The sequence below is a fragment of the Oncorhynchus masou genome, chromosome 5, assembly GCF_036934945.1.
Source record: "Oncorhynchus masou masou isolate Uvic2021 chromosome 5, UVic_Omas_1.1, whole genome shotgun sequence".
NCBI lineage: Eukaryota > Metazoa > Chordata > Actinopteri > Salmoniformes > Salmonidae > Oncorhynchus > Oncorhynchus masou.
In genome coordinates, this window is record NC_088216.1 from 33,784,262 (window position 1) to 34,016,585 (window position 232,324).

The 232,324-nt window shown below is 41.1% G+C and overlaps 10 protein-coding genes across 14 annotated transcripts; 6 read left to right on the plus strand and 4 right to left on the minus strand.

The window, feature by feature from the left end:
• Positions 1 to 25,298: 25,298 nt before the first annotated feature.
• LOC135539479 (acylphosphatase-2-like) lies at positions 25,299 to 37,892 on the minus strand. 3 transcript variants are annotated; one of them, XM_064965381.1, is made up of 4 exons: positions 37,536 to 37,579; positions 36,858 to 36,874; positions 36,378 to 36,487; positions 25,299 to 25,761 (listed from the first exon to the last, which is right to left on the minus strand). In XM_064965381.1, exons 2-4 carry the CDS (start codon positions 36,858 to 36,860, stop codon positions 25,647 to 25,649), a joined length of 228 nt encoding a protein of 75 aa, XP_064821453.1. In that variant the 5' UTR covers positions 36,861 to 36,874; positions 37,536 to 37,579; the 3' UTR covers positions 25,299 to 25,646. The 3 variants fall into 3 exon arrangements, with proteins under 3 accessions (XP_064821453.1, XP_064821451.1, XP_064821452.1); XM_064965379.1 differs by lacking the exon at positions 37,536 to 37,579 and adding an exon at positions 37,656 to 37,892 and having other exon boundaries at positions 25,302 to 25,761; XM_064965380.1 differs by lacking the exon at positions 37,536 to 37,579 and adding an exon at positions 37,604 to 37,748 and having other exon boundaries at positions 25,302 to 25,761.
• Positions 37,893 to 41,980: 4,088 nt separating this feature from the next.
• bdh2 (3-hydroxybutyrate dehydrogenase, type 2) lies at positions 41,981 to 64,851 on the plus strand. Its single transcript, XM_064965378.1, has 10 exons — positions 41,981 to 42,068; positions 53,139 to 53,241; positions 54,204 to 54,282; positions 58,645 to 58,741; positions 59,093 to 59,201; positions 60,934 to 60,994; positions 63,177 to 63,290; positions 63,727 to 63,785; positions 63,981 to 64,073; positions 64,415 to 64,851. Exons 2-10 carry the CDS (start codon positions 53,170 to 53,172, stop codon positions 64,466 to 64,468), a joined length of 738 nt encoding a protein of 245 aa, XP_064821450.1. The 5' UTR covers positions 41,981 to 42,068; positions 53,139 to 53,169; the 3' UTR covers positions 64,469 to 64,851.
• A 10,558-nt stretch (positions 64,852 to 75,409) lies between these two features.
• Positions 75,410 to 93,463, plus strand: cfap58 (cilia and flagella associated protein 58). The gene is made up of 18 exons (XM_064955186.1): positions 75,410 to 75,614; positions 76,706 to 76,987; positions 77,229 to 77,377; positions 78,625 to 78,781; positions 79,275 to 79,469; positions 79,692 to 79,829; positions 80,164 to 80,323; positions 82,543 to 82,625; positions 82,991 to 83,182; positions 84,615 to 84,776; positions 84,874 to 85,020; positions 85,401 to 85,541; positions 86,061 to 86,284; positions 88,424 to 88,535; positions 88,735 to 88,839; positions 89,926 to 90,045; positions 90,301 to 90,434; positions 93,174 to 93,463. The coding sequence occupies exons 1-18, from the start codon at positions 75,609 to 75,611 to the stop codon at positions 93,292 to 93,294; spliced, it is 2,628 nt and encodes an 875-aa protein (XP_064811258.1). The 5' UTR covers positions 75,410 to 75,608; the 3' UTR covers positions 93,295 to 93,463.
• A 7,303-nt stretch (positions 93,464 to 100,766) lies between these two features.
• Positions 100,767 to 122,326, plus strand: aars2 (alanyl-tRNA synthetase 2, mitochondrial (putative)). Of its 3 annotated transcripts, XM_064965385.1 has the most exons (23): positions 100,776 to 100,811; positions 100,934 to 101,034; positions 101,462 to 101,650; positions 101,728 to 101,873; positions 101,978 to 102,169; positions 102,862 to 103,006; positions 105,341 to 105,486; positions 109,337 to 109,445; positions 109,525 to 109,563; positions 109,781 to 109,895; positions 110,091 to 110,227; positions 110,958 to 111,102; positions 111,317 to 111,486; positions 111,746 to 111,859; positions 112,603 to 112,743; positions 115,415 to 115,552; positions 115,769 to 115,872; positions 116,243 to 116,351; positions 116,813 to 116,938; positions 117,369 to 117,479; positions 117,727 to 117,810; positions 118,082 to 118,195; positions 121,088 to 122,326. In XM_064965385.1, exons 2-23 carry the CDS (start codon positions 101,026 to 101,028, stop codon positions 121,259 to 121,261), a joined length of 2,757 nt encoding a protein of 918 aa, XP_064821457.1. In that variant the 5' UTR covers positions 100,776 to 100,811; positions 100,934 to 101,025; the 3' UTR covers positions 121,262 to 122,326. The 3 variants fall into 3 exon arrangements, with proteins under 3 accessions (XP_064821455.1, XP_064821456.1, XP_064821457.1); XM_064965383.1 differs by having other exon boundaries at positions 100,767 to 101,034; XM_064965384.1 differs by having other exon boundaries at positions 100,767 to 101,034; positions 110,091 to 110,218.
• A 9,415-nt stretch (positions 122,327 to 131,741) lies between these two features.
• On the minus strand, positions 131,742 to 154,822 carry LOC135539481 (calpain-2 catalytic subunit-like). Its single transcript, XM_064965386.1, has 21 exons — positions 154,532 to 154,822; positions 153,423 to 153,492; positions 151,968 to 152,086; positions 151,571 to 151,704; positions 148,771 to 148,939; positions 148,413 to 148,496; positions 147,954 to 148,039; positions 145,643 to 145,717; positions 145,251 to 145,411; positions 140,486 to 140,655; positions 139,709 to 139,720; positions 139,264 to 139,475; positions 138,665 to 138,701; positions 138,439 to 138,504; positions 138,289 to 138,346; positions 136,105 to 136,169; positions 135,785 to 135,853; positions 135,611 to 135,689; positions 133,849 to 133,965; positions 133,445 to 133,503; positions 131,742 to 133,339 (listed from the first exon to the last, which is right to left on the minus strand). Exons 1-21 carry the CDS (start codon positions 154,766 to 154,768, stop codon positions 133,316 to 133,318), a joined length of 2,103 nt encoding a protein of 700 aa, XP_064821458.1. The 5' UTR covers positions 154,769 to 154,822; the 3' UTR covers positions 131,742 to 133,315.
• A 3,045-nt stretch (positions 154,823 to 157,867) lies between these two features.
• On the plus strand, positions 157,868 to 201,254 carry LOC135528928 (calpain-1 catalytic subunit-like). Its single transcript, XM_064957927.1, has 42 exons — positions 157,868 to 158,177; positions 158,731 to 158,800; positions 162,079 to 162,197; positions 162,432 to 162,565; positions 162,770 to 162,938; positions 163,468 to 163,551; positions 164,964 to 165,049; positions 165,141 to 165,209; positions 166,574 to 166,734; positions 167,427 to 167,596; positions 168,066 to 168,077; positions 169,520 to 169,731; positions 169,889 to 169,925; positions 170,206 to 170,271; positions 172,792 to 172,849; positions 175,695 to 175,759; positions 176,060 to 176,128; positions 176,812 to 176,890; positions 177,333 to 177,449; positions 177,840 to 177,898; positions 180,558 to 180,580; positions 181,710 to 181,956; positions 183,640 to 183,709; positions 189,722 to 189,840; positions 190,197 to 190,330; positions 190,732 to 190,900; positions 191,451 to 191,534; positions 192,046 to 192,131; positions 194,703 to 194,777; positions 194,993 to 195,153; positions 196,215 to 196,384; positions 196,602 to 196,613; positions 196,688 to 196,899; positions 197,955 to 197,994; positions 198,312 to 198,377; positions 198,495 to 198,552; positions 198,833 to 198,897; positions 199,135 to 199,203; positions 199,310 to 199,388; positions 200,015 to 200,128; positions 200,439 to 200,497; positions 200,590 to 201,254. Exons 1-42 carry the CDS (start codon positions 157,941 to 157,943, stop codon positions 200,614 to 200,616), a joined length of 4,212 nt encoding a protein of 1,403 aa, XP_064813999.1. The 5' UTR covers positions 157,868 to 157,940; the 3' UTR covers positions 200,617 to 201,254.
• A 95-nt stretch (positions 201,255 to 201,349) lies between these two features.
• On the minus strand, positions 201,350 to 202,636 carry LOC135539483 (small ribosomal subunit protein bS1m-like). The gene is given in 2 exon segments (XM_064965388.1): positions 201,350 to 201,958; positions 201,960 to 202,636. Coding segments are annotated over 2 exon segments (576 nt in total). The 5' UTR covers positions 202,466 to 202,636; the 3' UTR covers positions 201,350 to 201,888.
• A 51-nt stretch (positions 202,637 to 202,687) lies between these two features.
• On the plus strand, positions 202,688 to 212,244 carry LOC135539482 (splicing regulator SDE2-like). The gene is made up of 7 exons (XM_064965387.1): positions 202,688 to 202,866; positions 207,949 to 208,066; positions 208,273 to 208,384; positions 208,571 to 208,740; positions 210,307 to 210,412; positions 210,554 to 210,938; positions 211,216 to 212,244. Exons 1-7 carry the CDS (start codon positions 202,765 to 202,767, stop codon positions 211,432 to 211,434), a joined length of 1,212 nt encoding a protein of 403 aa, XP_064821459.1. The 5' UTR covers positions 202,688 to 202,764; the 3' UTR covers positions 211,435 to 212,244.
• Positions 212,245 to 215,727: 3,483 nt separating this feature from the next.
• LOC135539486 (small ribosomal subunit protein bS1m-like) lies at positions 215,728 to 216,458 on the minus strand. Its single transcript, XM_064965390.1, has one exon. It carries the CDS (start codon positions 216,423 to 216,425, stop codon positions 215,856 to 215,858), a length of 570 nt encoding a protein of 189 aa, XP_064821462.1. The 5' UTR covers positions 216,426 to 216,458; the 3' UTR covers positions 215,728 to 215,855.
• Positions 216,459 to 216,632: 174 nt separating this feature from the next.
• Positions 216,633 to 227,709, plus strand: LOC135539484 (splicing regulator SDE2-like). The gene is made up of 7 exons (XM_064965389.1): positions 216,633 to 216,814; positions 222,852 to 222,969; positions 223,176 to 223,287; positions 223,463 to 223,632; positions 225,697 to 225,802; positions 225,943 to 226,327; positions 226,636 to 227,709. The coding sequence occupies exons 1-7, from the start codon at positions 216,713 to 216,715 to the stop codon at positions 226,852 to 226,854; spliced, it is 1,212 nt and encodes a 403-aa protein (XP_064821461.1). The 5' UTR covers positions 216,633 to 216,712; the 3' UTR covers positions 226,855 to 227,709.
• Positions 227,710 to 232,324: the final 4,615 nt, after the last annotated feature.

Sequence of the window (232,324 nt, forward strand, 5' to 3'; positions counted from 1 at the left end):
AAGCACATTTTTACTACTGACCTTATTTAGGCTTGTCATGACAAAGGGGCTGACTACTTATTTCAGGTATATATTTTTTTATTAATTTAGAAAATATATAAATTCCCCTTTGACATTATGGGGTATTATTTGTAGATCAGGGTAGCCTAGTGGTTAGAGCGTTGGACTATTAACCGGAAGGTTGCAAGTTCAAACCCCTGAGCTGACAAGGTACAAATCTGTCGTTCTGCCCCTGAACAAGGCAGTTAACCCACTAGGCCATCATTGAAAATTAGAATTTGTTCTTAACTGACTTTCCTAGTTAAATTTTAAAAAATCTCAATTGAATCCAAGATTTTATTCAGGCTGTAACACAACAACATATGGAATGGGTAAAGGGGTGTGAATACTTTCTGAAGGCACTGCACTTTAGGGTAAAGATGAGTTTCAATAGAAATGGGAACTGGGCTGCTGATCACTAATCCCAGGTACAAACCACTAACGTTGTTCCCTTGAGCAAGGCACTTGGAGAACACAATTGTTCTCTATCCAGGGGCGCTGCAATGCCTGGGCCTCTCAACATGTGTGTGTCTGGGGGTAATGGGAAAAGGGTATATTATTACCCTTCTAACCAAATATACAATAAAATAACTATTCCTCTATTCTTTTATTCTACACAGTTGTACTGAAACCTGATATAGATCCATCACCTGACGCAGATCCACTATTCTATCTAAATGCAGAAAACTGGTGTGGGCTTCATCATAAGGACTATGAAAAGCGATTAGATAGCTCACAAAAACTGTATTCTATGGTTTCAACATGCTCTTTTTTTTCCAAAAATTGTATGCTGGCAAAGTATATTCAATTTGCTAAACGTTATAAATATAGTCTGTTCATGTTAACACTCCAGTACATCAGTCACAATCTATAGCCACAATAGTCACAATTTTAATGAGTTTTTCAGCCAAACATTCTTAAGTAAAACAACCTTATATTTTGGATAGTGCCGGCTCAGGCATAAACGACATCAGCGGTCGCTTAGGGCCACCAGCCACTAGGGGGCCCTCAACCCAACATTTTTTAGTTCCAATTTTTTTAGGAACTCAGTCAGGGAATAGTAGAATAAACTAGGTGCCATTTTGAAATTTGGTTGTGCATCTTTTGGAAGCTTTTCTCTTGTTATGTCAGTCACTGACAATCACTCAATTTGCCATATCAGCAACAAACAAACAAAATTGGTAGTTAGTCTAGCCAGCTACCTAAACTTATAGTAATCATAGCTGAATACTGACCGGGCATGCAGGGCACGTGCCCAGGGCTCTGATTTCCAGTGGGGCCCCATTGATTTTGTTAGACATTCTCACTCAAATATCATATTAACATGGCATAAGTCATGGCAAAATGTGTAGAATTGCAGGAAATTAGGTTTAAACAGCAAGAATGTCTCTCCACCCCATGGTACAATGTGTAAAATTACAGAAAACTTGCTTTAAAACTGCAACATTTCATCTACGCCCCATGGCAAAATGTATAGGATTGCAGGAAATGTTCTTTAAAAAAAGTTCTCAGCCATCAAGAGGGGAGCAACAAAAAATGTTTTGCTGCAAGGTGGGGAGGGGGGGCCCAACCAAATCTTGCTTAGGGCTCCTGATTTGGGGTTAGAATTAGGTATGACAGTTGTACATACCATGTACAGTATTTTTCTTGAATTGAAAATACAGCAGTTACTTTTGCAGGTTGAACCTTTTATTATTTTAATCTTTATCTTACTTTTGACCAAAAATGTAACACAATTGCAACCGATTTCTACTCAGATCTTTACATAAGTCAGCCCCTAAAGTGTTAAAATGCCATCAGTGCCATCAGTTGTTAGGCTCTGAGCCTGCAATTTGGGCTGGGGCTTGAACCTCCACCTGTTGACTGTTGGATCCCTGCCTTTGCAAGACAGTCCCCTCGCCGTCCGCATGCATAGCTCTCCGACCCTCCGCAGCCCTGTCAGAGACTGAGGAGATCCCCTCAAACCCTCCCTCAACCCCTCCCCTATGTGTCATGGGAGTATAGAAGCTGTGAAACAGCTGGCTGGAGGGATGGGTCGGTGAGTGGCAGGCGGTGGCCTTGGTGCCTTTAGCGCTGGGGCCCGCCTTTCCTGAGTGGATCCTGCCGTCATTGAAAACTTGCTGCTGGGGAGTGGTTACCTCTTTCCCCCCTCTTCCTCCCCGCACCACTGGCAAACATGACCCCTCGGAGTTGAGGTATGTGCTCTCCCCGACAGGAGACCATGGCCCAGCCTCGCTCCACACTAAAGCTCCATGTCGCTGGAGAAAGGGGAAACAGACATGAGCATAACTGGGGGGAAGCAGAGGGTGGGGAGGGAGAGGTAGGGGGAAGCAGAGGGTGGGGAGGGAGGGAGGGAGGGAGGGAGGGGGAGGGAGGGAGGGAGGGAGGGAGGGAGGGAGGGAGGGAGGGAGGGAGGGAGGGAGGGAGGGAGGGAGGGAATGCAGCTGTGCCTGGGAGTTGAGTTCATCACATGGTTCAAACGCTGTCCAAAGTTGACGCCCCGATCGAGCAAAGGAAAGTTTTGAGAACGTTTGAAGGCTAATATTAATTTGCTTTGAATCCCATTTTGTTGTATTTCTTGGATCACATTCTGAGAATGTAAATAAGAGCATTATCAATTCATTAAAATACCATCACAGTATAACATTTGTAACATTGCAATATTACATTTGATTTTGGAAAAATACTATACATTCCAGGCCATAACTAATACACATGATTTAACACTGAACCCATGGGCTGATCTCACAGACAGATTAATCCTAGTCCTGGATGAAAAAAAAAATGCTTTCAATGGAGATTCTCCATGGAGAATGATCAGGACGAGGCTTAATCGGTGTCTTGGAAACCTGCCCTGTGAGTTTCCAGGAACAAGACTTTATTAAATGTTAGCTGCATAGGATAGAAAGCAGCAAAATGACTACTGAGAAATTGTATAAATCTTACCCTTCCTTGGTATGGTTGGTCCTGTAATTTCCTTGAATCATATTGGTGAATAAAAGACATGTGCTCGAGCAACACTTTTGGGCTACCAATAGAGCTCAGCATGGGAACTGTGAACCAAAAGCCATGTAGTAAAATGTCACTCACTGCAGTTAATTAGTTACATCTTTCTTTCACAGATCTCCTTTCAGATGCAACTAAGCAACACAAATCTATTTGTTCTAATCCATACACTCCTTCAACCCTAAGTGCCAACCTGACATAGTATCAATGCCTTTATTTGAGTCTAATGCAAGTGAATGTATAAGATAGAGGCCTAATTGGATAACACCAAACAATCATGAACGTGCTTGCGCAAACACACACACACAAGACACGCACGCACACACGCTCACCGATTCCTGAAGCAGGCACTCTGTTGTTGTTCCTCCCATGTCTGACCAGGGCGTGTGTTTGTTGAATGGCCTGGTAGTCTTGTCTCTGAGTGCTGTCCTTTCTGTAAGGTGCCTGGGTGCTCACATCGTGATACGATGTATTGGGCCACCAGTGACACTGTTATAAGTCTCATGGAGAGAAAATGAATTATCATGGTATGAAATGTAACTAAACTGGAAGTTATTTTATTTATCCGGCATGGAACTAAACTGGTCATTGCAGAATGGTTACAATTATGAATAGCATTTCATGGAACATACCTGCTCAGCCATTGTACTCTCTGTCTCCATGTGAGAAATGGGTGCATTCATGAACCTGACATTGGTTCTTATGAACTTGGCATTGTACATTTGTGGGGTATTGTGTATTTTAAGCTGATCATATTCCTTGGGATCTCTCTGAGCATATGAATGGACTTTATAGACTTTATCAGGTTCCAATCTGTCAGGTATCTTTTCATCAAATATCCTGTATGTGTTTGAGCTAAAAACAGAGGGAAAGAGTCAATCTACTTAAAGTTTGCAAGAACAAATAAACGGCAGCAAATAGGCCAACCTCCAAATCACATTGTTGCAATAGGACATAGCCTAACAGATAGAAACAATTCACATGTAACTGTATAGCATTGGGTTGTAAATCATTGCCTGCCGTAGAAACGTTTATAAACGACAAATACGAATTTAAAATAATTAAAATAGTCATTAAAATACCTCGTGGATTACTTGTAAGTGTGCACATAATGATTATGAAGAACGTTTATTGAATCAATATCTACACAATCATTAGTCATATGTCTTCTGAAAATCGAATCTAGGCCTTTTACAATCAGAAATACTGTACTTACTGGAAAGACTCGCGGACTTTCTTCTTTCTTGGCAAGCAGATTTCAGCACACTGATACATTTTACTCATTATAAAGTGTGTGAAAGAAATTGTCGTGTGGACTTTGGCAGCGAATTCATTATTTCCAGGTTGCTAAGCAACTCAATTATTGCGCAGCGACAATTCAACTGGCGACACAAGTTGTAACAATGGTCAATGTAACACTGACCTTATATATATATATTGTATATATGTTTTGACAGTTAGCAAACTAGTTATAAATCAATACAAGGTCTTGAAACTATTTTTGCTAAACCAATGTAAAATAATGTTAACTCTTAGATCATAAGTGACAACCCTTCCACAAATGCCAAATAAGAAATACATAGGATAATAATTTGTGGTAAATCGTATAACTTGTTGCCTATAAATTGTGTATGCAGGGCTCCTTTGCGAAAGAGGCCTTGGTCTCAACGGGACTCCTTGTGCAAATAAATGTTAAATAAAAACATATGTATTTTTACAGTAGGCCAACCAACAGGATACATCTGAGTAATAGCCTAGGCCTACTGTATTAGTCCAAGCAGTGTTTCTGTGTTGGATGGTGCTGAGCGATTAGTGCTTTTTGAGTTCGGTTCGGTTTCGGTTCGATGACATAATTGAATGGTTTTCGATAATCTTTTTCAACAAAAGCATTAGGAAATGAAGTGCTAGCAATTCAGTGAACAACTATCCCAAAATGGAAATATCTGACACCAATAACAAGTAAACAAGTAGAGTAGATATCTCAGTACCTGTTAATAAATGACGTTGACACCGACGAGAATAATTATCCTACAGTACAGGTCCTCCTCTCGCACATTGCTTGGTCTGCTGCTCCATCGTTGTGGACATAGGTAAGCTTGCTTGCATGATATCATACAGGCTATGTTTTTTTTTAGATAGCTAAATCATATATTTTATTGACTGTATGATTAATAGTCAGAATAGTGGTGTTTCACTGTGAAGCTATTATAGCATTAGAGCTGATAATGTTTTGTTTCTACTGAGTAGGCTTGCATTGTGATTAATTCATACAACTATCACACCCGTGCATATTATTAAAGGTGATATGATGCAATCTAACTAGATGAGAAGGCCTAAACTACTTCATCCTAATGTAAGCTAAATACATATGATCCAAAACAAATATTAGAATGTAATATAAGATGATTTTATAATTAAATAAATGCACATCAAACAGGAATATATATTCAATTCAATTAATACAGCATTGTAATACTATTGATGCTTTTCTCTCTCCTTGCAGGGGATTAGACATACAGTATGAACTGCAGTCACCAGCTGCCCAAGCCTCAAAACCAGAAACATGTGGAGGCATCAACACTTGTAATTTTTAATGTTAAAATTCTTTGGGTTTTTGAGTCCTTAAAACAGTCATTCCCAAATGAGAGACATCTCAAGGAGCTTAACCTCCAACATTCATAAGCTTGTTCAGTAGGAGGGCAAATTTAGTCATGACAGCCACACGGTTGTTTTTTTTTTATACACAGGACAGAAGTTTAAAGGTTTTTGTTCCAGCCCTTCACTAACACCTAATTAAAGTAATTGTGGTCTAAATTGAAGACTTGCACACTGTAATCCCCACGGCATAAATCATGTCTGTAATTTGGAATGGGCTTCATAAATTACATTGCCATGACAAATCTGCATGATAAACAATAGCATGGGTGAATCTTTTTCTAAATCTAAATTGCGGTGTTGGCTCCTGAATAATACCCTGGGATATGGTAATTATCCTGGTGGCTGGGAGGTTCACAACAAGTTCTTTACATCTGCAGAGTGTCATTGTGGGATGTGCTTCAACCTGGAACAAGCAGAGACAAGGAAGAAGAAATTAACCTCACTGCTAAAATGTCACTGCTGGTTCAAGTTGCTGAACCCACAACTACCTAATTAATGTGCAATTGGCCAAGGCTTGGCCCTAATATTACCTAGTAACACTAACCCCAATGGTGCAACACAATATAATAACGGAAAGTGGCAAGAGGCAGTTAGCGAAAGTTAGTTAGGTAAACAGACTAGCTAGTAAAACAGACTCATCAACAGAATGCACAAATAACTTGGCTGGCGAGCAAGCCGTTTTTCATCAGATGTTGTTAAAATGTCTTAACTCCAAATGAGTCGAGCAGGACTGTTTTCTCCTGCCAAGCCAATGCAATGGAGTGAAACGTATTTAGGTGCCCACTTTAGTCCCTGAACTCAAATGGGGGGGAAACAATTTGCTATATGTCTTTAGTGCACTAGCAAGTTCACCAATTCATGATATATAAAATTATTGGGTCTTCACAATTGACACATTGCTGAATCTACAATTAGTTAGTTTAGTTGTTAATCTCTATACAGCCGATAAGCAGGATGAGATCGCCTGCTAGCTAGCTATAGCGGCCATGGTGTTAGCTAGCTAGCTAGCTTTGCACCGGGCTGATAAATACCAGTTACTCAACATTTTAACTAAAAATTCATAGCTTTGTGTCACGGATCCCTCTGGAGCTTTCATTGCGCACACCTGCCCTTTGTTCACCATGGTGCTGTCAATTATTGTTCCAATGTCCATTAGTGCGTGTGAGTACCTGTGCTGTGTGTTTTGGGCTTTCGTGCCCTTGTGCATTGCGCAGATGATTACGGTGTCACGCCTTGGTCTTAGTATTTTGTGTTTTAGTTAATTAGTTGGTCAGGCCAGGGTGTGACATGGGTTTATTGTTTGTTGTATTTCTTAGTGGGGTTTTTTAGTTATTGGGATTGTGGCTGATTAGGGGTGTGTGTTGCATAGGTTTGGCTGCCTGACGCGGTTCTCAATCAGAGTCAGGTGATTCTCGTTGTCTCTGATTGGGAACCGTATTTAGGTAGCCTGTTTTTCACTTTGTATTTCGTGGGTGATTGTTCCTGTCTCTGTGTTAGTGTTCACCAGACAGACTGTATAGGTTTTCCACGTTCCGTTTGTTGTTTTTGTTATTTTATGTATCGCCATTTGTTATATTAAAAAACATGAGTAACCAACATGCTGCATTTCGGTCCGACTCTCTTTCGACAAATGAAGAACGCCGTTACATACGGGTCTCGTCCCGTGTGTTTATCATCGTGAGTGTGTGTTATTTATTCAAGGTACTCCTCGCTCTTTTGTTTGGGTATCAACGCTGTGTTTTTGTTATGTGTTTGTTTGGTCCTCTCGTGCTTTTACATGGCACGCCGTAATTTGGGTGAAATAAAAACCCATATTACGTATTCCTGCACCTGTCTCCCGAATCATTCATGCCAACGTGACACTATGAAAGTAATTTGTTGAAAATCTTCACTATTTGGTGAATAAATAAACGTTATACTTACATTTCCTGAAGTTATTCCGTATTCTTCTAGAAAATGTAATCCGAGGGACTTCTGTCCGCCATTAAATCAGGAATATACATTTTTTCCCGCTGCGCCACAAGGTGTAATGGGATAGCTTCTTCGGTGAAAGATACATGGGATTGGAACATGCCAATTCTGATCTCTCGTTAAACAATCAAAGAGGCTAAATTCACCTGCACAGCTGATCTCAATTGCAACCATTAAAGGTCACATCATTACCACTCCCTAAAAGATGGTGTTGGTGTCCGGCTTGCAACCAAAGTCTTTCAAGATACAGTGGGGCAAAGAAGTATTTAGTCAGCCACCTATTGTGCAAGTTCTCCCATTTAAAAAGTTGAGAGGCCTGTACTTTTCATCATAGGTACACTTCAACTATGACAGACAAAATGAGAAAAAAATAAAAGAAAATCACATTGTAGAAAATTACAGGCCTCTCTCATCTTTTTAAGTGGGAGAACTTGCACAATTGGTGGCTGACTAAATACTTTTTTTCCCCACTGTATGTTGCCCTTTGGTTGGTATTGTCATCACAACAACTGAGTCCTTTTTGAACAGACTAAGGGCGATTGATCTATTTGACATTAGCTAGATTTCCATCCAATTGGCGACAGATTTTCATGAGAATATAAAATAATCTGCATAAAGAAAATATGTGCATTTTCCCACCAGTGGTATGTTTCCAACAAACTGACTTCTTGTGGATAAAAATCAGTGTGTGATGATGTAGTGCACACAAAATGTACTTTTTTCGCGTACGTTTCTATGTACCAAATAAATAGAAAATGTGTCTACCCTGGTCTTGGCACTTGCGCTCTAGCCAACAGCTCACAGATACAATGCGGGTAGGCTATTCTACACAATGAGATTATTATGCATAGAAGGAGAACATGTAAGGGATAAACGCTGATGTTCTGTACATTATCTTGGAAATAATGGACGATGCAGTGCTGAAATCGAGTCCCTTTGCAAAGTTAATTTCTCCAAGGTAATGAAAACAATACTAAATCACACACATTTAATTGTAGAAATAATAAATATATTTCATATTTTCCTTATAAGAGAATTCATACTTTCTTATCTTTGGGTTGCAAGAGATGTGACCCAGTTCATTCTATATGTTCTATTGCCATGCTTGCTGGCAACATTCTTGTCCCTTGCTTGTTAGCTAGCCAACTAGGTAAATCTAACACAGTCATGACCTCTGAAGGCAGAATAACAGCAAATTTTCTGTAAAAGCATTAGTTTAAGATGTTTTCTTTTGAAATTCATTTGAATACATTACAATGAGCTGATGATGCCGGATTTTGCCCGGCACAGCTAGAAAAGTTTGCCTTCTCGTCAGGACACTCGACACTGTTCATTACGAGGAGATCACATTGCATATCAAATGCTAGGCTAGAAGCTAGCTTTATAGCTTGTTGCTTGACATTCATTTGGATACATACATAACAATGAGCTGATGGTGCCAGATTTTTCCTGGCATTGTTAGAAACGTTTGCCTTCTCGTCAGGACACTGTTCATTACATTGCATATAAAACACTAGGCCCAGCTAATGTTGTCTCAAGACTGTTACACATTGTCATCAGATGCTCTGAAAAAGAGCGTTTAGCTTTCTGTAACTTTGTAGAAAATACAGTCTGTGTGTGTAGGTGCATATTGCATTATGATTGCAAGGTGTCCCAGTATATTTTCCAACTGTCCTGATATCTTTTCTAACTGTCCCATTATCTGGTTCCTAATTCATTTTACATACACAAACAGATCCCACCATGTCGAACGAACAAATTATCTGTCGACATTTATAAAATTGTACCAAAACTTCCTGTTTCCATCACAGCTGCCGTGAAATTTTTTTATAAGGTATGACTTCATTCACATAAAAACCATGGATGGAAACGTGGTTATAGACAAAAGTTCTTAGAATAGAAATAAAGTATTTCCTCTACTGTGGCAATTTAGCCAACATGTTGTATGAACGGAAACTAATGCTGGTATAGCCTACTGATTGTTATTATTATTTCCTAATAATGTTATACAAAAGCATTTGGGATGGTAATTTCTTACCTAGATTGGGGCTAAAATAACCATGGACTGTTCATATTTGAAATGTGTAACTACATTAAGTCAATAGCGCTTTTTGTGGTCTGGAATCGGACCCACGCTGACACAGTAGGTCTATATCTGCGCACAGAACGCAGTGGCCCTAACCACTAAATGACCACAGACCTTAGGATATGCTACACACTTGTATGTGGTACCCTAGTGGAGATCAATAAAACAATGGCTGTTGATGAGTATGGCTGCATTTCAGATACATGTTTATCAATTTGAATGTTGCAGTAGGCCTAGCTTTTGTGTGAGCGAGAGAGAACATGATTTTGATAGCCCTGATCCCAATGAATCGACTACCACCCGTACGGGAGAACGAGAACTGCTCATTTACAGCCACTCACGAGGCTCATTTGAATATCCTGATGAATTAGGAAAATTAGGAAAATTCTCCCATGACAAAAGAGTGGTCAAGTTAAGATCATCTGTATGCTCCAGAGCTGTCTGACGAAATCATTGGACTAGTTCTCCAAAGTAGATTAGGCATACTTTCACAAACTGTCTCTACCCCTCTCGTCATTGTGTACATTCATTTCTCATGCAGTCTGTGTCTCTAACCTAGCATAGCAGGTGTAAAAGTGTATCTGTCTCTGTCCGAAATGGAAAGAACAGGAGCAATGGATTATGGTCATTGTAGTTAGTTACCAAGTTTCTGCGCTGAACTAGTTTGAATATTTGCTTAATAATGAAAGCTACAACTCCTTTTAGCCCTATAACAGATGCACAATCGAGAGCATCCTGTCGGGCTGTATCACCGCCTGGTACGGCAACTGCTCCACCCACAACCGTAAGGCTCTCCAGAGGGTAGTGAGGTCTGCACAACGCATCACCGGGAGCAAACTACCTGCCCTCCAGGACACCTACACCACCCGATGTCACAGGAAGGCCATAAAGATCATCAAGGACAACCACCACCCGAGCCACTGCCTGTTCACCCTGCTATCATCCAGAAGGCGAGGTCAGTACAGGTGCATCAAAGCTGGGACAGAGAGACTGAAAAACAGCTTCTATCTCAAGGCCATCAGACTGTTAAACAGCCACCACTAACATTGATTGGCTGCTGCCAACACACTGACTCAACTCCAGCCACTTTAATAATGGGAATTGATGTAAAATATATCAATATATCACTAGCCACTTTAAACAATGCTACTGAATATAATGTTTACATACCCTACATTATTTATCTCATATGTATACGTATATACTGTACTCTATATCATCATCATCTACTGCATCTTTATGTACTACATGTATCACTAGCCACTTTGAACTATGCCACTTTGTTTACATACTCATCTCATATGTATATACTGTACTCGATACCATCTACTGCATCTTCCCTATGCCGCTCTGTACCATCACTCATTCATATATCTTTATGTACATATTCTTTATCCCTTTACACTTGTGTGTATAAGGTAGTAGTTTTGGAATTGTTAGCTCGATTACTCGTTGGTTATTACTGCATTGTCGGAACTAGAAGCACAAGCATTTCACTACACTCGCATTAACATCTGCTAACCATGTGTATGTGACAAATAAAATTTGATTTGGTTATTATTGTGTTATTGGTCTGCAAACAATAGCAAGTCCTACTAGTATGGACTGGTTTAAAGATACAGTCTGGAACTGATACATCCATTTTTGGATTTTAAATTAATGCCATTGATTCTTTAAGAATATAACTTATGCATAGTTCATGAGTTTAGTACAACGGAACGGTCTTACCCTGACATACAACCAAATAAAAGCTTGTTTTACTCCATTGTTTATAAACAATGTCATTGTAAACAAACAGTGTATAGCTTGAAAACATTATTGAAACTATCCTCTCGGTGTCATGAACAGGCTAGAGTGCATCTAGAGTGCTGTCTATGAACTTGAGTGGGGTCACATTTCCCAAGCCCCATCCCTCAGCTCAGCTGTATATCAAAATAAGAGGCAGAGCAGCCTATTTATTGTTTTTCGAATCGCAGACTGTAGCTCTAAACTGAGAATATTACATTCCAAGTTACTCACATCTGCGTATGTTGTTAAATAAGTGCAAACAATGACATTTATTTCAACATGGCTTCTAAATGACGAAATTGATCGGATAAAATGTGATTTAGAAACCCTTGCTCCATCCATAGGGTAGCTTAATGATCCAAATGCAAAATGGCTTTACACTAATAAAGCTGGAGCGGTACGAGTTTAACCAGTGCAAAGTGCATCCATCTGCTTGGACTGCAGGACACAATGCTTTCCGGAGACACACACACAGACCCCATATATTGACCTTGTATTGTTTTTTCCCATCTGGGTGGTAAGCCTGTATATAAACCCTTAAGCCTCTGATCTAATCTCGTTGCTGTCTGTTAAGAGGATTCTGGCCTGGCTGGCAGTGTATATGCAGTGTTTACTACAGGCGGCCATGCTGGGAAGTATTTTGTATTATGATGGGAAAGCAATTTCCTTTTAAATACTTAACATTTTTTATTCTGCAAATGTGTATTCCAGTTCCTGCGCAGGTTCATCTGTTTCCATGCATTTTGCCTGGTCTTTTTTTCTAAATCAAAGCCTGCAAAGTCAAGGAAAGCTGAATCTGATTTCAGTGTATACTTTTTTTGTGTGGAGCAAGAGCAAAAACTCCTGCCAAGATGGTCAACTGCCCCTTAGGCCGTTTCAAACCAGAGAAGTTGGTTCTATGTGGCGTCGATATGAGTCAGAAACATTCATTTCAGAGTCAAAATTGACGACAAAGTATAAAACTGTGTTTTGTAAGTGAATTTATCGAAACTACTGGAGGGTTGGGTATGGTTTACTTAACTCCAATTTATGGATATTCTGGTGTCTGCATTGAACATACAGCATTTACTGCGATACGGCCTCTGCAGAAGTCAGGGCATTCATACTTGTGCTTCTCAGAGCAGAGCTGTTGTCAAGGAAGTGAGTTTGTGTTTATACAGGACATATCGCCCCCACCTTCTGTCAACCAATGTTAATGCGGAGCTATATTGTTTCAAAATTTGTGAGGTCACGGCGAGACGGCACTGAGCTTGATTTGGCCTCTGCAAGCCTCCTCAAAGTTACATTCAACATGGTTACTTCTGCTGCCTGTCAACCGTCAAACTACTGGTGATGGTGAGTATGTTAGTAGATAGCTGTTACTATGCAACATTATTTGATAATGCTAGCGAGCTAAGTACATCAAGCTAACGTGTAATGTGATGTAGCATGTCAGAAGGGACAAAAGGTGATACAAATAAGACAGGTATAATATTTGTACATTGTTATATTAGCAGAACATTGCTTTTAACAATATTATGTGTAGTATGGTTTATTCTACATGGAACTGTTACACTTGAAAGTTATCACAACACAGCTTCCTCCTGGAGGTAGCTTTGAATTTGGCAGTAGCCTAGAGAGTGGTATGAGAAGAGTGCCATCCTCCTGCATCTCACATCTGTCTGTAGTTATTGAACTCTGCCTTCTGGACCCATGGGTTGAGGCAAACTCTGTCATATCCAGGATGAGGTGCACTCCACCCCTCCTGCCACCTGATTGCACCTGTCCATAACCTGAAATACATTACATAGATGGAATGGACTTCATCCCCCACTGGAGACTTGAAGACAGAACCTCACCCAGAGAGCTGTGCATGTCAACGTGTGGTTAGACATCCAACGAGACAGTTGAAGTTGTACTCCATGCTAGATCTGGTTAGACAGTTGCATTTGTACTCTACACACAACTTAGTAGTTCCGCAATGTTGTTTCTAGGGATGGGCATGAGTAATGGAGTACTCAAGTACTCAAACAGACATCAAAACACAATCTTTAACCAGAGGTGACATTTTTACAAATACTGTAAAACTATTTGGTCAAAATGTAGTCTTGAAGCAACTCTAATTTGCTTTGATTCTAGTGTACCATTTGTTCATGTGCATCTCCCTAAATTCACTTTCCCCACCTTGTCTCACTCACTCAATTGCTTTCTAACCGCTCCCTCTACACATTCTTGCTCCTTTAAAGCCGATTTATCTGTCTGCAGTGGAAATACAGCATTTATAGCAATGAGGCCTCTGCAGAAGTCAGAGCAGAACTTCTTGCGCATCGTGGGGCTGTCATATGTGTCCAATAAATTGTTCTGCACTGCACCACTCGTAGTTATTCAGGGAGAAACTCTATCTATCCCGATAACTACTAGACACTGGCTAAAAGAAAAGACCTTACCTCTTTTGAGATGTTGAAGTCCGTTTCCCAGTGTTTGACATAGGAGCTCAGCCAAGATAGCATGAAGTAAAATGGCTGCACTGTTTTTCCTCCTGCATCTCCATCTCGAATCTCTAGCTTACTTTTAGTGTGTATTTCACACTATGTTGAGGTAAAAATCTGAGTATAATGCTTGCATGGATGTCAACCCCAATTCATGTTCATGTCATTGTCATCAATCAACTGCATTACAGTTAAACATGACTACCACCACCGATTTCTGTATACCAGCTAATGCTACCAGTTTATACGAATGGGAGTTAGCATTTAAAAGCCACGTTTTCTAAATCTAAAAAGGGACAACTTCTAAATGTTATACTGCCAAATATATCTAAATCGTATTTTAGTGACCCCATTGTGGGCATTTTACAATCAATCATGACAGATTTGACATATCTACTTTTTTAGATCAGATTTGTTGATTTGTAGGCCAATCCAGCACCCTATCCCCCACGTTCTGCATTCCATTGACCTCTTTACGGCATCTATCCCTATTACCTCCCGATCTGCTGGGGTCAATAAAAGGCCACTAAAACTTACAGTTTTGTCGCACAACACAATGAAATAGATGTGTCAACATTTGAGGGAGACGCAAATTGGCATGCTGGCTGTAGAAATGTCCACCAGAGACTGTTGCCAGATAATTTAATGTACATTTGTCTACCTTAAGCCGCCTCCAACGTCGTTTTAGAGACTTTGGCAGTACGTCCAACCGCCTGCCTCACAACCACAAACCTCATATAACCACGGAACACAGACTACAGAATCCTGTGTAACAGAGTCTCCCATCAATATTTTAAATTAATTCAGTGGCATTAACATACCTAGATGAAGCATGGATTGTAGACTGTTCCATGCCTGTTCCAGGGACTTTAAGTAGCATCCACCTAGCAGACTGGGTATAGTAACTTCTGGTGGTGAGGGAGACCAGATTACAGAGGGAGTATACCCAAAAGGGCTATGTAGATGAACACATACAAATGTAGCTTTCTGCGCAAATAATGTCTCGAATCTTGAGGGAACTTTCTGACACAGATGTCTCAACTTTTGAGGGAGCACACAATTGGCATGCTGACTGCATATACAGTGGGGCAAAAAAGTATGTTGTCAGCCACTAATTGGGCAAGTTCTCCCACTTAAAAAGATGAGAGAGGCCTGTAATTCTCATCATAGGTACACTTCAACTATGACAGACAAAATGAAAAAAAAATAATCCAGAAAATCCAATTGTAGGATTTTTAATGAATTTATTTGCAAATTATGGTGGAAAATAAGTATTTGGTCAAGAACAAAAGTTTATCTCAATACTTTGTCATTGCCAACAAAGGGTATATAACAGAGGGCAAACCTTTCTGTAAGTCTTCACAAGGTTTTCACACACACAGAGCAGTGATGTTTTGGGGCTGTTGCTGGGCAACACGGACTTTCAACTCCCTCCAAAGATTTTCTATGGGGTTGAGATCTGGAGACTGGCTAGGCCACTCCAGGACCCTGAAATGCTTCTTACAAAGCCACTCCTTCGTTGCCCGGGCTGTGTGTTTGGGACCATTGTCATGCTGAAAAACCCAGCCACGTTTCATCTTCAATGCCCTTGCTGATGGAAGGAGGTTTTCACTCAAAATCTCACGATACATGGCCCCATTCATTCTTTCCTTTACATGGATCAGTCTTCCTGGTCCCTTTGCAGAAAAACAGCCCCAAAGCATGATGTTTCCACCACCATGCTTCACAGTAGGTATGGTGTTCTTTGGATGCAACTCAGCCTTCTTTGTCCTCCAAACACGACGAGTTGAGTTTTTACCAAAAAGTTCTATTTTGGTTTCATCTGACCATATGACATTCTCCCAATATTCTTCTGGATCATCCAAATGCTCTCTAGCAAACTTCAGACGGGCCTGGACATGTACTGGCTTAAGCAGGGGGACACGTCTGGCACTGCTAGATTTGAGTCTCTGGAGTCGTAGTGTGTTACTGGTGGTAGGCTTTGTTACTTTGGTCCCAGCTCTCTGCAGGTCATTCACTAGGTCCCCCAGTGTGGTTCTGGGATTTTTGCTCACCGTTCTTGTGATCATTTTGACCCCACAGGGTGAGATCTTGCGTGGAGCCCCAGATTGAGGTAGATTATCAGTGGTCTTATATGTCTTCCATTTCCTAATAATTGCTCCCACAGTTGATTTCTTCAAACCAAGCTGCTTACCTATTGCAGATTCAGTCTTCCCAGCATGGTGCAGGTCTACAATTTTGTTTCTGGTGTCCTTTGACAACTCTTTGGTCTTGGCCATAGTGGAGTTTGGAGTGTGACTGTTTGAGGATGTGGAGAGGTATCTTTTATACTGATAACAAGTTCAAACAGGTGCCATTAATACAGGTAACGAGTGGAGGACAGAGGAGCCCCTTAAAGAAGAAGTTACAGGTCTATGAGAGCCAGAAATCTTGCTTGTTTGTAGGTGACCAAATACTTATTTTCCACCATAATTTGCAAATAAATTCATTAAATATCCTACAATGTGATTTTCTGGATGTTTTTTCTAATTTTGTCTGTCATAGATGAAGTGTACCTATGATGGAAATTACAGGCCTCTCTCATCTTTTTAAGTGGGAGAACTTGAACAATTGGTGGCTGACTAAATTTTTTGCCCCACTGTATATCCACCAGAGCTGTTGCCAGATAATTTAATGTTCATTTTTGTTTAACCTTAAGCCGCCTCCAATAGCGTTTTAGAGACTTTGGCAGTACGTCCAACCGGCCTCAAAACCGCAGACCTCCCTCGTGTAACACGCCAGCCCAGGATCTCCACATCCGGCTTTTTCACCTGCGGGATCGTCTGAGACCAGCCACACGAACATTTGATGGAACTGAGAAGTATTTCTGTCTGCAATAAAGCCCTTTTGTCGGGAAAACCTCACTCTGATTGGCTGGGCCTTGCTCCACAGTAGGTGGGCCAGTCTCCCAAGTGGGTGGGCCTATGCCCTCCCATGGCCACCCATAGCTGCGCCCCTGCCCAGTCATGTGAAATCCATAGATTAGGGCCTAATTTATTATTTTATATTGACTGATTTCCTTATATGAATTGTAACTCAGTAAAATCATTGAAATTGTTGCAGTTATATTTTTGTTCAGTATAGTAAAACGTTGGCTAATCACAGACTATGTCCTACAGATTAATCCAGCTGCTGATGATGACGTTGACACCAGCTTCAGTAGTACAGAGCCTGTAGACCCATTGGATGAAAGTGTTCAGCCTGGAATGAACTCAAGCTCAACATGATCTGACTTTAAAACAAGCCGACAGCCAAACGTATTTATGAAAGCACAATACCCTCTTGAGAAAACAAAATTACTAATACACCAAGTGCTTCTCAAACTTTTCACATTCTTGCAGTCAGTTCTTAGGCATGGGGAGAGGGGCTGTTAGTATCCTCGTTGAGCTTATTCACTCTACTGTTGGCAGTGCTTGTCTAGTCAACAGCACAACTGTAGGTGGTCATACACAACAATACACAACTAGACTCTCTACAAGTCAAGCCCCACTCAAACTTTTCACACCTTTGTTAACAGTCCATCTCAATGCCCCATTATTGACTCTGAGTGTAATTAAACACATAACAGTCTACTGTACCCTTTTATGTTTACAGATTAACATGTTTTATTGTATGGTTACACATCATCATGATCGGTCTTCATGTCTTTCCAGGAGACTTGCAGAACAAACAAATCTTCTGCGTGAGGTCGAAGCAGTGGCTGGTGAAGAAAGAGAGGCTTGTCTACTTGGCTGTGGAGTGCAGAAAGGACCAGACTGTTGTCTACAAGGAGCCAGAGTCACAGCCCCCCAAACCTAACATCCCTGCCAACATCACCCCAGTGCCAAAGCTTGCTAAACCAGCTGCCATTACCCAAAACAAGGAGAGGTTCACCAGCGGAAGAACATTCTGGAACTTGCCTGGAACTAACACAACATCCGTATTCTGTTAGACTGATGTTGTAGTATAATCTAAAATTGTAACGGAGACGCAGGGAGCTCCTCCTCGGAGTGCTAGATGAAGGGGGAGTAATCAGGGAAGTGATGAACTCTCCCCTCCGACGTGCAGCCCCAGCCGCAGGACAACGCCGGCCCCGAGGGCGAAGAGCGGCCGGTCAGGACGGCGAAGGTGGAAATCTCAGATGAGATTAGTCTGTCAATGTAGCAAATAGGTAGACATGGCTTGTATTCAGGACAAAGTTTATTTGTTCTGGGGACTGTGGTAATTTTACACAGCAGTATGCAGGAATACAGTATATACAGTAGAAGAAATACTAATTCTAACGCATTTAATAAATACTACAGTTCTACAAAGGGAATAATTGCATATGGTGTGTTTGGGTGGTGCAGTGAGGTGTTCGGAGTCACTTTGATACAATGGGAGTTTGCTGTTATGGGACCTTTCACATCTTGTCTTGAGTCATCAATTTCTTTGTATCCAAGTGGTATCATCTGTGAGAGAAAGAAGAAAACGCTATTACACATTCATGGAATACTGTCTGTATTCCTACTGTAGCAGCATGCAGTCGAATATGAGACATCTCACAGACATGTTAACTAGCTAGCTAGCTACAACACACAGGTATAGGTACCCCAAGTCTAATATGAGTCATAAAGCCAAAGTCATTCCTTTATTCTCAAGTATCATCATCATCAAAACATTTCTCAAATTCTGCTCATAATGAGAGACACTGGGGCTAGTTAGCTAGCTTCAACGTTAGACTACAGTACATTTTAGGTTTAGCAAACAACACAGCCCCCCGAATTGATGACCAAATTGTACTGAACAACACTGGTAGCTGGCCGCTGCTTGCTGGTCTCCTAATTATTTTTCTTGCCATCTCAACTTCTCTTCAGTGTATTCTGGCTCAAATAAATAGGGCTGTATGTTCCTATGTAAAAGAAAATAAAGGATTTGTCGTTCAGCTCTTCTTAGAAAGAGGAAGCAGTCATTGTAGCAAATTATTGAGCATTCTCGGTAACATAGCTCCTGTGAACCTGTAAACTAGTACCGCCTCCATTTTTAAAAGCTTGCCTTCGAGGGTTGGAACAAGGAAGTATGGCTCCCGTCAGGCTCCCGTCTTTGCAAAGCCAGGTAAAATGAGTCAATCTAGATATCCTGCAATGTCCTGGCAGATAGGAACATCGTTGAGAAAAGTCCAATTGCTCTATTGAACAAGGTCAACCATATCTACCTGCGTGATCGTGCAGTCGGTGAAACACAAAGGCCACAATAATTGCTTAGAAATGTAACTCCATTCATTTTTTGATCAGACAGCAAGCTCAATCAACAAATTACATCATAATTGTCTGAATCACCCTCTCATCACTCTCTGGAAAAACACCCCAAAAAGTCTCTAGCGGTGAAGTTTCCCTTTAAGGGAAGTATAGAAATGCTGGCTATCCTAGCATAGGAAAGAGAGTTGTGAGGAGGGCAAAGCACTGCCACTATTGGTTGATTTCTTCCACAGGTGGAGCCCTACATCTCGCTCAAATAGGCAGGCTTTCAGCTTGTGATGACTGGACAGGCTTTCAGCTTGTGATGATTTTACTTTACTGTAACCTACATCCCAATACAATAACATTAATGTTGTTATTTGGATCATGGACATTCGTGTAGTGAACTTGTATGAAGGGCATTCTATAATGATAAAGTTCAATGATACACTTACTGGGCAGTTTATTAGGTAATACCCGTTCATGAAAGTGGATCGCTCCATTTTCCGTGGCTTGCTACAATGCCTTCAGAAAGTATTCATACCTCTTGATTTATTCCACATTTTGTTGTGTTACAGCCTGAATTCAAAATGAATTAAATAACATCTACACATCTACACTCATCCATCTACACACAATACCCGATAATGACAAAGGCAAAACATATTTTTAGAGGTTTTTGCAAATTTATAGAAAATTAAATACAGAAATGTCTAATTTACATAAGTACTCACGACACTTTTGGCGGCGATTACAGCTGTGGGTCTTTCTTGGTAATTCTTTCTAAGAGCTTTCCACACCTGGATTGTGCAACATTTGCCCATCATTCTTTATACAATTCTTCAAGCTTTGTCAAATTGGTTGTTGAACATTGCTAGACAAACATTTACAGGTCTTACCATAGATTATCAGTAGATTTAAGTCAAAACTGTAACTTGGCCGCTCAGGAACATTCACTGTCTTCTTGGTAAACAACTCCAATGTAGAGTTGGCCTTGTGTTTTAGGTTTTTGTCCTGCTGAAAGGTGAATTAATCTCCCAGTGTCTGGTGGAAAGCAGACTGAACCAGGTTTTTCTCTAGGATTTTGCTGTGTATTTAACTCTATTCTGTTTATTTTTTATCCTGAAAAACTCCCCAGTCCTTAACGATTACAATCATAATCATAACATGATGCAGACACCACTATGCTTGGTATTATATAAATAATGGTACTCAGTGATGTGTTGGATTTGCCCCAAATATAACGCTTTGTATTCAGGAAAAAAAAATCTTTGCCACATACAGTATTTTGCCGTATTACTTAAGTGCCTCATTGCCAACAGATTGCATATTTTGGAATAGGTTTATTCTTTACAGGCTTCCTTCTTTTCACTCATTTAGGTTAGTATTGTGGAGTCACTTCAATGTTGTTGATCCATCCTCAGTTGTTTTCTCATTTAACATATACTAATAGGTGCCCTTCTTTGTGAGGCATTGGAACCTCCCTGGTCTTTGTGGTTGAATTTGTGTTTAAAATTCACTGCTTGACTGAGGGACCTTATAGATAATTGTATGTGTTGGGTACAGAGAGGAGGTAGTCATTCAAATGTATTTACGCTTGCCATAACAAATGGGTTGAATAAAAAAAAAACATTATCCTAATTTGACATGATTTGTTTCGTATTTTGGTATTTTATTAGGATCCCCATTAGCTGTTGCAAAAGCAGCAGCTACTCTTCCTGGGGTTCACACAAAACATGAAACACAATACATAATACAGAATTACATAATACAGAACATCATTAGACAAGAACAGCTTAAGGACAGAACTACATACATTCTTAAAAAGGCACACGTAGCCTACATATTAATGCATCCACACAAACTAGGTCAAATTGGGGAGAGGTGTTGTGCCGCGAGGTGTTGCTTTATCTGTTTTTTGAAATCAGGTTTGCTGTTTATTTGAGAAATATGAGATGGAAGGGAGTTCCATGCAGTAAGGGCTCTATATAATACTGTACGTTTTCTTGAATTTGTTCTGGATTTGGGGACTATGAAAAGACCCTGGTGGCATGTCTGGTGGGATAAGTGTGTGTGTCAGAACTGTGTGTAAGTTGACTGCAAACAATTTGGGATTTTCAACACAATGTTTCGTATAAAAACAAGAAGTGATGCAGTCAGTCTCTCCTCAACTCTTAGCCAAGAGAGACTGGCATGCATATTATTAATATTAGCCCTCTGATTACAATTAAGAGCAAAACGTGCCGCTCTGTTCTGGGCCAGCTGCAGCTTAACTAGGTCTTTTCTTGCAGCACTGGACCACACAACTGGACAATAATCAAGATTAGACAAAACTAGAGCCTGCAGAACTTGCTTTTTGGAGTGTGGTGTCAAAAAAAGCAGAGCATCTCTTTATTACGGCTACACCTCTCCCCATCTTTCCAACCATTGAATCTATATGTTTTGACCATGAGTTTACAATCTAAGGTAATGCCAAGTAATTTAGTCTCCTCAACTTGTTCAACAGCCACACCATTCATTACCAGTTTCAGCTGAGGTCTAGCACTTAAGGCATGATTTGTACCAAATACAATGCTCTTAGTTTTAGATTTGTACAGGACCCGTTTATTAATGTCCAACCAACTCTTTGTTCAGGGTTTCAGTGACTTCATTAGCTGTGGTTGCTGATGGATTTATGGTTGAATCATCAGCATACATGGACACACATGCTTTATTTAATGCCAGTGGCAGGTCATTGGTAAACATAGAAAAGAGTAGAGGACCTAGAGAGCTTCCCTGCAGTACACCACACTTTACATGTTTGACATTAGCGATGCTTCCATTAAAAGAAAACCCTTTGAGTTCTAAAAGATAGATAGCTCTGAATTCACGATATGGCAGAGATTGAAAAGCCATAGCACTAAAGTTTTTTCAACAACAGGTTTTGGTCAATAATATCAAAGGCTGCACTGAAATCTAACAGTACAACTCCCACAATGTTCTTATTTTCAATTTCCTTCAACCAATCATCAGTCATTTGTGTCAGTACTGTACATGTTGAGTGCCCATCTCTATAAGCATGTTGAAAGTCTGTTGTTCATTTGTTTACAGAGAAATAGCATTGTATTTGGTCAAACACATTTTTCCCAACAGTTTGCTAAGAGCTGACAGCAAGCTGATAGGTCTGCTGTTAGAACCATTAAAGGCCGCTTTACCACTCTTCGGTAGCGGAATTACTTTGGCTTCCCTCCAGGCCTGAGGACAAAGACTTTCCTCTATGCTCAGATTAAAAATGACAGATAGGAGTGGCTATAGAGTCAGCCACCATTTCCATTAAAATTGTCAAAGCCAGGAGGCTTGTCATTATCGTTAATGATTGTTAATCGTTAACAATCATTTTTCCACCTCTCCCACACTAACTTTACAAAATTCAAACTTGCACTGCTTTTCTTTCAGTATTTGTTTTTTATACATACATATAATTGATCACTTTTTGTTGTGGGCATTTCCTGCCCAAGTTTGCCCACTTTTCAAATGAAATAATCATTAAAATAATTGGCAACATCAAATGGTTTTGTGATGAATAAGCCATCTGATTCGATAAAAGATGGAGTTGAATTTGTCTTTCTGCCCATAATTTCATTTAAAGTACAAGTTTTTTCCCATCATTCTTTATATCATTGATCTTGGCTTCAAAATAAAGTTTCTTCTTTTTGTTGAGTTTAGTCACAAAATGTCTCAATTTGCAATAAGTAAGCCAGTCAGTTGTACAGCCAGACTTATTAGCCACTCCTTTTGCCCCATCTCTTTCAACCATACAGTTTTTTAATTTATCATTAATCCATGGAGCCTTAACTGTCAGTTTATGAACAGGTGCATGTTTATCAATTGGAAGAAGCAATTTCATAAATTTATCAAGTGCAGCGTCTGGATGCTCCTCAATCACATCAGACCAACAAATCTTTTTAACATCATCCACATAACAGTCACAGCAAAATCGTTTGTATGATCTCTTATTGTTAAGGGAATTTTTATCAATGATGACTAATTATGTATACATTTCAATCAGGACTGACTAGTCCAAATGCTATTATGTACTGTACATATATGAATTTTCTATCTTGCTCCCATTCCCAATTGTATATAATATAGTCAGGAGTTTAGAACAGTGCCTTGGTACAAATGGATGAACTATCTCCAGATGGCAGGGACGGACTATCTCTAGACTGTCTAGAATGCTATCTACACTGACTGACTGACCTTGGCTACAGGCGAGGAGGGAAGGCTCGAGAACTATAGGGCCTCTCTACCGGTGTCATGAAGAGATAGAACATTTAGAAAATGCTGACGTCATGTTTAGTTTATAACCTGTGGAAAAATGTGTATATACCAGTACTCTCTTGAATTAAGCGCTGTTACCTGACTTTTAAGACCGGGGCTCTGTCCATTCTTATAAAAGTATTGGGTCTTACACACCCTTCAAATGTATTGACAGAGTATTTAATTCTGATTGGGAAACAATATAGAGGAATTTAGAATTCCTTTAACACTTATACACTATTTTAGGCCCAGCTGTTGGAAATGTGGTTTTCCTGGATATAGCCACTATATTGTGATCACTGCATTCAATGGGTACAGATATAGCTTTAGAACAAAGTTCTATAGCATTAGTAAAAATGTGATCGATACATGTGGATGATCTTGTTTGTGTAGTGTTTGTAAACACCCTGGTAGGTTGATTAATATCCTGAACCAGATTACAGGCACTGGCTACAGTAAGAAGCTTCCTCTTGAGCGGACAGGTTGATGAACACCAGTCAATATTCAGGTCCCCAAGAAAGTAGACCTCTCTGTTTACATCACATACACTATCAAGCATTTCACACATATTATTTAGACAGACTGCTAGCACTTGGCGGCCTATAGCAACACCCCAAAAGAAAAGGCTTTAGATGTGCCAAGTGAACCTGCAACCACAACACTTCAATAACACTTGACAAAAGATCTTCTCCAAGCATTACAGGGAGATGGCTCTGAATATATACAGCAACTCCTCCCCCATAAGCATTTCTGTCGCTTCTATAAATGTTATATCCTTGTATTGCTACTGATGTATCATCAGTAGCAATTGTGTGTAGGCCAGTGACCCAAAAAATCTAAATGTAATACATTTCAAATTCAGCCTGTAATACAACAACATTTTGAAAAAGTAAAGGGGTGTGAATACTTTCTGAAGGCACTGTATAAAAAGCAGGCAGACAGGCATCCAGTTACTGTTCGATTGAACGTTAGAATGGGCAAAACGAGTGACCTAAGGGACTTTGAGTGCGGTGTAATCATGTGGCAGGTGCACCAGATCCAGTATCTCAAACGGTCGTGCTCATGGGTATTTCACGCACGACAGTGTTTAGGGTTGCAGAGAATGGTGCGAGAAACAACATCCAGTCAGCGGCAGTCCTGTGGGAAAAAACTGGTCATTGATGAGAGAGGTCAAAGGGATAATGGTAAGAATCGTGCAAGCTAACAGGCGGGCCACAAACAGACATAACGGTGCAGTACAACAGTTGTGTGCAGAACGGCATCTCGGAACGCAGAACTCATCGATCCTTGTCACGGATGGGCTATCGCATCTGATGACCACACTGGGTTCCACTCCTATCAGCTAAAAACAAGAAGCGGCTCCAATGGACACGCGATGGCGTACACTGGAAAATTGAGGAGTGAAAAAACATTGTCTGGAACACGACAGCAAGTTCAGTTTAATCGAGTAGCCTGCGCAGACCCCAAACCTTAACCCAATGGAGCATCTTTGGGATGAGATGGAACGGGCAGTTCACAGCATGAATGTGCTGCTGTCCAATCTGCAGCAACTGCGTAATGCCATCACGTCAGCTTGGACCAACATCCCTGTGGAATGTTTCCGACACCTTGTAGAATGCCCTGAAGAATGCAGACTGTTAAAGAGGGAAAGGGGGGTCCGACCCGGTACGAGATGTGTACCTAATAAATTGTCCGGTGAGTGTGTTGCATCCATGTTGAGAAAAGCAACTCTGCAGATTCTCAAAATATTTTTAAAATTTAAACTACTGAAAATGTTCACACAGTTGGTTCACTAAATTATTTTATTTCTTACATTGTAAAGGTTGACTATAATTGACATATATGGTGGCATTTAAGTGCAATTTAAAAGTTGCATTTAGCAAACTAATCAAATTAAATGATAACAGAGCATTCAAATGACTTCTTCAAACAATAAATAAATGGCATAACAGGCCTCAGAATGACATTTAAAACTGTGAAGATATGAATGTTACAGGTCAAATCAAGCACGTTAGAAGTTGAGAAGCTACTAATTCCTTTGGGGCAGGCCTCAGGGTGGATACTTGCTGCTGCGGTGCTTTGTCGCTGCTCTGGCAGTCAGTAGCGAGTGCCAAAGCCATGGATTTCCAGTTTGGGGATGTCCCTCTCATTAGAGAACTCGGCGTGGTCAATGCGTGAGCTGGGACTCCCCACCTTACTCAGCCACACCTTCCTACGGAAAGAGAGAGAAAAGGCACACAATTCCGAGTCAAAACAACACCTCACAAACTGTCACTGGTATTCAAAACCAGGACTATAAAAGACACGCAACATGATTTTCAGTTTCAGGCAATAATCTCTTCTGATAATATAGTATGTAGTTCAGGTGTTTTAATTAGGCTCTTGTGACTACTCAATTGATTCCATTGTACTGGACTAAACAAAATAAAGGGCAGACAATGTATTAAACAATCTATTTGACCCAGGTCTGGTGTCAATGCATTGACAGACATAACAATAAATATTTCCAGCTACAGCAAAGATTTGGCTGTAATAGGCCATATGTTTTGAGTCCCCAGCATAACGCAAACACAATGGGAGCAGTTCATGTTTGTGATAATCATCTCATGGGTGCAAGCGATGAGCTACCACCAGAGGACCTATGTTCCTTTTCCTCGCAGTCTGTACACTACATCCCTCATGCTGTATTCAAGTGAATCAAGAGGTCACTAAATGCATTATGGTCCTCTGAGGGCCCATCACTCCATTCTTATTGGATGAGTGCGAGCAGGAAGGCGCACCGGTTGGCAGTCGGAAGCTTTTTTTTAAGGTGCGTCTGTGTTGAGACTGCCGGGAAACATCTTGCGTTGGAGGCGAGGATGGAGGAAATTGACTAACAACCAAAGAGAGATGTATGTGTCGTTGCCATGGAAGAGATGTCTCATTCTCTCTTACAAGGGTGCATTGATATTCCCTTTCAATGAAATACAAGTAATTCTACTGGTGGTTCACTAGGCTATGTATTATCAAGTTGAGCACAGAGAGTGTCTGAGCTTTGGGAATACAGGATTTTTTTTAAAGCCTAGAAAATACAGACTACCCAGTAATAAAAAAATGCTGTCTAGTTAACTCTGACAATGTTATACCGCAGTGCTGTCAAATATGTTGATTATTGTGCATTATCCCTGACATAAACTATAGAAATAACTCAAATGTTATCAATATTGACATTGGAAATATAGGATACACACCAAGGTGGGGCGGCAGGGTAGCCTAGTGGTTAGAGCGTTGGACTAGTAACTGGAAGGTTGCAAGTTCAAACCCCTGAGCTGACAAGGTACTAATCTGGCGTTCTGCCCCTGAACAGGCAGTTAACCCACTGTTCCTAGGCCGTCAATGAAAATAAGAATTTGTTCTTAACTGACTTGCCTAGTTAAATAAAAAATAAAATAAAAGGTGTATAAAATAGAAAAAAATACTGAAAATTACAAATCTACTAAATAAAAAAATAAACACAACATGTAAAGTGTTGGTTTCATGAGCTGCAATGAAAGGTCCCAGAATTGTTGCATATTTCGCACAAGTTTGTTAGTGAGCATTTTTACCTGACATGTGGCATATCAAGAAGCTGATTAAACAGCCTGATCATTGCACAGGTTACACCGGGTGCTGGGGACAATAAAAGGCCACTAAAATGTGCAGTTTTATCACACAACAGATTTGTTTTATTTAACCAGGAAAAGCCCATTGAGACCCATAGTCTCTTTTTCAAGGGAGTCCTGGCCAAGAAGGCAGCAACAATCAATACATTACAGAATGAAAACAAACAACAATACAGCAGCATGATCCAGCCTACAAAAGCATTTACACTCCTCTGTACCAGAGTCTCCCATCAATATTTTAAATTAATTCAGTGGCACTAACATATCTAGATGAAGCATGGATTGTAGACTATTCCATGCCTCTGGTGCACGAGAAGAGAAGGCAGTCTTGCCTAATACTGTAAATGTCCTGGGGACTTTAAGTAGCAACCACCAGGCAGACTGGGTATAGTAACTTCTGGTGGTGAAGGAGACCAGATTACAGAGGGAGTATACCCAATAGGGCTTTGTAGATGAACACATACAAATGTAGCTTTCTGTGCAAATAATGTCTCAAATTTTGAGGGAACTTTCTGACACAGATGTCTCAACTTTTGAGGGAGAATGCAATTGGCATGCTGACTGCATAAATATCCACTAGAGTGGTTGCCAGAGAATTTAAAATGTTAATTTGTCTACCTTAAACCACCTCCAAAGTCGTTTTAGAGACTTTGACAGTACGTCCAACCGGCCTTAATCAAATCAAATTTTATTTGTCACATGCACATGGTTAACAGATGTTAATGTGAGTGTAGCGAAATGCTTGTGCTTCTAGTTGACAGTGCAGTAATATCTAACAAGTAATCTAACAATTCCCAAACAATTACCTAATACACACAAATCTAAAAAGGGTCAATGAGAATATGTACATGTAAATATATGGATGAGCGATGGCTGAGCGGCATAGGCAAGGTACAATAGATGGTATAAAATACACTATATACATATGATATTATGAATGTAAGATATGTAAACATTATTAAAGTGGCATTGTTTAAAGTGACTAGTGATCCACTTATTAAAGTGGCCAGTGATTGGGTCTCAATGTAGGCAGCAGCCTCTCTGAGTTAGTGATTACTGTTTAGCAGTCTGATGGCCTTCAGAGAGAAGCTGTTTTTCAGTCTCTTGGTCCCAGCTTTGATGCACCTGTACTGACCTCGCCTTCTGGATGGTAGTGGTGTGAACAGGCAGTGGCTTGGCTGGTTGTTGTCCTTGATCAGGGGTGTCAAAGTCAAATGGACGGAGGGCCAAATAAAAAATTTAGCTACAAGCCGAGGGCCGGACTGTTCGAATGTTCATTGAAAAATTTTTAAATGACGCATATAGTCTAGTGAACCTAATTGAACCTACTGAAAACCTAACAAATATATTCCAATATGATCAGATAAATAAAGCAATATTTTCTTATGGCTCTGTCAGTAATCTTTAATTTTCAACAGACACAAAAGACAAATTTCCTTTATATAAAAATCCCCATAACATGAACATTAAATGAAAGAAACCGGTATTCAAGGCACCATCAGTAGCCTATATTTTCTATTTTAGCAAAAGTGGGCTAAATTTACTTCAAAGAAAAAACAATAATAGCAATTTTCTATCATCCACTCAACTGAAATATTTTTAAAATATAATTGGATTGAAATACAATAAAATAAAGTGCAAAAATCTATTAATCAAAAACAACACTTTGTTTAAGGAGAAGTAACATGCAGTGAAAACAAATATTAAACTTTAACTTTTAAACTTGAACTGAGTAAAAACTCTAAATATGTGATTGCACAGTAATGTTCACTTGTTTGAGGTTGAGGGTGATACTTGGTGGTGTCCCATCTTTTCCACAAGTTCATCAATGTTCGGGGTATCTGAGCTGAGGAAATCCTCAGAATTGAGTGGAGGTGTTCAGCAGTAAGTCGATTCTGTGTGATGTTTTGTTCAGGTTCATCAAAGAAAAAGTTGTTCACACAGGTATGTGCTGCCAAACATAGACAACGTTTGAGCAGCCTGGATGCGCAGCTGGGGCATTGTGTCGGGGAGGAAACGGGCGAACTCCGCAGCACCCACTGCCGCATATTTTGCCCTCAGTGCATCATTGCATTGGAGGTCAATCAACTCCATTTGGAGGTTTGGTGGTGAGCTTTCCACGTCAACAGCAAATGGGTTACCAGCAGTTCCAACCTGCTTTTTTGTGCTTCAAAGTCAGCAAATCGGCGTCGAAAGTCAGCGGCAAGCATACCTATTTTATCAGCCAACTGTGCGCTCGGGAACGCACTGGTAGAGAGCTTCTCTTTCATGGTCTGGCAGCTGGGAAAGTGGCTCAAATTTTCTTTCCGCATCTGCGTCTCCCACAGAGTCAGTTTGGTTTTAAATGCCTTCACTGTACTGTACATATCAGAGATGACATGATCCCGACCCTGCAGCTGCAAGTTCATTGCATTCAGATGACTCGTAATGTCACACAGAAAAGCCATTTCACACAGAAACATTTCGTCTCGGAGTTGTGTTGTGTCTTTCCCTTTGCTGTCCAAGAACAGACAAATCTCCTCACGAAGCTCGAAACATCTTTGAAGCACCTTTCCCTGGCTTAGCCATCGCACCTCTGTGTGATAAGGCAAATCACCATGCTCCGTTTCTAACTCCGTCAGAAATGCCTTGAACTGGCGGTGATTCAAACCTTTGGCTCTGATAAAGTTAACTGTGCGCGTGATGATGCTCATTACATGCTCCATTTTCAAGGCTTTACCGCACAACGCTTCCTGGTGTATGATACAATGATAAGCTGTCAGCTCACCTGTCGCGTTTTCCTCTTGCATCTTTTCCCGTATCTTCGCCACCAGTCCGCTCCTGTGTCCACACATCGCAGGTGCTCCGTCGGTTGTCAAACCCACGAGTTTTTCCCAAGGCAGCTCCATCTCATTTACACATCTTGACACCTCTTCATACAAATCATGCCCCGTAGTTGTGCCATGCATAGGACGTAAAGCCAAAACTCCTCTGTCACGCTTAGGCTGGAGTCCACTCCGCGGATGAAAATTGACAACTGGGCAATGTCAGAAATGTCGGTGCTCTCATCCACAGCCAAGGAATATGCAATGAAATCTTTCCCTTTTTCACAAGCTGCTCTTTTAGATTGATGGACAACTGGTCTACTCTCTCGGCAATGGTGTTTCTGCTCAGACTCACATTTAAAAAGAGTTGCCTTTTTCTGGGCAAACTTCGTCACAAACTTTAATCATGCAGTTTTTGATGAAATCCCCCTCCGTAAATGGCCGGGCTGATTTAGCGATCTCTTCTGCCAAAATAAAACTGGCCTTGACAGCAGCCTGGCCTTGTGATTTGGCTTTTTTGAACAGAGCCTGTCGAGATTTGAGTCGTTTTCCTCTGCCTTTTGTAGCCTTTGTTCCATGTCCATATTCTTGTTTTTGTCCGCGTGTTTCGTTTCATAATGTCGTCTCAGATTATACTCTTTCAGTACCGCCACACTTTCTCCACACAGAAGACACACAGGTTTTCCAGCTACCTCCGTGAACATATACTCCGACTCCCACCTTGTTTGAAACCCCCGGTTCTCAGTGTCCACCTTCCGTTTTGCCATTTTTGATGGGTATCTGAAAGTTAATTTTACTGTGATGCTGACGACTGCTGTGCCAATAAATATTGAAATGAAGCAGCCTACTGCTCGGTGCGTCACCGTTGCATTGTGGGAAATGTAGTATTGGTGCGTGTAAAAGATCTGCGGGCTGCCGGCTTGCTGCGGTCTGCGGGCCGGTTCTAATAATAAATCAAGATCATCCCAGGGGCCGTAAAAACCTTCTCGCGGGCCGGATGTGGCCCGCGGGCCTTGACTCTGACATATGTGTCCTTGATGATCCTTTTGGCCTTCCTGTGACATCGGGTGCTGTTGGTGTCATGGAGGGGCAGGTAGTTTGACCCCAGTGATGCGTTGTGCAGACCGTACCACCCTCTGGAGAGCCTTGCGGCTTAGGGTGGTGCAGTTGCCGTACCAGGCTATGATATAGCCTGACAGGATGCTCTCGACTGTGCATCTGTAAAGGTTTGTCAGGGTTTCAGGTGACAAGCCAAATTATTTCAGCCTCCTGAGGTTGAAGAGGCGCTGTTGCGCCTTCTTCACCACAATGTCTGTGTGGGTGGACCATTTCAGTTTGTCTGTGATGTGTACGCCGAGGAACATAGAACTTTCCACCTTCTCCACTGCTGTCCCTTCGATGAGGATTGGGGGTGCTCCCTCTGCTGTTTCCTGAAGTCCACAATCATCTCCTTTGTTTTGTTGACGTTGAGTGAAAGGTTGTCTTCCTGACACCACACTACACTGAGTGCCCTCACCTCCTCCATGAAGGCTGTCTCATTGTTGTTGGTAATCAAGCCCACTACTGTTGTGTTGTCTGCAAACTTGATGATTGAGTTGGAGGCGTGCATGGCCATAGTCGTGGGTGAACAGGGAGTATAGGAGGGGGCTGAGCACACACCCTTGTGGGGCCCCAGTGTTGAGGGTCAGCGAAGTGGAGATGTTTCCTTCCTTCAAAACCTGGGGGGTGGCCCGTCAGAAAGTCCAGAACCCAATTGCACAGGGCGGGGTTGAAACCCAGGGCCTCCAGCTTATTGATGAGCTTGGAGGGTACTATGGTGTTGAATGCTGAACTGTAGTCAATGAACAGCATTTTTACATCGGTATTCCTCTTGTACAGATGGGATAGTGCGATGGTGATTGCATTGTCTGTGGACCTGTAGGGGCGGTATGCAAACTGAAGTGGGTCTAGGGTAGCCGGTAAATTGGAGGTGATATAATCCTTGACTAGTTTCTCAAAGTTACTACATGATGACAGAAGTGAGTGTCATTTAGTTCAGTTATCTTTGCCTTCTTGGGTACCGGAACAATGGTGGCCGTCTTTGAAGCATGTGGGGACAGCAGACTGGGATAGGAAGTGATTGAATATTTCCGTAAACACATCAGCCAGCTGGTCTGCGATTGCTCTGAGGATGCGCTAGGGATGCCTTCTGGGCCAGCAGCCTTGTGAGGGTTAACCCATTTAAATGGTCGGCCATGGAGAAGGAGAAGGGGGAGCACAGTCCTTATTAGCGGGCCGCAACGGTGTCACTGTGTTATCCTCAAAGCGGACAAATGTGTTTAGTTTGTCTGGATGCGTAACGTCGGTGTCCGTGATGTGGCTGTTTTTTTGTTGTTGTAGTCTTCGACTTCCTGTAGACCCTGCCACATACGTCTTGTGTCTGAGCCGTTGAAATGTGACTCCACCTTGTCCCTGTACCGGCATTTTGCTTGTTTGATTGCCTTTTAGATGGAATAACTATACTGTTAATATTCAGCCATATTTCCAGACCTCTTTCCATTGTTAAATGCGGTGGTTCGCACGTTCGCAAATCCCGCCATCAATCCATGGTTTCTGGTTAGGGTAGGTTTTAATAGTCACAGAGGGTACCTTATCTCCAATGCACTTCCTTATAAACTCACTCACTGAGTCGGCAAATAGATCGATGTTGTTAACTGAGGCTGACCAGAACATATCCCAGTCCGCGTGATCAAAACAATCTTGAAGCCTGGATTCTGATTGGTCAGACCAGCGTTGAATGGTTCCAGTCACTTGCACATCCGGTTTGAGTTTCTGCCTATAAGATGGGAGGAGCAAGATGGCGTCGTGGTCGGATTTGCCAGCCCAGGACCACCAAATCTGGCATCTTCACCTGCGGGATCATCTGAGACCAGCCACCCGCAGCTGATAAAACTGAGGATTACTTATATCTGTAATAAAGCCCTTTTTTGGGGGGGAAAAATAGCCATCCCTCCCATGGCAGCGCCCCTGCCCAGTCATGTGAAATCCATAGATTAGGGCCTAATCAATTTATTTAAATTGACTGATTTCCTTATATGAACTGTGTAACTCAGTAAAATCTTTGAAATTGTTGCATGTAGCGTTTATATTTGTTGTTCAATATACATTGACAAACTACTGCAGCACATTTCTGAATCACAGACCACACACACAAACAGAGCATTTTAAATAGGTACCACATTCGGACACAGGCTATTAGAGTATTATACACAATCTATTAAGTGCATAGATCTGCCTAGTTTTACAGGAAACTAAACCCTAACAAAAGAAAACAGGGAAATTGGAAAATAATTGCACTTGTTAGCTGCCGAGGGAGGGAGGTATTTAGTCAAATGAATCCTTTATGAACACCCACCCTTGCTTGTTTACATTTCCCTATCTCACATCTCTGAGTGGATGGCAGAGGAAGACCTTTATTGGATGTCTATAACCTTTCTCTCCCCGTTGCGTTTTCTATAGAGGTGTGAGTAAGAGCTTTGAAAACATGCTCCTTCTCTCTCACTCTACCACATCCGCTGGTCAATAACCCCCCCACCCCATGTACACAGTGGAGCCCATCTGTGTTCTCAAGTGCAGGCTGCTGTTCCTGTAAAGTGCCTTCATCGTAAAGTGGTACCATTACTTTGTGTACTGCTTGACAAGAGCTCTTTGAGACATAGCTAGATCTAACATTCCAACAACATCTTGGATTAGTTCAAATTAAGCTAGCCTTATCTCCACACTACTGAAAAGGATCAATTCAGATACAAGGCCCCAAAAAATACAGATAAAGTGATGAAGTGGTAGATATCAGGACTAAGACATGGAATGAAAGGAGTTAAGTCAGCAGACTAGCAATTCCAACCCTGCCAAAGAGAGGTGGAAAGTAAGACAGGGGAAATATTTATTGTTCATGAATGAGAGAAAAAAGAGGGGGGAATGCAGGCAGACTCCAGCAGATTCCAACCCCGCCTGCTCTGTCTGTTTCAATATTTAATGACCAAACACATTTCTGTTCTCACATCTCGTGTTCACAGGCCGGAGTGAAAAGGAACACTTTTTTTGTGCAGCAAAAGTTCAACCCTCAAAAGGCAATGTCAGGCACAGTTGAATGACTACAAACACTGCAGTGTGTACATCAAAAAATACACATACTTCAAGAGGAACCCTCCCTCCAAATTTCAGAGCTAGATAAATACTCTATAGCCAATGGGTGGAGGAGCTGCCCAGAGAGATTCATGTTAAGGTAGTTTAGGGTAGTTTTTATAGAGTACCATTTTTCATCACATAGCACATTTACCATTATGTAAGTCACAATACAATAGGAATTATAAACAAGCCAAAGGACTTGGAGGATCCATTGCAATCAATCTCACACACACACACACACACACACACACACACACACACACACACACAGGCATTGTGAAAGGAAATACTCCCCTGCTGGCCGGACCCTCCTCCAACTCTCCAGTACATCTTGTTCCCATTTCCCAGTTCGTAGAGAACCTGGTGATGTAATCCACAGCTCGACCCAGGCTGACTTACTTTCCCATGTACCTTGGTTTTAGGAACTACAGGCTGAGCCACACCCACCAAACAGATCAGGGGAGCAGTAATATGAAGTTGCCCCTCAGCACTGATCTGAAGTCAGTTTAGCATCCTTCAGTTTTGTGCAAGCATGGGCAAAAGGTAGTTCCCTGAGATAAACAAATGAGAAGACGGCGCATGGAATATTGCTGCTCCCCAGTGCTTTATTTCTGCACCCAAATACTAATTCCTTTTTCTCAGTAATAGCCATTAGTCCAGCACCGGTATTCGCAAGTTTAGGATGTGCATATCACCCTCTATTTCTTCAAGAGGGAGTTTCTACCATACACCAGTCTATTCCTTTTAAATCCATGAGGGGGAGTTTGTGAGCGCACCTTTTGGAGAAAGAGAATCAGGCCACAGCCTGTGACTAGGCATGGGAAGCTCTATTCTAGAGTATTCCATGGGGCAGGGATCATCAACTAGATTCAGATGTGTGCCAATTCCTTCTTGAGCAGATGGTCAGGGGGCCCGAACATACTAAAAAAATGTTTTTTTAGACTGCAAATTGCCCGCAAGAAGCACAAACAGATATAACATTTGACTAAAGCATAATCCTTTCAAACATTGCTTACATTTGTATATGATCGCATATATCTCTCTATTAAATCCCCCCCCAAAAACCCACCAGTTGGGGAACCCTGGCATTTGGTAAGTCTGGGCATATGATGACACCTACTGGCAAAGTACTACTTTGCATTCTCAATTATACAAAGGTATTATCTCTAGTAAAGACAGTAAGTAAGTAAAAATGTATGTCCTCTGTTAAGCTCTCACAATTGTGATGATATTAAAGTAGCTGCATGGTGTCAGTGATACTCTTGCCTGGTTTCAACCAATGTAACTGCTCTGAGGTATGCCTACATTTTATTACGTTTTTTTGCACTGATTCTTGCATAGGCTCAATGTACACTCACTGGACACTCACACATACTACACTGACACTAACACACACAAACACATTGACGCCACACACGCAAAAATCCACACTCTTCACATACACTGCTGCTACTCTCTGTTTAGCTATAGTCACTTTACCTCTACCTACATATTACCTCAATTACCTTGACTAACCCCGTACCCTTGCATAATGACTCGGTACCCGTACCCCTTTTATATAGGCTCGTAATTGTTATTTTATTGTGTTACTGTTTTTCCTTTAGTTTATTTAGCACATGTTTCTTACTTTATTACAACTTTGCATTGTTGGCTAAGGGCTTGTAAGTAAACATTTCACAGCAATCTGTTGTACACTTTACTTACATGTATGAAGCGGTATTAGTTGTTAAAAGCATGTATGAGTCTTTATGATTAGAATAAGGCTTATAATATGTTCTCTCTCTGTGTGGCAACCAACTCAAAAACTTTAAATGGTAATGCAAAATAAAAAAATATTGAGTGTTGTGATGCTGATGGCTAAATTCCATTGAACCAGCATTGCAGTATCATATAAAAATTCCCCCAACAGATTGGGGTGCTGTAAAAAAAATAGATATAATAATAACAGGTAGACCCACCCCTCAGGTAGCTGATTTGTTTATAGAATAAGATGAGCAGATCTTAATAAGATCAGCAGAGGAGGCTGTTTTGACACTGTTCCATTGATTCCTTTACAAACATTTCAATGAGCCCTTCCTCCTATAGCTCCTCCCACCAGCCTCTTCTGGTGTGCAGTAGTTTGTAAACCAAGGCATTGCTTATGCAGTAAAATGGAATGATTCATTGAATCGTGTCCTGTCTAATGAATTGTATTGTCTATCTCAGAGTGGACTTACATTTCCTTGACCTTGTCATGGGGCCCCTGTAACTGGCCAACCACGGTTCCTTCTCTTGTGTTCTTCACCCAGCCATTAACACCCAGCTTCTTCCCCTGGTCTTCTGTGTACTGGAAAACAAAGGACAAAAAGAAAGGAAGGAAAAATGGCACAGGGGGTGTCATGTCAGTGCAGTAACTGGGGTTATCTTCTTATAAAGATAACACTGGGCAATGTATTTTAGAAACGGAACCAAAGATTCTCTACACTGTGTGTGGGCTACATGAAAATGCTAACACACTTCCCTTTATCAATGCGTATGGAACACAGAATTTAAAAAGAAGAGTACAGTTAGATGAAAGAGGGGAAAATACTAACACGTTGCAAATCAAAATGGAATGTGATAGGTTTTAAAATATATATTTTGTTCTACTTTTGTTTTATTGTTTAAAAAAACAAACATTTTCCTCAACATGTAAAAGGCTAAGTGAAGTTGCTCACCATTCTGAAGCAAACACCTGTAAGAACAAAATAAACATGAAAAGAAATAGGGGTAATTCATATCCAAATATTCCAGATTAGCTATATCTTGCTTTATTGACTTGATGACCTGATCCTTTCAAGAGACTAGTAACTGTAGAGAATCCAAAGGGCCATACACTGTCCTCTTTGGATCTCATTCAAACCATTGACCACAGCACGGCCAATGTGTACAACAGTCCTGACGCGTGTAATACGTTTTTGGAAACATCAGAAATTCTACTTTCATATCACGCCCAAATATTTTTTTTTCAAATGCAAAATATACACTTACTGTGCACCGTTTTATTAACACAGATTCCAATTCCCTTTACCTGAACTATGACACTTCCTGAGCTAATGGAATCTAAGGCAAAACAAAATTATAACATTGTCTCGAAGCTATTACACTTCTTCCCCTGGTCTTTTTTGTGTATCTTTTATATTTGTGAAGTTATTTTGGGATGATAATTAAATTCGCAATCAAGGATAAATTGTTTTTAATTAAGAGCATTTCATGCTTAGATCAATTCCCCTCAACAATATTCAATGGGCTAAACTTGCACCGTGCCATAGGGGGAAACAATTGCATTTGAAAATATGGATAGCAGCATGCTATGTTTCGGTTGCACAGTGAAAATTGTTACCAAACTTGCCTACTCAGTGAATCTACTTCAGGCAGTGTGCATTGTGTGAGTTGACCATTTTACATACAGGCACAGGCTCACCCCCAAGGCAGACAACTGAACATGCGCAGGGTAGCCTCGACCGCCTACCTACCCTGGACGTTCCCGAATATCTCGAAATCTACAGAGGCAAGCTTTTCACCTCCAACATCAACGTTGGTAGACATGGCAAGTAAAATAACCCCTAAGGATAAAACTAAACTATATAGGCTTTCCACACTACCCATGCAATAAACACAGGCCCTCTCCCGACTAACAGATGTAGCTACTTTAGTTGCTTTCCTCAAAGATAAGTCTGAACTATGCCCTGCTCACTGCCACCATTTTCCTTCTGTTTATGCGTCTTCTTCTAATTTAAGCAACGTTAGTGGTGAATTACTACCACCTACTGGACCAGACAGAGAAGGTCTAAAACCTGCCTAATCTCGGAAACCCTGATCTCAAATCATGCGTAACGGCGTCAGATCCTCCATACTGTCTGTCCACGAGAGGTTAAATCCTGTGATAATATATATATATTTTTTGTGGGGGGGCCTATATTTGTCCTGTTACACACAAGTCCGTGATGGTAATGTATTATTTTGCATATCCCAACTCCCCCTGAGACACCCACAATTATAAAGGACCTCTGGGGCAATTAGGGCTAAAGGCCATGCTCAAAGGTACAGCAAAATATCTATATATATTTTTTTCCTTTGTCTGCTCCAGTATTCAAACAGCAACCTTTACAGTTACTGGCTCAACACTCTGACCTCAAGACTACCTGCCATCCCTTATTCTGATGTTTAGCTGATACTGACTTTGTGCTCAAGTACTCAAATGTTAATGTTAGCTGTCCCTCATGGCGGAAGCACCCCAGCTGCTGGTAGAAAAAGGTTAAGAAACATTGATTTAGCATACATATTGTACGGTACAAAACTATCTGTAGATGAAGTCTCAATAAAAGGATGGAAAATATTTTATTTAGATCTTCATTCTTTATGCATTAGGGTTCTGGTTGGCTCAGTTGGTAGAACATACAACTCAGTTGCCATGGGGGCTCAGTATGAAAATGAATGTGCTTACTACTATAAATTGGTCTGGATAGAGTATTTACTATAATGTTTTGAAGGTACAGTTGGTTCTGTAGATCAGTGAAACAAAATCCTAATTTAATGAATTTACATTTTAATGTATAAGGTCACTAAATGTGAGTAATTTCACACAGTACATTGGAATGGATATTGTACAGTAATGTACACCATTCTCAACTCATAGGTAACAGCTTTGAGCATGTTCCAACATTTGTTGAAAAAATAAATAGGCTACAGTATATTTTCACGTATCAGTATTACCAGTACTGCAAATAACGAATATCATTTTTCAAGTTTACAGTATATTTTGCCTCCTGTGTTAAAAAAAGTGTTTTATTGCAGAGATGTCAATCCCAACTAGGGCTTGAACCCACAACCTTGAAACTGTCAACCCAACAGCATAGCCGTTACGCCAAGAGATATAGATTTCTTCAATATAGGATGGGTTGTCTGGAGAATGCATCTTTGTGCTTCACTGCTCCACGTACCTCGAGAGGGCCACAACCGGGGGCCCATCCCACTACTTACACGGATGTTGCAAATGGCGACAGTGCAACGTCCTATAGGTGTCTCGAAAGGTCTCCTAAATAGGATTTACCCACTTGGGGAGATCATAATTAGGGTCCCTACAATATTATGATGGCGATTTATCTTGACTGTGAATGCCAATGTGGATATATGACTCGTGATGAGCAATGTGGCCTATCAATCTTAAAATAAGCCCCTTTGACACTTGTTCAGGAGGGTAGGCCACAAATATTTGGTCATGTGCATTTTCCCGAAAGTAAAAAGAAACTATCTGATCAACAGTCTATTCCCACCACCATTTATTTTTTTTACTTAGCGTTACTTGAAAATAACTATTTCTTAAGCAATAATTTTGCTAGGACTGTCTGGGAGGTGTCTGAGTGAGGAGGGGAAAACTGAAAACTAGCTGTTGTTGAAAAAGAGGTTTGGAACTCTCTTTGTTATTGATCTATTAACCAATTTACCGCTTGGTGATCTCACCATGGAAAGCCGAAACTTCTGCACATGCAAACCTGCTGATTAGAAGGTCCTGTGTATATTGTATTTCCAAACAGCAACTAACACTGATCAAATTCTGTCACACTTTTACAGTGTTAGTTTCATCAGCTGTTGTACAATATGAAAAAAATGAATTTTGACTGCACCGGTCTTTTAAAATATTACTCAAACTGTGCAGCACCTAGCTCAAATCAACGCTATTGATCAAGCAGTTTGTGAGGGGGTTGGCAATGAAATGGTATTGTGGTTCAGTTTTGTTGTATTCCTGCCCCTGCAGGAGTAAAGGGAAATGATAGAGTAGATCTAATCACAAAGGGTGCAGTGAAAAATAATATAGTGGATCAGTTGGGTGGAGGTGTGGTAAAAACATTGATTAAAAAAGACTGGGTTGGATTGCTGGCAGAGACAATGGGATTTGAGTAGTAAGGGGACACATTTCTATAGTATAAGGACATCTGTACGGGAGGTAGTGTCATATAATGGTAACAGAAGGGAGGAAGTTGTCTTGTGCAAGATGAGATCTTACGGGATAAAACTCTTCTTTAAATTTATACTGAAACATGACACTGGAATGTGCAATTGGTGTATGATAGATACAACTTTTGAGAATGATTGATTATTGTGAAGTGTATTAGCGAGCAGGCACTCCACGTTAAACGAATGGGGACAAGAGAGTTGAAATGTTCTGCTCTTCAGAAAAGGAGAAAGGAGTGATTACTGGGTATTAGTAAATGTGAAAGTTGACCAACCGAAGGGGAAGATTCCCGGGGTTGGTGATGCTCGTCATTTGGTGCAACGTAGACCAGGTGTCGTGAGAGGTGAAACAGAAGAGCTGTTGTCTTTTGAGTTTTGATGTTGTCTTTTCCCGACAAAGTGATGTTAGGATATATAAATTATTCTGTATGAGCTTTTGTGCCGAATACATTAAGTTGTTACAGGTGTCAAGCTTAGGGGCATGTGGCAGCAGTGTGTAGGAGGGAGGTTCCCACATGTGAGAAGTGTGCAGAAGGGCATGAGACAAAGAAATGTGTGGCATTGGGGAAAGTAGTGGTATGTGTTAACTGTAGGGGTGCCCATGGGGATGGGTATCAGAAATGTCCAGTGCGAGAGAGGCAGGTTGAGGTTTCCGGGGTTAGAGTAGTGCAGAGGTTGTCACATGCTGAGGCAAGGAAGAAAGTAAAGGAAGATGGGTCAAGGGGGAGCGATCCTGAGAGTGGTGTCAGTAGTAGATATGTACCAGTACAGAGGGATATGCCAACAAGTGATATATGCTTCAATAAGATTGGATGTTTAGCGTTTTATAGCAATGGTTATTAACCAATGGAAGATAAGTTGAAGAAAATTGAGGGTGTGGTGGCAGCTGCATAGATGTATTTGGGTGTATGAGACTTGACGTGAGAAGAGTTACAGGGTGTGTTGAGTGGTGGTGTGCCCTCTTTTCAGGCTGTTGGCCTGAGGAAGGATTAAAGAGATTTAAATAGTGGAGTAGGATTTTAGTGAGTGTAGTGTATTTGTTGATTTATTTCGTTTTCTCAAGCAAGGTATAAAGGACTTTTACCCCAGTCTAGTAGGAGTGGGAGTGCAACATGTATTGAATGCTGTTAAACCTCAAAGAAGTAGTTTGGGACAGAGCTTAACAATATGTTTAGACAAGTCAGTTAAGAACAATTTCTTATTTACAAGATGGCCTACCCCAGCCAATTGTGCACCACCCTTTGGTACTCCCAATCACAGCCAGATTCGATACAGCCTGGAATTGAACTAGGTACTGTAGTGATGCTTCTTGCACTGAGATGCAGTGCCTTGGACCACTGTGCCACTTGGGAGGGCCTGTATTAAGAGGCTAGACCTGCTATCTCTTTAAGGTTCAGGTGTTACTTGTTTTTATAGCCTTTTTAGTATATTCTATCCCCTTTGTCTCCCCATCTGTTTTAAATCAATATTCATACATTACTTTTGAGTGTAGTTGTAATTTGAATTTATGTGTTTGGAGTGACTGCTTTTGAGTGTAGTTGTAATTTGAATTTATGTGTTTGGAGTGACTGCCAGCTCCGTCACAGATTTAGATTGGAGAGTTAGTTTGATAGGGTCAGAGAGGTTGGCCAGGGATAGGATTTGGGTGGGGGATTAGTACGGTTTGTAAGGCTTTATTTTATTAGAAATACTGGGTTAAGTAAGAGAATGTGGCAATAGAGTTATAGGATGTGTTGAGTGGTGGTGTGCTTTCCTTTCAGGTAGGTGGCGGTGTATGCACCTTTCAGTTGGTTACGATCCACAAGTGCACATTTTAAAGAAGAAGAATCAGCTCGCGAGCTACTTCCTTCTACAGAAGCCAATAAGAACTTAGTAAATGGGCACGAGCCATATCCTGACTGAAGTTCATGGTCTGTTGTCGTTGCAGAGCGTTAGTAAGTTGTTTCAAAATTATCCTACAAAGTTATTTTTGCCCTGTCGAAACAGCATGTATCACTCATATGAATAGTTAGATATTTAATTGCAAATATAACGTTATGTAATGCATCTCCGTTGCACACGTTTGCTGTGTAGATCAATATAGTATTTGCTTGTAACAACAATTTTGCACGCTGAATAGTTCAAACAAAAGAGTATGATTCTAGCTATTGAATTAACTTGCAAATGAATAACAAAGTACTATAGGAAAGTGTTTTTTTAAACTGCGAGGAAATGTCATGGTAAAAAAAAGAGATGAGGTTGACATTCCTTCAATTCTTGTCAAACCTAGCCCAATATGGTACTAAAGGAGCCTAACATTACTCCTTAGTCCAAGGACCTTACCTCAGTTTCTAGATGCACTATGCAGAAATCGCTCAGCCATTTCCTGGTTGCTAAAAATCTAATCGTTTACCTAATTTCAATTTATGTAACTAACAAGAAAGTACAGTAACAAAGTAAAAACTTTGAAATTGTTTCATGTTGCGTTTTATAATTTTGTTCAGTATCTAATTTCCAACTATAGTTTGATGCATGTAGATTCTCTTCTGTCATAACTTGTTGCCCCAGAAAGAAAGAAATCATATTTCTCCACTCATGTTCCTGAGATAATTAACATTTGTATAGTTTTACTGCAATAAATGCATCATTCTGCTGGAGTTAATATTATATTACGCTATGTGAGGCCTACAGTCAGTGTCCGTATTTCAGTTACTATTCCATTTAACCCATATAAACTTAAATGAGTATTCTGCAAAGGGTGGCTACTTTGAAAAATCTCATATATAGTAAAAATAAAGAAAAACCCTGGAATGAGTAGGTGTGTCTGAACTTTTGACTGGTACTGTATATATGCGCACATCTCAGTGACCCAATCCGTTTCGGAGGCCTAGACTAATAGCCAATTTATGCTAGATCTGAAAATGTGGTCGGAGTCTCCATATGGAGAGTGTGACGCATTTGCTGAGCCTTCAAAGGCATGCAGATGCCAAATCGAGCTCCGCACCGCATTACTATGTGCTTCCCAAATGTTCTAACAAAGCGGAGGGCTCTGTATAGCTCCGCATTGACATGTTTGGATCCTGTATGAACACAAACTCACTTTCTTGACAACAACTCTGCACTGCTCAGCGAAGCATGAATGCCCTGACTTCTACTGAGGCCATATCACCTTAACTGCTGCATGGCCAATGCAGATGTCGGATTGAACATGCACTCAGATGCACAATGCACTTCTCTCTCCAGAATGTGCTCTCTCCCGCCAATTTGTGCACATTCATTGTTTCATAACTTCATTGTGTGAATTTTTGCATTTGTATGTTAGTGTATATCAATTCCCTATTACACATCACCAGTAGTACATTTACCGTTAAACCCTATAATTTCCAATCTACAATGTTTGTTACCTAACCTTTGTTACCTAACCTATGCTACACTTGTGAGAAACAAGTTTTGGTTTATTTCATTCCATTTACAAGTTTTGTCAATTTAGTCATTGTCTTTTGTTTGGACCTCTCCTGTCAATGTTGAGTAAGGACGCGCATGCATAGAAGTAGGCCTATAGGTTGTCTGGCCTGAGTGCAAATGTAGGCATATAAATGTGCACATTTGGAGATCTGATAATATATTTCTGATTGGCTTAACGCACCACCACACACCACCTGTGAAGCTTCTCAAGGTAATGTTTTCTTTACCTCAAACAGCAAGCAAACAGTATGTTTTTACATCCATTGATAATTACAATAGTTCCTCAATGTATTTGAAAAATCTTTCCAGCTCTCTCCCTTTTGATAAATGTCATAAATAAGTTACTTATTAGTGCTTGACTTGGACTGAAATAAGTCCCTGTACTCATTTTGGGTGCTGGCACTGTTTATTTAGATGCAGGAGCTCCACAATACTTTTGAACTAATATTCTATAAGAGTAACAGCAGTAGACAATTTGAGGTGCCGGTAATCAGCTCCGGTGAGCTCCTGCCCAAGTCGAGCACTGCTTCTTATCCCTTGCGCAAATAGCCTACAGTTGTCTGTCCTGAGCTAACTGGTGCACAAAATCTGAGGGCCCAGAATATTTATTCAATGTTGCAAGTTCCCCCGTGCAAGCTTTGGATACAGTATTTAAAATGTTGTTACACATGGCCTGTTTTAAACAATGTGATTTATAAGATATTTATTTTTGTCAGGATATTTTCTACATCAGACTGCAAGTTTTTAGTTGTTGGCAATAGAAGTAACTTTTTAGGTTTGTGTCATTTGGATAGAATTTTGATTAACCACATGACAATGATTGAGATATGAAGACGTTCTAATAACTTTTTCACAACATTTGCACATGGACACCATAACTGGCATGCAGATTGTTAGAAATTGTAAGATAAATTAGCATTCAACATGAGAAAGGTTGCAGATTCCTTGTGTAGCCTATTACTGGCAACTTCAGGAGAGTAATGGCAGAATCTGCGAAAGCCAGCAAGAGCAGAAGGAGAATAGTTGGTTGAGGATACGTTTTTTGTCTTCTCTTCTGATTATCTAGATCTCTGGTGCCCCTTTGAGGCATTTGACTTTTTTAATCAAACCTCAAAGCATCAGACAGGCTCAATGTATGTAGTTGATTTTATTAAAACACATAGACACCCTATCAAATTGAGGCTATATACAGGTGGTACCGGTACAGAGTCAATGTGCAGGGGCACAGGTTATTCGAGGTAATATGTACATGTAGGTAGAGTTAAAGTGACTGTGCACAGATAATAAACAGATAGTAGCAGCCCTGTAAAAGGGGGTAGGGGGATGACAACATTGCAAATAGTCTATGTAGCCATATGATTAGCTGTTCAGGAGACTTATGGCTTGGGGGTAGAAGCGGTTAAGAAGCCTTTTGGACCTAGATTTGGTGCTCCGGTACCACTTACCCTGCGGTAGCAGAGAACAATGTCTATGATTAGGGTGGCTGGAGTCTCTGACAATTTTTTTAGGGCCTTCCTCTGACACTGCTTGGTATAGAGTTCCTGGACTGCAGGATTCTTGGCCCCAGTACTGGGCTGTACGCACTACCCTCTGTAGTGCCTTGCGGTCGGAGGCTGAGCAGTTGCCATACCAGGCAGTTGCCATGCAAACATTCAGGATGCTCTCGATGGTGTAGTTGTAGAACGTTTTGAGGATCTGAGGACCCATGCCATATCTATTCAGTCTCCTGAGGGGGAACAGTTTTTATTGTGCCCTCTTCACAACTGTATTGGTGTGTTTGGACCATGATAGTTTGTTGGTGATGTGGACACCAAGGAATTTGAAGCTCTCAACCTGCTCCACTACAGCCCTGTCGATGACAATGGTGGCGTGATTGGTCCTCTTTTTCCTGTAGTCCACAAATGTCTCCAATGTCTTGATCACGTTGAGGGAAAGGTTGTTATCGGTGATCAGGCCGCTGTTTTGTCTGCAAACTTAATGATGGTGTTGGAGTCGTGCCTGGCCATGCAGTCATGGATGAACAGGAAGTACAGGAGGGGACTGAGCACGCACCCCTGGGGGGGGGCTCCAGTGTTGAGGATCAGCATGGCAGATGTGTTGATACCTACCCTTACCACCTGCGGCGGCCCGTCAGGAAGTCCAGGATCCAATTTCAGAGGGAGGTGTTTAGTCCCAGTGGCCGTAGCTTAGTGAGATTGCGTCATCTGTGGATCTGTTGGGGCGGTAAGCAAATTGGAGTGGATCTAGGGTTTCTAGCATAACGGTGTTGAACTGAGCCATGACCAGCCTTTCAAAGCACTTCATGTCTACAGATGTGAGTGCTACGGGTTGGTAGTCGTTTAGGCGGGTTACCTTGGTTTTCTTGGGCACAGGGACTATGGTGGTCTGTTTGAAACATGTTGGTATTACAGACTCAGTCAGGGACAGGTTGAAAATATCTGCGACAACACTTGCCAGTTGGTCAGCGCATGCTCAGTGTACACGTCCTGGTAAATCGTCTGGCCCTGCAACCTTGGGAATGTTGACCTGTTTAAAAGGCTTACTCACATCGGCTACGGAGAGCGTGATCACACAGTTGTCCGGAACAGCCGATGCTCTAATGCACGCTTCATTGTTGCTTGCCTCAAATTGAGCATAGAAGTAATTTAGCTTGTCTGGTAGGCTCATGTCACTGGACAGCTCACAGCTGTATTTCCCTTTTGTAGTCTGTAATAGTGTTCAAGCATTTTCACATCCGAGGAGCGTCTGAGCCGGTGTTGACACTTTGCCTGTTTTATGGTTCGTCTGAGGGCATCAACCATGTGTAGTTAACTAGTGATTATGATTGATTGTTTTTTATAAGATACGTTTAATACTAGCTAGCAACTTACCTTGGTTTACTGCATTCATGTAACAGGCAGTCTCCTTGTGGAGTGCAACGAGAGAGAGGCAGGTCATTATTGCGTTGGACTAGTTAACTGTAAGGTTGCAAGATTGGATCCCTCGGGCTGACAAGGTGATAATCTGTCGTTCTGCCCCTGACCAAGGCAGTTAACCCATCGTTCCTAGGCCATCATTGAAAATAAGAATGAGTTCTTAACTGACTTGCCTAGTTAAATAAAGATATACAAAAATATTTTGGCAAATCGGCGCCCAAAAATACAGATTTCGGATTATGAAAACTTGAAATTGTCCCAAATTAATCGGCCATTCCGATTAATCGGTCGACCTCTAGTATGTACGCACGGTCACTGTGGGGACGACATCATCGATGTCCTTATTGATGAAGCCAATGACTGATACGATGTACTCCTCAATGCCATTGGAATATGTTCTGGGATTCTTCCGGTCTGTGCTAGCAAAACAGTCCTGTAGCATCAGCGTCATCTGACCAGTTCGTTATTGACCGAGTCACTGCTTCCTGCTTTAATTTTTGCTTGCAAGCAGGACTCCGTAGTATAGAATTATGGTCAGATTAGCCAAATGGAGGGCGAGGGGGAGCTTTGTACACGTCTCTGTGTGTGGAGTAAAGGTGGTTTAGAGTTGGGGTTTTTTGTTGTTGTTTTTTTCCCTCTGGTTGCACGTTTAACATGCTGGTAGAAATGAGGTACAACAGATTTTAAGGCCACCAGGAGCGCTTCCTCGATTAGCGTTTTCCTGTTTGCTTATGGTCTTACTCAGCTCATTGAGTGCGGTTTTAGTGCCAGTATCGGTTTGTGGTGGTAAATAGACAGCTACAATGAATAGTGTGTTCTAAGCTTATCATGAGATTCTCTATCTCAGGTGCAAAATCTAGAGACTTCCTTAATATTTGATTTCGTGCACCAGCTGTTTACAAATATACACAGACCGCCACCCCTTGTCTTACTGGAGGCGGCTGTTCTATCTTGTCGATGCAGCAGAAAACCACTCCAACTGTATGTTATCCATGTCGTTGTTCAAATCAAATCAAATTTATTTATATAGCCCTTCGTACATCAGCTGATATCTCAAAGTGCTGTACAGAAACCCAGCCGAAAACCCCAAACAGCAAGCAATGCAGGTGTAGAAGCACGGTGGCTAGGAAAAACTCCCTAGAAAAGCCAAAACCTAGGAAGAAACCTAGAGAGGAACCAGGCTATGTGGGGTGGCCAGTCCTCTTCTGGCTGTGCCGGGTAGAATTATAACAGAACATGGCCAAGATGTTCAAATGTTCATAAATGACCAGCATGGTCGAATAATAATAAGGAAGAACAGTTGAAACTGGAGCAGCAGCACGGCCAGGTGGACTGGGGACAGCAAGGAGTCATCATGTCAAGTAGTCCTGGGGCATGGTCCTAGGGCTCAGGTCAGTTGAAACTGGAGCAGCAGCACGGCCAGGTGGACTGGGGACAGCAAGGAGTCATCATGTCAGGTAGTCCTGGGGCATGGTCCTAGGGCTCAGGTCCTCCGAGAGAGAGAAGGAGAGAATTAGAGAACGCACACTTAGATTCACACAGGACACCGACCCACAGGAAAGTACTCCAGATATAACAAACTGACCCCAGCCCCCGACACATAAACTACTGCAGCATAAATACTGGAGGCTGAGACAGGAGGGTCAGGAGACACTGTGGCCCCACCGAGGACACCCCCAGACAGGGCCAAACAGGAAGGATATAACCCCACCCACTTTGCCAGCACAGCCCCCACACCACTGGAGGATATCTTCAGCCACCAACTTACCATCCTGAGACAAAGCTGAGTATAGCCCGCAAAGATCTCCGCCACGGCACAACCCAAGGGGCGCCAACCCAGACAGGATGACCACATCAGTGAATCAACCCACTCAGGTGACGCACCCCCTCCAGGGACGGCATGAGAGAGCCCCAGCAAGCCAGTGACTCAGCCCCTGTAATAGGGTTAGAGGCAGAGAATCCCAGTGGAAAGAGGGGAACCGGCCAGGCAGAGACAGCAAGGGTGGTTCGTTGCTCCAGAGCCTTTCCGTTCACCTTCCCACTCCTGGGCCAGACTACACTCAATCATATGACCCACTGAAGAGATGAGTCTTCAGTAAAGACTTAAAGGTTGAGACCGAGTTTGCGTCTCTGACATGGGTAGGCAGACCGTTCCATAAAAATGGAGCTCTATAGGAGAAAGCCCTGCCTCCAGCTGTTTGCTTAGAAATTCTAGGGACAATTAGGAGGCCTGCGTCTTGTGACCGTAGCGTACGTGTAGGTATGTACGGCAGGACCAAATCAGAGAGATAGGTAGGAGCAAGCCCATGCAATGCTTTGTAGGTTAGCAGTAAAACCTTGAAATCAGCCCTTGCTTTGACAGGAAGCCAGTGTAGGGAGGCTAGCACTGGAGTAATATGATCAAATTTTTTGGTTCTAGTCAGGATTCTAGCAGCCGTATTTAGCACTAACTGAAGTTTATTTAGTGCTTTATCCGGGTAGCCGGAAAGTAGAGCATTGCAGTAGTCTAACCTAGAAGTGACAAAAGCATGGATTAATTTTTCTGCATCATTTTTGGACAGAAAGTTTCTGATTTTGCAATGTTACGTAGATGGAAAAAAGCTGTCCTTGAAATGGTCTTGATATGTTCTTCAAAAGAGAGATCAGGGTCCAGAGTAACGCCGAGGTCCTTCACAGTTTTATTTGAGATGACTGTACAACCATTAAGATTAATTGTCAGATTCAACAGAAGATCTCTTTGTTTCTTGGGACCTAGAACAAGCATCTCTGTTTTATCCGAGTTTAAAAGTAGAAAGTTTGCTGCCATCCACTTCCTTATGTCTGAAACACATGCTTCTAGCGAGGGCAATTTTGGGGCTTCACCATGTTTCATTGAAATGTACAGCTGTGTATCATCCGCATAGCAGTGAAAGTTAACATTATGTTTTCGAATAACATCCCCAAGAGGTAAAATATATAGTGAAAACAACAGCGGTCCTAAAACGGAACCTTGAGGAACACCGAAATTTACAGTTGATTTGTCAGAGGACAAACCATCCACAGAGACAAACTGATATCTTTCCGACAGATAAGATCTAAACCAGGCCAGAACTTGTCCGTGTAGACCAATTTGGGTTTCCAATCTCTCCAAAAGAATGTGGTGATCGATGGTATCAAAAGCAGCACTAAGGTCTAGGAGCACGAGGACAGATGCAGAGCCTCGGTCCGATGCCATTAAAATGTCATTTACCACCTTCACAAGTGCCGTCTCAGTGCTATGATGGGGTCTAAAACCAGACTGAAGCATTTCATATACATTGTTTGTCTTCAGGAAGGCAGTGAGTTGCTGAGCAACAGCCTTTTCTAAGATTTTTGAGAGGAATGGAAGATTCGATATAGGCCGATAGTTTTTTATATTTTCTGGGTCAAGGTTTGGCTTTTTCAAGAGAGGCTTTATTACTGCCACTTTTAGTGAGTTTGGTACACATCCGGTGGATAGAGAGCCGTTTATTATGTTCAACATAGGAGGGCCAAGCACAGGAAGCAGCTCTTTCAGTAGTTTAGTTGGAATAGGGTCCAGTAAGCAGCTTGAAGGTTTAGAGGCCATGATTATTTTCATCATTGTGTCAAGAGATATAGTACTAAAACACTTGAGCGTCTCTCTTGATCCTAGGTCCACGCAGAGTTGTGCAGACTCAGGACAACTGAGCGTTGAAGGAATACGCAGATTTAAAGAGGAGTCTGTAATTTGCTTTCTAATAATCATAATTTTTCCTCAAAGAAGTTCATGAATTTATCACTGCTAAAGTGAAAGTCATCCTCTCTTGGGGAATGCTGCTTTTTAGTTAGCTTTGCGACCGTATCAAAAAGGAATTTTGGATTGTTCTTATTGTCCTCAATTAAGTTAGAAAAATAGGATGATCGAGCAGCAGTAAGGGCTCTTCGGTACTGCACGGTACTGTCTTTCCAAGCTAGACGGAAGACTTCCAGTTTGGTGTGGCGCCATTTCCGTTCCAATTTTCTGGAAGCTTGCTTCAGAGCTCGGGTATTTTCTGTGTACCAGGGAGCTAGTTTCTTGTGAGAAATGTTTTTAGTTTTTAGGGTGCAACTGCATCTAGGGTATTGCGCAAGGTTAAATTGAGTTCCTCAGTTAGGTGGTTAACTGATTTTTGTCCTCTGGTGTCATTGGGTAGACAGAGGGAATCTGGAAGGACATCAAGGAATCTTTGTGTTGTCTGTGAATTTATAGCACGACTTTTGATGTTCCTTGGTTGGGGTCTGAGCAGATTATTTGTTGCAATTGCAAACGTAATAAAATGGTGGTCCGATAGTCCTGGATTATGAGGAAAAACATTATGATCCACAACATTTATTCCATGGGACAAAACTAGGTCCAGCGTATGACTGACAGTGAGTGGGTCCAGAGACATGTTGGACAAAACCCACTGAGTCGATGATGGCTCCGAAAGCCTTTTGGAGTGGGTCTGTGGACTTTTCCATGTGAATATTAAAGTCACCAAAGATTAGAATATTATCTGCTATGACTACAAGGTCCGATAGGAATTCAGGGAACTCAGTGAGGAACGCTGTATATGACCCAGGAGGCCTGTAAACAGTAGCTATAAAAAGTGATTGAGTAGGCTGCATAGATTTCATGACTAGAAGCTCAAAAGACGAAAACGTCATTTTTTTTTTTTTTTTTTGTAAATTGAAATTTGCTATCGTAAATGTTAGCAACACCTCCGCCTTTGCGGGATGCACGGGGATATGGTCATTAGTGTAGCCAGGAGGTGAGGCCTCATTTAACACAGTAAATTCATCAGGCTTAAGCCATGTTTCAGTCAGGCCAATCACATCAAGATTATGATCAGTGATTAGTTCATTGACTATAATTGCCTTTGAAGTAAGGGATCTAACATTAAGTAGCCCTATTTTGAGATGTGAGGTATCATGATCTCTTTCAATAATGACAGGAATGGAGGTGGTCTTTATCCTAGTGAGATTGCTAAGGCGAACACCGCCATGTTTAGTTTTGCGCAACCTAGGTCGAGGCACAGACACGGTCTCAATGGTGATAGCTGAGCTGACTACACTGACTATGCTAGTGGCAGACTCCACTATGCTGGCAGGCTGGCTAACAGCCTGCTGCCTGGCCTGCACCCTATTTCATTGTGGAGCTAGAGGAGTTAGAGCCCTGTCTATGTTGGTAGATAAGATGAGAGCACCCCTCCAGCTTGGATGGAGTCCGTCACTCCTCAGCAGGTCAGGCTTGGTCCTGTTTATGGGTGAGTCCCAAAAAGAGGGCCAATTATCTACAAATTCTAACTTTTCGGAGGGGCAGAAAACAGTTTTCAACCAGCGATTGAGTTGTGAGACTCTGCTGTAGAGCTCATCACTCCCCCTAACTGGGAGGGGGCCAGAGACAATTACTCGATGCCGACACATCTAGTTGTTCAACTATGCCTCGGTGAAACATAAGATATTACAGTTTGTAATGTCCTGTTGGTAGGATATTCTTGATCGTAGCTCATCTATTTTGTTGTCAAATGATTTTACGTTGGCTAATAGGACTGATGGTTGAGGCAGATTACCCACTAGCCGTCGGCTCCTTAGAAGGCACCCCAACCTACGTCCCCGGATATCTCTGTCTCTTTCTCATGCGAATTACAGGGATTTGGGCCTTGTCAGGTGTCTGAAGTAAATCCTTTGCGTCCGACTCGTTAAAGAAAAAATATTAGTCCAGTACAAGGTGAATAGTTGCTGTCCTGATATCCAAATGCTCTTTTCGGTCATAAGAAACGGTGGCAGAAACATTATGTACAAAATAAGGTACAAATAACAAAAAAAACACACACACAATAGCACAATTGGTTAGGCGCCCGTAAAACGGCAGCCATCTCCTCCGGTGCCGTTCTATCACTTTATGGAAAAATACACATTTTTAAGAATTTCAACCAACCGATTGGTTGAAAGAACAGATGACTTTTGGTTGACCAAGATTTTAATTGTTGGGGACAACCCAAGCACCTTTTTCCCCACTTCTATGGAATAAAAAAATAGTATTATGAAGTCATACAAGTTTTACTGTGCATGAAGTTTCAAATGCATTCTGTCATTACTAAATGTGTAATGTGATAGGTATTTTGACATAAAAAAGACAAACATTTAATGAATAAAATATTGAATCAATCTTTAGTAGAAGGGAATCTGATTTAATTGGTCCTCAACTCGCGGCTCAGACACATCATTCACGAAAAATGTTGATAGCCCTGAGTTAACCTGTGCCAGAGTAGTTTATTTCTGAAGGATTCGTTGCCATAGACATTGACCTGGCTAAAAGGTGAGCCACTTTCGTGGTGCTGGTTGTCCCAAGTTGAACTCCGATTTGACTAAAGTTACCTCGCTAACTCGAACCAAGTACATAGTATAGGGCTTTGGGGTGTGAGAATACCTGCTGCAGCTGATAATGCAATTTTACCCAACCAATAAACACCTTTCACACACAAACATCAAACATTTCACAATAATAAAGCATTATGTTGCCTAACTGTGTATTTAAGAACATTCCACCACTGTTTTTGGGTAACAAATCCACCACGGCAACTTCAACTCTACCTTGACTGTGATCTTAACAACAATAATGACATTGTTTTTGTTCATATGCAGGATTACCTGTAGAATTAAACACTGCGTCATCATGGGCCGCCTGGATGGGAAAGTCATTGTGTTGTCAGCAGGAGCCCAGGGCATTGGAAGAGCTGCAGCCATTGTAATATTTACTTAATTTACCATTCACCACACAGCTAGGCTACATTTGCTAAACAAGTATACACTGAGTGTACAATACATTAGGAACACCTTCCTAATATTGGGTTGCACCCCCTTTTGCCATCAGAAGAGCCTCAATTAATCGGGGCATGGACTCTACAAGGTGTTGAACGCGTTCCACAGGGATGCCGGCCCATGTTGACGCCAATGTTTCCCACAGTTGTCAAGTTGTCTGGATGTCCTTTGGATGGTGGACCATTCTTGATATACACAACTGTTGCGCATGAAAACTCAGCAGCGTTGCAATTCTTGACACACTCAAACCAGTGCGCCTGGCCCCCACTACCATACCCCATTCAAAGGAACTTAAATATTTTGTCTTGCTCATTCACCCTCTGATTGGGAAATACACAATCCATGACTCAAGGCTTAAAATTACTTCTTTAACCTGTCTCGTCCCCTTCATCTACACTGATTTGAAGTGGATTAAACAAGTGACACCCATAAGGGACCATAGCTTTCACCTGGATTTATCTGGTCAGTCTGTCATGGATAGAGCAGGCTTCCTAATGTTTTGTACACTCGGTGTAGATATGGTGAATTTGATTTTTAAGGCTCTCAGAAACACCCTCTGATGGGGGTCGGCAACAAGCAGCCCACTTGCCAAATTCGTCCTATTAGCATTTTTATTAGGCCTCCCAAAGACTGTAACCAAGAATTCCATTCCAAACTATTCCCACAAATGGAGACCTATGTGATCATGTCTCAATTGAGGTATGATATTTTTGCATCTATTTGGGTTTACTTGCAGTCAATTTATGCGGCTAAACCTAGTTGCCTACCCCTACTCTAAGACTTATACAATAATGTAAAGTATTCATGATGTATTCATTTGAACATTTTACTGATATTGAGTGAACTGTAAATAACCATAAAAGTAATATTCTGTCATTTTAACTGTAGGCCTTTGCCAAAGAAGGAGCTCAAGTCACCGCAACAGATATCAATGGAGAGAAGCTGAAGGAACTGGATGGCCACCCTGGTACAGTTTATTTTTGTTTACTACCTTCATTTACTGGGCATCCTGAGAATTAAGATGTGCCCTTCATTCATATCAAATCTTAAAGACATTATTTTGAATGCAATACCCCCAGTACACCCCAATGAATGTTCCTGGTCTATAGAGTCCTTCTATAGAGTCCTTCTATAGAGTCCTTCTATAGAGTCCTGCCACTGTTTTGGTGAACTGCTGAGAGATGGGGCTGGAGAAATGTAACTACTCTCAGGTTCATAGAAGGAACTATGTGAGGACTGACCATCCGTGATATCAAAAGTATAGTTTTAACCATGTTTGTTTACAAATTACATTCTTTACAAAAAAAAATGTAATATAAGCTTATATTTTGGGTTCTATATTATACCGTGAGCCACAAAATTGCAGTGGGATGGATCTCCTACAATTTTGCTTACATTTTCTTCATTTTAGGCTCAAAAGAAGCATGTCATCCGGTGGAAATGCAACTGGCCACTTTGTTTTGAATTGCAGTCTCACATTTTCTAACTGTTCTTTAGACATATTATACATTTGAAAGGGGGTAAAGAGGGGAGATGAGATGAGAAAACAGTGAGAATAAATGGATAAAAGGAATGCAACAGAAGTTAGAATGCTGCCGATATTAAAGTTAGAGTATATCTATAGTATACAGATTTTGGATAATTACATACTTATCCAAAATGTACCAGCCTGTGGGCTGGAAAGCAAAAAGTAAATAAATTATATAATTTGTGTGTGGGGCTTCAAGAGTCAAGCATATATGTCAAGGCCTCAATTGTTCCTTGATTAGCACCATTCATTCTCGCTGTCGATAATTATGTTATAACGTCTAATAGTAACTGTATCCACTTTAAGAAACATAATATATGCAAAGCATTGAATATTTAAATTCATGCATTTCTAAATTAATTTTAACTTTGCCCCAGAAGAATTTAACTAAAGGGCACTCCCACTTAAATAAAGTGTGCGAACAAACGTAACATTTTATAAATCAATGGTTCGGATTACGGGATGCCAAGGTAATATTTTTCCATATTCTGTTCCAGTTAAAGGGTTGTTCCGATTCAATTAGATCTGTGGAACATACTTTTTTTTAATGGCTAGCTCATAATGAGCTTTCCAGAAGTTTATATATTTTTGAGATCAGTTATTTCGGGAGCCCAGAGTTTATTTATAAAACCAATATTTGGATGGTTCGGTAGTTTGGTTTCCCAAGGGACTCCATAAGCCAGTGTAGCTGACCTAAGTTGTCAATATAGAAAAAAGGAGTTGTCTGATAATGTGCATGTATCTTTCATATCTTGGAATGTTCTCAAACTATTATTGTCCATGATATTGGTACGTGTACTGATTCTACATTTGGACCAAAGGCCACCCTCTAAATCCCAAGGCATTATTGAGAAATATTGGGAGTATGGCCATGCCATTTTGATTCCAAGTGAAATTGTTTTTCAATTTTTCAGCAAATAGAAATTGTGTTAGCAATAATGGGACCAAAGTGTAATATAGGAGACACTATACTAAGAAAAATCATGTCTAAACCAATTTAGGATGGGGCGAAATGCTTGTGCCTGGAAATACAATTTAAACTTTCCTCCGGATAATCCTCCTACTTCTTTACTTCTGTAAACTACAGAAATTCAGCCGTGACAATCTATTCATTTTGACTATAGATAATGTGCTGGTTAAAGCAACTGGGTTTATTAAAGTTTTTAATTTGTTTTGTTTTTTTTAAACCTTTTTCTCCCCAATTTCGTGATATCCAATTGGTAGTTAGTCTTGTCCCCTCGCTGCAACTCCCGTACGGACTCGGGAGAGGCGAAGGTCGAGAGCCATGCATCCTCCGAAATGTGACCCTGCCAAGCCGCTCTGCTTCTTGAAACACTGCTCGCTTAATCCGGAAGCCAGCCGCACACGTGATAGAGGGAACGCTACACAACTGGAGACCAAAGTCAGCATGCATGCGCCCGGCCCCCCACAAGGAGTTGCTAGAGCATGATGGGACAAGGATATCCCGGTCGGCCAAACCCTCCTCTAACCAGGACGACGCAGGGCCAAATGTGCGCTGCCTCAGGTGACACAGCCTGGGATTGAACCCGGGTCTGTAGTGACACCTCTAGCAATGCGTTGCAGTGTCTTAGTCCGCTGCCCTTCTCGGGAGGCCCCCTGTTAAAGTTTCTGCCAATGGTTTTATCTAAGGAAGGAAATGTATATGGGTTTTTCTATAAATAATGGGGCCAATACGTGACATTGTGATCAACATTTGTAAATGGTTTGAAACTAAAATAACGATTTTCATGCAGTTCCACTGGTGTACTTTCAAATTGGCCCATAACTCCACCTGTACAGCTTAGGACTATACATCCTTTAAGTGGTGTTTATACAGACATTGATAAGTCAAATTCAAGGAATTTCAGAGATATTTTCAACCACTTAATTGTAATTCAAGGACCTCAATGTTATATAATTGTACATATATAGGGCCTAATACACCCCCAACTTTAAGAATATATATATATATTTTTAGGCCTTGCCAATGTATTGATATTTAAACAGTGGTGGTCGGTGCCGTTGAAGTTAAGGGAGGATGATACTTTTGAGCATGGCCTTATTTTTATCACAGCATGTTGGATGACAGTCATTCATATTCCATTCAATGTAACATCGATATGTTTAGGCTACTACATGATACTCAAATTGTCCCAGCAGCTATCATGAGGTTGCTACAACCTAGCCTATAAATGAAAGTTTACAACATACAGTTTGTACATACAGTTTGTACAGAATTGTACATACACCTTAGCCAAATACATTTAAACTCAGTTTTTCACAATTCCTGACATTTAATCCTAGTAAAAATTCCCTGTCTTAGGTCAGTTAGGAACACCACTTTATTTTAAGAATGTGAAATCCCAGAATAGTAGAGGAAATGATTTATTTCAGCTTTTGTTTCTTTCGTCACATTCCCAGTGGGTCAGAAGTTTACATACACTCAATTAGTATTTGGTAGCATTTATTTACAGACAAGATTATTTCACTTATAATTCACTATCACAATTCCAGTGGGTCAGAAGTTTTACGTACACTATGTAGACTGTGCCTTTTTTAAACAGGTTGGAAAATTCCAGAAAATAATGTAATGGTTTTAAAAGCTTCTGATAGGCTAATTGACATAATGGTGCACTTCACAAAATAGATGACATCATGAGGCAGGAAAATGATGTGGATTTATTGAAGCAACATCTCAAGACATCTGTCAGGAAGTTATAGCTTGGTCGCAAATTAATCTTCCAAATGGACAATGACCCCAAGCAATCTTCCGAAGTTGTGGCAAAATGGCTTAAGGACAACAAAGTCAAGGTATTGGAGTGGCCGTCACAAAGCCCTGACCTCAATCTTATAGAAAATATGTAGGCAGAACTGAAAAAAGCGTGTGCAGCAAGGAGGCCTACAAACCTGACTCGGTTACGCCAGCATTGTCGGGTGTATTTTGTCCCATTCCTCCAAACTTATTTTGGGAAGTTTGTGGAAGGCTACCCAAAATGTTTGACCGAAGTTAAGCAATTTAAAGGCGACACTACCAAATACTAAGTGAGTGTATGTAAACTTCTGACCCACTGGGAACGCTGAAATAAATAATTTCCTCTACTATTCTGGGATTTCACATTCTTAAAATAAAGTGATCCTAACTGACCTAAGACGGGGAATTTTTTTACATGTCAGGAATTGTGAAGAACTGAGTTTAAATGTATTTGGCTAAGGTGTATGTAAACTTCCGACTTCAACTGTAATTTATTCCAACATTTTAAATAGACCCTAGGAGGAATACTGTCCCATCCAGGTGATGTGCCTTTATTCATGCTATTCAATGCTCTTTTGAGTTCGAGAAAGGTGGCTTCCTCTGAGAGAGTTTTTAATTATTTTAGAAAAATACTTCGTTTTGCTTGGTATGGATATACAATCAGAGGTTTAGTTATTTATAGAAGGAGAATCTTAGATTAATCATGGTTGTGATAATAATTCCCCTGTTTTAGTAGTTGCTATATTAGCTCATTGCTCATTACTGCATAGCTTGTTGGCCAGTAAACGCCTGTTTACCGTGGAAGTAATGGTGGAGTCTTACTCGATGGATGGTAAATTCGTCTCTATCTTATCAATAAAATGAAGTTCTGTCTTGAAAATGGAAAGCGTAATAGCTACCTGGTCTGAAAAGTGTTTGTCGAGAACGCTCCAACACAGTTAACATTTCCAAATCTATGTAGAACTTTTAAAATCTAGACACATCACTTCACATGACCCAGCCTGCATCCACCTATTGTTTTTGTGGCTAATCTGACGTATATCTCCTAGGTATCAAAACTAAGGTGGTGGATGTGACCAAGAAGGACCAAGTGGAAGCGCTGGCCAAGGAGTTTGACCACATAGATGTGCTGTTTAATGTTGCCGGGTATTTTTGATGTTTTTTCCTGTTCCTTTTTCACTTGTATCTTATTTATATATTTTTTGAGGGATTGATTCAATTATATCGATGACACACTGAATTAATTAAAGTCAGATCAGATGTGTTGTACCATCACACACCATTTTCCAAAAGGTGCCCCCTGTACCGAAGTAGCTAGCGCACTGTCTACATTTTATTTTGTGTAAACCAGGTCAATTATTTGTCTTCACATTTTCCCTCTCCACGTAGGGAACCTGCACAATTTCAACAGGTCACATTTCACTGGAAATACAATTTAAAGGGTTACTTTGGGATTTTGGCAATCCAAAATTGACCACTACCCATCACCCCTCCCAGGTTTGTCCATCACGGCTCCATCCTGGACTGCGAGGAGGCGGACTGGGACTTCACCATGAACGTCAACGTCCGCAGCATGTACCTCATGAGCAGGGCTTTCCTACCCAAGGTGACCAACCATCCCGCCGCTTTACTCCACCAACCTCTGACCCCAGAATTAAGGAAGACACAGTCCTCACCATATGAATTTCAACTGTGAAGCTACAGTGCCTTCAGAAAGTATTCATAACCCTTGACTTATTTTACATTTTGTGTTACAGCCTAAATTCAGAAACAGTCCTGTAGTTTAGCATCTGCTTCATCTGACAACTTTTTTGTATACAGAGTCACTGGTGCTTCCTGCGTTAATGTTTGCTTGTAAGCAGGAATCGGGAGGATAGAGTTGTGGTCGGATTTACCAAAATGTAGGGAGAGCTTTGTGCGTGTCTCTGTCTCAGCTATTCATTTTCTTTATCAATATATATTATTCAAATCTACAAACAATTCCACTTTGACATTATGGGGTATTGTGTGTAGATCAGTCTAATACATTTTAAATTCAGGCTGTAACACAACAAAATGTGGAAAAGGTAAAGGGGTGTGAATACTTTCTGAAGGAACTACATTTATTTTATGCCAACATTTTTAATTTGAGATTAAATTATGAATATGAGGTGACAGTACAGAATGTCACTTTTTTTTAAGGTATTGCCATTTCTATCTATTTTACCATTTAGAAATTAAGGCACTATGTATGAAGTTTTTTTTTTTTTACCTTTTATTTAACCAGGCAAGTCAGTTAAGAACAAATTCTTATTTTCAATGACGGCCTAGGAACAGTGGGTTAACTGCCTGTTCAGGGGCAGAACGACAGATTTGTACCTTGTCAGCTCGGGGGTTTGAACTTGCAACCTTCCGGTTGCTAGTCCAACGCTCTAACCACTAGGCAACCCTCCTGCCCCCCCGAAGAAATCACAAGTATTTGGATAACTTCACTTAGTATGTCAAGTAGTATGTCAAGTAATCCAAAGTAATCCAAAGTATTGGATTTGATCCTTATGTTGGATGCGTGGATCCCTTGCACACAATGACTGCATCAAGTTTGTGATACTAGGGCCTCCCGAGTGGCACAGTCTAAGGCATTGCATCGCTGTGCCACTAGAGATCCTGGTTCGAGTCCAGGCTCTGTCGCAAACGGCCGTGACCGGCAGACCCATGGAGCAGCGCACAATTGGCCCAGCATTTTCCGGGTTAGGGGAGGGTTTTGTATGGGAGTTGTAGCGATGGGACAAGACTTTGACTACCCATTTGGATACCACGAAATTGAAAGAAAAATATAATACAGGAAAATAACTTAAATGTTTCTAAATACGAGTCATCGGATTATCTCTCGTTCCATGATGGGTATATAGCCAGGGATTTCTGTAATGTAACATTTTAGTAATTTAGCAGACTCTTATCCAGACCAATTTACAGGAGCGATTAGGGTTAAGTGCCTTGCTCAAGGGCACAGACAGATTTTTCACCTAGTCTACTCGAGGTTACCTGCCAGGTTCTGGATAATATTATGTCATAGCCTACATACTGTAGATAAAAAATGAGATGTCTGCTCACTGTTTTGCTGCTGCCAAACAACCTTTTAATAAAGCTTTTGTGATTTAAGATTTATTTCAAAGCGGTCTCACGAGCCAAACCCTTTAACGATTGTTTTGACTACTTGGCGAATGCATTGGCCATGACCGTGTAGGGGCATTCTTTTTGTAGTTACTGCAGCAGATATTGTAGTGGAATTGTCTTTTAAATTGGATCACTTACTTGGATAACACTGTCCTGTTGATCAACAATGTTTTTTCTCAACTCAGATGTTGGCCAAGAAGTCTGGGAATATCATTAACATGGCGTCTGTGGCCTCCAGTATAAAAGGTAAGGATGTGGGGTTTTTTTGTTGTTTTTTTTAATACTGAACTAAAATATAAATGCAACATGCAACAAATTTGTGCACAACATTTGAAAGAAGATTTTTGTGCGTATGGAATGTTTGTGTACAGGGTTGGGTAGGTTACTTTATAAATGTAATCTGTTACAGTTGCTTGTTACTTGTCCAAAATTGTAATCAGTAACAACTTTTGGATTACCCAAACTCTGTAACGTATTCTGATTACATTGTTACTTTTAGAGTTATTTCCCCTTAAGAGACATTAGAAGAAGACAAAAATGTATGTTACCAATTAAACGGTATATATTGCAGGATAAACCAATGTTAAAGTTTACATAGCTGGCCATATATGGATGTAAAATTTTACTTTATGGGTTGGTTATGTAGGCTTCTCACCCATCGCTTTCTACTAATTATAACAATATGATTTAAATTATATCTTTACATTAAAAACCAAAGTCTATCAGAATTCCAATAAATGTTATACCCATTGATCTTCAAGAATAGGACTTGGAAATATGGAAGTATAGATTAGTCAAGTTGTTTTACCTGAGCATAACTACTCTGTTTATGATTTTGTTGTCATGGAGGACTGAATGGGCTCATTGATTCAAGTTGAAAAATAACTGCTGCGTTCATGGAATGGCATTCTTTGAGCACTACTGAAAGTGCTATTTACACTGGGAAAATAAATGCCATATGTTTACTTTTTTGTTGGTGACAACAAAATATCTTCATAATTTGAAGTTGTTTTAAAGGGCAAATCCACAGATGAAACGGTAACATAAAACGGTCGCCCCGCCTCTGTTTTGGTAAAAAGCTGAGGGATGTGACTGGATAAATGTAACCATTCTCAGATTACTAGACAACTATGGATGCAAGGACTGACCATCCATTATATCAAAATGATTGTTTTCACCATTTATGAGGCTACACAGTGTTTGTTTATGTTTACAAACATTGGAGGAAAACTAGCTTATATTTTGGGTTTTCATGGAGTGTGACAGTTGAACTAAGCTCATGAGGCATTTATAAGTTATATTATATATATATATATATATATATGTATATGTATATGTACATATATATATACGTATATATATATGTGTATATACGTATATATATATGTGTATATACACATATATATATGTGTGTATATATATGTATGTATATATATGTGTATATACGTATATATATATGTGTATATACACATATATATATATATATGTGTGTGTATATATATGTATGTATGTATACACATACGTATATATACACATACGTATATATACACATACGTATACGTATATATACACATACGTGTGTGTATATATGTGTATATGTGTATAATATATATCTATCCATTAGGCCTATGATTTTTTTTTTTATCAGACCCACTTTTATTTCATAGGTTGGGATCCACACTATGCAGCTGTTGCAATAGTGCATTTTTCACTGGCTGTCCACTGGTTTAAAAAACAATGATGGATGGGCAGCTTGAACTCAACCATTATTGGGTTCAAATACACATTGAGATTCGTGAACGGACACCCACAACAACCACAATTCATGAGCTAAATGAGAGAGCAGCAGTGTGATTCACATCAATAATAAGTGATATCCGTATCGCCGCACACTACACCTTACCATCCTTTATTCAAATTGGATAGTCATTGAATGCCGACAGCAGTCACACCATTGGAAGCCATAGCTTGGACTGTAGCCTACAAAAGCCTATTCCTGGTCTTTTCCCGCGATCCATCAAACACATTTGGTGTCTGACTTGTGGTCACACTCACTCAGGTGGAACAAACTTAAACTTGTGCCTTTTTTCAATTCTGATTTGAATGTCATTTAGAAACAGAATTGTCAAAGATTTTTTTCAGGAACCTCCTTTCTGGATTTAGAAGTAATCCTCAAAGTAATCGTCTAGTTTTTCAAAAGTATCTGTAATCTGATTACAATATCTTAGCTGGTAACGGGTTAGTTACCGTTTTTTGTAATTCATTACATGTAATCCGTTACTCCCCAACCCTGAGTATGTATTTATGTATGGTAATTCATCATGAACATCCAATGAAATTTGGTCACAGTCCATGTCTACTCTATCCAATCCTCTGACTATGTATTTAGTCAAGCAAAATCTGTGTGGTTGCGTGTTCCCTCCCATAGGTGTGGTGAATCGATGCGTGTACAGCACCTCCAAGGCTGCTGTCATTGGGCTCACCAAATCTATAGCAGCCGATTTTCTCGAGCAAGGCATTCGCTGTAACTGCGTATGTCCTGGTAAGCACTGCACCCTACATTCCTTGTGTAAAATCTGATTAACATGCCTTTCCTTTTTAATCATACCCTAGCATGACTCAGGAATGGCATGACCTGTGTTAGATTATAACACAAACACTGCTTACAGGCCCTGCTTACAGGAATGCTACACTGGACAGGGAACTTTTGTCAATCATGATACGCTCCCAATTATTTATCTGAAACCTGGGCATAAGCCGTGTGGCTCTGCGAGTGGCTCGCACTGCTCAGCTTAAAATTACACTCTGGTTATATTTTCAAGAATTTAACATGCCGCTCACACCAAAGACAAGTTCACAAGACAGAGATATCTCCCTGTGAAAAGTGTATTGTTTTTGTTTAATCATTGTGATGTACCACACACTGTATAAAGAATAGTGATTATGTGCCAAATGTAAGTGTCCTCTCTGCTAAACAGGGACCGTGGACACCCCGTCTCTGAGGGGGAGAATCCAGGCTCAGCCTAATCCAGAACAGGTACTCTCTACCTTCCACAACTACTGTCATATTGTTTTAGTGTATAACAGGACAGCCTAAAATAAAGTACCAAAGCTGACTAGATTCGATGGCTTTTTTACGTGGTCCTTTTAACCCACTGTGGGAAACGCTCCATTAGAAAGATGCCAATAATAAATATATTTCTACGATCTATGTCCTGCTTCATCTCTGCAGGCCCTAAAAGACTTTATGGCGAGACAGAAGACGGGACGAATGTGCACTGCCGAGGAGGTGGCACACCTCTGTGTCTACCTGGCCTCAGACGAGGTGAGCGCATTCATGGTCTGCAGAGCCCACAGCAACACCAACAAAAAGTATCTGAATGTTGGGTTAATGTTTCGTTTTTGTTACCGTGCGTCAGCATGCCACTGGGTGCTAAATGACAGCTGATGTAGCCAGGGGTGTAGTTTAGTTATGTTCTTCAACAATTTATTTGAAACATCTGTTAAGCTAAGTTATGACGTTGTCGCCCTTATGATTGCTTCCAAGAAGGCTCAAGGTCATTGGCCACAGATAAAATGACATCAAATGATGTTATATGTACAGTAGATTTGATTGGACTGATCATGTCCAAGTAAAGTGTAACTGTTTTTTCCACCTCCCTCTAGTCTGCCTATGTCACTGGAACTGAGCATATCATTGATGGAGGATGGAGGCTCTGAAGAACCTACAGTACAGAGCACAAGGAAGCTCGAGAAATCTGCCACGAGTTACTGTTAGTTACAGTAATAGAAATTTCAGTGGCCTATGCCTTATATGGTATGCCAAAATCTTGACTTATTTTGAAATCATACAGAAGCTGCTGACATTTTTACAGATTTTTCAAATTTTTCATGAAGTGTTTGATTATGTGGTGTACATTCAATATAGTCTCTAAGAATAATGACTTCTGGTTTCCTTGTTTTGTAGCACCGATAATACCTCGTTAGTGTACAATAATATACTGTAATCAACTAGTTTTAAACAACCATCTCATTGTACATGTGATTTTGAGCTCATTGACACAATGATTACATATAGCTAATAAACACAATGCAATACTTGACTGACTTTTTAACTAATTTTTTAAAATTTAATGTGTTGCTAATTTGTGAAGCATAATCACTATTGTTTATAGTGTTTGGGTTTTTGCAAGCAGCTGATTGGCTGAGTGAAACAATCATGTGACAACCGCTATCCTTCTGTGCCGTCACACTGTGTATAGCTTTAAAGCTTTTTTTTCTTGGTGATCCTCTGTGTGTGTGAAAGTTACTCCAGCTTAGCTTCTTAACCCAGCGGCCTCCTGCTCCAGCTGTTCCAGGAGTCCTTTAGTCAAACTCACTTCAGTCTTCTCCTGGGCTCAGAGCGCCTTCTCTCAATAGTGCTGATCAGCTCAGTAAAGATCCTCACTGTTATCCACTGCTGCCTGTGCAGAGCCTTTCAAGAGCCTAGCACACAGCTCAGATACCATGCATCAAATCAAGTTTGTCACGTGTGCTGAATACAACCTTCCAGTGAAATGCTTACTTACAGGCTCTAACCAATAGTGCAAAAAAGGTATTAGGTGAACAATGGATCGGTAAAGAAATAAAATAACAGTAAAAAGACAGGTTATATACAGTAGCAAGGCTATAAAAGGAGCGAGGCTACATGCAGACACCGGTTCGTCAGGCTGATTGAGGTAGTATGTAGATGTGGTTAAAGTGACTATACATATATGTTGAACAGAGTGTCGAAGAGGGGTTGGTGAAAGGACAATGCAGATAGCCCGGTTAGCCACTGTGCGGGAGCACTGGTTGGTCGGCCCAATTGAGGTAGTATGTACATGTATAGTTAAAGTGACTATGCATAAATGACAGAGAGTAGCAGCAATGTAAAAAGAGGGGGGGGGGGGGTCTCATGCCCCACGACATGACATCAGGGGTTTCTTTCCAAGTCCAGAACAAACTCTGGGAAACGCACAATATTACATAGAGCCATGACTACATGGAACTATATTCCAAGCAGTAAAATCAGGTTTAAAATGTTTTAAAACTATTTCTTATGGTACAATACGGACTGTGAAGAGACATACAGGCACACGCACAGGCGTACGCACTACACACACACATACATTGGAATGTTGTATTATACATTTTGTATTGTAGTGGTGTAATGTGTTGTATGATGTGCGGTTTCATTTAGATTAAAGCATTTTTTATTTTTTTTAATCTTGTTTGGACACCAGGAAGAGGCAGCAGAAATAAAGTGACATCATTTGAAAGCTACAGCCCCCCCCCTAAAGGTCATAAATCATGCGCAATGATCATAGTCATAGCGTATGCAATGTAGGTCAAGTCACCAAAAGAGCAAACATTTAGTATGCATGGAAAGGGTACACCCTGATGGTCATTGTAAAGCAACGCATTTACTTCTCCACCCACATTACCTTGTCTGCACCGTTGATTTGATTTATTAGGATCCCCGTTAGCCGACGCCAATGGCGACATCTAGTCTTACTGGTGTCCGACAAATAACGAAAGACAATACAGACCAAAATACTTTAGCATTACTGTACTTGATCTATCTCATTTGTTTACAATAGGAAAAGTGAATGCGAAAATAGGTTTCCTCACCTGTAAATGTCTTATTTTTTGTTACTCAGTAACTTAACCTAATTACTGGGGTAATTTTCACATTTCAGGCTTAAATCAATTGAACAACCTTTTCTGGCGCAAAGGTGTTTTGGGGACCGTCGTAAAAGTGCAATACCGGTGATTGCATGTAAGCAAAGAAATGTTTTGTCTTTCCCATCCAGGAGGATTAGCCCTATACGAATATTACACACACTGCAAAGGATCTTCAGTCGTTTAATGGCCCAACATTTTTATTGGTTACTTGTATCTACTGTGCTATACTTGACCCATTTACAAGGATACTATTCAAATTCTTCCTATCCATTGGAGATGTAAAAACCACAATATGAAGTCACTGACACCCCCCCACACACACACACACACACCTTATCCATGCTACATTCCTTAGAATTCCAGTTCACCACTTCCCTGATTTCATAAGCATATTTCTTGCGATAGGTCTGCAGTGCCTTCAGAAAGTATTCAGACCCCTTGACTTTATCCACATTTTGTTAGGTTCCAACCTTATTCTAAAATTGATTAAATAGTTTTCCCCCCTCATCAATCTGCACCCAATACCCCATAATGACAAAGCAAAAACGTTTTTTTTTTTCTGGAAATTTGGGGATTTTTTTTCAGCGGCAGGGACTGGGAGCCTAGCCAGGATCGGGGCAAAGATGAACAGAGCAAAGTACAGAGAGATCTTTAATGACAACCTACTCCAGATCTCTCAGGAACACAGACTGGGGCAAAGGTTCACCTTCCAACAGGACAACGACCCTAAGCACACGACCAAGACAACGCAGGAGTGGTTTTGGGACAATGTTTTTGAGTGGCCCAGCCAGAGCCTGGACTTGAACCCGATCGAACATCTCTGTAGAGACCTGAAAATAGCTGTTCAGCGACGCTCACCATCCAACCTGACAGAGCTTGAGAGGATCTGCCGAGAGGAATGGGAGAAACTCCCTAAATACAGGTGTGCCAAGCTTGTAGTGTCATACAGAAGACTCGAGGCTGCCAAAGGTGCTTCAACGAAGTACTGAGTAAAGGGTCTGAATAATTCTATAAATGTATTATTTCAGGTTTTTTTTATATACATTTGCACAAAAAAAAATGTTTCTTTGTCATTATGGGGTATTGTGTAACAAAATGCTGAAAAAGGGAAGGGGTCTGAATACTTTCCCGAATGTACACAGTGGTGACCCATCATTCAGGGCAGAGCCCCACCTGTTTTGAGCCCCACATTTTTAGCAAAATAAAAATATCCATACTTTTTGGGGGGAGGCTTGTTATTTTGGCATTAATACATATCAAATATCAGTTTACAAACAATCATTCAGTTATTAAAGCTGCATACACACATGGTCTCTTTTTTGTTTTCTCCAGTAAGGCAGCTCCAAAATGCAGGTGTTTCAACATAGCTTAATGCTTTTGTGGAGGTGGGGCGTGCCAGCAGAAAATATAGGCATTGCACCGTGATTGGCTCAGTGTTAGGTATTTGGTATTTTATTAGGATCCCCATTTGCTGTTGTACTCTTCCTGGGGTCCACACAAAACATGAAACATAATACAGAATGGCATAATACAGAACATCAATAGACAAGAACAGCTCAAGGACAGAACTACATACATTTCTTTTAAAGGCACACGTAGCCTACATATCAATGCATACACACAAACTATTTAGGTCAAATAGGGGAGAGGCGTTGTGCCGCGAGCTGTTACTTTATCTGTTTTTTGAAACCAGGTTTGCTGTTTATTTGAGCAATATGAGATGGAAGGAGGTTCCATGCAATATGGGCTCTATATAATACTGTACGCTTTCTTGAATTTGTTCTGGATTTGGGGACTGAGTAAAGTCCCCTAGTGGCATGTCTGGTGTTCTGTCACTCATTGGGATAGTACGTCATCACCAAGTTTAAGTCCTTTGTAAGGGTAGACATCCAAAATGTCAGCCCTTTGTGTCCTGCCATAGAGTTATATTACAAGTGATCTTCCAAGAAGACTCAAGGTCATTGGCCACAGATAAAATGACATCAAATTACGTTATATGTACAGTAGATTTGATTGGACTGTTCATGTCAACATCTTACTTTAAAGTCTTAGCTAGCAGTCATCATCATGAATCAAGTTGACAATCTACTGGGAAATTATTTTTTATCCCTGTCATATGAAGAGAAATGATGAAGAGAAATTATAAATAACAAGTATCCGTGCTCATCGGCCAGCAACAGAATTCAGAGCATGGGCCGTTCTTACAGTGTACTCCCAGTACAACAAGTCAGAACCATAGGATGCATAAAGGGGGCATATAAACATACAGTATGTCGAGATGTACAAACTATGGCATAAGCGGACGACAAGTATTTTACTGTACTTTATATGACGATTTAAGAGAAACCATGTTTGAAAAAATGCAACAAAAATCAGAACTCATTTTATTTCTAAAGCTTGGAAGGCGTGACAAGATAAGCTGTATAGCTGAAATGTTTTTGTTTAGCTTTTCAGTTGTTTTAATTTCAGTAGGAATGCAATTAGGTATGTAGGTATGTGTGCAAATAAAAGTATGATACTTTTATTTGGATACAACAATACAACTTATTAGCCCATGTGGGCTGGCCATCATGAAGATGCATGACACTATAATAAAATCATTCAATCATATATTTCCTACCTAGGTTTTTTTTTCTACCAATTCCAAAAGATTTGCCACTAGGTGGAGCCTTTGACTACAGTACCGCTTACCCTGTCGACCTACTTGTATTGACAGCCAAACCTCTGTTTCCTTGCTTAAAGTCTTCTCTTATCCCTATGACCAATGTACATTTCCATTCCGCCTGTGTCATTGTTTTGACGAAGGCCATTGATGAATCCTGAAACATTTTGCTTAAGTTTTTATTGGTGAGCGAGCTCTGCGCCTTTCCTTTTCCATTATGATACAATAGTCAATATACTCAAATCAAATCACATTTTATTAGTCACATGCGCCGAATACAATAGGTGTAGACCTTACAGTGAAATGCTTACTTACGAGCCTCTAACCGACAGTGCAGTTTCCAACAAAAAAATATGAATAAAAATAAGAGAAAAGTAACTAGTAATTAAATTATTCGCTTTGGTTTTTTCACATTCCACTTCTTTCCACATTTTAAAACTAACATTTCATAGTTTAAGGTCACTATGACCACTCTGAAACATTCAATTCCTTCACCCCAAATGCTGACTTGCCTCTGCATGAAGTGAACTGTGCAGACTACATGGTTAGAAATGTAGTATTACACACCAAATGGTCCTGGAAGTGGTGTATGGTCTAATCCCAAGTCTACCCCTAGAGCCTAAACCCTATAGATCTGAGTGGATACCCTATAGAACTAGTGCATTTGCTCGAGTAGGTGCAACAATTTAGTTAAGTTACCTCTCCCCGCCCCAAGTGGTTGCACCCCACAATTTGGTAAACGATGACTCAATGGATAATAACTCAATTCAGAAGGAATAGAGACAAGGTAGTACAAAGTGTGCATATGTTTATTAAACTTTAAAGTACCTAATACACATTATAAATTGGGTGGTTCGAGCCCTGAATGCTGACTGGCTGACAGCCGTGGTACATCAGTCCGTATACCACGGGTATGACAAATCATTTATTTTCACTGCTCTTATTGCGTTGTGCTTAAGAACAGTCCTTGCCATGGTATATTGGCCATATACCACACCCTCTCGTGCATTATTGCTTAAATAACCTATCAATTTGTGAAATAAATATACTAATAAATATCAAATACAGTAATTACATACATGTCACACATTTCTAATTTAAAATCACAAAATAATCTGAAAACCTACAAAAATACTTTGTAAATTCACATTAATGTCACATTGACAATGTCACATTAACAGTTGGGTGTAAGTCTTCATAAACACGTTGAAAATTAGCAATAGTAAAGAAAAGCCATATTAAACACCAACTCATCTAACAGTCATTCTGCATTCTGGCTACTTATTAAACCCCCCAAAAGTATGACTTTAAAACCACTCAAAATATAAATCATAGCATTTATATATTCACTGTAGGCCTGCCTATAGATGCACATAAAACATTTTGGAATTCAGGACAATAGAATGCAAAAATGTTAATTGCATATTAAAATGTAAATAACTACTTAAATTCAATGAGTAAATTCAATGTGTGCTATACCTTTGAAACTTCATCACTGTGTAATTGTAAAAACATGTTGATGGCACTATTTCACTTTCTAGCTCTCAATAAAGGAGGAAGGTCAGTGACCAAACATCAAGTGGTTAGACATGTACAGTTGAAGTCGGAAGTTTACATACACCTTAGCCAAATACATTTAAACTCAGTTTTTCACAATTCCTGACAATTCATCCTAATATAAAATCCCTGTCTTAAGTCAGTTAGGATCACCACTTTATTTTAAGAATGTGAAATGTTAGAATAATAGTAGAGAGAATGATTTATTTCAGCTTTTATTTCTTTCATCACGTTCCCAGTGGGTCAGAAGTTTACATACACTCAATATGTATTCGGTAGCATTGCCTTTAAATTGTTTAACTTTGGTCAAACGTCTCGGGTAGCCTTCCATAAGCTTCCCACAATAAGTTGGGTGAAATTTGATCCATTCCTCCTGACAGAGCTGGTGTAACTGAGTCAGGTTTGTAGGCCTCCTTGCTCGCGCAGGCTTTTTTTTTCAGTTCTGAAAACCATTTTTCTATGGGATTGAGGTAAGGGCTTTGTGATGGCCACTCCAATAGCTTGACTTTGTTGTCCTTAAGCCATTTTGCCACAACTTTGGAAGTATGCTTGGGGTCATTGTCCATTTGGAAGACCCATTTGCGACCAAGCTTTAACTTCCTGACTGATGTCTTGAGATGTTGCATATTCACAAAATGTTCCTACCACATGATGTCATCTATTTTGTGAAGTGCAGGAGTCCCTCCTGCAGCAAAGCACCCCCACAACATGATGCTGCCCCGTGCTTCACGGTTGGGATGGCTTGCAAGCATCCCCCTTTTTCCTCCAACAAACATAAGGATGGTCATTATGGCCAACCAGATATTTTTGTTTCATCAGACCAGAGGACATTTCTCCAAAAAGTACGATCTTTGTCCCCATGTGCAGTTGTAAACCGTAGTCTGGCTTTTTTATGGCGGTTTTGGAGCAGTGGCTTCTTCCTTTCTGAGTGGCCTTTCAGGTTATGTTGATACAGGACTTGTTTCACTGTGGGTATAGATACTTTTGTACCTGTTTCCTCCAGCATCTTCACAAGGTCATTTGCTGTTGTTCTGGGATTGATTTTCACTTTTTGCACCAAAGTACATTAATCTCTAGGAGACAGAACATGTCTCCTTTCTGAACGGTATGACGGCTGAGTGGTCCCATGGTGTTTATACTTGCATACTATTGTTTGTACAGATGAACGTGGTACCTTCAGGCATTTGGAAATTGCTCCCAAGGATGAACCAGACTTGTGGAGGTCAACAATTATTTTTCTGAGGTCTATGCTGATTTCTTTAGATTTTCCCATGATGTCAAGCAAAGAGGCACTGAGTTTGAAGCTAGGCCTTGAAATACATCCACAGGTCCACCTCCATTTCACTCAAATTATGGCAATTAGCCTATCAGAAGCTTCTAAAGCCATGACATAATTTTCTGGAATTGTCCAAGCTGTTTAAAGGCACAGTCAACCTAGTGTATGTACATTTCTGACCCGCTGGAATTGTGATACAGTGAATCATAAATTAAATAATCTGTCTGTAAACAATTGTTGGAAAAATTACTTGTGTCATGCACAAAGTAGATGTCCTAACCGACTTGCCAAAACTATAGTTTGTTAAAAAGATATTTGTGGAGTGGTTAAAAAAACAAGTTTTATTGACTCCAACCTAAGTGTATGTAAACTTCTGACTTCAATTGTATATGTTGGACTGGAAGCTATTGAAAATTTGATCTGTACGTCAATTTATAGCCATAGCTCCAATAGGATAAATATTTTTAGAAAATCAGAGGATTCATTTTAAAAATTCACTATAATAACAGAGGTTAAGGAACGCAACACACTTCTCTGTAGATCTCTAGCACATGTGGATCAGAAGCCATTCAAAACTATATTTATTTATAATCTGTTAATTTTAAAATGGGAATTCTAATGGATGCATCATGGATTAGGGACATCAGTCACTTTGCTACAATTGATTTTAGCTCTCTAGGTCATGCAAGTAGGCTGCAGTAGTTTGTGTATGAGTGAGAAAGATCATAGAGCCTATTTATGTTTTTTGAGTTCGTATTTTTACATAAAATCAATTACAAATAAACAATCAAATTTTTAAATGTAATTCTTGTGGGGGTTAAAAGGCTGTACCTTGCTGTCTATCATCATCTGATTCTAGATATATCACCCTAATCATCTTAAAACTGCCCATCAAAGAGGTATTGACGAGCTAACTCCGAATATCAAACCAATATCCCCAATTTGTTTTTTTACTGCGGTACTTTCTTGGCCGCTTCATTAAGCAACATTAACGCAGATTTTTTTACACAGAAAGCCATTTGAAATCTTCAAATGTGTAAAATGAAGACAAGATTGAATTCTAAATATCTGTTTTATACAGTGCATTCGGAAAGTTTATTCAGACCCCTTGAGTTTTTCCACATTTTGTTATGTTACAGCCTTATTCTAAAATGGATTAAATTGTTCCCCCCCCCATCAATCTACACACAATACCCCAAATTTATAAAGAATAGAAAAATTCAATATCACATTTACAAATGTATTCAGACCCTTTACTCAGTACTTTGTTGAAGCACATTTGGCAGTGATTACAGCCTTGAGTCTTCTTCTGTATGACACTACAAGCTTGGTACACCTGTATTTGGGGAGTTTCTCCCATTCTTTTCTGCAGATCCTCTCAAGCTCTGTCATGTTGGATGGTGAGCGTCGGTGCACATCAATTTTCAGGTCTCTCTAGAGATGTTCGATTCGGTTTAAGTCCGGGCATTGGCTGGGCCACTCAAGGACATTCAAAGGCATTGTCAAAAATTAACTAAATAGCATCGAAGCAAAGAGCAGTTTCTCAAGCAAGAATTTCACTAAGACTGTCTGGGAGTGGTCTGAGTGGGAAGCGGAAAACTGAAAACTAGCTGTCATTGGCAGAGAGGTTTGGAATTTTCTTTCTTATTGGTCTATTGACTCATTTACTGCCTGGTGTTGTCACAGGCTTTCAAACATATCTTACACTAAACGGGGATTATCATCACTTTCACAATTTCACAGTATTATTCCAACCTCATAGTGTGGAAATATATATAAAACACTGGAAAATCTAATTTTTTACTGCACTTAGCTTAAATGTTCTCTTCCCTGTCAAAGGCTCGGGTGATGTGGTCAAAGGGTTATTGAAATGTAAGCTTATTTCTCTGAAATGTTGTGTACAAATTTGATTACATCCCTGTTAGTGAGCATTTCTCCTTTGCCAAGATAATTCATCCACCTGACAGGTGTGGAATATCAAGAAGCTTGTTAAACAGCATGATCATTACACAGGTGCACCTTGTGCTGGGGACAATAAAAGGCCACTCTAAAATGTGCCGTTTTGTCACAAAACACAATGCCACAGATGTCTCAAAATTTGAGGGAGTGTGCAATTTTATTTTACTAGGCAAGTCATTTAAGAAAATAATCTTATTTTCAATGACGGCCTTGTTCAGGGAAGACAGCGTTTTACCTTGTCAGCCTGGGGATTTGATCTTGCAACCTCACAGGTACTAGTCCAATGCTCTAACCACTAGGCTACCTGTCGCCCCATTTACATCGTGACTGCAGGAATGTCCACAAGAGCTGTTGCCAGATAATTTAATGCTAATTTCTCTACCATAATCTGCCTCCAACATTGTTTTAGAGAATTTGGCAACATGCCCAACCGGCCTCACAACCAAAGACCACGTGTATGGCGTTGTGTGAGTGAGCGGTTTGCTGATGTCAACATCGTGAACAGAGTGCCCCATGGTGGCGGTGGGGTTATGGTATTGGCAGGCATAAGCTATGGACAACAAACACAATTGCATTTTACCGTTGGCAATTTAAATGCACAGGGATACCGTGACGAGGCCCATTGTCGTGCCATTCATCTGCCGCCATTACCTCATATTTCAGTATGATAATGCACGGCACAATGTCGCAAGGATCTGTACACAATTCCTGGGAGCTGAAAATGTCTTAGTTCTTCCATGGCCTGCATACTCACCAGACATGTCACACATTGAGCATGTCTGGGATGCTCTGGATTGAAGTGTAGGACAACGTGTTCCAGGTCCCGCCAATATCCAGAAACTTTGCACAGCCATTGAAGTGGATTGGGACAACATTCCACAGGCCACAATCAACATCCTGATAAACTCTATGCAAAGGAGATGTGTTGCACTGCATGAGGCAAATGGTGGTCACACCAGATACTGACATTTTTATTTCTGATCCACATGGCTTCCTTTTTCTTTTAAGGTATATGTGACCAACAGTTGCATATTTGTATTCCCAGAAATCCATAGTTTAGGGCCTAATGAATTTATTTCAACTGACTGATTTCCTTATATGAACTGTAACTCAAGAGAAATCTTTGAAATTGGTGCATATTGTGTTTTTTAGTTCAGTATAGGTGCATTGACCGTGCTGTAGGATGCGTACACCGTAGCCATGTTATTACAAGCTCGGTTCAGAATTGGGAAAATAAGACCTGAGCAATAATGTACAGTTTTTTTCCCTTCATGAAGAGCCCAATCTGAGGTCTGTAACTTTGAATGCTCGAATGTCCGGCGAATATTGAATATCAAATAAACGTTTTACCACGGTAAAAAAAACTTACATATTTCTAAGCTACAATGAGTGCTTGTTCATAATTTAAAAAATGGATAATACAAAGTGAAGTTAGTTGAAACGTATTAAAGTAATTTTGTCCCAGGGCAGGCTCAAGTCATCATCTTCATGCCACACCTGCGCGAATCCAGAGAACGGGCAGTCGTTGCCTGGTAACGGGACGCGTTTCCTTGGAGTGTATGAATGAACAACATGCAGAGAGCTAGCTTAGCTACTGGAGCTAGCCAGCTGTCAGTGTCCTAACAAATGAGTCGCAGACATTTGGAAATAACAATCTTGTGTATTATAACTAAGCGCTTTTGACTAACGGGACAGGAAACATGGAGGCAAGTTGTGCTGGTTTGTATAGCTAGCTAGATAGCTAAACGCGACGTTTTGTTTTGCCAAAACAAAAGCAACAGAGCAACAGGTGCTAAATTACTGTACGTTAGCTAACTTTGTCTTCCGCTGGGTAGTATTCATTAGTGGACACCGCAGAAAAACGTTTAGCAAAGGATAACAAACACAAGGCTTTCTTGTTGGAAAACTTCGGTCAGTTTTCTGGCGTCTAGTTGGTGACGAGTGAATAATCACCTACTGTATCGTGACTGTCTGTACACTGAGTGTGCAGAAAGCTCGCAATCCGATTCAAACTCCATTCACCAGCTACAGCTCTGCAAGCGTTCGGCCTAATTCAAAATACCTTCGTTGATCGCCAAATATGAAGTTTCGTGGAGCAACTATATTAATTTAAGGCCGGTATGCACTTCCAAAAAAGGTCTACATAAAACATTGACAAGCAATGCCTTTTCAGCACCTCCAATGACAGTACATACCGGCCATAACGAGTAAATTAAGATAATTGCTCAGCGAAACTCCATATTTGGTGATCAACGACGAACGTATTTTGACATTAAAACGTATACAGAGCTGGTGAATGGAAGTTTGAATCAGCTTTCTGGGCGAGAGGTCTCTAACGCACAGATAGATAGATAGATAGATAGATAGATAGATAGATAGATAGATAGATAGATAGATAGATAGATAGATAGATAGATAGATAGATAGATACTGGTTCGGGATTGCAGTATGTTAACGTTGTAGAACTGTCAAGATTTCTTCGTCAACTTTATTTTTCGTCCAATAATTTTTATTCATGTCACTGCATTTCTATAATATGCTTATAGTAACTAGTGACAGTTAAGAATCAATATATCTTTATTGTCACAATCAGTTCATGTGTAGTATAGTCAGGGCAAAAAACAAGATCAACTGCAACAGATACACATAAGATGAATAGGAAACAGATCAGTTACAGTAGTTATTGCAGGAGTGAAACCATACAGAGAATATAATGTGTCAATTTCAGTGCCTTGCAATTAGCTTACTCTCTCAGATTTGACAAGTGCTTGATTGCAGTTTGTGTGTCCTTTCCCAGGATAAAGGTCAAAAGCCAGAAGCAGATGAGAACAGTTTTGAATCACTGGAGAAGGAGTTCCAGGAGGTTCTCGATGAGCTGGTGGGAGACAAGAGCCTGGACAAATTCCGGGTTGAATATGAGAAACTGACCAATGCCCTGAAGAAGTCCCACGAGAGCGAGAAGAGGCTGATGACAAAATGCAGGGAGCTGAATGCAGAGATAGTGTCCAATTCAGTAAAAGTTGCTACTGCACTGAAGTTGTCCCAGGAAGATCAAACAACTATAACTTCTCTGAAGAAGGTAGGCCTTTTATGGTGAAAACATGAGTAGCTGCAGAGATGTGTAATAGGCCTACAGCCGATGGTTAGGACGAAGGTTGTCATTAGTGTTGTTGCCAATAAGTTCTTGTAGGCTATTATGGAGTAAAATATTCACACTTCATTTTGAGCAGCGTTTTAGAGTTGTGCTTTGTTTCAACATGTCCCAGATTTGTCATAGTAATATGGCCATACTGTACAATTGAACACTTTTTTTCTTTTAGGAAATAGAAAAGGCTTGGAAAATGGTTGATGCAGCCCACGATAAAGAGCTCAGAGCAAAAGAGACAATTCAAACATTGAAACATGAAATTTCAAATCTAACAAAACTTGTTGAACAAGGTGCTGGCTTGTCCGTGGGTCAAGAACATAGGTGAGTTGAGTTGTGCACACTCACACTGTAAATTGTCCACTTCCTTTGAATTAACCAATTCACTAGAGATTATTGTCATACCTGAAGGCCTACATACAATGCTTAATTTGAGCCGAATCATGCCGGAACAAGATCCCGCAGTTTTGGACTGCTTCGTTTTGGCACCTATTTGCCTGGATCCGGTACCTCATGGCATGACAAAACATTTCCTCTATATTTGCAAAGTAAAAATAAAAATATCCTAGTTAGGCTACATCAAGTTGCCTTAACGTTAATTCTCCTGCCCCCTAAAAAACGTTATGGAAAAACTTAGATTTTCAGCCTGCACTTATTCTGAGAATTGATTTGGGTTGGGCTGGGTCCGGGTTTAAGTTTGTACAACATTGTAGCCTATGTTTTGGGACCAACCCTTGTCCATTGCTGTGGTGAGAGAGAGAAGCATGCACCTGTATCTCTCACAGAACTACATTGAGATTCTATTTTTGTGATCTCTCTGCTCTGATAGACATGTGTCTGTAACTCTCCATCTCGCCAGCATTGCACTTCATCATAAAAATATAAATAGGCCCTATTATGAGTATTGTAATTGAAATACAAGTTCAGTATAATGACTCTAGGGGGACAACACTATTTTACAAAGTATCTTGAGAGATAATGGCACGAGCGCATCGGCCATTACTGGTGAGTGCACATCCACTAGCCTATCTTCATCATTGGGTGGCTCAGTCGTTTATATTGATCTCAGTTTGTCAATGTCAGAGTAGCCTGTCATATCGGTAATTTCTGTGGTCCGAAAAAAAGTTATGTAAAATGATGTAGAATTGCATGAAATGCACTTATAAAAGGACATTTTTGTGTGCAAGAAATGCTTCTGCTCTATGCTACTCTATGCCACGATGCAAATATGGCATAGAGTGGATGTGCTTCTATGGATGTGCAGGATTCTCTATTTACACATAGTTTCTGGTCTACTCGTAGAGAACAGACTACTCTGGAGAATATAGTGCTCGTTTGATAAAGGGCAATCAAAGCTGAATCAATATCTGCAAGATCACATAATGCCAAATATAATAGCATAGTATAAAGTTACTGTAAGACAAAAAAACACCACAGAACATGATATTTCAACGGGTGACGGGAAGGGGCGGTTACCTACGGATCCTCAGCCTACAAATTAAGCACTGCCTACATCTCTAGATAACGATAACATTAAAGGAGTTTCAACTGAAATCTAATTTGTTTTTCAGTGTAAATGATCTGCTGAAAATCAAAGAGGAACTAACCAAGGAAAGAGATGAACTGCTTACGGAAGTGGTGACACTGCGAAAGAATCTAACAAAGGCCACCTCCAGTCAACAAGAGATGGAGGTTCAAAAAGAAAAGGCGATGGAAACCATATCTCAGGTAATGCAGAAACTCAACATCACCATTTACATTTAGAGGTGTTTATTGTTAATCATATTGAAGAAGCATATTGAAGAAGTACAAAACCCCAAAAATGTGTTCTTGGTTGAAAGGAGAAAAACTCAATAGGATTTTTAAATGTAGTATTACATCTTAAACATCACCATTTAAAAAAAATGTATGTGGTGCATTTGCTTTACCTTCACTTAACTGGCAGGTAAGGCATTAGGTATTAGGTAGGTATTATGGCCATACACTTGGTAGTTGTCTGGATCCTGACTGTAATTGTTGATAATTTCAGTCCTCATTCCCATTCGGTTGCAAATAAACCAGTTGGCTTTATTTGCTGTACAGTGTGTCCACAAGTCTTGGCACATCCAGCCCTAAATTACCTATGGCCTTATTATATAGTAAGTCCACTCCAGTGCCTGCTTTCTGTCAAAATACTTGCTAGTAACAACATTGTTTTTATCCTATATTCTGTCCAACATAGCTCCAGCAAGACATTCAGGTCCGTCAGAACGAGTGCTCGCGGGAGACACGGCGGAAGGAGAAGCTGGAGAAGGAAGTGAAGCAGCTGCACACAGACCTGGAAACCAAGCAGTCGGACATTAAAGTGCTGAACCTGCAGAGCCAGCGCAGCAAAGAGGAGCAGCAGAGGCTGGAGCAGCAGCTGCGGGAGCAGAAGGTGATGCTGTGACTAGTGGTGATGTCCCACCCGCCCTTCCCTGTCCACCGGTCCTCTCCCTTCCCCTCCATCCTCCAATCTTTTCACAGATGGGCTGGCGAGGGAACACCAACTTGAGAGATGGTGCCAGTCGTACACACATGGAATACAACTTTTACATGTATGCTTTAGGGGGATTAGATTTAATGTGTGATTTGATTTGTGCCGTTTGTCCCCTCACAGATTCTCAATGAGCGGGCCACAAAGGAGCTGGAGCAACTGCAAGTGAGAAACACCAAACTCCAGCAGGAGAATGAACAGAATGCCCTGAGTTTGGAGCAGCTCTCCCTCGACACACAGCAAAGGGCATCTGACCTTAAGGTAAAGCGAGTCCAATATTGCATAATGATGGTGACAGGCGTGCGTAATGAAGGGCAGCCTGGCGCTCGAGAGGGGGAGCGGGAGCAAGCGTGACATACTCCCCCTCTAGGGGCGGCACCCGGCGTACCACCTGGGCGAGCTTGACGGGCCGGCCGAGGCATGGGCGCTGGACAAGCTGGCTGAGGTGTGGGAGACAACGAAAATTGGACAGGAGCCCTAATGTCAGCAACACAATAAATACCTATTCTCTCTCTCTCTCTGACCTCCCACCACTCTCTCTTTCTCTCGCTCTTCTCATCTCTCTTCCTCCCTCCTTTTGTTCCCACCTCCTCAGATGAAGGAGGAGGAGGTGAATCAGATGCGTCAGGAGATTGCCAAACTAACAAAGATGAGAGAGGCCACTCAGCGGAAGTTCCGACAGACGGAGGATCAGAAGTTGGAAGTGGAGCAGCAGAGGGACATGCTGAAAAACCAGATCGCTGGCCTGGAGAGAGGCAAGGATACACACACACTATGCACACTCACAAGACAATACATCCACACTATATACACACTCACACAACACCACACATGCACACATATACACACACCTTTACACTCATCATATACTGCTGCTACTCTGTTCTTTAGTTTATTGTTATCTATCCTGATGCCTAGTCACTTACCCTGCCTTCATGTGCATATCTACCTCAAATACCTCATACCCCTGCACATTGATCTGGTACTGGTACTTCCTGTATATAGCTCCATTCTTGTGTATTTTAGTCCTCTTGTGTTACTATTTCATATTTTTTATTTACTCGTAAGCAAGCTTTTCACGTTAAAGTCTACACCTGTTATATTCGGCAAGTGACAAATAACATTTGATTTGATTTCAACATGCACACACACGCAGAACTAAACCAACACGGATACACGCCCACACAAAAGCATGCCGGGATGCATTTGTAGGCGCCATTCCTGAATGATGGCACTGACAGAGATGGTCGCCTCGCTTGGCGTTCTTAGGAAACTATGCAGTATTTGTTTTTTTTATGTATTATTTCTTACACTGTTACCCCAGGAAATCTTAAGTCTTATTACACATGGCCGGGACTATTGGATATAAGAACTATTGGATATAAGAGCAACGTCAACTTACCAACATTACGACCAGGAATACGACTTTCCTGAAGCGGATCCTCTGTTTGGACCACCACCCAGGACAATGGATCTGATCCCAGTAGGCAACCCAAAACAACAGCAGAGGGAACACCTCCCTATCCACATCGACAGGACAGTAGTGGAGATGGTGGAAAGTTTAAGTTCCTCGGCATACACATCATGGACAAACTGAAATGGCCCACCCACACAGACAGAGTGGTGAAGAAGGTGCAACAGGAGAAGGCGCAACCTCAGGAGGCTGAAGAAATTTGTCACCAAAAACACTCACAAACCTTTAGAGATGCACAATCGAGCATCCTGTCAGGCTATATCATCGCCTGGTACGGCAACTGCTCCGCCCACAACCGCAAGGCTCTCCAGAGGGTAGTGAGGTCTGCACAACGCATCACCGGGGGCAAACTACCTGCCCTCCAGGACACCTACACCACCCGATGTCACAGGAAGGCCAAAAAGATCATCAAGGACAACAACCACCTGAGCCACTGCCTGTTCACCCCACTATCATCCAGAAGGCGAGGTCAATACAGGTGCATCAAAGCTGGGACCGAGAGACTGAAAAACAGCTTCTATCTAAAGGCCATCAGACTGTTAAACAGCCATCACTAACATTGAGTGGCTGGTGCCAACATACTGACTCAAATCTCTAGCCACTTTAATAATTAGAAAATACATGTAATAAATGTATCATTAGTCACTTTAAACAATGCCACTTTATATAATGTTTACATACCCTACATTACTCATCTCATATGTATATACTGTACTCTATACCGTCTACTGCATCTTGCTTTTGCCGTTCGGGCCATCGCTCATCCATATATTTATATGTACATTTTCTTATTCATTCCTTTACACGTGTGTGTATAAGGTAGTTGTTGTGAAATTTTTAGATTAGTTATTAGATATTACTGCACGGTCGGAACTAGAAGCACAAGCATTTCGCTACACTCACATTAACATCTGCTAACCATGTGTATGTGACCAATAACATTTGATTTAATTTGGAGACACACAAATATCTGGGTTGACACTTCAACACTCCTCTGCTCTGTCAAAAGCACTTTTTACTTTTTACCCCTTTTTCGTGATATCCAATTGGTAGTTACAGTTTTGCCCCATCCCTGCAACTCACATACGGACTCGGAGAGGCGAAGGTCGAGAGTCTTGCGTCCCCCGCCAAGCCGCACTGCTTCTTGACACACTGCCCGCTTAATCCGGAAGCCAGCTGCACCAATGTGTCGGAGGAAACACTGTACAGCTGGGTCACCCGGTCACGGTCCGCTGCGACATATCCCGGGATTGAACCCGGATCTGTAGTGACGCTTCTAGCACTGCGATGCAGTTCCTTAGACCGCTGCTCCACTCGGGAGGCCAAATGCACTCTTTTTGACAGGAAGATGCCATTTTTTCTTACCTTTTAGTAACTCTGAAAATATTAAATGTAGTGGTTACATTGTGGTGGGGTTTGTGTGCAAGGTACATCAATTATGTATACAGAATTTCTGTCATTCTCTCTCACTCAAAAACACGAACCATGTATTGTGAACAGAAATGGAGTCCTCCAAAAAGCAGATGGAGATTGACAAGAAAGGCATTGACGAACTGGTGCGGGAAAGAGACATCCTGAACAAGGTATGTAGAGAATAATATAATTTAGCAGACACTTTTATTTGAAGCAACTTGCAGAACTGTCAACATTGACAGTGACAACCATCCAGTGTGTACCCCATGCAGAAATCAAAACCGACAACCCCGGCATTGCCAGCACCTACTACTACATGACATGATGTGCATAGCCTATCATGTTGCAGGTCTTGTTTAGCATGATTTGTTTCATTTAGACACATCTTAATGGGACAAATGTACACCAAGCACACTCATCTGCTCATAACTCATTGTTAAAGTGTGTCTGTGTTCGTTTGTCCATGTACATTTGTGTGTGTGTGTGTGTGTTTGTTTTGTGCGTGTTTGCATGCACGTGTGTGTGTACATTGTAGAACATGATCAAGGCAGCTAATGCCACGGAGAAACAGCTGAATGTAGTGAAGCTCCATGAGCAGTCCAAGAAGAACCTGGACCAGGAGATCATGAACTACCGCGACGAGGCCCAGAAGCAGCGCAAGATCATCTACCAGCTAGAGAAGGAGCGTGACCGCTATATCAACGAGGCCAGCGACCTCACACACAAGGTGCACTAAGATAGCTCAGGGATGAGTGGAGAGACCAGGGGCCTCATTTATAAATGCTGCGTACGTACAAAATATTATATTTTGCATGCAAAACATAACATGCACCCGTTTTCAGTGCATTTATAAAAACTGAACTTGCCTGGAGAATGTGCTTACCTCCACGCAAAGTTCAGACCATCCAAAGCACAACTTCTTGCTACTTACAGTAATTATTGCTTGGCAAGCAGGCAAGTAAGTACTTTGTGCAAATGAGGAATGGTTAGGTTGACACGTTGTTCATAAAACAACAACAACAGACAAACTGAATGACAAAACAAATGCATCCTTTTGTCGTTACTAAGAAGAGCGAACATCTATTTACTTTATCTTTGCAATCTAATTGATAAATAGGAATTATTGAACCTTTATTTAGGCAGGGTAGTTCCATTGAGACCAAGGACTATTTTACAAGAATGCCCTGCATGACAAGACCATGCAGTTAAAAGCCGTTTTACTTAAATCTGTGGTGACCAAATGAGTTTCAAGATTTAGCCATCCCTTTGACTGGATATGGTATCTCGTACATCTATTAGTAACGACAAAGACAGTACAGTATGAAGATAGGCAGAAACTGCTTTTCCAATAGAAATCCCCAAAGATGAAAACATTGTGGTAACACTTCCAAAACATTTGATAAAATGTGCCATTGCTTGTTTTTGGTGAAACTCTTCTGGCTTAATTTCAGTATACCTCCAAATTATACAGAAAATAGGGTGTTATTAATCACCATAAAAGGTAAAAGTTTTCCTGGCGAATAAATAATGCTCATTCACATACACACAGTTTTAGGACGGGGCTGATTTTTATACTGAGAAACATGTGTATGTATGGTGTATGCCAAGTTTATGAATCTCAATTTTTTTTTATAAGTAATGGGTTTTCAGAAATGGGTTACGTAGATATTTAGTGTGAAAATTACACAATGCTTATCAATGAGGTGCCCAGAGTGCTGGCAGGTCTTATTCGTTGTGATCTAAAGGGCATAGCTGATCCTAAATCCACGTTGGATACATAACAGCCCCAGGGATTTAGGCTCAGTTACATACTGTACCAGTAATGTAGCACTAGCATTAATGTTGATGAAGCAGAGAAAATGGGAGGGAACACCATTTGAACATTGCAGTTTATCAATTAGGATTTCAACACAGAAGACGAGATAATGTGATATGCGACGTGTGTTGCAACAGACTAAACATCGTTACATGTGGAGAAAATTTGAACATTACAGTTTATCATTTAGGACTACAAACAAGCTGGTATTGTGTCTAGGTTGTCTTTTATAAACACCTAGCTATCAGCTTCTGGTTACGTAAGCCCAAGTCTTATATTAAGTCCCAAACTAAATCCCCTCTTGGGATGATTTTTTTGTTCTCTCTGTTATTTTCTTCCACAGGTGCTCCAACACATGGAGGACATTAAAATGAGGGAGATGCAGATCTTTGAGTACAAGAAGAAGATTGCAGAGGCAGAGACCAAGCTCAAACAGCAGCAGAACCTCTATGAGGCGGTCCGATCTGATCGGAACCTCTACAGCAAGAACCTCATCGAAGCCCAGGTTGGATTTACATAGGAGTAGTCAGTCGTGTAGACAGGAAGGCAGGTGATTGTCCGGTCTGTCGACTCACTCATTCACTCTCCGCCCTCTCTTTCAGGATGAGATTACAGAGATGAAGAGGAAACTGAAGATCATGAACCATCAGATTGACCAGCTAAGGGAGGAGATCAACAGCAAAGAGTCTGCCCTGGTCAAGGAGCACCTGGAGTTCCAGCGAGTGGAGAAGGAGAAGGAGGCTCTGAAGGTAATTTACTATGCCGTGCTCACTGTGTGAGTGGCTGAAGTAACTACTGTGCAAATGTACTTTTTAGTCTGGGAACCCATTGGTGTAACTAGTCATGAGAGAAAGGAGGGTTGTAATTGAGCGTTTTGTTTTACTCAAATATTAACACCAAATATTAACACCAACTCTTTCAATCACACCAGGATGACACCCTCACCACCAGGGTGACACCCATCCTACCTTCTTGAAGCAAATACTGCATTCCAAATGGCACCTAATTCCCTTTTGTAGTGCACAACTTTTGACCAAGGCCCAAAGTGTTTTCTTTTTCTTTTCCCCTCATTTACCTAATTTTCAAATTCAAATTTTAAGTATAGGCCGTTTTTCCATTCCTCCCATAGGCCGAGCTCCAGAAAATGAAGCAGCAGGCTCAGGAGACTAAGCAGTTTATCGACAACCAGGAGGCCGAGGAGAGAAAGCTGCTCAAGATCATATCCGACGCTGATGCTGAGCGGCTCAGACAGAAGAAAGAATTGGATCAGGTAAGGGACAGAGAGAGGGGTGGAAAGGTGGCTGCCTGCTTTCACTGAGAACTCACTGCCCATTCAAAGAGACAAATAGTACTGTCATAGCGATAAAATAGTGCTGATTTGAATAAAGGGGCAGGCCCTTCCCGTAGAGGCCTGGGATGGAGAGAGATGTTTTCATCAGCCAGCAGATCTGTCATGCCTTTGTGGTCTCGCATCACATGGGTCAAAAAACATTGTGTTGATGTGGCTGCAGAATGTGACAGAGGTGCAGCTTTTCATTTCTTCCTAATGAGGTTTGTCTTTGAATGTATGAGACCAATTAAAACATTCTATAAATGTGACTTTCTAGGAAATAGCAGGTCATTTAGCAGGTCATCTACCAGTATCCATTTAGATGGAAAATAATCAAACACGTTCTCACAAAGGGCCAATATCACAAAAATGTTTTATTTCTAAATGTATTTTTACAGTCTTTGATCAAAGTATCCTGGGGTTTTTGTTGTTTGCTCTTTTGCCATCACCGTCTTGTAGGTGATCAGTGAGCGAGATATCCTGGGCACTCAGCTGGTGCGACGAAACGATGAGCTGGCCCTACTCTACGAGAAGATCAAGATCCAGCAGTCCATGCTGAACAAGGGAGAGATCCAGTACAACCAGAGGGTGGAGGACATTCGCCTCCTCAAGATGGAGATCAAGAAACTCAGACGGGAGAAGGGCATCCTGGCCAAGACTGTCGCTAATGTGGAAGACTTAAGGTGAGATTGGAAGAGGGAGAGGGAGTAAGAGAAAGACAGAGGTAGAGAGTGAGAGAGTGCAAGACAGCAAGAAAGTGAGGGGGCGAGACAGAGGGTGGGAGACGCTGATATAGACGGAGCGCAGGGGGGACATAGGGAAACAGAGAACGATTGAGACAAATTTCAGTTGGACTCCGAAGAAAGCTCAAGCTAGATTTATTCAACCATTTGATGATACAAGCACATATATTTCTAACCTACTAGGCGGGGTCAACTCCTTGCACATCTACATAGCCAATGCATCTACGTTGCTAGGCAGGAACTAACTTGGTTCCTCTCAACTGGTATAGTCATGGCCTTGCCTATTGCTAGAACCTTTGTAGGCGTGGAAGTGAATGTGTGTGAGATAGGACTGTAGTAGGATGGTTGTTGGGGTGGGCCCCTCTGGCCCCCCTCCAAGAGATTTCTTCTCACTTCTTCTGTTGACTTGGACCTCAAGTCGAATGCCTCGCTCCTCCCTGGTTCCACAGCTGGCCTGCTTTATCAAAGACTAACTGTTGCCCTTCGTCTCCCTCATTTACTTTCCATACACGTTCCTTATTCACCTTTCAATGACACAGAACATAAATCCTTTTACGGCTAGGGGTTCCGCTACCGGAACATTTCAACAACATCCGGTGAAATGGCAGAGCGCGAAATTCCCCAAAAATTATTTGAAATATTTAACTTTCATACATTCACAAGTGCAATACACCAAATTAAAGCTTAACTTCTTGTTAATCTAGCCACCGTGTCAGATTTCAAAAAGGCTTTAGGGCGAAAGCAAACCATGCAATTATCTGAGGACAGCACCCCATCAAACAAACACATGACAATCATAATTCAACCCGCAAGGCGCGACACAAAACTCAGAAATAACAATATAATTCATGCCTTACCTTTGAAGATCTTCTTCTGTTGGCACTCCAATATGTCCCATAAACATCATAAATGGTCCTTTTGTTCGATAAATTCCGTCGTTATATCTCCAAAATGTCCATTTATTTGGCGCGTTTGATTAAAAAAAAAAACACCGGTTCCAACTCGTTACCTGTAATCTTGATCCAAACATTTCAAACAACTTTCCTAATACAACTTTAGGTATTTTGTAACGTAAATAATCAATCAAATTTCAGACTGGATAAACTGTGTTCAATACCGGATTAAAAAACAAAGTGGAGCGATCTTTCAGGTTGTGCGCCCCAACCACAACAGTACACTAGACTCGACCCTCGTTCTGAACAGCCAATCTTCTTCATTACTCAAAAGAAAACATCAACCAATTTCTAAAGACCGTTGACATCCAGTGGAAGCAATAGGAACTGCAAGCAAGTGCCTTAGAAATCTAGATCCACATAGAAAACCCATTGAAAACACTGTCACCTAAAAAAAAAAAAATTATCTGGGTTTCGCCTGCCAAATAAGTCCTGTTATAGTCACAGACATTATTTTGAGAGTTTTAGAAACGTTTGTGTTTTCTAACCAAATCTACCAATTATATGCATATCCTAGCTTCTGGGCCTGAGTAGCAGGCAGTTTACTTTGGGCACGCTTTTCATCTAAAATTCCGAATGCTGCCACCTATCCTAAAAAAGATAAACAGTTATCATACATGTTATGTAATCAATAAGTTATTGTATAGTGACAGGAATAAGTATATTTCAAATTAGAACCCAACACCATTCGAAGAGCACAGCACACTAAACTCTTAATCAATGTCTGTAATTTATGCAAAATTCTTAATAACTTTTCTTTTCACATTATTTCACTATTTAAATTGTTTTTGTGGTACAAAAGTGCACAGATCTATGCAGCAGGAATATTTCTGCATTGCTCAGTTTACATTGCTGTCTTATTCATTGGCATTAATTTGCTTTATTGTAAACCTGTTGATATCTGCAGCCCACAAAAGGTTACCATAGTGGCATTTGCTGGACATCTGCCATGAACAAAACATTGAATTGATACAGGCTTGCCAATGTTTTTACATCCTTAATGATTAATGAAAATAATTGAATTGAAGTCTGTTTTCAATCTATGCCCCACTTGAATTTGTTGTCATAAAATATGTGATGGGGAAATGCCATGACATTTGATGCCCTTTTTGGGGTTTTGTGACAGACGTGAGGTTTACCACATGCAGAAGGAGCTGCTCAAAGAGAGGACAAGGTGCAGAGCCTTGGAGGAGGAGCTGGAGAATCCTATGAATGTACATCGTTGGAGAAGGCTGGAGGTGTGTGTGTGTGACTGTGTGTGTGTGTGTGTGTCTGTGTGTGTGTGTGTGTGCATATTTTGTGAGTGCTTGGGCTCAAAAACATTTAGACCTGTTTCAGTACATTAACTTCTTAATGCTTCGGCCTAGCTTCTGTGAGACATAGCCAGAGAACCTATTTAGGGTTATACATTAATGCCTCTTATTTGACTTTCTTCAGGCCAGCGACCCAAGCACCTACGAGTTGATCCAGAAGATTCACTCTTTACAGAGGCGTCTGATAACCAAGAGCGAGGAGGTGGTGGAGAAAGAGCTTTTATTACAGGTAAAATCCAGATAAATCTGTCTTATCCTGTTGGCTACCCAAACACCAGGTGCTCCCACAGGAAGTAGGTTGGGTCACTGCAGAAATCAATGGAAGCCTGGGAGAATTGTTTCACTACTTCTTAATCATAACTTTCAGAAATGAGCATGGACTGCATACACTGAGTATACCAAACATTAGGAACACCTTCCTAATAATGAGTTGCAAGTTGCAACCCCCCCCCCCCCCCTTTTTTTGCCCTCAGAACAGCCTCAATTCGTCGGGACATGGACTGTAGAATGAAAAACCCAGCAGCGTTGCAGTTCTTGACAAAAACCAGTGCGCCTCGCACCTACTACCATACCCCGTTCAAAGGCACTTAAACATTTTGTCTTGCCCATTCACCTTCTGAATGGCACACATGCACAATCCATATCTCAATTGTTTCGAGGCTTAAAAATCCTTCTTTTAAAACCCTTTCCTGGAGTCAAATGACCTAGTGGCTTTATTTTTCACAATTTCTAAATTAATAAACATTATTTATTTTTTTATGCTGAAAATCTGATGTTTCTATGTCAAACAGTTTTGATATATTTCAGTCCTCTGTGATATATAAAGTGTAATGTTAGAAAGCAAACTAAAAATGAAGTACATTTCAACTCTATATGTGACATGGTATACAGGTGTCTTATTTTTTGTAAGGCCATAAACACCATGTTTATGGCTCACCATGTGTGTGAGGTGTATACTTTTGTTTCAAAGTAGATTTCTTTAAGACTGCCAAGAGACACTGATTTAGCCCAATGCAGTAAAATGTTAACCTGTCTCCTCTCCTTCATCTACACTGATTGAAGTGGATTTAAGTGACATCAATAAGGGATCATAGTTTTCAGCTGGATTCACCTGGTCACTCTATGTCATGGAAAGAGCAGGTGTTCTTAATTTTTATATACTCGGTGTAGATACAGTATGCAAATATGTAAATAATGGGTGGGTCGACTGCTGGTAAGGAGGCGCCCAGTGGGATGTGTGCACGTTTTTAAAGAGCCCATCCTTGACTGAATGTTTGGCTGCCTAACGTCCCCTCTCTTCCACTTAAATGCTCAGGAGAAGGAGAAGCTGTACGTGGAGCTGAAGCACATTCTGTCCCGGCAGCCTGGACCGGAGGCAGCCGAGCAGCTTCAAATCTACCAGCAGACACTGAGGCAGAAGACAAAACAGCTCAAGGTCCTCTGTGCCTTTCATCTTCTTTTTGTACATCCCTCGTCTGTCTGTCTGCCTCTCTCTCTCTCTACTTCCAAGCAGCTCTGACCACTGGCAGAGAAATGGCCACTTCAGATACAGCAGGACCATGCAAAGGCTTGCGAGCCAAGCTCACAGGCCCAGAGTAACTTTTTCCCTGCTATGTCATTTTCAGTTTAGTCCTATGCTGCTGCTTGAAGTTGATTTATTTTAGATGTCCTTTTAATCCCCCACATCCAGGCTTTGTCATCAGAGCTGAACATGTATGAGTCCCAGACACAGGAGTACAAGTATGAGATTGAGAGACTGGCCCATGAGCTGCAGAACATCAAGAAGAAGTACCTCAATCAGAAACGCAAAGAACAGCAGTGCAGGTAAAGATTATCCTGGTATAGTACTTACCAACCACGTGAATCACACTTGAGCTCATTCTGGGGTTTCTGATCTAAACTGATTGAACTGTTCAAGTAGGGCTGGGCGATATATCAAATTAATTTGAGTGTATATTTTTGTGCGATATTCCAAATGCCTGTATCGCAAGAATCAAGGTTTTGTTATTTTTCTTTTTGATGATTTATTATCCGCTTGTTCTCATGTTGTATTTTTGGTCTCATCTCCTTCACTCCTCTGTGCTGTGTGCACCTTCCCATTTACACCAGAGATCTGTATATAATGACGAGTTGCACATCTCCGCCCTAACAATGGGAGTCGTTGTCACAAAGGCCGGAAGGCAGGTGACTAGCTTAGGTCCAAAATAAGCCCATAGAAACACATTGGCCTTATTTTGGACAGATTTTAGCGAGAGTGGAACCTCTCGCTTTGCCTCTTCCTCTATGGTTTACACACACACCAAGCCCCTCTCCCCATGCCACTCACGCCAACAAAGTTCAGAGATCACATCTTCTCTGACAAGTGGTTTCAACTCGCTATTTGTATTTGAGGTTTGGTCCAACAGAATTGGTCATCTGGACACCAAAACACATTTAGACATTATTTTACTATAATAGAGAAGTTAACTTTTTGAACAATATCTTTTTTATGTTTCAACTACTCAAATTGCGCACAGAGCAGACACTACTAAAACAAGAGTATCAATGAACATTGATTTGCCAAAATGAATACTCAGTTTGTCGCAGGACATTAGGGTACCGCTTGCAGCATTTTATCCAAATGCTGTTATACTAGTCTGCTGGCTAGTCTGTGTTTTATAAACGTGCAATAAGCATAAAACACAATTATACAGTTGAAGTTGGAAGTTTACATACAGTCGTGGCCAAAAGTTTTGAGAATGACACAAATATTAATTTTCACAGTCTGCTGCCTCAGTTTGTTTGATGGTCAATTTGCGTATACTCCAGAATGTTATGAAGATTGATCAGATGAATTGCAATTAATTGCAAAGTCCCTCTTGCCATGCAAATGAACTGAATTCAAAAAACATTTCCACTGCATTTCAGCCCTGCCACAAAAGGACCAGCTGACATCATGTCAGTGATTCTCTCATTAACACAGGTGTGAGTGTTGACGAGGACAAGGCTGGAGATCACTCTGTCATGCTGATTTAGTTCAAATAACAGACTGGAAGCTTCAAAAGGAGGGTGGTGTTTGGAATCACTGTTCTTCCTCTGTCAACCATGGTCAGCTGCAAGGAAACACGTGCTGTCATCATTGCTTTGCACAAAAAAGGCTTCACAGGCAAGGATATTGCTGCCAGGAAGATTGCACGTAAATCAACCATTTATCAGATCATCACGAACTTCAAGGAGAGCAGTTCAATTGTTGTGAAGAAGGCTTCAGGGCGCCCAAGAAAGCTTCTGATATGCTAATTGACATAATTTGAGTCAATTGGAGGTGGACCTGTGGATGTATTTCAAGGCCTATCAAACCTAGTGCCTCTTTGCTTGACATCATGGGAAAATCATGGGAAAATAAAAAGAAATCAGCCAAGACCTCAGAAAAATAGTTGTTGACCTCCACAAGTCTGGTTCATCCTTGGGAGCAATTTCCAAATGCCTGAAGGTACCACGTTCATCTGTACAAACAATAGTACACAAGTATAAACACCATGGGACCACGCAGCCGTCATACTGCTCAGGAAGGAGACACCTTCTGTCTCCTAGAGATGAACGTACTTAGGTGCGAAAAATGCAAATCAATCCCAGAATAACAGCAAATGACCCTGTGAAGATGCTGGAGGAAATGGGTACAAAGTATCTATATTCACAGTACAAATGAGTCCAATGTCGACATAACTTGAAAGGCCGCTCAACAAGGAAGAAGCTACTGCTCCAAAACCGCCATAATAAAGCCAGACTACGGTTTGCAACTGCACATGGGGACAAAGATCGTACTTTTTGGAGAAATGTCCTCTGGTCTGATGAAATAAAAATAGAACTGCCAATGAACACCTTCCCAACCGTGAAGGACGGGGGTGGCAACATCATGTTGTGGGGGTGCTTTGCTGCAGGTGGGACTGGTGCACTTCACAAAATAGATGGCATCATGAAGTAGGAAAGTTGTGGATTGAAGCAACATCTCAAGACATCAGTCAGGAAGTTAAAGCTTGGTCGCAAATGGGTCTTCCAAATGGACGATGACCCCAAGCATACTTCCAAAGTTGTGGCAAAATGGCTTAAGGACAACAAAGTCAAGCTATTGGAGTGGCCATCACAAAGCCCTGACCTCAATCCCATAGAAACATTGTGGGCAGACCTGAAAAAGCCTGTGTGAGCAAGGAGGCCTACAAACCTGACTCAGTTACACCAGCTCTGTCAGGAGGAATGGGCCAAAATTCACCCAACTTATTGTGGGAAGCTTGTGGAAGGCTACCCGAGACGTTCGACCAAAGTTAAACAATTTAAAGGCAATGCTACCAAATACATATTGAGTGTATGTAAACTTCTGAGAAACAAGTGGTGATCCTAACTGACCTAAAACAGGGAATTTCTGTGTGTGTGTGTGCGTGTGTGTGTGTGTGTGTGTGTGTGTGTGTGTGTGTGTGTGTGTGTGTGTGTGTGTGTGTGTGTGTGTGTGTGTGTTGACGGAGCAACTCTTAAATGCGTCTGCATGTGTCTGTGTGACAGATTTCCTGGAACTCTCTTGTGTGTCCGCAGGGAGAAAGAGAGGAGCCTGGCCCAGGTGGGACAGTCGGTGATCCTGCCCCAGCGCAGCGATGGTCCATGCTTCACCGGTGGAGGCTTCAGTCTTAAACAGCCTGGCAAAATCACCACCTAGAGGGAGAGACAAGAAGCTCCCTCCAGCCTTACAACGTCTTGACACACTGCCTCTTATTACCACTCATAGGACACTCATCGTTGTCGATACTGTTTTTAAGAGCTCTTATAAAGGAAAAATCAATATTACCAGAGTTGGGCTGTGATTTTATTCAATAAAATCTTACTTCACGTATCAGTCTGGCCTTTCTCCAATATTTGTTTGAAGTTAGAAAATGACCAGTCCAATCAGCGTTCTCTCAGAAAGAAATGTGTGGGTTTAGGATAACCTCGGAAACCCTGAACTAAAATATTGTGTAATTGCGTTAGATGCTCCATTAGGTTCGGGAGAAAGGTGAATGAGAATATTATACTAACGAGACTAGTGAAATCTCCACCCTGCTAAATGGAAACTCTCAGCCAAAGCCCTCAACCACTTCTGAAAACTTTCTGTTTGAAATCATTGCTTGAAATCCCCATCCCCACTTTAAGCACCACCATCACACAATCGTAATATGTCCAAATAACCAGTGATGTAAAACCAAAGCACAGGAAATACTGCACTTTAGTCGTCACATCAGTCTTTTGACAGACGTTACGATACCATTTATGTTACATAGTCTGTCCACGAGAGTTTAGGTTTAGGACAACAACCCACACAGCCAAATACTGCACTTTTAAATTTTGGTTAAAGGTGCTCTAATCGCTGACAAATTAGTTTTTAATAATGCCCCTCATTACAAGCGTGGGCTCTTAGGCTGATACTGTATGTGAAGTGTACAGAAAGGTGAGTAGCTAAACTTATTTATCACAATTTCAAATTCATAGTTTTCCTGAATTATGAAAAGCAATTTGGAAGTGTTTGCACCCTCTATAGCCATTATGGTTCTGATCCTGCTGGTTATCTATTAAAGTTTGAATGTATTTTTAGGTGCTCCATCCTGTTGTTTTTATCAGTCTGCCAAGCATGCACACCATGAACTGATTAACAATCTGGCCTCAATGGAAACATGTACTCTTTATCTCTACCCGGTACAACCAGAAGAGGACTAGCCACCACTTAGAGCCTGCTTCCTCTTTGGTTCCTTCTTTCTAGGGTGGTCACTTAGTATCTGCTTCTTTATTGCTTGCTCTTTGGTGTTTTAGGCTGGGTATCTGTAAAGCACTTTGTGACAATTGCTGATGTAAAAAGGGCTAAATAAAGCCAATTTGATTGATTCAAGGGGAAATGAGCAGTTGCTACATTTTTGGATTTATATATTAATGATATGTACCCATTGATTTTTGAAGAATATCATAATTCAGTATATCATAATTCAAACCATTGATGATGTTCTTTTCTACACAGAAGATCATTCACAATTATAGCCTGATGATGTTCCTTGATGTTTTCCTGAACTTCCCAATAACTTTTGGAAGCATTTCAGTTTCTGCTAACCATACTTCGGACTGAAATATGAAATACATTTACATTTACATTTAAGTCATTTAGCAGACGCTCTTATCCAGAGCGACTTACAAATTGGTGAATTCACCTGACATCAGTGGAACAGCCACTTTACAAAGTGCATCTAAATCATAAGGGGGGGTGAAAGGATTGCTTTATCCTATCCTTCTATTCCTTGAAGATGGTGGGGTTTCAGGTGTCTCCGGAAGGTGGTGATTGACTCCGCTGTCCTGGCGTTGTGAGGGAGTTTGTTCCACCATTGGGGGGCCAGACCCCAGTTTTGACTGGGCTGAGCGGGAACTGTACTTCCTCAGTGGTAGGGAGGCGAGCAGGCCAGATGGATGAACCAGTGCCCTTGTTTGGGTGTACATCAGAGCCTGGTAGAGATTACCCCTCACAGCTCCGTAGGCACACCATGGTCTTGTAGCGGATAGATTCAACTGGAAGCCAGTGGAGAGAGCGGAGGAGCGGGGTGACGTGAAGAACTTGGGAAGGTTGAACACCAGACGGGCTGCGGCGTTCTGGATGAGTTGTGGGGTTTTGGCACAGGCAGGGAGCCCAGCCAACAGCTTTTAATCCAGACGGGAGATGACAAGTGCCTGGATTAGGACCTGCGCCGCTTCCTGTGTGAGGCAGGGGCGTTCTGCGGATGTTGTAGAGCATGAACCTAACGGGCCACCGCCTTGATGTTAGTTGAGAACGACAGGGTGTTGTCCAGGATCACGCCAAGGTTCTTAGCGCTCTGGGAGGAGGAAACAATGGAGTTGTCAACCGTGATGGCGAGATCATGGAACTCCTTCCCTGGGAGGAAGAGCAGCTCCGTCTTGCCGACAGCTGTGGTGATCCGTCATCCACACTTATGTCTGCCAGACATGCAGAGATCTGCCACCTGGTCATCAGAAGGGGGAAAGGAGAAGATTAATTGTGTGTCTGCACTTTAAATGATAGGAGAGACCATGTGAGGTTATGACAGAGCCAAGTGACTTGGTGTATAGCGAGAATAAACTGAACAGAGCCCTGGGGGACACCAACCGCATCAGACAGATTCTCGCCACGCCACCTGGTAGGAACGACCTGTCAGGTAATGTAATCCAAGCACATTCTAGATGCCCAACTCGGAGAGGGTGGAGAGGAGGATCTGATGGTTCACAGTGTCGAAGGCAGCCGATAGGTCTAGAAGGATGAGAGCAGAGGAGAGAGAGTTAGCTTTAGCAGTGCAATTCCGTGATACAGACAAACTCAGTTGAATGACTAGTCTTGAAACCTGACTGATTTGGATCAAGAAGGTCATTCTGAGAGACATACTGGCCAGATAACCACGTTCAAGAGTTTTGGAGAAAAAGAAAGAATTATACTGGTCTGTAGTTGTTGACATCGGAGGGATCGTTGTAGGTTTTTTAGAAGGGGTGCAACTTTGTTTTGAAGACGGAAGGGACGTAGCCAGCGGTCAGGGATGAGTTGATGATCGAGGTGAGGTAAGGGAGAAGGTCTCCGGAAATGGTCTGGAGAAGAGAGGAGGGGATAGGGTCAAGCGGGCAGGTTGTTGGGCGGCCGGCCGTCAAAAGATTTCATCTGGAGAGAGAGAAAGAGGTCAGAGCACAGGGTAGGGCAGTGTGAGCAGAACCAGCGGTGTCGTTTGACTTAGCAAACGAGGATCATGATTCTTTTCAAAATGGTTGACGAAGTCATCTGCAGAGGGAGGAGGGGGGGAGGGGGAGGAGGATTCAGGAGGGAGGAGAAGGTGGCAAAGAGCTTCCTAGGGTTAGAGGCAGATGCTTGGAATTTAGAGTGGAAGAAAGTGGCTTTAGCAGCAGAGACAGAGGAGGAAAATGTAGAGAGGAGGGAGTGAAAGGATGCCAGGTCCGCATCCGATTTTCCTCCATTTCCATCTGGAGCACTGTTCTGTGAGCTTCAATGAGTCGGAGCCACGGAGCGGGAGGGAGGACCGAGCCGGCCTGGAATAGGGGACATAGAGAGTTGCAGAAAGGGAAGAGAGGAGGGTTGAGGAGGCAGAATCAGGAGATTTGGAGAAGGTATCAGAGGGAAGAGATGATAGGATGGAAGAGGAGAGAGTAGCGGGGAGAACGAAGTTTGGACATACATCCTAGGGGCAGTGTGGGAAGTGTTGGATGAACGAGTTACAAGGTAGTGGTCGGAGACTTGGAGGGGAGTTGCAATGAGTGGAAGAACAGCATCTAGTAAAGATGAGGTTGAGCGTATTGCCTGCCTTGTGAGTAGGGGGAAGGTGAATCATGTAGAGGTCAAAAGAGGAGAGGAGTGGAAATGGAGGCAGAGAGGAATGAGTCAAAGGTAGACGTGGGGAGGTTAAAGTCAACTGTGAGAAGGAAAGGAGCTTATCAAGGCATCAAGCTCATTGATGAACTCTCCGATAACCTGGAGGGCGATAAATGATAAGGATGTTAAGCTTGAAAGGGCTGGTAACTGTGACAGCATGGAATTCAAAGGAGGCGATAGACAGATGGGTTGACCACTTGGGAGAGATGAGGATCCCGGTGCCACCACCCCGCTGACCAGAAGCTCTCGGGGTGTGCGAGAACACGTGGGCGGACTGAGAAGCATTAGGAGTAGCAGTGTTGTCTGTGGTGATCCATGTTTCCGTCAGTGCCAAGAAGTCGAGGACTGGAGGAGGCATAGGCTGAGATGAACTCTGCCTTGTTGGCCGCAATCGGCAGTTCCAGAGGCTACCGGAGACCTGGAACTCCACGTGGGTCGTGCGCGCTGGGACCACCAGATTAGGGTGGCAGCGGCCACGCGGTGTGGAGCGTTTGTATGGTCTGTGCAGAGAGGAGAGAACAGGGATAGATAGACACATAGTTGACAGGCTACAGAAGAGGCTACGCTAATGCAAAGGAGAAATGACAAGTGGACTACACTTATCGAATGTTCAGAACGTTAAACTTACGTCAAGAATCTTATTGACTAAAATGATTGAAATGATACAGTACTGCTGGAGTAGGCTAGCTGGCAGTGGCTACGTTGTTGACACTACACTAATCAAGTCGTTCTATCGAGTGTAATAGTTTCTACAGTGCTGCTATTCGGGGCTAGCTGGCCAGCTAGCAGTGTTGATTAAGGAACGTTACGTTAAAAGAAAGACAATAGCTGGCTAGCTAACCTAGAAAATCGCTCCAGACTACACAATTGTCTTAGATACAAAGACGGCTATGTAGCTAGCTAGCTACGATCAAACAAATCAAACCGTTGTACTGTAATGAAGTGAAATGAAAATGTGATACTACCTGTGGAGCGAGAATGTTGACCGGGTTGTTGAAGTTCAATTCGGAAGACGTTGGCTAACTAGCTAGCTCAGTGACTCCTACGTTAGGACGACAAATAGCTGGCTAGCTAACCTCGGTAAATTAAGATAATCACTCTAATCACTCTAAGTCTACACACTCTAAACTACACAATTACCTTGGATACGAAGACAGCAAAGACAACTATGTAGCTAGCTAACACTACACTAATCGAGTCGTTGAGTGTAATAGTTTCTACAGTGCTAGTGGACGTTAGCTAGCTGCTGGGCAGAAAGCAGTGTAGACTACGTTAGGACGACGAAATATTGTCAAAAATATTGTCAGACTGATTTGTAATAGACTGCTATAGCCTCAAACAAAAAAGGAAATGTTGGCTGTTGATTACATTCTTTTTTTCACATGGTGGGGTCATGATAAAGTTCTTATATCAATGTGGGGTTGTGTGCCAAAAAAAATTGGGAACCCCTGTTCTAGCGGTTCGTGACAAACAGCGCCAGATACCATTACAAGCCAGTAGAGATGACCTCATCACTGTCATGCCTAGATAGAATAAAGCTTATATCAAATTGATGTCAGAAGTGGAAATGTTTGTATTTTAGCTAACACAAACACTTTTTCCTAATCGTAACCTAATTATCCTAACCTTCTACATGAATTATCCTAACCTGCTGCGTATATTCTCCTAATCTTGCCCGACGACACGCCCTGAATTGCTGCTCTATCGATCGCTACACACTGTACAGTACATTTCTTCAGAATCTGCCACCCTAGAAGTTATTTGTGTGACTTTAAACTGACAAACACAAATTCCTAAGCGTTTGGATTGTCTCTAACAAACTGGCTCTGGCCCAACCCATCAGTTTCTGGGACCAATTGGAACGGTCAGAATGTATTCACATTCTAGAAATCGTAGGTGTGAGGCTCTCCTCATGGAGAGCGATGTGGAGTCAATTCTGGTCAATTCTGACAAACTGTATACTATTTAGTCAAAACCCCACAACCCAGATAACCCCTGATCGAAAAGTGAATTATACAGTCTTTTGAGCAATGTTATTTTTTACAAGTTTTAAGTTTGTTTTGTTTTACGACAGCAAGTGTTTATCAGCAGCACCGTGTTCCAAGTTTTTATTTTTGTCAAAATCCGTGTGAAGGCTGATTTGGTTGATACTGAGATCCAAGCGACCATGATTCTCCGATCCCAAGAACTGAGTTACTAACACCCATTCGACTTGATAGGCACGTGCAAGCTGCACTTCATACTGCTTCATCCTTCATCCTTCATCCATTCATCCTTTCCATCTGGAGCATGTTTCTTCATCAGGGGTTGGAACCAAAATTATTTTCTAATCGTTTTGTTCTGAACAGAACTACAGTACCAGTCAAACGTTTGGACACACCTACCTTTTCAACAGTTTTTCTTTATTTTTTACTATTTTCTACATTATTGAATAATAGTGAAAACATCAAAGCTATGAAATAACACATGGAATCATGTAGTAACCAAAGAAATGTTAAATCAAAATATATTTTATATTTGAGATTCTTCAAAGTAGCCACCCTTTGCCTTGATGACAGCTTTGCACACTATTGGCATCCTCTCAACTAGCTTCATGAGATAGTCTCCTGGAATGCATTTCAATTAAGGTGTGCCTTGTTAAAAGTTCATTTGTGGAATTTCATTTCTTCATAATGCGTTTAAGACAATCAGTTGTGTTGTGACAAGGTATACAGAAGATAGCCCTATTTGGTAAAAGACCAAGTCCATATTATGGCAAGAACAGCTCAAATAAGAAAAGACAAATGACAGTCCATCATTAAGACATGAAGGTCAGTCAATCCAAAGGAATTTCAAGAGCATTTCTTCGAGTGCAGTCGCAAAAACCATCAAGCGCTATGATGAAACTAGCTCTAATGAGGACCACCACAGGAAAGGAAGACCCAGAGACATCTGCTTAAGAGGATACATTCATTCGAGTTACAGTACCAGCCTCAGATTGCAGCACAAATAAATGTTTCACAGAGTTAAAGTAACAGACACGTCTCAACATCAACTGTTCAGAGGAGACTGCGTGAATCAGGCCTTCATGGTCGAATTGCTGCAAAGAAACCACTACTAGAGGACACAAATAATAAGAACAGACTTGCTTAGGCCAAGAAACACATTGTGTTCTGTCAGAAAGATAGTTCCTAAACCAATTTACTGCCCCTTCACTGAGACCAATGTTTCTGAGTCTAGCTAGTAACAATTCATGGTCAACTGAATCAAAGGCCTTTGATAAATCCACAAACAGAGTAGCACAATGTTGCTTTTTATCAAGTCCATTAATGATGTCGTTTGCCACTGATGCAGTTGTGGTGCTGTGCCCCGATCTAAAGCCAGACTGCTTCAGTGTCTTTAGATATTGTCAGATGTTACTATGGAATACTGAAGTATAATTACAAGCATTTCATAAGTAGTGAAGGTTTCACACCAACTAAGGGATCATGATACATTAAATGTTAAAAGGGTGGGATTTGTGTCATTTATTGCAATAGTCATCAACTGTAAAGCACAGGAAAGAGTCAGAGAAATTGGATTGGACTGTGACTGAATGAGGGGGGTGGGTTTTGCTTGTTGATGCGTCTGTCTATTTTTGTATTTTATATGATATCGTTTCCCCCTTTTTTCGGCAATGTTTGGTATATTCTCGTTCAACAGCCCGTCCAGCTGGTGGCGGTAATGCCCCATTAACATTTGATGCCAACCGCCGTTAAACTCCACCGAAGAAGAAGAGCTGCCAACATGGCGGCGCACATGAGACGCTTGACACATTGGTACAGAGCAGTGATAAACAATAATTTAACATCACTTTCAAGCGTCAGAGGATATTTATCACGGTCATATTCTCAGGTTCAAACAGACTTTTCGTCTAATCGTGTGCGGCGTATGTTCACAGATTTTTTTCATGAACTCTACCAACACATAATTGTGCCATCCTCCCCTGTTCGTCCGCGCGGAGACCCGAGTCTCCTGTTTGTCAACGCAGGCATGAACCAGGTAAATTGAACAATCATCGGTCGGTTTTCACATGAAGTATTAGCTATATTATTGAATACAGTAGACACTAATTTGATTATTGGCAAGGGGCTATAGCGAAGAAAGCTAGCCTCATGCATGACACTGGAGATTTGACACCTCTGACAGTTCTGTTGCTCTATGGGTGTACAGTCCCGCGTGAACAACAGCATTGAGCGAGTGTAGACAATACATAGGCCTACTAGCTAGCTATTGAAAGGCAATTCCAGTCAAATGCAGATTTGTGTCTTGTTGACTGTCAGTTGATTTTTTTTTGCATAAAAGTGAAAAGATGTGTATACATACCATACCTTAGGCCATGCATCAAATGCCTTCATAGCTTTTTTGGGGTGCTTCAACTTCCCTGGCTCTGAGTTGGAATGATGCCTCTCTTCTCCTCTTCACTTAGTTCAAGCCTATTTTCCTTGGAGCAGCAGACCCACGCAGTGAAATGGCCACATACCGGCGGGTGGTGAATAGTCAGAAGTGTGTCCGGGCTGGGGGTAAACACAATGACCTGGAAGATGTTGGTCGAGATGTCTACCACCACACCTTCTTTGAGATGTTAGGAAACTGGTCCTTTGGCGATTACTTCAAGGTGTGTGACATACATGTAGCTGTGATCTATGATGCCATAGCAGTTTAAAAGGCAGGTTTAAAAGTGTCTCTGTGCAGGAGGAAGCGTGCATCATGGCTTGGCGTCTACTCACAGAGGAATACAGGATTCCTCCAGAACGCCTCTACGTCTCATACTTTGCCGGTGATGCCACCTCTGGTTTGCCAGCAGATGAGGAAACGCGCCACATCTGGCTAAGCATGGGGTATGAAAGCCATAGTTTCCTCTCCGAAGTAATAACAACTTCCTGACTCACTTGTGTTTTGATCCTTTGCCATTCTCTTTTTCGGTTGATGTTTTTGTTTGTAGAGTGCCCTCTGATCATCTCCTGCCATTTGGGATGAAGGACAACTTTTGGGAAATGGGGGAGATTGGCCCCTGTGGCCCCTGCACAGAGATCCACTATGACCACATTGGGGGCCGTAACGCAGCCTCGCTGGTCAATGCAGACAGTCCTGATGTGGTCGAGATTTGGAACCTGGTCTTCATGCAATACAACAGGTGCTATACCTACTACCAGGGGCTAATAGTTTGGTTTTTAATTAACCATATTAAATACTATTTAGAACATGCTGTTTAGAATCAAAACTTTGCAGTAAGCAACAAATATCAACATTCTAGATTCATAGGAATGCATCATCTAATGCACAACTGCGTTGTTTCCCACCGTGTGTACATTTTGGTACAACTCATCCTCATTACTGAATATATATAGTGTACAGTGAATTTATACTAAATGAAAAGCTTAAATTAGTTTGACTTCCTGGCATTTAAAACATAATACATTTTTGTAATGTAACATAGTATAAAACTTTATGTTTTTGCATACCCAATCGAAGTACTATTTAGAATGCAAGTTTGGGTATTCGGACAAGCCCACTTGCGAACTCATTTCGTTTTTATTTCAGCCAAGGTCTCATGTATCAAAGATAAACAAACACAAGCACTTTTGGCACACACAGCTAGCTAGTTAGGAACCATTTCTGCTAATGCTCATGCACTCTAACCTTGGCAGAGGATGTTAGCAAGACGATAGCATCTTTACATTATTATGTGATGAAAATATATTCCATCTGGAGTTCACTCTACTGTGGACTGTTATACTTTTTCCATGACTGAATCAAATTACTAGGGTGGATTGTGTGTCTGTGTTTACAAGCCTATGTCTGACTCCTTGCGTTTGCCTGTTCCAGAGAGGCAGATCACAGCTTACGGTCACTCCCCCAGTTCAGCGTGGACACTGGCATGGGTCTGGAGCGACTGGTGACCGTTCTCCAAGGACAACGCTCCAACTACGACACTGACCTCTTTACCCCTCTGCTGTCTGCTATACAACAGGTAAGTTTAGTTTGTTTTACAGATAATTAGGTACAGTAAGATAGAGGATTGAAGAAAAACATTTAAGAAATTAAACAAAATGCATGTGAAGGAAGAGAAGCAGACATATTTTATTTAACCTTTATTTGATCTGGAAGTCATACTGAGATCAAGGTCTCTTTTACAGACGAGTCCTGAATTCCAGAAATTATAGAAAATACACACATCAAAATCTAAATACAAAATGCAAGCAGAAAGAAAAACACGGCCAAAAAAAACGAACACATTCATGAGTAGTAAGATCCTGAATCAGCTTTGTGAATTGCCCCCAAAGGCACCATAACATAAAATGTAAGAACATTTAGAAGATTGTTCCACAGATAAGGTGCAAGGAAACAACTAAAAGCTGATTTACCTAACTCAGTTTAGACCAAAGGAACTTCCAGAGTTAACCATCCCTGAGACCGGATGTGGTAACTTGTATGTCTAAAGTTTAGTAACGATGTTAGGTACAGTGGGACTTTTTGTAAAAGTTCTTTAAAAATTAAAACATAGCAATGTATTAACCTACTTGACATCAAAGAGGGCCTTTCCAACTTTCTGGTAGAGAATGCAGTGATGAGTACTGAAATTGTAGGGCGTGCTAAAGCGCAGTGCGCTATGATACACTGCATCTAACGGCTTTAATGAAGTGGCGTACATATAGATTATGTCGCCATAGTCTAGGACCGATAAGAACGTCAAATGAATAATCTGCTTTCTGCATTTTTTTTCCCCCCGAGAGGCAGGACCTATTTTTATAGAAGAATCTCATTTTTATTCTCAGCTTCTTAACTAACTCAGTAATATGCTTTTTAAAAGACAGCTTTTCCTCTATCCAGATGCTCAGATATTTGTAAGCACGGACACGATCAATATGGACACCATCCAAAGTACATATGCTTAAATCATCAGACATGTTTTTATGTGCTCTAGAGAAAAACATATACATAGTTTTACTTGCATTCAGTACTAATTCTGGTTAATAAAGTTTTTCTGTAATACAATGAAGGCAGACTGTATTTCAGACCAACCGTGGGGGACAATAGCATACACAACAGTACCATCGGCATACAAGTGCAGGTTACAATTATTTGCAGACAAAGTTGATATTGTTAATGTAAAAAGTACAGGACCCAGAATCGACCCCTGCAGGAAATATCCAGGAAACCTGATTTAACGCCATCTGTAGATATAAATTGAGTTCTATCTGTCTAGAAATTATTATATATTACCAGTCAAAAGTTTGGACACACCTACTCGTTCCAGGGTTTTTCCTTATTTTGACTATTTTATACAATGTAGAATAATAGTGAAGACATCACAACTATGAAATAACACATATGGAATCATGTAGTAACCAAAAAAGTGTTAAACAAATCAAAATATATTTGATATTTGATATTCTTCAAAGTAGCCACCTTTTGCCTTGATGACAGCTTTGCACGCACTTGGCATTCACTCAACCACTAGCTTCACCTGGTGCAGAAGCCAGATGTGGAGGTCCTGGGCTGGCGTGGTTACACGTGATCTGCGGTTGTGAGGCCAGTTGGAAGTACTGCCAAATTCTCTAAAATGACATTGATGGCGACTTATGGTAGAGAAATGATCAATCAATTATATGGCAACAGCTCTGGTGGACATTTCTGCAGTCAGCATGCCAACAGCATACCAATTGCATGCTCCCTCAAAACATCTGTGGCATTGTGTTCTGTGACAAAACTGCACATTTTAGAGTGGACTTTTTTGTCCCCAGCACAAGGTGCACATGTGTAATGATCATGCTGTTTAATCAGCTTCTTGATATGCCACACTTGTCAGGTGGATGGATTTACCTTGGCAAAGCTCACTAACAGGGATATACATACATTTGTGCACCAAATTTGAGAGAAATAAGCTTTTTGTGCATATGGACACTTCTGAGATATTTTATTTCAGTTCATGAAACATTGGACCAACACTTTACATGTTGTGTTTATATTTTTGTTCAGTATAGAATACATTTCAAAGATAAGAAGGATCTTAGCTGAGAATTAATCAAGATTACATTTTTGTCAAGAAAGATAATGAACTAAACCTTTCCTCCATAGGTAAAGAGAAAAGAAAGTTGCTCAATTTGTATCTGATTGTCCAAATTATGTGTCATAATTAATTTCACAATGAACTGCTATGGCTCTGTTGCTCCCACGGGATTAAATGAATGTTCACTGACGTCTATATCTTTCTTACAGGAGAGTATTAGTGCCAAATGATTTGTCTGTTTTGTAGTTTGGTTTGTTTCTTTTTCTCATTTAGTTATCATCTAAATCCATCTAGCGCTCCAATTGCCCTGAGTATAGAGGGAGGACTGGAGAGGCGGATGTGGGCAAAGTGGACATGGCATACCGCGTTGTTGCTGACCACGTGCGCACCCTGTCTGTCTGCATTGCTGACGGAGTCTACCCGGGCATGTCTGGGGCCGAGTGAGTCAAACTGCTGTTAGTCTCTTGCTGCACCATGCTCCGATTATGGCTCATGCACAACAGGCAATCTGAAAAATGCCAGATTTACTCAGCATTTCCACTTCATTGAGGAAGGGAATGATAACACCTAAAGGTATTTAAAAAGAACGGTAGTTAACACTAGAACAGCCTGGCCTTTGAGCCTATAAGTACCCGCTAGAGAAGGTTGAGTGTTACTAGGCATCCCCGGCGTCCCCTTTAACATCAGATGCATATCAACCCGCAAGGTGCCCAAATATAAGCACCAACGGGTGATAAATAGAGCATAAACAGTTGTGAAGCATGAATAAATATTCATGGGAATATATCCATGTAAAAAATATAACAACTGTTATTTGTTTAGATAGAGTCAAGGATATGTTTTGTGTAATTCTACAAAGTTTGAGTGAGAAATATGCTATTGGAATAATATACACTTGGTTGTGTTTATAAAGGCCTTAGGTAACATTAGAATACTAAAAAACAATTATTTCAAAGAACAAAATAGCATTTTCCCTTGTTTAATTTACTCTAGGCTATAAGTTAAAACTAAAAACCACTAGTTCAAGTCCATCACAAATAAGTCCTTTTATAATTTCATTTTGGCAGATTAAAAGAAACATTGTGTAAAATAAGAAAATGTATTTAGAAAAAAACAACAACCGAATATCATATTTTAAGTTTGTTATGTTACTAGTGTTGTGACGTTGTATTGATTGTGACGACTTGCTGTTCATCGAATGATTAACTGTTTATAATTACGTGATTAAATTAATTTTAACATTTACATTTAACATTTAAGTCATTTAGCAGACGCTCTTATCCAGAGCGACTTACAAATTGGTGAATTCACCTTCTGACATCCAGTGGAACAGCCACTTTAATCAGGTCATCATTAACTCAGTAACCTGGGGCACCATGGGAAAGTTTGTATTTATTGAGTTTCCATTTCCCAAATTAACTCAAAGAATATCAATATCGATTTTACAACAATCGCTAATTAATCGATTTCCTCTACAGTCTCATCCTGAACGTCGCATAATCCAGGAATCTGCACAAACCCGAGTCCCACTAAATGAGTCCTTACCACACCAATTGAGATGATTATTTATTTACCAACAAGCTAAACTGATAAAATAAGATATACAAACACACAGTCTAGGCTATTGATTAGAACTTAGTATAATGAAATAGGTCCCTAGCGGGCCAACACAATATGACACACAAAATGTGAATATAGAAAGAGAGAGTGCATGAGAGAAAAGCACACTTGGATACATTTGTAAACTATGTTTACTTTACCCCTAACACCTTGCCCCGAACTGCAGCTCTTATGGGTCAGAATATAATGATGTAATTATCTCCTCGTGGACCGAGTTCCGACTTCTCCTTTGATGGCGACACTTCTGTTGTTACCGGGTGTAAGTCTCTGATTGTCCACACGATGTCAGTGTCCTTTCTCTTAATGGTCTGTTTCCTCGCGCTTGTTCTGTAAGAGGGTCTTCTGAGGACGATCAGCCGTGTCGATGGTTCCAGCGTGGGAATGAAAGCAGTGTAGGCACACGATTCATTGGAGAGAATAACTGGGTGGTCCTGCTTGAATTCACCTTAGATACAGATACAGTTACTCAACCGTAGCATTGATTTTTTTTGTTGAGTTTCTTTTGTCTTCTTCAACCTCGTGTTGCGTTTTGGGGTTGCGACTACTCGGACCTTGGCTGCAGTGCGTGGTTACCTAGTTTGATATGTAAATTCTTAACTCACATGTTTTATACCCTCAGGTCAGAAAGTGGCGTTTCCGTCTTTATGGCAAATTCTCTGGGGCATCACTAGTTACGAGTCAAGGTCTGAATTTGACTCAGATCCAATTTAGACAACTAACTTCACATTTCATCTTTAAAAAAACATTCTCTTTGAAATGGACATTTTCCACACAACGTACAGTACGCAAACATCAGGTACATATTATGAAAACTCTTCAAGTTACAATGTTTTCGTTATAACGTCGTCATTTAACTTTTAATAACATAACAAAAATGACATTCATTTTCATATTCCATCTATCGTCATTACCAACATTTTGGCTGACGAAACATATTGTCCCAAAGTCCATTTATTGCATGTGACTGTTCTGAGGTTATTTCTCCATAGGCCCATCATACATTCCATTCCTCCACACTGAGAGGACAAAGGAATTTTGTCTGCTGCCTTAAGATTTACAATGGGTATGAGGTAAAAATTTAAAAAACCCACCTCCATGTCTCTTGATTTCTCTTGATCTCTCCCCCAGAGAGATGTCTCTGTAGGATTGTGGTCCACAGTAACCTGATCCGAACAGGCCAGTAGAAACTGCAGAATATGCTCTTTCTTATATAAATCAAAATGTTTTACCTGCATGTGACTGATGGAGGATTTGATAAAGTGATGCTCCTTGCCATGCGTCTGTCAATCACAAGATGTGCCTATCTCTTCATGTACAATTTGACAACTGATAGTATTGTCACTCATCAGACTATTGTCAATTGAATCTTGTCTATAGGCTTACTGTTATCATGTGTTAAATGAGTTTCGGTATAGTTTCTGTAGTTTCGGTGGGCAGGCTGAGTGGCATCATTTATTTTCCCTCACTCATCAACTTGGTTAGAGTCAAGGATATGTTTAGCATTATTCTGAAGGCCTGCTGCAACACGTAGCATGTTATCATTTCCCTTACAATAAATGTGATTCACAATAGATTTCTAGTTAATCAAATGTAAAAGAGAATGGTATCAACCCACAAGGTGCACGGGGACATTTTAACATGAGCGCCAACACTGATAAATAGACATAATACAAACTCATCATTACACTATTGTTGTTCTAAATTAACTCAACTATGTAACCCTCCTTATCATTCAATTAGGACTATTTTAAATTTGACCTTGGAGTAATGTGCGCAGTTATTACCCATTCATCCGTTTGTCATTCAGTGGGCTGGCATCGTTTGCTTTCCTTCGCTCATCAACTCAGATAGTCAAGGATATGTTTTGCCTTATTCTGAAAGGCCTACTGCAACACATAGCGTGTTTTTGTTTTCCCTTACAATAAGTTTGAATAATTATAGTAAATAGTAAATATAAATAAAGTCATAAATAAAGTAAAATAAAACATTCCCATAGCAGCGTATTTTTACAAAGTAAAACTTCAAAGAGAATGATATCAACCCATAAGGCACCGTCAAATTATTTGCCTTAAACATGAGCGCCAACGCTGATGAATAGGCATAACACAAACTCATCATTACAGTATTGTCTTTGTAATTTAAATCAACCTCTTCACCCTAATTATCATTCAGTTTGGCCTAATTTAAATTCCATTGTGAAGTAAGGTGAACAATTATTGCCCATTCATCCATTTGTCATTCATTCAGTGTGTTGAGAGAGAGAGAGACACGTCAGTGCCTGGCTGTGTACCAACGTCCTACAGCGCATTGTTTCGGCGGGTTAAGTTGGGAATAGGTGTGAATAAAACAGTCTCTAAATAAAATTCTCTAAAGGCTGTTTCTGATGTCAAAATTCGGACAAATGACCAATGTAAAATACACATATTTAGGATAAGTCAGGGGAGGAGCAGGACTTACTTTTTCCGAGAGTAATATTTCAATCTAAAATTAACATATCTCAATCCCAAAGATTGAGAAAGAAGATTGAAATGGTCAAATTTGTTTGGGATTGAGACATATAGCTGAATCTACAAAATAGACTGTGGGAGGTCTGAACACATCTGACAATTGTAATTTTCATTCTCTTTCAATTATTGTGTTTGTGCGTGCGTCTGTGTGTGCCTGCTGCAGATTGGTTTTGCGCCGTATCCTCCGGCGAGCTGTGAGGTTCAGCACTGAGGTACTGCAGGCCCCTGAGGGAGCGCTGGCAAGCCTGGTACCCACAGTTGCCCACATCCTGGTGAGTTGGGCTGTGATATCAGACTTGTGACCTTTGTCATCATGGTCTTGATCCTCTATCATCCACATCTTTTCTACAGGGTGATGCTTATCCCGAACTGCATAAAGAGTCAGATAGGGTAAGTTAATTACCATGAAATGAGAGAAATAACATCAACAACACGTTTAATGACGGTTATACACCAGGAAGTAAAGTTCTTGCAAATAAAATAAAGTCTTGCATATACAAACTTCCGGACATTTCGTACACAGCCATTCACTTGACACACTTTCTCAGATGAGGGGCAAGGAAGGTATAGTGATAAACTACTAAGATCTATTTGATTTATTCTTCAGATCATGGATATAATCAATGAAAACGAGGCCCAATTCCTGTCCTCTCTGAAGCAGGGGCGCAGAGTGATTGACAGGACACTCCAGCGATTGGAGAACAATGACACTCTATTCCCAGGTCAGCTTCAGTACTAGGATACAGTACTGGGATAGGGTATGGTTTGTAATAGGGTATTTGTGGTATACATTTTTGGGCCAATTTATTTCAGTAGTCAATCCTTTGTGTGTGTGTGTGTGTGTGTGTGTGTGTGTGTGTGTGTGTGTGTGTGTGTGTGTGTGTGTGTGTGTGTGTGTGTGTGTGCTTATCTCCTAGTGCCTGTGGCCTGGTCTCTGCATCGTAATCTGGGCTTTCCTCTGGATCTCATTGTACTAATGCTGGAGGAGCAGGGCTTGAGTGTTGACCAACGGGCCCTTGATGTGTTGGCCATTGAAAATGAAAATGTAACTACAGTCAGTGCTTTTCCTCTCCTTTTCTATACATGAAGCCAGTATTGCTAGTCTAATCTAGTTTAATGAAGCTGCATAGCAAAATACTAAAAAGTAAATGTCCAATGTTTCCAGATTTCTATGAAATATCACATGTAATTAATTACCCTGAGTGAAATAGTTTCCCTTACAAAAATTGGTAATGAAGTATTTCTGTGTTTGAATGGCGGGGACATACCCCAACAACAGTATGGTGGGCGTATAACGGTCATTAAAAAATATTCATGTGAGGAGACCGCTGATTCATGAGCCAACATGACTTCATGTGCTATGAGGATATTGCAAGCATTTTTGAAACGGCCTGTTTGAGATTCACCTTTGAGGTGGAGTTCTTGTGTCTTTTCTCTAATTTATGCTTTGGCCACACATAGGACGAGTCAAAAACAATATTTGGGTATGAGTTGAATGTGAGATTTTCACTGGACAGTTGCTTCAAACATTACACTTTTATGATTTTTATCATACATTATTTTGTTCCTTTACTGAACACTGAATTATTTAATGAGTACTACATTTTACATTAAAAGCTTGAATTAATTCTTAATAAAAAATGATTTATGGTTTTAAACTATTTAAACTAAATGAGGCCGTCCAGCTTTTTCCGCAACATTTGCAGATAAGTATCTTTTCAGTATCTTTTTACTGAAAATGATCCACCCCATTCCGTGGCTGTCTCTCCTCTCCCCACCACCAGCTTAGGTGTCAGGTGCAGACCTCTGTTGGGGATACGCTGGTCCATCTGGATCTGCACAGCCTAGCCCAGCTGCAGAGTGGAGAAGTTCCCCACACAGACGACTCCCCCAAGTACCACTACAGCTTGGCACAGGATGGCAAATATGGTATAGATGAGTTCTCGAGATTATATACAACATGCTCACTCACAATTACAGTAATTAGTCTAAAACGGTTGGGTGCTGGATCCTCGCTAGTAAAATCCTTAGAGAATGAGTTAGACAGCACTCCAAAGGATAATCTTCAGTCAATATATTATATTCAGGTCAAATTGCTGTCCAATTTATTCTCTCTGAAAGGAGCCCTGTGTCTTTTCTCCAGTGTTCCAGCCCTGCCATGCTACCGTGCAGGCCCTGTACTGTGGACAGACTCTTGTCTCGGAGGTGGCCGGGGGCCAGAGGTGTGGTGTGGTGCTTGACCGGACCTGTTTCTATGCAGAGCAAGGGGGGCAGTCCCATGACCAGGGCTACTTCATCAGAGATGGACTGCCGGTCAGCATGAGCTACACCTTTTTTAGGACACCATGTTTAAGTACACTGTGTCACAATGTGTGTCTGTGAGCTGCTTGTTAGGGATGTACCTGAAAATGTGGGGTCCATACATTGAATGTTTCTGATGTCAACTTTCCTGCATATGAATGTCCTATCCCTCAGCAACATTTTTACTAAGCTATTGAAACTACATTCATTGAATCATTCCATTCATAGTATATTTACTAGCCTAGTTGGGATGGTGTGTGTGTTCCCTCAGGATGTCCTGTACCCTGTTGAGGCTGTGCAGCTTGCTGGGGGATATGTGGTTCATCAGGTCACCGCTGCTGAGGTACTGAGAAAAGGGGACCAGGTCCAGCTCTACCTGGATGAGGTATAGCATTTTCTACAGGTTGACTCTTAGCGTACACAATGGACCTTATGTTTACTGTTTTTTTGTTTCTTCCTTTCAATTAAGCCCTAGACAACCATGTGTGGGGAGTTCCTTACTAATTAGTGACCTTAATTCATAAATCTAGTACAAGGGAGGAGCGAAAACCCGCATACACTCGGCCCTTTGAGGAATGTGTTTGACACATGCCATAGACAAACGCAGTATAGCTTATAAAATAAATATTTATTCATTAGGCTTCTGCAACAAATTAACTGTGGATGTGTGTGTTATTTGTGAGATGTGCTCTTTAAAGCTATTTGTGAGATGTGCTCTTTAAAGCTATTTGTGAGATGTGCTCTTTAAAGCTATTTATGAGATGTGCTCTTTAAAGCTATTGGGGCAAAAACTGGTTGAATCAACGTTGTTTTCCACATCATTTCAACCAAAAAATACAATGTGAGGATGTTGATTCAACGTGGGAAACTGATTGGATTTACAAAGTCATAAACGTATGGGAATTTTGTATTTTTTTCACCCAACTTTTAACCTAAATCCAATGACAAGGGGACATTTTTGGTTGATTTCACGTTGAATTCACATCAAAACTAGACGTTGAACTGAAGTCTGTGCCCAGTGGGATGTTTGTGACGTATACTTTGTCATAAATATGTTTATGTTATATGGCATATTACATGTCATAATTTAATTTGCTAATAAGAAAATTAATGTTTATTCACATCCAGCCACAGAGACTAGCCTGCATGGTCAAGCACACCGCCACACACGTCCTCAACTTCGCCCTCCGTCAGCTGCTGGGTTCTTCTGTGGAGCAAAGAGGCAGTCATGTCGCTGCAGACCGCCTACGCTTTGACTTCAGCGTCAAGGTATACAGTATGATCCAAGAATTTCATCATCTGTCGTTGTCCAACAATTCAATTATATACATTTTCAATAACTTTATTTTGATTTATTGTTACTATTTCATCCTTCCACGAGATATAGTCCCAACACAAATCTAGGGTTGCTACCCAAGCCAGCTGGTCGTTCGTTCTATTGATTCGGTTGCCAGAGACGCGACCCAGTCATTAAGTCTTTTTGTTCTAAAACTATGGACTTGACCCAGTTGTTTGTTCTAAATGTTCTGTTGCCATGATGGCTGGCAACATTCTTATCCCTTTCATGCTAGCTAGCCTACTTTGGCTAACACAATGGTGCCAGAATAATAGCAAAGTAGCTGCATCTTCTTATGTTTAAGCTGTTTTCTAGTTATTTTTTTTCGGGGGAGGAATACATCCATAACAATGATGTGCAATTTTACCTGTAGAACATTTACACTCTTGCCAGGCCACTGTTCAGAAGAGATAGCCAACTACATAGCTAACACAATCACTTCGAACTGAAATTGGAATGACAGTAAAATATCTGCATCTCGTGTTTTTTATTGACATTTCTTTGTATACAGTATATCCATAAAAACTATGCTGATTTATGATTTCGACTGGCTGAGAAAAGCTGCCAGCAGGTCTGTCTCGTCCCGACTCCTGACACGTTCATTACCATAGGACAGCTAGAGATCGAATTTCAATATTGAAACGATGTTGCAAATGTCGGAGAGGCAGATTATTACTAATCTCCCTTGTTGAAAACCGAATGTTATTCTAAATAAAATAGGAGATAATGTCTAGATGCTTTGTACAGTACAGTGCCTTTGGAAAGTGTTCAGATCCCTTGACTCTTTCAAAATTTTGTTACGTTTCAGCCTTATTCTAAAATGTATATATTTTTTAAATCCTCAGCAATCTACGCACAATACCCCATAATGACAAAGCGAAAACAAGTTTTTAGATATTTTAGCAAATGTATTATATATCAAAAGTAGAAATACCTTTTTACATAAGAATTCAGAAGCTTTGCTATGACACTCTAAATTGAGCTCAGGTGCATCTTGTTTCCATTGATCATCCTTGAGATGTTTCAACAACTTGATTGGAGTCCACCTGTGGTAAAATCAATTGATTGGACATGATTTGGAAAGGCACACACCTGTCTATGAGGTCCCACAGTTGACTGTGCATGTCAGAGCAAAAACCAAGCCACGAGGTCAAAGGAATTGTCCGTAAAGCTCCAAGACAGGATTGTGTCAAGGCACAGATCTGGGGAAGGGTATGAAAAAATGTCTGTAGCATTTAAGGTCCCTTAAGAACACAGTGGCCTCCATCATTCTTAAATAGGAGAAGTTTGGAACCATCAAGACTCTTCCTAGAGCTGGCCACCCGGCCAAACTGAGCAATCGGGGGAGAATGGCCTTGGTCAGGGAGGTGACCAAGATCCCGATGGTCACTCTGACAGAGCTCCAGGAGTGGCTTCGTGACAAGTCTCTGAATGTCCTTGGCCCAGCCAGAGCCCAGACATGAACCTGATCGATCTCTTGAGAGACCTGAAAACATGGTGCAGCAACTTTCCCCATGCAACCTGACAGAGCTTGAGAGGATCTGCGATGAAGAATGGGAGAATCTCCCCAAATACAAGTGTACCAAGCTTGTAGCATCAGACCCAAAAAGACTTGAGGCTGTAATTGCTGCCAAAGGTGCTTCAACAAAGTACTGAGTAAAGGATCTGAATACTTATGTAAGTGTGATATTTTAGTTTTTTATTTAAAAAAAATCTGAAACAAACTATAAAATCCTGTTTTTGCTTTGTCATTATGGGGTTGTGTGTAGATTGCTGAAAAAAACAACAATTTAATAAATTTTAGAATAAGGCTGTAACCTAACAAAATGTGGAAAAGGTCAACGGGTCTGAATACTTTCCGAAGGCACTGTAGATCTAGTATATACTGTACATTGCCTGGCTGAGTTGATGAGACAGTGCTTTGTGTAGTCAGATGGAACAGAGTAAATAGGCATTTCATCATAGATTTAGCCTGTGGTAACTTGTGGGATAGACACCGGCTGGAATGCGGTTTTAACCAATTATTATCTAGGATTAGACCCACACGTTGTATAATAACACTGTAATAATAATAATATATTGAATATATAAGGCCCCTGTAGCCTATTTTTATAAACATGGATGACTTAAATGTTGTTTTATAAAAACACAAAAAAAAAACAATAACCAAGCCAATTAAGTATTTTAATTTAATTGATTGTTTGCTGTTGTCCTGCTGCTCTTACATCCTTCACTATATGCATAATGGTCCCGACATTTCAACAATACTGTTGATTCAAGGAAATCATAAGAGAAAGTAAAAATTATTGTAAATTGGTCTCCATGTTTAAGCTAGTAGGGTTTTAATGCCGACAGTCCCAGAATTCCAAAAAACATTCTGATACATAAAAAATAAAATACATTGTGAAACCCAAACGTATTCTGTGGAATTCTTCCAAACGCACCAGAGAACAGCACCAGGGTAACAAATTTCATGTGACTACGCCCTTAGAGTAATGAATAATGTGAAGTTATATGCATTGCCAAAGTCCAGTAGATAATCAAAAAAACTCACTTTTGTATAGATGTAATAATAATCATTGATTTTTGGTGTTCACTCTGTAGGGCTCATTGAGTATTCCCCAGCTCCAGGAGATTGAGAGGAGCATCCACAACATTATCACAGAGAATAATGTGGTGTACATAGAAGAGGTTCCCCTGGCCCGGGCTAAAGACATCCCAGGTCTAAGGACTGTGGATGAGGTAACTGTGTGTTGATTCGGGAACGCTCCTACCCAGATTAAAAGGAATAATGTTGATAATAACTGTGTTTTGTAAAGTGTTCAATTCTCTTAGCAACATAATACATTAACAAGGTATAAGTGTCAACCCAATGGTTGCAATTTGTAAGTGCAAGATATTCTGCATAATAGTGTATTGGCATTGGAGGATTCCCGAATCCTCTGTAATTCTTCCTAGGTGTACCCTGATCCGGTGAGAGTGGTGTCCGTGGCAGTTCCCGTAGCAGACCTGTACGATTCTCAGACGGACAGATGGACGTCAGTGGAGCTCTGCTGTGGGACGTAAGTTGTCTGTCTGTCTCTCTCACTCAATCACTCTTTCTCCCTCTCTATGATAGATTCAAAAGGCATTTTTAAATGTAGGACTTAACATTACTTGTTATTTACCATAAGATATTACGAAATGACAATATGCACTGTCTCACCTTTCGGCATGTGAGGCTGTGGCAAATGGTTCAATATACTGTAAAAGAGCCAAAATGAGAAGAGACAGTAGAATGTATACGTTTTATCGTGGGTTAAGGTTAGAAACGGTTCATATATTTGGAGGAGTAGATTTGAGAATTCCTATAGTTGTGAACAATGCTAAATATTATATGTTCATTGGCTGTTTCTAAAGGGCTACGAGACCAAGCGTTTTTCTCTTTTTCAGGCATTTACTGACGACCGGGGAGATCGGGGATTTGGTTATAATTTCCGAGAGGCAGATGGTTAAAGGGATCAGCCGTATCGTGGCAGTCACTGGAGACGACGCCAGAGAGGTGTGTTATATAAAAGCAAGAAGGCATAAAACTAAATAGGTCGTGACTTATTGTGAATATGCCAGAGGTGCATAGTAGCGGACTATATAATCACGTCACTTTATCCCAAATATTCTCATGTTTTACAACACCAGTTAGTCCCTCGCTCAAGACTTTGTGTTGCTGATTCAGTATTAATTTTGTACATTTTCCTATTTAGGACGTCATGTATCACTGATCTTTTAAAAAACACTCCATGATCAAATATGCATCGGATTGTTGGAGGCATGGGCTTGTGGGAGTTTCCACAATATTTCTTAAACCAGTTCTTTCCTTTCAAATTAGTGAAGGGGAGTGAATAAGTGCACACTTTGGAGGAAGGAGAGATAATTGGGACGTAGCCCAAGTTGAGTTTTACAGAATCACAAGTAGCTTTCAACGAGATTCATTCTGATATTTATCGTTGTTTTGTTGGTTCACAGGCTCGAGAGGCGGGTCAGGTCCTGACCCAGGAAGTGGAGTCTTTGTCAGCACGTCTTGCAACGGTCGCCAGCCCCTCCCTCGCAGATGCCAACCGGCTGGCCAAAGAAGTGGGCATACTGACAGATGTATGTATGCTTTTCCACTCCCTCCCTACTGACCTAACTGATGGTCATTAGACAGACCATATTGAAAATGCTCCAAAGGGCAATTTCAGACAGTATTAAATTATTGCCTAAGTGTTTGAATAGCTGAGAACATGGGACCTGCATTTTTTTTAATTTTAGTTATTGACATAGCCTTGTTCTGTTCAATGTTCTCCACCTATATAGTACTCTAAATACCCCAATTCATGTTGTTAAGTTCAAAAGAATACAAGATAAAAACTCCTTACACCATTCAAACCAATGATGGTTCGAAACTTTAAAGGTAATTTACTCAGAATCATCTTTTTGCAGATATCACCTTATAGTCCCAAGCTACCACATTACTTTAAATAGTTAGAATTAAATGCGAATATGACACAAATGCTTAGGCCTTATTTGTGTTTTGTCCCAGGCAGTGGATTGCACTCCCATACCACAGTGGAAGCGGAGGGAGCTTCAAACTCGACTCAAAGGTCTACAGAGGACAACCAACACAAGCATAAGAAAACTGGAGACCAAAGAGGTATCACAAGCACACAATCCCATTGTCCTTTCAAACGTGTTATATCCCCCACAATAACTATTTCATGTGACAAGTAAAAATACATGAACATGATCAAACTTTTTGTATGCAGGAAGACACATGAGTCACAACAGCATTATAAAACAATCACAATAGTTAATGCATGATAAATACTGCATGATAAAACATTATACTATTGTACTTTTAACTACTTTCTCTTTCTTACTTACTTTTGTTCCATTTTCAGGCTGCTGTGAAAGCCCAATCACTATTCATAAAGAATAGCAACAAGAATATTGTAGTGGACACTGTGGACACAGACTCTATATCAGTATGTTTTTCATCTGAATTTCTGATGAGGCTCAGTAGTTGTTTAACATCGACAATTAGATCATTTTGCCCCATACAAAACTAATGCATCAGTATTCACAGCGAGTGAGTTACTGTATTTTATCAATCACTTTCAATGCAACCATTGTTTTTTTGGAAACACCTTAGATTCTAATGATGTACTTAAAGTGGGATCTAATGATGAACTTACTGTTACTAAGGCTCTGGGAAACTGAGCCTCGATGTAGTTGATCCCATTGCTCTCATTGTAGGTGCTGATGAAGACAGTGAACCAATACAGTGACAGAGCCCCAGGGACCCTGATCATGCTACTCTCCCACCAGCAGCCATCAGGGAAGGTCCTGTGTGCGTGCCAAGTGCCCAAGGTATAGGGTCTAGCTCTTACATCACTGTATTTACTGATATGGCATTTTCTTTCAATAGGTCAAGGGTGGGGGGGACTAAATACATAAAGTGCTTTCATTTCTTAATGGTAAAAAAAAGATAGGGGAGAGTGGGGTAAGTTGTGCCAAAGGGTTAGTTGAACAACCCCTTGTTTCTAGGAAACCATACACAAAATTAATAGTGTGACCAAATATTTAGGGAGAGGTCATTATTATTATATATTATTATTATATTATTTCATGGAGTCTGTGAAGGAAGAAAACACATGGGAAAAGTAGTAAGCAAGTTTGGTCCAAAAAGCTGAATTTCAACAAAGTCAAATTGATTTGTTTTATAGGTTTCATGATTATTTTATCTAAACCAAAGTAGATTGTTTTAAGACTGTTTTGTACATCAGTTGGTGTCTCTATAAGCTGTAATATGAGGTCCTAACTCTAGCATGAAAGTGCATCCTTGTAGCTCTATGGGCTAATATAGTCAAAATGATTGCTTTGTGGGTAATTGATCTAATGGCTAATCAATATACAGTGGGGCAAAAAGTATTTAGTCAGCCACCAATTGTGCAAGTTCCCCCACTTAAAAAGATGAGAGAGGCCTGTAATTTTCATCATGGGTACACTTCAACTATGACAGACAAAATGAGAAAAAAAATCCAGAAAATCACATTGTAGGATTTTTAATGAAATTACATTTCATAAGTATTCAGACCCTTTACTCGGTACTTTGTTGAAGCACCTTTGGCAGCGAATACAGCCTTGAGTCTTCTTGGGTATGACGTTACAAACGTGGCACACCTGTATTTGGCGAGTTTGTCAGATTCTTCTCCGGAGATCCTCTCTAGCTCTGTCAGGTTGGATGGGGAGCATTGCTTCACAGCTATTTTCAGGTCTCTCCAGAGACGTTCGATCGGATTCAAGTCCTAGCTCTGGCTAGGCGACTCAAGGACATTCAGAGACTTGTCCCGAAGCCACTACTGCGTTGTCTTGGCTGTGTGCTTAGGGTCATTGTCCTGTTGGAAGGTGAACCTTCGCCCCAGGCTGAGCTTCTGAGTGATCTGGGGCAGGTTTTCATCAAGGATCTCTGTACTTTGCTCTGTTCATCTTTCCCTTGAGACTGACTAGTCTCCCAGTCCCTGCCGCTAAAAAACATCCCACAGCATTATGCTGCCACCACCATGCTTCACCGTAGGGATGGTGCCAGGTTTCTTCCATACGTGACGCTTTGAATTCAGGCCAAAGAGTTCAATCTTGGTTTCATCAGACCAGAGAATCTTGTTTCTCATGGTCTGAGAGCCCTTTAGGTGCCTTTTGGCAAACTCCAAGCGGGCAGTCATGTGCTTTTTACTGAGGAGTGGCTTCCGTATGGCCACTCTACCATAAAGACCTGATTGGTAGAGTGCTGCAGAGATGGTTGTCCTTCTGGAAGATTCTCCCATCGCCACAGAGGAACTCTGGAGCTCTGTCAAAGTCACCATCGGGTTCTTGGTCACATCCTTGACCAAGGCCCTTCTCCCCCGATTGCTCAGATTGACCGGGCGGCCAGCTCTCGGAAGAGTCTTGGTGGTTCCAAACTTCTTCCATTTAAAAATGATGGAGGCCAGTGTGTTCTTGGGGGCCTTCAATGCTGCAGGAATGTTTTGGTACTCTTCCCCAGATCTGTGCCTCGACACAATCCTGTCTCGGAGCTCTACGGACAATTCCTTCAACCTCATGGCTTGGTTTTTGCTGACACACATCGTCAACTGTGGGACCTTATATAGACAGGTGTGTGCCTTTCCAAATCATGTCCAATCAATTGAATTTACCACAGGTGAACTGAACTCCAATCTAGTTGTATAAACATCTCAAGGAGGATCAATGGAAACAGGATGCCCCTAGGCACAATTTCAAGTCTCCAAGCAAAGGGTCTGAATACTTATGTAAATAAGGTATTTATTTATTTTTGCTAAAATAAAGAAACAAACTGTTTTTGCTTTATCTTTATGGGGCATTGTGTTTAGATTGATGAGGAAAATAAATAGTTTAATCCATTTTAGAACAGGGCTGTAGCGTAACAAAATGTGGAAAAGTCAAGGGGTCTGAATACTTTTCCAAATGCATTGTAGGTGAGAGTGGGGTATGTTGAGACATTATTTACATTCAAGATCACTATATCAAAGGAAATATACTATTCTTTCTAACATAGAAATCTACAAATATTTCAGGATGTTGTTCATCCCTGAAAACAATCAGAATTCATGTGAACATAACAGTTTTGAAAACATAGTTGTCCAAAAAAAGTGGTCTCTCGGCACAACTTACCTTGATTATGGGATAAATTGAGCATAGGGACACATTTCTAAAACTTTGCACTGTTAACATAGACTCAGGTCCTGGTGGAACCTCATATCCCAGCGATAATGCCCTGCATTACACCTGGGAAGAAAATACTTAAATTGTGGCCTAGAGGGGGGCGAATCCAACTGAGGAAGGCATTTCTCATCATTTGAACTTGAATCACACGAACGCGAGCTGTCTTCAAAATACTATGCTTATTATGCAAAAAAAAAACTGCCAAAATGTAATCATAATTTGAGGTATAGTGGGGCAATAGATTTGTTTGTCATAGAATGAGGCTGTAACATGACAAAATGTGGAAAATGTCAAGGGGTCTGAATACTTTCTGAATGCACCTTATGAAAATAATCTCGAATAATATTTTTATTTTTTACTGTCACCTTATATGAAACATTTGATCTCATCCAAAAATGCTGCAGTATAGAACCAAATTAAAACATGTAGCTTCACTGTCCAAATACATGTGTATATTCACACACTCTTTGTTCTCTCTCTCCATCACATCAACACTCACTCCTGATCTTTGTCTCTCCATAGGGCTTTAGTGCTCTCTCTGCCAGTGACTGGGCCCTGACAGTGTGTGCCCGCCTGGGAGGGAACGCAGGTGGCTCTGCCACTGTGGCAAAGGGCACAGGGAGTGGGGCCAACCTCACTGAGGCACTCAGGTGTGCTGAAGAGTATGCACAGGACAAGACCCAAAACGGATGCTAAGTACACACGTCCAGGGATCACAAGCCCATATTTACCATAGGGTGTAGGCAAAATACACCGCTGTTCAATGGAAAATTTCTCCAGCTGCCACATGGCTGGTTGATGACAAAAGTACATATTACAGCATACTACAGGTTGGAAGAACCTACCATTTTGAGGGGGGGGTGACTGTGAGAAGTTCAGTTCGGGTGACTTTTAAAAGGACAGCCTATTGAAATGAAATGATACTGACATCTAAGATATAGTTTCCCCTGTTGTAGCATAGCAGCTATAAATAAATAGACTGAGGGTTACCCATCTGCATTCACCCCATTGGGCTAATCATTAGCTAGATCACAAACTCTAAACATTATCTTGTTGCTAGTTAGCAACATATTGATGATTTGAATGTCCCACTGGCACTCATTCAATGATCATGTACTGTGAATACCACCTGCCCCATGGTACGTTTAGCCCTGGTCTTTCCTATGCATTCAACACCATTGGCAAGTGTCAACAGGCATAAACCATGCCACTGCTAAAAACTCTGGTTCTAAAATGGTGCCGTTCACAAATTTTGGGGATTTGAGAAATACGTTGAGTAAAATTAGAACGCTCTGTGATCCTCCTCTTTAAACAGTGGCCATCAAAACTGATTTCAAATTTGTGTTTTCCAGCGACTACATTAAGAATGTTGTAGGCCACAATGACTTGGCATGCATGTTTTTCTCCACTGCATTTTTGAAAGCACTTTGAGAGGGATTTTCTTTTCTCTCATAGAATGCGACGGCCCAATTTAACCCCTGCTCCTATTTATTATGGATGCAAGTGTCTGGAATTTCTGTCAGGACTCAGTATGTACATGTATGTGTATGATAAGCATTATGAATAGGTAGTCAAGACAGTGTTTGGAGATTTGTATTGTGCTTCTGTCCTAAGATTGTGGAGAATAAGGAAAGTCTAGTTTGTCCTGCGATGTACTGAATGCCAGCCTTGTAATAATTAACCATTTATGAGTGTAAGGATTATGCATATTCCAGTTGTCTACTTTCTTTGTTTTAGAAGGAATAAAGACATTTGAGGTCATTTAGTATTGTACAATTTTCACTAGTTATTCACTTGATAACCTTGAGTAACTCAAAGCTCACATTTTTACAATAGGTATAATTGTTTATTTAAATCGTTAAGGCATCATGGCAGTGTTATTGAATCCTAAATTGTTGTACGACAGTTACACTTTTTTTTGGTAATTCTCTTGTGCTGTAAAATGACAGAAACCCATCTCCAAAACTCCACATACATTGAATTCATATACTAGATGGATATTCTCATGTGTAAAGCCTGTGTCTATGTATGCTGATGACTCAACATACACGTTGGTTATCGTAGAAAGTGCAATCACTGCAAAGCTAAACAAAGAGCTGCAGACAGTTCTAGAATGGGTGGCAAGTAATAAGCTAGTACTAAATATTTCAAAAAGTATTGTATTTGGGACAAACCATTCATTAAACCCTAAACCTCAACCAAATCTTGTAATGAATAATGTGTAAATAGAGCAAGTTGAGGAGACTAAACTGCTTGGTTTAACCCTGGATTGCTAACAGTCATGGTCAAAACATGTTGATGCAACGGTAGCTAAGCTGGGGAACCCAAGTTCTGTCTAATAAAGTACTGTTCTGGTTTCTTGACATGGCTATCAACAAAACAAGTCCTACAGGCCCTAGTTGTCACTCCTGGAAAACTGCCCAGTCACATGGTCAAGTGCCACAAAGAGGGACATAAGCAAGTTACTGTTGGCCCAGAGCAGCACTGCTGGCCCTAAATGTACACTGAGAGCGAACATCAATGACATCAATGACATCAATCCTCAAAGTAGAGGAGAGATTGACTGCATCACTATTTGTCTTTTGTGAGAAGTATTGACATGTTGAAAGCACCAACCTGTTTGTTCAAATGCCTAGCATACAGCTCAGACAAACATGCATACCCCACAAGACATACCACAAGGGGTCTCTTCACAGTCCCCAAGTGCTGAACAGACTCTGGGAAACGCACAGTACTACACAGAGCCATGAATACATGGAACTCTATTCCAGCCTTTCTCAAACCCTGGTCTGTGGACCAGCGTTGATCCATGGAGGAATGCTTGCCTTTCCGTGGCATATTTGTCTTGAAAATGATTGCTTTTTTGGGGGGATCCGCGGCATATTTGAATCTAAGAAATCTTGCCATGCTTGCCATAGGCCTACTTCACTGAGGTATAATAAGAACTGGAGACTGCGTCCAAGATGTGTCCGCCTGTGGTTTTCAAGGTCATCTACTCATGTTTGTATACACTGATTGACGGACCGTTTATATCTGGGTTGTATCCAGTTTATACGGACCAACATCACATGAGTACTAACACTCAGAGTGCACGGGGAGCAGCAAGCGCAGCGACGTCATCATCACATCATCCAAAAACATGGCAGACATTGGATGAATACAAAATGTTAATGTCTTCGGCTGTGAGTGATAAAAACAAAATTGTCCTCAACTTCAATTATACACTGAACAACAATATAAAGTCAACGTGTAACAATTTCAATGATTTTACTGAGTTACAATTCATATAAGAAAATCTGTCAATATTGAATTAAGTTTATGACCAATTGAATATGTAAACTATTCTACTATGCAGTTGTCTGATTTTGGTGTTGCTTTACTTGTGTTGTTGGCAGAGGAAAATTAAATGTACCGGGTCTCAGCTCTGCCTGGCTCTCATTTGGATCATCTGTACTGGGCCTCGGACCCAGCGTGATCCGGCCCAATTGAACCCCTGCTCCTATTTATTATGTATGCAAGTATCTGAAATTTACATGTGTATGATGAACATTGTGAATAGGTAGTCAAGACAGTGTTTGGAGATGTGTATTGTTGTATTGTGCTTCTGTCCTAAGATTGTGGAGAATAAGGAAAGTCTAGTTTGTCCTGCAATGTACTGAATGCCAGCCTTGTAATAATTAACCATGTATGAGTGTAAGGATTATGCATATTCCAGTTGTCTACTTTCTTTGTTTTAGAAGGAATAAAGACATTTGAGGTAATTTATTATTGTACAATTTTCACTAATTATTCACTTGATAACCTTGAGTAACTCAAAGCTCACATTTTTACAATAGGTATAATTGTATATTTAAATTGTTAATGACTGACCACGAGAATCCAAATAGATCATGTTTGCAATGAATAACTTCAATCAGACCCCCTCTCACCCGTAGAGGGAGAAGGCAATAATTGGTGGGGATTAACAACTCATGCGCTGTTGTTAATCAAGGGAGAAGATCCAGGCCTGTGTTCTCCAAATTCACCAAATAATGTGCTTTGTCTCAACAGACCCTTTGTCTACTTACAACCTCGAATTAAAATATATATTTTTGGCGACGGTTGTATCATTTGATTTACACAACATGCCTACCACTTTGAAGATGCAAAATATTTTTGATTGTGAAACAAACAAATAAGACAAAAGAAACTTGAATACTTGAGCATGCATAACTATTCACCCTCCCAAAGTCAATACTTTGAAGAGCCACCTTTTTGCAGCAATTACAGCTGCAAGTCTCTTGGGGTATATCTCTATAAGCTTGGCACATCTAGCCGCTGGGATTTTTTCCCATTCTTCAAGGCAAAACTGCTCCAGCTCCTTCAAGTTGGATGGGTTCCACTGGTGTACATAAATCTTTAAGTCATACCACAGATTCTCAATTGGATTGAAGTCCGGGCTTTGACTAGGCCATTCCAAGACATCTAAATGTTCCCCTTAAACCACTCGAGTGTTGCTTTAGCAGTATGCTTAGGGTCATTGTCCTGCTGGAAGGTGAACCTCCGTCCCAGTCTCAATTCTCAAGAATGTACCTGTATTTAGTGCCATCAATCATTCCTTGAATTCTGACCAGTTTCGGAGTCCATACCGATGAAAAACATCCCCACATCATGATGCTGCCACCACCATGCTTCACTCTGGGGATGCTGATCTCGGGGTGATGAGAGGTGTTGGGTTTGCACCAGACATAGCGTTTTCCTTGATGGCCAAAAAAGCTCAATTTTAGTCTCATCTGACCAGAGTAACTTCTTCCATATGTTTGGGGAGTCTCCCACATGCCTTTTGGCGAACACCAAACGGGTTTGCTTATTTTTTTCTTTTTAAGCAATGACTTTTTTTCTGGCCATTCTTCTGTAAAACCCAGCTCTGTGGAGTGTACGGCTTAAAGTGGTCCTATGGACAGATACTCCAATCTCTGCTGTGGAGCTTTGCAGCTCCTTCAGGGTTGTCTTTCGTAGTTGTTCAGTATTCAGTGTCTTCTTGCTCAAAGCGGGCGGCGGTTCGTGTGCAAAGTATATGGTTACTGTAGGTGAGAGTCGTTTCTGAATGTGGCAATGTTAAGTGTCTCTTTCCCTCTCCCTCTCCATATTTTCTTTCACCTCTTAATGATTTCTACAGATTGGTGACCCACCTGCAGGACGGTTGAGCTACTGTGCGCTAATGCGATTAGCATGAGGTTGTAAGTAGCAAGACAATTTCCCAGGACACAGACATATCTGATATTGTCAGAAAGCTTAAATTATTGTTAATCTAACTGCACTGTCCAATTTACAGTAGCTATTACAGTGAAATAATACCATGCTATTGTTTGAGGAGAGTGCACAGTTATGAACTTGAAAAGTTATTAATAAACATGAGGCACATTTGGGCAGTCTTGATGAAACATTTTGAACAGTAATGGAATGGCTCATTGGATCAGTCTAAAGATCTGTACATACACTGCTGCCATCTAGTGGCCAAAATCTAAATGGCACCTTGGCTGGAATATACACTGCTCAAAAAAATAAAGGGAACACTTAAACAACACAATGTAACTCCAAGTCAATCACACTTCTGTGAAATTAAACTGTCCACTTAGGAAGCAACACTGATTGACAATACATTTCACATGCTGTTGTGCAAATGGAATAGACAACAGGTGGAAATTATAGGCAATTAGAAAGACACCCACAATAAAGGAGTGGTTCTGCAGGTGGTGACCACAGACCACTTCTCAGTTCCTATGCTTCCTGGCTGATGTTTTGGTCACTTTTGAATGCTGGCGGTGCTTTCACTCTAGTGGTAGCATGAGACGGAGTCTACAACCCACACAAGTGGCTCAGGTAGTGCAGCTCATCCAGGACGGCACATCAATGCGAGCTGTGGCAAGAAGGTTTGCTGTGTCTGTCAGCGTAGTGTCCAGACCATGGAGGCGCTACCAGGAGACAGGCCAGTACATCAGGAGATGTGGAGGAGGCCGTAGGAGGGCAACAACCCAGCAGCAGGACTACTACCTCCACTTTTGTGCAAGGAGGTGCACTGCCAGAGCCCTGCAAAATGACCTCCAGCAGGCCACAATGTGTGCATGTGTCTGCTCAAACGGTCAGAAACAGACTCCATGAGGGTGGTATGAGGGCCCGACGTCCACAGGTGGGGGTTGTGCTTACAGCCCAACACCGTGTAGGACGTTTGGCATTTGCCAGAGAACACCAAGATTGGCAAATTCGCCACTGGCGCCTTGTGCTCTTCACAGATGAAAGCAGGATCACACTGACCACGTGACAGACGACAGGCCTGACTGCCATTAGGTACTGAGATGAGATCCTCAGACCCCTTGTGAGACCATATGCTGGTGCGGTTGGCCCTGGGTTCCTCCTAATGCAAGAGAATGCTAGACCTCATGTGGCTGGAGTGTGTCAGCAGTTTCTGCAAGAGGAAGGCATTGATGCTATGGACTAGCCCTCCCGTTCCCCAGACCTGAATCCAATTGAGCACATCTGGGACATCATGTCTCGCTCCATCCACCAACGCCACGTTGCACCACAGACTGTCCAGGAGTTGGCGGATGCTTTAGTCCAGGTCTGGGAGGAGATCCCTCAGGAGACCATCCGCCACCTCATCAGGAGCATGCCCAGGCGTTGTAGAGAGGTCATACAGGCACGTGGAGGCCACACACACTACTGAGCCTCATTTTGACTTGTTTTAAGGACATTACATCAAAGTTGGATCAGCCTGTAGTGTGGTTTTCCACTTTAATTTTGAGTGTGACTCCAAATCCAGACCTCCATAGGTTGATAAATTTGATTTACATTGATAATTTGTGTGTGATTTTGCTGTCAGCACATTCAACTATGTAAAGAAAAAAAGTATTTAATAAGAATATTTCATTCATTCAGATCTAGGATGTGTTATTTTAGTGTTCCCTTTATTTTTTTGAGCAGTGTACATTATGCCATTTCTCTTGCAAAGATGATGGTACAAAAATACAAACGAATGGTTGTTTTTTTCTTTGTATTATCTTTTACCAGATCTGTTGTGTTATATTCTCCTACATTCCTCTCACATTTCCACAAACTTCAAACTTTCCTTTCAAATGCTACCAAGAATATGCATATCCTGGCTTCAGAGCAATTGAAACAAAGGGGCGGATCCTTAAGAGGTTTTAACAAGCATCCATGTTGATGTCATTCCGCTAAGAACCTGTTTTCAGTGTGTTAAGTCTCCAGTCAATAGCCGGAATGTGTGTGTTTATCCTGTGTTCCCATTTAATTAGCTATTAAATAAATAATTAAACCAATTTGTGTAGCACTGTATCATGAGTAGGGCTTGGGTTTTTGCAGATGCAAGGAGGTTACGACTGTTCAGAATGATGATATGATACGAGGTTTTGATTAATAAGTTGACTGTTTATATATGTGATGAGTAAAGATCTTTTTATAGTTTAATTCGGGAGATGTTAACTCTTTAAAGAACCGCTCTAATGAGTTAATTGTTACATGATTAATTTAATTGGGTAGCAATTACTGTCTTCAGATTAAGTCAAGTCACGACATATTGGTGCCCCCGTGTGAGGAATCTAAAACAAAATTAGGCCTTACTGTTGAATTCAGTCATCAGGAATTGCATAGCAAATTATTTTTAAAAAGCAGTAGGTAGGATTGATGGTGAGTGGTGTGTGTTTCTTTTCGACCCAAATACCAGGAAGAGATTGTCACCTGTGTGGTATATCTGACAGGTTCAGAGTGTTTACGGTGAATTATACATTTTTCAGAGCTAGGACATAAGGGCCAGCCGATTAAGGATATTTGAAAATATATATTTGCTTGGCAGAAGCGTAGTATAATCTCTCTGCCTTTCCGAGTATTTCTTTGTTATTTGCGTGCTCCATTAACATCACTAGCAAGAAACGCAGATTGGGTTGAACGTGAGACATTGTTAGTAAACCCCCATTCCCAAATTGAACGGGACCTTTTTGTGCTTGAAGTGAACATTCTTGTACAAGAGCGGTTAGCTTTGTATTAGAAGCTAAGCTAACAGAGAGAATACATTTTTCTTTGTTTACAGCGGACATCCCAAGCTTTGGGCGACTGAAGTCCCACCTTTGCTGGAATCCTGTTTGATTTCAGTTTTCAGCGTCAGTGACCCCTTGTAGTGAAGAATCTGCTATTTTGGGGGGGGGGGGGGGAATAATTGTTTTTCCAATGTGAAGGCAAACATCTTGTCACATCTGTAAAATCTGGTTACACTTAACAATATCCAACCAATCTCAACTGATTGGATATCGTGTCTCATATGATTTAACAAGGATGGTAAATTGCCAAACAAACCTTTTTTTCCCGGTTAATCGTTCGGATAAGGACCAAATTAATTTGTTCCAACCAATGAGACATTTTAAACTTGTCAATCTTAACCTAGATACAATGACGCTTTCAGGTTAATTAAAGTTGAATTCCCAGATAGATATACATGTATGATTAATCATTAACATTGCTAAATCAATTAAGTTTTGCTTTTGCAAGTTCATTGAATCCAACTCCCACATTACTGATCCAGTATGAATGATTCATTAACATCTATACATTGATTCAAATCGTTTTTGCAGTTTCCAACGAGTCAAAACACAAACTTTATAAAATAGTAATAATAATAATGAGCAAGCTATCAGAGGTGGTGCCTCCCATTCCCTTGCTAATAAGTGAACCCTCACCAATGGACGCAGCGTACGTAGCGATATAAACCCAAACTATGCCAAAACAGAGATATCTCTTTCTCTAAACAAGGCTCTGGGCATACTGCCAAATTGTAGAGAGTGAAGATTCGATCAATCAGTCACTTGCATGAACACAGAAATTGGTTATTAGAAAAGAAAATGAATATAACACAGAAATTGGATGTTAGAAAAGCACAAACATAAAATGTTCAATCACACATGTTTATTCTGTATAGGCTTCCTGCATTTCACTCTGTCATTTAGGTAAGTTTTGTGGAGTAACTATGTAACAGTTTTCTCCTATCACAACCATTAAACTCTGTTTGAAAATTACCATTGGCCTCATGGTGAAATCCCTGAGCAGTTTCCTTCCTCTCCAGCAACTGAGTTAGGAAGGATGCCTTTTTATTTGTAGTGACTGGGTGCATTGATACACCATCCAAAGCCTAATTAATAACTTCACCATGATTAAAGGAATATTCAGCATCTTCTTTATTTATTGTTACACATCTATCAATTGGTGCCATTCTTTGCAAGGCATTGAAAATCCTCCTTGGTCTTTGTGGTTGAATCTGTGCTTGAAAGTCCCTACTCGATTGAGGGACCTTACAGACAATTGTGTGGGGTACAGAGATGAGGTAGTGTCACGGTTGTTGTAAGAATGGGACCAAGACGCAGCATACGTAGAGTTCCACATCTTTATTTTGAGGACTCCGGGCGCAAAACCTGAAACCAAATGGGAGGGTTAGGGGGGATGACTAGTGTCGGTGGTGGCCCCGGTGCAGGTCGTAGCCCCCCCTCAGACCCTGGATCCGACCATGGTGCCGGGCTGAACGACGTGCCTGTACTGGGCATCAGCGCAGAGAAGGGCTCTGGCCCTGGAGCTGGGTTGGACCCCGTGCCTTGACTGGGCATCGTAGCAGAGGAAGGCTCCGGCCATAGAGCTGGGCTGAACGCAGCAGCCCGGAATGGGCAACAGCACAGATGAAGGCTCTGGCCTTGGAGCTGGGCTGGTCACCGTGTCTGGACTGGACACCGGCGCAGAAGAGGACTCCTGCCATGGAACTGGACTGGACACCATGTCCGGACTGCCCACCGGTGCAGAGGAAGGCTCAGACTTGGAGCAGGACTGGACACCGTGCCTGGAATGGACATCGGCACAGAGGAAGGCTCCGGCCTTGGAGCTGGACTGGATGACGTGCCTGGACTAGACACCGGCGCAGAGGAATGCTCCGGCCATGGAGCTGGACTGGACGCCGTGCCTGAACTCCGGACCGTTGCCCGTTGCTGTAGGTTCCAGACCGTCGCTGGAGGTTCTGGACCGTCACTGGAGGTTCCGGACCGTGGACCGTCACTGGAGGTTCCGGACCGTCGCTGGAGGTTCAGGATCGTGGACTGTCGCTGGAGGTTCCAGACCGTGGACCGTCGCTGGAGGTTCCGGACTGTGGACCGTCGCCGGAAGCTCTGACCTACTACAGCATAGAGAAACAAGGGCTCTCTATGGTCAGGACGTGACAGGTAGTCATTCAAAAATCATGTTAACCACTATTACTGATCACAGAATGAATTCATGCAACTTATGTGATTTCATTTTTACTCCTGAACTTATTTAGGTTTGCCATAACCGAAGGGTTGAAGCTCTGAACCGTTGCCGGAAGCTCTGGACCGTGAACCGTCACCAGAAGCTCTGGACTGTGAATGTGCACTGGAGGCCTAGTGCGTGGAGCCGGTACAGGTAGCACCGGACTGGTGACACACACTTTAGGGCGAGTGCGGGGAGCAGGCACAGGACGTACCGGACTGGGGAGGCACACTGGAGGCCTGATGCGTGAAGCCGGCACAGGTAGCACCGGACTGGTGACACACTCTTCAGAGCAAGTGCGAGGCACAGGACGTACCTCCCTGATGGTCTCTGGCTCTTCAGGGCAAGTGCAGGGAGCAGGCACATGACGTACCGGGCTGGGAAGGCGCACTGGAGATCTGGGGCGTGGAGCCGGCACAGATGGCACCGGACTGATGACCCGATCTTCAGCCCGCCTGCGCTGCAGCCTACTCTTCGCCAACATCATTCTCCGATATCCCTCTTCACACTGCTTCATCGATTCCCAGACGGGCTCTGGCTCTCTCCTTGGGTCGACCAACCACCTCTCTATCGTCTGCTCCATGTACTCTGGCTCCTCCCGCGGCTCAGACGGCCACCCCCTGTGCCCCTCCGCCAAAAAAACTTGGGGTTGTCCTTGGGCTTTGTGGCCGCGAACCCTGGCGTTGTCGCTGTCCTCCATTATTACTTTCCATCTGCCTCCAAGGAAGGGTTTCGTATCCACCCATCACTTCTTCCCATGTCCAAAACTCCTTTACCTCGTAGATACGCTGCTTGGTCCTCATTTGGTGGGATATTCTGTCACGGTTGTCGTAAGAACGGGACCAAGGCACAGCGTACGTAGAGTTCCACATCTTTATTATAAAGTGAAACTTAAGCAAAACAAAAACAAATAAACAAACAACGAAACGTAACTACGTGGTGCACATAAACAAACACAAAATAATATCCCAACAAACACAGGTGGGAAAAATAGCCACTCAGATATGATCCCCAATTAGAGGCAACGATTACCAGCTGCCTCTAATTGGGAACCAAACCAAACCAAAACACCTACATAGAAATTTTAAACGAGAACACCCCCTCGTCACGCCCTGACCTACTACACCATAGAGAAACAAGGGCTCTCTATGGTCAGGGCGTGACAGGTAGTCATTCAAAAATCATGTTAACCACTATTACTGATCACAGAATGAGTTCATGCAACTTATTATGTGATTTCATTTTTACTCCTGAACTTATTTAGGCTTGTCATACCGAAGGGTTGAATAGCTATTGACTCAAGACATTCCAGCTTTTCATTTTTTATAAATTTCTAAAAATTTCCAGAAACAAAATTCCACTTTGACATTATGCGTATTGTGTGTAGATCAGTCTTACAAAATCAAAATGTTCAAAACTGTTAAATCACCAGGAAATCTGCTCTAAGTCATGAATATAGTTACAACCTAACATCTAAAAAACGAAACATAAAATAAACATATTTAATTGATAATCAAGTTATTATTTTAAATGCTGTATTCAATATTTTGCAGTGATATGGCTAGTGGCAGATGCTTTTAGTAATATGAATGAGACTTTTCATGTCTCAATTCAAATTTCAATTCTGAGTTGAAATGAATTATATGTACGGGCAAAACAAAATCCATGTTGTAAGAATGTTTCAGAGGAACTACATGTTCCCTCATTAGATGGTTCTTTGGATGCCATCTACCATTTTGCCTTTCGGTTTGTTACAGGTGACAGTTGTGATACTCATCACTGCAGACTGTATCAATAGGTAGGCTGGACTTTGCTAAAAATCCGTAGATCTCTACATTACTCCGTTTTCGTTTACAAGGCCCCATTTCATAAACTTCTAACTTATCTAACTTTGCTGTTGAAGTGTAGACACATGAGTTGCCTAACTTGTTCACAGGATTGGTTAAATCTTGAGGTTCCTAGGGTCTCCACCAAGCTAGGTAAATCTGCTTTTTACTTTTAAAGCACTGTGCAGCTGGGACAAAATTCAAAATACATTTCATCTTAATATTCTGGTCCTTTTTGGGGCAGTTTAGAGTATTGACCGGGGACTTAATTGTGTAGGAATGTAACTGTTTTTCTGCGTGATTTGTGATGTTTTACTTGTGCTTCCCATAATGTGTATATTTTTGTTGTTGTATTGCGCAGGGCACATTTGAATAAGAGACCTAGGTCTTATGGTAAAATATAAAATATTTTTTCAATCTGATTGACCTCAACCCTGGTGTAGAGTGATCCATAGGCTATTGTAGACAAGAGCCCGATAAAGTATTTTGTCCAAGTCTCATTCAATAAAAGCAACAGTAAAATAACACATTGAGAAATCTTAGCCGTAGAGTCCAATGCAATTGAGTTGTATGGCTTCATCTGTCCCTGTAGTAGATTATTATCTCTGGAATCTTAATTGAGGCCCAGGCAGACCCACTGAAAAACATGCACACAAACACAAATCGTTCAGAATTGATTGGAAACAATTTCAGGAAAATATTTATTAAATGAACAAATTAAAGATTAGATGTGAAGACATACCTGCAATGCATCCAATTCGATCTTCCCACTGTCATGTTTGTCAAGTGTTTTGAACATTTCTAGTAGAGAGAGAGAGAGAGATGTATATAAATAAATACAAGGTGATTCTGACTCTGAGAATCTGCCTGCCCATAACAGGTATTGCTAATACCTTTAATTTGATTGTAGTAACTTTATAAATGTTAATTTAAAACAATATCCTGTGCACACTCAGTTTATGGGCTTTCCCCAGATAGTTTATTATTTTTATTTTTAAGAATGATAATAATAATGGTCATGGAACAGACACTTTTATCTAAGGCAATTTATAGTGTACAATATCCAGAACTGCAAGCACCATGCTCTGGATTGACTCATTGGAACCACCTCTATTAGAAGACATTATGAAGTCACAAACCACTCACTGAATAGCATTTCCAGTCGTATCAGGCAGCCCATGAAGCAGTCAAAGTCCATGGAGTACTCGGAGTTAGCGTAGCGGGACACAATTAGCTGGAGCACCTCGCTGTTAAGCTGAAATCCTGCGACAATAATAAACACAATAATAAAATCCTGGCCCAGCATTTCAACCAAAGTCCTAATACAACAATTCGTTACTGACTGACCCATGTAAATGTTGTGTGACATGGGGGTAAATGAAACAGCGTAATGCTGCATTCTAATAAATATTTACAGTTAACAAACAAATGCATTTGAATTGATAATATTACAATAGTAAGAGCTCCTCCGGTAGTAGTAGTTGTGGTAGGGGTAGCATACAGTAAGTAAGAGGTAGCCGCATTAATGTGACTTTAAAGGGATACTGCGAGATAGCATACACAAGCAGCTAGCATACACTAGCGTACCTGTAGACTTCCAGTCATTGTGCTAACACTAGTTAGCATTGGCTTGCGAAACTACCACTAATTCACACCTTTAAATGTGTTTTAAAGAAGTTCTCCATAAAGGAAAGAGTGTTCTATTGACCCTGATATGTCTGTGCTAGTGTACAGTTGGCAATGTTTTCCTGAAGGGCAATACTCCATTTTCTCATTGCTGCAACTCCCCAAAGGGAGAGGTGAACGTCAAGTGTCTTCCGAAACATCACTTGCCAAGCCACGCTGCTTCTTAAGATTTGCTTGCTGAACCCGGAAGCCAGCCGCACCAATGTGTCGGAGGAAACACCGTTCAGCTGTCAGACTTACAGGCGCCCGGCCGTTCACAAGGAGTCACTATTGCACAATGAGCCAAGGAGGCCCCCTCGGCCAAACCCTCCCCTTATCCCGATGAATTGTGCACCACCCTATGGCACTCCCGGTCACGGCTGGCTATGACACATAGCCAGCCGTGGGATCGAACCCCAGGATGTAGTGACGTCTCAACACTGTGATGCAGTGCTTTAGACCATTGCGACACTCGGGAGGCCCGCACATAGGTAGATTTCTAATACCCTTCTGTTTAACTACACTGAGTGTACAAAACATTAAGAAGACTTTCCTAATATTGAATTGCACCCCCTTTTGCCTTCAGAACAGACTAAATTTGTCAGGGAATGGACTCTACAAGGTGCCGAAAGCGTTCCACAGGGATACTGACCCATGTTTACTCCAATGCTTCCCAGTTGTGTGAAGTTTGCTGGATGTCCTTTGGGTGGTGGACCATTCTTGATACACACGGGAAACTGTTGAGCAAGAAAACCCCAGCAGCGTTGCAGTTCTTGACACATTCAAACCAGTGCGCCTGGCATAGCCAATTAAAACAAATATTTATATATATTTTTTCAATTATTATAATAATGTGAGAAAGAAAAAAAATCACATTTAGTGCACTAGGCCTTTATTACTCCTGTATGAACAGAGAAAAATTGTCGTCACCAGAGTAGGGAGAAAAATACCCCCCAAAACATGTTCCCGCGGCCATAGCGCCTGCAGCTACTATGATAGCCCTACTGGCACCTACTGTTAATCTTTTTTCTTGCCCATTCACCATCTGAATGGCACACATACACAATCCTTCTTTAAACTGTCTCTTCCCCTTCATCTACATACACTGATTGAAGTGGATTTAACAAGTGACATCAATAAGACATTTCACCTGGATTCACTTGGTCAGTCTATGTCATGGAAAGAGCATGTTTTGTACATTGTAAATTAAATGGTTAAATAAGTCAAAGTTTCTTAACAATACCTGCTTCAGTCAACGCCTCCCTCATCTCGTGGGTGCTCATCGTGCCAGAGTTGTCAGAGTCGTGACTTTTGAAGATTTCCTATAAGACGTCGAAATTATTGACAGACTCGAATACGAGTAATAATACCAGTTTCAATGCTGTACACTCAGCACAGTCTCTGACTTTAATCTTACCAAATACTTCTGGATCTTAGTCCACACAGTATGGAACTCAACCAGGCCCAACTTTGCATTGCCATCCATCTGATTGTGGTCAAGACAGATATAATATATGCCAGTTAGCAGACACTTTTATTCAAAGTGGCTTTCAGTAGTGCATGCCTACATTTTCCCCTGTGGGAACCGAGCCCACGACTTTGGCGTTGCAAGCGCCATGGTCAACCAACGGTGCCACACAGGAACAATTTCCTAATACCACATGTTGAAAAGTAAAATGTGCATTTTTCCATATCATATTGAGAATGAATGGCTCATGCTACTGTAGGAAAGGATACATCCAACAGACTGATGATGTGACGACAGGTCTCGAGGCTAAATCCATCAGTTTTGACGTGAGATCCTTGAAAACAGAGTGGCAACAAGTAAAGCTAATATACCGTACTGTTAAAACATACTGGGTCCATACTGGTGAATATTTAAGTTGACATTTTATCTGTCTCAAAATGCACATCAGCCAATTCAAAACATTTTGTTGCAAGTGATACAATACTACATGTGCATTTTAGTCAGTTATCCAGACCAACTTAAGGGAACATCAACAGTTTGTTTTTTACCTAATTGGCTCAGGGATTCAAAGCAGTGACCATTCAGTTACTGGCCAACACTTCCCATAAGATAACCTGGCATATTTATTGTTTCTTAAAATAGGTCCATTTGGCCACCAGAGGGATATTTTAAACCTCCAAATGAAAGGATTACTTTTCTTTCACTTGGTCTGTAAAGTGTCCTGTCCCAATATTGCCGTGTCCCAATATTGCATGACGAATCCTTGACTAGGCTACTAGATTCTAACGTTAGACGAAATTAAAAAGGTCAGTTTTTTCGCATATATGAAGGGGAAAAAAAATCACACGTTTTTGCTTATCCGTTTCACACACACATCCATGTGTTTTATAGGGAAAAGATAAAAGGAGGTCTACACAACATTTCAGTTTATCGTACATTGTAAAAAATAAACATTTAAAAAAAAAAGCTGTCATGTACCTCCATTACAATCACTGCCAGGTGGCATACACACTAAACTGGTTAACTGTGAATCTGTGAGGTACAGTATCAGTTGGTTCGAGGCCCACTCATGTCAATCTTTTTTGTTCAGGAAAAAAATGTTCTCTGCTGGTCCTTGATGAAATAGGCGATGAAATGGATGATTATAATGCATGTAAAATGTTGTAAGTGTAGCCTACATAAGAAATGAAGACGTTTTGGTCTAACAGTAACGTTATACTATGCTATGCTATTATGTTCAGTATATTCGGTATGCTAGGCCTATATAAATACTAATTCATTCTTAAAGTTAAGTGTCCAGTGATAATCTCACTTTTAAAAGTTCATATTCTTTTAACTCATACCCAAACAATGTTGTTGACTCGTCCTATACTCGTATTTGTGGCCAAAGCATAAACTGGAGAGAAAAACCCACACCTCAAACATGTATCTCAAAAACACTGTTTCAAAAATGCTTGCTATTTCGTCATAGAGTATGATGTCATCCTCCTGAGAAGGATAAACTGGCCAATCAGCGTTCTAGAGGTGGATGAGCTTGCCAATCAGCTCTCTACTCTGATTAATATTTTTAATGACCAGTATTCTTTTGTTGGAGTATACCTACACCATTCCAAACACAGAAAAGCTGCTTTTTAATTACCAATTTTTGGAAGAAAAACTTTCACTCATATTGTAAGTAAATAGAGGTAATATTTCATAGAAATCTGGAAACACTGGACAGTTACTGTAGGTGATCTTGCGAGACATTGATTCCGCTTTGATCTAAACTTTATTAAACAAGCACCATTCTGAGAAGCGTTGCTTCGGTGCACATCGGCAGCACTAACGTTAACGTTACACCACTGTAGCAGTAGCTTACATGTTGGTCTGCAATAGGGACTCCAAGAAGCTCCTCATTAAATATATTTGTAATCTTCATTTACAAGGTTTTGGCCGTACTTTGGATAACACTATCACCATAAATGTAATTCTACATTTCAAATGAAAAAACCTCTCCTGGGATTCCAACTTGCCACAAACTGCAAAAATTACACAGGAACCAAGTTCGCTACACTGAGAGCTTCTCGTTCAATTGAGATTTTGCGTGTTTTTTAGTAACCATTTTTTAATTCATATTTTTTAATTCATATTTTTTAAACTTCTGTTAAGAACATTTTCATGAAAAAGTGTTAAATCACATCCACCTACGTCAACATTTGCAATTGGCTGATGAGGAATCTGTGACTGGACATAATCACTGCCACCTGGTCAGGTTAGCATAGGGTTAAATGTGCCAGGTTATGTAATGGGAACAACTAAAATGTAGCGTTTTATCACGTGCAACTACGTCAACAATTTTAATTGGGATGGAGAAAAGGTTTAAATTTAAACTTTTTCTAATGTTGGTAAATATAGACCCACTGTGTCTCATCACAGATGATGCATCACAATGTATATACATCTCCTTTACTCACTCTGAGTTACCACTCTGTTTAAAATCTTTTGAAGTTCAAAGGCAGAAACTTCGGAATCCTGTCAAGATTAAATGAATATATTAGAAAGAAAAATAAGATTGTTATGTAACTGATTTAAATAAAGAACAAAAATAATATAGAAATACATACGCTTCCAGCAATCTGCAAGAATAGACGTTTGAAGTAGGGATCCACATCACCCTCTGTAATATCAGGCTAAAAAGGGTAAACATTTTTTTTTTTAATGTTCATAAATCTCTGTTTAAATATTATGTTGCGACTGGAATGTCCAGCCGGAAACATATCTCAGTAAACATAAAAACAAAATTGTGTTGGAAGATGTTTGAGATCAAAAGACAAGAAATAACTGATGTACCTCGTCAACTTCCACACTGATATCCTCTTCCATTGGACTGCAACAAAACACATAGAAAGATATACATATAACATACACCATATGATAAACACATCACGTTTGTACATATTTTTGTCATTGTGCCCTGGAAACAAAGCTACATTTTCAAATTGAATGAAAATGTATGATCGAACTCATGTAAGTGTCAATAATGTCACGTTGCTTCCTTAGCGAATACCACTTCCTCCTTATTCGGCTCATACCGATGCTCGAACCCAGGACCTCTCTGCCTCACAAACACACATGACCGCCCCCCTGAAACTTCTTACCCAGCCGTGCCATAAAACAAATTGTCAGCACGAGTGGATCCCCATTCGCTATAAAGGCCTGCATTATTTTTTTAAACACTTGCTACATAGGCCTACATTATATAAAACGTTACAGTGTTCACAACAGCATCTAGAAACATAAAACCAAGAATGTTAATAAAACAATAAGACACATATGGATCTATTCACATGCCTTACGACTTAATAATGTATTTCAAATAATCACTATAAAAATGGTATAGTCCCACTCTATTGCAGGCTGTATAACCTCTTCATAAACGCGGGGCCCACCTGGTGGCAGCGTGCTTCTCGGCGAAGACTCTCAAGAGGAAGCTGCCCTTCTTGTGCGGCTCAAACGTGGAGGGGATGATGACGTACTCCCCGGGGGGCAACTTGAAGCGGTCACAGATCTCCCGCAGGTTGATGAAGGTATTGCTCATTGCCACAGACTTCTGTCTCAGCAGCACATCTGGGCCCAGGTGGATGTTGGTGCGGCCCTTATACTGCCATCAAACACAGAGGATAGGGCCTTTTTACTGTAGTCTACCTTGTGGCATTATACATTGGTTTCAAACAACATTACCTTACTTTTTGTGCATTAGACACTGTACTCATATTTTGGCTCATAATAAGTTGAGAATGTGATATGAACAGATCAGCATGAAAATGGCCTTATACTGTATCTATAATTATGCTTGTGTTTCTTTCTTTGTATGTGTTAATGTACCATACATACCTCATCAGGAACCTGGAAAACAAACAAAAACAAACATCAGAATATTAACAGATTTGACCATTTTATTTTAAAATGGATTAAGTCAGGGGTAGCCAACTCTCCTCTTTGAGAACTACTGGGTATGCATGCTTTTGCTCCAGCCCTGCTCTAAAACACCTGATTCTGCGAATTCATGATATCATAAACCGCTGATTTGTAGAAAGCAAAAAAAAAATCTGTGTTTTGTATCATATTGTACAACAGCTGATTAAACTAACGTGGTAAAAGTGTAAAACATATGATCAGTGTTATTTTCTGATAGTTGCTGGTTGAAAACAACATTTTAACAGGACCTTCTAATTAGCACGTTTTGCATGGGTGGAGTTTTGGCTTACCTGGTGACATCACCAGGCGGTGTAAGTTTATAGACCAATAACAAAGAGAGTTCCAAACCTCTCTGCCGATAACAGCTAGTTTTCAGGTTACATATCCCTCCCATTAGGCCCCTCACTCAGACAACACCCAGACAGTCCTAGCAAAAGTCTTGCTTGTGAAGTCAACCAGCTTTTTTTGTTTTTTTTTTTGGGGGGGGGGGGGTTGTCTCTTTTTGACAATTTTAATGGAAAACTATTACACTAAGGAACCTCATTGTTACCCAGAAATGATTTAACATTGAGATAAAAATGGCTGCATTGGCCCTATAAGGCAGGGCTGGAACAAATGCCTGCATACCCAGGTGGAGAGTTGGCCAGTTATGGATTAAGTGAATAAATTCACTCTGAGGTGGTGATGTTGCACCTGGTATATTGAAAAGCCAATGGTGTTGAGGTCCCGGCTGAATCTCCTCTCTTTGCGGCCGTCTTTTTGCATGAGGCCCACCAAGAAGGTACAGCCATCCTTGCCATCATGAGGGTCATCATCCACATCATCCAATTTAATGGCAAACTGGGGGTTAGAACAGAATGTGGCTGCAGAGAAGTGGGTGAGAAAAAAGATTTGTGAAAAAGGATTAGTGACTAATCGAGGCAACACTATCAGAGTTGCCAGGTTTAGCTACAATGTCCAGTCTATGACCACTCAAAACCTGCACAAAGGCCTGAAAACTAGCCTCATCATGAGAGGAGTTGCCACATGCATCGAATAAGTGTCTCCATATTAGCTAGCTCGTGCCGTCAGTTCGTTGTTCTCACATCACTTGTCAAGGTGTGAGCGCACGTGCTGCTTTCCTCATTTACGTGATTCAGCTGCCTGCTGCCAGTGATGCCAATTTAGCTATTTTTTTATATATATTTAGCAATTTTTCAGACTCCCCTGGCAACTTAGTTTTTCAAACAGCACCTAGCAACACATTTATCAAAAAATTGTTTGGAACTTTTAGCAACTTTTGAAAAGTGACTCAAATGTTAAAATGCACACATTTTCCCTCTAAATGACACAAAAACGATTTTCTCTGTCACAACACACGTGCCTAGCTACAATAGTGCATTGTGAGTGACGTCAGCAGCAGCAATTTGGGCAAATTGCCAATCATTGTGGTTGACTGCGGCAACAGCAGTACGTGTCCCACGAGCTAAACCCAATGAATATAGTTGGTCACAAATGTTTGATCATGAACGGAACTTACAACATCAATCAACATATCCCAATCAAAAGCGTACAGAAAAGAGTGGGTGTCTTTACCTGAACAAATGTCAAATCATATTTTTTGCGGTGATGGCCAGTCAATTTGAGAAACGTTATTGTGTTCTACGTAATGACGCAGTTTTACGTTATCACGCAATGCCATCACAACGTCATTTAGCAACTTTTAGCAACAAATCAACCTGCCTCAAGCAACTTACCCTGAAAATGTGTTGGCAACACTGCCTGCTGCAGCGCTCGTCTCAACACACACACATACATTCATCTGGCTCACACACTCACTCAGCAACTGCCTGCCTCATTGTCTGGTAATCAGAAGCAGCAGGTCACAGTAAAATGAATAGATACATACAAAAAAATAAGATAAATGCCATGGTGGACGCAGTGCAATTTAGAAGTAGCCCAAAATCCCGCAACCCATGACAAATACATTTTCACTAGCAATATTTTCCCGGAATATCGTGGACATGGCTACCCTGAACACTACAATTTTTACTCTAACCCAGTGCTTAATTTGAGCCTCTCCGTTTTGGAGTTTTTCTTCCAGAATTTCTGAATCCCGTACCTCTCGTGGCATGAGTTTATTTTCTCTCACCTTTTTGCAATGTAAAAATTCAAATAAAAGCAATCAAAGTTCATTCGAGTTGCCTATTCGTTCATTCTCATGCCCCCACAACAGAACGTAATGTGAAAAGGTTGATTTTCCGCTGGTGCCTAATATTCTAAGAGTTGATTTTGGTTGGGCCAGCCCGGGTTTATGGTTTGCGCAACATTGTAACCTATGTTGGAGACCAAACAGACGTCCTTGTGTGAGAAGCGCGCCAGTATCTCTCACATAGGTAGAATGAGATTCACTTTCTATGATCTGCTCTGATAGACATGAATGAGCCTGCAACTCTCATCTCTCTAGCGTTGCACGTCATCATTTCCTTATAGAATCATTGCCACGCGAAGGGTTCTGAAGTAACTGCAGCACCCCTTATACATTGAAATTCATTTGCCAAAGCTTTAGAATTACTGCTGTCTGTTCAGAAATAAATGAAATAATTCAGAATAACCTACTACACAATGATATGGCCGATAATTTAGCCACAGAGGATCAATAGATTCTTTAAAAAAATAGCCAAGCTGTGGATTGTAGCCTCACCTCAGCCTCACCTTACGGTCAGATGCCGAGCAGTTATCACACCAGGCGGTGATGCAACCGGTCAGGATGCTCTTGATGGTGCAGCTGTAGAACTTTTTGAGGATCTGGGGACCCATGATAGTTTGTTGGTGATGTGGACACCAAGGAACTTGAAACTCTCGACCCGCTCCGCTACAGCCCCATCAATGTTAATGGTGGCCTGTTCAGCCCACCTTTTCCTGTAGTCCACGATCAGCCCCTTTGTCTTGCTCACATTGAGAGAGAGGTTGTTGTCCTGGCACTACACTGCCAGGTCTCTGACCTCCTCCCTATAGGCTGTCTCAACATTGTCGGTGATCAGGCCACTGTTGTGTCGTCAGCAACCTTAATGATGGTGTTGGAGTCATGTTTGGTGTTGGAGTCGCGTTTGGCCTTGCAGTCATGGGTGAACAGGGAGTACAGGAGGGGACTAAGCACATACCCCTGAGGGGCCCCAGTGTTGAGGGTCAGCATGGCAGACGTGTTGTTGCCTACCCTTACCACCTAGGGGAGGCCCGTCAGGAAGTCCAGGATCCAGTTAGCTCAGTGATGAGCTTTGTGGGCACTATGGTGTTGCACTCTGAGCTGTAGTCAATGAACAGCATTCTCACATAGGTGTTCCTTTTGTCCTGGTGGGAAAGGGCAGTGTGGAGTGCCATTGAGATTGTGTCATCTGTTGGGGAGGTATGCAATTTGGAGTTGGTCTAGGGTATCCGGGAGGATGCTGTTGATGTAAGCCATGACCAACCTTTCAAAGCACTTCATTGATGAGTCACTAATGTGATCTTCCTGTCTGGGTTGGCGCCCCCCTTGGGTTGTGCCGTGGCGGAGATCTTTGTGAGCTATACTCGGCCTTGTCTCAGGATGGTAAGTTGTTGGTTGAAGATATCTCTCTAGTGGTGTGGGGGCTGTGCTTTGGCAAAGTGGGTGGGGTTATATCCTTCCTGTTTGGCCCTGTCCGGGGGTATCATCGGATGGGGCCATAGTGTCTCCTGACCCCTCCTGTCTCAGCCTCCAGTATTTATGCTGCAGTAGTTTATGTGTCTGGGGCCTAGGGTCAGTTTGTTATATCTGGAGTACTTCTCCTGTCTTATCTGGTGTCCTGTGTGAATTTATGTATGCTCTCTCTAATTCTCTCTCTCTTTCTTTCTTTCTTTCTCTCTCCCGGAGTACCTGAGCCCTAGGACCATGCCTCAGGACTACCTGGCATGATGACTCCTTGCTGTCACCAGTCCACCTGGCCGTGCTGTTGCTCCAGTTTCAACTGTTCTGCCTGCGGATATGGAATCCTGACCTGTTCACCGGACGTGCTACCTGTCCCAGACCTGCTGTTTTCAACTCTCTAGAGACAGCAGGGGTGGTAGAGATACTCTTAATGATCGGCTATGAAAAGCTAACTGACATTTACTCCTGAGGTGCTGACTTGCTGCACCCTCGACAACTACTGTGATTATTATTATTTGACCATGCTGGTCATTTATGAACATTTGACCATCTTGGCCATGTTCTGTTATAATCTCCACCCGGCACAGCCAGAAGAGGACTGGCCACCCCTCATAGCCTGGTTCCTCTCCAGGTTTCTTCCTAGGTTTTGGCCTTTCTAGGGAGTTTTTCATAGCCTCCATGCTTCTACACCTGCATTGTTTGCTGTTTGGGGTTTTAGGCTTGATTTCTGTACTTTGAGATATCAGCTGATGTACGAAGGGCTATATAAATACATTTGATTTGATTGCTACCAACGTGACTGCTACAGGGCAGTAATCATTTAGGCAGGTTACCTTTGTGTAGGTATTACAGACTGGATCAGGGAGAGGTTAAAAATGTCAGTGAAGACAATTTCCAGTTGGGCCGTGCATGCTTTGAGTACACGTCCCGGTCATCTGGCCCCGCAGCTTTGTAAATGTTGACCTGTTTTAAAGTTTTCACAATATTTTAAATTGAGGGAAAACACAGGTTATAAAGCAAATGGCTACTGCTGAAAAGAGAAGACTATACTTTAGGTTACCAACATATTTGATCAACTTCCAAATATTGTTTTACAAAAGAGAGATAGGCTTTTGGCATGAGCGCATCGGCCATCACCAGCACGTGAGCTGTGCATCATTGGATGAGTCAGTGAAACTGGAAAGCATTTTTAGGGCAATAATTTCCTCTTCGTATTGTAGCCTACGATATGTGTCTCTATACACCTGGGTCTTGGCTATTGATGGATTCAAGACAAGGTCATTTTTATTTATCTCATATTTTCTGTTTGTCAGTGTCAACGCAGACTGCCATTTTGATTATTTTTAGTGGTATTAAAAAAAATTCTACTGAAGTCTCCAGTTGTGTAAAATACCGTAGAATTGCATGAAATGCGTTAATAAAATGCCATATTTTTCCCGGACCCTAGAATACTAAAAATGTTATCCATGTGTGCAACTTCTGTAATTGTCTCTACTCAACTGCTCTATTCCACTACGCAAATGCGATGCTATGCATGCAATGGTTTATTATAAAGTTTTTAATGCATTCCGGTACCTCAGAACTCCCCAGGTCACCCCACTCTCACGCTCACTTTTTGTTCCGGAACCTCTCGATTTACAAATTAAACACTGCTTTTACCATAATGGTAAACATAATATAACTCATCAGCTGTCCATGAATATTTGCAGATAGGATTAGTGCAAATAGGCAAGCAGCACAAAATCTATTACAAGTAGTTTTGATACCAACTGAATATAATGTTCTATTATTAGAGATTGACAGGTTCTGTACCTGCATGGTTCCTGCATCCTCCAGCGGTAGAGCCTACCCTCCACATCCCCTCAAACTGGTAGTGGTTCCAGCGACCCACTTCATCACTGACCAGCGTGTCTGGAGTCAGGTTGCAGATCTCCAGCTTGGAGTACTGCCTTAGGAAATCAGAGTAGGCCATCCTGGATAAGGAACAAGGAGTAGGTTGGTACCGTGTACATAAAATATAAAGGAATATATATTTTATGTATGACATTTGAAAGAGACAATAATGGAAATAAACACTTTTTTATGCTATTTTTATGCCAGCTGTTAGACAATATCATTCTAATGAAAGTGTTATACTGTAGAAAACAATATTATTGGGGTGTTTAATGCAGTGCAATACCAATAGAAAAAAATAACAGTTTCACCAAAACTCTCCATCTTCTGCAGAGTGGTCTAGCTTGGATTTCTCCTCCGGTCGTACTCCATCCCATTCCCTGGAACTATTGAGAGAAAGAGTTCAAGCTTGTCACGTGGCTTCCCCAAGCGGTATTACAACATCAGGGAATTTCACAACCAAATAAATATGCTTTCTTGGAGGCTTACCTACAGCTTTCTCGCAGACATTGTCAACACAGTATCACCATTTTTAAAGCTTACAGTGCATTTGGAAAGTATTCAGACCCCTTAACTTTTCAAATCAAATTTGATTTGTCACATGCGCTGAATACATCAAGTGTATACCTTACAGTGAAATGCTTACTTACAAGCCCCCTTAACAAACAATGCAGTTTTAAGAAAATTAAGTGTTAAGTAAAAAATAGATAAGTACATTTAAAACATTTAAAAAAGAAAGTAACAAATAATTAACAAGCACAAGTAAATTAACAGTAGTGAGGCTATATACAGGGGGTAACGGTACAGAATCAATGTGCGGGAGCACTGGTTAGTAGAGGTAATTGAGGTAATATGTACATGTAGGTATAGTTAAAGATAATAAACAGAGAGTAGCAGCAGCGTAAAAGAGGGGGGCAATGCAAATAGTCTGGGTAGCCATTTGATTAGCTGTTCAGGAGTCTTATGGCTTGGAGGTAGAAGCTGTTAAGAGGCCTTTTAGACCTAGACTTGGCGCTCCGATACCGCTTGCCGTGCGATAGCTGAGAGAACTCTGCTCCCGAATGGCGCAGGATCTAAGGTACTGCATATCAGTGCAAGAGGCATCACTGCAGTCCCTGGTTTGAATCCAGGCTGTATCACATCTGTCCGTTATTGGGAGTCCCATAGGGTAGCGCACAATTGGCCCAGCGTCCTCCAGGTTTGGTCGGGTTAGGACATCATTGTAAATAAGATTTTTTTCTTAACTGACTTTCCTAATTAAATAAAGGTTTTAGGACCTTCCACTGACACCGCCTGGTATAGAAGTCCTGGATGACAGGAAGCTTGGCCCCAGTGATGTACTGGGCTGTACACACTACCCTCTGTAGTGCCTTGCGGTCGGAGGCCGAGCAGTTGCCATACCAGGCAGTGATGCAACCATTCAGGATGCTCTTGATTGGTCATCTCCTTTGTCTTGATCAGGTGGAGGGAGAGGTTGTTTTCCTGGAATCACACGGCCAGGTCTCCTCCTCCCTATAGGCTGTCTCATCATTTTTGGTGATCAGGCTGTTGTGTCATCTGCAAACTTAATGATGGTGTTGGAGTCGTGCCTGGCCATGCAGTCATGAGTGAACAGGGATTACAGGAGGGGACACAACCCTGAGGGGCCCCCGTGTTGAGGGTCAGCGTGGTAGACGTGTTGTTGCCTACCCTTAGCACCTTGGGGCGGCCCGTCAGGAAGTCCAGTTGCAGAGGGAGGTGTTTCGTCCCAGGGTCCATAGCTTAGTGATGAGCTTTGAGGGCATATTGGTGTTGAACGCTGAGCTGTAGTCAATTAATATCATTCTCTCACATAGGTGTTCCTTTTGTCCATGTGGGAAAGGGCAGTGTGGAGTGAAATAGAGATTGCGTCATCTGTGGATCGGTTAGGGCGGTATACAAATTGGAGTGGGTCTAGGGTTTCTGGGATAATGGTGTTGATGTGAGCCATGACCAGCCTTTCAAAGCACTTCATGGCTAGAGACGTGAGTGCTATGGGTCAGTACCCTTTTGGTACCCTTCCCCAGATCTGTGCCTCGACACAATCCTGTCTCGAGCTCTACGGACAATTCCTTTGACCTCATGGCTTGGTTTTTTCTCTAACATGCACTGTCAACTGTGGGACCTTACATAGACAGGTGTGTGCCTTTCCAAATCATGTCAGGTCAATTGAATTTACCAAAGGTGGACTCCAATCATGTTGTAGAAACATCTCAAGGATGATCAATAGAAACAGAATGCACCTGAGCTCAATTTGGAGGCTCATGGCAAAGGGTCTGAAAACTTATGTAAATAAGGTGTTTCTGTTTTTTAAATGTAAAACATTTGCAGCAATTTCTGAAAACCTGTTTTCACTTTTTTATTTTGGTGTGTTGTGTTTAGATTGATGAGGACATTTCTTTTTTTAAATAAATTTTAGATCAAGGCTGTAATGTAACAAAATCCGGAAAAAGTCAAGGGATCTGAATACTTCCAGAATGCATTGTATATACCTGCAATTAAGTGTTGTATAATTGTTTGTTGTGTGTGTGCCACAACAATCCAAAATTGTTATATGGTCAATAAAGTTGCTCAACACTGCTACTAATTTAGTTATTTACTCACTCATCGCTCCAGGCACCCGTCCACTCCACCTGACCCCAGGGGTTTCTGATCCTCACCAGCTCAACTGGAGTCCCATGCAGGTGTACCTTCACTCAACACGAAAATTTGACAGACTGTTACGATTGACAAGAGGCTACCTGGCTATCTTATCTTGTTGAAAAACACACGCCATCTACAAACTTCATGCATCATGATCTGTTGTCTAAAATACGTATTTTTTAAATGATCTATGTGTCATGTGTCATAAAATGACATAGTAATAATAGTAGAATACTACTAATGATATCATAGTCGTTTTTATGACATTGTTGCAGAGACAACATTAAGTGTAATGTTACCAAAGCAGTCTTTTTAAAACAGTTCAACTCATTGAACTGCTAAAAAGGCTGACCACGTTATATAAACTTATTTTACTTCTCCTGGATAGTTTTATGTACTGACAAAATTGCTTATTCTTACCTCTTCTGCTGCAGTGATTGAGTACGCATGCCCCTTCACCAGCTTCTGACCAGTAACTGCCTCCGTCTCGTACGCACTTGTTATCTACAGTACCCCAGAACACTACATATCAAAAATGTTTACCGCTACTGCATACTCTAATGTATTCATGTAGGACCGATCCAAACAGATGTATAATTGTATAATTTGTCTTCTCACGTCAATAAGAGATGTATGTAGTTACACATGCCAATCTTAAAGTAGGGTTTTGCACTTTCCTTTGTCTGACATATACATTTAAAAAACAGTCATGACATCAGACCTATATTCAAAACAATGTTACTATGGACATTGGATTTCTGGGATCAATCACCCTTACATCAATGGAGCAGCCCAAAAGAGAACCCAGCCCCAGGGCCTTCTTCATGATTTTGAACAGGCACTGTGGGGCCTTGCTAAGATTATATGTCTCAGCGATGCCCCCAGTGAAGTCCTCAAAGCCTTCTGTGGTGGAGCCCCCAGACAAGGCCTCATAGGAACTGTTGACTCTACAAAGAAAAGAAGAGTTTGATTATTTTGGTTATATCAAAATCAAATACAATGTCATCAACACAACACATCTCTTGAAAAAAAAAGTAAGAATCCATCTCTGTTTAAAAACTCACATCAAACAAAACAGGTGATTGAATTTATTTGATTTGTTTAGCACGTTTTTGGTTATTACATGATTCCATATGTGATATTTCATATTTTTGGTGTCTTCGCTATTATTCTACAATTCAAAATTAAGAAAAACCATTGAATGAGTATGTGTGTCTAAACTTTGACTGGTACTGTATATATATATATTTTTTTTGTCTTCGGACAATATTGTGCATTTAAGCTACTTTTTTTTGCCTCAGTGCAACGTTGTGCAGTTAGGCTCCTTTTCAGGGCAATTCAGTATCATGTTCAATGAAAGACATGTAATTTGATGTAAAAAAAAAAAAATGTGCCAACACATCCCCTGACATTCACAGGCAATGGACACAGGGACGTTCTATGGGCGAAAGGAGCCTAATCAAGCAGTTAGGATCATACCCTTTGGTAGTGAGGACAGTGAGCTTGAGGACCGCGACGACGATGAAGAATGGACCCCAGAATCAGGTTTGAAAGGCTGTGAAACATTAGTTTATGCCCAACTTGTAGTATTTCATGAAAAAAGTGCTTGTTTATGATATTTTGTATTTTTTTTATTTAACCAGGTAGGCCAGTTGGGAACAAGTTGTCATTTACAACTGGGACCTGGCCAAGATAAAGCAAAGCAGTGCGACACAAACAACAACACAGAGTTACACGTGGAATAAACAAACGTACAGTCAATAAGGGGGGAAAAGTCTATATACAGTGTGTGCAAATGGCGTGAGGAGGTAAGGCAATAAATAGGCCATAGTAGCGAAGTAATTACAATTTAGCAAATTAACACTGGAGTGATAGATGTGCAGATGATGATGAGCAAGTAGAAATACTGGTGTGCAAAAGAGCAAAAAAGTTAATTAAAACAATATGGGGATGAGGTAGATTGGATGGGCTATTTACAGATGGGCTGTGTACAGCTGCAGTTAGCTGATGTTTAAAGTTAGTGAGGGAGATATAAGTCTCCAACTTCAGCGATTTTTGCAATTCGTTTCAGTCAGTGGCAGCAGAGAACTGGAAGGAAAGGCGGCCAAAGAAGGTGTTGGCTTTGGGGATGACCAGTGAGATATACCTACTGGAGCGCGTGCTATGGGTGGGTGTTGTTATCGTGACCAGTGAGCTGAGATAAGATGGAGCTTTACCTAGCAAAGACTTATAGAAACCCTTGAGACAGTGGGTCTGGCAACGAATATGTAGCGAGGGCCAGCCGACGAGAGCATACAGGTCACAGTGGTGGGTGGTATATGGGGCTTTGGTGACAAAACGGAAGGCACTGTGATAAACTGCATCCAGTTTGCTGAGTAGAGTGTTGGAGGCTATTTTGTAAATGACATCGCCAAAGTCGAGGATCGGTAGGATAGTGAGTTTTACGAGGGAATGTTTGGCGGCGTGAGTGAAGGAGGCTTTGTTGCGAAATAGGAAGCGATTCTTGATTTAATTTTGGGTTGGAGATGTTTAATATGAGTCTGGGAGGAGAGTTTACAGTCTAGCCAGACACCTAGGTATTTGTAGTTGTCCACATATACAGTATTTCACTTAATAAATGTTCTGAAAATATCCGATTTTGCTTGGTGTTTTAGTAAAATCCACCCTCTGGTGGTATGGATAACTTATTGTGTCTCCAGAGAAACCTAGATTCAAATAAAGGTCACATCTATCAAATTATTACAGGCGGAATTAGGTGTTTTTAGCTGGGGTCAAAATGACCCCAAAGTTATAAGTAAGGACAAGGTTATTGACAAAGTCCACCTTTGAGCTATGATAATAAATATGCTTCTGTGCTAAAATGACCCCAGTCGGTAGTATGAGGGTTAATAATAGTTCATTCTTTTAAATGAATCGTTTTACAATAAAATAACTTTTTTTAAGAAGCTAAAATAACTCAATTAAAATAATAGCAATAATATTGCTAACCAAAAGCCATGCTAAGAAGGTTTTCATAGGTGTTGAGGTTTTTGTACGGGGATGTTTGTAAAAAGATATGACAAATGATACAATTTAGAGCATAATAGGGACTGGCATAACAAACACAGTAAGTAAAGAAGGTGAGGGAAGCAATCTGGTGCATGTTTACATTTGAGGCTGTGGCTGGTGGCTACAGGTACACTTCAATATTTATTCAACAGTGACTCTATGACTAAAGCCTCTGCTGGTCACCACAATGGTCCAGATCAAAATTATACTATAGCGAATGTTCTGTAATTCATTCGGAACAGTTCAATTTAAATCCATGTCCTTTGTGTTATTCCCTTTGTGCAGGTTCAATGCCTTGGGCCCTATTTAATCAAACCTAGTCACTGGGTTTACGGGATAAGTCAAAGCCACATTTTCTTGAATTGCAGGGATGCATATTTGAATAAATAAAATAAATCTGACTGCAAAGTATTTATAGACTGACAACAACAGAAAAACTGTAAGAAAATGTGTTTTTATGTGTGGTTATCAATTCTGATTGAATAGGACCCCAGTTTACTAACCATGACGGGTGAATGATGTTTACTCACTTAGCATAGGCCTTCTCCAGCAGGGCGCTCCAATACTCTGAGCCCTCAGCTGAGTGAACAAACAGCAGTTTCCCCTCTCTTGTGGGCAGCCTATCGTCAATCACAACATCCACCCACTGTCCATACTGCCAAAACTGTAAGCAAGGAAATCTGAGCAGAGGTAGAACACAACTTCCCCTTCCTGTTCAGCTTCACCCTTTAAGTACTTTTTCCTCTTTACCACTCTTCACAAATAAATCATTAAAGGTTAAACATTTCTCTGAGTGTACAATAACATCTACCCTATTCCCCCAATCCTAACTTTTGGAGGTAAAAAGGGGGTAAAAAAAGATAAATTGATCTTAAATCAGCACTTATGAGCAACCTCATCTATCACTACTAAAAACACATTGCTCACCTGGAAGTGAAAGATGCCAGCATAATTCTCCTCAAAGCTCTGCCCAGGGGGTACCACTCGAGCCAAGATGTCTTTGTCCAAGGTAAGAGAGGCAAGGGCTGCCAGCAGCCAACAGTCACCTGTATACGTACACCAGTGGGAATAAGAATATGTTTACTCTCTATAATAAATAAGTAATACAAAATGTGTATACATTCTTATGAATGTTTTATATACCGGGAACATTCTAGAGAACTTTGAGATTCTTCTTGATATTCATTTGTTTATTTTTATTTTGATAATAATCCAACTTTATTGAACAACTTAATTTGTTAAACACTTCATATCTTACACTCAAAGTGCTAATAGTAAAAACATTGCATTTGAATACTTTTGTGTGCTACCAAAAAAATGGGTATGTGGCTTGGTAGAGTATTCAAGTATAAACGACCAAAGTTACCATAGATTGCCATAGATTACCTGTTAATTACCAAAATTACAGAACATTTAGGTAACTTTGGTAAATTACTGGTAGTTTTGTATCCCTTATTATTATATTAATATATTATGAAATACTAATATTACATGATGCAATATAGTGAAACATAAATTCTGAATAGTTTAAGACTGCAGATATATCAGCTCCGGGTATCAATTTTGGAGAGCGAAATCAAAGTACTGTAAAATCAAGGCAGAGTTAACTGTACAAACATGAACAGTAACAGCCAAAGCAAAGGGAGTGCACAACAGTGAGCCAACATTCTCAGCATGAGTAATTCTTCATGACTATATGAATAGGTGTATACCACCCTATATTGTAATAGAAATTGAGTCAAATCTGTAGCTAGCTGTGAATAAAATATTGTTTGTTCAGCGTTGCACACTTGAGTCTTCCATGTCTGTGTAAATTAGGGGTGGTGTATGTTTACTACAAAGGGCGAACCTGGTGTATCATTTCTTCAAGAAGCAGTATAGTAGTCAAATTATACTAATGTGTACTGTAGGCCTTTACATGAATGTAACATTTTGTGAACATTACTGGGACACTAAAGGGAAGTGGGAACCTACCACATACAACAGGTGTATATACACTATTTGAAAAGTAAGAGGTTTTGAATTAGTGCCACTTCCATTTCATTCCAATTGATGACTCGATGACTACAGTGACACACACCTTTGTCATTGAATACAGATAAACATACAGTATGTGAGATAACTTATCCTTAATAACCATGCTTTGGGATGTACACTACAGTATGTTGTCTGGAAGAAACTAGTGACAACAATATGTGGATTAATGTATTATTACATTTTTTGATTTAATCAAAATACATATCTGTAGTAAAGGTGCCGTTTGGATATGTAAAGCAAATACATTTTCAAACAAACAATAAAATATAATATCATTACACCCTTTCCCATGCTATGGCAAACATACAGCGCAATATACATATGGGGGTTAGGTGTCAAACTCACCCAAAGCCCCTTGGCAGATGTCAGTTCTCGTGGCTCCTTCAACAATGAACTGAGGGTTTGAGCACAAGTCCTGTTTGGAAAATGTATAGGTTGTTTAACCTACAGAATGAATAGGAGGAATTCGGTTCATTTAAAAAAATACTAAGCAATTGGTACTTTGCTCCACATGATGCTAAATGGCATGAATTGTTTCCCGACATTAAGACCAAATGTGTTGAATGGAGTGTAATTTGTTTCAAGGGCAGAGCAAAAACAGTGACAGAATATAGGGACGGTTCATGGAATTTGCATGCTAGAGACAGGGTGCCAGCACATATACAGGCAGTCAGTTGCACTTATATTCTTTATCAAGACTTAATTTGCCTTCCAATCAGTCTTAATTATTCCCTGCACTATGGTTCATCTTCAATCAAGAGTTTTGAGACATAGACTTGAGAAATGTCACCCAAGATCACATTTTCAGTGATTGACTAAATCAGAATTAGGCCTATCTATGCCTGAGTATATTCCACCTGTCTGTGAAAATAAGAAATTGGGGCATAACATAGTCCCTTTCATGACTGCCACCACCCCTATATGCCCCATTGCAACTTCTTAGAAACTTGAACTATGAGGAGGTTACCCTGGTGACGTGGACAGTAGGAGTCAACAAAAGACACACAAAAGTTATTTGGGAGGAGGAGGGGTTGGGGCGTTAATTGTTCCAATTTATAGTTTCATTTTAATCTGTCAATTGTGGGAAGAAAATGTTGTCCATCCGTGTATCTTTGGGAACAAATCCTGACCAATCCCAATACACAGAATATTAAATAAGCACACAGAAAGTAAGAGAAGGGAAAACAATGGGCCCTTCTAAAACAAAGTAAAACAAATCAATCAAATCAAGTTAATAATCCAAAAGACATACTGTGAGCTCGATACATGTATCTTGATGAAATTGCAAGAAGTACCAAAGCAAGAATCTCATTGATAAGTGCCTCTGTTACTGCACATCTAACAAATCACTAAAGCAGAAATGGCTAATATCATGTGAGACGTGGTTAGCCTACCACATCCTTGTGGATATACCTCCTACAGCTATCCTTCTTACACTGAGACAAAGTCCTTACCTTTGGTCTTTTCCACTCAACGCCCCGGGTTTTTGAAGAGTAGCGACCCAACTCATTGTACCCAAGAGAGTTCCAATCAGCAGGGAAGGATGTGTCACTGAAGAGTTTCCCGCTCTCCAGACACTCTCTCCTCAGGGTCTGGAAGTCTTGCTTGTTAAAGGGGATGGCCTTGTCGTTGCTACCTTCACCTTCCTCCCTAGCTTTCCTCCTGGCCAAGTGGTTAGCTATACTAGACATGGTGCTGTGAACTCAGATGGCTGCAGTGTGTAAAGTGTGACTGTGTGAACTGTGCCGTAGTTGCTTTTGTGTGTATACTAAAAGGCTTTTGAGACTGGGGAGGTAGATGTGAAGGGGTGGAGTCAATTTACCTGCAGTCTATAAAGACAGAGGTGGAGGTGTGGCATCTGCTGCCTGCCCCATACAGGTACTGGCCTAAGAAGTCTCAGCAATATTGAGGAACACATTCCCAGGGGATAATTGTAGATGACATACGACAACAGCAAGAGCGGAGTGCTGTGTGTGTGTGTGTGTGTGTGTGTGTGTGTGTGTGTGTGTGTGTGTGTGTGTGTGTGTGTGTGTGTGTGTGTGTGTGTGTGTGTGCGTGCGCGTGCGCGTGCGCGTGCGCGCGTGCGGTCCTTCAAAGGGACCCCTTTTATGCAAAGTAGACTAGTTACTATTAGCCTAGACCAGTGGTTCCTAAACTTGTTATAGTCCCGTACCCCTTCAAACATTCATCATTGTAAGCCTGCCACGCACACACTATACGATACATTCGTTAAACATAAAAATGAGTGTGAGTTTTTGTCACACCCCGGCTCGTGGGAAGTGACAAAGTGCTCTTATAGGACCAGGATACAAGTAATAATAATAATCAATAATGTTCCTCTTTATTTAACCATATTACATATAAAACCTTATTTGTTCATTGCAAATTGTAAATAACTCACCACATGTTAATGAGAAGGGTGTGCTTCAAAGGATGCACATAACTCTGCAATGTTGGGTTGTGTTGGAGAGAGTCTCAGTCTTAAATCATTTTCCACACACAGTTTGTGCCTGTATTTAGTAGTCATTCTAGTGAGGGCTGAGAATCCACTCTCACATAGGTACATGGTTGCAAAGGGAATCAGTGTCTTAACAGCACGATTTGCCAAGGCAGGATACTCTGAGCGCAGCCCAATCCAGAAATCTGGCAGTGGCTTCTGATTAAATTCAATTTTCACAGGACCGCTTGTTGCAATTATGATGAGGCTCTCTTGTTAAGATATCGATGGGTGGACTGGAGGCAGGGCATGAAAGGGATAACGAATCCAGTTGTTTGTGTCATCTGTTTCGGGAAAGTACCTGCGTAATTGCGCACCCAACTCACTCAGGTGCTTCTCTATATCACATTTGACATTGTCCGTAAGCTTGAGTTCATTTGCACACAAAAAAAATCATACAGTGATAGAAAGACCTGTGTGTTGTCCTTGTTAATGCAGACAGAGAAGAGCTCCAACTTCTTAATCATAGCCTCAATTTTGTCCCGCATATTGAATATAGTTGCGGAAAGTCCTTGTAATCCTAGATTCAGATCATTCAGGTGAGAAAAAACACATTACCAAGATGTGAGGAACTCGTAATCATGCAAGCGGTCAGACAAAGTGAAAATGATGGTCAGTGAAAAAAACTTTAAGCTCCTCTCTCAATTAAAAAACTCGCAATTTTTACAAAAACAACACACTTCTGTATGTTGTAAAAGCATTACATGGTCGCTGCCCATATCATTGCATAGTGCAGAAAATACACGAGAGTTCAGGGGCCTTGCTTTAACAAAGTTAACCATTTTCACTCTAGTGTCCAAAACATCTTTCAAGCTGTCAGGCATAAATTATCTTGGCAGCAAGAGCCTCTCGGTGGATGCTGAAGTATAGGTGGATGCTGCAGTAGAGGTGGATGCTGCAGTATAGGTGGATGCTGCAGTATAGGTGGATGCTGCAGTATAGGTGGATGCTGCAGTGTACCCAAGTGGCATCGGGAGCAACTGCTTGCACGCTTAACACTCCACTATGTCTCCCTGTCATGGGTTTTGCGCCATCAGTACAGATACCAACAGATCTTGACCACCAAAGTCCATTTGATGTCACAAAGCTGTACTTTAAAAATATCCTCTCCTGTTGTCCTGGTTTCCAGTGGTTTGCAGAAGAGGAAGTCTTCCTTAATTGACCCCCCGTAAACGTAACAGACATATACCAGGAGCTGTGCCACGCCTGTTGACTCATCCAGCTGTAATGCATAGAATTCACTGGCTTGTATGTGAAGCAGTAATTGTTTCAAAACATCTCCTGCCATGTCACTGATATGTTGTGAAACAGTGTTGTTTGACGAAGGCATTGCCTGTATAGTTTTTTGGGCCTTTTCCCCCAGCATTGTCCCAGCCATATCTGCAGTAGCAGGAATAATTAAGTCCTCCACAATAGTATGGGGCTTGCCTGTCTTAGCCACTCAGTAGTTCACCATATAAGACGCTTCTAGCCCCTTCTTATTAATGGTATCTGTTGCTTTTATACACGTCTTACTACTCGAAAGTTGTCTTAATTCTCACTCAAAACACTCCTGTGACAAATTTTTCAAATTGCCATGTTTTGTTTCGAAATGTCTGTGCAAGAGTGAAGGTTTCATCGAATTGTGAGATAATACTTTTGCACATATAACACACTGTGGCTGAGGAAAGGCACTACTCCCAATATAATTGAACCTCAAATCAATGTAGTTCTCATCATATTTGCGCCTCTTCGATTGGCTACATATGGACTGTTAGTGGAATTCCCGCTAGAGAGTAACGGTTAATGTGATTGGATGTTAATTATATGACTATGCTACCTGTATTTGACATTGTGTTGTAATTTCGCTGAACACTAGATGGTTAGATGTCAGTGAAACAAGGCTACTCAGGCAAGAAAAAAAACTCACCCAAATGTATAGCCCCATTGGAAAATATAAATGGACTGTTTGAAAATATGGAGAATGTTTAAAAAATATATTTTTTTAATTTAAAAAATCTCTATTATAAAAAAAAATGTGAATACCTGGCCTAGACTATTATTAGTTGACTTTGTTAATGGAAAGGCTAGTAGTGTTGGCTAAACTACAGAGAACGTTCAATTAATGTCAAATGCCCAATGAACATTAGAGATTTCTGATTTCTAAAATATGTGTTGTTAATGTGCAATTAAAGATGTGAAAATTGTATGGAGATGTTCAATTGAGCTCTTTCTTTTTCCCGTAAGAGATGTTGAGAAAACACGCATTAACTTGCGTCTGACAAGCCACGCCTGTAAAAGTTTTGGGCGGAGAGTCACAGCAAAACTTTCCATTAACATCTGTAAATGTTTTGGTGATAACGACGTTGTACGGCATCTCACTGATAATGTCTGGAATGGCGTCTAACCTAGCTAAAAAGCGGGCATTGGCTGCAGGGTTTGGCACTAATGCTAATGCGGTGAAATATCTCAATCAGGATTTTGAAGCGCTTAGGGCGCAATGTTTAAATCGAGGAGGGCTATTCTCGGATCCAACTTTTCCAGCCGCACCCGAATCTTTGGGCTTTAATGAACTCGGACCAGGCTCGTACAAAACTAGAGCAGTGCAATGGAAAAGGCCAGGAGTAAGTCTATTTTTCCACCCATTAATGTTATATGTTTAAGTTTATTTAGAAAGTTTTATTTTAAACATTATAATATATATATGTATTTCCAATTTCCCATCATATTTGTTCCGTTCATATTGTTGCCCCGTGCGTTTTAAACTACCCGTGCATCATTTGGCCTATAGCCTATTCTGTGATTATTTTCTAAAATATTAAGTAGAGGGGCTTTTGAATCAAGCTCAACTCAACTGCGTCAATAGTCTAATCATGCTGCTGAGACAAGATTTGTCCAACGGAGGCCAGGATAAAACCAAGCTAAGCATTGATTCATGCAGTTTAATGACTCTAAAGAATGCGTGTAAAGAATTTTACAATTTGTGACAGCTTGACAATATTGCATATACTATGTAGATTGTGAATTTCTTAATATATCATTTGAAATTGTTACTTGATTTATCCATATTTCCTTTGCTTTTACATGAGATATCATAAGCATAGAAAATGCTCTTGGCGTTGTTTGTTTTCTGCTCTTGTGGTTAATGCATGGTTAAATGTGACATAATATCCTCAGGAGTTGTGCTCAAGTCCAGAGTTCATTGTTGGAGGAGCCACCAGAACAGATATCTGTCAAGGAGCTCTAGGTAAGTTATGTCACACTCTTATAAGCTCCACTGCAAAGCAATTTTTATTCGAAAAACTGCCTTTGGAAAAAGCCCCCATTGCATCAAAACGCCAGTTGAACTAGTACAGTCCCTACACTCATGGCTTAAAACATTTACATTCTTCAGGCACTGCATAAGAGCTCTATGGCCTTACTCAGCACTGTTTATTGTAGCTTCCAGTCTTCTGCCAAATAAATAATATAAACCACCTGAAACATATAACTATGCCTTTTCTAGTATATATTCAGGAAGGGCAATCATCTAAAAGGGATAATAACGTTTTTTTGGCCTTGAAAAAATGCAGCTGAAATTTGATATCATCCTCATACCACAGAAAGTGGTTTGGCCATTGTTTGTCACTGGTTTAATCAACAGCACCATATGCTTTTAAGGAGACTGCCCAAGTGGGAAGTGAAGACCACACACACACACACACACGCACACACACACACACACACACACACACACACACACACACACACACACACACACACACACACACACACACACACACACACACACACACACACACACACACACACACACACACACACACACACACACACACAGTCTGCCTTTCCCTGTTGTAACTAGTTTGCAGAATTGGAGAATATAATTGTTTGTTTTTCATAGGCTGGCTCACCACTTGTGTGCGTGCCTCTGTAAAACCACACCAGAATTCTAGTTCATCTTTTTTCAAAGCTACCACTGTGAAAACGTGCATGCCAGCTAAGCTTTCTTTTTGTAAACTGACAGCTTCAAGGCCAATTTATAATGCTTCTTTTAATCTTGATATGTTCTGAGCATAGATAACAGACTGTAAGTTGTTTAGGTGTTTCAACTTAGTTACCCTGCTGATGTGAAATATTAAGTTAAATTAACTTATATATTAAAAATGTTTTCAATCGCATACAAGCATTTTTTTAGAACAGTGTTGATTTTCAAAACAGTGTACACTAGTTACCTTATCAAAACAGAAAATACATGAATCAATCGCAAATACAATCATTAAAAGAACATGACTTCCAGCAAAAGGATTAACACAACATACATACCTCTTGAGTCAAACAGAACAGAAAGTTAGTCTGTCTTAAAAAAAATATTTTCTTTGCAGTCACTTATTGATCAAATTGGAAATTCAACTATCAAGGTGCTATATTATGGGCAATTATTGTCCTTTTATGCGTTTTTCACCAAATAAATTAATATACATCAATTTAAATATTGTTTCGAATCAAAAAGAAAATGGAAAAGAGCACATTGTGTGCAGGATATATTAATCGATATCATCAGAAACCAATTCCATGTATATAATAAGTCGGCTGGTCTACGTATACCTTTGTAGCCTTTCCATCACCGAGCAGACAATCCCCAGTAGAAATAACAAAATATAAATACAGTGGAGAAACACAACTTATATGATGAATGTATAAGCCTCAACAACACACCAAAGAAAAGCGCTGTAATAGAAGGTCACAATGTTGGAAAGGACGACTTAGGACGAAACCAAAGTTACTTAGAAATAACCCAACCTTATTCTCTGCACCTCTGCATGTCTGCAATGTTGTTAAAATATGGAACTGATGTTGATTTAGAATTTTGTGCACTATTATTTACTGATGATGGCTGGCTACAATGAACACAATCAGACTTATTTCCCCTCTGATGAAAATGTGAAATGATTTAGAGAACAAAACACTTAACAGTGAACTTGACACCTAGTGTCATAACACGTTATATGTCATAACAGCTGACATAGCGTGTCGTCTGTCGTAATATGGTCACAACAATGTCACGACACATATATTGCATTGTTTCATGGCTGGTTATGGCACCTACATAAGTGTGTCAAAACCCACATCACAAGGCAAAACATTCAATTACACCATAGCCTATTTGTCAACTGTATTTATATGTTGTAAACATTTTCTGAAATTGACCATATTGAATTATCATTGTAATTGCGCACACACTGATGACAAACATGTACCTACCCCAATTATCTGTTGCTGATGCCTGGGATGAATGCAGGAGCAGACTGATGATTGACATAAGGGCATGTATGTAATAGGCCTATCTGGCTTAGATGATCCTGACGGTCATAATGCTTCTTGACAATGTCTTAAAGTGTATTTTCTTAGTCCAAGTAAAGTGACACAGGATGGTCATAGTGCTTCTTGACAGTGTTATATAGTTTAATAACACGACTTTAAAGAATTAATTACAACAACAACACAGGATTTAAGAAACACATTTTCAATCGAAAGGAAACTTCTTGGCAGGGAAAAAACACATTTGAATGTAGGTGTTATAACCAGCCATAAAATAACACCATATATGTCACAGCAGGTGTAAATGTAAGGGTCATGACAGTGTTATCACCATATTATCACAGGTTATCACAGGTTATCACAAGTTATGTCAGCTGTTATGACACCTTATGACATGGTTATGACCATATGTTATGACCGTGTTATGATGCTAGGTGTCAAGTAAAGTGTTACCAAATTTTGTGTTCACTGATTTGTATTTATTTGTATTTATAGTTTTGCAAAAGGGCGTCTAAGATATGCAATCCAGATACAAAGACAAAAAAGTGATCAGAAGTTTGTCAAATTAATTTGGCCATTTGATCATTGTTTTTCTGCTTCAGTTACATTTGTCCACAGTTCTGGAAAAAAAAAACGCTTGCATGCGATTGAGAAAAACGTTATAATATAACTAATATTTTGTTACCGAGTTTTGTTCATTGGATTTCCTCAATTGACTTAACTTGAAAATTTGACTCAATGGCCTGTCCTCATAACAAACTTTATGATAGGACCCTAGTATACAGAATTGTTTGTCTCCAGTTAATGGTTCACCTTCCATTGCAAATGTCACAACTGCATTGATAATATAATAGATAACCCCAAATCAACCAGTTACACCACTTAGAACCAGTTATTTTATTGTCAAGTGACTGTTGGCTTTTCGCTTTCTGCTGTTCTCTGGGTGGACTTAACAGATCTGTTTATTGTTCCCTGTCCCCATTGGAAACTACATAACATGAGAGGTTAGCTACAGACATATCCTTCCAGTGTGTTGCCACGTCACAATGCACTCTTGTTTGCATTGGGCAATAGCTTGGTGCACTCACTGCTTGAGGTTAAAATCATAATGCAAATATTCTTCTAAAGTACACAACCGTAGTCTATATAAACAATGCAAATAAACCCAAATTAACAAACTTAGATTCTGTTCTTTTTTTTATTTAGGTGACTGTTGGCTTTTAGCTGCCATTGCCTCTTTGACACTCAATGAAGATGTCATGGCTAGAGTGGTCCCCATTGGACAGAGCTTTGGGGAAAGTTACGCTGGCATTTTTCATTTTCAGGTAAAATAAAAGCGAAAAAAGCAAAATAATGTTAGGCTTCTGTTTGTAATCTATGTGTACTCTGTGTACTCACCCAAAATACAAATAGGTAACTATGTGTACCTTTAATGTAATCAAAATATGCTACATGTGTTTAACCATTTAAATCCATAGGTTGAAAATACACAAGGTCTAAACTAAATCTAAATTATGGTACGAAATTGTATGTATTAATTTCTGTCCCCCATTACACAGTTTTGGCAGTTTGGGGAGTGGGTGGATGTTGTCATTGATGACAGGCTGCCCACAAAAGATGGAGAGCTGCTGTTTGTTCACTCAGCTGAGGGCTCAGAGTTCTGGAGTGCACTGCTGGAGAAGGCCTACGCTAAGTGAGTCTATATACTTGCGCTGCCTTAATGATGAACTGCCGGTGAAGCAGTCAAAAAACTAGGCTGACAGAATGCAAATATTGCATGGCAAATGCTGAGAATACAATACTTTCTTTAGGCATTGTAGGGGAAACCATTGTGTGACCTATTTTAAACATGTGTGATTTAGTCTTTTTAATTTCAGTCTTTCTGCCTTGCCCACAGGGTGAATGGCTGCTACGAGGCCCTGTCTGGGGGCTCCACCACTGAGGGCTTTGAGGACTTCACTGGGGGCATTGCAGAGAACTACGACCTGAGGAAACCCCCTCCGAACATGTTCCAGATTATTAAGAAGGCAATTGAGTCAGGGGCTCTGCTTGGCTGCTCCATTGACGTAAGGCTCTCTTCTCTGTCCTTTTCACTCTGTTTATTTTAACAGCACAATTATCACCATAGACCGTTAATATATATATATTTTTTAAATATCATTAAAATATATGTTTCAAATGATCCTTTTGGATAGTGTGTTGGGTATATAGGTTTACTTGCACAGTGTGTGCGTTTAGAAATGGAAAATCAATGTGTGAAGTACGTTACGAGAGGTAGAGTATAAAGAGGTGAATGTGTAATATAAACAGATCAATCAATCAATCAAGTTATGCAGTTATTTTTTAAACACATTTGTTACAAAGTGCTTAACAATAGTAACCTAGACCTAAGCCAAAATACCTGTCAGGGGTGTCAGTGGCAAGGAAAAAGTTTCTTGGTAGGAAGTAGCCTGGTCAAGTTGAAGTTCAAAATATACTGTATACAGTATTAGCATCTAGGTCTTGTGTAACTATTCAGTTCATAGTTCATTCCAAGTTTTTTCTCACACCCCTACAATTCTTTGGTCTAATCCTAGTTTTCCTGTGTTGATGCAGATAACCAGCGCCGCTGATTCTGAGGCAGTCACACGACAGAAGCTGGTGAAAGGGCATGCCTACTCCCTAACAGGGGCTGTTGAGGTGAGACCCAAAATGAAAGTAGATGATGTACAGTTGAAGTCGGAAGGTTACATACACCTTAGCCAAATGCATTTAAACTCAGTTTTTCACAATTCCTGACATTTAATCCTCGTAAAAATTCCCTGTCTTAGGTCAGAAAGGATCACCACTTTATTTTAAGAATGTGAAACGTCAAAATAATAGTAGAGAGAATTATTTATTTAAGCTTTTATTTCTTTCATCACATTCCCAATGGGTCAGAAGTTTACATACACTCAGTTAGTATTTGGTAGCATTGCCTTTAAATTGTTTAACTTGGGTCAAACGCTTCATGTAGCCACAATGTAGCCACAAGCTTCCTATAAGTTGGGTGAATTTTGGCCCATTCCTCCTGACAGAGCTGGTGTAACTGAGTCAGGTTTGTAGGCCTCCTTGTTCACGCACACTTTTTCAGTTCTGCCCACAAATTTTCTATAGGATTGAGGTCAGGGCTTTGTGATGGCCACTCCAATACTTTGACTTAGTTGTCCTTAAGCCATTTTGCCACAACTTTGGAAGTGTGCCAGGGGTCATTTGCGACCAAGCTTTAACTTCCTGACTGATGTCTTGAGATGTTGCTTCAATATATCCACATAATTTTCCTACCCCATGATGCCATCTATTTTCTGAAGGGCACCAGTCCCTCCTGCAGCAAAGTGCCCCCACAACATGATGCTGCCACCCCCGTGCTTCACGGTTGGGATGGTGTTTTTCGGCTCGCAATTCTCCCCCTTTTTCCTCCAAACATAACGATGGTCATTATGGCCGAACAGTTCTATCAGACCAGAAGACATTTCTCCAAAAAGCATGATCTTTGTCCCCATGTGCAGTTGCAAACCGTAGTCTGGCTTTTTTTATGGCGATTTTGGAGCAGTGGCTTCTTCCTTGCTGAGCGGCCTTTCAGGTTATGTTGATATAGGAGTCGTTTTACTGTGGATATAGATACTTTGGTACCTGTTTCCTCCAGCATCTTCACAAGGTTCTTTGCTGTTGTTCTGGGATTGATTTTCACTTTTTGCACCAAAGTACAGTACATTCATCTCTCGGAGACAGAACACGTCTCCTTTCTGAGCGGTATGACGGCTGCGTGGTCCCATGGTGTTTATACTTGCATACTATTGTTTATACAGATGACTCCAACCTAAGTGTATGTAAACTTCCGACAACTGTAGATATGTGGAATTGTTTTACATTTTGGTCAAAAAAATTAAGATAAATGATAAATTACTACATTCTTCTAACTATAAACATTCTTGTTATGGCATAAGGGCAACTTAATGTAAAGTGACACCCAACTGATAATGACTGTGAAGACGCAATCATTCCCCCACCCACATGATCCCAATTCATGGTCCATGAGGGTACTTATGTGTAAGTTGTGCATGTGTTTTTAGGTGACCTATCGTGGCCGTAAGGAGAAGCTGATCAGGATACGTAACCCTTGGGGTCAAGTGGAGTGGACAGGGGCTTGGAGTGACAGGTGTGCCTTTATCAGAACAATAGCTCAGAGAAATAAAGGTTCCTTGTACCTTATAGTAATATGACCTTTCACTGCTTTGCTCTCCTTCCAGCTCCTCAGAGTGGAACTCCGTTGATGATTCAGAGCGCCAGAACGTCAAAGCTGATGATGGAGAATTCTGGTACAACAATTTTAGTTATTTAGAGTTGATAACCTTGTGTCTAATACTAAGAAATATGGGTAACACATTGAGCTACATATCTTATGCCAAATTACAAACTTTTCAATAATGTGTGTTATGAGGTGATTAATACTAGTTTAGATAACCTTGTCCTTTTAATGCTTATTGTTGAAGAGTTTCCAAATAAATCAAGCTGCCAAATTATATTGAGGTTTATGATAAGTTTCGCACATAATGGTTTTGCATTACGAAAATGTTGCCCTTATGTCACGGGCAGGATGTGAACCCTGGTCTCTCACAGGAGAAACCCACGATATTTCCTGTTGGGCCCAGAGTGACATTGATTTTGAAGTCGCTCGCACGCGGGGATACCCCATTACGAGACTATGAGCTGGACTCATGTCCGCTACACTTAGGCCAACATTTCTCGATGTAGCCAAAGCCTTGAACCCTGTTAGTTAAAATGTTCTACCTGTAGTCAAAGCATTAATACGCCAGTTAGGCTAAAATTGCTAGCTGTAGCCTTAAGACATATGTTATGTTATATGCATTCGCTTAACAGTAACTATTGTGCCAGACAGTGGTGAAAAAAGTACCCAATTGTCATACTTGAGTAAAAGTAAAGATACCTTGATAGAAAATGAATCAAGTTAAAATGAGTCACACAGTAAAATACTACTTGAGTAAAAGTCTAAAAGTATTTGGGTTTAAATATACTTCGCCAGGGCACACTCCATCACTCAGACATCATTTACAAACTAAGCATGTGTGTTTAGTGAGTCTACCAGATCAGAGGCAGTAAGGATGACCAGGGAATTTATCTTAGTAAGTTCTTGAGTTTGACAATTTTCCCATCCTGCTAAGCATTCAAAATGTAATGAGTACTTTTGGATGTCAGGGAAAATGTATGGAGTAAAAAGTACATACTTTTCTTCAGGAATGTAGTGAGGTAAAAGTAAAAAAATATAAGTAGTACAGTACAGATACCCATAAAAGCTACTTAAGTAGTACTTTAAAGTATTTTTACTTAAATACTTTTCACCACTGGTGCCAGAAGATGTTTTATGTTATGACCAATGAAAGGTGCATTCTGTAATTTCCAGTCAAAAGTGCTGCCCCTGTTTTTGTTTCTAAACTGAAGGGTGGATCGTAGCAAATGTAATTTTTTTGTGAGTGTTTCTCTTTTTTTATTTTATTTTCAGTTTTATCTTTTAGTTAAGCTTCTTGCCCAAATGTGTTTATAGTACCTGAAATGAAAATTAAATGAAAGTTACAAAATGCATTTACCTTTAAAGTGGATCTGTCCCCTTTAATCTATCAACTGGTATCAGCTAAGTATTCCACCCAATCTTGCCCATGTGCAGGATGTCATTTACAGAGTTCCTGCGACATTACTCTCGCATAGAGATTTGCACTCTGACCCCAGATACACTAACGGATGACTCTGTGAAGCACTGGAGTGTGTGTAACTATGATGGCAGCTGGAGGAAGGGTTCCACTGCTGGGGGGTGCAGGAACCACGCCTGTGAGTACAATTGCTGAATTATTCAAAAGTGACCATATTTGTCTCTCTCTACTTTCACATTCACTTAGAGAGCAGAGAACCATTCATTTCAATGGAACCTATTTGATATGAATCAATAGTGCAAAAGCCAGTACAAAAGCTGGAATTATATTGAACTCATAGCAATGTTTACGTAGTGTCTTTGTTTACAAAACAATTGCCTGTGTACAGTGCTTGTTCCGTGGTATCAGTGGTAGTTGTTACAAATGCTGTACACAACATTGTATTGAATATTAGCACAACATTCCAAGGATATTTGAAAGTAGACTATAAATATCACTTTGTTTGTGAAATTATATAATGCTATTGTTTGTTTATAACCTAAATAAAAATGAATAATGGGATTGTTAGCTAATACTAGATGGGAATGTCCTTGGTTTGCTGGGTGTACTGTTACTCTGTCTTGTGCTTGTATTCAAATCAAATCAAAATCAAATCAAATGTATTTATATAGCCCTTCGTACATCAGCTGATATCTCAAAGTGCTGTACAGAAACCCATCCTAAAACCCCAAACAACAAGCAATACAGGTGTAGAAGCACCTCATTCAGCTCATTCAGCTTAACACTCCTCAAACAAAATACTTTCCAAGTAAACTCACACTATTTCATGCTTTAAAAAAGTATATTCCATTACCTCCCTCCCAACTCCAGACACCTTCTGGATGAACCCCCAGTTTGTGATCAGGCTGGATGAGGAGGACGATGACCCTGATGATAACGAGGTGGGCTGCAGCTTCGTGGTGGGCCTGATCCAGAAGAACCGGCGCCGGCTGAGGAAAGTAGGCGAAGACATGCACACCATTGGCTTCGCCATCTATGAGGTGAGGAAGGTCTTTCTCAACCCCCTGCGGTGTGGCTTGAGGAAGGGGGGTAGGTTCTAGTGGGCAAAGCAGTTTCACTAAAATTCCACATACTCCATATTCCTCGTACAAGTTGAACTAGATAGTGTTCAAGGTGTTTAAATCACAATTAAAAGGCATCTGACATGCTCTGTTGGCATTAGCAAATGCATTTAAATGCTTTGTTTTGTTTTTGGCATTTATATATTTGAATGTATATATTTGAATAACTGTTTATTTCGATGCTGTAATTTTTTAACTGACTGAAAATATCTGTTATTAATTCAGGATTTCATTGTCATTATGAGATGATACTATGACTATATAAAGGGGTCATACATGCTTATCAGAAGTTTTATAATGATTATAACTGCATCACAATAACAGATATTGGCAGAAAACAAATTTGTTGATATGAGGTGAAAATATAGTGATTTTTCTTTTGTTTCAGGTTCCATCACAGGTGAGGGATTAACCAAAGAGACCATGCAGTGTGTAAGGACCAATAGTCAACAAAGGTCTGCTACATATGTTTACATATGTTACAGTTATCTCCTTTAATTGTATTCTGTACCAGGGGTTGGAACTGGTTCAGGGAACAGAAGCAAAATCTGGAAAATAATTGTAAAAAATTTAGGAACAGAACCAGAACCGAAAATGCAAGTGATCTCTACTGTTCCGGAACAGAACTGTTATTTTAAAAACATGGGAACTGGTTAATAACGTTATTTTACGTTCCAGGCATTTTTTTCCAGTCCCACAAAAAAATGCAAAGCCCTCACTGTCACTCAGAAACGTATTCCAGTGTCTGCTTGCCAGCTGAAAATCTTTGCCAGTGTGTGTGTAGGCTTCCTGCCCCTCCCCCTCCCGCCGAAGCATGCATAGTCTACTGTAGCTACTGAATTTACAGGCATGATTCCGAAATTGGGGAGAGAGATTTTTTATTCGAGAAAAATAGATTTACTTTTTCAATGCTAGTTAAGGAAACTACAGTTATCACGTTTCCCATTGGATTTATTAACTACAGAAAGGTAAGATGTGTTTTTATTTGAATTCTAGTGCCACTCTGCACACACTTCAGGGTGGCAGGTAGCCTAGTGTTTAGAGCGTTGGACTTGTAATCGAAAGGTTGCAAGATCGAATCCCCGAGCTGACAAGGTAACAACAAGGCAGTTAACCCACTGAACAAGGCAGTTAATGAAAATGTCAATGAAAATAAGAATTTATTCTTAACTGACTTGCCTAGTTAAATGAAGGTAAAAAAGAATAATTGTTAGCTAGCTCTGGTCTAGCTCTTGAAAACTCTAGGTGGCATTATATGTGATGGAACTGAGAATTATGATCAAGGTCAAGCTCTGGTAAAAAGTTACTTAAGCCAACTCTCTGGAGTACAAAGACATTCAAAGTTCCTTCATAGAAGACGCTCCTCCGTAGGCAAAGTTTTGTAGGCCTAATTCAGATAATGCACGTTATAATAACAAGATGCCCAGCGCTTCATGCCAAGCACTCTCCTCACCCATTTCAGTTGCATGTCGCACCCTGCGTTAGTTACACTTACCTGTCCACTGCATCTAAATCGCTTGCACGCTCCATAGCGAGCTGCCCTATCCATTGGTAAAATTATGTAATGTCGAGCTAAATGTAAAAAAATATGCTGATTTCAGAGGTTGAAAAGGGAACAATATAAATTGCTTTTTGGTTCAAACCGGTTTAGAATTTTATTTTGCTTTTCGGAACAGTGGAACGGGACGAAAGAAATATTGGTTCTGTTCAGAATGAAACAATTAGAAAATAATTTTGGTTCCAACCCCTGTTACTTTAAATAACCTTTAGGAATGCCTTTTGTTTGTTTGTTTCTTAAAACACACCCTGCATCTTTCCCTGATTGGTTCGTTCTCCTGTCAGTTTCATGGTCAGAGGGAGGTTCACCTGGACAAGAATTATTTCCTGACACATGCTCAAAAGGCCCGGTCTGAGACCTTCGTCAACCTTCGGGAGGTTAGCACCCGCTTCAAAATGCCCCCCGGGGAGTACCTCATTGTGCCCTCCACCTTCGAGCCGCACCTAAATGGTGACTTCTGCATCCGTGTTTTCTCAGAGAAGCAGACTGAGACTCGGTAATGCTCTCACCTTTGCTCAGGTTTCATACTTTTTCAGGGCCAAGTGATAAAATGACTCCTGCACACACAATGACCTCTGACATACAGTATAATGTGTTGGTAGTCTGACTTGTTACTGCCTGATGTCAACTTTTTTTTATGTTGTGCTATTTAGACCATGTGACGATCCTGTCAAGGCAGACTTAGATGATGTGAGTAGTGCACAGAATGTTTTGGTTTCACTTTATTTTATGCTATTGTTTCCTCTAGTATTTACTAGGAAATTGGGTAGTAACAATACTTAAGGTACTTTCTGAGACTTAAGACAATTGATAACTAACCGTGCCTAATAGTCCTTGTTTAGAAGAATCCAAAAGAAACAAACATGTGATTACAACTCAGGTTTCTTGGTTTATTGTGAGTATTGCTCTCATATCTTTACATGTATAAACATTCTAATTATGTTCTAAAATCAACTATTTTATTTTTTAGGAGACTGTATCTGATGCTGAAGTCGACGCAGGATTTAGAGGCTTGTTTACAAAGCTTGCAGGAGATGTACATTCATTTTTACACATCATTCTTTTGACACTTTTATCAGTGCATTTCAACCTCCTAACCACCACATCCACTTACAAAGGATGTTACAGTTTTTTTCGATTGCTAAACGACAGTGGGCACAACTGGAGTCACATGTGGAAAACTCTAACTACAGTCTGCACTACCAACAGTCACCTGAGCTAAACAGTTCACATCACCTGCAAAACTCATTCCAAGCAACACAACTCTTAACACATGGCTCAAAACACGCTCAGTGCAGCCAAACACTATGCACAACCCTCACTGAGATAACACACACTGTCACTCAGAACACACTGAGAGTAAAAACACTGGCATCAAACACCAATACAGAAAATACAAACTTTTCATCTTTACAGTTTGAACAATTTCAGTGACTTCATACAAAGTAATATTTTCTTCAAAGTAAAGAGTGACATTCTTTCACATGATTTATTAAATTTTTTAGAACATAACAATTCTTTAAGGTAAATGAAAATTAGCAGTTTGCTTCAATAGTCTGTAGTAATTTACGTAATTACAGTAATGAGAAAAAAAGGTAGAAACTAAAAGTACATACTGTAATTCAAACAAATAATTGAGGGGCTAATCCTGCCTCTCTCTAGTATCAGGCCACAGGTTTTCTTCAACATCACATCTAATGTTTTCTCTTGCCATGCACCTGGGGAAGAACCTTCTGGAGTGCCTGGCAGTCCTCTGACTCGTGTCCTCACATCCGGACGCATGGATTCCAAAAGAGACATTTGGTCATGTGGGTGGTGACCAAACACTTTCCACCTCCAGGCAGAGAAAAACTCCTCTATTGGGTTGAGGAAGGGTGAATATGCAGGCAGGTACAAAACCATAAATCTGTGATGTGCTGCAAACCAATCTGTGACAGCTGCAGAGTGGTGAAAAGCAACGTTATCGCAAACTATGACAAAAATTTGGGGGTTTCTTACTGGCTCCCCTGTTCTGCTGGCACTAGCTGAGCATAGAGCTGTTCTAGGAAAGCTATAAGCCTTTCTGTGTTGTATGGGCCAATGAGTGGTGTGTTGAGAAGCAAACCATCATTGGCCATTGCAGCACACATGGTGATATTTCCCCCCCATTGGCCTGGAACCTCCACAGTGGCCCTTTGACCTATAACATTCCTTCCTCTGTGCCGTGTTTTGGCAAGGTTAAATCCAGCTTCATCGATAAATACAAATGAATGTGGTCTTTCCAGTGCTTCCACCTCCATTACTCTCTGAAAAACAGTTAGTGCACAGTTTTACTGTAGAAATGCTAGTGTTTTTTTTAACTGTAAATATTTTGTATAGCTGTGTACGTAACCTCAGACGTCTTACCTGGACATATTGGTATCTTTGCTCTTTTACCCGTTCACTGTTTCTCTCGAACGGTACAGTTTCATTGTAACTTGGTGTTTCTTTAGGACTCGAGCAATAGTTGTTGTGCTGACAGAATTAACATGTTCAAATATATCATTATCAGCCAGCACTCTATCTTGAATCTCCCGCAGTTTTATTGCATTGTTGACAACAACCATGTCAACAATAGCATTTTCCTGCGCATCTGAAAATATTTTTCCTCTTCCCCCTGTTGGGGGCAGCCTTTGGGTCCTGTTGTAAAAATATATTTTACAGTCAAACTTACTGTAATATATATCTGTGTAAATATTATATAATTGCAATACAAAATAGATTCCTGTAATGTTTTCATTTACTGTAAGGATGTAACTCTCACCTGTTTGTATGATGGATGCCACTATGGATCTTTGCAGATTGGGTTGCACCCTCAACCCTGCCTCTCTCATTAAGAGACCATGGTTCACGACATGGTCTATAAGTGTAGCCCTTATTTCATCTGAAATAACAGCTCTTTGTCTTCTTTGTCTTCCTCCACGCATCCGCCCTCTCCCTGCCACCCTTCTCCCTCCACGAACCCATCTTCCTTGTTCCATTTCCAAAATGAGTCTTTCTGAGCTCTACCTATACATACTGTAATATGTGTGTGTGTTCACTAACAAGTCTAAAACAAGACACCTGCTTTGCCTTTCAGCTGAAATTGCAATCAGCAGTGTTTGAAAGGCACAAGGCTGAAATCTATTCCGTTTTGAATGTGTGGTTCACAGTTTTGACAGCAGTGTGTTAGCATTTGAACAAAGTGCTGTAAATCCACAGTGTTGTGCAGGTTGTGGTTAAAGTCATGGGATAAGTGTGTAGAGTTTTGAAAACTGTGTTCAAGCAATGAAAAACGAACTAGAGTTTGGTCCACATGAACTGCTGCTGTGCAGACTGTAGTTAGAGTTTTGCACATGTGACTCCAGTTGTGTCCACTGTCGTTTAGCAATCGAAAAAAAACTGTAAAGAGGGTGAACCTAAACATCATTAATCTGGAAAAGGATTCTCTTTGCGGTTCTTGGAAGTTCTGATTTCTTTTGTATTCAAAATTGTGTAAAAAAACATTTTGTATTTTATATATATTGTTTATTTATTTATTTATTGTTTATTTATTCAGGACATGGAGATCTCTGCAGCAGAGCTGAAAACCATCATGAATAAGATTGTCTCCAAACGTAAGTAAAAGTTTTGTTTTGTGGATCTGAGGCAGATGCGCATCAAATCAAATCAAAGTTTATTTGTCACGTACGCCGAACAAAACAGGTGTAGATCTTACAGTGAAATGCTTACTTACAGTTTCTAACCAATAGTGCGAAAAGTAGGTATGTATGTGTGTGTGTGTGTGTGTGTGTGTGTGTGTGTGTGTGTGTGTGTGTGTAGGTAAGTAAAGAAATAAAACAACAGTAAAAAGACATTTGAAAATAACAGTAGCAAGGCTATATACAGACACCGGTTAGTCAGGCTTATTGAGGTAGTATGTACATGTAGGTATGGTTAAAGTAACTATGCATATATGATGAACAGAGAGTAGCAGTAGCGTAAAAAGAGGGGTTGGTGGGTGGTGGGACACAATGCAGATAGCCCGGTTAGCCAATGTGCGGGAGCACTGGTTGGTCAGGCCAATTGAGGTAGTATGTACATGAATGTATAATTAAAGTGACTATGCATATAAGATAAACAGAGAGTAGCAGCAGTGTAAAAGAGGGGTTGGGGGTACACAGTGCAAATACTCCGGGTAACCATTTGGTTACCTGTGCAGGAGTCTTATGGCTTGGGGGTAAAAACTGTTGAGAAGCCTTTTTGTCCTAGACTTGGCACTCCGGTACCGCTTGCCATGCGGTAGTAGAGAGAACAGTCTATGGTGTAGAGGTCCTGGTTGGCAGGCAGATTTGCCCTAGTGATGTACTGGGCCGTACGCACTGACTTCTGAAGTGCCTTGCGGTCAGAGGCCGAGCAATTGCCATACCAGGCAGTGATGCAACCGGTCAGGATGCTCTCGATGTTGCAGCTGTAGAACCTTTTGAGGATCTCAGGACCCAGGCCAAATCTTTTTAGTTGCCTGAGGGGGAAAAGGCTTTGTCGTGCTCTGTTCACGACTGTCTTGGTGTGTTTGGACCATTCTAGTTTGTTGTTGATGTGGACACCAAGGAACTTGAAGGTCTCAACCTGCTCCACTACAGCCCCGTTGATGAGAATGGGGGCGTGCTCGGTGCTCCTTTTTCTGTAGTCCACAATCATCTCCTTCGTCTTGGTTACGTTGAGGGATAGGTTGTTATTCTGGCACCACCCGGCCAGGTCTCTGACTTCTTCCCTATAGGCTGTCTCGTCTTTGTTGGTGACCAGGCCTACCACTGTTGTGTCGTCTGCAAACTTAATGATGGTTTTGGAGTCGTGCCTGGCCATGCAGTCGTGGGCGAACAGGGAGTACAGGGACTGAGCATGCACTCCTGGGGAGCTCCAATGCTGAGGATCAGCATGGCAGATGTGTTGCTACCTACCCTCACCACCTGGGGGCGGCCTGTCAGGAAGTCCAGGATACAGTTGCAGAGGGAGGTGTTTAGTCCCAGGTTCCTTAGCTTAGTGATGAGATTTGAGGGTACTCTGGTGTTGAACGCTGAGCTGTAGTCAATGAATAGCATTCTCTCATAGATGTTCCTCATGTCCAGGTGGGAAAGGGCAGTGTGGAGTGCAATGGAGATTGCATCATCTGTGGATCTGTTTGGGCGGTATGCAAATTGGAGTGGGTCTAGTGTTTCTGGGATAATGATGTTGATGTGAGCCATGACCAGCCTTTCAAAGCACTTCATGGCTACGGACGTGAGTGTTATGGGTCTGTAGTCAGTTAGGCAGGTTGCCTTTGTGTTCTTGGGCACAGGGACTATGGTGGTCTGCTTGAAACATGTTGGTATTACAGACTCAATCAGGGACATGTTGAAAATGTCAGTGAAGACACAAGCCAGTTGGTCAGCACATGCCCGGAGCACACATCCTGGTAATCCATCTGGCCCCGCAGCCTTGTGTATGTTGATCTGTTTAAAGGTCTTACTCACGTCGGCTACGGAGAGCGTGATCACACAGTCGTCCGGAACAGCTGATGCTCTCATGCATGCCCCAGTGTTGCTTGCCTTGAAACAAGCATAGAATTGATTTAGCTCGTCTGGTAGGCTCGTGTCATTGGGCAGCTCGCGGCTGTGCTTCCCTTTGTAGTCTGTATTAATTCGCAAGCCTTGCCACATCCGACGAGCGTTGGAGACGGTGTAATATGATTCAATCTTAGCCATGTATTGACGCTTTGCCTGTTTGATGGTTCGTTGCAGGGCATAGCAGGATTTCTTGTAAGCTTCCGGGTTAGAGTCCCGCACCTTGAAAGTGGCAGCTCCACCCTTTAGCTCAGTGCAAATGTTGCCTTTAATCCAGGCAACAGTGTTGGATACGCAGTGCTGGATAGCCCATTGTACAAGTGATTTCACCCGCCCTAAGATCTAGTCAACTGTTGCTCACTCCGGTTACACGGTTGACTTGAGTGACAAGGTGTTGTTGGGACCATTGGATCGTCCAAGGATTGCTGTTCAGGGTTAGTCTCTGTTACTCCTACTACTTAGAAAGCACACAGCTTCAGATGGACCTGAAGGCTATTCCAGAAAGATAAATAAAGCAAATGCAAGCTTTTATTAAACTCATTTATGCCCTAGTACAAATGTATCAGTGCAACAAACAACTAACAAATTCATCCACATTTTATCTGTCACTGTGTCACATGTTGGAATAGTGACATGATTCTTGGAAGAGGTAGGACATTTGATTTGATTGGTTGAGAACTTGTGAATGTAGCCACAAATTCAGGATAGAGTTGAGTTATCCTTTTATTGTGGATGATTCGTTGCCATCGTTTCAGCTCTCTCTGGCGCAGAACATTCTATCTAGAGCAGCGTTGATTCAAGATCTGACAAATTTGGTGGCTAACTCATTAATCTCCCTTTTCTGGAACATCCCTCAATAGTCCTTTTTATTGTTTTGCAGGAACTGACATCAAAACAGATGGCTTCAGTCTTGAAACCTGTAGAATCATGGTCAACCTCATGGATGTATCCTTTCTTTCTGTCAGTATTCCCAGACTAAATGTGGTTTCCATATGTTTAATGTGTTTGATACCGTTCAATTTATTAAATTCCAGCCATTACAATGAGCCCGTCCTCCTATACCTCCTCCCACCCGCCTCCTCTCTTCTATACTATAGTATGTCAATCTCTTAACTTATATCACATTAAGTAAAGCAGTGTTTTCATCTGCTGGCCAGAGGTACAAATTTGCTTAAGTTCCATGTTCAACCAATTATACGATATGGTGTGCTTGTACTGAACGTTTGAATCTTAACTCTACAGTAGGACAGTGGGAATGGAAAATTGGGCCTTGGGGAATTCGCTACTCTGTGGAAGAAAGTGCAGAAATACCTGGTAAGATATGTTTTCGAGAAGGGTTTGAATTTCTACCCCGAAGTGGATGCCCTGATTGCAATTTTCTATTGGTAGTTCCCAGCTATTTCTCCAACAGGTGTCACAGGTATGACATAACATGCTCAACCAAAAACAATGATGAGATGCATAAGTGAGTTGGCAAACCTGAAGGTATCCTATATGCCAATGTGTGCCCTTGGACAAGGCACTTAAAAACAACAGCTACCTGGGCACCCCGTGTGGCAGCCCCCCCCCCCCCTGCATCTCCACCTGTATGTGAGTGAATTTGTGCTCTCGGAGGTGTTGGGTTTTAAGCAGAAGTCAAATTTTGGACCTTGTGTCCAATTGACCAATAAAGTGATCTTAATCTAATCAACATAGTACAGATATTAATGTCGGAATAGATTTAACATAAGGTCTCATATTTTAAACACTAGAACATAAGACACTCAACATTTACAACTAAACTAAAAGATAAACAAAACAACTAAATACTACTTAGAAATAATGCACAATGTATACAATCACACATTACATTTAGGTTGGAAATAGTGGATGTAGTACTTACCCATGCTGATAATGTGGAGCATGCTATGTTTTACCTGGCAGCAGTGCAGAAGACGTCATTGAGCATATATAACCAAAAATTATTTAATTGGGTAATGTGCCGTTTGTTCCTACAGGGTATCTATAAGAAGAATGACATGGACAATTCAGGCACCATGAGTACTCCAGAGATGCGTATGGCCCTGAAAGAAGCAGGCGAGTCTCTTGGCATTTTCTGATCCTGTGACTACTTTTTAATTGAGCCTATCTTTTTGGCTTCCTTGGAGATGTCGCTGATCTGACAGATATGGGTTGGTGAATGTGTTCACGCTTAAGTAGACGTAGATAGGGGAAAGGACAACTATCAATGGTATTGTAATGAGGCACCCGATTTGGAAAAGGACTGGTGCTCGTAACCATAGAGTTCAAATTCCAGAAATTGAGCCGTTGAGCAAGGCCTAAGCTGATTGGTCTTAGAAGTGAATAATGTATGTGCATAACAGACTAAAAACCCATTGAAGCAGTTTGGAGTAAGGGGAATTGAGCTGAACTGAAGGTGTTTGCAACAGAAAGAAACTCTTAGGTACACAGGCTGTCATTGCACTCAATGCTTCACTGCTCAGTTTCTAACAAGGAAACGCTTCTTTTCCTTCCTCAGGCTTCACTTTGAACAATGGCATTTATCAGATACTCGTGGCTCGCTACGCTGAGCCAGACATGACCATCGACTTTGATAACTTTGTGGCCTGCCTTATGCGTCTGGATATGATGTTCAGTGAGTATAGTTGGCTTTCTCAAAATCCCAAACCATAAAGATTTCCTGTTGTTCAATAGTCAACATTTCAGTTAACGATATAGTCATTTATTCTTGAGGGATTTAACTTACAGTTGCTTTATGAACATCTGTCTTACCGTATCATAACCCAAAGCCTGTAGTTTCACTCTAAACAATGTAGTTTGTTCTCTTCCAGACTAAATGGCTGTTTGGGCTGAAACACAAACTTCAGTTTGTGGTCATTTTAAAACTAATGAAGAAACAGTGTTTAAAAACTTTTCAATTATATAAAATCTAGCTAATCTAACACCAGGCACTGATTTCATAGTTTGAGCTGTAACCTGTGTGTTTTTTACTGTAAACAATGGATAACTACTCTATTTTATACAGGAGTCTTTATGAAGATTGATGCTCATGACAGTGGCTCCATTGAGCTCGACTTCCATCAGGTCAGTGAATGAATTATTCAAAGAAACAAGGATGGCTGCTCAGACTTGGATATGATGGATATGGTACTGCAGATAGCTTGGATTCACATCACAGGTAGGCCTAATGCAATGTGATTGTCTGTTCTTTTTGTTACAGTGGCTAACATTTACGATGATCTAGAAGACCCCTGTTCATTCCGAAGAAAAATGTGCAAGTTAAAAAAACAAGTATTAAATTCATTATTTAATGGAATTTTTTAGATTTTTATGTCACATTTTTACATGTATTTTATTCACTGCTGCATGGTATTGTGTATTCGGTTAGACATTACTAACTGTGGTATGGTATTACTGTGGTAGATTTCATGTGAATGTCATTCTGTAAGAGGAACAAGGAAATATTTGTTCACAAACCACTGTAATCTGTTTACTTTTTGTAATATAAAATATGTCTTGTAGAGATTGTGAAATTGCTTTTTATTTTGGCCTGTTTTATGGAATGTCCACATGGAATTCCATGCAATGCTCAAATAAAGATTTCTTATATTATAATAATGTCGGAAATGAATCCATCGGCTATATGTAGGCTTTTAGGTTATAAACCAACGGTCTACGACTGTCTATACGGCCTATGATGCCCAGTTGCGCACCAACTATACACGGATCTTGGCTCTTCAATAATACGCTAAATTCGATTGGGTGGATAAGATTGGCTTGGTTGATTCATTTATGCTGAGCCGCGAGGCACCGCACATAGGCACCACACGTCATCGGGCGAAAAGGAGGCGCTCCTTTCTCAAACCAAACAGTAATCTGCCTCACTCGGTCATTTTGGCATCAAGGCAGCATGGTGCATCGTCCAGAAACACATCTCTTTTCCATAAAATAAATCTTTGAATGTTCTATCTAGTTTTCATTAGGAAAGCAGATAACGCGTTTTCATCTAACGCAATCCCCTTTGCATGAGAAAACACAGAATATTAGCTTCATTGCGTCACTTTTGTTTTGAACTGCATCACATCCGGCGGTGATTGGGAGTCCCATAGGGCGGCGCACAATTGGCCCAGCGGTGTCCGGGTTTGGCCGTCATTGTAAATAAGAATTTGTTCTTAACTGACTTTCCGAGTTAAATAAAGGTTAAATAAAAAATGAACCGACTTCGCCGTGGGCTTTGAACGGGATTCCTGGCTCACGCCCGGGAGGCAGTCCTGTTCCAAATCGAATGCAATCAACTTTTAGCCGTCGCAAAACACGCCTGCCCGGGCGGGATTAATCGAATCCCCTCATTTTGATGCTGCTAAACCCCTCCCACCGGAATGGGCTGGGCAAGACACTGCAGTAACAACACTGATTGCATCTTTGTTCTGGTCTTCACTCATATGAAATGATAGATATATTTACACATATCGGTTAACAGAGACACTGAACGTCACCTCGGAAAGTGTCTAAAAATATTTCGGGTCAGTGGTAAGTTATGTCTGATCTATGATTTGGAATGCAAGATGCATGTCTCTATGTGATTGTGTTATTGAATTGGGACTATTTACCGAAATTAAATGCGCTGAAACTCAGCATAACAGCATATATTGCATGTTACCATGCTTCATTGCAATGGTAATCTATGTGAAGCATGTCCAGTCATGGAAATTAGTTTTGCGGGTTTGGATGATGCAATATGATGTGATGAACTGCTCAGTATCAGCTGATTCCTCCAAACATGGCAGGCGACTCTCTTCTTTGAGATACGTTATCCTTGATCCTTGATATGATTTCTAAAACAAAATAAATTCTCTCTGAAAGGCTCCATTACTGTCTTACACCCTTCACGGTCAACACTTGACATGCTGCTCTGTGGTATTTTATTTATACAACTATAAAAAGATCACAAGCCCATTTGATCCACTGAAAACAACATGAACAAATGTGATATGCACAGGGATTATTGCAGAAAGTAAAGTAGTCTACAGGCCTATACTTTAAATGACTCGCAACCATGTAGATTGTGGTTCAATGAATTGTAATAAGGAGGCTAACACAGTGTTATTGAGGGTTTATTTTAAAGGTGATGCAGCTTTCTGGAAGGGGTGTGAACCTGACTAGACTGAAATCAATACTCAAAGCAACAATTTGATCAGTTTGATGCAGGCTTACTGCATAGGCAGTTGGATTTATCCAAGAATATGAAATGATCATTCAACGTTTTCTTGATGACCATGAAATGAACAAGAAATGCACATTTAATTCCACATAGTTAACTATAGTGTTGGCAGGCAAATTGGCGTTAGTTCCAATGGACTTGCCACAAGCATTTCAGTTTCAATCAACAGTATTGATTCAAATGTATTGTTGCAGCCTTGTTTATTGATATATCAACCCAAACAAATGCCTTGTTAGACTTTCTTTCTGGTTACTAAGTAAAATGTATATATGGAGTATACCCCATAAAAATGTATTTTATTGGTAATAGAAGAAGACGAGGGCTGTTTATTGTATTAGGTGCATGGTGTGAATGAGTGCAAAAACAAAAGGGGATCCCAGCTGTTTGAAAATTTAGCATCACTACCAGTTTATTGAAGTGTGTTTGATTTCCACAGCAAGTGTCTTTGGATGGAGGAAGGGAGCCATTGTCTGCAACAATTGAATTCTGTTTTTAGGTCCTACTTTGTCATGTACCATACAGATCTGCTACAACGATCGACTATTGTACCATAAACCTTTTTCGTTATGAGACACAGTTCAGCGTTCAAAAACAGTTGCTTCTTGTGATACGTCTGTGATGCGACAGTGCCGCTGTGTTCAAAGCAATCCCCCCTCTAGTCAATTAACCTAGTGAATGACATGACATACTGTACCATCCAGCTCTATAGGTACCTATAAGAGTTCTCTACCAGCTGCTGTCCTTATCAATCTCATGTCAGTGAAATGTACAACATGGACAACGAACAGTGCTTCTTGCTTGCATGTGTGTATAGCTCACTGCTTTGCTATACGACAGTGAAATTCCAGCTATGTATGCACGTGACTGTGCCTGTGAAGACTGAATCCTAAATTAACTGGACTTTTGTTTTCCCAAGCCTGCTGCCTCCCACACTGAAGGACTGAAGGTACAATAATATATATGTGTGTTCTTGTCATGGTCTGTTCAGTGACTGGAATGGAGTCTAATGTACAGATTGGAATTGTAGTCCCTTCTCTAACTTAACCATCAAATGATGTTTTATGCTGCAGTTTCCGTTTTGTGCCTAACAGAATTGCGTTGACGGACACAGGGTGTCCTTCCTCTGTATCTAATTATGTTAGAGCATGATCACCTTTTTTTAGGGCAGGCCAGGAAGAATGCCTCTTCAAAGTATTTGAGCATAGTGATTGTTCTACCCTATAACTATCCAGCCATATAAACAAAATATATGTTTCATATGGCTGGATATAAACATACTGAAAGTGTATGATTAATAGTCAAACTGTATCTGCAAAAGGCTATCATCCCACTTGTTAATTTACATGAAAATACCAGTGGAATTCCAGACAATCCAAACGCCTTTACATTGTGGCACTCAGTTGTACCTATGAAATATTCAGACAGCACTCAGAGAGAGTGTCCTACCCACGGCCACTCTGGGCCCATCACGGCTCCTAGTTCTGATACATTATCTCCATTGTCATGAGTAAAAAGCGTTTACTGATAATGAGCCACATCGTACAGTGTCCCCTCTCATTTGAAACAATGTCCCTCTGCCTGCACGTTTATTCTGTTGGGGCTATTTATATGCTAGCTTCCAGTAACCCACCTCTTAACACACACCCACACACCCTCTTATTTCTTCCATCCCAGCATGTACCCATTCGGAGGGGTCTCAGCGCGCATCCAGAGGGAGAGACTACACGCCGAGGGAATGGGAACCAACGAGCGGGCGCTGAAGTTCCTCAACCAGGACTACGAGGCCTTGAAGCAGGAGTGCCTGGAGAGCGGCTGCCTGTTCGAGGACTCCTGCTTCCCCCCCGAGCCACCCTCCCTGGGCTTCAAAGAGCTGGCCCCCCACTCATCCAAAACCCAGGGCGTGGAGTGGATGAGGCCCACAGTAAGAGACTGATAGGAGTTAGTGTTCCAAATTAATATTGTATTTGAAGCCATACAAGAGATACACATACAAATCCCTTGGTTGTATCAACCCTTTGGGCTCCTGAGTGGCGCAGGGGTCTAAGGCACTGCGTCTCTGTGCTATAGGCGTCACGAAAGACCCTGGTTCGATTCCAGGCTGTATCACAACCGCCGTGTTTGTGAGTCCCATAGGGCCATGCACAATTGGCCAAGTGTCGTCTGGTTTAGGGTTTGGCCGGGGTAGGTCTTCATTGTAAATAAGAATTTGTTCTTAACTGACTTGCCAGGGTCTTTTTGATCTCAAGTAAGGATTTGTCTCTAAACTCATAAATGGTATTGCAAAAAAGTGTGTAAGCTATTCTTGTGGTGTCTAAATGGCTTTTGCTCCAGCCTCTGAATCAAACCTTTGTTCCTGCGTGGTTAGACTACAGGATGTGCACAGTATGTGCTACTTGCAGACACATGGCACTCTAGATATATTTTGTGCCTGTGCTGAGAATTAAATAGTTATTTTGGCATGGAGGGGCACAATGAATGGCATGTCATGAGAAAAAAAAACAGCTGGTCTTTTCAACAAAGAGGGTTAGGGTGTTGAGAGTTGGCTTTTAGGGTTAGCATTACACCTAACCTGAAAAGGTGCTGTTTAAGATGAGTCTCTCATTGTGACTTCTGTGGCCTTACCAGTAATTCCTCCCACTCTATGCAAAGATAAAGGTCGCAGTTGTAAATGAGAACTTGTTCTCAACTGGCCTACCTGGTTAAATAAAGGTGAAATATAAAAATAAAACACTCAAACAACAAATGAATCCCTTCCTTGATTATGTATCCACAAATGGTTGATACATTACTCTGGTCACAATGTCCCAGTCTATTTCTGCTTTCAAATAGTTCTTTGTATTGGAAAATGTATTTTATTCTTTACTACAGGAAAATGTTAGTTAGTCTGGTGGGCAAAAAACAAATGTAACTCAAAATCCATCTTTCACGCAGCATGTGATGACACTGTCATTATGTAGCAGAGGTAAAGACAGCACTGTTGATAGATTAATGTGGCGGTGGGCTGGCGTGAGAGCCATGCTCACTTCAGTCAGCGTCCCTTGTCGGGAAGTGTTGAACAAACAGTCTAGAGGCCTACATGCCAGACATATCTCCTCCAACAGCTGCTGCTTGTGTATACTAACGAACAGCACAAGCTGCTAAATTATTTAAATAACTTAAGGCTGAGATGGCAGTCCTGCTCTCTCACACTAGCGGTAGCTTTTCACTCCTCAAATCATGCTTTGATGTCATTTGACTCTGTACCGGTACCCCCTGTATATAGCCCCGCTATTGTTATTTACTGCTGCTTTTTAATTATTTGTTGTTCTTATGTCTTCTTTGGGGGGGGTTCTTAAAACTGTATTGTTGGTTAAGGGGTTGTAAAGATTCCGCACGTGACAAATAACATTTGATATATTGAGAGAGTAACAATCTACTTTTGACAGACATTTTGAAAGCTTGAAAAGTTTGACCAAAGATACTTTCAGTGTCAGTCCAAAATGGCCATGGGTTAAAGTTGCAAAATCCTAAGTAGGGGTACTGTAATTACATGATATTTGTCTCGATGTGTACATATTTGCGTGTCTTTAAAATACTGTTTCTGATTTAACTTCATTTTCAATAGGAGTTTTCAGATAACCCTGAGTTCATTTTGGGCGGTGCCACAAGGACTGATATCTGTCAAGGAGCACTGGGTGAGTATCAAAGTGCTTAGGTGTCAATGTGCTGTAATAGTTTGACACTAAAAGGGGGCTTAATGGAAGGCCTTAAATAATATGTATTTCTGTTTTCTGCAGTGTGGTACTCCAGGAACTACAGTACTACTATTGTAATAGCTCAGACACACCGGTAGGATTGTCAAACTTTTGCTTGCCGACAGTACTTAGCACCTCTGAACAGAGTGTTGGCAGTCGATCTCTTTTGTATTCACACAGCAAAGACCTTGAAGTCATCAGCTATTCAGCCTTGTTAAAATACTCCAGACCAGAAGATGGCTGTAGCCTTGTTTGGCAATGCATATTCATGTGAGTCGCTTCATGGTCTAGTCAATGTTACTTAGCTAACTAGCCAACTGCACTAATGTTGCAATTGTTGTAGAAAGCCATTGTTGATACCAGCCAGCTGGCCACAGCTAGTTTGGCTACAGCTAAATAATAGCTAGCAAGATGACAAAGAAACTATTTAATTTACTCTCACATGGACAGTCCATAGATACATTTTTAGCTAGCTGGCTAACATTAGCTAAATTGTTATCATGATTCTCTAGATAGCTAGCTAGCTGTTGTGCTAGCTAGGTAACGTAAAGATGCTGTATTGACTCTGGACAGCCAGCTACAGGCTGCTGCTTCATGGAAATGAGCATTGTGATTTCATTATAATGTTACTAGCTACAGTGGCCAGATAGCTAGCTTGGTAAAGCATTTAGTGTTGTGTGCATTGTGCTGCACTTATTACCACCCCATTCATTTTATATGAAGTGACTACCTTGCTCAGTTAGCAAGCTAACGTTAGCTATCTAGCAAACTAATAAGCTAGTGCACATTAGCAAAAAGTACTTATTCGAGCACAAAACTCCTTAGCTAGACGTAAAAAAATATATAAAGACTTGCTCTAGAAGAAAATATGTATTATACAGCTTTATTGTTTTATTTATTGTTTTATTGAGGGGCAGCAGGGTAGCCTAGTGGTTAGAGCGTTGGACTAGTAACCGAAAGGTTGCAAGTTCAAATACCCGAGCTGACAGGGTACAAATCTGTCGTTCTGCCCCGGAACAGGCAGTCAACCCACTGTTCCTAGGCCGTCATTGAAAATAAGAATTTGTTCTTAACTGACTTGCCTAGTAAAATAAAGATAAAATTAAATTAAATTTAGAACACTCTGACAAAAAGGGTGGATTAGACCAGAAAAAGTGCCCAATTCTTTTCCCCCCCCCCTTGTCACTCCTGTCGGCTCCCCCATGTGGAGGTTCGTGCTCTCTGATTGTCTCAAAGTCAAGTTGTCGGCTACTGATTCTACAAGTAGAAACTGTAGTTTTGGCGGTACCAGGTCGATACTCAGCAGGTATGTATTTTGTACTAGCAAGCAAAGGAATGGCCTCCTTCTGTGATAAGTATCTATTGGGAGTCTATCTACACTCAGATTTTCTGTGTGTTTCTTGCTTAAGCGGTTTCTGGGAGAAAAAGTCCCTGTTATAAAAAAAACCTTGTTGCTTAACAGCAGTGTCCCTCCCCCTCCCTCTAATGTGTTGCATGTTTTCAATGTGAATGTTATTTTCATTGACAGAGCACTTAAGTGAAACCAGAGGACTAGAAAAACTAACAAAATTACTGCCTGCATGGAACAGTGAATAGCTCTTCCCTCATTCTGAGACATACAGTAGTTCATTTTGCTCCATAGAACAGAAAAACAACTCATCAATTCTTGCCAGACCTAACTTGCCTAGATGTGCAGTGGGATAGATTACAATTATGGTTTTTCACATTCTTTGGGAGTGGTGGGAGTTCTGTGAATTGAGTAGTATACAGCATTGTATGAGATCTTCAGTTTCTTGGCAATTTCTCACATGGAATAGCTTTAATTTCTCAGAACAAGAATATACTGACGAGTTTCAGAAGAAAGTTCTTTGTTTCTGGCCATTTTGAGCCTGTAATCGAACCCACAAATGCTGATGCTCCAGATACTCAACTAGTTTAAGAACAACAGTTTATTGCTTCTTTAATCAGGGCAACAGTTTTCAGCTGTGCTAACATAATTGCAAAAGGGTTTTCTAATGATCAATAAGCCTTTTAAAATGATAAACTTGGATTAGCGAACACCACATGCCATTGGAACACAGGAGTGATGGTTGCTGATAATGGGCCTTTGTACTCCTATGTAGATAGTCCATTAAAAATAAGACATTTCCAGCTACAATAGTCATTTACAACAATAACAATGTCTGCACTGTATTTCTGATCAGTTTGGTGTTATTTTAATGGACAAAAAATGAGCTTTTCTTTCAAAACCAAAAACATTTCTAAGTGACCCCAACCTTTTGAACGGTAGTGTACATATATACATACAGTACTAGTCAAACATTTGGACACACCTACTCATTCAAGGGTTTTTCAGATTTTTTTAACTAATTTATACATTGTAGAATAATAGTGAAGATATCAAAACTATGAAATAACATAGTAACCAAAAAAGTGCAAAACAAATCAAAATATATTTAATATATGAGATTCTTCAAAGTAGCCACCCTTTGCCTTGATGACAGCTTTACGCACTCTTGCGTTTCAGCCAATCAGCTGTGTTGTGACAAGGTAGGGTTGGTATACAGAAGATAGCCCTATTTGGTAAAAGTCCTTATTATGGCAAGATCAGCTCAAATAAGTGAAGAGAAATGACAGTCCATCATTACTTTAAGACATGAAGGTCAGTCAATCTGGAAAATTTCAAGAACTTTGAAAGTGTCTTCAAGTGCTGTCGCAAAAACCATCAAGCGCTACGATGAAACTGGCTCTCATGAGGACCGCCACAGGAATGGAAGACCCAGAGTTACATCTGCTGCAAAGGATAAGTTCATTAGAGGTACCAGCCTCACAAATTGCAGCCCAAATAAATGCTTCACAGAGTTCAAGTAACAGACACATCTCAACATCAACTGTTCAGAGGAGACTGCGTGAATCAGGCCTTCATTGTTGAATTGCTGCAAAGAAACAACCACTAAAGAACACCAATAAGATAAGACTAATAAGACTAACCAATAAGAAGAGACTTGCTTGGGCCAAGAAACACAAGCTATGGATATTTGACCCATGTAAATCTGTCCTTTGGTCCTAATTTGAGATTTTTAGTTCCAACCGCCGTGTCTTTGAGAGACACAGAGTAAGTGGACGGATGATCTCCGCATGTGTGGTCCCCACCGTGAAGCATGGAGGTGGAGGTGTGATGGTGTGGGGGTGCTTTACAGGTGACACTGTCTGATTTTATTTGGAATTCAAGGCACACTTAACCAGAATGGCTACCACAGCATTCTGCAGCGATACGCCATCCCATCTGGTTTGGGCTTAGTGGGACTATCATTTGTTTTTCAACAGGACAATGACCCAACACACCTCCAGGCTATGTAAGGGCTATTTTTTTACCAAGAATGAGAGTGATGGAGTGTTTCATCAGATGACCTGGCCTCCACAATCACCCGACATCAACCCAATTGAGATGGTTGGGATTATTTGGACCGCAGAGTGAAGGAAAAGCAGCCAACAAGTGCTCAGCATATGTGGGAACTCCTTCAAGACTGCTGGAAAAGCATTCCAGGTGACTACCTCATGAAGCTGGTTGAGAGAATGCCAAGAGTGTGCAAAGCTGTCATCAAGGCAAAAGATGGCTACTTTGAATAATCTAAAATATATTTTGATTTGTTTAACACTTTTTTTGGTTCCATTATTCCACATGTGTTATTTCATAGTTTTGATGTCTTCACTTTTATTCTGTAGAAAAGAATAAAAAATAAAAACCCTTGAATGAGTAGTTGTGTCCAAACTTTTGACTGGTACTGTATATCTCTTTTGTAATAGCTCTGTGTGTAAAATAAGAATGACCCTGACTAGGCAGCTGACTGTTTGGGTGTGGCAGAACCCATTTGTGAGTCAGGGAGACACTGGTAATGATTCACAGAAAGGCTAATAGCAGACACGCCTACAGAGAAAGCGTGCTAATGGATCTTGGCTGATGTCCCATGCAGCAATCTCTGGCGTATGTTTGCAAAACAGGGTGGAGGGAGGCGGATAACGGACCTAGCCACTGGAATGGAATTCAAGATAAAAGATTGTTCAATCAGCGAGCTATCAGTCGTGATTAATGCCATGATCAGCTTCCCTTTTAACTAGTGAGAAAATGTTGTTGTGAGTAGATCACAGGATATGGCCCAAAAAAAGCCCAAAACTGTTCTGTTCTTGGGATCTCATAAGTCTTGGTTAAATTTTTCTCACATCCCTAGTCTAGTTGGAACTGAAAAGGCGGTCGGATGTGTAATTGTTATACACACAACGTTCTGAAGACCCAGCCCACAAACAACTTCTCTCTTTCTGTCTTTGGCAGGAGTTGACTCTCCTGTTATGTCACGGCCTGTGGGCTCCCCCTCTGTTTGTTTTGGGGAATTATCTTGACTGAGTTATGTAGCCTTTCAAGTATTCTATAAGGCTCGTCAAACTTCAGGTTGAAGCTAACCAGTGCTTGAAATGTAATAGAAGATGTGACTGATTGACAATCTGATACTACTCCTCACTATAGTATGTCCATACTTGAACTTTTTCACCAGAAAGCAGTGCTAAGCTTATTAAACATATCTACTTCTGAGTATACACTTATATGGATAAGGCTGCTGTCATATGCACCCACATTACAACGCCGACACACTAGAATTTTATGTTCGAGAATTTCGTATGAAGCCAATGCTTTTTGAAGTGGTAATTGTGACGACAACGGACAATGATATTGGTCATACACAATTTCATCTGTTAATGCGTTTGAGTGTGGCCTTAGCCTTAGGATTTCAACCCCTCAGTCGATAACAGCAGTTACACTTAAAAGAAAGGGAGATTTTTAGCAAGACCTTGAGGCCAGAGCAATCCCCAGTTGTGACATTAGGGACATTTTAAAATTGCATTAGCAATCCCCATAGCTCTCTCTATAGGGAAGTAGCTAATTCTTACTCCCCACACTAATTCAGTTACAGTACATGGCCCCTTAAAGGCTGAATACATTTACATTTGAGTAATTTTGCAGACGCTCTTATGCAGATCAACTTACAGCAGTGAGTACATACAATTTCGTACTGGTCCCCCGTGAGAATCAAACCCACATCCCTGGTGTTTCAAGCGCCATGCTCTACCAACTGATCTACACGGGACCATAATAGCTGAGGTTGCCTCATGGTTTTAATGTGACGATGGTGGGAATAAGCCTTTGACATGTTCAGCTGTTCTTGCTGCATGCCATTGATAGTAGTCTACTGATGGTATATGATTTCAGTGAAAGCAAATTGGAAGCGATTTTCAAAGAGGAGTTGAGGTTTTGGAAAACCAGAACAAATGTTTGAAGGCTTGGCTCAGACTGGCCAAAATGCATTAGGTTGGCTATTCACTCACTACTAAATGCTGAACAAGGGTGATTTGAGCTGAGTGCTTTAAATGAGTTAAGTGTTTTGTTTTTACTACTTACAGCAGCCTTCATTTAAAGTGGTGAGATAGAAACCGCACCAGCCAGTGTAAATGTTGTGTTTTTAAGATACATGGGTAATATTTTAGAAAGATGCACACATTAGTAATTTAGGCTATGGTGCCTTTTTAGATTTTGAATGTTAAGGTTTCTGTATCGTTATTTGGTGTTATTTTAAGAAAACATTTGAGGCTCAGCTAAAGCTAGCTTATATTTATTCACCCTCTCTCACACTTTCACCCCAGGTTGAAATGATTACGTTTGAAAATGCTTTAACTATCTCCCTCTTCTCCCATCTGGGCCAGGTGCTTCTATTCTGAGCCTGGTTTCTCTCTAGGTTTCCTCCTCATTGTAGGAAGGTTTTCCAGGCCACTGTGCATCTGCTTGCTCTTGGAGTTTAGGCCAGGTTACTGTGAACCACTTGGTGACAACCGCTCAGTGTTTAAAAGTGCTTTATAAATACATTTGATTAATTTATTTTTTACTATTTTACCTCTGGATAGGTGACTGCTGGCTCCTGGCAGCCATTGCTTCCCTCACCCTTAATGAGAAGCTGCTACACAGGGTGGTCCCTCATGGTCAATCCTTCCAAGACAACTACGCTGGCATCTTCCACTTCCAGGTTCATTCAATCAAATACAATAGAGGAAATGGAATAGAAAAACCTTTTAATGACAGATAATATAATGATACAGCATTGTAGCCTAAATATGTAAGAAAGGATGACCTGCCATATTCAGAAGTTTGATTGGAGGGATTTTAAATCAACCTTTGTAGGAGGCTCAATTCCTGAATTATCAGGTCACAGTGCTTTTCCACAAAAAAATTCCCAGAGAGACAACAGTTCTCGCATATATTATTAGGTGATTATGGGGAACACTTAGAAACATATGCTGGAGACGGTATTTGGCTTCATAGGGGAGCATAAAACAATTATAACCTTCGTGTCTGACTCCAAACTGTTTTGTTTGCTCACAGTTCTGGCAGTTTGGAGAGTGGGTGGATGTTGTCATTGATGATCGACTGCCTGTCAAAGATGGCGAGCTCATGTTTGTTCACTCTGCTGAGGGTAACGAGTTCTGGAGTGCCCTGATTGAGAAGGCTTATGCCAAGTATGATTTTCCTAATATTAGCTATTGTCCGTGTCAAAAGCTTTAAATGTTTTTAATGGTACCGTAAAACAGGCTTTAATTCAGGTATACAGTGCATCCATCTTAGAATATAATTGTATTTTTTTCTAAGTTTAATTTGCTACACCAAGTAAACAGTGGGTAACAATTGAATGTTCATAAAGCATACATGTCACAAGTCCAGTTAGCTCTGACTAATGTGTAATTGCATCATACATTTCTTAAGCTTTCATAGATCTATGTACCTATAATGTTATGTTTATTATGTTTGTTTTATGAACATTTCATTTACGAATATTGTAGATGGCGAATACTTTTACATTGTTGCATGAAGGGATATAATTCTTTTCTAGGATTGACACACTGTGACATTTTTGTGTTAGACTGAGTGGCTCCTATGAGGCCTTGTCTGGTGGCAGCACCACAGAGGGCTTTGAGGACTTCACCGGTGGCGTGGCAGAGTTTTACGAGCTACGTAAGGCACCTAAGGATCTGTACCGGATCATCGGTAAAGCCCTGGAGAGAGGCTCCCTTCTGGGCTGCTCCATTGACGTAAGTGGCGTCCCTGTTACATGGCACACACGACAACCTGCAGTACATATATGCAGTCTGCTCAGATGGGGGTTGTTTCTGGATGGGACCTATGTCACTGGTTCTAATCTAGGTTGACATTTTCCCCCATTCAGCTTTTAAATTCCCCAAAACAACAGAATCACTCACAACATGAATCTTGGCTTATTTGAAAACAACCTATCTTTCCACATAATTGAATTGTGAGCTGCAGTATGCTCATCGTTTGGTTTAGACATTGCCTCATTGGACAGAAATGGGCACATCTTCCCACGCCCATGGACATAAGGTATATTGTTAGCCTGAAGCTACTTAAGAAATTATTTATATTGTAATATGTGTATATGAACCACACAGGCAACACTCAAAGACAACATTTTAGGTAAACAATAACTAAACATCCATGCAGCCTCTTTAAAGTGGAGAGAAAAAGAGTCTGTTGTCACAATTGTAGTTTTGGCCAAAGATGTCATGCCCGAAGTGTGTGTGGTAACAATTGGAAATGTATGATGACATCTGTTTGCATTACCAGATCACCAGTGCCTTCGACATGGAGGCAGTGACCTTTAAGAAGCTGGTTAAAGGCCATGCCTACTCTGTCACAGGTCTGAAGCAGGTGAGTGAGTGAAAATAAGGCTTTGTGGAAAAGTGAGGGATTTGCCTCTTCCTGCGGGCCATTTCAAGCCTTAGGCGATTGTGCCTGATTCATACTAAAGGGCAGACCCGAACCATACTGTAATAGCTCAGATTTTTCATTTTCACATTGTCCTTTCCAGCATGGTTCCATGGTGGATTCGTAAGCAGGCCAGCTAAGTACTTAGCATTGCGTGGCTCAGCTTGACCCTAGTGTGAATCTGGAATTGGAGGAAAAGGAGTGGTGAAAACAGGAATATAAACGTCAACAAATCACATAAAGCAAAATAAGAAGCACGTATTCTCCTCATCTTTCAGTAAACAGGCAATATTTTACAGAAATGACTTATTTCCAAATTAATAGTTATACGGGCATCTGTGACTATCAAACAACATCATGATTGAGAAATTCTCCTCTCAAATTGGAATGTGGCAAGTGGTTAAAATGTCTAAGTAAAATCTGACCCAAAATGTGTGTCTGTCTATCATCATAGGTGGATTTCCGGGGTCGCGTGGAGAGGCTGATCCGTATCCGTAACCCCTGGGGTCAGGTGGAGTGGACCGGGGCTTGGAGTGATAAGTGAGTTCACATCACAACCATCATGCTTTTCTTGACAGCGTAGGGCTCCGTGGCTCAGTCGAGTATAATAGTCAATGTGCCTCAGCAGTTTTTCTCTTATGTCAGTCACTGACAGTCACTCAATTAGCCCATGTCAGCTAATATTTTCTAAGATTGCTAGGTAAATTAGCCAAGCCAGCTATATCTAAACCTTCATGGCTGAATTACCTACCGGGCATGAAGGGCATGTGCCCAGGGGCCCTGATCTTCAGGTGGCCCCTGACCTCCAGGGGTCCCCCATTGATTTTGTTCACCCAGATATCGTATGAACATGGCATAAGTCAAGGCAAAATGTGCTTTAAAACTGCAACCAAATCTCGCTTAGGGCCCCCAAAAGGCTGCGTGTGTGTCTGTGTACATCTGTCTGTGTGCACAAATTCAATTTTCACGTTTTATTAGACGTATGTACAGGATATACATTGTATACACCATCCAACGAAATGCTTATTTGCATGTTCCTTCTCGACAATGCAACAACAATAAGATATAAGAAAAGTTAAGGATACGAACATAAAGAAAATTACTATTAGAATAATCATTTTAGCATAAGTATAGAAGAGGAAACCACAATTTATAATCTAATATTTACACTTGTTTTGGGGAAGGGGGGATTGGGGGGCAAGTATTTAGCAATAATAATAAGAGTCTGTTTGTTAGCTGTGTGTGTGTGTGTGTGTGTGTGTGTGTGTGGCATGAATGTATCTGTGTGGTTGGGTGTGTCCGTGAGTGGGTGCATGTGTGCTAAGGTGTGGAGAATCAGAGGCTGCTGGTCAGTCCAGTTCAAGTGTTCAGCAGTCTGGTGGCTTGTAGATAGGAACTGTCTTTGAGTCTGTTGGTATCAAATTGTATTTGTCACATACACATGGTTAGCAGATGTTAATGCGAGTGTAGCGAAATGCTTGTGCTTCTAGTTCCGACAGTCTATTGCTCCGATACGTCATGCTCTTTACCACCCGCTGTAGGGCCTTGCAGTCGTGGACGGAGCAATTCCTGTACCAGGCCGCGATTCAACCGGTCAGGACGCTCTCGATAATGAAGCTGTAGTATTTAGAGAGGACCCAGGGTGGCATGCTAAATTTCTTTAGTCACCTTAGGAAGTAGAGATGCTGTTGCGCTCTATTGACAAGAGTGGTGGTGGTGTTGGTTATTGTCATGTCCTTGGTGATGTCGACCCCGAAGAACTTAAAACTGCAGACTCTTTCTACTGCAGTCCCGTAGATGTGGATAACGGCATGTTCCTTCCCTTGCTTCCTGAAGTCAACAATCAACTACTTTGTTTTGCGGACGTTGAGGGAGACCACAATGCCAGTTCACTTACCTCCTTGCTATAGGCTGACTTGTTGGTGTCATGCAAAGCCACACAGTCGTGGGTGAACAGGGAGCACAGAAGAGGGCTGGGGACACACCCCTGGTGGCCCTATGTTAAGAGTCAGTGTAGGGGAGGTGTTGTTACCAATCCTCACAGCCTGTGGTCTGCCTGTCAGGAAGCCCAGGATCCAGTTGCAGAGCCTGGTGTCGAGCTTGGAGGGACCAATAGTGCTGAACTGTAGTCAATGAACAGCATTCTCACACAAGTGTTCCTCTTGTCCAGATGTGTTAGGGCCTTGTGAATAATTATGTAAATGGTGTCTTCTGTGGATCTGTTGGAGAGGTTGGCAAATTGGAGTGGGTCCAGTGTGCCTGGCATGCTAGCCTTGATGTGGGCCATGACCAGCCCCTTGAAGCACTTCATGATGACCGGGGTGAGTCTGACAGTCATTTGGGCATGTCACCTTGTTTTTCTTGGGCATTGGTACGTAATGTTCTCCTTGAAGCATGTGGGGTCTACAGCCTGGGACAGTTTGAAGATGTCAGAGAAGATGCCCCCCAGCTGGTAAGCACTAGGTTTTTCCAAAAATGGAAAAACGAAGCAGAACAAACTCTTTGGTCCTTTAAAAACCTTCTATATGTAAACTATTGTCTGCTATAGCTTGGAAAATAAATCAATGTGACTCTTGGATGACAACGTGATGATGATGATTGTTACCAACATTAGGGCTGTTTTCCTAAAGAAGGTGAATCCGCTTTGTGCTTTGTTTCCTTGCCACGATACTAACGAGTATCGTGTTACTGGTATCATCCCAGCCCTTGTCAGCACACACTCATCTGGGCTGGTAGGTTTGTGAGTATTCACTCATGAGTTGTCCTCACGTCAGCCTCGGAGAGCAAAAGCACCTGGTCATCCGGAGCAGCGAGAGTTTTCCTGAATGGCTCGGCATTGGCTGCCTCGAAGCGAGCATAGAATGTGTTAAGCTCGTATGGGAGGTGGGCTTCGGTGGGCACCACACACACAGCTGGATTTGCCTGTGATAGTCTGTAGTCCTTACCACATGCGTCGTGAGTCTGAGTTGTTGAACATCAATTCAAGTTTGAGTCTTTGACTTTTTGCGTCCCTAATGGATTTGCGGAGCTCGTACCTGCTTGCCTTGTATTTCAACAATACTCATCACTGTCTCTCTTTTTTTCTCTCTCTCTCTCGGATATTGCTATTAGTTCGTCTGAGTGGAATGCGATTGATCCAACAGAGAGGGAGGACATGAATTGTCACATGGAGGACGGGGAGTTCTGGTGAGTTCACATTCTGAGATATTACCTTGTGTGTTTTCCACCCACAACTCTGTTTTCTATGGTGTCCTGTTTGTTGAGGCTGGACCCTGTTATACCATACCGGCACCCGATAATAATCTAACCCAACCCACACCGTAACCAAATCAGATGGAAATATTCCAATTTTATCAAACAGATTCCATCTGTCTCCCTTTCCCTGCTCTCTGAATATCCAGGATGCCCTTCCAGGAGTTCCTGCGCCAGTTTTCCCGGCTGGAGATCTGTAACCTGACAGCAGATGCTCTGAGTGATGACAGCCAGAGTTTCTGGAACACCATCAAGTTTGACGGAGGCTGGAGGAAGGGCAGCACGGCTGGAGGCTGCCGGAACCACCCAAGTGAGAGAGCACCATGACCACCACACTACACCCACTACCTTGTAGGCCCTTGTGTAGTCCTGAGAGGATTGGATAGTTGTAAGCAATATGGTAACAATTCCACCTAGGTGGTAGGGGCTAGGAGTTGATTTCGGATTCAGGGATACACTTCAACTTCATCAGTCACTGACTGCATGTCTTTTGTTTATCACATGAGTTGCATACATTGTTCATGGATTGCATATGTTTCTAAATACAAATATCCTAGTGAGAACATACCATAACATATTTTAAAAGGAATATACTGATATTTTGGTGTAATTACTTTCAAGTACCTAGTTATGACATTAGGGGGTGCTGTAGGATCATACAGAATCAGATAAAGGAGAGAAGTGAACAAGTACTGCAGTCGGAGAGACGTGATCTCTCTTGCCTGTTTGTTTGTTTTCTTCACGTGGCAAAGTCACTATACAGACCATATCAACAGTGAAGGTTGGCTAATCTTAAAACCTTTTGCAGGCAATGTCCATGGCTCGGACCTGCATTGCAATTTAACCTATGGAAATGCGAATGCAATGTGTAGGCTAGTTTTCCCATGTTGAAGGCAATTACCTTTTGTGAATAACTGGGTACATGTTTTTTTTTTAACTAGGCCTATTATAGGGTTACTGTAGGCCTGACGTTTAATAAAGAGTCTTCAATGGATAGGACGCACAGCCATGCCTTCCTAATGAATTGGAGTTCATGACAACGGAACATCCAACACCGTAAATGCACAACCACATTAAAAGCTTCAGGGCAATTTTTCATTGGCCAGTAAGTGGTCAAGCCCTCGTTACACCTACAACAAATTAATGAAAAGCGTGCCTCTACACGACCACCAGCTGTTGTGCCCATAATTCCCGCTGTCAAAACAACAAAATTATTTCTGACACACCCACAGCACTGCGCGAGTGTGCTAAGATTTGCATTTGGTTTGTTAAAATAGAGCCCTGAGTTTAGTTAGAATTGACTGCAGGTGTTTTTACTTGCTATGTTCAAAAGGAGGCATTATCATGACCTCTGCCTTCTGTCTTTGTTAGACACCTTTTGGATCAACCCCCAGTATAAGATTACCCTGCTGGAGGAGGACGACGACCCTGAGGATGAAGAGGAGGCCTGCAGCTTCTTGGTGGCTCTCATGCAGAAGGATAGGCGCCGCTACCGTCGCCAGGGGCAGGATATGCACACCATTGGCTTTGCCATCTACGAGGTGAGGTCAACGGTGACATGCCAGTAGCAGAGCAGAAAATTAAGCTGCAATAAAAGTTGATGAAAGGTAGAATAAACTAAAGATACATTTAGCCAAGTAGAGGTAGATTCTGTGTATAATGTCTGTTTATTTGATGTGATACCCAGTGACCAAAGAATCAACAGTAGACCAAAACAAAATGTCCCTAAAACTGACCTTTTCCTTTCTATCATTTCAGATTCCAGAAGAGGTATGTAACAGTTTCAGGCACCCACATAAACACACACACAAACTAGCGCTATCTACCCCCTGTCCTTCTCTCAGTTTAAGGGTTGTCAAAGTGTTCATTTGAAGAAAGACTTCTTCTTGAAGCACTCATCATGTGCACGTTCTGAGACCTTTATCAACCTGAGGGAGGTGAGCGCCCGGCTGCGCCTGCCACCCGGGGAGTACCTGGTGGTACCCTCCACCTTCGAACCTGGGAAAGAGGCTGACTTTGTCCTCAGAGTATTCACTGAGAAGCAGTCGGAGACACAGTGAGTACAGTATAGTAGTACTTCAGGGATGTGCAACTTAAATGGAGAAATACAGTTCTGTTAGCAGCAAAATTGTCAATCCTAAATAATTTCTCATCTGGTTTTCTCAATACACCTTAATCAGTTGTTGGTAATTATGTACAGATGATGCGTCTTAAATTGACCCATTTTGTCGCAGGAGAAAATAATCCTGCAGTAGGAGGATTTGAATGTTTGAGGAAATATTTAGAATCGCAGCCAGGTGGCAGCTGGAAGCGGCGTTTGTATGCAATGCAGTATCGTACCTACATTTTAGGCCTACTGCAGGTCCACTGGGTACCAGTTCAACTGGTTTTAAGATGTCCTTTTTTTTGATAATATATACTGTAGGTAAGGTAGCCTGCGCAATGTCTCGTGAAAACCTATGATATTTTATGACCATGGGGGGAGTAATATCGTTTCATATTTAGTTTTGTATTCACCTGTGGGCTGCCACTCGAAAAAAGAAAAAAACATTTAAAAAAAAGTACATATATACAAAGTATTGATCATGTTGATCAGAGTTTAAAAAAACTATCCATTTAGTATGTAAATGAAAAGAATGAAAAATAAGTGAGCCTTGATCCCCAACCCCACATTTCCAACAAGACTCCAACCAACCACCCACAATATATATCTGTGTTATTAAGCTGTATAAAATGACAGTTGCTGATGAGTATGGCTGCATTTCAGAAACATTTTTGTACATTTGAATGTTGGAGTAATAGGACCTGGGCCTAGCGTTTGACTGCCCCCGCATGGAGAGAAAAATATAACTTTTCAGGGAATCACATTTGAATTTCCTGATGCAGTAGGACAATTCTCAGTGACAAAAGAGTGATCAAGTTAAGATTTGACATCTGTATACCACTGTAGCTTCTAGACATTGGCACAATTTGGTAAAGAATTGGAATAAGAGTCTGTGGCTATTGTATTGTATGGCTATTACTGAATGTAAAAAGCAGCTTTGGTATAATCTAAACATTGCATGTAAACATTTATGGAATTTATTTTAAATAGTTGCTATGTCATTTCAGAGAACTGGATGATGATGTGGTGGCAAACTTTGAAGATGAGGTAAAGAGTCAAGCTTAGATGTTCAAGTGTCAACTCCCTTGCAATAAGTGCTTAACCAAGAACTTGACTCGGGTGCGAATATTTATGCAATTGAGACATTCCATTATTTATTACGGGAAAAATACAAATTTATTTAAGTTTGAAAGTGTGGAGTAGGTTATGTGGTGTGTGTGTGTGAGTGTATGTATATATATATTTTTAAGTTACTGCAACATGTCAGAACTTTGCAAGGAATGAAATACTTTCACAAGGCACTGTTATTTCACTTGTTGACCATGTATCAACATGGATGGACAACCGAGCCTTTATCTTCACAGGAGGACATCTCAGAGAGTGACATTGAGGACTCATTCAGGGCCATGTTCGCTCAGTTATCTGGGGAGGTGAGTTTCAAGTTTGGTTTTGCTCCGAAACGCATTTGAGTGCAAAGATAATGTGTTTTATGTTTAAGGACATGGAGACATTTTGAGTACAAAACCATTATCTGCTTTATATTTTAGGACATGGAGATCTCTGTCCGTGAGCTCAGGACCATTCTCAATAGGGTGGTGACCAAACGTAAGTACTGTTCATTCAATGCTCTTCAGGTCCATTGTCCATTCAATGCAATTTCTGAAATGTGGTCTGTTATCCTATATTCAGGTAAAAGGGGCATACACCATTGAGGTTTTAAATCACTTTTAAAACCACACCTTTGTAGCCGGGCCTTTAATAAGTGATTATTTTACACATCTTCTGTGATTTTATTTTATTTATCCTCTTTAATAATGTAACTTTTTTTTCATGTTTTGCTTTAATGTAAAGTGTGTTGTGATTTTAAATTGTATTTGATTCCCAGACAGGGACCTGAAGACGGATGGGTTCAGCATGGAGTCCTGTAGAGGCATGGTCAGCCTATTAGACGTATCCTTCCACAGCTAATCACTTCAACACTCCCTACCCTTCATTTCAATACATACTCAACTTTATTTGGGCAAGGATATATTATGGCAGCATTAATGAAAAATACAATACATACATAACCAATTGCGTGATCACAAAAAAGTATCATTACTTTTTTGAAATGTGACACTAACACTGACAAATGTTGCACTCCATTTCCAATTGCTATCATGACACCTTGACTCACCTGTCACGCAGAAAGATGGCAGCGCTCGCCTTGGTATAGTTGAGTTTCAGATTCTGTGGAATAAGATCAGGAAGTGGCTGGTGAGTTGAAATATGCTGGTAATTGTATGACAATATTTCACTTCTGTAATAGTAAGATTGACAATGGCATGCAAGAATGCAAGGCTCTAATCTCTTCTTTTCCCAGGGAATCTTCCGCCAGTTTGATCTGGACAAGTCTGGATGTATGAGCTCCTATGAGATGCGTCTGGCCTTGGAGTCTGCTGGTGATTACTCTATCTTCGCACTACTGGATTGGTGTTGTTCAGTAGACATGAAACACGCAAAATTATTTTTGAATAGAGTAAAACAGAGATGTACTAGCTACCTGAACTTGAAAATAATGTGTAGGATTTGCAACATTGTACCTACAGAACACAATCCAGGGGCTTCAATTAAACAGCTGATAACGATAACTTATGCACTATAACACATTATGAATTGCAGAGTTGATGCTGTCAATTACGTCAATGACATTATAGGTAATTCAGTACTGTTTATCACAGGAGGTTGGTGGCACCTTAATTGGGAAGGACAGGCTCGTGGTCATGACTGGAGCTGAATAAGTTGATGCCATCCCATTCGTTCTGTTCCAGCCATTATTATGAGCCGTCCTCCCCTCGGCAGCCTCCACTGGTTGATATCACTGCTTTCATCTATACAGTCAGACTACAGTAGCCTGGTCCCAGATCTGTTTGTGCTATCATGTCAACTCCTTGTCACTTATTGCCATTGCATTACTATGACTTGACATGATAACACAACCAGATCTGGGACCAGGCTTCGACAACCATATGTGATGTCGGAAAAACACTTTGGTTTTCATGTGTTACATGCTTTATGATCTTCACAGGATTCAAACTGAACAACAGGCTGAACCAGGTGCTTGTGGCCAGATACGCTGAAAACGAGGTCATCGACTTTGATAACTTTGTCTGCTGTCTGGTCAAGCTTGAAGCCATGTTCAGTATGTATTTTTTTTGTCTTTGACTACACAACCTGGTCCAGAAACAACATTTAGTCCTGAAAGTATTGGATATATGTATGCTCCTCTATGCTTGATTGGAAACGTGCGTGGAGCCATTTTCACAATTTTGCATACATCTGATTCTTCTACATCTGCAAATGGGTGTGAGGGCTAGGCCAGTGATTGTTTCTGGACTGTGATTTTGTGATTGAATTCACATGATAATTTCATAACTAGGATCACTAAATTACAGGTTAAAGATGTCATTGGTCACAATTAAAGATATATATATTTCCCCTTATTTTCACAGAGGCCTTCCAGGCGTTGGATAGAGAAGGCGCTGGAACTGCTGAAATGAATGTCACAGAGGTGAGACCATTTGAATTTCAATGCATTGTCTTTTAATCACTGATTCACTATGGATAACATAACCTTATCCACTCTGTCTTTGTCTCTCACAGTGGCTGTATATGACCATGTGTGGTTGAAGTGTATGGTGATGTAGTATGCTGTAGAAGAGGACACATACACACCCATAGTAGAGGACAACCATAGCCTCAAAGAGCCTCCAAAGCATCTCAGTGCACCCAACTAAGGCTTGCATCATCTCAAACAATCCCAAAGAAAATGCTACTCCCTGCATTTTAATAACCACCACAAATACTTTGCTGCCTCTGCTCAATTACTTGGCAATTGCATTTAACCTGGTCAATTACACGTGATGAAAATTAAATGCTCTACTAAGGGAGTCGCTGCCTATAAATCACATCATACTCTGACATTATGTATTTTTTGCTACCTTTCACAGGATCTTTACCTTTCACAGGATTATAGAAAGTATGTATTGCTATAGGCTGCTAATGAACTGTAAATTGTACTGATGCCTTCGTCTTTAGGATACCTCAGTACAGTACACTACATCAGTTAAAGACAGAAATATAACTCATCTTTTTCTCAAGATGGCAATTTGTCTAAAATTGGTGAAGGTCCTTTCAACTAAAACACTAAATGTAGGAAAGTGACTCCTCAAATGTGACAAGGTAAAAAGTAACTTTGATGCATATGCTGAACTGCACATTTTAATTCTACGAATAATGTTACTGAATAAAAACTGACTGATCATGTACCTTTTGAGTTATTCATTTTCTAAAGACGATTAAGAACATGGTTAATGCATAGTTATAATCCCTAATGCAAACAGGGTGTGTATGAATAACATTTTATTTACCTTTCATATCAACAATAAATAAGGTCCTTTTGCTTCCAAAACCGTACCGCAAGCAATGTTAATGTTCAGACCGAGCGTCTGGGATCTTTAAAGAACTTTCCCCTACAGAAGACACCTTTGTCCAATGACATAGTATAATGTAATGAAATTTAAGAGTCATGATCAAGCGCTAGCCCCAACACTTGGTTTGCTGAGAGGCAGGATGGGACTGGAGAAATGTATCCACTTTCATATTCAAACATTGACATGCAAGGATTAACAGTCTATGAGATCTTGATTAAACATTTGAAAGCTACAACCTTATTTTGGGTTATGATTATACATGACTGTTACTAAACATGAGACATTTAATGACTCTTCCAGGGTAAATTAAATGACCATTTAACATGGATGAAGCAGATTTCTTAAGATGAAACAAACATTACATTTATTGTTCAAGCCCTCAGTTCCAAATGACAAATGTGGGAATAGTGACATCAACAAGAAAATTTCCTCTGCTGGGGCAGGTCTATGGTTCGGAGTCAATGCTGTTCTACTCTTTGGTCTTTGCGTCCTTACTCTCGATCAGTCCAAGAAGAAAGGCATCTGCTTCTAGTAGTGTTGTCGGTGTTCGCACCCAGGAAGCGAGATGTGAGCTCGAGGTCCTCAAGACGCAGACGTACCCTGCTCCCCCTCTGGTACTTCTCTCCATCCACTGTCGGTCGTTTACATACACAATGGAACTTGGCACCAAAGTCAATATATAAATCGTCTTTGATTATGTGAAAGATCTTCCCGATTACCATTTTGTCCTTTGCTGGTCCCATCTGCATGAGAGGAGAATTTCGTAGCAATGACGCAAATGATTTCTCATTTCTTGTCGACCCAAGTCTGACAGTAGTTCCCGTCTGATTTTGTCTCTGCTGAAGGTCTGTGTGTTGTTCATATGCTGCAGCAAACCCACTTTTCACTTTGTCCGCTGCTGGTTTTTGCGTTTCTTCCACCGCTTTTCCTTCCGATGTCTCCCCGCTATCTGTGCTGTATAAGGACTTGCAAATATCAATTGCTCGTTTTGGAAACACACATGCGCCAATCCTCAGACCTGACACGACCTTACACAAAGCTGCCATGTTGGTGTGTCTGTCGCAAAGGACGGTGGGTGTTTTATTTGTGTTACATTTAAATGAAAAATGAAGGAATACCACAATAATCCAATTCGTACTGTGTATAAAAATAACGAACTCATCACATTTGTGGTGGCAAAATTAGCATAAAAAAACAAAGCCCTTAAAAAACGCTACATCCTCACGTTACGGTTTTTTTTTACTCTCCGGCTTCCGTGGCATAAAACATTTTGACGTCAGCGTAAATATCCGGTATTAGCGCGACAAAGTATTCTTTACATTTCTGTGCCATCTTTGGCAACATTATGGAGTTGTTTCTTTCTGGTCCACTTCTTCATTTTTGCAATGCTTCTTTTCCTACTGGAGCATCTGTTCGTGATCTAGTTGATATTTTTACGAAAGAAAAGGTTAGTATCAAAATGGTCGTGCCATCAATTCAACTGAAATATTACTTCATAGGTTCTACATCCAACAAGCTAGCTACTGGTAGCTAGATAAGTAACGCGGTATTAGCGGACGCTAACTAGCGATCTAGTTTAACATACTTTGCCAACCAGGATTTGAACATACGTAGTATTTTTCTGCGCTGTATTTTTCTTTATAACTAGCTAGCTAGTACTGGCATTACTAATAATAGTAGGGATGTGCGTATTTTCCTTTCAAGACGATTCGATACGCATTTAACGTTAGATGGGCTCCGATGCGATTCAATAACGAAACATTTTTCAACATTTGAGTCATTTAGCACATGGTTCCCAACTTTTTGGTGGGTTTATAAAGAACTCCGTCCGGCTTTAAACGTACTCTTGAACGTTGTAATAGTAGAATGTGCAATTTCGAAATTGAGTAGTGGACCATCAGGTCATGTTTGTCATTGCATACCTTTTTAGATAGCTATTTATAACTTGTCATAAATGTCCAGATCAACTAGCCTATTTCAGCAGTGTTTTGTTTTGCCCATAGATGTTGTTGTAATTTTTTAGTCACACAAATATTACACGAATACACATTAGACATAGCAAAATGTATAGAATTACAAAAAAAGGGTAGCTTTAAAACTGCACCTTTTTTTGTCCGCCACATGACAATTTGTAGAGTTGCAGGAAATAAGCTTTAACCCTGCAAAATTCTCTCCACCAACGAGGGGTGTGAACGGTTTGTGTCATGGACAGTGCTTTTTCCGATGGAAATGGAGGTGGTGGGCGCGGGATGTTACCCAATGCTGGAAGTGGGGGCCCCAATTGGAAAAAGTTTGAGAACCCCTGATTTAGCAGATGTTGTAATCCAGAGTGATTTACAGTTGGTGCTTTAATCTTAAAATAGCTAGGTGGGACAAACATATCACTTGCATCTAAATGAACATTTTCCTCAAAGTAGCCATCATTAGAGTCCAAGCTAGAAGGAGGGGGGTGTGTGCAAGTGCTGGTTCAACAACCCTCATTTTAATATATAAAAAAGGAGTACAGTAGTGAGATTTATCCACCAATCCAGATGAAGGATAGGCGGGAGCTAGACAGCCCGCTGTGCCTCTTTGCGGACCAAGACCCATTATTTGGGCGGAGAGACGTGTATCTTGTCAGTATATCCATAATCTTTGACAAAGGTAATCACAATTGTTAATGAGAGAACGTTTTATATAGCCTGGGCAGCCGATAGTGGGCGCTAGATCTGCACAATCATCTAGGATTGATGTGCATTCCCGGTAATACACTCGTGGACCGGCTCGTACATAAAGCATCTTCCATTCAGGCTGCAAAGGCATACTTTTACTCATTTGCTTTCCATAATGGCAAGCTGCTGGAAATAGAACAGGAAAAATATGTATACTGTCTTAAAAAAGAACTTCCACCACCATTTTTGTATTTTCGGACAAGTTGGGATGTTTGCACACCACTTTCGACAAGTGCTGGTTCAGTTTATTTTTGTTAATCTCTTGTGTACAGATGAAACAGCAAGAATCTGTCAAAGCCCAAGTAGAACAACCTACGCTTGGTCCAAGACTTGCTCGAATCTGATAAATTATGAATTTACTATTTTTCTTGATTTTTTTTTTTTTTTTTTTTTTTTACAAAACATTTGACATGGTTGAACATCCTTATTTTCTGTCCTTTGGGGCTTTATGGTTTTGGGGGAAAGTTTAGGAACATGATTAAATCCCTTTATCAAAACACTAATAGCTCAGTGTCCTTAACACTAGGGACTTCTCCACAATTTGACATAAGTTGTGGAATTAATCAAGGCTGCTCTATTTCACCATCACTCTTTCTTATGGCTGCAGAAATGCGCTCAATTCTTATCAAGAATTCTGATATTGAACAGCTGAGCGTTTTTGATGACCAGATTTTCATAAATCAGCTGGCAGTGTGTTTTTGAGAAATATTGTCCAGGTTCCAAAAGCTCTCCGAACCATAAAATGATTTCCCAAAGCTTACGTTTTACACCTTCAATTAAGGAAGTGTGAATTAATGGCTCAACATGACTGTCACCTTGTGGTGGCTCATGATATTCCAATTAAATCCACAGACAAATATCTAGGTATACATATTACCAAAGATGTCAAGATAAGTGAGACTTTCAGTGTCTGGAATAATTTGGATGAATGCAAGGCCAGACTTAACAGATGGATGCAAAGAGATGTCTCTCTTTGGTCGCATATATTTAACTAAAATAGAAATTCCAGATGCATTTATCCAGCTTACTCTTTCCATCTCAAAGAAAGCATTGAGGCCATTAACCAGTTTAATTTTGACTAGATCTAGGAATGGAAAGTATATTTATGTTAAGAAAACTGCCTTGGTAAAGGAATATATGTATTCCTTATTGTATTTGTACAGTGACAAAGCACTTTTAATAAAGAGCAGCAGTTTTTCTTGGTTTTGGGTTTTCATCATTGATTATTTGGATTAATCAGGATTGGGCGAAGGCGGTGCTTAAACTGATGTCCACCAGAATCCACAGCCACAAAGTTAAAATAGGCTGTATCGTTAAAATTGTTGAAAACACATGTTTTGGGGGGTCATGGTAAACATGGGTGACATTAGCAGAGGGGAGTGATTTGGCCAAAGAAAGGAAGTGAAGTCTCCCCCCTTACAAAGGCAGAGAGGGCCAACTCGTCGGAAAGTCTGTTTCCCTCCAGCAGGTGGCGTTTATTGGTTTGCCCTCCAAGAAAGGAGTTTTTGTATGGAGATCAATGAGAGTATCGAATTTGGTCAACATTTTTTATGGCTTATTTGGTACGTGAGGTTATTCGGTCAAATAGAAGTTTTGTAATGCACAAATTAAGAGTGTACTGATTTACATAAGTAGGACACGTGGCATCCTGTCAAATTTGAGATAAAACACTGTCGGGGTTGTCTTTAAATGGCTATGCATATTCATGTAATGAAGCTAGTAACATAGCATCTCTCTCCATTGAATACAGGCGGTTGACATCAACAACCCTCATTTTAATATATAAAAAAGGAGTATAGTAATGAGATTTATCCACCAATCCAGATGGAGGATAGACGGGAGCTAGACAGCCCACTGTGCCTCTTTGCGGACCATGACCCATTATTTGGGCGGAGAGACGTGTATCTTGTCAGTATATCCATAATCTTTGACAAAGATAATCACAGTTGTTAATGAGATTACGTTTTATATATATGGCCTAGGCAGTCGATAGTGGGCGCTAGATCTGCACAATCATCGAGGGTTGACAGCGGAGTCAACCCTCGATGACTCCAGGACAGCGGAGTCAATCACCACCTTCCGGAGACACCTGAAACCCCACCTCTTCAAGGAATACCTAGGATAGGATAATGTAATCCTTCTCACCCCCCCCCTTAAATGATTTAGATGCACTATTGTAAAGTGGCTGTTCCACTGGATGTCAGAAGGTGGATTCACCAGTTTGTGAGTCGCTCTGGATAAGAGCGTCTGCTAAATGACTTAAATGTAATGTAAATGTGGTTGATGTGCGTTCCTGGTACTACACTCGTGGACCGGCTCATACATAAAGCATCTTCCATTCAGGTTGCAACGGCATCATTTTCCTCCTTTGCTTTCTATAATGGCGAGCCACCGGAAATAAAACAGGAAAAATGTGTCCTGTCTTTACACCTTCCACCACCATTTTCGTATTTTCAGACAATTTGGAATGTTGAGCACCGCTTTCTTAGGATGTTGCACACCGCTTTCGAAAGTGCACACTCCTAACTTTTCAGCTGAAATCACCATCAGATTTAAAGTCTTAGCGCTAGTAATGTATCAAATATATATATATATATATATCTTTAAAAAATATCGACGTCATAGTCAATGAATAAATGGCATGAATTTGGATTTCACCCCCGTCTCATCAAATGGTTTAGACCGTTTGGAAGTTTTGACACTTGATTGAGCTTCTCTTCTCCTGCTTCCACCATGAAGTGCTGGAAGCTAAATAAGTCATATCCATGAAGACTTGAGTCTTAATTGCTGCCAAATGTGGTTCAACAAAGTAAAGTAAAGGGTCTGAAACGTATGTAAATGTGATATTTTAGTGTTTATTTTTAATAAATTAGGAAACATTTCTAAAAATCCAGTTAAAATCCAGAATAAGGCAGTAACATAACAAAATGTGGAAAAGTCAAGGGGTCTGAATACTTAAAGGTCACTTTTTTTTTTTTTTTAACCAGGCAAGTGAGTGGAGAACAAATTAATATTTACAATTATGGCCTACCCCAGACAACGCTGGGCCAATTGTGGGCCACCTTATGCGACTCCCAATCACGACTGGATGTGATACAGCCTGCATTTGAACCAGGGACTGTAGTGAAGCCTCTTGCACTGACATACAGTGCCTTAGGGCGCTGCACCATTTTTGTGTGTGTGTGTGTGCACAAGTGACACCATTGCTGATGGTGAACCTGAACAATCAAAGTAAAATTGAATGTAATCTCCATCATGTGTGTATCCTGATGAGTTGTCTCCTGCGGTAGCTTAGGCTGCATTTATTCTGGTAACAGCACGTTTGATAAAATAACCTAGCAAATGGTATACTCATCGAATAAAGCCTATTGTTGCGCAAGCCATTTTACAAACATTTGAATGCTAAAGGTGACGCATAGATGTGCCAGATCAGGAATAAGCCTACCTCTCGTTGGTCAGCGCGCAAAGCTGCATACAGCGTGCGATTTGACTCGGCTATTGATATTGCCTGGGGTTGTAGCTCAATGACTGTCAACACAATTAAATGTTTAGTTCTACACTGAAGGAGTGAAGGCAGTTGTTACCAAAGATTAGTTATTTTCCGAAGGTAGAAAGTCACTTGAGCAACAACTAAAAATGGAATTTGTGATTCGTAACGTTTGAATCGATTTCCTGGCCTATGCTACATTTGGATCGGTTTGGAGTCCTGAAGACCAACCGCACTCATCTTTCACATCGGTCCCCGGTTCAAATGTTTGTTCAATCATTACGTCCCTACTAGCTAGCCACTTGCCTAATGTTTCTTCTATACTTTTCAGGGAATCCCATCATCGGATATCTATGTCAAGAATAATGGACGACTATCAGAGCTTGATGAGAAATTGCAGGCTGGAGCGGTGTATCGACTGGAGCCTCGTCTCTGTGGAGGGAAAGGAGGTAACTAAGTAGTTATTAAACTCTGCTTGTCCCATAGACTTACAGTAACAGGTTCATTACTATAAATTCTAGTTAGCTAGCTACTTAAGAAAATGATTATTTACTGTTAAGCCTAAAGTTAGTGGACAGGTGTGAAATGTTGCTTACATTATTCTGAATAAGTGAGTAAATGAAGAACTAACTGTTCCATTATTTGTAACTGGCAGGCTTTGGGTCTATGCTTAGGGCCCTTGGGGCACAAATTGAGAAGACCACAAACCGCGAAGCCTGCAGAGACCTAAGCGGAAGGAGACTAAGAGATGTCAACCATGAGAAAGAGTAAGATGGTCACCCACAGAATACATTTTATCTGGTATTTGAATTATTTTTCTAAATAGGGGTTTTTGATGAAGCTCGCCTGGTGTATTTGATTGTCAGTTTGCACTTTTGGTACAATGGGATGTATAAATTGCATGAATAACTAGGAAATGAAAATGTAGTCATATTGTGTGTGTGTGTCTTCAGGATGGCAGAGTGGCTTAAGAAGCAGGCAGACCGCGAGGCAGAGAAAGAGCAAAGGCGTCTGGAGAGATTGCAGAGGAAGCTGGCCGAGCCCAAGCATCACTTTACAGACCCGGAGTACGAGAAGCAGTGCCACGATCTCTCAGAACGCCTGGAGGACTCAGTTTTAAAAGGCACGAATTTCAAATGGATATTTAGAATGAAATGGTAGAATAGTATTTTTATTGTCCATTTGTAAGAATGGTAATGTTTGTCTTTCACCCAACCCCTCTGAGACACACAGAAGCTGCACAGGGCCAAACAGTGCAGAGCCCCTGGTGTAATTTTTATGGAGATATATTTATATATACACTACCGGGCACAAGTTTTTGAACACCTACTCATTCAAGGATTTTTCTTTATTTTTTACATTGTAATAATAGTGAAGACATCAAAGCAAATGAAATAACATATGTGATCATGTAGTAATCCAAAAACTGTTCAAAATATGTTTTAGATGTTAGATTCTTCAGAGTAGCCACCCTTTGCCTTGACAGCTTTGCACGCTCTTGGCATTCTGTCAACCAACATCATGAGGTAGTCACCTGGAATGCATTTCAATTAAGGTGTGCCTTGTTAAAAGTTAATTTGTGGAATTTCTTTCCTTAATGCATTTGAGCCAATCTGTTGTGTTGTGACAAGGTAGAGGGGGCTTTACAGAGTTGAACCAGAGTGTATGTAGTGACGCCTCTCGCACTGAGATGCAGCGCCTAGACCTATTTGGTAAAAGACCAAGTCCATATTATGGCTCCCGAGTGGCACAGTTGTCTTAAGGTGCTGCATCTCATCAGCTCAAATATGCAAAGAGAAATGACAGTCCCTCAGTCACCTCTAAGACATGAAGGTCAGTCATTATGGAACATTTCAAGAACTTAGAAGGTTTCTTCAAATGCAGTCACAAAAACTATCAAGCGCTATCATGAAACTGGCTTTCATGAGGACCGCAGGATTGGGAGACCTAGAGTTGCCTCTTGCTGCAGAGGATAAGTTCATTGGAGTTACCAGCCACAGAAATTCCAGCCCAAATAAATGCTTCACAGAATTAGAGTAACAGACCCATCTCAATGTCAACTGTTCAGAGGAGACTGAAATAGGACTTCATGGTCGAATTGCTGCAAAGAAACCAACACTAATAATAAGAACAGACCTGCTTGGGCCAAGAAACGCGAGCAATGGATATTAGACCGGTCTGATGAGTCCAAATTGGAGATTTTGGTTCCAACGGCCGTGTCTTTGTGAGACGCAGTGTCGGTGAACGGGTGATCTCTATGTATTTCCCACTGTAAAGCATGGAGCAGGAGGTGTTATGGCTTGGGGGTGCTTTGCTGGTGACACTGTCAGTGATTTATTTAGAATTCAAGGCAAACTTAACCAGCATGGCTACCACAGCCTTCTGCAGCGATTGAGAAGAATCTCAAATAGACAAATCAAAATATATATATATATTTTTTTTAACACTTTTTTGCTTACTACATGATTCCATATGTTATTTCATTGTTTGTTGTCTTCACTATTATTCTACCATGTAGAAAATAGTAAAGATAAATTACAACCCTTGAATGAGTAGGTGTATTCAAACTTTTGACTGGTGCTGTATATACGTTTCTTAATGATCTGTGCTGTGGAAAATGATTACAATGTAAAGAGCTGTTTGTTCCATAGAACTTATTCAAGGGTGAGTCTAACAGTCTGTTTTTTAGGAATGCAAGCCTCTTCCAGCGGACTAGTGAAAGTAGACGAGGCACCGAAACGCAAAAAGCCACCTCCAAACAAAGGCCAAGGGAAAAGCAAGAAGAAATGCTTTTGGTGAATAAGCTTTTTCACCTTGGTTTAAACATTTTTGTAAATAAAATAAATAATAATAATCTTTAAAGACTCTTAAATTTAAACATGCCCAAAAAATGTCATGGGGACAAAACTGATAGTGAAATGTTTTGTATATTACAGGACTGGTGTTGGTGGCCTGGATGACCTCGACAGCTCTGAGGATGACGATGATTCAAGCGACAGCGGGAACTCTCCCTCCACATCTGCTTCCGGTTCAGGGGAACCTGATTGTCCCGTAACGGGAGCAACGTCAGCTCACACTTCAGCCTCTCAGAGCAGAGCGGAACAAACGGCAACTCCGGAAGCTCCTAGGGCAAGCAGCAACTCCATCTCAGGACCCAGCTCTCCAGAGAGTCCAGCCGAGGTGCAGACACAATCTCAAGCAGAGGCAGCAGCTTTTGCTACCAGTGGTAGTGGGGAGCAGAAGGAGGTGGTCCCCACAGAAGAAACATTCCCAAAGACCGACAATCTAAGCGTAGCTCAGAGTAGCGTCAACCAAACCGCTGTGAGTTTTTTTTAATGTTCCACTCAAGATTTGTCCTCTTGGGCCTTGTTCGTTCATTATTTAATGTTTTACATTTTCATTATCCACCCATACTTGCTCCTTCATTGTTCTGGGTCATCCCAGAAATTAAGCAGCTTTCCTTGTGAACATAATGCAAATGAGATGTTGGGATGACCAAAGATGTTTAAAGACCAACTGCAGTCATGCAAAATAGAACAGTGTAATGAACAGATACTTTTAAAGATGAACTCATGTGTGTTTCTTCCCTGGTATGCAGTGTGAAGATGGGCCCTTAGACCTCCAGGCAGTGCACTCAGACAAGGAGTTGGAGACTTTGGGGTTGGACAGGCTAAAGGCGGAACTGATTGCACGGGGGATGAAGTGTGGGGGAACCCTGTCCGAGCGCGCTGCTCGCCTTTTCTCCACCGTAGGGCTTTCTGCAGAGAACATCGATCCTGCCCTGTTGGCCAAACCCAGCAAGGGCAAGAAGCAATGACTGCTTAGTGCCTATTACAGCACCATATAATATTGAGTCTTCTGCTAAGTGGACTCCTGATATAACTATGCCATGTGCCCCAGATTCAAAGTGTGATTATTTTTGTTTGCCCCATATAATGGACACAATTAAAGATTGTCCCAGCTGTTGGATATATCCTAGAATTCTCCTGTTCTCAATGCATTTCTGACATTTTTTCTAGAGTAGATTTTACTTTTTGAAATTCTTAAGTCAATGTACTGTCCCTTATGTTTGATGAAATGTCACAAATTAAGTGAACTTTCTCTTTATCACAGTAGCTAGGTTTTTATCCAATTGGTGACAGATTTTCATGCAAATTTTCTAAAACGATATGCGTATTTTCCAACGAGATGTTACCATCACGTGACTCCAAGTTTACTTTGATATGATGGTTATTATATTAACATTTGAGTATGAAGGTGTTTCCACTGCCATTTCTCGTGTAATTAATTTTCCAGAAACAGTGTTCCCACCTTGTCTTGCCTTTTGTGTTTTGTTGACATTTGGAAAGTTGTTAACACAATTTGCTGTTTCCAAAAGGGCTGTTGTGACTTTTTTAAATCCAACGTTCTTTACTCACATAAAAAGCTTGGATGGCAACTTGGTTAGTGAGTGGTTGTTCTCACAACCAACATATTTTTAGGACAGAGGAATTATCTTTGGCTTAAAAATTAGGTTCATAACTGTGGAAATGGTTATCTTGTTGTTCTGTGGTCTTATATGTACCTATGTTCCTTATGTGGATATATGGTTGAATAAAATAACTTACTGTATTGTTTTAAGCTAAAATACGTGAATGTGACTTGTTTTTTTAAACCATAAACAATATAACCATGATGGCGCAATCAACATTTGCGTCATCTGTGTGTACCTTAGAGCCGCTGGGCAATCCGGGACTATCAATATGATTGACAGCCCTCTTGGTCTGAACCAGTAGATCTGTCTCGAACTCTATGAGGTGGGGCGTCCCGAGGGAGACCACACACCTCTGATCGCCTGAGCCTGGCATGTCCCACCCCATCCAGTCCGACAAGCGCCTGTAAACACTGGAATGTAGGAGGACACTGCCTATTGCGTCAGGACGCAAGGGTCTCTCCAATAGTGCAGGTTCGCGCTGCGCAAGAGGGGAACTACCAACAACCGACGATGATGCCTCACTTCGTCCAGTCGTAGTTAGGCAAACCATCGCTGTGTTCTGCGCATGTGCAGAAGTCCCAGCGGAACCACAGAGTGGCCAGACGACATGAGACCCAAAAGTGTCATGACGGATAATAAAACTTTCGTAGGGCTAGCAACAAGGCAGCCAGCTAAGGATCTGAAATTCGAGCCTTCATAGTCTGTGTCTCGGTGTAACCCCAGGTGGACAATCCGATGACTGGGCCAAGGCACGCTCTTAGCCAAATTCACAGCGAACCTCAGACGTGTGAGATGAATCACTGTCTGTGTCGTGTGTGTGATCGCCAGCTCTGCTGACGTGGCGACAACCATTAGGTCTTCTAGGTAGGCTAGTAGCCTTATCCCCTGATGATGCAACGGTTCCGATGCAACGGTTCCAATGCCGACTCCACGCATTTGGAAAAGGTGCGGGGTGCCAGGACGTACCCCAATGGCATCATTGCATATTCCTATGCCACCCCTTGACAGGTGAAACACAAACTTCCTATGAGGTGGATGCACCGGCACATGAAAGTACGCGTTACTTACACAAAAGTACTACCCACCATAACAAAAAAAATTGTTCAACAATGGTTATTTTTCATTTGACAACAGCAAGCAGGGAAATACTTCCAAAGAGATGTTTAACAGTCTTGTTCGTTGTGAACAAACTCCAGTCTTCTACTTTAAAGTTGTTAATAATTAGATCCTAATGTGAGATTTAACTGGTGAGACTGGGGGGAAGGGGCGGGGGAGCCTGCAGTGGTGCCTTGAATCGAAATACAGGTTAAAGATGTCATTGGTCAGATGGTCAAGAAAAGTTCATGGCCTTAATTACTGATAGAGTAAAAGCACAATTAAATATATATATATTTCCCCTAATTTTCACAGAGGCCTTCCAGGCGTTGGATAGAGAAGGCACTGGAACTGCTGAAATGAATATCACAGAGGTGAGACCATTTGAATTTCAATGCTTTGTGTCTTTTAATCACTGATTCACTATGGATAACATAACCTTATCCACTCTTTCTTTGTCTCTCACCGTGGCTGTATATGACTATGTGTGGTTGAAGTGTATGGTGATGTAGTATGCTGTAGAAGATGACACATACACACCCATAGTAGAGGACAACCATAGCCTCAAAGAGCCTCCAAAGCATCTCAGTGCACCCAACTAAGGCTTACATCATCTCAAACAATCTCAAAGAATCTACTACTCCCTACTTTTTAATCACCACTACACATACCTTGCTGCCTCTGCTCAATAACTTGGGAGTTGCATTTAACCTGGTCAATGACACGTGATCAAAATGAAATGCTCTACTAAGGGAGTCGCTGCATATAAATCACTGCACGCATTATACGATGGCAAAGTTTTCAGGGCATACCATTGTGCCTGTATTTTTAAAGTTCCATTTCAAACCTCTTAGGTTTTCCTCTCTTTGTTTAACCATCAAATTCAGATGCTAGTCTGTCATAAGAGATGATGACATCATACTCTGACATTATGCATTTTTGACTACCTTTCACAGGATCTTGGATGATAGAAAGTAAGTAGAGCTATAGGCTGCTAATGAACTGTAAATTGTACTGATGCCTTAGTCTTTGGGATACCTCAGTACAGTAAACTACATCAGTTAAAGACAGAAATATAGCTAATCTTTTTCTCAATATGGCAATTTTAGTCTAAAATTGGTGAGGGTACTTTCAACTAAAACACAAAACGTAGGAAAGGGACTCCTCAAAATGTGACAAGGTAAAAAGTAACTGCACAAAAAGTATGCTGAACTGCACAATTTAATTATGCGAAGAATGTCACTGAATAAAACGGACTTATATAACTTTTGAGTTATTCATTTTCTAAAGATGATTGAGAACATGGTGTGGGATTCTGTATTTTACAGTATAGCCATTACCATATATATATGATTAAATATTATCTGATGTTGGCTGTGTGAAGTATCTGCATTTGTGCACTTGAGCATCATCATGAGATTAAACAACTGCTTGCTACATCTACTTGCCTGTTTGTGTGTGTGACAAGAACTGAGTAACATGGTGTGACCTGCATGTTGCAAAACTGTAGATAACAGCCCAGCAGATGCTTTGTCCTTTTGTTTGTATGTAACCATATTGAGCACATGGTGTGACTTGCTGTATCTTACACAGTTGTGGTTAAGCAGGCATAGGGAGGGGTGGTCATCACGAGGTTTAACTGAGATGGAAATATACTGAACTGAACACAATAGCAGGAACTGAGCAACTGTTATAACAAGGCTGCGATACCAGAACAGTAAGAATCTATACATCGATAGAGGGAGGACTCCAATAAGCACCAAGAGGCGGGGACCCGCCTGATAGGCTGAGCAAGTCTAAACCACGCCCAGCCTCTACTGTGATAGGCCAACAGACGGGTTGGAACTATGTACACTGTTTACATACATCCTGTCAGTTCCCTGTTCTGCCCTGCGTGGTATTACAGTGAGCCCGTATATACGAAAGTTGCATTTGCCATTTATTGCTTAGTTAATAAAAAATACATAGTATACAATCGGTGACTCATTGTCATTGTCACATTGTTATCCTGATACCAGATTTGAATTTATGCAACTCTAACAATGGTTAATGCATAGTTATAATCCCAAATGCATACAAGGTGTGTATGAATGTAACCTTTTGATACTAATTATTATTTATCATTGATATGAAAGGTCCCTTTGCTTCCAAAACCGTACCTCAAGCAATGTTAATGTTCAGACCGAGCGTCTGGGATCTTTAAAGAACTTTCCCCTACAGAAGACACCTTTGTCCAATGACTTATAGTATAGTGTAATGAAATTTAAGAGTCATGATCAAGCGCTACCCCAACACTTGATTTGCTGAGAGGTAGGATGGGACTGGAGAAATGTAACCACTTTCATATTCAAACATTGACATGCAAGGATTAACAGTCTTTAAGATATTGATTAAACATTTGAAAGCTACAACCTTATTTTGGTTATGATTATACATGACTGTTACTAAGCATGAGGCCTTTAATGACTCTTCCAGAATAAAGGGGTAAATTAAATGACCATTTAACATGGATGTAGCTGATTTCTCAAGATGAAACAAACATTACATTTGGATACATTTATTGTTCAAGCTCTCAGTTACAAATGACAATAATGTGGGAATAGTGACATCAAAAAGAAAAACTGTCCTCTGCTGGGGCAGGTCTATTGGCCGGAGGAGTCAATGCTGTTCTACTCTTTGGTCTTGCTCTCGATCAGTCCAAGAAGAAAGGCATCTGCTTCTAGTAGTGTTGTGTCGGTGTTCGCACCCAGGAAGCGAGATGTGAGCTCGAGGTCCTCAAGACGCAGACGTACCCTGCTCCCCCTCTGGTACTTCTCTCCATCCACGGTCGGTCGTTTACATACACAATGGAACTTGGCACCAAAGTCAATGTATAAATCGTCTTTGATTATGTGAAAGATCTTCCCGATTACCATTCTGTCCTTTGCTGGTCCCATCTGCATGAGAGGAGAATTTCGTAGCAATGACGCAAATGATTTTTCATTTCTTGTCGACCCAAGTCTGACAGTAGTTCCCGTCTGATTTTGTCTCTGCTGAAGGTCTGTGTGTTGTTCATATGCTGCAGCGAAGCCACTTTTCACCTTGTCGGCTGCTGGTTTTTGCGTTTCTTCCACCGCTTTTCCTTCCGATGTCTCCCCGCTATCCGTGCTGTATAAGGACTTGCAAATATCAATTGCTCGTTTTGGAAACACACATGTGCCAGTCCTCAGACCTGACACGACCTTGCACAAAGCCGCCATCTTGGTGTGTCTGCCGCAAAGGACGGTGGGTGTATTATTTGTGTTACATTTAAATAAAAAGGGAAGGAATACCACAATAATCCAATAAAAATTACAAACTCATTACATTGGGTTCGGAAAAATTAGTATAACAAACAAAACCCTTAAAAAACGCTACATCGTCATTATACGTTTGTTTTTTAACTCTCCGGCTTCCGTGGCATAAAACATTTTGACGTCAGCATAAATATCCGGTAGTAACTCGACAAAGTATCCTTACTTATTTCTGTTCTCTCTTTGGCAACATCATGGAGTTGTTTCTTTCTGGTCCACTTCTTCATTTTTGCAATGCTTCTTTTCCTACTGGAGCATCTGTTCGTGATCTAGTTGATATTTTTACGAAAGAAAAGGTTAGTATCAAAATGGTCGTGCTATCAATTCAACTTAAATATTACTTCATAGGTTCTACATCCAACAAGCTAGCTACTGGTAGCTTGATAACTAACGCGGTATTAGCGGAAGCTAGCTAGCTATTTAGTTTAACAAACTTTGCCAACCAGGATTTGAAAATACGTAGTTTTTTTCTGCAATGTATTTTTATTTATTTGTAACTAGCTAGCCAGTACTGGCATTATTAATACTAGTAGGGATGTGCGTATTTTCATTTTAAGACGATTCCATACGCATTTAACGTTAGATGGGCTCCGATGCGATTCAATAGCGAAAATTTTTTCAACATTTGAGTCATTTAGCACATGGTTCCCAACTTTTTGGTGGGTTTATAAAGAACTCCGTCCGGCTTTAAACGTACTCTTGAACGTTGTAATAGTAGAATGTGCAATTTCGAAATTGAGTAGTGCACCATCAGGTCCTCTTGTCATGTTTGTCATTGATCAACTAGCCTATGTCAGCAGTGTTTTGTTTTTAATGTAGTTTTTTTTGCCCATCACTCAAATATTACATGAATACACATTAGACAGCAAAATGTATAGAATTGCAAAACAAAAAATAGCTTTAAAACTGCACTTTGTTTTTGTGCGCCACATGACAATTTGTAGACTTGAAGGAAAAAAGTTTTAACCCTACAAAATAATTTCCACCAACAAGAGGGGTGTGAACTGTTTGTGTCATGGACTGTGCTTTTGTTGATAGAAATACATTTACATTTAAGTCATTTAGCAGACGCTCTTATCCAGAGCGACTTACAAATTGGTGAATTCACCTTCTGACATCCAGTGGAACAGCCACTTTACAATAGTGCATCTAAATCATTAAGGGGGGGTGGTGAGAAGGATTACTTATCCTATCCTAGGTATTCCTTGAAGAGGTGGGGTTTCAGGTGTCTCCGGAAGGTGGTGATTGACTCCGCTGTCCTGGCGTCGTGAGGAGTTTGTTCCACCATTGGGGGGCCAGAGCAGCGAACAGTTTTGACTGGGCTGAGCGGGAACTGTACTTCCTCAATGGTAGGGAGGCGAGCAGGCCAGAGGTGGATGAACGCAGTGCCCTTGCTTGGGTGTAGGGCCTGATCAGAGCCTGGAGGTACTGCGGTGCCGTTCCCCTCACAGCTCCGTAGGCAAGCACCATGGTCTTGTAGCGGATGCGAGCTTCAACTGGAAGCCAGTGGAGAGAGCGGAGGAGCGGGGTGACGTGAGAGAACTTGGGAAGGTTGAACACCAGACGGGCTGCGGCGTTCTGGATGAGTTGTAGGGGTTTAATGGCACAGGCAGGGAGCCCAGCCAACAGCGAGTTGCAGTAATCCAGACGGGAGATGACAAGTGCCTGGATTAGGACCTGCGCCGCTTCCTGTGTGAGGCAGGGTCGTACTCTGCGGATGTTGTAGAGCATGAACCTACAGGAACGGGCCACCGCCATGATGTTGGTTGAGAACGACAGGGTGTTGTCCAGGATCACGCCAAGGTTCTTAGCGCTCTGGGAGGACACAATGGAGTTGTCAACCGTGATGGCGAGATCATGGAACGGGCAGTCCTTCCCCGGGAGGAAGAGCAGCTCCGTCTTGCCGAGGTTCAGCTTGAGGTGGTGATCCGTCATCCACACTGATATGTCTGCCAGACATGCAGAGATGCGATTCGCCACCTGGTCATCAGAAGGGGGAAAGGAGAAGATTAATTGTGTGTCGTCTGCATAGCAATGATAGGAGAGACCATGTGAGGTTATGACAGAGCCAAGTGACTTGGTGTATAGCGAGAATAGGAGAGGGCCTAGAACAGAGCCCTGGGGGACACCAGTGGTGAGAGCGCGTGGCGAGGAGACAGATTCTCGCCACGCCACCTGGTAGGAGCGACCTGTCAGGTAGGACGCAATCCAAGCGTGGGCCGCGCCGGAGATGCCCAACTCGGAGAGGGTGGAGAGGAGGATCTGATGGTTCACAGTATCGAAGGCAGCCGATAGGTCTAGAAGGATGAGAGCAGAGGAGAGAGAGTTAGCTTTAGCAGTGCGGAGCGCCTCCGTGATGCAGAGAAGAGCAGTCTCAGTTGAATGACTAGTCTTGTAACCTGACTGATTTGGATCAAGAAGGTCATTCTGAGAGAGATAGCGGGAGAGCTGGCCAAGGACGGCACGTTCAAGAGTTTTGGAGAGAAAAGAAAGAAGGGATACTGGTCTGTAGTTGTTGACATCGGAGGGATCGAGTGTAGGTTTTTTCAGAAGGGGTGCAACTCTCGCTCTCTTGAAGACGGAAGGGACGTAGCCAGCGGTCAGGGATGAGTTGATGAGCGAGGTGAGGTAAGGGAGAAGGTCCCCGGAAATGGTCTGGAGAAGAGAGGAGGGGATAGGGTCGAGCGGGCAGGTTGTTGGGCGGCCGGCCGTCACAAGGAGCGAGATTTCATCTGGAGAGAGAGGGGAGAAAGAGGTCAGAGCACAGGGTAGGGCAGTGTGAGCAGAACCAGCGGTGTCGTTTGACTTAGCAAACGAGGATCGGATGTCGTCGACCTTCTTTTCAAAATGGTTGACGAAGTCATCTGCAGAGAGGGAGGAGGGGGGGAGGGGGAGGAGGATTCAGGAGGGAGGAGAAGGTGGCAAAGAGCTTCCTAGGGTTAGAGGCAGATGCTTGGAATTTAGAGTGGTAGAAAGTGGCTTTAGCAGCAGAGACAGAGGAGGAAAATGTAGAGAGGAGGGAGTGAAAGGATGCCAGGTCCGCAGGGAGGCGAGTTTTCCTCCATTTCCGCTCGGCTGCCCGGAGCTCTGTTCTGTGAGCTCGCAATGAGTCATCGAGCCACGGAGCGGGAGGGGAGGACCGAGCCGGCCTGGAGGATAGGGGACATAGAGAGTCAAAGGATGCAGAAAGGGAAGAGAGGAGGGTTGAGGAGGCAGAATCAGGAGAAAGGTTGGAGAAGGTATGAGCAGAGGGAAGAGATGATAGGATGGAAGAGGAAAGAGTAGCGGGGGAGAGAGAGCGAAGGTTGGGACGGCGCGATACCATCCGAGTAGGGGCAGTGTGGGAAGTGTTGGATGAGAGCGAGAGGGAAAAGGATACAAGGTAGTGGTCGGAGACTTGGAGGGGAGTTGCAGTGAGGTTAGTGGAAGAACAGCATCTAGTAAAGATGAGGTCGAGCGTATTGCCTGCCTTGTGAGTAGGGGGAGAGGGTGAGGTCAAAAGAGGAGAGGAGTGGAAAGAAGGAGGCAGAGAGGAATGAGTCAAAGGTAGACGTGGGGAGGTTAAAGTCGCCCAGGACTGTGAGAGGTGAGCCGTCCTCAGGAAAGGAGCTTATCAAGGCATCAAGCTCATTGATGAACTCTCCGAGGGAACCTGGAGGGCGATAAATGATAAGGATGTTAAGCTTGAAAGGGCTGGTAACTGTGACAGCATGGAATTCAAAGGAGGCGATAGATAGATGGGTAAGGGGAGAGAGAGAGAATGACCACTTGGGAGAGATGAGGATCCCGGTGCCACCACCCCGCTGACCAGAAGCTCTCGGGGTGTGCGAGAACACGTGGGTGGACGAAGAGAGAGCAGTAGGAGTAGCAATAGAGGTGGGGGGCACGGGATGTTACCCAATGTTACCCAATGCTGGAAGTGGGGGCCCCAATTGGAAAACGTTAGAGAACCCCGAAGGCGGTGCTTAAACTGATGTCCACTAGAAGCCACAGCCACAAAGTCAAAATAGGCTGTATCGTAAAAATTCTTGAAAACACAAATGTTTTTGGGGGGCCATGGTAAACATGGGTGACATTAGCGGAAGAGATGGGTTTAGCCAAGAGTTTGTCTGTAAGGGAGAAGACTTCACTTCCTTTCTTTGCCCATCTCGGCAGAAAATCTGTCTCCCTCCAGCAGGTGGTGGTTTTTGTTGTTTTACAAATTAAGAAAGTAGTTTTTCTATGAAGGTCAATGAGAGTGAATTTGGTCAACATTTTTTTTATTTTGGGGGGGACGGGACTTATTTGGTATGTGATGTTATTTGATCAAATAGTTTCGTAATGCACAAATTAAGAATGTACTGATTGATATAAGTAGGACACGTGGCATCCCATCAACTTTGAGATAAAACACTGTTGGAGTTGTCTCTAAATACAGGCGGTTGATGTCACAACCCTACATTTGAATATCTAAAAAAGGAGTACAGTAATGAGATTTAACCATCAATCCAGATAAAGGATAGGCTGGAGGTAGACAGCCCCCCGTGCCTCTTTGAGGATCACGATTCCCATTATCTGGGTAGAGACATGTATCTTGTCAGTATATCCATAATCTTTGACAAAGATAATCACAGTTGTTAATGAGATTGTTTTATATAGCCTAGGCAGTTGATAGTGGGCGCTAGATCTGCACAATTTACATTTACATTTAAGTCATTTAGCAGACGCTCTTATCCAGAGCGACTTACAAAACAATCATCGAGGGGTGATGTGCGTTCCCGGTAATACACTTGTGTACCCTGTGGACCGGCTTGTACATAATACACTTGTGTACCCTGTGGACCGGCTTGTACATAAAGCATCTTCCATTCAGGCTGCAAAGGCGTCATTTTCCTCATTCGCTTTCTATAATGATGAGCCACTGGAAATAGAACAGGAAAAATGTGTTCTGTCTTAAAACATCACCACCATTTTTGTATTTTTGGACAACTTGGGATATGTTGCACACCGCTTTTGACAGTGCACACTCCTGACTTTTCAGCTGAAATCACCATCAGATTTAAAGTGTTAGAGATAGTAATGGATCAATGTTTATCTTTAAAAAAAATAGTTATGACATAGCCAATGAAGAATAAATGGCATGAATTTGGATTTCACCCCCGTCTCATCAAATTGTATTGACACACTTGAGTGAGCTTCTCTTCTTCTCCTGCTTCAACCACGCAGCTTCAACCATGCGGGTAGCTAAAGAAGTCATAGCCAAGAAGACTCGAGTCTGTAATTACTGCCAAAGGTGCTTCAACAAAGTAAAGGGCCTGAAACTTATGTAAATGTGATATTTCAGTGTTTATTTTTATAAATTAGCAAACATTTCTAAAATCCAGTTTTTGCTTTGTCATAATGCAGTATTTTGTGTAGATGGAGGGGAATAAAAAATACATTTTAGATTAAGGCAGTAATGTAACAAAATGTGGAGAAAGTCAAGGGGTCTGAATACCTAAATAAAGGTCACTTTAAAAAAAAAAATTTTTTAAACCATGCAAGTCAGTTAAGAACAAATTCTTATTTGCAGTGACTGCCTATCCCGGCCAAACCCGGACGACGCTGTGCACCACCCAATTGTGCACCACCCTTTGGGACTCCTATCACTGCTGGATGTGATGCAGCCTGGATTTGAACCAGGGACTGTAGTGAAGCCTCTTGCACTGAGATGCAGTGCCTTAGGCGGCTGCGCCACTTTCTGAATGCACCGGAGACTCTGTTTTCAAGTGGCACTCATGCTGATGGTGAACCTGAACAATCAATGTAAAATCGAATGTAATCTCCATGTGTGTATCCAGATGAGTTGTCTCCTGCGGTAGTTTAGGCTACATTTATTCCGGTAACAGCACGTTTGATAAAATAACCTAGCAAATTATATATTCATCTAATAAAGCCTATTATTGCGCAAACCATTTCACAAACATTGGAATGCTAAAGGTGACGCATAGATGTGCCAGATCAGGAAAAAGCCTACCTCTCGTTGGTCAGCGCGCAAAGCTGCATACAGCGTTTGATTTGACTCGGCTACTGATATTGCCTGGGTTGTAGCTCAATGACTGTCAACACAATTAAATGCTTAGTTCTACACTGAAGGAATGAAGGCAGTTGTTACCAAAGATTAGTTATTTTCCGAAGGTAGAAAGTCACGTGAGCATGAATCGATTTCCTGGCCTATGCTACAATTGGATCGGTTTGGAGTCCTGAAGACCAACCGCACTCATCTTTCACATCGGTCCCCGGTTCAAATGTTTGTTCAATCATTACGTCCCTACTAGCTAGCTACTTGCCTAATGTTTCTTCTATACTTTTCAGGGAATCCCATCATCGGATCTCTATGTCAAGAATAATGGACGACTATCAGAGCTTGATGAGAAATTGCAGGCTGGAGCGGTGTATCGACTGGAGCCTCGTCTCTGTGGAGGGAAAGGAGGTAACTAAGTAGTTATTAAAGTCTGCTTGTCCCTTAGACTTACAGTAACAGGTTCATTACTATAACTTCTAGTTAGCTAGCTACTTAAGAAAATGATTATTTACTGTTAAGCCTAAAGTTAGTGGACAGGTGTGAAATGTTGCTTACATTATTCTGAATAAGTGAGTAAATGAAGAACTAACTGTTCCATTATTTGTAACTGGCAGGCTTTGGGTCTATGCTTAGGGCTCTTGGGGCACAAATTGAGAAGACCACAAACCGCGAAGCCTGCAGAGACCTAAGCGGAAGGAGACTAAGAGATGTCAACCATGAGAAAGAGTAAGATGGTCACCCACAGAATAAATTTTATCTGGTATTTGAATTATTTGTCTAAATAGGTTTTTTTTTGATGAAGCTCACCTGTTGGATTTGATCGTCAGTTTGCACTTTTGGTACAATGGGATGAATAAATAGGTAATGAAAATGTAGTCATATTGTGTGTGTGTGTCTTCAGGATGGCAGAGTGGCTTAAGAAGCAGGCAGACCGCGAGGCAGAGAAAGAGCAAAGGCGTCTGGAGAGACTGCAGAGGAAGCTGGCCGAGCCCAAGCATCACTTTACAGACCCGGAGTACGAGAAGCAGTGCCACGATCTCTCAGAACGCCTGGAGGACTCAGTTTTAAAAGGCACGAATTTCAAATGGATATTTAGAATGAAATGGTAGAATAATATGTTTATTGTCCATTTGTAAGAATGGTAATGTTTGTTTTTCACCCAACCCCTCTGAGACACACGGAAGCTGCACAGGGCCAAACAGTGCAGAGCCCCTGGTGTAGTTTTTATGGAGATATGTTTATATATTCAAGGATTTCTTTATTTTTACTATTTTCTACATTGTAATTATGGTGAAGACATCAAAGCTATGAAATAACATATGTGATCATGTAGTAATCGAAAAACTGTTAAACAAATCAAAATATGTTTTAGATGTTAGATTCTTCAGAGTAACCACCCTTTGCCTTGACAGCTTTGCACGCTCTTGGCATTCTGTCAACCAACTTCATGAGGTAGTCACCTGGAATGCATTTCAATTAAGGTGTGCCTTGTTAAAAGTTAATTTGTGGAATTTCTTTCCTTAATGCATTTGAGCCAATCTGTTGTGTTGTGACAAGGTAGAGGGGGCTTTACAGAGTTGAACCAGAGTGTCTGTAGTGACGCCTCTCGCACTGAGATGCAGCGCCTAGACATATTTGGTAAAAGACCAAGTCCATATTATGGCTCCTGAGTGGCGCAGCTGTCTAAGGTGCTGCATCTCAATGCTAGAGGCGTCACTACAGACACTGGTTCGACTCTAGGCTCTATCACAACCGACTGTGATTGGGAGTTCCATAGGGCTGCGCACAATTTGCCCAGCGTGGTCTGGGTTTAGATGGTGTAGGCCGTCATTGTAAATAAGAATTAGTTCTTAACTGACTTGCCTAGTTAAAATAAAAATGTCAAGAACCGCTCAAATAAGCAAAGAGAAATGATAGTCCCTTAGTCACCTCTAAGACATGAAGGTCAATCATTATGGAACATTTCAAGAACTTAGAAGGTTTCTTCAAATGCAGTCACAAAAATCTTCAAGCGCTATCATGAAACTGGCTTTCATGAGGACCGCAGGAATGGAAGACCTAGAGTTGCCTCTGCTGCAGAGGATAAGTTCATTGGAGTTACCAGCCTCAGAAATTCCAGCCCTAATAAATGCTTCACAGATTTCAATTAACAGACCCATCTCAACGTCAACTGTTCAGAGGAGACTGAAATAGGCCTTCATGGTCGAATTGCTGCAAAGAAACCAACACTAAAGGACACCAATAATAAGAAGAGACTTGCTTGGGCCAAGAAATGCGAGCAATGGACATTAGACCAGTCTGAGTCCAAATTGGAGATTTTTGGTTCCAACAGCCGTGTCTTTGTGAGACGCAGTGTCGGTGAACGGGTGATCTCTGTATGTGTATTTCCCACTGTAAAGCATGGAGCAGGAGGTGTTATGGCTTGGGGGTGCTTTGCTGGTGACTCTGTCAGTGATTTATTTAGAATTCAAGGCACGCTTAACCAGCATGGCTACCACAGCCTTCTGCAGCGATATGCCATCCCACCTGGTTTGGAATTAGTGGGAATATAATTTGTTTTTCAACAGAACAATGACCCAACACACCTCCAGGCTGCGTAAGTGCTATTTTACCAAGAAGGAAAGTGATGAAGTGTTGCATCAGATGACCTAGCCTCCACAATTACCTGACCTCAACCCAACTGAGATGGTTTGGGATGAATTGGACTGCAGAGTGAAGGATAAGCAGCCAACAAGTGCTCGGCATGTGTGGAAACTCCTTCAAGATTGTTGGAGAAACATTCCAGGTGAAGCTGGTTGAGAGAATGCCAAGCTTTTGTGAAGCTGTCATTAAGGCAAAGGGTGGTTATTTAAAGAATCTCAAATAGACGAGTCAAAATATATTTTATAACACTTTTTTGGTTACCACATGATTTCATATGTTATTTCATTGTTTTGTTGTCTTCACTATTATTCTACCATGTAGAAAATAGTAAAAATAAATTAAAACCCTTGAATGAGTAGGTGTATTCAAACTTTTGAATGGTGCTGTATATACATTTCTTAATGATCTGTGCTGTGGAAAATGATTACAATGTAAAGAGCTGTTTGTTCCATAGAACTTATTCAAGGGTGAGTCTAACAGTCTGTTTTTTAGGAATGCAAGCCTCTTCCAGCGGACTAGTGAAAGTAGACGAGGCACCGAAACGCAAAAAGCCACCTCCAAACAAAGGCCAAGGGAAAAGCAAGAAGAAATGCTTTTGGTGAATGAGCTTTGTCACCTTGGTTTAAACATTTTTGTAAATAAAATATATAATCTTTAAAGCCTCTTAAAATTAAAACATGCCAAAAAAATGGGGACAATGGGGACAAAACTGATAGTGAAATGCTTTGGATATTACAGGACAGATGTTGGTGGCCTGGATGACCTCGACAGCTCTGAGGATGACGATGATTCAAGCGACAGTGGGAACTCTCCCTCCACATCTGCTCCCGGTTCAGGGGATCCCGATTGTCCCATAACGGGAGCAACGTCAGCTCACACTTCAGCCTCTCAGAGCAGAGCGGAACAAACGGCAACTCCGGAAGCTCCTAGGGCAAGCAGCAACTCCATCTCAGGACCCAGCTCTCCAGAGAGCCCAGCCGAGGTGCAGACACAATCTCAAGCAGAGGCAGCAGCTTTTGCTACCAGTGGTAGTGGGGAGCAGAAGGAGGTGGTCCCCACAGAAGAAACATTCCCAAAGACCGACAATCTAAGTGTAGCTCAGAGTGGCGTCAACCAACCCGCTGTGAGTTTCTTAATGTTCCACTCAAGATTTGTCCTCTTGGGCCTTGTTAGTTCATTATTTAATGTTTTCCATTTTCATTATCCACCCATACATGCTCCTTAGTTGTTCTGGATCCCAAAAATTAAGCAGCTTTCCTTGTGAGCATAATGCAAATGAGATGTTGGGATGACCAAAGATGTTTAATGGCTCACAATGCACCATGAATAGGACTTTGCTACAAGACCAGCTGCAGTCATGCAAAATAGGACAGTGTAATGAACAGTTACTTTTAAAGATGAACTCATGTGTGTTTCTCCCCTGGTATGCAGTGTGAAAATGGGCCCTTAGACCTCCAGGCAGTGCACTCAGACAAGGAGTTGGAGACTTTGGGGTTGGACAGGCTAAAGGCGGAACTGATTGCACGGGGGATGAAGTGTGGGGGAACCCTGTCAGAGCGCGCTGCTCGCCTTTTCTCCACCGTAGGGCTTTCTGCAGAGAACATCGATCCTGCCCTGTTGGCCAAACCCAGCAAGGGCAAGAAGCAATGACTGACTAGTGCCTATTATAGCACCATATAATATTGAGTCTTATGCTAAGTGTACTCCTGATAACTTGGTGACAATTAAGGCAACAGATTTAACCAAGACGTGTGCCCCAGATTCAAAGTGTCTGATTATTTTTGTTTTCCCCATATAGTGGACACATTTAAAGATTGTCACAGCTGTTGGATATATCCCAGAATTCTCCTGTTCTCAATGCATTTCTGACATTTTTTCTAGAGTAGATTTTACTTTTTGAAATTTGTAAGTCAGTGTACTGTCCCTTATGTTGGATGAAATGTCCAAATTTAAATTAAGTTTCTCTTTATCACAGTAGATATGTTTTTATCCAATTGGTGACAGATTTTCATGCAAATATTCTAAAACGAATCTCGCATTTTCCAACTGGAGATGTTACCATCACTTAACTCCAAGTTTACTTTGCTATGATGGTTATTATATCAACATTTAAAGTATGAAGGTATTTCCACTGCCATTTCTCGTGTAATTAATTTTCCAGAAACACAAAGTTCCCACTTTGTCTAGCCTTTTGTGTTTTGTTGACATTTGGAAAGTTTACCGACTCTTTTTTTTGCTGTTTCCATCAGGACTGTTGTGAAGTTTTTTTATTTTTTTTTTTTTTTTTATCCAACAAACTTTACTCACGTAAAAAGGTTGGATGGCAACCTGGTTAGTGAGTGGTTGTTCTCACAACCAATATCCTTTTAGGACAGAGTAATTCTTTGGCTTAAAAATTAGGTTCATAACTCTGGAAATGGGTTTCTTGTTTTTTTTTTGTGGTCTTATATGTACCTATGTTCCTTATTTGGATATATGATTGAATAAAAGGCCTTTCTCAAAGTTTCAAGGAGTTATTGTATTATGTAAAAGTTCATCAATGTGACTTCAATTTTTTTTTTTTTACCATAAACAATATTTTTCTCCTAGAACGAAAGGGGTTATCGGCTGTTTTAAATCAAGCTTGACTTTTTTTTTTTTTTTAAACGATCAAGCCATCATATTCCTTTGTCTGAAGTCAGAAATCACAAATGTAGTTAACAAAGGTGATTAATTGAAATCCACAACCTGCCATTTCAACAGCCTGCCACTTTGTTTGGTAAGTTGAGGGATGGGGCTGGGGAAATGTAGCCATTCTCATGTTCATTAGGTGCAGTTGAAGGTGCAGTTGAATCACACAGCACAATGCCACAGATCTGAGGGAGTGTGCAATTGGCATGCTGACTGCAGGAATGTCCACAAGAGCTGTTGCCAGGGAATTTAATGTTAATTTCCCTACCATACATATCTCCAATGTTGTTTTAGAGAATTTTGCAGTACATCCAACCGGCCTGACAAGCGCAGACTACGTGTAACCACACCAGCTAAAGATCTCCACATCTGGCCTCTTCACCTGCGGGATCGTCTGAGACCAGCCACTCGGACAGCTGATAAAACTGAGGAGTATTTCTATCTGTAATAAAGGCCTTTTGTGGGGACAAACTCATTCTGATTGGCTGGGCCTGGCTCCCAAGCGGCTGGGTCTATGTCCCCCCAGGCCCACCCATGGCTGCGCTCCTGCCCAGTCGTGAAATCCATAGATTAGGGCCTATTGAATTTATTTCAATTGACTGATTTCAGTTGACTGTAACTCAGTAAAATCGTTGAAATTGTTGCACGTTGCGTTTGTATTTTTGTTCAATATATATGACTATATATGACTAAAAACAATGGACTAATGGACTAGACATTCTTCAAGAATCAATTGGTATATGTAATTACTTGAAATGACCAGTCGCCTGTGAACAGCAGGAAATATTCTAGACTTCGAAAAGACATCACAAAAATCATATTACCTGCATAAAGAACAAGGATAATTGCCCCAAAAAATAGGATTATATCTACACTTTGGTTTTGAAAAGCTCTGTCTTAAGTAGCCCTTGACCAATCAATCAAATGTATTTATAAAGCCTTTTTTACATCATCATACAGAAACCCAGCCTAAAAACCCAAAGAGCAAGCAATGCAGATGTAGAAGCCCTGTGGCTTGGAAATACTCACTAGAAAGGCAGGAACCTGGGAAGAAACCTATCGTTCTTCAAGATGTTCAAACATTCATAGATGACCAGCAGGGTCAAATAATAATCATAGTGATTATAAAGGGTCAGCACCTCAGAAGTATATGTCAGTTGGCTTTTCATAGCCGAGCATTCAGAGCTTGAGACAGAAGGTACGGTAGAGAGGGAGAAAGAGGGTCAAAACAGCAGGTCAAGGTAGCACGTCCAGTGAACTGGTCAGGGTTCCATAGCTGCAGGCAGAACAGCAGAAACTGGAGCAGCAGCACGACAAGGTGAACTGGGGACAGCCAAGAGTCACCAGGCCAGGTAATCCTGAGGCATGGTCCTAGGTCCTCCAGGAGGGGAGACAGAGAGGGATGGGAGAATTAGAGGGAGCATACTTAAGATCATACAGGACAACAGATAAGACAGGAGAATTACACCAGTTAGGATAGACTGACCTTAGCACCCCGGCACAAAAAATATTGCAGCATAGATACTGGGGACTGAGACAGGGAGGGCTCAAAACCAGACAGGAAGATCACGTCAGTGACTCAAGCACCCCTCCTAGGGATGGCATGGGAGAGCACTAGCTAGCCAGTGACTCAGCCCTCGTAATAGGGACAGAGGCAGAGAATCCAAGTGGAGAGAGTGGAGCCTGCCAGGCAGAGACAGCAAGGATGGTTTGTCACTCCAGTGCCTTGCCATTCACCTTCACACCCCAAGTCAAGACTAAACTTGATCATAAGACCGACTGAAGAGATTAGTCTTCAGTAAAGACTTAAAGGTCAAGACCCAGTCTGCACCTCTCACATGGATCAGCAGACCATTCCATAAAAATTGGGGAAAGCCCTACCACCAGATGTTTGCTTAGAAATTCTAGGAACAATAAGGAGGCCTTCATCTTGTGACCATCATCATAAACAATGTATGGCAGCACCAAATTGGAGAGATAGGTAGGAGCAAGTCCATGTAATGCTTTGTAGGTTAGCAGTAAAACCTTGAAATCAGATCCTAGCCTTAACAGGAATCCAGTGTTGAATAATCTGATCACATTTTTGGGCTCCAGTCAAGATTTTATCAACCGAATTTATTACTAGCTAAAGTTTGTTTGGTGTTTTATTCGGGTACCTGGAGAGTAGAGCATTGCGGTATTCTAATCTTGAAGTGACAAAAGCATGGTTCGTCTTTCTGCATCATTTTCTGACAAAAGTTTCCGTTTTTTTATCAATGTTACGAGGATGGAAAAAATGCTGCTCTTGAAACAATTTGTATATGTTCGTCAAAAGAGAGAAAAGGGTCCAGAGTAACGACGAGGTCCTTCACAGTGGAGGCTGCTGAGAGGAGGACGGCTCATAATAATGGCTGGAATGGAGAAAATGGAATGCCATCAAACACATGGAAACAACGTGTTTGATGTATTTGATACCATTCCACCCATTCCGCTCCAGCCAACCACAAGCTCCAACCACGAGCCCGTCCTCCCCAATTAAGGTACCACCAACCTCCTGTTCACAGTTTTATTTGAGACGACTGTACAACCATTGAGATGAACTGTCAAATTAAACAGCAGATCTCTTTGTTTCTTGGGGCCTAGAACTAGCATATTTCTGTCTGAGTTTAAAAGTAAAACGTTTGCCGCCATTCACTTCCATATGTCTGAAACGCAGGCTTCCAGGGTCGGCTGAAGACTTCAATGTCAATTTTCTCATTGAAATTTTCTATGTCAATGTCAAATAAATCAAACACAACAATAATACGTAGTGTACTTGGTCTGTCAAACTACTGTATTTGAACAGGTGACTTTCTAAAGAAAATGTTAAAACATGTCTTTTGCAAAGTGTTCTAAAGATTGAAAGCAAACCTGACAGATCATGTACAGTAGTTACACCAAATTGGGAAAAAAACGATGGTTACAATTTTATATTTACAATTGCTCTCCACAGATTGTAGAATTCTTGGCAGTGGGGTGGTTTATCACTTATCAGCGTAATAATAAAGTATTTTTTCAGGGTGAATAAAAGCATGAACAATTGAGCTTACTTCCTTTGTTATTAAGGTTGCATAACACAGGCAGCCCAAATACAATCTTTTGCCAATTACAGTACATTCGGAAAGTATTGAGACCCCTTAACCTTTTAGATTTTTTTTGACGTTACAGCCTTCTTCTAAAATTGATTACATCATTTTGTTCCTTAATCAATCTACACACAATACCCCATAAGGACGAAGCAAAAACAGTGTTTTTTTTTAACATTAAAAAAAATAAAATAATCAAAGGTGAACCTTCGCCCTAGTCTGATGTCCGGAGCAATCTGGAGCCGGTTTTCATCAAGGATCTCTCTATACTTTGCTCCATTCATGTATCCCTTGATCCTGACTAGTCTCCCAGTCTTGAAGGCCAGCATCCCGGAGTCGCCTCTTCACTGTTGATGTTGAGACGGGTGTTTTGAGAGTACTTTTTAATGAAGCTGCCAGTTGAGGACTGTTTCTCAAACTAGACACTGTAATGTACTTCTCCTCTAAGGATCAATTAGCCTTTTAAAATGATAAACTTGCTTTCACTTTGTCATTATGGGGTAGTGTGTGTAGATAAATTATCAAAAAATATATTTTAGTGGTGAAGGGGTCTGAATACTTTCCGAAGGCACTGTTTTTTGAATATTTGATACCTATCTGATCTTTCCCTAATGTGTAAACAGCAACAAAAATGTTTGAGTTCAGATTTATACCACATCCATATGTGGATCTAAATCCTAACACAATTCTAGTGGTCCATATTTGACCTCAGTCTGGGCGGGCAGATCAGATTTCTTTGCTCTGACCTCTTAAGCCTCATAATAACCATCCTGTGCCTTTATTTCCCGATAGCAATGTCACTCTTCTTGGAAGGCTTTCCACTAGATCTTGGAACATTGCTGCGGGAATTGCTTCCATTCAGCCACTAGAGCATTAGTGAGGTTGGGCACTGATGTTGGGCGATTAGGCCTGGCTCGCAGTCGGCGTTCAAATTAATCCCAAAGGTGTTTGATGGGGTTGAAGTCAGGGCTCTGTGCAGGCCAGTTAAGTTCTTCCACACCGATCTCGACAAACCATTCCTGTATGGACCTGGCTTTGTGCATGGGGGCATTGTTATGCTGAAACAGGAAAGGGCCTTCCCCAAACTGTTGCCACAAAGTTGGAAGCACAGAATCATCTAGAATGTGGTCTGGGGCTGTATGCTGTAACATTTAGATGCCCCTTCACTGGAACTAAGGTGCCTAGTCCATGAAAAACAGCCCCAGACCATTGTGCCTCCTCCACCAAACTTTCAGTTGACCCTATTGCATTCGAGAAGGTAGTGTTCTCCTGGCATCCACCAAACCTAGATTTGTCCGTCTGACTGCCAGATGCTGAAGCGTGATTCATCACTCAAGAGAACGCCT

What these genes read in the sequence shown, in the direction of transcription:
- LOC135539479 (XM_064965379.1), bottom strand. Translation starts at nt 37,788, where the DNA reads ATGGGTAGTGTGGAAAGCCTATATAGTTTAGTTTTATCCTTAGGGGTT. An exon ending in CATGACAAGGTCAAGGAAAT is followed by an intron (nt 25,762 to 36,377) that starts GTAAGTCCACTC and finishes CTCTTTCCGTAG; the next exon opens with GAAGGTGTGGCTGAGTAAGG.
- bdh2 (XM_064965378.1), top strand. Translation starts at nt 53,170, where the DNA reads ATGGGCCGCCTGGATGGGAAAGTCATTGTGTTGTCAGCAGGAGCCCAG. An exon ending in GTGCTGTTTAATGTTGCCGG is followed by an intron (nt 58,742 to 59,092) that starts GTATTTTTGATG and finishes CACCCCTCCCAG; the next exon opens with GTTTGTCCATCACGGCTCCA. An exon ending in GCAGGGCTTTCCTACCCAAG is followed by an intron (nt 59,202 to 60,933) that starts GTGACCAACCAT and finishes TTCTCAACTCAG; the next exon opens with ATGTTGGCCAAGAAGTCTGG.
- cfap58 (XM_064955186.1), top strand. An exon ending in AGAACCTCATCGAAGCCCAG is followed by an intron (nt 84,777 to 84,873) that starts GTTGGATTTACA and finishes CCTCTCTTTCAG; the next exon opens with GATGAGATTACAGAGATGAA. An exon ending in AGAAGAAAGAATTGGATCAG is followed by an intron (nt 85,542 to 86,060) that starts GTAAGGGACAGA and finishes ACCGTCTTGTAG; the next exon opens with GTGATCAGTGAGCGAGATAT.
- aars2 (XM_064965383.1), top strand. Translation starts at nt 100,780, where the DNA reads ATGGCGGCGCACATGAGACGCTTGACACATTGGTACAGAGCAGTGATA. An exon ending in CCACAGTTGCCCACATCCTG is followed by an intron (nt 109,446 to 109,524) that starts GTGAGTTGGGCT and finishes TCTTTTCTACAG; the next exon opens with GGTGATGCTTATCCCGAACT. An exon ending in GTGGAGCTCTGCTGTGGGAC is followed by an intron (nt 115,873 to 116,242) that starts GTAAGTTGTCTG and finishes TCTCTTTTTCAG; the next exon opens with GCATTTACTGACGACCGGGG.
- LOC135539481 (XM_064965386.1), bottom strand. Translation starts at nt 154,768, where the DNA reads ATGTCTAGTATAGCTAACCACTTGGCCAGGAGGAAAGCTAGGGAGGAA. An exon ending in ACGGGTGCCTGGAGCGATGA is followed by an intron (nt 145,718 to 147,953) that starts GTGAGTAAATAA and finishes TTCTCTCAATAG; the next exon opens with TTCCAGGGAATGGGATGGAG. An exon ending in GAGAAGCACGCTGCCACCAG is followed by an intron (nt 138,702 to 139,263) that starts GTGGGCCCCGCG and finishes GTTTTGTTGCAG; the next exon opens with TCCAATGGAAGAGGATATCA.
- LOC135528928 (XM_064957927.1), top strand. Translation starts at nt 157,941, where the DNA reads ATGTCTGGAATGGCGTCTAACCTAGCTAAAAAGCGGGCATTGGCTGCA. An exon ending in ACAGGGGCTTGGAGTGACAG is followed by an intron (nt 165,050 to 165,140) that starts GTGTGCCTTTAT and finishes CTCTCCTTCCAG; the next exon opens with CTCCTCAGAGTGGAACTCCG. An exon ending in GCATGGTCAGCCTATTAGAC is followed by an intron (nt 198,898 to 199,134) that starts GTATCCTTCCAC and finishes CCTGTCACGCAG; the next exon opens with AAAGATGGCAGCGCTCGCCT.
- LOC135539482 (XM_064965387.1), top strand. Translation starts at nt 202,765, where the DNA reads ATGGAGTTGTTTCTTTCTGGTCCACTTCTTCATTTTTGCAATGCTTCT. An exon ending in ATATTTTTACGAAAGAAAAG is followed by an intron (nt 202,867 to 207,948) that starts GTTAGTATCAAA and finishes TATACTTTTCAG; the next exon opens with GGAATCCCATCATCGGATAT. An exon ending in TCTCTGTGGAGGGAAAGGAG is followed by an intron (nt 208,067 to 208,272) that starts GTAACTAAGTAG and finishes TGTAACTGGCAG; the next exon opens with GCTTTGGGTCTATGCTTAGG.
- LOC135539486 (XM_064965390.1), bottom strand. Translation starts at nt 216,425, where the DNA reads ATGGCGGCTTTGTGCAAGGTCGTGTCAGGTCTGAGGACTGGCACATGT.
- LOC135539484 (XM_064965389.1), top strand. Translation starts at nt 216,713, where the DNA reads ATGGAGTTGTTTCTTTCTGGTCCACTTCTTCATTTTTGCAATGCTTCT. An exon ending in GATGTCAACCATGAGAAAGA is followed by an intron (nt 223,288 to 223,462) that starts GTAAGATGGTCA and finishes GTGTGTCTTCAG; the next exon opens with GATGGCAGAGTGGCTTAAGA. An exon ending in AGCAAGAAGAAATGCTTTTG is followed by an intron (nt 225,803 to 225,942) that starts GTGAATGAGCTT and finishes TGGATATTACAG; the next exon opens with GACAGATGTTGGTGGCCTGG.